We start from the raw sequence: 288358 nt of genomic DNA on the forward strand, positions 1-288358 counted from the left end.
ATGGCAGCCCGGTATGCATCGCGTGTGATCTCCATGCTGTAATACTGCAGCTCTTCGATATTCTGTCGTGCTGGATCCGGGCGTTTTACATGGCGGGTCAGGATTGATTATTCCTGTCTGCGCATGCGCAGTCACGACCGAAAAACAGACTGACCGGGGAGGGGTTGCTTAGCCAGCAGAAAGTGAAACGTTCGTGGCAAAGGAATCAAAGGTCAAAAAAAGTATACGAACTCAACGGAAACAAAATTGGGCAGCAGGAGAGGAGCAGCGTAAAACGGGGGTTGTTGTGGGGAGGGACATAACGATGCATACACGGGTGCGATGCAGATTAACTGCATATTCAAAACGAGCGGTTTCAACGATCGCCACTACCCCAAACCTATGCTGACAGTTGTGGATTGGATGGCATGAGATTAACAAACAGGCGGTCCAGACATCCCCCACTTCTAATAGGTTGACTCGGTGATGGGTGGGTCTTGCTATCAACGAATCCTATCACTTTGTATGTCTACGGTATACAAGCTTGGGTGAGCGAGAAGCTGTGATCTGAGTACAAAAGGTGCAGACATTTGATTGGATGGAGCAAAGTTGTTGAGACGGAAATGAAAGAAAGACAACGTATCTGTAATGTATCATTCTTCGAAGCGTTGGTATTGAAGACCACTGTAAAAAACTAAAATTCCGGAAAAAGAAACGAATTACAATATCAAATATCAAAGTAATGCTATATTTCTTAATAAATCTGTCACTTCATTGTGTTCTTACATTATATATAATTCACTAGAAGAGTTAGTTTTAGAATTCAACAATTAATATTTTGAGCCATTTGTTTTGCAAAAATAGAATAACTATGTTAGGACTCATAAAAACAATAATTGCAAGCTGTATTTTATAGTATACCGATTACGTTTTTATTTGCGTCTTCACTAAAATTCACATTTTAAAATGGCCACTCAGAATACGTTAATCGTAGTTGTCCCTTTTCTCTGTCTAAGCTTGGTGTGCTGCTCGCTGCCGGCGGTGGCATCTCCTAGGGTACCTTTACCTCTGTCCTGCACAGTTTGCAGTCTCCTTATCCGATCCCCTCTTGCCCTGCCTCTCCCGCCATGAGGAACAAATGAACGCCCGGGGAATGAAATATAAATTTCAGACAGGGGAGAAAGTGCTCTGCTTCGAACCGGATCCCACGAAGGCCAAAGTGCTGTACGATGCTAAGGTGCGGTGTGTAGATGCCCGAGTCAAGAGTGTGTGCGGGAAATGCCCCTTGACCATACCCGTTTGTGCCCGACCTACACCTTCCTTTTTAAATGTGGGATTTTTCAATCATTCTTTGTTTACTCAGCCACCCCACATTTGTCTGTACCCAACTTATCTTTAATTGCACTCACGTCCCAAATTCTGGTTCTCTACTGCTCCCCCACCCCTAAACATAAACACATGGAGAATGCATCTTTCTGCCTAGTATTTATTTTTATCTGTGTGCCCAGCTCGCCCCTTCACTGTCTTCAAATCATACCTTTGTCTCTTGTTTAGAAAAAAATATTGTGTGTGTGTGTGGGGGTCAGTGTTTAGACATTGAAACATTTGTAAAACCTTCGTGAATTATTCTGTGCCCTATGTCTTTTTGACACATTTACAAGCCCCTTACGTCTCGTTTGCGCTTCGGTTGCGTCACTTTTTGTGACGCAGCGGCGGTGTACAAATGCGGCCCATTTACAAGGTGACGCATCTAGGGAAATGTGTCACCTTGTAAAGCCCTGCGTCACATATCTGCGTCTGGTATAATGTATGCAGGGTGGGCGTTCCCACTCAGGAATGCAACTTCGTCTAAACCGTAGTCCTGCTTGAAGCAGGCCTAAGGAGTGACGCAGCACAATGAGGATAGGCCTCAACATGGATTGCTGGAGTTGCGCGACCCCAGTAATATGTGACTTTTGCGCCAACAGATGCGTCCGCGATGCATCTGTCAATCCTTGCGCCAAGGTGCGCCGTATTGTAAATACTGCGTATCCATATTGGCGCAAGGGTTTCTCAGGGTGGTTCAGGGAAAGTGACGCATTTCTGCATATGCGTCACTTTCTTGTAAATCTGTCCCATAGAGTTCCATTTCTCCGGTATAATGGAATCAGGGATACCCACGTAACAAGAGACAATTAATTGCCTTATGGAATATTACCTTTTGTGTGCAGCACAGTACTATGTGTGTTCATTCATGAGAACAGTGTAGTTGTTTGGTTGAGTTTAAGGTCTGAGGCCCAGTTACACTAACATTCACTCAGTGCAGCACTGTTTGAACATCCACGGTGCTTGGTTGCGCTGTTAAAAATCTTGCACAGTTCTAGATTCACCCAGTCACACAATATAGTCTGTTTATCATTACGCTAAGTGTTCTGCTACAGTACAGGCATGTCAGTTGTGTTTAGTTTGAGGTTTGTGTTGATGTACAGCATTCAGTAAAAACTTAAACGCAATGACGATCGGCAAAGGATAGAAGTGTAAAATGTCTACATGTTTTTTGCTGGAATAACACACCCATTTCTGCTCCCCCTTTGCGCTGTCGTCAGGTCATGCATCCTTAGTAGCATTAATGCCCCTTGCAGTATGTGATGCTCTTTTTGAACGCAGGGGCCATCACTGTGGTGTTATAAGCACACTCTTTAAAGTCTCACCAAGTTCTAAGCCTACAAGAAGAAAGGCAGAAAGCCAGGAATTAATTTTTATTTTGCATTTCATAACTCTGCACTTTGGTACTAGACATAGTATACCACCATCTATGTTTTCATTCTTAAACCAACAGAACATTGCATTGTGCAGATTCAAGTTTAATTTTTAACAATTTCACTATGGACTCAAAACCCTAACTTGCAGAGGGCTTTGGGCAAAATGGCAGATTTGAGTTGATGTATTGTAAATGGCTTGGAGCCACTTTTCAGCTATGTTCTTAAGTTTTGCAAAGTAGCCTATTCCATTTAAAAAACTGCTTGTTTCATGCGGAAAACCAAAAGTAATCTCTGCTTGCTTATTTTGTGACAATTCATTCTTTCACTCACATCATGCATTTAAAGAAGCATTGGCAACGTGAATCGTGTATTCGTATGTGTAGTGAAAAGTTTTATACCAGACTTCCCAACACAATGAAGGTACAACTTGGGCTGCAGCAGCCCAACTTTCCCTAACACAAATAGTAGGTTAAGGACAGGCGGCAGAAGAAACATATCCCAGTTCACTCACACATATAGGACAGGTACAACACAGGTAGCTAAAGAGTGAGTGAATGGCACTAAATAACTGTTGGATGTTTATTAGTTTATGGAAATCATACAAGAGGTACAAAACTCCTGGAAGAAACAGCTAAACAACATATGCAGTTACCATATGTTCATGCTCCTATAAAGTATGAGGAACGCTTAGCCTCACCTACCTAGTATGTTACGCTTTATCGGAGGGTTCAAGATCCTGCACTAGGAAGCATTCAAGAGTATTACTGTACACTGGTTGGGCGCATCGTCCTACTTATGAGTTCCCTAGTTTGGTGACGTTATGTTACTTATGTCAACATTTAAGTTCTTCCTTCGTTAAACTGTCAAGCCTATATTAAAATTGTGTGGGTGAGCTAAATGTTTTTTTTGTTTTTTAACTATTTTCTCTCTACCACAAGATTATTTTTTTTAAATTGGGAGAGCAGAGTAGCAAATCCTACTTCTCTCTTCTATCAACAAGTTTTGATGCTTGAATATAGCACCTATGGGATCAGGTGTTATCCACCGGAATATAGGTCTGGTATGAACATGTCCTGCTCATAGAGCATATTCACACACTGGGGGGGTGGATTGGGCTGGGCTGGGCGATGGGACGCACTTTCTTAGGGCCAACTCCTTGAAGAGGCCTTATGACAAGTTGTTGGCAAACTGCCAGTATGTGCAGTTTGTTTCACTTTTCAAGTCACTGGAATTGTAGTGTGCTCAATGAAACAGGCAGTGCCAACGCTGCCAAGCCAGATTCACAGCTGCCTGGGTGTGGGAGTGCGTAGGTTTTGAGACTGTAAATTACAAGCCCAAACCAAAACATCTCCTGCATTATTACCAGCACAATAGGGCAGTTTTAGTGACTTAGGTGGTCATTACGATGGCGGTCGGACTTTCGTACGATCGCCATCGTTGTGGTAGAGGGATCGGCCACCTACGAGGATGCCTACCCACCTATCGCATTACGATGCGACTGCCACCGCAGCGGTCGCAGGCCCTATCCCAAACATTGCGGCAGGGATGCAGTCAGCAGCCCCTACCGCAATTCCCAGATAAGGGCACTTGCATATATATCCCTGCACTACGTGGCAGGCACCATGCCGTGCCTGCCACATGGTGCAGGGATATGTAGGGGTGCACCATAGGTGACCTCCACTGCCCTTGCCCCAGGCCCCGAGATTAAGTGGGGCCGGCTAAGGGCCTCTAAATCCGCTGCCGCCATTCGTTTTGCTGCTGTTTGACCGCCGCAAGACGAATGGCGGAAAGGGATATCATAATCGCAGGCACCGCAGCAATGTAGGGCAATGTTTGGTTCTGACAGGCGGTCGGAAAAGGACCGCCTGTCGGACCCATAGCAGGTGTGTAGGAGGGGTCGCTGCGCTGTAATAAATCCAGGAGCCACTGGTGAATGTTAAATTAGGCTTTATTCATCGGAGCTCCGGAGCCGAGCTCTAACTCTACCTTCAGATCGGCGCCTTCTAAAATGGCCGCCTTCCGGTTCCGGATAAGCCCCTTCCGGTTCCGCCTTCGCGGAGAATGGCTAGACCGTCACTACATATCTCCCCCTTTAAACATTTAACCAAATAAAATGACTGGCACCAAAACAGTCTTACTATATGTTCATATCAAAGTTCTTGAACTTCTTGGGTATTTTCACCATGCGTCCTGCTTGTGTCCTCACGCCTTCTGCTTCCCTCCTGCCCCTCGGGGTCCTCGGGGATGCCTGCTGCTCTCGCCGGTCACTCACTTCGCATCCTGTTCCGTCCTTTCTCTCCCTGTTTCTTTCCTCCTCATGCCCCTTCACTGTAGACTCACTTCCAATTGCACCTTCCTCAACCTCTCCAACATACTCGTTCCCAGTCTCCTCTACTTGCTCTTCCCGTCTTCCAACTTGCTCTAATGTCCTTCCACTGACATCGCTACGCTGTGCTCCTTTTTCACATCCTGTCTCTCCTTCTGTTTCCCATCTAAGGATTTTGTTGCACTTCGCCATTCTGTCTTACGACCATACCTTCCCATCACTCAACAATGCCGACCTGGCATATGGTTCTAGGACCTGAAGGGGTGGTGTGAATTTGCTTTCTCCTTTTCTTTTTAATGTGGCTACTTTCACTCTCACCCAATCTCCCTTCTCCAGAGACACCGTTTGTACATTTAGTCGCTTGTTGTAATGTTCGGTATATGTCTCTTGCGCTCTCTCCAGATTTCTCTTCACAATAGCCGGAGACCATTTACTCTGCACTACCATCTGTCTCCACGCCATGTTGTCCTTTGTGAATGGTTGACGACCCCTCAAAATTGTGAACGGACTGTTCCCTGTGCTTCCAGGTGTGATGCGGTATGCCCAGAGCATCTTGGGTATTTCCTTTTCCCAGTCCTGCCCATCACTTATGGCCGCTTGTATTGTCCCCATTATGATATGGTTGAACCGTTCGACCTGTCCATTGCCTGCCGGATGGTATATTGGAGTGTGTTTTACTTAAATCCCATTTCTGGACATGAATGCACGAAGATCGCATTTAGGAACGCTAGTACCATTTCCGTGTCCAATGTCTCTCTCACCTCAACCTCGGGCCACTTGGAGTACCTATCCACCAATACCATGGCATACTTTTGTACCCCCCTCAATGTTCAAAATGGGCCCTATTATGTCTATGGTCACCATCTCCCAAGGACTGCTGGGCACCGGGAACTTGCCTAGTTGAGGTCTCACGAGGATCTGTGTCTTGTCTGCCTTCGCGCATGAGTCATATTCCCTCACGTACCTCTCCACCTGGGCATCAATGGCAGGCCACAAGTATGCTTGTCTTTCTAAGGCCTTTGTCCCCGTTATCCCTTGATGTCCCTCGTGTAAGGTTGCTAATAAAGGTCCTACCAGTCCTTGGGGAGGTATGATCTTGTCTCCTCTCAATAAGAAAATGGGGTTCTCTCCTAGGGACAGTTCTTCTCTTACCTCCCAGTATTTCTTCAATTTCTCATCTAGGTGCCTTTTCTCTGGCCACCCATGTGTCACGTATCCCTTTACGGCTTCCAAGGCCTCATCTTGTTGATACGCCTCAGTCCACTCTTGTTCACTTATCACTTGCTCAACGTCTTGCATGGTGGCTACCATGTACCCTTCCCATCCAGGGGTGTCCTGCTCCTCTGCCTTCTCTTTAGCTGCCACTCTACTCAAAAAGTCAGCGACTTTATTCCTGGGACCTGGTAGGTATTCCACCTCATATACGTAGTCTAGGAGTCTCAATGTCATCTTAGCTATCCTTGGGGTGGCATCCGCATGCCCGCTTGATGTGAGTACTTTTATCAACTGTTTGTGGTCAGTGCGAACCAAGAACATGGCTCCCCATAGGAACTGCTGGAAGCATTCCATCGCCCACACCACCGCCAGCATTTCTTTCTCGATGACACTGAATTTTTCTTCGTTCGGTGCCAATGTTCTTGATGCGAAGCAGATAGTGGATACCTCCCCGCTGTCCGACTTTTGCCTCAACACCGCTCCTAGACCACGGTCGCTGGCGTCTGTAGTAAGTATGGACTTAGCTTCTTGGTCGAAGCCCTTTCCCTATCGCCTCCATGTTTTCTCTCTTGGGCTCTATTCCCTTCTCACTGATTTCATGCCCCAGGTATGTCACTGACGGCATCCCAAATTTGCATTTCGCCCACTCCGCGGTGAGACCGTTGTTCTGTAGTACCTTCAGTACGGTGTGTAGTTTCTCATTGTGCTCTGGCTTCGATTTCCCCATTATAAGAATATCATCTTGGAAATATTGGACTCCTTCCACTTGTTTAAAAAGTTGGTGCATTAGTTTTTGGAATACTGCCGCTGCCGATGCCAGTCCGAACGGCATTCTCACGAATTTATAGCACCCGAAAGGTGTTATGAAGGACGTGAGGTGATTGCATTTAGGATGGAGTGTCACCTGATGGTATGCCGAGGACAGGTCCACTGTCGAAAACCACTTTATGCCTTTCGTCCTCGCCAGCATCTCATTGATTCGTGGAAGTGGGAATTTGTCAACTAGAATGTTCTTGTTTAGTTCCCTGAGGTCCACACCTATCCTCACCTTGCCATTGGGCTTCTGCGCTACCACCAAAGGCGACAACCATTCTGCACTTTCGATTGCTACGATTACACCTCCGTTCTCCAATATGTCCAATTCCTCTTGCACTGCCTCTCTGCAGCGGACAAGAATGTTTCGAACCTTGTGGCTCACGGGTGTGGCTCCTTCCTTCAACCAGATCATATGCTTGAATTTGGCCAATTCTATCTTCCCGCGGAACACCTGGGGGTATTCTCTTTTTCACGCTTCTCCATCTTGTTCACGTTCCATGTCCATCAACAACACTTTCTCTATTCCTCCAGGATTTAGCTGGATCCCTAGCGCTCCTTGGTCTTTCCATCCTAGCACTGAGGGTCCTTTTTCTGCCACATATAGTTTACAGTTCGCTCGTCTTCCTCTAAATTCAAACGGCAACGGGCAATACCCCAGCATTGGTATTCTTTGTCCCGTGTAGGTGACTGGTCTCAGGTCCATTGGCCTTAGTTCCTCCTTTATTTCTCTCAAGAACTTCTCTTCCCACACCTTTCTCTGTACTATCGTGATGGGAGCTCCGGAGTCAGCTACGATGTCGACCTTCACGCCTCCTATACTCATGTTGAGTATTGGTTTGTTTGACCCCTTGCAATCCTCGTCCAGGACTTGGTTGTCTATGTATAAGACCTCTTCCAGGTACTCTTCCTCCGCCTGTGCCTCTTCCTCCTCCTGGCTGCCCTGGTCTATATACTTGACTGTTGCTCCTTTGGGCTTCCGCCTGCACACCCTTTCATAATGTCCAAACACGTTGCAGAACGTACATTTTGCTTTAAACGCAGGGCACCCTCTGTCGTTGCCTAAGTGTGACGTGCTTCCACACCGGTAACAACTTGTTCGTTTCTCTCCACTCATCTTCGGTACCGCCCCTGTATTCTGTTGGCCTCGCTTGGTGTACTGGTACCTAGGTGATCCCTGTTGCTTGGTTTTGTCACTCTTGTTATGCACCATCACTCTACACACGGTTTGAGTGCCCCCGGTCTCCTTCCTGGCCGCTTGCGCACATCTTTTAGACAGCTCTGCTTTCTTGACCAAGGCCCAAACTTCTTTGAGGGGGGCGTCGCCGTTCACCCACAACTTCTCTTGTATCGTCGTGTTGGACGTGTGCATGATAATTTGATCCCTTACCAACTCGTCGTGTAGGGTGCCAAATTTGCAGGGTAAGGCTAGTTTTTGTAACGCTGCAACGTACTCGTCTATGGTCTCTCCGCTTTCCTGCTTTCTTTGGAAGAAATTGGTTCGATCAATGGCCACACACACCACCGGCCTGTAGTGCGTGTCCAAGTCCTCTATCGCATGCCTGTCCTCCCACGGCATCGTGGGTTCACCTCTCTTCGGGAGGAATGGCATCATGTTTGCTAGGGAAGTGGACGTAGTGGCCATCTTTTCGTTTCCCCTCTGGGCCTCCTGGGCGGGAACGTTGCGGTTGGGCGGGCTTCCAGGTGCTTGCCTTGCGTCCGTGTCGTCCCCTTGGTCCTGTCCGCTATTTACTCCTCCCGCTGCACCCCTGACATCCAGGGTTGCTTGCTGACCTGCTTTGTCCCTGCTGCTGGGCTCCTCACCTTGTGCTAGCCGATCCATCAGCTTTTTGCAGCAGTGGTTCTATGGCAGATGTTCCTGTGCGTCTGCACCCCTTCCTTCTTTCACTTAGTCTTAGTGTGGGGCTTCTATTCCTTCCCCTGGGGTGATTTTGCATCAGTGGTGTGCTTGTGCCCCTTGTTCTGCCTCCTTCCACGGTGTGGCCACTTTTGTTTCGCTTGATGGCCCCTTACTTTGCCTGCACAGTTGTTCACCGGCTTGTTTTTGCCGCTTTCTGCTCTCTGCCGCGCTCCGAATTTGCCTTTGTGTGTTCTGTGGTGGCTCTCTCTCCTCCTTATAGAATATGGCTCTATTTTGCCATGTGTGGGGCTCAAAACGGCGTGTGCTCGTTTTCCTCGTTTTTTTTTCTTGTCTTACTCCTTTCCCCGCAGTGTCCCGCCTCGTCGCCATTGTAGGAGGGGTCGCTGCGCTGTAATAACTCCAGGAGCCACTGGTGAATGTTAAATTAGGCTTTATTCATCGGAGCGCCTGAGCCAAGCTCTAACTCTACCTTCGGATCGACGCCTTAAAAAATGACCGACTTCCGGTTCCGGATAAGCCTCTTCCGGTTCCGCCTTCGCGGTGAATGACTAGACCGTCACTACAAGGTGGTCTTTGCGACCGCCTCGCTGAACCAACAATTCCCCCCGCTATCATAATTTGGCAGGGGGGAAAACAGCAGCACAATGGCGGAAGGCCCGCCACTTACAGGCTGTCCGTGGCGGGCCTTCCGCCATCGTAATCAGGCACTTATTGACTGCCCGGTCCCATGATTTTGCGTTGCATTCTGTCTAAAAGAGCAGTTTTATGATGCTGCAGAGAGCAGCTCTTAGCTCAGCCTTCTAGCTCACCTGGTGGGTGTTCAATGGATTACGCATTAATACCTATTCATTTGCACATAGGAATAGAGCTGTGGATTGTCTTTTGGAAAGGTTTTTATGGCTGTTTCTATTGTTATGTGTTTCACAAGTGCATTTTTCCATATGGCTGTTTCTATTGTTATGTGTTTCACAAGTGCATTTTTCCAGTAGTTGATCAGGCACACTATTTGCTCACTCTACTCTTGAGCACAGTTAGGTTTTTGCAATCAATATTAATCCAGTAATGTTTTAATAAAATGCATCATCTATATTCTTTTCATTTTAATGTTTTAATTTAACTGCAGTTGATTTGGCAACTACTGGTGCTCTCTCTGACCTGCTATGTTACCATCTTCCTCCATCATTTAAGATTGCTTACGAGTCTAACTCTTCTTCCAGGAATACCAGAATCATTGACAACCTCATCCTCTCATCGCCAAGCGCAACAGACAGTAAATACCACATGCATACTTCATAATACCTTAACTTATATAGCACGGTGCTTAATGTATAATACGTATTAGTCTCTCCATTTTTTTGCCATCTACTTTCAATTAACTTGTATTCTCTCAGTTGTGTTGTATGCAACCAAACTGTTGTCCATACGTTCGTACTGTTTCTCTCTGAAGCATTCTTGTAGAAATGTTACTGCTGCTAAATATATTCCAATTGCTTGTTAAATACAGAGCTTAGGTGAATACGTACATTAAAAGCCTTATCCGTGGCTACTAAAAGTGATTAATATTAATAAGAGCAAACAAAGGCACAATATCTAACTTGAAAAAATAAATAAGGATTATTTGACTATTCCCAGCCTTTATAGAATGTCGAAATATGAACAAATGGACATTATTTTCTCTGACAAAGGTGGCAACCCTATTAGCATCACTACCTGACCTACTATCTTCTATTGACACTATACCTGGCCTTGCTCTTCCATTCCCTCTCCACCACTGAATTTAGGCTAATTTGGTCTCGTGTCTCCTACAATTACTTTTTTTTTTTTTTTTTTTTTGTAAGACATTTATTATAAACAAATGAAAAAGAAGATGCACACTGCGTCACGCCAACAACCCGGAGGCAGGCCGCTATCAGGTAGGTCATACAAAGATTTCAGAGAAACAGATCAGAGGCCGTCATCCGGCCGGGTTAATCATTCAGAGGTAAACATGAAACACAATAAAATCTTTAGCGTGTGCAGTGCAACTTCAGCGAGTAAACGGTCTTACTTTTCTCACAGTGCTGCTGACAATTGAAAGATAGCGAAAATCAATGAAGCCGCCCCTAGGTAAGCAGCGGTCAACCACCCGCTACAGCGGCCTATGAAAAGGATGTGTCTGTCAGCACCATTTTTCTCCCAACAGGACCCCCCAACAAGCTAAACCAAAAACGTCAAACATAGGTGCAAGTACGTGGAAACAGCATCCATACAACACTTCAGTCCACAAAAGGGTCTCGTGGGCCTGCCACAGGTCGTTCAGATAGAGGGCCAGCCATATTCAGGGCGGGCATGTAAAGGCATCTTGTCTGTGCACTTATAGGCAAAGGGCGTGTGGGGGGGGGGGAGGGGCGGAGGGGTAATGAATAGGCCACAGGAGGGCCAGTGGGATGGGGGGGGGCAGGGACACAATCCGGGTCAGTGGGGGCAGCAAACGCATAGTGTGCGTCTGGGCAGGGCCTGTCAGTGTCAGCGCGGGACTGCGGGACCACAATCATTAACCTACGCAGAGCGCACCTTCAGCCCATGTCGTCTGAAACACTCGTAGCACGTGAGGTACCTGGGGTGTCTGAGCTCGTGCGTTCTTTAGTCCACTGTATAAACGGGCCCCATATGTCAGTGGGTCTGGAAGCGGTGGGCATGGTCTCCCAGTAGTGCGTCAGTTGTGTGTGGCCGTAAGTCACATCTCTAATCCAGCTCTCAAGAGGGGGGAGGGCCGGTCTGCCCCAGTGCAGTGCGATCTGTCGTTTGGCGTATAAAAGGAGTAATGCATGCAGTCTCCTGTCGCAGGGCTCAGTGTCCTTAACATACCCCAGCAGACCTAGCAGTGGGGATGGTGAGTCATTCCTTTGTGTGATTTGATTAATGGCAGTGAAGACCTCATCGTCACCCCCACACTTCCAGCAAGAGGCATCCTCACGGATACCCATTCGGTGTAGTAGTGTCGGAGTGCGGTAATATCTGTGTAGGAATTTGAAGTGGATAAGCCGCAGTCGATAATTTGGGGATAGGGCTGTGAGTTGCGTACAGCAATACTCCCATGCGTCGTCCGGTAACTGGTCCCCCAGGTCCGCAGCCCAAGCGGTTTTGGCCGTGGCCACTGTCACCGGGGCCTGTTCCTGCATGCAGTTATATAATCTGGACACCAGCTTTTTGGGGGAAGGTCGTGAAAGCAAGTTTTGGAGGGCGGCTAGTGTGCAAGGTTCCTCCGGGAAGCACGGCCCTATCTTCTTGCAAGATTCCCTAAGGGAATGATATAGTAATTTGTCAGCAAACGTGCAGGGCTGGTCGTCCCCGTCAGCAGGCATCTCGAAAAAAGTGCCATCTGGATATAGGTCAGCGAAGGTGAGAAGCCGATTTCCACGGATAGTGAGGACGTCACCTCTTGCCGTCAAACAAGGCAGCATCGGGTTGCCCCTCAGGGGGACAGCTGGCGCATAAAGCAGGGAGAGACCGGCTCGTTTCTGAAGTTCGCGCCAGGACCAGCGGACCATTTCCACTGTGTCTACCTCACGCGACGGGCATGTAACTTTTCCATATAGTGCCACTCGTAATGGCAAGGGGGCGACCACTGCTAGTTCCACCGCCGCATGTGGCTGGTAGGGGGTGGGGTAGGCCCAGAAATGCAGGAACTGAGCTTACGCACAGAGTGAATAGAGCTTCAAGTCCGGGGCACCCAGGCCCCCCTGTCGGAGCGGAAGCGTGAGTAGGTCCCAGGAGACTCTGGCTTGACCGCCAGCCCACACCAGTTTCAGCAGCAGTGAGCGGACACGGGCGTGGAAGTGCGCTGTCATAGGCAGTGGTACGTTGACGAACAAGTACAAGAATTTGGGGAGGACCACCATTTTAGCCAGTGCAATTCTCGCGACCAGGGACAGCGGTAGTCTGTTCCAGACCTCGACCTTCCCTTCCAACCAGTCCACTGCCCTACCGAAATTCAGCGACCACAACTCCTGCACATCTCGGCTGACCCAGATGCCCAAATACTTGACAGCTTCCGTCTCCCATCTGAGGGGGTAGTCAGGGGCAGGGCGATCAGTGCTCTCCGTCAGGGGGAAGGCCACTGACTTCGACCAGTTAATGGATATCCCCGCCAAGCCCTCAAATCGTACAAATTCCCGGAGTAGCGGGCACAGGTTATCTTTAGGATTCAGGACGTACAAGGTGACATCGTCCGCGTATAGCGAGATCAGTAAGCTTCTAGCACTAAATCCGATGCCCCTGGCGGTGTGGTGCTGCCTAATTCGAGCCGCTAGCGGCTCCATCGCAATCGCAAAGAGGAGCGGGGACAGAGGGCAACCCTGCCTAGTACCCCTTGAGACACTGAATGGCTTGGAGACGAGACCATTAACGCTCACCCGGGCTCTGGGTTCCGTGTAAAGGAGCTTGATCAGGGTCATGAAGTTCTGGCTGAAGCCCATCCGCCTTAGTACACTGAAGAGGTAGGGCCATTCTAAGGAGTCGAAGGCTTTGGTGGCGTCCAGAAACACCACCGCCGCCTGTACAGATGGGTGTAAATAGTGAAGGACCGAAAAGATCGTTCTGAGATTATGTGATGTCGCGCGGCCAGGGATGAATCCCGATTGATCTGGGAGCGCTATCATAGGCAACATCGGTTGTAATCTATCTGCAATGACTTTCGCGTATATCTTAGCATCCACGTTTATAAGGGACAGGGGCCTATAGGAGTCTAGCTGCTGTTCATCTTTATCCGGCTTGAGGAGCGTGATAATTAGAGCCTCACGCATGGAGTCTGGAAGGGAATTTGATTCGAGAGCCTCGACAAATACAGAGTGTAGTCTCGGCGCTAGTTCAGCTACGTAGGTTTTATAGAAGGAGGTGGTCAGGCCATCTGGGCCAGGAGCTTTATTGGCCGGCATGCTTCTAATCACCTGGGCGATATCTTGTATTGTGACGGTGAGGTCCATGTATTGTCTGTGGTTGTTGTTGAACCATACGAGTGCTATGGAGTCAAGAAAGTCTCGCAGTGATGCCGGTGCCGTGGGTTGTCTTGAGGTGTACAGGGTAGCATAGAAATCTGCGAAGGCGCCTAACACTGCCTCTTGGCCTACCACTAGGTGTCCGGTGTTATCATAAATAGTGTGGATATAGTTTGATTGTGTGCGAGGAGCAATCAGTCTGGCAAGGGTCCTGCTCGGCCTATCTCCCTCCCCATACCTGCGCGCCTCTGCTTGTTTCCCTAGAAACCGCACCTCCCGCTCCGCTTCCTCATTAAAGGCCAGCAATTTGGTTTTTAGAGCGCCAGCAATCTCCAACGACGGGTCAGAGCTAAAAGCAACATCAAGGTCTTTCAGTTCCCCCTCAAGTTTAGTTAACGCGTCCCTTATGGTGCGTAGGACCCCTGCTTTTTGTGCTATACATTGACCTCTGATTACAGCTTTAAAGGCATCCCACACAATAGCCTCAGATGTGGCAGACCCAGCATTCTCAACAAAGTAGTTAGTAATGTCCTCTCTTATCTCCTCTACGAACACAGGGTCTGTGAGCACGTGTGGGGGAAGGCGCCATTGGAACGCCCTATGTGTAGTGTCGGGGGGGTGCAATTCCAACATACACGGAGCATGGTCTGACAGTGATCTAGCCAAGATATCAACATTCGACACCCATGTCGCAACTTCAGGAGACACCAACCAGAAGTCTAGCCGCGACCAAGCAGCTTTATGGTAGGTGTAACAGGTCCCCACTTTTGCTCCCGGATTTCTAGCTCGCCACACATCTGAAAGCAGTCCCTCATTCATGATATCAGAGATCGCTTGACGCGCTCTATTGTGCTGCGGTCTGCTCACACCTCTACGATCCATGTCGTCATTTAACACAATGTTGAAGTCCCCCCCCCCCCCCAACACAACCGTCTGGCAATTCAGCAACACAATTTTCGCCCAAACATTTCTGAAAAAGTCAGGATCGTCCACATTGGGGCCATAGATTGCAGCTAGGACAATGGGTCGCCCCTGTAAAGACCCATGGAGCAGGACATACCTTCCCTCCACATCCCGCACCTGGGAGTACTCCCGCCCATCCAACCCTCTACGAATGAGTAAGGCAACGCCCCTCGCATAATTTGAGTAGATGGAAGAATAAACGTGCGCCCATCTGGAATTTTTCAATCGAGCTGAGGGGGTGACATTCAGATGGGTTTCTTGTAGGAAGCAAATATCTACATTGTGTCTGGACAACATGCCATGCAGCAAACGGGCCTTCTTGAAGTCCCCAAGGCCTCTAATGTTCCAAGTCCAGAGTTTGATACCTCCCATTAAAGTACTTGACAGCATCTAGCCCCCACCACATATCCCCGCCCCCGGAGGCCATTCGGGCACCCAGACACCATAGTTGCAGACACAGCGCGCAAATATATAGGCATGTGTAGTAGTACATTGCACCAGATACGAACCAAAACTCGCAACTTTTGAAAACCCCCCATCCACTCCCCTCCCTCAGCAACCCCCCAATTAGGTTGTGACATATCCCAGAAACATGCACGCAGTGCGTGGAAATACCCCAACATCAACAACAAAGGGAGGCACCCCATGAGGCGTGGTGCGCTCGGCAAACACCCCCGTATACGCGGGGTGGCTACAGTCAAACTTTAGGGTTCCTGGGTTCTGGCAGTGCCCCCCATCCCGTAGTCCTCAAGGTCCGCAGACAACCAATGTCCCAGAGGAGGCGCGGAGACAGCAGCAAAATTTGGCGCACCAAAGCGTCTCAATGACTTACCCCCAATGAGTCAGTTCGGGAGGAGCAGACCTGTGCGAGAGACCGATCCAGGCTCCCAACCTCAATGCAAAGAGTAAGTATGCAGCCGTGCAGGGTGAGCGTTGTAGAGTTCTCAGTCATTGTCACTGAGTTGCTCCGAAGCTTCCTCAAGTCTTGGCGATTTTCTCCTGGCTCCAGCACAAATGTGTTTGGCGAACTTGAGGGCAGATTTGGCGTCAGTGAAGAAGTGAGAGGTGTTTTCGTGGTGAACCTTCAGCTTTGCCGGGTACAGGAGAGAGTAGGGCACGCCAGCTTGCAGTAGAATTTTCTTTACTGGTAAGAATTCCTTACGGGCCGCTTGCACCAGGGGGGTGAAATCCGGGTAGAAGGAGATGTGATTGCCCTGATGTGTGATCTTACCCTTCTCTCTCGCCAAGCGTAGAATTACGTCCCTATCTTGGTAGTTGAGCAGTTTAGCCAGAATTGGACGCGGTGGGGCGCCCACCGGGGTTTTTTCCCAAGGGACCTGTGTGCTCTCTCCACCGTGAAAACCGGGGACAGGTCCGGATCGAACAGTTCATGCAGGAGGCTCGATACAAACGATTCCATCTTTCCTGTGTTTGTAGTCTCTGGAATGCCTGTAATGCGGATGTTGGATCTTCTGGAGCGTGCTTCCAAATCGTCCGACTTGGCGCGCAAATTGTCGATTTCCCGCTCCAGCGTCGTGATGTGTCGCTTGGCCTGTTGCTGGAATTCGCAACATTCAGTTTGCCTATTTTCGAGACAGTACAGTCTCTTCTCGTGGGTGTCCACCTTTGCCTTCACGGTTTCGAGTTGCGCCGCCATGTTATCAAGCTTGGCATCTATGCTCTTCAAGCTGGTTCTCACCTCCATGATGAGGGCCCCAAAATCTATGTCCGGGGCAGCACCTTGCGATGACGATGCGCCAATATCCGACTCCATCGTCGTGTTCTTCGGTGGTTTTCTATTGTCAAAGCTCAGTTTAGATTGTTTGGCGTCATTTTTCCCCATCTCAGCAGTCCAGAGAAATCCACCGGCCACTTAATGGGGCAGCACCTTTCTGCGCCACAGCCAGCAAGTGCCCCGTTTGCTCGTGACTGTCCAGGCGGTGCCAGTGCGCGTCAGGCGTGACTATGCAAACGCGGTATGTCGGGCCAGCCGCGTTAAGGATCGCTGTAGGTGTCCAGTGAGGTCATCAAACTGCCGCGCGCGGCTAGGGCCTCCTCAGGGCCCAAAATGGCGGGCTCCCGCAGTGCAATGGGGGATCCACTCGCACCGCTGGAAAAGCGCAGCTCAGGGGCTCCAGGGGATCAGGGCTGCAAGGCGCCTCTTCGTGCGTGCGGCGGTGTGCCCCGCCGAGTTTAAGATCAGCGGGAGGTCCAGGCGCAACTGCGGAACGGTAGGATCATCAGGGGAACCCCGTCCCTCCGTAGCACCTTCTCACCTCCTCTCCGGCCACCGCAGTGATGTAGATGGTGCAGGCGCGACCTCTCCGTCCTTCACCGGGCTCCACACAGGTCAGCGCCGCCTCCAGCGGACGCAGGATCACTTCTCCACGGCGCGGCTGTTCCCGCCAAGCCGCGCCGGTCTCCGCTAGCTCCCCGCAGCCTCTCGCCAGGTTAGATCGCTGTCGGCAGCAGTGGGGGTTCAACAGTGAGACGCCTTCGGCAGTGTCGTAGCAAGCGTCGGTCCTTCGCAAGGTCCGCTCAATCTGCAGGGGCCTCCGCAGCCGCGGCCCACAGTGTCTCGCGGCTCCCAGCAAGAGGCACTTCCGGTGAGGGTCAGGACCAGCCCGCCGGCCGGCGAAAATGCAGTCCGTCTCCGCTTCTAAGGAGAGCCGTCTCCGCGCTCCAAACTCGGGCCGGAGGATCACCTGGGTGTAATGAGCAGAACCCGGGAGGAATGGGGGTCTGCAGTCGCCAGGAACAGGATAATTAAAGGATTAATCGGAGTAGCCGGCGGCGCTCACTCAGAGAGCGGCCATCTCGCTGCTCGGCTAGCCACGCCCCCGTGTCTCCTACAATTACTTAACATTGAACCTTATCACTTCTGCAGGGAGCCTAAGTAAATTGAACGTAAGAAATGCTTCTATAGTTTTTCTGTATACCTACTGGCTCCATGTTCTGCCTTCTGACCAATATATAGCAAGAAATGTATTTATTGTAACTTTGTGAATGAAGCCCTGTACTTTTCTTTCATAGGTTTATATCATACTATCTATTATTGTTTTGGGGACCTTGTAACCTGTTTTGTTTTTTCAACTAGGACCACAGAACGGAACACTCCAGTTGAAAATACCACCATGAATTGTATAGCGGTTTAACCACTGTGCCTTTTTGTTTGATTGCTTTTTAGCAACAGTTGTATTTAAAAGTCGACTTTTAATGTTTTACAGAATTGACGTATCCAAATTGATTTTCAGATACCGCAAGGCTTTGTCTCATTTGATCAGAATTTCTTTGTGATACACCATTTTGAAATATATTTAAAAGTTATGTTATGCATTTTGGAAATTCAAAAATATATATTTTGCAAAACTTTTAGGCAGGCATTTTAAAGATTTGCTGTGTTGGTTAATAGCACACTTTTCTTTCAGGTGGTTGATGTTATTGTTGGAAAAGATGAAAAAGGCAGAAAGAATCCAGAGTATCTGATTCATTTTAATGGTTGGAACAGAAGGTGAGCTTTCTTGGTATTCAGTTTGAAAGCCTTCCAAATCTGTGCTCTTTTTATCTTTTAGTGTTCTTTTCTGAGCTATAAATGCACATTTTTTTGCTATTATTACTCTTGAATCTTTTGACGGGTATGTCATCCTTTTAATAGTCTAGTGCCTCTGATAAAGAAACCATTTTTATATATTTATTTTGAGAGCAGTGTTATATCTTCTGTAAAATTCGAAAGAAATGTTAAAAAAACGTATATTCTGACAAAGGCTTCTTCCTGCAGATTCATCTCCTCGTGAATGTTCTCCAGGCTCCAGTCTTGATGTGGGAAAGGTTTACCCTGCAATAGCTGCCCGGTGTCTCGGGGTGGGGCACTGTGTTTACAATGGCAGTTGTGCACCAAGGTGTTATGACATCTGGCTGTATATTGTGTGGACTGGCTCACTAGTGTCAGTTCCTTTTTTTCTACACCTCACCAATGCAGGTTTGGAGCTTTTCCCTGTTCTTATTACGAGTTCTACAGCAACTAGACTAAGTGTCTCCAGCTGTGGTCTCTTATTGACGAGCCCATAAGAATGCCCTGAAATGGTACCTCCTCTATAAAGGGCATAGGATGGAGAAGACATCTTCGACCTTAAGGAAATGGTCTTACTCCCAGGACCGATCAGAGACTTGCTAGCACCTTTCCCCAATGCTAGCCTCCTTCTCCGTCGCCTGATCTGATTCTGGTTCTCAAAAAGAGGCAGCCATTGTTTCCTGATTTCTCAGCAGTCACTTTCTAGTTTGAGGCCATTTTGGACACCTTAGAACAGCACAGGACCCTCTAGGCCACTCCTCTGTTGTGGCACCATTCCAGTTGTTTTGGCAGTTCTGAAGCTTCAAGTCTGATGCCTCCTGAATGAGCCGCCACAGACTCTGGCGTTGCTTCCAAGGAAACTATTGTCTATTACGACTGCCTGCATGGTCCATGGCATCATCACCTGCACCACCGTCAACGCCGTTCTCAGTGCCACGTCAACCATCAAAGTCAGTAGACATTATTTTAGTGGCAAGAGACAGAGCATCTCCTCAAAGCCAAGTGATTCACTTGGAGAAGATCTGTGGCTCAGACTTTGCCTTATACATGTCCATCAAAAACTGGGGGATCACGGCACAAGATTATTAGGAGATTGTTAACCTCCTCCCTCATTGCCACACTGTTGCTGGTCTCTAGACACATCTACAAAACACTAGTGGTCTTGACACATCTCCAGAGGGAGGTTTTCAGTACCTCTCTGGTCCTACTTCAGAAGAAGTTTGTTCCTTTTTGTCTTTTTTGACTGTGATACGAAAAACAGTATATGCGCTGAATTTTCTTTTCCCGACTGCTGAGGTAAAGACCAATATTGCAACTTTGGCAGCTCTGCATCCCCTGCTGCTGTTAAGTGAAATGTTCTTGGAGTTCGTTGTAGCGGGTGATAAGAAACCCTCCTCATGCCTGCAAGATCATAAACTTAGCCAAATGCCTTCTTGGGTGGAAGTACATGCCCTCTGAAATTGCCTGAGATAGCTGTCATTAACACCCAAAACCACCCAGAGAAGCCCTTCCCTGACCTAGGAAAGCTTGGAGATCAGCCGAGCTAGAGCACGCTTAGTCCATCTAGAGTTCCCAGTGAAATTGTTCTACCAACACACTAGTGTCGTTTTTGAGGCTTCTCGTATGGACAACTCTCTCAACAACAGCCTTTCTAGTTGGTGGAGACCCCATAACAACTCTACTATTCTTTTTGGAACAGTGGTGGATCTAAGGGAGGCAAGCAGCAGCACATGCTCTAGCTTTTTTTCTTATGTTCTGCTGGGTTTGCCGCTTTAAAAGCAGTGTGACTCCTTCCCCCTTGATTACCAGCTTCAATAGAGCAGAGTGTGTCCATGTTGTCACCTTTTGGGAGTTGATTGTAGCAGCTCGCCTCATCCCATCTGCACGCTACAAGTGCTGTTCACTTGTATTTTCCTTCTTAACTCTCTTAACCCCCCACACTCCTACTTCCCCCTTCCAGACTGTCTACAGAGGGTAAGGAAGGCCTCTCCACCATGACACACCTCGATCTTGAATGCAGAGGTCTAGCCCTGTCGTAAAAAGGTGCCATGCTAGTGGTAAACATGGTGAAGAGGGGTACAGTGTTTTACTCCATTTACTTCTTTGCCCCGAAGATGGCGTAGACCTCAGACACATTATGGACATACGGCTCCTCAACCTCTTCTTTATGCAAGACGGGTTTAAAATCCTTGGCCTCCACCACATGTTGCTAACCCTTCATGCAGGAAATGGGACGCCGTCCCTGAATCTTCAAGATACCTGTTTTCCTTCAGACAGTCCTCACTGCTTTAAAAAAAAAATGTTTATAGAGTTTTATATAGCGCGAACTAGACCCGAGGATATCGGGTATCAGAGCGCTTTACATGAGCATCGGTTTTGTTACAGATGGACACATTCATTTTTGTTAGGCACGGGGAGAGGAAGTGATTTCCCCAGAATTACAGGATGTTGAGCGTCGTATCCGAGGTTCAACCCAGATTCCCCATTTTCGAGGCTACATCCTCTCCCCAATGCTTACAAGCTCTACCTCCAGGTCAGTGAGGTTTCAGCACAGACATTTGTGTTACTTCCATTTATTCTGACATCGGCTGCTGGAGATTTTACTAATGTGCTAATTCTTGCAGCAGCTTCATTCAGGAGGTTGGGAGTCCATGTATTCTCATACATGAATGACTTACATGTGCTGGTGCGGTCCCTGGAGTTGGTTACGGACTATCTCCAGTGCATTATCATCCTCCTGCATGACATGGGCATCACCATCAGAATCCAGAAGTGCCACCACCACGACGCAGCTAACAGTTATAGGTGCAGTGCTGACACAATCTGCACAAATGCCTTTCCACGCAACCAGAGGATTGTTGGCACTCAGGATAAGATTCTGATGTTTTCAACCCTGGCTCTGAACCTATTTCTGCAAGTCCCTCGCCTACTCGACTTAATGTCCTCATACATCTTGTTGATGTAGTACCCCAGGTTGTGTGTATATGATGGCACTTCATTGATGCCCGAGATGGCAGTGGCTGAAGGATCAGAAGAACTAACTTCTCAGCTCTGGTGTGTACTTTCTAATCTGTCCTCCCAGGCCTTCATTGGACTGAGACACTCATCTAGGGGAAATGACAACACAAAGCCTGTTGTCTGCGTCCGAGCAACACCTACACATCAGTGAGCTAGAATTGCCAGTGGTTTACCTTGCCATGAAAACGTTTCTCTTTTCCATTTCAAGGCACAAGACTCAGTTCCTGTCAGGCAGCACAACTCCATCCTTTGCATCAACTGCAAAGAAAATGTGATTAATGTAGGTGTGCTGTACCCTCAACACCTGCTTATCCTACTCAGGGATTTTAATCACAAATTGTTTTCTGAGAGAGTGGATAAAAGGTATAAGGATTTTTTAGCTGGTTTTAATATACAGCGTGCTTGCTCGGCAGCAAACGAGGCTACAGGAAGGGATAGATTCTTGTTAGATTTTCTCACATCAAATGGACTTGTGAGCCTAAATGGTCGTATTTTAGTAGACATTCCAGCAAGGAAAATATTCCAGAATGGCAGTCATAATTGCCCAATAGATTGTGTTTTTGCAAGCATGGGCCTTCGATTTAATTAGGAAATTTGAGGTTCAACAAATGGAGGGAAGCAGCCATTACTTTTTAAGTGCAACCCTTCGGTCCTTATTACGAGTCTGGCGGTCCACGAAACGGCAGACTTGCGGGCGTGCAGCGGTGGCGGTCTTCCAACTGCCCTATTAGGACCAAGGTGGTCGGGCTGCCTTGGGACCATAAACTGCAAGGGATAAGACACCCCTGGCGGTGGCGCAGCAGTTTTAAGGTTGCAGTATGCTTGGCAAAACTCACTGCGTGCCTGCCAAGTATATTACGTGTTTCCTCACTGCCACACTTTTTACGGCAGCGCAAACCTCATGAAAAGTGTGGCAGTGAGGAAGCAAAGGGGGCTCTACAGGGCCCCCATTCTGTCTCTGCACTATGTGGATGCGCACAGGGTGGCACAACATGTGACCCCCGTGTGCATGCACCCCAGTACCTTCATGGCATGGACTGCAGCAGTCCATGCAGTGCAGGAATATATTTTGACGTTCCCATTGTGGTGCGTATTTCATAGGCACTCCCATGGCCACGTCAAAGAACTACAGACAAGAGGCGGGTGGTTCAAGCATGGATTTGGTGGTGCGGGAGCGGGCGGTCTTTCAACCTCACCGCAAAACTCCTAATAAGGTCCTTAGCCTGGCTATTGTTCTAAAAAATGCAAAAACAACAATTGATGGACAGAATGCAGAACAATGTCATACATTCACCCCAGTATAGAGATCTGGGCCTAAATCCATCGTTTTTTTGCACTCCACACCACCCCAGTTCAGACATGGCCGGGCTGAAGACGGCTGGAATGCCAGAAACCGGTCTCGGAAGCTTGTTTCCGGTTCAGGGAAGACATAGCTTGGCAGTTCGGGCTGGATTGTTCCCATGAGGCACAGGGTCAGACTGATTTGCATATGACCATGTCTGAACTGGGGTGGCAGAGTGGACTAAAGAACGGTGATGGATTAAACCCAGATCTTTTGACTGGGTGTGAGTGTTTGATTGATTCAGATGCTCCGTCCATCACCACCCCCTTTTGTACCGCTTTTGGCCGCCATAAGTGTGGCAGGGTATGCTCAGACGTGAGTCCCTTGCTCACTTTGCCACTGGATTCAAGCAAGCCGGGCTGAAGACTGCTGGAATGCCAGAAACCGGTCCTCGGAAGCTTGTTTCCGGTCCAGGGAAGACATGGCTTGGCAGTTCGGGCTTGACTGTTCCCATGAGGCACAGGGTCAGACTGATTTGCATATGGCCATGTCTGAACTGGGGTGGCAGAGTGGGCTAAAGAACGGTGATGGATTAAACCCAGATCTTTTGACAGGGTGTGAGTGTTTGATTCAGATGCTCCGTCCATCACCACCCCCTTTTGTACCGATTGTTCTAAAAAAGACAAAGGTTCTCCCTATAAAGGTTGGATATTTGAAATGCTTAAGAACAAGAATCTCTGAAAAGCATTTAAGTTTATTGAAGACCCTCTAATACAAATATAGGAAATTTATATCTGGAGAAGGTACCGTCTGACTTTCTACCATGGTATGAGGAAATAATAAAAGAGGTTGTAGCATGCTTAAAAATTTAACTGACAATTTTTAATAATAGCACCAAAAGAGAATCACAAAGTTCCCCGGTGGGACTGGGTAGAGAGGGTATGTGTGTGTGTGGTGTAGAAAGAATGAACCAAGAGGGAAGGGGGAATTCCCTCTTGGGAACTAGAACCCTCACACACCCAGCAAGCTAGGTATCATGCTTCATCATATGGGTCCTGCTCCTCGTCAGACTGGCGCTGCAATGTCTGACGGGCACCCGCGAAGGGGCTCTTTAGCGGAGATCTTTTGTTCCAGCCATATGGTGCATGCGTGTGAGAGGGCAGGTGAATGTGTAGTCGTGGATAAGTGGTGGTGAATTAAAAAAGGTGGGTTAGTCCACAAGGAACTTTAATGGTGTGGCTAACTCCCTTGGTTAACCACTTGGGTGCTTGAGAGAATCCCCTCCTGTGCTGCATTCTCTGAATTCCCATTGTTCATGACGAGCTCAGCTCGTCATGAGCACAGCTCAACCGTGCCTCATGACGAGCTGAGCTCGTCATGAGCAGCGAAGGGGTTAAAATAGTGGGGTGGGAGATAGACGCCACAAATTTTTGCGGCGAAAATATCTGCAACCCTCTGTTTAGGTCGACATGTTTCTTACTAATCTAGCAATTCCTCAGGACCTCAGTGCTCAGTACTACACAGTGAATTAAAAACTTTTTGATACAACCTTGAATCTTAAGGTCTGTAAAGGGACAGGCCAACTGGTCCTGCCTCTAGTGATGCAACCCTAAGCGAATCCCTAAGGTGCCTCGCAGTCTGCTCTGTGGGACCTGCACAGAAGAGTCAGGGACCCAGGCGATGTGCGGTCTCTGCCTGCAAACCTACCCCCACGCGTAATCCGTACGGGATCTGGAGCGACTGGTCCCGTACGGATTACGCGTACCAAGGGGGTTAGCCACACCATTAAAGTTCCTTGTGGACTAACCCACCTTTTTCGCGGGTGGCCGTCAGACATTGCAGCGCCAGTCTGACTAGGAGCGGGACCCATATGATGAAGCATGACACCTAGCTTGCTGGGTGTGTGAGGGTTCTAGTTCCCAAGAGGGAATCCCCCCTTCCCTCTTGGTTAATTCTTTCTACACTACACACACACATACCCTCTCTACCCAGTCCCACCGGGGAACTTTGTGATTCTCTTTTGTTGCTAGTGATTTGGACACGCACACTGGACCTCGTTAAAAATTGTCCACCTAAGGTTCCCCTCCTTGTAAAAAAAAAAAAACAAAAAAAATTCTTTTAATAATACTCAAAATAAAATTACATTTGTAAAGCAGTCCAGGAATAGCTGGTTTGACAAAAAATGCAGACTTTTAAAACAGAAAATAAGGTAGCTTGAAAGATATACAAAGTATTTCCAGAAAATTAATGGGCATGCTACATCTCTATTGCCTAATAAATAATTCAAAAATGTGGTGGCTAGCCAGAAGCGAAAGTTATAACAAAATATTAGGAAGAAATGATTGAGGCAATAGAGTCTAGAAATACAAGGGGATTCTGGAGGTTGGCACATAGTGGGATAGGAACTTTCCTGGGGAAACTGATAAGCTCGGTGGGTGAGGATGCGTGGATAGAATTTCGGGAGGATGCCTATAACAAAGACGCTGCACTTATCCAACGCCCAATAAGATTCCTCGCTAATGAAGAAAAAAAGAAGAGGTTTTCTGCACCAACAATTAAGAAAACAATCAAAATGTTAAAACTTACAAGGGCAGCAGGACCAGATAACTTACTGGCAGTTATAATTAAAAAAAATATTGCCTGATGGACCAACTTGCTTAATTTCCTTTTTTCAAGAAATCCTTCTGGCAGGAAGATTTCCAGATATTTGGAAGGGAGCGATAATCAAACCCATTTAAAACAAGCATTCGCAATGCAATAGGTCTCGCATTAATTAAGTTTGAGCTTTTGGCATTGCTAAATATTGCAACACCAATTGCAACAAAAGTCTATAAATTGTAGGCCAAAAAAATGTGTATTTATTTTTGTAGCAATGGTGGCATGCTGCACTTTAGATAAATATGTTTAAAAGTAAAGTGCGCCATACTGCGATTGCTACAATAGTTAATTGTGGATGTATTAACAATTGATGTGTGCACTGATGGCTTGTTATGTTATGTTATATGATTTTTGTATAGCGCACGGATGCCGCAGCAAAGTGGCGTCCCGGTGAAGGACTGGGTTCTTTGGACCCAGCGGTGCCAGGGCACAACACCTGAAACCTTCGTGGGTAACCTGCTCCGGCGTACAAGTCACAGAGACACGGGACACTTCCTTCGGCGTCAAAGAGTCAAGGTTTATTTACTGCAGGGAACACAGAAGTCACAGGAAGTACATCGAGTGTAGTTCGGGGAGACTGCTTCAAATTGTATTTGTGGATCGCTCCTTTTATACAGTTTTTACCCATAGGATAACATGATACACAATAGTTTACAACCTGGTTCCCACAAGTCGCTCTCAGAGGGGTCGCTTAGATCACTTTGAAACACACAAGATCCGGAACATAAGTGCGGAAACATTTGGCGGTTCCCAACTGTAAAAACCCATCTTCCCACCATTAGCAAATTCCAATCAGCAGTAAAGTAGATCGAAATAGGAACGAAGACAGGTGCAGAGGAAGACGGAGACAGTAGGGAGATCGGAAAGGGTGTAAAAGGGGAGTGTCGAGAAGCACGAGATACAGGCATCAAAGGGACGTGCCTAATGAGATGCACGACTGAGACAATAAGCCCGTGCGGCAAGATGAGCCTCGAGCGGCGCCATCTGCCTTACAGTAGCATCCCCCTCGTCATAAAGACACTTACAAAGAACATGCGTCTTCCGCCATATCTTGGGAGTCCCAGGGTCGCGAAGCGGACAGCGTCCGTTCGCTGGCTACTTGAGGGCAAGAGACAAAATGGATGCCGTATCTAAGATGGAACCCGTGGGTACAGATGACAAACCCACATAACAAACGAACGGTTTAAGTTAGCACAGCGAAACTGCGCACACTTACAAAACTCGTCATTTGCGGTTCATAGATACTAGACTCGACCATATTCGTGCGAGTTAAAAACACCACTTACAATTGTCACGGAACCTCAGACGCTCCTTTTGCCCTCATGTAGGCAAGCACTAGTCGGAATCATACTCGATATTCATCAGACCATCAAGATGTCGTTGTAGCATAGCTCTGTCCAACCGAGTCCCCTTGGTAACAGATGGTTGTCTCATACACGTTGTAGCACAGAGGCCACATAAGGCAGGACCACACTGCACACAAAGGCAACACGTGAACAGGAACACTACCACAACCCCGATGATCGTCAGAATCTTCCAACCCCAAGTCGACACCAGGCCCCAAAACCAACCAAGTAGCGTCCAATCCCCTACATCCACGTGTATGGATTCGGAGATCTTGTGCAACTTCGAGATGGCTTGATAGACAGTAGGAGCATTATCTGGAATGAAAATGCAACAGCTCGAATGGATCACTTTACATACCCCACCGCGATCTGCTAAGACAACATCTAAAACCATACGGTTTTGTAATGTCATAAGTCTCTCCGCCTGAAGTTCTGTGGTGATATTACCAAGGGCACTGGCAGTAATGTTAGCTGTCGATTCTACCACTCGAGTCAAATGTCTCAGGTTCCTACTATTAACCATAGGTCCCCAAAACGGGAGGAAACCCTTGAAAAAGTCTCCTGCCTCTTGACCGGCAGTATCCTCTTCGCTAATTACGCCTCGTACAACTCTAGTCTTATGATAATCGGCATCTACAGTAAACGTCGGAGGCAACAGATTTGCAACAAAACATGAGCCCATGAAGTCTGCGGGCAACCATGTGTATGCACGATCATGACAGATAAAGTATGTACCCTTGGCAGCCAGAAACACAGGGGACGGGGACATTGGCAAAACGTAACTTTCAGTGCAAGCACTTACTCCAAGTGAGGCTTGCGAGCCACGACCCACAAGACAAAGATTACCAGTGTGGGGTACGACCCATATTGGAGACGAGCTTTTAAGCTGCTTTTCATTAATGAACATACTATATTCCCCTCTACTTAGGACCCTATAGGCTTGTACCTCTTCTTTAGGGATAAGAAAAGGATCATGGATCTCATCTTCCATCTCCTCTATTGCCATCGATAGCACCCACTGATACGAGGTAGGACCAGCGTTGGGGGAACGTTGTTCTGGAGTGGGGTGGAAACCCAGTGCGCTTCGAAGCATTGTTTGGAATGCTCGAGCTGACCCTTGGGAACTATACGGTAACACCAGATATGGAATTCCCTTACCCGTAGTATGTGGCATCAACCCACACACCCAACAATTAGTAGTGTTAACCACTAACTGATGCTGATGGAGGAGCTGGATAAAGGAATTGTTGCGGAATTCTACACGTCTAGCCTGTTCGTGTTCTGGTAACATATGAAAGGAATGAGGAGAAGCAGTAGAAGTAATGTTAGGGTAAGGAGTAGGAGTAGGGGTAGGAAGTAAGAAGTAAGACATAGTGTAATACACCCCACCCGCCAAAAATGCAGAAGCAGTTAAAAACAAAACAAACAACTGGGATACAAAACATTTCGTACGACTAAGTTTCTGCAGCTTGACTCTATATGCCTGAGCTCCTTCCAAATCATTCAGCTTCGAAAATGCCATTTCCCTACGACCGTCCGCAACGTTTCTTGACGCACTTCGTTCTGTGCAGCAATAGTCAATCCCCAGGAGTTCCTAGGAACCGACGGTCTTTAACCTAGTGTCAAGACCTACTGTCCAGAAGGAAGTACGCGCGCGGCCCTACGGCCCTCAATACACAATATGTATATATTAGCACAATATTTCTCAGCTGTGGAAGAAAAAGATACAAGGAAGAAGCTTGATATATATATATATACAAAACAATTTTCAATGATACGAATGTTCAAAGTTGATCATGGGAAACGAAGATATTGCAGTTATCAATTTCAGCAAAGCAAGCAAATTTTTATTTGTCCTTAGTGTGAGATCGCAAAGAATATCGATGTTTCCCGGGACGTGTCTGCACGTCGAACAAAGGATCTGTCGAAGAGACAGCGTCCTGCTGATCAGTTCGTTGGTCTGGTCTTGAGTCTCTTGCTGACAAATGTTCAACAGTGGCTTTCTGCTGCGCTGAGGGTTCTCCAACAAGCTGTGCGTCGCTAAAAGGTACAAACGCCGGCAATGTTTCTGTTTCTGTTGACGCAATGCCTTTCCTTACCCACGGGTCTGCCGACAAAGGAATAGGGACTCGCTTACAATGGGTAGCATGTACCCAATTTTTCCGCCCCTCAAGACGAACGGCAGTCCTCGTGGCCAGGAGCACCTGGTAAGGTCCGGTGAAGCGAGGGTCCAGATTGTTTTTTCGTGAAAAATTTCGGGTAACCACCCAATCTCCGGGCTGGAGCTGGTGGCCTGGACCCTCCGTCTGCGTCGGCAAGGCGTCGTAAACCTGTTGATGAATTAACCTCAGTTTAGCAGTCAAGTCATGTAAGTAATCAATCAACATCGGAAACTCAAGATCAGAGAATATTCCTGGCCTAGGAACCCCCCACACATTCGCAGGACGGCCGAACACTATTTCATAGGGACTGAGCCCTATTCGGGAGTGTACAGTCGCCCTAGTTGACAGTAATGCTAGAGGCAAAGCATCAGGCCACGAAAGTCCAGTCGTAGCTTGAATCTTCGCTAATTTTAGTTTAAGGGTGCCATTGTACCCTTCAACCAATCCAGCTGACTGGGGATGATTGGCGCTATGGAATTTCTGATTTATTCCAAGGCCCTTACACACACTCTTCATCACACTTCCAACAAACTCACTTCCGTTATCTGACCACACGACTCTAGGCATTCCATACCGAGGAAAGTATTCCTTCAGTAGGATTTTCGCAGTAGACAAAGCAGTATTGTCTTTGAGGGGATAGGCCTCGATCCATCGGGAGAATGCGCAAACCACAACCAAAACGTATTTCAGGTTATTGCATCGCTCCATATGGATGAAGTCCAATTGGATCACCTCAAAGGGATACAAAGGAGGAGCAAAACTGCCAGGGGGAGTTGGGGTTCCTTTGCCAGGATTGTACATTATACACACCATACAATTCTTCACCAAACGTTCAGCACACTTAGTAATTCCATCATTCTTCCACACATCAGCCAACAACTTGCAAATACCTTTCGCGCTAATATGTGCTAACCCATGTGCCATTTGCACAACGGCCAGTACATACGCATCAGGCAACATCCATCTTTTCTGATCTGACAAATCAATCCAGCAACCATTCACATCCAACCTTCCCGTACTTTCTTTCCACTTCATCTTTTCAGTGTCGGTGGCCTCATTCTGAATTGCTTTCACACTCTCTATAGTATTCTCACACATACTTGATTCTGTAGGCCACCTAACCGAATTCGTCACATACATTCGAGTGCTAAGGTTCCGGGCAGTCTCCTTAGCAATCTCATCTGCAAACGCATTACCACGACCAACATCATCCGTCACTTTACGATGCGCACTACATTTAACAATTGCAACTTGAGCAGGCAAAGTCAATGCATCCAAAAGATCGTTCACAAGCTGGCCATGCTGTATTTTCGTGCCATGTGACGTCAAGAAACCACGTTCTCGCCACAATCGTCCGAAACTATGCGCTACACCGAAAGCATACTGACTATCGGTGTACACATTCACACGTTTACCTTTTGCTAATACACATGCTCTAGTAAGAGCGATCAGCTCTGCAGCTTGGGCAGAATTCTGACTCAATCTCGCAGTCTCAACAACAGTATTCAATGTCACCACAGCATAAGCAGTAGTCACATCACCATTCGGCAATTTAAAACATGACCCATCCACATACAGGATGCCATCCGGGTCTTCCAATGGGGTGTTTTTAAGGTCCACACGACCTTTTGTTTCCTCCTCTGTCCGCAAGTAACAGTCATGTTCTGTTACTGCATCTGACTCTGCACTAATTGGTAACAAAGTTGCCGGATTTAGGACATTACAACGTTTTATCTGAATGTGGCTTGCCAAGAGCGTCAATTCGTACCCAGATAACCTCGCACTCGTCAAGTGCTGAGTTTTCGTACGGTTCAAAAGAGTATCGACTGCATGCGGAACCATCACCGTAAGCATATTATCCATGACCAATCCTGCTGATTGTCGGATGGAGACCGCAGCTGCCGCAGTTGCTCTCAAACAACTCGGCAATGCTCTAGCTACTGGGTCTAAGGTCGAGGAAAAATATGCACATGGACGTTGCTTACCACCAAAAGGTTGCGTTAAGACGCTTAAAGCACAACCTTCCCTCTCGTGAACATATAACGTGAACGGTTTACTGTAATCAGGGGTACCTAACACAGGAGCCGAACACAATGAATCACGTAATTCAGAAAAACTTTTCTGACATTCTTCCGTCCATGGTAAAGGAGTCGAAACATCCTTGCACGTAAGAGCCACCAATGGTTTCGCTAGCAATGAAAAATTAGGAATCCACTGCCTGCAGTACGATGTGATACCTAGAAAGGCACGCACATCTCTTTGGGTTTGTGGCACAGCCATGCGCGCAATCGCTGCAATTCTCTCTGGGGTCAATCTCCTTCCCTCCTTTGACAATAAGTGACCTAGGTAGGTTACTTCTTGACAACAATATTGGAGTTTAGAAGGTGACACCTTGTGATTTAACTCACAGAGATGTTGCAGCAACGACACTGTAGCAATTTTGCAAATGTCCTGAGTATCAGCAGCCACCAATAAGTCGTCGACGTATTGGATTAAAGCCGCACCAACCGGCAACCTAAACGCATCTAGTTGACCCTTCAAAGCTTGACTGTAAATCGATGGACTTTCACAGTAGCCCTGAGGAGCGCGTTTGAACCGGAAGCTACGTCCACCAAGAGAGAAACCGAAAAGGTCCCTGCTCTCTTCGGCAATCGGGATGCTGAAAAACGCATTTTTCAAATCAATCACCGAAAACCATGAAGCTGTAGCTGGAATCAGAGTCAGTAGCGCCGTAATGTCAGGCACAACAGGGAATTGAGGAACCACAATTTTATTCACCTCCCGTAAATCGATAACAAAACGATAAACAGGCGGTTTGGTAGGATCAGTACGTTTAAGAATGGGCAGTACAGGACTATTGCACACGTTTCCCCGAGTTTCTTCAATGACATCTTTCTCGATCAAATCATAGATGATCGCTAACAAAGCTCGTTCACCATCAAGGGAGATACGATATTGGGGAATACGTGGCAATCGCACATTCGATTTCAACTGAACAACATAAGGGGAGATATCAAGTAGGCCCACGTCATTTGGACCCGTCGCCCACAAAGATGCAGGAAGAGAACTCAATTCCGGTGGAAGCTTATCGAGGGACAAGTACATGGGAGAGACTACCCTCTCTCCTAACGTAAGCTTTACACCCGCAGGAGAACAATACAAAGTCGCATACAAGCGTTTAAGCAAATCCAGACCCAAAAGATTTTCGCCACAACCAGTAGACAAAATCAATGGAGCTTCGAGCTCACGTGGCCCAATTTTAAGGGGCAAAGGGCGCGAAACTGGATTGCTAACGGGGGCGCCAGAGAATCCAACGGAAACATTTGTTAAGCCAGACAAAGGTGCGCCAGGGAGTTTCGAATGCATGATAGAACTTTTCGCTGCACCAGTGTCCAACAGAAGAGGCTCAACGACGCCCGATGTAGCAACTGCGACGTAAGGCCCTCTCTGATCAACCGGAACTGATACCACTCCCTCTCCTTGTCTTTGGCTGTCCTAGTAATTACTATCGTCAGGTCCCTGATCGACGTAATAATCGTCTACATTGTACTGCGCAGATCGTCCTTGCGATGATCCACGTTGATCGAAACAGTTATTAGAATTTGATGAATGGTCAGAGCGATCATTCTGAGCACCACGACCTCTACCACGTGATGCGTGCTGTGCACCACCACGACCTCCTCTAGACGAATTACCACCACTACGGTCATTTAAAGCAGGACAATTGAATTTAATGTGTCCCTCCTGTCTACAATAAGCACATTGATTGTACCCTAATGAAGATCTCTGAAAAGATGAATCATTACGCGGCTGCGATCGATTCGATTGCGACTGCGATCTATTCTGCTGAGGCGCATTCTGATTAGAACGCGGCGGATATGCTTGTTGTAACAACACTTTAGTTTTCAGCTCTTTCGTCTTTTTATCGGCACGGTCATTTTCCTCTTTTTCTCTATTTTCGTAATATTGTGCCGTAGCCAATATCTGAGCTGAGGTAGAAACGGCCCATGAACTTTCTGAATTTTTCAATTTATGGCTCAAGTCGGGCAATAAGTTCGATACGAATTTATCCACAAACAACCTCTGTCCACCCTCAGTACCCATATCCTGCCCACTATGATCGACGAATGTTTCCTCGAACCTCGTAAAGAAGTCTGAAACACTCTCATCTTTCTTCTGCTTACAGGCTGACAACTTGTCCCAATTTACCCTCATAGCTGGCATAAGCGTTTTCATTAATGTAATGATTCGCTGGGGAAGAAGTTCAATCAACTGATCGGGTTTAGTAGCAGCCACTTGTCCAGCGTCTGCCGCTGTAATGGCAGCCCAATCACCACCTAATTCATTCGCGTGATCTTGGTGACGAATCTTGGCCCATACCGGTTGCGGTACGACATTGCCAAACAACATGTCGATATCGGCCAGATTCATTATCGTAGCGTCTACGAGCTGCGATAATTCTTTGTAATACCCCGCAGGATTTTTGCGAGGATCAGGCAAAGTTTGTTTCACCTGAAGCACTTCCGATCGTTTCCAAGGGAGGTGTATCCACACTCTCTGGAAATGTGCTGGTATTGGAGCATTAGCATTAGTATTATCAGCGGGTACCCAAACTGGCGGAACTTCACGCATAGGATATTGGCCAGACCCATCTCGTTGTTCAATGTCCTCAACGAACAATGCATGAGGAATAGGAGCGGGACGAAGAGATAGCAACCGCTCAATAGCACGTCGGACATTAGTGTCGACTATCAGTCCAGTTGCGAACTGAAGCCGGAGTTCAGACAGGGCGGTCAGCACCTCGTCAGGCGCATTGGCCGCTATCTGATCATGTAAGAACTTGCACATTTCATCAAACACATATCTCTGAGTAGGTATGTTGAATTGATCAAACGTTTCGAGGACAACACGAGGTGGATTTCTAACAGGGTTTATCATCCAACCCATCGCCATATTGTATAGCGCAACACGTTCTCTATTACCAGGAAGCTGGCTACGTCTCTGTGGACCATCAGAACCTGCAGACCCAAAAACAGGTCCGAGCGACTGAAAGAAGTTTGTCGCAAGGGGAGAATCACGATTACGAGTAGAGGGAGAAGAGTAAGACACAGGACTAACAAGAGAAGGAGTAGAGACGTTAGCAGCAACAGGGGTTAACAACACAGGAGCAGTAGCGTGAGCAGTAGCGGGAACAGGAGTATGTGGAAGCGGAGGAGCAGTAGGAATAGAAATAGGCAAAGGAGCAGGAACAGTCGGAAGAGCAGGTGCAGGTTGAGGAACTGGTGGAGGAATAACAGGTGGAAGAACAGGTACGGCAGGGACCACAGGAGCTGCGGTACCCTGTACGTACGGAGGTGGCGACTTCATAAGATAGGACATTAAAGAATCCTCAACTGCCTCTTCCTTCTTATCCGACTCCGTAGGCAAAACAGGATAGCATTTGTCTATGGACATACGCTGTAATCTCTCAAACACTTCCTTATCCTTATCCTCCTTATCACGCTGAAACTGCTCAGCTTTCTTCACTATAGTAGCAACAGTATCTCGCTGACTACGTTTATTTTGTCTGATCTCTTTCTGTCGGGCTTCTTTGCGCCAGAACCGAAAGGCATCAAACATGGCCGGCCTTGATTTACGTTCGAACAACTTTATTTCCAAATTATCTAAGATCGACGCTTCGAAGCTACCGTGAGGTGGCCAACGAAGATCGCCGTCTTTCTTTGTATATTTGATCCAATAATCGTTAAAAGCAATCGGGCCTAGCCCATGTTTGCTATATAAGTCATATGTAGGAGTTCCAACCGGAGGTATCGGACACGAGTCCTCCAGCAGGGAATCCGCACCACAAGGTCTAAAGCAACTGAACAAAGTACTGCGACCAGGCATCTTGCACACTAGCCGAGTTTCACAAACTTCAAGGGTTACGGGATTTCGGGATTTACCAAGTCCCAGCAAAGAACTAAACCCTCGGTCTTTGGCGGCTGCAGTCGTCAAACAAATACAACAACAACAAAGTACGCTAGCAAAGTGTCACCGACAAAAACACTCACACAGCGTGTACAACAAAGACACCCGCTAAAGTGTCTACAACAAAAACACTCGCTAAAGTGTTTACAACAAAGACACTCGCTAAAGTGTCTACAACCAAGAACTCTGGGAGCGACCCACAAATACTTAACTCAAAGATCAATGGCGTCCTCAGGAAGGCCCGTCAATCGTCTCGCTATACCAAGGTCTACGCCAGGCGCCAAAACAGGTCTACAGTCAGGGCAGCAGTCCGTCGCAGCCGTTAGGAGGCGGGAATCTTCGCGGGAAAAGTCTTCGGGCCACTTATTTCGACAACAGGATCGATGAAGCGGGGTGCACCTTCCCTCGGAGATTTCACACGAAGTTCCTCACGATCGTCGGGCTTGGACCGGTACCACTGATGCAGCCCCACGTTGGGCGCCAACTGAAGGACTGGGTTCTTTGGACCCAGCGGTGCCAGGGCACAACACCTGAAACCTTCGTGGGTAACCTGCTCCGGCGTACAAGTCACAGAGACACGGGACACTTCCTTCGGCGTCAAAGAGTCAAGGTTTATTTACTGCAGGGAACACAGAAGTCACAGGAAGTACATCGAGTGTAGTTCGGGGAGACTGCTTCAAATTGTATTTGTGGATCGCTCCTTTTATACAGTTTTTACCCATAGGATAACATGATACACAATAGTTTACAACCTGGTTCCCACAAGTCGCTCTCAGAGGGGTCGCTTAGATCACTTTGAAACACACAAGATCCGGAACATAAGTGCGGAAACATTTGGCGGTTCCCAACTGTAAAAACCCATCTTCCCACCATTAGCAAATTCCAATCAGCAGTAAAGTAGATCGAAATAGGAACGAAGACAGGTGCAGAGGAAGACGGAGACAGTAGGGAGATCGGAAAGGGTGTAAAAGGGGAGTGTCGAGAAGCACGAGATACAGGCATCAAAGGGACGTGCCTAATGAGATGCACGACTGAGACAATAAGCCCGTGCGGCAAGATGAGCCTCGAGCGGCGCCATCTGCCTTACAGTAGCATCCCCCTCGTCATAAAGACACTTACAAAGAACATGCGTCTTCCGCCATATCTTGGGAGTCCCAGGGTCGCGAAGCGGACAGCGTCCGTTCGCTGGCTACTTGAGGGCAAGAGACAAAATGGATGCCGTATCTAAGATGGAACCCGTGGGTACAGATGACAAACCCACATAACAAACGAACGGTTTAAGTTAGCACAGCGAAACTGCGCACACTTACAAAACTCGTCATTTGCGGTTCATAGATACTAGACTCGACCATATTCGTGCGAGTTAAAAACACCACTTACAATTGTCACGGAACCTCACCGGCGCTTTGGAGAATAATAACACAACACGACAGAAAAGGTGGAAAAAGATGGGCCTAGATTGTGGTAAAAAGGAAGGTTTTAAGTGCCTTTCTGAAAGGAAGCAACTCAGGAATGGAGCGCAAAGGGGCAGGCAAAGAGTTCCAGAGAGTAGCCGCCAACACTGAAAAAGAGCGTCCGCCCATCCTAGATTTTTTGAAACGTGGCACAATGGCCAAATTAGATCCAGCAGAGCGAAGAGCTCTGGCAGGGACATAGTGCTGGATAATCTGTGCAAGGATGGGAGGGGAGGCTGCTTTGAGAATCTTAAAAGTTAAGCAAAGAGCTTTAAACTTAATTCTCTGCCCCACCGGCAGCCAATGGAGATCCTGGATAGTCCGACGGGCCGAGACAAACTTCGGGAGGCCAACAAGCATCCTAGCTGCCGCATTCTGAACTCTCTGAAGACGAGATAGCTCGGCCTGATTAAGGCCCAGAAACAGGGAGCTAGCATAATCTAGTCTGGTAAGAACCAGGGCTTGGACAATAATCTGTCTGGTCTCCGCATCGAAGAACTTAAAGATTGGTCGGAGACACTGCAGGGTACCAAAACAGGTGCCAGCCACACGTTTTGTGTGGGAAGTGAAGGAGAGCTTATGGTCGAACCACACCCCAAGGTTTCTAACCTCAGTCAAGTGGAAGCGTGTGGTGTGTGTGCCTGTAGAAATTGTGCACTGCTGGCTGCTGGTGTGTGTGTCTAGTGGAAGCATGCACTGACGGCTGGTGGTGTGTGTGCCTGGTGAAAGCGTGCACTGACGGCTGGTGGTGTGTGTGAGCCCGGTGAAAGCGTGCACTGATGGCCTGTGGTGTTTGTGCCCGGTGAAAGTGTGTCCGGACGACTGATGGTGTCTGTGTCTGGTGAAAGTGTGCACTGACGGTGTGGTTGTGTGGGTGGTTGGAGGTCTGTGTGGTTCTGTGTGTGGTTGTGTGTGGTTGTTTGTGTCAATCAATCAATCAATCAAGACATTTATAGAGCGCACTACTTACCCGGAGGGTCTCAAGGCGCTTGGGGGGGGGGGGGGGGGGGGGGGAGGGGATGCTGCTACTGCTCGAACAGCCAGGTCTTGAGCTTCTTCCTGAAGGAGAGGTGGTCTTGGGTCAGGCGCAGGACGGTCGGGAGGGAGTTCCAGGTCTTGGCGGCCAGGTAGGAGAAGGACCTTCCTCCTGTTGTCGTTCTTCGGATGCGGGGGACGGCGGCGAGGGCGTGACTGGCTGATCGGAGATGGCGTTTGGGAGCGTAGAAGTTGACGCGGTTGTTGAGGTAGCTCGGGCCTTGATCGTGTAGGGCTTTGTGTGCGTGGGTGAGGAGACGGAAGGTGATTCTTTTGTTGACAGGGAGCCAGTGCAGGTCTCTCAGATGTCCGGAAATGTGGCTGTGTCGTGGGATGTCGAGGATGAGTCTGGCTGAGGTGTTCTGGATCCGCTGGAGTCTCTTCTGGAGCTTGGCGGTGGTTCCGGCGTAGAGGGCGTTGCCGTAGTCCAGTCGGCTGGTGACGAGGGCCTGGGTGACCGTCTTCCTGGTCTCGGTGGGGATCCACCGGAAGATCTTCCGTAACATGCGCAGGATGTTGAAGCACGACGAGGAGACGGCGTTGACTTGTCTGGTCATGGAGAGGGAGGAGTCCAGGATGACGCCCAGGTTCCGTGCGTGGTCTGTCGGTTTGGGTGCGGTGCCCAGGGCGGGGGGCCACCAGGAGTCTTCCCAGGCGGAGGGCGAGGAGCCCAGGATGAGGACCTCCGTCTTGTCTGAGTTCAGTTTCAGGCGGCTGGTCGTCATCCACTTGGCTACGTGTTTCATCCCTTCGTGAAGGTTGGCTCTGGCGGCGGCGGGATCGTTGGTCAGGGAGAGGATCAGCTGGGTGTCGTCAGCGTAGGAGATGATGTTGAGGTTGTGCTGGCGTGCGATGGCCGCGAGGGGGGTCATGTAGACGTTGAAGAGGGTGGGGCTCAGCGAGGATCCTTGAGGGACGCCGCAGATGACTTCGGTGGCCTCTGACTTGTACGGTGGTAGTCGGACTCTCTGTGTTCTTCCGTCGAGGAAGGAGATGATCCACTCCAGTGCCCTCCTGGATTCCGACGTTGCTGAGGCGCTGCACTAGGGTGCGGTGGCATACAGTGTCAAAGGCCGCGGAGAGGTCTAGGAGGATGAGGGCCGCTGTTTCTCAGTTGTCCATCAGGGCTCGGATGTCATCGGTGGCCGCGATGAGGGCGGTCTCGGTGCTGTGGTTGGCTCGGAAGCCAGACTGTGAGGGATCGAGGGATCCGTTCGTCTCGAGGAAGGCGGCCAGCTGCTTGTTGACGGTCTTCTCGATGACTTTGGCTGGAAACGGGAAGAGCGAGATGGGGCGGTAATTCTTGAGTTCGGTGGGGTCCGCTGTAGGTTTCTTGAGTAGGGCGCTGAGTTCGGCATGCTTCTAGCTCTCCGGGAAGGTGGCGTTGTCGAAGGAGGTGTTGATGATGTCCCGCAGGTGGGGTGCGATGACAGCGTCGGCCTTGTTGAAGACGTGGTGAGGGCAAGGGTCGGTTGGAGATCCGGAGTGGATGGAGTTCATCATGCGGATGGTGTCTTCGGTGCTGATCGGAGTCCAGGCGCGGAGGGTGGTGGTGGGGGGCGGTGGTTCGGTCGTGGCGTTCGTCGGTTTAGTGCTGAAGCTGTTGTGTATGTCCGCGATCTTGCTGTGGAAGTAGGAGGCGAGGGAGTTGCAGAGGTCTTGCGATGGGGTGATGTCGTTGTTGCCGGCGTTGGGGTTGGAGAGCTCTTTCACAATGTTGAAGAGTTCCTTGCAGTTGTGTGCGTTGTTGTCCAGCCGGTCCTTGAATGCAGTTTTCTTGGTGTCGCGGATCAGTTGGTGGTGCTTCCGGGTGGCAAGCTTGAGGGTGGTCATGTTGTCCGGTGTTGGTTCCCTTCTCCAGGCTTTCTCGAGGGCTCGGCAGTTCTTCTTGGAGCTCTTGAGTTCGTCAGTGAACCATGGGGCCTTCTTGCTGCCGGTTCTGCTGGGCGGGGTCCTCAATGGGGCGAGTTCGTCCGCGCAGTTGCTGATCCACTTCGCGAGGTTGTCGGCGGCCTGGCTAGGGTTCGCTGAGCTGGCGGGAGGGTGCTGGCTCAGGGAAGCGGCGAGCTGGTCGGCTGTGATCTTGTTCCAGCTTCTTCGAGCAACCTGTTGCTGGTGGTGGTGGATCGTTGTTCTTTTGAAGGTGAAGTGGACGCAGCTGTGGTCCGTCCAGTGGAGTCCGGTGGCGTGGCTGAAGACGATGTCTTTGCAGGATGATAAGACTGCGTCGATTGTGTGTCCGGCGAGGTGGGTGGGGGTGGACACCAGCTGCTTGAGACCGAGGGTGGCGAGGTTGTCGAGCAGGGTGATGGTGTTGCGGTCGTTGTTGTTCTCCAGGTGGAAGTTGATGTCCCCCAGGAGGATGTAGTCGGCGGAGGGGAGGACATGAGGGCTGATGAAGTCGGCGATGTCCTCGCTGAATTGTGTGCGTGGTCCCGGGGGTCGGTAGATCAGGGTGCCTCTGAGGGTGGTTTTGGGGTCCGTGTGGATCTGGAAGTGCAGGTGTTCGGCGGTTGTCAGGGTGCCGTCGGTGTTGGTCTTGATGCGGATGGTGTCCCTGTAGATGATGGCGATGCTTCCTCCAGTGTGGTTGTCGCGGTCTCTTCGGGTGATCTTGTAGCCCTCTGGGATGGCGATGGCGATGTCGGGCGCTGAGGAGTCGTTCATCCAGGTTTCCGTGAGGAAGGCGACGTCAGGAGCTGTGGTGTCGGAGGTTCCAGAGTTCGATGGCGTGTCTGTGGACGGAGCGGGTGTTGAGGAGGATGCACTTCAGGTGGTTGCTGTTGTTGTTCGGCTTGGTGGGTGCTGGTGTAGTGCAGGTCCGGATGCAGGTGAAGTTGCAGGCATGGCAGCTGAAGGGTCCGTGGGTTCGTCTCGGGGTGGCTCGGTAGCAACCCGGGATTCGGCCGGTGTTGAGTGCGTTGAGGGTGGCGGCGTCGTAGGTCCGGCGGGTGGGCTGGGGTCTGCGGGGGCCAGGGGTCCTGGCGCTGGGCGCGGTCCAGGCGCGGACGGGCGCAGATGGGCTTACCTTTGGCGCACGTTCGGCGCTCAATCGGTGCTCCCGCTGCGCGCGTCCGCTGCGCGGTCGCTCTGGGGGCGTCATAAGAGGGGAGCCGGGAGGGAGGGTGTGCGGGGAGGCGGGGAGCGCGGGAGCCAATCGGCGGGCGGGGGGGCGGGGTCTCGCAGTAATCCGGCGGGAAAACCTGGGGGCTCGGCGGCGGCCCTGCGGCGGCTGGGGCGGCTCAGCGGCGGTCCTGCGGCGGCTGGGGCGTCGTGCAGATCGTGGCACAGGCAGCAGGTAGGAGGAGCAGGCAGGGGGTGTGGGGGCGACCAGGCCAAGGGCACAGTGGTCGCTCCTGTGCAGCGCTGCGGGTCCCCTTAAGAGGGGAGCCGGGAGGGAGGGTGTGCGGGGAAGCGGGGAGCGCGGGAGCCAACCGGCGGGCGGGGGGGCGGGGTCTCGCAGTAATCCGGCGGGAAAACCTGGGGGCTCGGCGGCGGCCCTGCGGTGGCTGGGGTGGCTCAGCGGCGGCCCTGCGGCGGCTGGGGCGGCTCAGCGGCGGTCCTGCGGCGGCTGGGGCGTCGTGCAGATCGTGGCACAGGCAGCAGGTAGGAGGAGCAGGCAGGGGGTGTGGGGGCGACCAGGCCAAGGGCGCAGTGGTCGCTTTGTGTGTGTGGTTGTGTGTGGTTGTATGTGTGGTTGTGTGTGTGGTTGTGTGTGTGGTTGTGTTGTGTGTGTGTGGTTGTGTGTGTTTGTGCGCGTAGTTGTGCAGTTGTGTGTGTGGTTGTGTGTGTGGTTGTGTGTGTGGTTGTGAGTGTGGTTGTGAGTGTGGTTGGGTGTGGTTGTGATTGTGTGTGGTTGTGGGTGTTGGTGTGGATGTGTGGTTGTGGGTGTGGTTGTGTGTGGGCGGTTGTGTGTGTGGTTGTGTGTGCGTGCTTGTGTGTGGTTGTGTGTGATTTGTTGTGTGTGGTTGTGTGTGTGGTTGTCTATGTGTGTGTGGTTGTGTGTGCTCCATAATGCGATTGCTACAATAGTTAATTGTGGATGCATAAACAATTAATGTGTGCACTGATGGCTTGTGGTGTGTGTGCCTGTAGAATTGTGCACTGCTGGCTGGTGGTGTGTGTGCCTGGTGGAAGCGTGAACTGACGGCTGGTGGTGTGTGTGCCTGGTGAAAGCGTGCACTGACAACTGGTGGTGTGTGTGTGCCCGGTGAAAGCGTGCACTGATGGCCTGTGGTGTTTGTGCCCGGTAAAAGCGTGTCCGGACGAATGATGGTGTCTGTGTCTGGAGAAAGTGTGCACTGACGGTGTGGTTGTGTGGGTGGTTGTGTGGGTGGTTGGGTGTCTGTGTGGTTGTGTGTGGGGTTGGATGTGTGGTTGTGTGTGTGTGTGGTTGTGTTTTTGTGTGTGTGGTTGTGTGTGGTTGTGGTTGTATGTGTGCTTGTGTGGTTCTGTGTGTGGTTGTGTTGTGTGTGTTTGTGCGCGTAGTTGTGCAGTTGTGTGTGTGGTTGTGAGTATGGTTGTGAGTGTTGTTGTGTGTGTGGTTGTGAGTGTGGTTGGGTGTGGTTGTGATTGTGTGTGATTGTGAGTGTTGGTGTGTGTGGTTGTGGGTGTGGTTGTGTGTGGACGGTTGTGTGTGTGGTTGTGTGTGTGGTTGTGTGTGTGTGTGGTTGTTTGTGCGTGCTGGTGTATGGTTGTGTGTGATTTGTTGTATGTGGTTGTGTATGTGTGTGTGGTTGTGTATGTGTATGTGTGTGTGGTTGTGTGTGCGCCATAATGCGATTGCTACAATAGTTAATTGTGGATGCATTAGCAATTGATGTGTGCACTGATGGCTTGTGGTGTGTGTGCCTGTAGAAATTGTTCACTGCCGTCTGGTGGTGTGTGTGCCTGGTGGAAGCGTGCACTGACGGCTGGTGGTGTGTGTGCCTGGTGAAAGCGTGCACTGACGGCTGGTGGTGTGTGTGTCTGGTGAAAGCGTGTACTGACGGCTGGTGGTGTTTGTGCCCGGTGAGAGCGTGCACTGATGGTTGGTGGTGTTTGTGCCCGGTGAAAGCGTGCACGGACGACTGATGGTGTCTGTGTCTGGTGAAAGTATGCACTGGTGGTGTGGTTGTCTGTGTGGTTGTGTGTGTGGTTGTGTGTGTGGGTGTGGTTGTGTGTGTTGTGTGTGTTGTGTGTGTTTGTGTGTGTGGTTGTGTGTTTGTGTGTGTGGTTGTGTGGTTGTGGTTGTATGTGTGCTTGTGTGTGTGTGGTTGTGTTGTGTGTGTGCGCGTAGTTGTGCAGTTCTGTGTGTGGTTGTGAGTATGGTTGTGAGTGTTGTTGTGTGTGTGGTTGTGAGTGTGGTTGGGTGTGGTTGTGATTGTGTGTGGTTGTGGTTGTGGGTGTTGGTGTGTGTGAATGTGTGTGGTTGTGGGTGTGGTTGTGTGTGGACGGTTGTGTGTGTGGTTGTGTGTGTGTGGTTGTTTGTGCGTGCTGGTGTATGGTTGTGTGTGATTTGTTGTATGTGGTTGTGTATGTGTGTGTGTGGTTGTGTATGTGTGTGTGTGGTTGTGTGTGCGCCATAATGCGATTGCTACAATAGTTAATTGTGGATGCATTAGCAATTGATGTGTGCACTGATGGCTTGTGGTGTGTGTGCCTGTAGAAATTGTGCACTGCCGTCTGGTGGTGTGTGTGCCTGGTGGAAGCGTGCACTGACGGCTGGTGGTGTGTGTGCCTGGTGAAAGCGTGCACTGACGGCTGGTGGTGTGTGTGTCTGGTGAAAGCGTGTTCTGACGGCTGGTGGTTTGTATGTGCCTGGTGAAAGCGTGCACTGACGTCTGGTGGTGTGTGCCTGGTGGAAGCGCGCACTGACGGCTGGTGGTGTTTGTGCCCGGTGAAATCGTGCACGGACGACTGATGGTGTCTGTGTCTGGTGAAAGTGTGCACTGGTGGTGTGGTTGTCTGTGTGGTTGTGTGTGTGATTGTGGGTGTGTGTGTGGTTATATTTGCGGTTGTGTGTGTGGTTGTGTGTGTGGTTGTGTGTGTGGTTGTGTGTGTTTGGTTGTGTGTGTGGTTGTGTGTTTTTGTGTATGTGGTTGTGTTGTTGTGCATGTGGTTGTGGTTGTGTGTGTGGTTGTTTGTGTGGTGTGTGTGGTTGTGTGTGTGTGGTTGTGTGTGTGGTTGTGATTGTGTGTGTTTGTGTGTGGTGTGTGTGTGTGGGTGTGTGTGCGGGTGTGTGTGTGGTTGGGTGTGTGGTTGGGTGTGTGTGTGATTGTGTGCGGTTGTATGTGTTTGTGTGTGTTTGTGCATGTGGTTGTGTGGTTGTGTGTGCATGTGCTTGTGTGTGTGGTTGTAGTTGTGGTTGTGGTTGTGCGTGTGGTTGTGTGGTTGTGTGTGTGTGGTTGTGTGTGGGGTTGTCTGTGGTTGTGTGTGGCTGTGGTGTATGTGTGTGGTTGTGTGTTTAGAAACTATCAGCAAATACACCTGTTAGATGTAAGGGGAAATGCCTATTTAACAAGCATTGGAAATGCAATAGGTCTCGCACCATTAGAGTTAGTGCTTTTATGGGTTTTTTTTGTAAATGTTTAGCATTTTTGTTTCCTGTAGCCAATGCTAAAGAATTACAAATAAAAAAAGCCATAAACATTTCTTAAAGCTCTAACTGAAATGGTCTGAGACCTATTGCACTGTGTGAGGGTGAGTGAGGGTGAGGGTGGGTGAGGGTGAGGGGTTGAGGGTGAGTGAGGGTGAGGGGTTGAGGGTGGGTGAGGGTGAGTGAGGGTGAGGGGTTGAGGTGTTGAGGGTGAGTGAGGGAGGTGTTGAGGGTGAGTGAGGGTGAGGGTGAGTTGGGGTTGAGGGTGAGGTGTTGAGGGTGAGTGAGGGTGAAGGGTTGAGGGTGAGTGAGGGTGAGGTGTTGAGGGTGAGTGAGGGTGAGGGTGGGTGAGCGTTAGTGAGTGAGGGTGAGTGAGTTGTTGAGGGTGAGGGGTTGAGGGTGAGTGAGGTGATGAGGGTGAGTGAGGGTGAGGGTGAGTTGGGGTTGAGGGTGAGGTGTTGAGGGTGAGTGAGGGTGAAGGGTTGAGGGTGAGTGAGGGTGAGGTGTTGAGGGTGAGTGAGGGTGAGGGTGGGTGAGCGTTAGTGAGTGAGGGTGAGTGAGTTGTTGAGGGTGAGGGGTTGAGGGTGAGTGAGGTGATGAGGGTGAGTGAGGGTGAGGGTGAGTGAGGGTGAGCATTAGAAAAGTTGGAGCTATTGGTTTTGTAAATGACAAATCTTTTATTTATTTGTTGGTTTTTAAAATAGCTAAATTGATAGCTTTGTTATTTACAACGTCAATAGTTTTAACTTTTGCGAATGTGACACGTATAGCATTTGGAATGCAACATGTTTTGTATTTACATTACTTAGATTGCAGTTCTGGTCGTTAGGCCACATCTCTAGAGAGCAGGAGGGTGCAGCAGAGGAGAGACGCACAGCAATGCAATAGGTCTGGCATTAGGAAATTTTGAGTTATTGGTATTGTAAGGGACATTTTTTTGATTTATGGGTTTTGTTTTGAAAGTAGCGAAATTAATAGATTTGTTATTCACAATGCCAATAGTTTCATGTTTCGCAAATGTGACACCTATTGTAACACAATATGTGTTGTAGCACTGAGTGGTGTGAGGGTGAGGGGTGTGATCTAACTATGGCATATTAGAGGGGGTGAAACGAGAACAAAGGCAGAGTGGAAAGGAGAAATACAGAGGGAGTGAAAGAGTGTATAAGGAAACGAGACCGGCGCAGACATCAGAGAATAATAAAAGACACAGAGGAAGAGAAAGGAAGGAAACAAGGTGAACAAGCAGTGTAACAAGAGGCTTCCTTTCAATTTGGGTGGGGGGAGCGTGGGGGGGGGCAAGGGAGCGAGCGAGTGTGAGGGAACGAGGGGCGAGCGCTGTGAGCGCTGGCTGCACAGGACAAAACGAGAATGAGCGGTGGGGTGGGGGGTGCAAGGGAAAGTAAATGCTCACACATAGAAACGAAAAGAAAATGCGCGGCGCTCATGAAAGAGCTCTGCGCCAAGCTAAATTATGTTAAAGTGTCTTCAAAGTTAACAAGACACACAGCTGCATCCATTTAGATAGGAGCAGCGATGGTGCAGGGAGAGATTAGGTGCAGGGCATGAAATGATCACAAAAGCCTACGGAGTCTTCCGGGATCCCAGGGGTTAATTACCATTGCAGCAGTGGCTTCAAAGCGGCTGATCACCGTGGCTGTTGCAGCTGAAGAGATGATCCCCGGGAGAAGCTGATGATGAAGGGGCAGTCTCCTTAACCTGGCAGCGGGGAAGGGGGGTGCGTTAACCAGGCAGCCTGTTTTAAGTGGTGGAAGTGAGGGCACCCTACGAACAAATGCATTGTCCAAACTGCAAGGGAAGCTGAAGAGACTGGACCGGGTCGCAGATGAACTCCTTAACCTGGCAGCAGGGGTGGGAGAGGAGTTCCATAGGTAGCCTGTGTGTGGTGGTGGGATGGAGAGCACCCTTCGGGGAGATGGGGCTTTTAAGTTGAAAGCACGGCGAACAAGCAGTGTAACAAGAGGCTTCCTTTCAAGTTGGGTGGGGGGAGCGTGGGGGGGGGCAAGGGAGCGAGCGAGTGGGAGGGAACGAGGGGCGAGCGCTGTGAGCGCTGGCTGCACAGGACAAAACGAGAATGAGCGGTGGGGTGGGGGGTGCAAGGGAAAGTAAATGCTCACACATAGAAACGAAAAGAAAATGTGCGGCGCTCATGAAAGAGCTCTGCGCCAAGCTAAATTATGTTAAAGTGTCTTCAAAGTTAACAAGACACACAGCTGCATCCATTTAGATAGGAGCAGCGATGGTGCAGGGAGAGATTAGGTGCAGGGCATGAAATGATCACAAAAGCCTACGGAGTCTTCCGGGATCCCAGGGGTTAATTACCATTGCAGCAGTGGCTTCAAAGCGGCTGATCACCGTGGCTGTTGCAGCTGAAGAGATGATCCCCGGGAGAAGCTGATGATGAAGGGGCAGTCTCCTTAACCTGGCAGCGGGGAAGGGGGGTGCGTTAACCAGGCAGCCTGTTTTAAGTGGTGGAAGTGAGGGCACCCTACGGACAAATGCATTGTCCAAACTGCAAGGGAAGCTGAAGAGACTGGACCGGGTCGCAGATGAACTCCTTAACCTGGCAGCAGGGGTGGGAGAGGAGTTCCATAGGTAGCCTGTGTGTGGTGGTGGGATGGAGAGCACCCTTCGGGGAGATGGGGCTTTTAAGTTGAAAGCACGGCGCTCGTAAAATGGGCGCCACGCTGAATAGTGTGAAGGTCACCGCAGTGAACGAAATATTACTTATGCAAAGCGTCAGCGCTATCATCGGTTGATAATGTGGGGGTGGGGGGGGGAGGGTGTCTACATGGAATATTTTACTACGCGACATGGCAGGCAGGGGAGGGGGCGGAGCGGGGGTGTGGGAGGAGTGCGGGAACAGACGGCGAGGGGAGGAGAGTAGGGGAGGCACGGCCTAGCGGCCGTGCAATCAAGAAGTGAGGGGGCGGAGCTGGGGGAGGCTGTGAGAGAGAGAGTAGGCAAGGCAGGCGGCTGGGGGCATGTGCACGCGCATTTAAGCTCAATGCGCATGCGCATTGAGCTTAAATTTCTCGTGCACTGCAAGGAATCGCCACGATTCCTTGCAAGTTGGATAAAGAGTGGATAAGCCACCATAGACTCGCAAGCTCGATGCGCATGCACATCGACAGGCGAGACCTACAAATCCTCTTGGGGATGTTTAGAGTTGAATGGCATGCATTTTAGCAGTTTCTTATACACAGACAATTTAGTCGTTTTTAATTTGAATGAAATTGACCTCCGCAGAAAATTAGATGTATTTTCAAACTACTGTGTGGTTGTGTGTGTTTGTGTGTGTTGTTGTGTGTGTTTGTGTGTGTGGTTGGGTGTAGCGTGTGTGGTTGTGTGTTTGTGTGTTTGGTTGTGTGCAGTGAGTGTGTGGGGTTGTGTGTGTGTGGTTGTGTGTGTGGTTGTGGTTGTGTGTGTGTGGTGTGTGTGGTTTTGTGTGTGGTGTGTGTGGTTGTGTTGTGCATGTGGTTGTGGTTGTTGTGTGTGTGGTTGTTTGTGTGGTGTGTGTGTGTGTGTGGTCTTGTGTGTGTGGTTGTGTTGTGCATGTGGTTGTGTGTGGTTGTGTGTGTGGTTGTGTATGGTTGTGTGTGTGTGTGATTGTGTGTGTGGTTGTGTGTGTTTGTCGGTGTGGTTGTGTGGGGTTGTAGAGTGTGTGGTTGGGTGTGTTTGTGCATGTGGTTGTGGTTGTGTGTGTGGTTGTGTGTGCATGTGTGTGTGTGTGTTTGTGTGTGTGTTTGTGTGTGTGGTTGTGTGTGTGGTTGTGTGTGTTTGGTTGTTTGTGGGGTTGTGGGTGTGGCTGTGGTGTATGTGTGTGTATGTAGAAAATATCAGCAAATACACCTGTTAGATGTAAGTGGAAAGGTCTACTCAAAAATCCCTTTGGGGATGTTTAGAGTTGAATGGCATGCATTTTAGCTGTTTCTAATAGATGGACAATTTAGTCGTTTTTAATTTGACTGAAATCGACCTCCACAGCAAATTAGATGTATTTTCAAACTACTGTGTGGTTGTGTGTTTTTGTGTGTGTGGTTGGGTGTAGTGTGTGTTTGGGTGTGTGGTTTGTGTGTGGTTGTGCATGTGGTTGTGGTTGTGTTTGTGGTTGTGTGTGTGGTTGTGTGTATAGTTGTGTGTGGCTGTGGTTGTGTGTGGTTGTGTGTGTGTGTAGTTGTGTGTGTGGTTGTGTGTGCATGTGTTTGTGTGTGTGGTTGTAGTTGTGTGTTTGGTTGTGTGTGGTTGTGTGTGTGTGCATGTGTGGTTGTGGTTGTCGTGTGTGTGGTTGTGTGTGTGTGATTGTGTGGTTGTGTGTGTGATTGTATGGTTGTGTGTGTGGTTGTGATTGTGTGTGTGTGGTTGTGTGGTTATGGTTGAGTGTGTGTGGTTGTGGTTGTGTGTTGTGTGTGTGTGTGTGTGTTGGAAGGCGGTGACCCCAGGGGTCAAGATGATTCTCCTAACCACCCGTGACCTCCTCTCCCACAATTACTGCCGAGACTTATCGAGGGGGGAGTCCCCACCGGGGAGGACTGATCGTACACACTGTCGACACACCACACTTATGAGCAGACACCACACCGTGATTCTTTATCAAGAAAGACTTTATCAAGATTAATTAAAGAGCAATACACAGCGATCAAGGGATCGCAAAAGTCTCGTAACAGGGGAACGGGGAAGAGGGACAGTCTTAGAGGGCCAGCTGGCACGCCACGTACCCGGCGCACAGTTCTCAATCCTCGAACTGGGGGGTACGGGGCTGGCGATGGAACTTGCTGTCCTACTCACTTCGGGTTCAAGCTATTCGTGAAGGTAGCGTCGATGGTCCAGCCGGACCAGAGAGTTCGTCAAGCCGCGACGACGTCAGCAGGGCTTGGGCAGGAGTACTCCATCGTACTCGGAAGTAGATGGGGCCGCGACAGCGTCAGCAGGGCTCCGATGTTCAAGTCTTGTGCTTCAAGAGGGAGCCGCGACAGCGTCAGTAGGGCCCCGATGGTTCAGTTCCGTAGGTTCTAGGATGAGCCGCGACGTCGTCAGCAGGGCTCGGTGGGTCAGAGTCTGTTCTCCTCAAAGTCAGCCGCGATCCGATCAGCAGGGTTTTCTTGTCCAAGATACAACTGCCGACTAGGTGGAAGGCAGGCTGTCTTATAGTCGTCAAGCCCTTTGATGTCCGGACCCTCATAGGCAGGAGGCCGGAGGTCCGAGGGCCAGGTGCCTGATCGTCTGGGCGGTTAGTTCTTTGATGCTTTGGACCATGCGCCCATGGAATCCCAGACGCCCATCAGGACCTGGAGCCAGCTCACTAGGAGGCCCAAGGTGCAATCGAAACCGGCCCCCAGGGATAGTTCAGAGGTGTGAGGGAAACCAGTTCCTCGGAAGGGGGCCGGAGGTGTGATGGAAGTCTTGGTTTCGGGTACTTGATGAGTCGTTCACCCCCCGGGTGGATCTGGGCGCGCCGGACGCGCAGGCTCAGCGGCCGTCAGGAGCGGCCAGGGCTGCTGAAAGGAAAGAAGGCGGCCGGCCGGCCGGGGTGGCCAAACATGGAGTCTGATGGTCACGTGCACGGGTGCAGGCACGTGGTCTGGGGATCGTCTCCGGTCCAGTGTAGGAGGATTATGTACAGTTATGGGTGGACGGAAACCAGTTCCACCCGTAGATCCGGGGCTGCGGAGATCAGCGAGGACCACGCCACGAGGCCGGGTCCAACAGTGTGGTTGTGTGTATGTGGTTGTGTGTGTGTGGTTGTGTGTTATGTTATGTTATGTTATTTATTCTTTTGTATAGCGCACGGCTACTCAAAAAGAGTGTCCCGGCGCTTTATTGGAAAAGGAAGGCTGCAGCACAATAACATAACACCGATAAAAGAAAGGAAGAATACCCAACAAATACATACAGGAAAACCAGGCTACTGGCTAAACAACCAGGTTTTAAGGCCTTTTCTAAAAGCAAGTAGGCTAGTAGCTCCCCGCAGAGCAAGCGGCAAAGAGTTCCACAACTGTGGCGCCAGCAATCCAAAAGAGCGGCCTCCCAAACGCGCTCTCTTCACGCGCGGGACAACCGCCAAAAGCAGAGATTCCGACCTCAAAGACCTGGTCGGTTGATAGAAGGCCAGTCTCTTTTGAAGGTATTTTGCTCCCACCACGTGGAGAGCTTTATAGGCCAGAGTCAGAGCCTTGAAAGCGATCCGTTTCCGGATAGGAAGCCAGTGCAAGGATTTCAACAGGCCCGATGCACTGGCCCGTCTATTTAATCCAAAGATTGCTCTCGCAGCAGCGTTCTGCACCACTTGGAGCCGCTGCAGCAAGTACTCTGGTAGGCCCAGGTAGAGAATGCTGGCATAATCCAACCTGGACCCAATCAAAGCCTGCACTGTCAGTTTCCTGTGCTCCTCGGACAACAAGGGAAGGAACCTCCGCAACATCCTAAGGATGCCGAAGCAAGTGCCCGCCACCCCAAGGATCTGAGATTTCAATGTTAGCCCCTTATCCATCTTGACACCCAAATTCTTGGCGACTTGGGACGAACAAGACGGGGGAAACATATTAATCGGCCACCAGGCCTGCCAGTCTGGCTCTATGTCACACCCAAAGAAGAGTACCTCGGACTTGTCGGAATTGCACTTGAGGCTGTTCAGTTGGAACCATTGAAAAACAGCCCCAAGGCAATCCCGGATACTCTCCTCATCAAAGTCTCCTCCTCTCTTACAAGAGAAGAGGAGCTGGGTGTTGTCTGCGTAGGATACGATCTGGGCGCCATACGACTCCGCCAACGCCGCCAATGGGGTCATAAAGATGTTGAATAGGGTCGTGCTCAAAATAGAGCCCTGTGGGACCCCGACTCCCAGAGGCGGCATCACGGCGGAATCTGGCGACGCCCAGACCGTTTGCCGGCGGCCGGCTAGAAAGGAAGTAAACCAGTCGAACACCGTCCCCCGTAGACCGATCTCAAAGAGTCTTGCAAGAAGACCATCATGGGGGACTGTGTCGAATGCCGCCGACAAATCCAACATCACTAGCATGGCTTTGCCCCCAGAGTCCAGAACACCTTTAATGGTTTCTGAGACCTCAAGGAGCGCAGTCTCTGTGCTAAGATGGGGACGAAAACCTGACTGGGTGGCATGCAGGATCTCGTTGGTCTCAAGGAAATTGGAAAGCACAGCCTGTACGTGCTTTTCCACAATCTTCGTGAGAGCCGGCAGCAGGGAGATGGGCCTGTAATTAATCGGGGCCTTCGGATCTAGGCCTGATTTTTTAAGCAATGGAATTACCATCGCCTGCTTCCAGGCTTGCGGGACCACTCCCTGTCTCAGCGAAAGATTCAGCAGCGGGTTTGCCAGAGGATTGATCACTTCAGCAACTTTCGCTAAAAATTTAGCAGGGCATGGGTCGAGGGGCGAACCCGATTTAAGATTGCCCATTAGCGCTAATCGGTGGAAACACGCTCAGCGTCACCCCTGGCCAAGCCCGTGGGGATAAGGTGGTCACAGGATTAGTCAGGCCCATGGGCCCAGGTGATGGAAAAGAATCCTGTATGCGTTGGATCTTGTTCGTAAAAAAATCAGCAAGATCCGAAGCCCAGGTGCCAGATGGTTTTTCATCCGAGGTGTTAGACCATGGGGAAGTAAATTCTCTCACAATGGAGAAAATCTCCTTGCAGGAGTTGGACGCAGCTTCTATTCTCCTAGCTAAATATGCTTTTTTTTTCCAGGCGAATGTCCCTGTAATAGGCCTTGACCACCGTCTTATAGGTCAATTTGGCTACCGAATCATATTGAGCCCGCCAGGCTCTTTCGGCTACCTTGCACTGCTGCCGCGTAGCCGACAGTGCTGCGGTAAACCATGGTGCCGAGACCCGTTTCGGTGTCAGGCGGGGTGTCAATTCCGGGGCAAGATCATTTAGCCTGTTTAGGAGCCAGTCTTGCAGGGTTTCCAGATCCCTGTCCAGATCACCCGAGAGGGAACATGGGTGATCCACAGCGGCCAGGGCCAACATCTCTGGGGTCACTCGATGATATGCCCTGTAAACACGACCCGTTGTGTGGTTGTGCGTGTGGTTGTGCGTGTGGTTATATGTGTGGTTGTGTGTGTGTGACAGTACTACTAAAAGCATCTCAAAATAAAGGAACACAAACATTGAGTTTGTGAAAAGAGAAAGCACGTTGTAAGTCAAACGGGCAGCAGCAAAGCATTAACACAACATGTTCTTTGATGTTTGATGTCCTTTGAACGAGAACATCAAAGGGGCGCTGCGAAAGTGATCGCAGGCGAACATCAAAGGGGCGCTGCTAAAGTGATTGCCTGCGAAAGTGATCTTGGGCGCTTGATGAGTATGACGAGGTTTGCCATTTGGCGCCTCGGCTCCTAAGCACGCGCCCGTGCACATGCACTGTAGATCTAGGCTGGCCATGGCAGCATTTTTGAGCCGTCACTAAATGTCTCGCCAGGTCAGCGCATGTGCTGGGTCAGGCGAGACCTAAAAAAAACGAAGGCGAGTATTCCCGCCAAAGAAACTATCAGCAAATACATCTGTTAGATGTAAGTGGAAAGGTCTTCTCAAAAATCCTTTTGGGGATGTTTAGAGTTGAATGGCATGCATTTTAGCTGTTTCTTATACACAGAAAATTTAGTAGTTTTTAATTTGACTGAAATTGATCTCCACAGCAAATTAGATGTATTTTCAAACTACTGTAAGAAGAAAAAATTAACATGTAAAAGACCAAAGTGCTTCCGATAGGGAAGAATATAACAAGATGGGGTTAAGCTGTAAACAATGTCAAAATCGAGAGAGTCAAGAAACATAAATATTTAGGGATGTGGTTCTCCCTTGGCTTACGTTGGAAGGATCACATAGCTTCTATACAAGCCTAGGCTCTCTCATCGGGGAAGAGGGTGGGGGGGCCTGAAGAAATGTGATAATCGCAAAAGGAATCCCTCCCTGCATCCAGTGCAGGCAGTCTTTCAGGGTATCATAAGGCTGCAGTTCTAGTACGTTGCCAAAGTGGGCGACATAGGAGGTAAAAAATCTGGGCCCACAAAGAAGGAAATGCCTTGTAGGAAGCTGGCTTTGTATATAATATGTCCACTAGGTGCTTATAAGGTGCACAGAGTTCAGATATTCCCCAAAAGTGTACAGGGCTTAATTTAAAACCCAGAGTGCTATTAGTGGTAGTGTTGGCGAGTAGCTTTAGGCAGACTACAGAGGAGTGTTGGATATTTCTTGCACAACATTGATCAATAATGGACAAAACTCAAAAAGGAGATCCAGACCAATTGTAAAAAAATAAGCTTTGTTTGGTTTTATTTTAAGACCAAGATCTTCTCAATAAGGTATGTATATTTTTAACAAAAAATACTTTTCGCTTTCAAAAGTCGACACAAACAATTTCGAAACAGTTCAATGCTAATCTTTGGGGGAAACAATATTGCTGTTAAACAGGTAAGTACCACATTTACAGTTCAAGTATTCGGGACCAAATGTTAGCAATGGGCAAGGGTCAGATGAGTACCAAAATTGCACAACCAGTGGCAAAGGGGTGGCTGGGTGCAGAGATCAAAATCAGAGTTGGCCCAATTTGTTTCATTGACGAATGGGAGTTCTCTGAGCAACACTGCTTGCAGGTAGGTAAATCTATTATGCCATCCTCCTGTGGGAGGGGTCATAGACCAGCCCTGATTGGAGAGGTTCCCCCATCTTCAAGATGGTGGGGACTGAACGATGTGCGAAGAAAAACCAAAGGTGGTGATGGACGGAGCGTTGACAATACAAACACTCACCCCCAGTCAACTGATCTGGGTTTAATCCATCACCATTCTTTAGCTCACTCCGCCACCCCAGTTCAGACATGGCCATATGCAAATCAGTCTGACCCTGTGCCTCATGGGAACAGTCCAGCCCGAACTGCCAAGCCATGTCTTCCCTGGACCGGAATCAAGCTTCCCAGGACCGGTTTCTGGCATTACAGCCGTCTTCAGCCGGGCTTGCTTGACTCCAGTGGCAAAGTGAGCAAGGGACTCACGTCTGAGCATACACTGGCAACTTAGGGCGAACAAAGAGAAACCAAAGGTGGTGATGGACGGAGCATTGACAATACAAACACTCACCACCAGTCAACTGATCTGGGTTTAATCCATCACCGTTCTTTAGCTCACTCCGCCACCCCAGTTCAGACATGGCCATATGCAAATCAGTCTGACCCTGTGCCTCATGGGAACAGTCCAGCCCGAACTACCAAGCCATGTGTTTCCTGGACCGGAATCAAGCTTCCCAGGACCGGTTTCTGGCATTACAGCCGTCTTCAGCTGGGCTTGCTTGACTCCAGTGGCAAAGAGAGCAAGGGACTCACGTCTGAGCATACCCTGCCAACTTAGGGCGAACAAAGAAAAACCAAAGGTGGTGATGGACGGAGCATTGACAATACAAACACTCACCCCCAGTCAACTGATCTGGGTTTAATGCTTCACCTCACATCCTCTACCTTAGGGTAGGAGTTGGCAGAGCAGGGTTCGATGTTGACTTTGTTGTTTTGTACCTCACAGGGGTATGCAAGCTGCAAGGGCAGTGACATAGTCCAAATGAGGGGAATCCCAGAAGGCCCTCTTTAGCTCCCAGGTACCTTGGGTACCAATTACTAATAACTTACAGGGGGCAGAAGTACCAATTGTGGATAGGTTTTAGGAAAAAAGCACTGTCACAGGGGGCCTGGTTGAAAGGAACCTTGTTCACCACGCAGATGGTATTGATCAGATAGGGTTGAGCAAGGCTGAGCTCAGAAGAGTATAAAAACAGGTCTCCAGAGAGGAAGATTTTATATATCTTCCTACGGGCATTTGTTCGCGCTGTATAAATTGCAAAAATGAAATAAATAAATAAATAAATATCTTAAGAATAAGAAATCTGTTTCCCACCTGATAAATTCATGGATGGGAGATTAGACCTTTCCCTACCTATAGAAACTTCATAGTGTACAGGTATGTTGAAGACTCCTGAGATTTATATTTGGGGTAAAACAAGTTCTGATGTCTGAGGTGATTGGAACTTTGCTAAATGAAGATACCATTTGTAAGTGTGGCCTCAACACGAAGTATGATCTAATACACATCCTTGTGGACTGTCTGTGGTTTTTAGTTCAACGGAAGTTCCTACTAAAACTTGTTTTCACGAAATATGATATCAAGGATAAGGGACAATCAATTTCTCTACTCATAGAAATGAGATTCCTGTATGTAGTGTGTGCTATGGGGCGATTTTTATTGTCTCTAGATAATTTTTTTAAAGTATTATGAGGAGCAATTTTAATCTTCTGTGTAATCTTAAAATAAGTAGATGTATACGTGATTGGATGAATTGTGGTTTTAGTTGTGTTATATTGTGAGTGCTGCCCATTTTGACCACTGGTCCTAACTGTCATTTGTATTTTTAAGAATCTATGTTTAAAAGACTAGGGTCTAAGTAAACTTGTGCTTTGATTTGAAAAAAATCCTGTAAGGCAATGTGCGTTCTTGGAACCTGTGTGAGGAGCTGAAGATGGGTGTTTTCCCAGTGACAGCAATCTTGTTGATGCCAGAGTCACCTCTCTGTAGAGAACCAATAAAGGGATTGTAATCTCGAAGTCACCTTCTCCAAATTGGGATATCTGCATGCGGACCACTTTGCCATGTTCCTGAACAGAAGTATACACTGTGCTGTTTCATTTATTTCACTCTGAAAAAATTGCCTTGAGAATGCCTTCAGATTCAGCTGACCACTGGAGCTGCTTTATATGTTCCTCCTCTTCTGCTAATCTCCAGGGTCCTATGGAAGGTGTGAGAGGATCGAACTCCTCAGACTGGGCGAGGAGGATCTGGTACACCAATCTATTGCAACTAGGCATTATGCCTCCACTTTTACATTTGCAGCAGGATGTTCAGCTGCTTAACCCTAATCCTCATACTCTTCATGTACATTTGCATAGATTTAGTGGTGTTAACCAGAGACCTATTACTTGTCACCAGAAGTAGTAGATGTCTTCCTGGCTGCCTGAAAAGTTGCTAAGCCAGTCATTGCGAGCTGTTGGTCAAAATGTGTTGCTTTGTATGACTGAAGGCTTAAATCTTTCAAGTCTCGACTCTGATGAGGGCTTGGCAGTTGCCACTGTAAAAGTATATTTGCCTGCCTTTTCAGCTTTTGTGTCTCTTCCTGACCAGTGTATTCTCTGCTGCCACTGTTGCTTAAAGCTTTCGCAGTACATCTCGACAGGCCTTAATTGGATGTGGAAACATTTCAAGGAAATTATGCCAGCGTACCAGTCAATGCCATATATGACTATATGTTCTCAGATCCTGTGTCCTGAAGCTTAATAGGAGTCTTGAATTGCGGCCTGGCAGCGTTGGAGAACTATTGCTTGGGGAAAAGATTATTTTCTGTACCCTGGTGCCTGCCGAATTATCATAATGTGAGAAACTTGTCGGTATGGTAAAATTATTACCTGGAATATTGCTAGTGAAAGTAACTTTCCCATTTAGTTTTTCCCTATTTCTAATTTAGTGTTGATGATACAAAGTGGAAGGATTGGCTGAATGCAATCAGGCAATTGCATAGCACCACTCTATGTGACTGCATTTTTTTATACATACCATCATCCTATTTCTTTTTTTATTCTCAATAGAACTGAAATGTGTGTTATGGTTGAAAGGTAAAATAGAAAAATGACAGGACCAAATTTATATCTATTTTCACAGACTTTCAAGGGCTTATAGCTCTGGCTACTCAAAAGCCCCTATACCTTCTTTTTATGTTTAAAGTATTTTATTAGAAAGGTACAGCAGCATATTAAAACAAACATACAAATATGCAATGTTCGCGGCAGGAGGCGTCCCAGGATTAAAGTTCTAGTGTCCCAGCCCCGAGAGGCTGCCTCGATATCCTGCGTCTTGCATGAAAATGTGCCAAAGAAACGAAGGAGCATCGCCCCAAAGTCCTGTACCCCTCCTTAAGTAAACAATACTCTCCAACAAACCTCCCCCCCACCACCCTCCCTGTCCAGTGCTGCGTAGTATGAAAGTAAAATGTCATCCCTGTCATCCTTCCCGAACCCTTTCTCGCCCGTGGGGCCGTGCTCCTCCCCCCCCCCCACCCCCCCCCCCCCCCCTCAAAGGAACAGTGCTTCACAACGGAGGCGTGAGCCGCCTCATCAGTCTCAGGTATCTTGGGCATGTAATTTCCTTAAATTCTGTGGCCAGTAGCGAGTGAAAGGGTTGCCATAGCTCCTCAAAACAAGTCACATCCCCCGCTAGTGTGAGTGACAGCTTTTCCATCCCCAGAACATGCCACAACCTGTGCAGCCAACCTGTGTGGGAAGGAATGGTAGGCGTGCGCCAGTGTATCAGTATGTTCTGAACCGTTGAACCCAGCATAATAGCAATCTGCCGTCCCATCCTAGATTTCAGCGGGTACATCAAGCCATTTGGGAGACCCAGCAGGGCATACGCTGGAAATCGGGGTAGTTCAATCTCAAAGCATGCGTCAATCTCATCTATCACCGCTGACCAGTAGGCTTGCAATACGGGGCAGTCCCAGAGGATGCGTGTTAGTGTACCAATCTGCCCACACTCTCGCCAGCATTTGTCACTAATGAGCCTGTTCATCTTGTGTAATCGTTCCGGGGTGTGATACCAATAGGTGGAAACCTTGGTAAAGGTTTCTGTGAGGCCTACGTGATAGGCTGAGTGTCTTGCCCTGTATGAAATATGTTCCCACTCCTTAAGGCTAAGTGTCCTCCCCAGTTCTCTGTTCCAGCGTTCCCGACCAGGAATGTGGAAGTGGGAAGATGGGAGCTGGAGCATCCTATATAGGTCAGTTATGAGTTTGGCGTCCGAGGTGCGGGTTATTAGCCACCTTTCATATGGTAGCAACTTCCTGTCCGCCGACTCTCTAACGCGCGGCTGTAAGGCCCAGTGTCGGACCTGCCAGTATCTCAGGCGGTCTGTCTCGGCCATCTGATAATTGTCTCTAAAGCTCTGGAAGGGGATAACCCCATCTGCAGTATACATGTGGAAAAGTGCTCTGCAGCCCCTTTCCCTCCTGTGTGAGAAGGCCCCTGGCTCTGTCCCCGGTGTGAAGTCAGGATTGTCCACAATCGGTGTGAATGGCGAGGGGAATGTGGTGAGATCGAATGCGCGATAGGTAGCGTCCCACATTCTCAGCGGCACCCGCGTTATGTAAGAAGCATAGAGATTTGGGGGGCGGTGTGACCTGTGAAGGAATGGTATTTCCTGTAAAGGGCGCCCGGCTACTGCTTGATCCTGGAAGAGCCAGTGTTTATCGGACTCCCACCTACTCCATTCCACCAAGTATCGCAATTGGGACGCTTGGAAGTATTTGCGGAGGTCGGGGACTCCCAGTCCCCCGGATTCCGGCGCCAGAGTCGTAAGGTCGCGGCGCATTCGGGGCTTACGGCCCTGCCACTCAAAGCGGGACACTTCAGTTTGCATCTGCTGAATCCAGCCTTTGGGGGGCTGTAGAGGTAGCGCTCAGAATAAGTACAGAATTTGGGGTAAAACTGTCATTTTGATCGCTGCCACCCTGCCAAGCCAGGAAATCGTCCCCTTGTTCCATCTCCCAAGTTCTTCCCTCACCTTCCTACTCATCGCCTCATAGTTAATGGAAACCATGGCCTGCAACGTTGGGGCTATCGCAATCCCCAGGTATTGCACCTGATCCCGCGACCAACGTAGGGGGATCTGTAGGTCGCTTCTCGTTGCCGGAGTCAGGGATACGTCCAGGGCTGTGGACTTCTCCACATTCATCCGAAAGCCAGCTACACTCTCAAAAGCCTTAAGTTCAGCCATACATGCGGGCAGGGCCCGCCTCGGGTTCTCCAATGTGAAAATTACATCGTCCGCGTAAAGGCTTATTGCATGGGTGAAACCACCCATTCGTACCCCAGTCACGTCCGTATTCCGCCGCACTCGTTGAGCAAAGGGCTCCATGTAGAGCGCGAAGAGGAGGGGGGAGAGGGGGCATCCCTGTCTCGTTCCGCGTTCGATATCGAACCGCCGGGAACCACAGCCGTTCACTCGCACAGTCGCAGAAGGGAATTTATAGCAGTTAAACACCATGTTCCGGAATTTCTCCCCCATTCCCAACCTTGCCATCACCCGTTCGAGGTAGGGCCAGTGCACCCGGTCAAACGCTTTCTCAGCGTCAACCGAAAGCAGCATCCTCTCCCCCGGAATACGTGAGGCCTTTTCTAAGATGTGTACTATCCTTTCAGTGTTGTCAACAGTTAGCCTGCCAGGCACGAAGCCAGACTGGTCCGGTTCAATCAAGCCGGGGAGGTACTGTGCTAATCTCGTCGCCAGGATCCCCGTGTAGATTTTCAGATCTACATTTAGTAAGGAGATCGGTCTATACGAGCCACATTGCTTCCTGTCTTTCCCTGGTTTGGGAATAACTGACACTGTCGCCTGCAGGAGGTCCGGAGGGATAGCCCCGGGGTCAGAGAAAGAGTTAAACAGCCTGGTCAAGATAGGGGCTAACGTCTCGCTGAACGCTCTGTAGAAGAGGGTGGTATAACCGTCCGGGCCAGGGGCCTTCCCTAATTTAAGCCTAGAAATCGCTGCTATCACCTCTTCGGTTCTGATCTCTCTCTCTAGGTAAGCTGCTTGCTCCGGGGTTAGGGATGATAGGGGCACCGAATCAAGGTAATCATCCGGGTCCTCCATCCGCGCGGCCTCCGCTGCATACAGGTCGGCATAAAATCGGCGGAAGGCCTCGGCAATTTCTGCGTCGCCTAAAATCCCCTGTCCCGCGCTCCCTGCTAATTCTTTCACCTGACGACTCTGATGTGCCACTCTCAGTTTGGCCGCCAGTAGGCGGCCACATCGATCCCCTCCCGTGTAATAGGCGTGCTTTAGGCGCAGCGCAGCATATTCAGCCCTATCTAAATCTAGTGAGGACAAGAGTTTCCTAGCTGCCTTCAACTGCTTCCAAACTCTCGGAGCCCCAGTGCGACGGTGTACGTGTTCTAGCTCCCTGACCTTCTGTGTGAGCTCGTCCCGCTTTATTTTCCTATCTCGATTGTCCGCGGTTGAAATCGCAATTAACTCTCCCCGTATTACCGCCTTAAGAGCCCCCCATTGAGTCGACAGTGAAGTATCAGAGTTAGAGTTGTGCAGCTGAAAATCCTTCACCGAGTCTATGATACTCTGCACTACCGCTTTTTTATGTAGAAGCGTGTCTTGAAGCCGCCAAACTCCCCGCTGAGCGGGGCTCGGCGGGAGAAGGAAGGTCCCCGAGACCGATGCATGGTCCGAAAGAGAGATGACTCCCATTTCTGAAGCGGTAGCCAAGTCACGGACAGGTCCAGAGACCAGCAGATGATCCAGCCTGGCGTATGTCTTGTGTGCGTGTGAGTAATAGGAAAAGTCCCTATCGGTTGGGTGGAGCCCGCGCCAGAGGTCGTGCAGGTCTAAATCAACCAACTGCGTCTTCACCGCTTGCGAGAGTTCCCCAGTTTGCGGGTGTCGCTGCGCTGATCTGTCTTTTGAGGAATCAAAGACCAAATTTATGTCCCCTCCTAATATTATGTGTCTGTCCGGTGATGCTGTGATATCCTCCAGTGCTTTGCGTAGGAATCTATCTTGCTGTTCGTTTGGGTCATAAACTGTGCCTACTGTAAACACCAGGGTTCCTATTTTAAGTCTGTAGGCCAGGAGTCTCCCTTTTTGTTCTACAAATTTGTGCAGCACCTCCTCCCTGAAGGATTTGGACAAAAGGATAGCCACCCCAGCCGTTTTGGTCGTGTTGGAGGAAAAGAACTGTGTAGGGAAATGGCGGGAACGCAACCTGTGACAATCACCGGCCAATAGGTGGGTTTCCTGGAGCAGACAGACGTCTGCCTGGGAGTTTTCCAATAATGACAGGACAGCCCTCCTCTTTGTGGGATTATTCAGTCCCTTAACATTCAGGGTAACTATCTTCAACTCTGCCATGGACGGTCGGGACTACCTTGCCTATGTGTGCGATCTAGAGTGCGTGGCATCACAATGACTTCCAAGTGAACGTGTGTGTCTAGACTAATACTCGCAGACACCTTAGAAGCACTGGACAGGGCAACCCCCAACTTCCCCCCCCTCAACTCCTCCCCTCCCCAACCCCCAACACTCCCTCCCCCCTTCCCCTCAACTCACACCACAACTTCCCCAACCCCCCCCCCTCTTCAACTCACACCCCAGCATCCCAACCCCTCCCCTCCGCCCCAAACTTCCCAAAACTTCCTGAAATAGTCCCAGACAGGCCCAAACGGACCAGTCCGTGGAATGTTACCTTAGTTGACGTCCAGCCACACGTGTTCAAACCATCGCCCCCTCCCCCCCACTCCAAGCCAGCAGTTGAAATATTGCCATGATGAACTCCCCCCGGAGCACGTTTAAGCGGTCAATGCAACCTCCCCCGAACCTCCAAGCTCCTCAGATGCTGTCCGAACAGCGTTCTCTCATTCCGCTCTGATAGTCGGAGACCCCGGTCTCCGCGACACCCCCGTTGTCCTTCTTCGTGCAACTCGTTGCCAACCTCCGTCAGCTGTGCGTCGCCTCCTCGGTGTGTGGGATTCCTCCTCCTCCGCGGTGATGCCCAGGATTTCGCAAGTGTCCTGTAGGGATCGCAATTGGTGTGTCTCTCCCTGCCACTTAAAAATAATACGGAAGGGGAGACCCCAGGAGTAGGGCGTGTCGTGCTGCCTGAGGAAGTCCGTCACAATCTTAAATGCTTTACGCTTCTGAAGCGCGAGTGTAGACAGGTCTTGATATAGCGCCACAGGGTGGTCGCGGAAGGTGAGCGAGCGTGCTTTTCGTGCCTCCGCCATGATCCTTTCCTTCAGCGGGAAGTCTGGGAGGAACGCTAGAATGTCTGGAGGGGGGCCATTAGCCCTTCTGGGGGGTCCCACCCTGTGTGCCCTGTCGATTCTAATGAGGAAATCGTCTCCCTCTCCCAGGACCGTGCGAAAGAGTTCCTGCAGGTACCTGACTATATCCGGGTTCTCCTCCGATGATGGCACACCCCGGACCCTAATGTTGTTCCTTCGTGACCTATTCTCCAAATCCTCGTTATGCGATTGGAGGTCTAAGTGCTGTTCCCGAAGAGTCAGCACTTCCTGCTGTAGAAAAGTGATCTCCTCATCTTGTCTGTGCGTGGAGCTCTCGACAGTGGCCACCCTCTCACCTAAGCCGTCCACTTCCTTGCGGATTTCTCTCACCTCTCCTGCTACTTCCTGCTTCAGGGCCTGGAAGTCTTCCCTCAGCGTGCCAAATAGAGACTCCAAAAAGGATCTGGTGACCGGAGGGTCCGCTGCCGCGCCAGACTGCGAACTCCCAGCCGCTCCAGGCGAGGAGGAGTTCTTGTCCCCCTTGTTCTGCTGTCTGTTGAGCATCTCCGGCAGCGTGCGATCGTTGCGTTTACCCCCTCATTGAGCAGCCATGATGCAGGTCCTTCCACCAGTCCGCGTGCCCGTCTCTGCCTTTCCTCACGCCGACTCCCACACCCCCAGGAGTCTGCCTCTAGTCCAGGGCGGGCGTTGGTCTGCGTCAACCCCAAAGACCGCGGCCGATCAGGGTCAATCGCTACACCCCAGGCCGAAGCGGGGGAAGTTGCGCTCGTTGCCCCTAAGGTGTCCCCGGTGCCGTGCTTCTGGGGTGGACAGTGGCGCAGGGGCTCCAATGTTGTTTTTGATTTCCAGCCGGGACCCGGGGTCAAGGCACCCACCACACTAGCACGGTGTCCCGTAGTGCTCTGTGCCCACTCCTCCACAGCCCTCCAGTCGTGTCCTCGTACCTGCCTGTGCCAGATGCCAGTCGCGGTGTCCGCCGGTGAGGGCTGCCGCCCGGATCTTCGTCGTCTCCCCCCCAGGTACTCCGAGGCGTCTGCGGGGGAGAGAGCTGCTTCGGGGGTGCGTCCGCTGCCCCTCCGCCGGTATCGTCACGCTGGTTGCGCGGCCGGTTTGCTGTGGGCCTCGCTGGCGACACTGCGCACAAGTAAGCTGGTGCCAGGGGTTCAGGGGTGCCACAGGCTCGTTAGGTGCTCGTGTCCTCTCGGCCTCAATCAGCGCTTGCTAGGGCCGTAACTCCGCTGCATGCCGCTCCTGGCCTCCCGCACTGCCCGGGTAGGCCTCCAAGCCGGGCACTTGCGTAGCTCCCACCCCGGTCAAGTCAGCACCTCGGGGTGGGGAGATCTTCAGGCTCTAGCCAGTGGGCCCGCTGCTTCAGGCACCCCGCCCGCTCCGCTGCCGAGGGCTCCCACCTGACAGCGGGGATCAACTGCTCCAGTCAGCGCACTCACTGTTCGGTCTTCGGGCCATCTGCAGGTTCGGGCGAAGATCCCCGGCCTCGGCTCGTCGCCATCTTGGAGCTCAGGGAGGAGAGCGGAAGCTCCCCGGACACCGCGCCGCGCTACACCTCTATGACTGGTTTCTCAGTCCGCCGCTGCCGACGAGCCCCGCACACTCCAGCCGGCCAGCTCCTTGCCCTCCTGCTGTCCCGTGGTCCGCTGTCCCGTCGGGACGGGGGTGCTGTGCCAGCCCCGGTCGGCACCGGTCAGCAACTCGGCACTTCGAACTCGGTGAGTTTGTGCTCTGCGGGGCTCAGGCGGCGGCGGTCGGTCGGTTACCTCTTCCCCTAATAGCTCAGCTGCACAGTGTGGCTCCGGGGGGGGAGATTTAGCTTAAATCAGGGCTTGGGGCCTCGGATGGGGTCAGGAGCTCCGGCAGACACGTCCTTCTACCCCGCCATCTTGGCCACGCCCCCCCCCTTCTTTATTTTAAAAGAAATTTGCTATGTTGCTTTTAAATAAGCTGCGTTAATGGTGTCAACATTGATGTGGTAGGCCAAACGGCCTACCACATCAATGTAATTTTGCTAGTGAAAATAGTTGAATAAACTGTACCTACCATACTGAAATAATCCACCACTAAAAGAAAAATAATCACATTTGTGGTACTAGATCAGACTGTTTGCCCTACTCAAAGATGAGGATGCCTGCTTTTGTTCTAGTGCCCGTCTGCGGCTGTTGATAATTTTGCTTATGAGACACTGATATCGTAGCACATGAGAACTGGTGCCAGTTAGAGTTGTATGCTCAGAAGCAGATTTAACCCAACCAACTTTTTAAATCCTCATAGTAGGGTTGAACTTCAGTCCTTGAACTCAGCTTCTTTGACAGTTTCTTTTCTTTGTTCCTAAATGCGCTCCACCATTGCAGAACCTATAGAGTGTTTGGCGAAGTAGGTTTGGTGCAGCTTCAAACAAACTCTGCATTTCTTGCCTTCTTGTTTTTGGTTGCAGCTATTGATACTTTATATCTTCTTGATTGGAGTAGGAGAGCATTTTCTGTCTTGGTCATCCAAAGAAACTACTTTCTTGGAAGCACAAGACTGCAGCCCTTCTTTTTGGACTGACCTGTCTCAAACATATTACACTATATTATCCTAAGGTGTTTAGTAATTAGTTTAACTCTGTGCTGGGTTCTCAAACGTTAATCACCTTTTAATTCTTTTTGCGAACAGGTTCAAACACCATCACTCTTTTTGTTTGACCACTTCACACTTTACATTCTGGTCATTGCATTTTGTGTTTGTAACCTTGGTTTCTCGTTTGCAGAACTTACTGCCGTGCTTGGAAAACAAGTCCATAAAGTGGTCAAACTTAATTGTTGCATCTGTAATGATTATTAGTATCAGTTTAATAGACGAGTAACTAATATACACATTCAAATAATACACACATGCACCAAAACTCATCAGCTTTTCCTTGAATTAGTCTTCCTCACTAACTCTATACCATTTGCTGTCCTGATAGCCACTCCACCCACTGCCCCATCCATTGCATAGGAAGGAACAATTATGACTCACTCTGATTGTAATTGTAATTCCATTTATATAGCACTTACTACCCCTGATGAAGCGCCGAAGTGGCACACTACTCCATAACCCGAATAGGATTACTGGTGAATTAGTATAGGGAGTTTTAAAATTAATTTGGGCGGTGGAGATCATAGCAGTAGGAGGAGGTTTGGGATGAGTGATGGGGACCGGGGACCGGGAGAGGGGAAGAGTCAGAGGGAAGGGTTAAATGCTTGTTTTGGAGATCTGAATAGTAAAAGATGTTTGAGATCTTTCAAGAAGGGTAGAGGAGGGAAAAGTCAAGAAAGCATTCTTTTGGGGCTCACAGTAGTAGAATGGGGTTCGGATGACTCGGAGAGTGGAGGTAGAGGATATTTTAATAGAGCTATAGGGTGAGATACAGGGTAGTACATTGGAGATGCTGAATTACAAATAAAGTAATAAGTATAAACATGTATATGAAAGGTTTATATGTATAAGGAAAGTAATATGTGTAGATTTAAGTTGCATTTAATAAACTTAGAATTTCAAGTGTTTATAATTTATTTTTTGGAATTCAATAGTGAAGCAATTGTAGATAAATAGTTATGATGAGTATTTACCTATTTATGCAGTGACCTATATACACGTTAAAAATAGAATAATATAACCATAAGTAATATGTACATTTGCTAAGCAGAACTAACAAATATTTATAAACATAATTATTATACATGTTTATCCAAAGGAATACACATATCTAGGTACACATTTATAGTCCAAAAAGATGCGTATTTACAAAGGGATATGCCGTATATTTATGTTTGAGGATGGTGGTTATGTGGAGGAGAGCCAACTCTTGAGTAGTCTTTTGAAGATAAGGTAATTATCAACAGAGAAGGATGTGCCACCAATGTTTTTATCTTCTGAGGTGGGATTTCGAGGCGAGGTGTCAATCTATAGCAGAGATTCCTTCGTTAAATATATTTGGTGCTTTTATTCCTGATGAAGACCGGCCCTGTTCTATGTATTGCTTTGTGGGAAATACAAAGCAGCTTGAGTCTCGATCTTCTGGCAACCGGAAACCTATGTACGGCCTTCAAGGCAGGGTAGATGTGGGCTTGTCGCTTTTTATGTAAGAATAGTCTGGCAGCAGAGTTTGGAATCCGTTGTAGTCTTTTCATAGTAGTTAAAAATGATCTGTGGTAAAGGCTATTGGCGCAATCAAGTTAAGACAAAACAAGAGAGGTAGTAGCCTGGACCTTGTGTGGACATCCCAGGTGGGGGAAGATGCGTCACAGAGTTTTTATATAATGAAGCTTGATCTTGCTAGTTTGTCCACTAGGGCATTAATTGATAACTTGGGGTCTATAGTAAATCCGAGGTTTCTTACTTCCTATGATACTTTAGGCGGTGTTCCCAAATGGTCGGGTCAATCGACGAGTGGGTCATAATTTTTCCAATCGCCACATGTGAGCATTATCATTTTGTAAGCATTCAATTTGAGATGGGTCCATGTCATCCACCGATCAACGACTCTGAGGCAACTAAACATGTTGTCAGTTTCCAAGGTGTTTGGGGCTTTCTAGTTTAAGGAGTATTTGTGTGTCATCTGCATAGTTACAGCATATGAGGTGAAATTCATTGATCCGTGCTTGCAATGACTTCATGTAGATGTTGAAAAGCATGGGTGAGATAAGAGTCTTGAGGGACCCCTGCTTTTGTGAAGTACAGTTTGATGAGCAAGGGGGATATGGATAGCATTAGTTCTGTTTTGAAGGTAGGATATGATCCAGTCGAGAGCAGTCTCTGATATGCCTGCTTCGTTGTCTTTGTCTTAGAGTGATATGGTCAACCATGTCAATGGCAGCTGTGGGGACCAAGAGAAGTAGTGCAGCAACCTCTTCAAATAAACTGTGCTGTTAAGGTCATCCTAGATGCCAATGAGGGCAGATTCTGAGCCTCTTCCTGGACGGAATCCTGTTTGGAAGTCTGAAATTATGATATTATTTTCTATGAATTGTGGCATCTGGGAGAATGCTGCCCTTTCAGTTTGCCCAGGAAAGTTCCATTTGTATTTGGTCTGTAGTTTTCGGGGTTAAGCGGATCTAGGGATCAAGGCTTGTTTTTTTTAGCAATGGGCATATGTATGTTTTTTTAGCTCTTCTGGGAATACTCCCATAGTTAAGAAATTGTTGATGATTCTTCTTACTGATGTGGCAGCAGAGGTAGTTTGAATCATTTTCTTGAAGGTTTGTGGTGGACGTGGGTCAGAAGAACTGCCGCCAGGCCGTCTTGCTTTGACCAGGTCCCTAAATCAATTGCGTGATAATTGTTGGAAGGAATGCAGAGGCTGGGTTGCCTACTCTTGGGAGGGGGGGGTGGCGGGTTGGAAAAGGGTTGCTGCTGGTGGTTTTTCTTTGTTTTAAATAAGAGTATAACATCTCTACTTTGGTTGTATAACGATTTACCAGTTTGTGAATTCTTGAGTAATGGAATGAGCTCCTAGGCAATTTGGTTTACTGAATTCGGTGAGAATTTTATACAATTCTTTATTTGCACATTTATCATTTTGAATTCTGTCGGAATAGTATTGTTTCTTAGCTTTTGATTGTTGATGTATAATCTGTTAAGTTTCTGTAGGTAAAGTTTGTCTTGATTGATGTTTGTTTTGAGCCAGGTGCTTTGGAGCTTTCTAATTTACTGTTAAATATTTTTTAGCTCTGTATTTCTCCTAGGTGTCGGTTTTCTTTTCTTTTCCTTTGGTGTTAGTGGCATTAGGATCTCAAAAGCTACCTGTAGCCACTCATAATGTTTTAACAGAATTTATTGTGCCTAGATCTGTACTGGATGTTAGTTGTGTTTCTAAGTGTTCAAAATCTAACTTGTTCGGCGGTCAATATGTGGATGCATGTAAGGTGGTTTACGGTGTGTTGCTTTGTGTTGTTTTAGGTTGGAAAGCAAGCAAATGGTTGTCTGACCATATGACTGGAGTAATTGAAAGGTAACTAGTTCTGATTTGGCAAAAATGACATATCTGTGTCCAGCGATGTTTGTGGATCTGATATAGGTTCAGTGCATCTAGGCCATTTTGGGTTTGTCAAACAAAATGTTTAGGTCACCAAGACTGCATAGGTTGGAGTGTAGTGTTATAAGGTTTGAAACTGTGTCTATTAGTGTGTCTGGGAATGTTGCATTGCTAGTTGGAGGTCTGTAAAGGAGTAGGAAGTTACAGGAGGAAGATGGTGTGGGATTGCATCTGGTAAAGAGGGGCTCACAGCCTTGTATGGAGACGTTGTCAGCTTTAGTGACGTTGAATACAACAGCTAGGTCACCTCCTTATGCCTATGTGATTTTGTGTAATAGTTTGATAGCATAGAGGAATGGCTGCATGCAACACTGGAGCCATGTCATCTCCCCACCATGATTCATTTATGAAGATTAAGTCCGGTTGTTCATCAGTGAGAAGGTTGTAGATGTAATGCTTGTTTCTTTGTAGTGATCAAGCATTTAATAGTAGGCCGTTTTGAGAATGTGTTCTTGTGATGGTATAACTTTGTTTTGTAGAAGAGTGAGCAATGTTTTGTGGACTTGTAGAAGGTGTGTTCTTCGTGCTGGTATTAGCTGTATGAGAATAGCAATAGCATAGCTGTTCTATATCATATTCCACGTCCAGCAGGCTATGAAGGCATTTTGATGGGTCTGCGTGTGTAGGTGGTTGAGATGGTGGCTGAGAGTGAGTTTGTGAGCTTTATTGTTTTTGTGGAGTAGCCTTGTTGTGCAATAGACATGGAGATGTGAAGTTGTAAAGCGTGTTATGTAGCTTATTTTCTTTCTGTCTGTTGAGGGTAGAAAGTGTATGACTTAGGGGTGGTGGTGCAGCAAGTAGTCATGTTGTAGGGTGCTAAATTGTCCAATGGATGAGAGAAAGTTAAAAGAGTTGCTGTATATGTGTTAGGTGTGGAGGAAAAGAAAAAGCTTGGCAGTGGAGTTCGTTTAGGGTGTGTATTATTTGTTTAGTCAGGAAGGTGGGAGTGGGTGTATGTTTCTAGTTTGTGACGGAAAGGTTAATGATGTAGTGTGTATGTGTGAGATTTTGTTGTGTTGGTGTATGTGTTATATTTTGTTTTTGAGGAGCAGTGAGAGCAGGTGAACATGTCTTTGGTTTCTGAGACGTATTTGTATGTAAAGCATTGTTGGTGAGTGGAAGTTGCACGGTAAAGGGGGGTGGTGATGTGTTTTGGAAAAGAGTGTATTTGGTGTGTGAGAGGGGATGAACAAGAGTTAATAGTGTTTGTGTTAGATGTGATGCTGGAATAGGTAATATGTGTGGTTGTGTTTTTTTGGTAAAAAGAAGAGGAGGGTGTTGGTGGATGTAAAAATGGAAGGCTGAGGATAGGTTTGGTGTTGACAGAAAGGGGTCTTTAGGAGTAATTAAAGCGGGGTGTGTGTCTGGATGGGATATAGTTCCGTGTGGTGTGGATTTGGGTTGTGTTGGCGATGAGTGAATTGGTTAGTGCTATAGGATAGATTGGTGTTTTGTGTGTGAGTGAAGGTGCAAATGTGAGGTAGTTGGCGTAAAAAGGTGTATAGGTGAAGTTTGTGGGGTTTTGTATTGGGTGTTGAAACAATGAAATGTGTGTAGGGTTTCTTTGTAGTAAAAAAGTATAGTACATTTGATGTGAGCTTGTTAATATGTTTGTGCATGGGTTAAATTGGGTGCTGCTGAATGGAAAAAATGGCAGCATTTCAGACCCTAGGCCAGACCAGACCCCAACAGGCAACTGCCCTTCTCCTCTCTGACCTTAGCCTAGATGCTTGGGCTGAGAAGCCCTGAGCTCTAAGCTTAAATAGCCCTAGTGATCAGGTGACCCCTTCGGTCAATGAGAACCTTAGCCCTAACCAATCACATTACTAGCCCTAAGACCAATAGGAGACCAGGTCCTTACAACCAATTCAAACACAAGGAGATGATGGACAGAGTATTGAAACTTTTCAGACATTCACCCCCAGTCACAGGTCTGGGTTTTGAATCCATCCTGGTTCTATAGCTCACTTCGCCACCCCATTTCAGACCCATTCATATGCAAATCAGTCTTGACACTGTACCGAAAACAAGGGTGTGTTTGTCTTAAAAACAATCAGAGCCCTAGCCCTTAGCAGTTAATGAGAAACAAAACCCTTTAGCTTGTGCTTCTTTCCCAATGAGAGAAGGGAGAAATGGGCAATGCAATAATTACTATTGCCGCATTGTGTTCTAGGTCTTGACGTAACCTACCTAACCACTGTAAAAAGTCCTCAACCTTTCCATTGACACACTTTTTACTTCCCCTGATGCACCCTCCACCTTCTGGCACCAGGCTACCTGATACTCCTTGCTTAAGAGAACCATTTGCAAATGACTGGTCTGGATTTACAATCTTATGCCCAAGAGCTAATGCCTTGCTCAAATTGCACCTTCTATCCCCCTCGCTGTTCACTCTGCACCCATGTGATCTTTTGTGTCTCCACTCAAACCGCTCTGTTCCTCCTCCTGGTTTCTTTTATTCACACTTGTTACCTTGTCTGTGCGTAAAGTTTCCCAACACCAGGCAAGGAGCGTCTTCACAAAAAGATGGTTGTTCTATAGTTTTGTTCTAATGAATACATGTCAATTTCAAGGGAATCACTAATTAACATGCGTTTTCTTCAGGGCAAGGATGGTGGACCTATAGATTCACACGAGGGCAATTTAAGTTTGTCAGAAATACCTTGCACTAGATATCATATAATGATGTTAATAATGAACTATGTTTATAGAGGCCTTTGGAATGTCCATGGTGTAACCCTTTCAGAGTTTTCTGAATTACGTTAGCCTTTAATTTGTGAGCTAATGCTCTCTCATGGAACTGGTGCCCGAGTGTGTGATCTGGGTACTGGAGATTTGAGCATATCTGCCTTATTGATCTGATATACAACCAGCTGATATATTTTAAAACTATAGCCTGGCAGTTTAACCATGTCGAAAAACGCAATTGCAGTTTACTGAGGACTGTGCAATTTTATAGTCTTACTGATGGACGGCTGTGGTTTTGCTCCTTTGAAACCAATATTGAGATATTTAAAAAATGGTCTCCAAGTGTCTTTGAACTCAAGATAGTACCAATGCTTGACATTTTAGTTTTTGAACGTGCATGCTAGAGTGTCAGTGGATCCTTAGTGGAAGGAATTGCCTCAATTTCACAACAGACTTTTTATTATCTACAGCTGGGATCGATGGGCGGCTGAAGATCATGTTCTTCGTGACACAGACGAAAACCGCAGATTACAGCGCAAATTGGCAAGAAAAGCTGTTGCTCGCATGTAAGAAAAATTTGATTCTAACCAAAGAAAAACTTTTGCAAAACACTGTAGATAGTTTGTGTGCATTTTTAACCACTTTTGAATATAAAAAAGGTGTAACTACTATAATTTGAATTCCAGTGTACCATCCTGAACACAACCACAAGCCAATTCAAGGCCTTATTTAGAGTTTGGAGGACAGGTACTCGGTCACAAACATTAGGGATATCCCAGCCACCTTATTACAGGTGCATTAGGATACAATACACTTGTAAGAAGGAGCGCATGATCAGATTTCGTACTGCACGTTTAGGCTACAGAAGTCCAGGTAGAGTATCCAGGTGTCTATGGAGACAATTTGTAAAAGTGAGATCTGGTGAGACAAGTCAATACTTGTGGCTAATCGTCTAAGAGCCTGCATTTGTGTTTCTGATTATTCCCGAACTTCATAATATGTGTTGAGTGTCATTGATGATGAGACTGCCAAACAGGAGTCCAGGATGCTAGGATTTGTCCCTGCCACACTTAAAAGTGTGAGGCAAGTGCGCAACTTGTTCTTGCAAGATGGTGCCCAGCCTCGTATGATCTCTCGCTGGACAAAGGGAGTAGATTTTCTTGGACCAAATCTGTGGGCGAGTGAGCACTATGCTGGCAGTAAGTCACTGGTGAGCACATTATCTTGTGCCTTCTGTAGTGGGAGCTAGTGTTGAAGATGGTAGTGTAGCTGACTTAAACCCAGATCCTATAACCGGAGGAGGGCCACATTTGCTCCTTTAACAGAGCAATTATCTAAATTATTATCAGACTCCCAAGGAAAGAAGGCTTGCAATCCAGTCAGTGTGCCCACTTGAAGCGCAAGAGTGTTCACACTTTACTCCTGTTCAGATGACCATTGTTTTACATTGCTTCTTACAGTTGAGTAGCTCCAGCGTGAGGCGGTGCCAGATCTGTGAACCAATAATTTGGGAGGCTGGCTATGTCCCAGTCCCAAGGGAAGGAAGGAAACATTACATCTTGGCTTAATATCATACTTCAAAATAGAGATAGTGAAAGCACGTTTGTGAGGGAGATAGTGTTTGTATTGCCAAGCTATCCACATGGCTGTAATGTTAGATTTGCCCATGCTTTCTGCTTAATTAGTGTTCTACATGTAGACAGCGAGACGGCAGGATCTTGTACCCTCTGCTTTATTTGGAGGTATTGATGTTAATAGAGACTTTGATCATGGCTTACATCTACTTGTGTGAGCGCTTGTTAGCTAATAGAAGGGGCATAAATATTACTGGGCGGTACAGCCTAGCTGGAGGCACTGGGATTCTCATTATTCAACTCTCCTGGCCTCTGCATTTCATACGAGCAAAATTCATGTCCCTAGTCTTGAACTTTGGTACAGTAGCCAGCTTCCTGGGCATGTTTGTTTCATATACCCCTACTTTTCAGCAGAGGGGAAATTAGTAAAGGAGGGGAAGCTAAGGATAAAAGGGTTACATGCATATACCTTGATATATGATCTCTTGTACACGAGTCTACTGTTTCTTATAGTGCACAACATTCTGCAAGTTATTGTGTTTTTAGCGCAGTATTTTTGTTCCATTTTGGCAGCTACTGTTACCCCTTCTTCTCAGTTTGTGGGAGTTCCTCAGTTCTCAGACTTTCAACCTTTGCTAAGCGCCTCCTGACTCTCCTGCCATTAATTCTCCTGTTATATCCTGGTATACTTTTTTGGTTACCTAAACCACCCACATGCTTTTGCCACTCATCTGACCTACTTCTGCCTCACTCCAATTGTCTCAGCTCCTTTGCCTTCTCCTTACGCCTTATTAAAGAAGTATGTCTTAGGAATCCTTCTATGGGGTGTTTTATTGCCGCTGGTACAGATTTGGAGGATTGGGCTTGTGAACAGGATAGTAACAGCAGTGTAATATTTTAACCACATCGCTGCTGTGGTTATTTTTCCCCTGTGCTGAAAATTGCCAATTTGCTGGTGTCATGACGAGCTTAGCTCGTCATCAGCACAGCTCAACTGTGCCTCATGACGAGCTGAGCTCGTCATGAGCATGGAAGGGGTTAAAGAATTCAGCTGCACTATTGATTCATTTCAGCAATGATACTGTTGAATTTGTGACTTTTGTTTGCTTTTTAGGAGAAGGAAGGGGCGGAAGAGAAGACGCTGTAGGCTGCCTGGGGTAGACTCTGTCCTGAAAACTGGGCCCTCAGAAGATAAAGAGGAGGTTGAAGAAAACTGTAAGTGTACTGCTCTTGTCGTTTATGGTGGCAGAATTTTGTGATGTCACTGTTGTTCTGTAAATTGTGCATGAAGTGCAGCATCTTCCGTGGCATTTACGTATTCATCCAACTGTAGAACATGGGCCATGCCAACTTCTTGCACCTTTGAGAAGCATTCAAGCCAGTCAGAAACTGCCATTTCCAGCTCAGACCGGTGAAGGGCATCCTAGAAGTGGTATAGAGAGATATTCTGGGTAGGGGGTGATCGTTTGTGCCAGAGCAGTATATGCCGGGATGCCCGCGTGGATTTTACAAAAGTCAAGAGAAGAGGGAAGAGTATTTTAAGGTTGGGTTTGTTTCTCAATATGTAAGCTGGTTCATGAAATCTATTTACATAATTAAAAACGTGCTTTATATTAGGAACAACAGCTATGTTAAAGAATGTTAATACAAGATGCTGCTCTATGCAATTTCGACACTTGTACTGTCTAGCATACTATGCTATGAAGGTATGTATATCCATATTTTTCAGCTGTAAGCAGTTCTTCTGATGACAGTGACGAAGGGACCGATGAAGAAATAAAAAGTGAAGAGAGTGACATAGAAGAGAAGCCTGAAATGGTATTTATGTTCTACATATTTGTCAATGTATTGCAATTTGTTTCTCTTCTAGTTAGAATGTAAATGATTATCGGGTCTTCTGCACAATAAAAAGCACTATAAAATAGAATCTGTACCAAATTGTGGACGTGTTAATGATTGGTCATTCCTAAAATATAGCTGTGGATCCCTGGACTTCAATTTCACTTCAGATATTAAAGTATTAAATATTTAACATAAAATGTCATTCTTTTTTGTAAAAAAAGTACAGTAGGTATGCTGTGTTTTGCTAGCCATGTATCACCCCCAGATATAGCATAGGCTCCATATTTCAGTAGATTTTAGTTGCACGTCAAATTAAAATATAATCCACATTTTACAAATTAGCATTAAGAACCTCTAATTAGTGTAATAAAATGCTTAATGTACAGAGTGATTTTTCCACAACAATAGGAAATTGACTCATTGTAAAATGTTCCAAAAAAATTCTAGAAGGAGAATTTTGGATAATCACCAAACTCTTCATTTTGATGGAGAGTGGTCTGGGTGTTCTTTTTCCTATTCTTTATTTCTTGTAGTTTGTCTGCAATGCAAATTATTGAAAACTACAGTTCACAACTATCCCGGAAAATGACAGTTACTCTGATGTACTTTTTGTTACAAAACTCAGATCTTGGTTCCACCTTTGTATCCTCCCTATACAAATCGTATCTAAGCAAATTGTATGTCATCCAGCTGTCAATTGTGCCCTTTTCCAACAGTTAATGCCTCATTGGCTACATGCTCACCACAAGAGGTGCTTCACTATTCAATAAAGTCTCTAAAGTTGAAAACAATCAACCACTAAGCAATTTGTTAATTTCAAGACCTTTTTAAAAAACATTTATTCATCCAAAACGATTCGGAGCATTGTGCTTGCTCAGTAACATTTTTTGAGAATCTACTACCATTGCGGGCTCTCTATAGGCAGGATTTCAACCTAGCAGAGGGACAAACTGTTCTTTTGGGGTTCATCGATGATTTCCCTAGGAAGTTGGATAAAGGTGGTGCTTTAAGGGAAAGGTAGAATGGTGGGGAAGGGTTAGTTACCTCCTCTCTGTTAGCCCATATCTCAAAACTATAGCCAAAATAATTCCAATTTCCTCATGCTAGCCATGGTGAATGGGTGCACTATTCAGACTCTGGGTCAGCCTGCAACTAGGGAACCCTACAACAACTGAGTGTAGAGGGGGTAGATATTAAAGGGTCTTTACCCTACTGCCTCCCTAAACTTACAACATGCTGAAATCATGAGACTGGTAAGCTCTGTTTCAAGAAGTTGTTGAATATTAGTTCCTTGTGTTACTGTTCAGGGGCTTTATGTTGCTTGGGGAATGACACACCACTACATTTTTTTTAAACAGACTTTATTGGCATTTATTATTCAGCTTAACACAGTTACAGTTTCATCCAATCCATAGTCCATCAACTATCTCCACGAAGGATCTACCCCAATGATTTCGTATGTCCCCTCTTCCAGCCTCCATTAGCCATACATCCGCCTGCTCCTTTACGCAATGACTGGTATGTTGGATATTTGGCAATGCCCATACCTTAACAGTTCCCCCTGCTGCCGACCCCCTCCCCCTAACCACTCCTGCTGCACATATGATCTGGGTCCCGTTCTTACTCGTCATATCTTTATACGTCATTCCGAAGGCACATCAGGCGTGTGGATGTTAGGTAGCCATGGCCCAATTATGTCCCCCCTTCAGCTCTGTGTGGACCCGGTGTCCCAGGGTCAGCTAGTTGCGATCCCGCTTTTGGCGAGCTAGGCGTCGACTCTTGGTTCTCATTCTGCAGATCATCTACCAACAACCCCCAGACCTGTGCGCGCTCCAATCTCCCTATACCTCGTTTCGCATTCCTAAGCAGGATTCTATGTTCACAGCTTGCCCACTTCACTAGCTCCCTTCTCCAGTTGCCAAACCCCGGACAACTCGGGGCCTTCCATTGGCTGGTAAGTTCACGTTTCGCCAGAATGTATGCCAGGTCTTGGAACCTGGCTGTGTCCTTGGTTCTAGCGGAGTGGGAAAATCGGTTAAGCAGTACATGACCAGGGGTGCATGGGATCTCCTTTTCTGTGACGCGCGCTATCTCCCGAACCACCTCCTGCCAATACCCCTCTATCCTCGGGCAACTCCACATCATGTGAAGATAGCTAGCCCCCACTCCCTGACATCTGGGGCAACATGCATCCTCTCAACCAAAATATCGGTTAATCCTATCAGGGGTAATGTACCCCCTATGCAGAGTATAAAAACGAATTAATTGGAAGCGCGCATTGCGGGAGACCTTGGTGACTTGGAGCTGTGTATTGTCCCAGTCCTTTTCTGCAATGGGGCTCTCAGTGTCCACCTCCCATTTATCTTTCAGCCTCTCCAGCGGGAATGACACACCACTACATAATCTGAGTTTCTAGATTTAGATAGACAGTTTTTTATTTTTTTTAAACAAACACAATCCCCCCACCTTTCTTTGGTGGTATGCTTTATCATGGGGGTGATCCTTCACCAATATCTTCATTGTGCAGGGCAAGCTCATCGAGTCTTTTATGCTCACTCTGTGTGAGAGTTTCTCTGACAAATATGAAGGGTCTCGACGTTATACTGGTAAAGTTGTATGGGTAGATGCACTGAAAATTACGTTTTTCTCTGTTTAACCTGTTCCATACAAGACTGAGAATAACTGCAGGTAATAACCGCTTCGACCCAGAGGTCGAGACACACTGTGCGAAGGGTGTTTGAACTGCATGGCCTAACTTTCGGTAATGCACCTTAGGAGTATCTCCTCTCCCTGAACGCAATAATCCTGCTGTGAACGGTGCTGCCCTAATTGTGAGCTTGCCATTGAATCAGACATGTGTGGATGCCTGCATCGTGTGATGAGGCCTACACACTGCACAAGGAATCTACGGGGCGGACACCTGCAGCTCCTTCGGAGGCTCACCATGAATTCGGGTTGCAGAGCCCATCGCTTAGCTCGCGGAGAGGCGGGGCGCTGAACCTACGGAAGCAGGCCTTGCGGAGGTAGCTGACTGAGTCCTGGTGAAGTCCTCGCTGAGCTACACTGATAGTACCAACGCTGGCGCACCGGGCAAGAAGCGAACACAATACTCCCGGTTCTGGATACTAGATAGACCCACTCATTTTGGAGGTAAGAGCTACCCTGGGAACCGGCGATGAAAGAGGTGTAGTGTTTGCTAGCCAGAACCCCGGAGGGCCCCCATTGATAGCCCGGTCCATATGGACCTGCCTAGAACGGTGAGCATCCTGATTGACAATTGCAGTGGTAACACCTCCAAACCACTGGTCCGCTGCTCACAAAGCCACTAACACTCCAGGCACTGTTGCTGTGACCTGGGCAACATGAGAAGAACTGAAACAAAACAAGCCAAATTGCCCTTTGAAGCCCGCAAATCGTCACAAAACCCTCTAGGAGATACAAATGCAAACATGTCACATGGCCAATAATCATTACGCCACCAGAAGAAGCTGATGTGAAGTCCTTATTGCTTACTTTTTTTTTTTTTTTTAAGCTTTTATTCGATATGCAAGATATCTTGAAAGCATACATACATATAAAAACAGCATTTCAAAACAGTACATAAGTATGTCAACATTTAAATGCTAAGACAATAAAAATAGGATATGACCCTAGATAAATTAGCTAAAATGTGAATTAAATTGAAATTGACAGTCTCTTGCAGCGAATCAACCATGAGCGTTTTAAAAATTTGGAAACACCGCAAACAATTGGAGGGGAGGTATTGCTTACTATGAAACAGAGCCTCACATCAATTGAATCCAAGATTGATTCCATGAGCATGTGAATGGACTATATCACGCAATGAGTCGAGAAGCATGAGGGACGCATCAGCGAGACAGAACACAGAATTTTCCATATAGAGGACGAGGCCACAACTAAAGGAGAGAAGCTGCATGATATGGAGCGTCTGTTAAAGGTCATCTCTGCCAAAAATGAAGATTTAGAGGCGCGCTCGCACAGAAACAGCATCTGTGTCATAGGAATCCCGGAATTTATGAACATAAAACATATGGAGGATTATATAGAAGCCATGTTGTTAGATCTGTTTGGGGCCACATCCTTCGCCAAGCAGCTGGTGGTGGAGAGGGCACACTGAGCGCTAACCACCAAACCTTCTCCAGGTGCTCCCCCTGGCCCATAATGGCTAGGCTTCTCAATTACCTGGACATGGTACTAAGATTGGCATGGGCAAAGGGCAATCTGAACTATGGGGGCAATTCCATTTACCCAGACTTTACTATAGCAGTCCAAGAGGCTTGCAAGAAGTTCCTCCTGGTGAAGCGGAGATTGCTGCCGGCCAACATCCCATCCGCCATGTTATATCTGGCAAAGCTACGCATAACCTTCAGCGAAAAGCACAATTTTTTCACTACACCGCAGCAGACCGAAGAATTCCTGAAGCGAATGGGCAGACGAGATACTCAAAATGGTGACACCAGCCGCAGGTCTAGTCCAACTTCTCCTCTGTCAGAGACAAGATAGTTGGTTGGCCTGCCGCCTTCTGGAACTCTACATTTCAGACAACCTACTGCTCCGTGCTGCATTGGCACTTAACAAATAGACTCAGGCATGAATATTATCAAATCTTTAATATTCCCTTTCTCTTTTTCCACTACTTTAAAGTATTTCCTCAATGAGACACCATTATGGAGGGACACAGAATCATATTGGATGATATTCACTTCAGTGAAGCCACTACTTTAAAGTATTTCCTCAATGAGAAACCCTTATAAAGGGCACATAGTCTTATTGGAAGATATTCACCTCAGTGAAGAAATGCACCATATACTATAAACAAAATACTCAGTGGCAGTAAAGACTGTGGACAGTCTCCACTAATTCTCTCAATCTCGGGTATCCTCGTTCTCACGAGAACTATAGAGAGCACCACCCAGCAGGAATTCCCCCTTAGAATGAAATTCTTGCTGTTTCTCATTAATGTTTTATTGCTCACCCTTCCCCTCTTCTCTACTTCTTCTCTTCACCCCCTTATTCTTATATAATTCCTACTCACTTCCAATGTTCCCCCTACTCTCCCCTACCACTACTCTAGCTGGTGTCCTCTGTGCAGGACAGTTTCCTGCTTTCAGGCATTTGAAATGACTGTTCTTGTGTTCAGCTTTTGTTGGGTTATATTATGGGGACATTTTTGCCAGCGAGTTCGGGCTGCTGTTGTGGAGGCCTGAGGGGGGGGGGATGGGGGTGGTTTGGGAAGGGGTTAAAGAAGTGAGAGGTTTGCCCATAACTGCATATGCTCTCACTAACACAACTCTTAGACTATCCCAGGAATACAGAATGACCACGGATGATAGACAACAACAAACTGCTACCAAGGAAATTGGCAATGTCCCCCGCCCCGAAGCTGTCCCTCTATTACCCTGCTAACTTGAATTATGCGTTGCCTTAGGGACCCTCAAAAGTGCAGGCACATATTTGGGTATCTGGATATGCATAACATACAAATAACTATGCTACAAGAGACGCACCTTGACCCTGGGATACAGATGCTTTGCCTCCTATTCAACTTATGCTCTAGGGAATGCCATGTTATTTAAATCTAATGTCTAATATCACCCATCTGGCCCTTTGCAGGATCCCCAGGGACGATACTGTGTCATGTTGGGACACTTAGCCACACACTCCGTCACACTTGTGAATTGCTACGGACCCTACATAGATGATCCTACCCTCTTTAGTAAACTATGGGGACTCATCCTAGATATTGGTTCTACACACCTAATATGGGGAGGAGACTTTAATACCACACTTGACCCAAGCATAGATCGCTCCCATCACACCCCAGCCCCTCAAGCTAGAGCAGGGAAGTGCCTGGTGGAAATTGTCGGCCCACCAGCTATTTGATGCACAGAGGGTGTTGCATCCTTTGTGTCGGGTAGGCACCTTTCATTCCAGCGTGCACTCCAGCTGGTCTCGTATTGACCATCTGGCTGACATTGTGGGGACATCCGACGGCAGCTTAAGCATTTAGAAACGGAAATTAAGGCCATTAAAACACACACAACAGATACATTGAAAGGTTACTAGCAGGCCAACCTTCAGACCCACCTTCATGAGCTGATAACGAAATACCAAGAAACAGCGAACAAAAAGACCTCTTCAGATCTAAATACCACTGCGCCTGCAGATACGGATAAGATGAGAGACTGAGGAGAGCCCTGGCTGAAACAGTACATATCCCCACGTTCTCCAACTATACACTAGCAGTTCAAAACACTGACGGTTCAGTATGCCAAGACACTAAAAGTATCCTTGGGGCCTTCTCTGAATTTTACTCTTCCCTTTACACGATGCGTAGGACGGAAGGTACAGACGTAGATAGTTACTTTGAAGATCTAGCGCTTGGGTGGCTGAGCGATGTGCAGAGAGAATTTCTCTCAGCGGATTTTGAGGCAGAGGAGATATGAGTGGCTATAATGCAACTAAGATCCGGTAGGGCCCCTGGTCCGGACTGCCTACCTGCCGAGTTCTATAAATGCTGTGCTGAAACGCTGGTCCCCATCTTAAAAGTAGTCTATGATGAGGCAAGAGACTCCGGAATCCTCCCCCTAACAATGCGTGAAGCATCGATCATCACCATTCTTAAGCGGGCAAAATAGCCCCAGAGTGTGAAGCTTACAGGCCATTGTCTTTAATTGATTGCAATGCAAAGACACTAGCAAAGGCATTGGCTAACAGTCTCCTAATGGAAAGATTGGTCCTACCGGAATAAGCGGGATTCATACAAGGACGCACCACCTCCCACAATTAGCGTACCATCTTTGCTCTGATTCAAGATATCGACCCTGACTTAGCTGAGGTGGCAGTTTTTTAGATGCCACCAAAGCATTCAGGCCGATAGAGTGGGACTTTTTGTTTACGGTGCTAAGGAGGAGGGGGTTTTCACGCAGCATATCTGTCCTGGATCGCCCTACACTATAGCAAACTGAGAGCCACTATATAGATCAACGGCATCAGATCTAGCTCTTTTCCCATTTCACGAAGCATCAGGCAAGGGTGCCCCCGTCACCCCTCCTGTTTGCTCTCGCAGTAGATCCTTTAGCGGCGGCACTTCGACAAAGGCATAGCGAATAAGCACTCAGATACCCAACCTAACACCTGCTGATTTTGCTATATGCTGATGATAGGACACTTTATTTTCGTGCCCTGCATTTCAGCCTGAATCCTATTCTTAGGGAGATCATTCGATTAGGTGCATTTTCAGGGATGAAGCAAACTCATTTAGGCCTAGATCTCTGTACTGGGGTGAATGTATGACATTGCTCTGCATTCTGAATGAATGAATGAAAGAATTCATTACTTGGAGGCATTCCAGCGCTGTGGCGCCATTTATGCTATGAGGAGATCAAGGAAAGAGAAAGCTTTCCAGTAGTTTTCTGAACTTGAGATAATCAGGTTCAGAGCGTATGTGGAGGGGAAGATTGATCCAAAGCCTGACTGCCTTATATGTAAACAGTCGTCCTCCACTCCGTGATCGTTTAATCTTGGGAACTAAGATTAAACCTTTGTTATCAGATCTAAGGGCTCTGTTGGGCCGATAGGGTTGGATCCAGGGACGAATCAGAAGCAAGTCCTTTCCAGAGTATGCCTTATGTGTAATGCACGGAGCCTTGATTTGAGTTATTTCCTGAACAGGGAGCCAATGCAAGGTGGCGAGGGCGGATTTTGCTGAGGAGCATCTGGGAATATTCAGCAGCATGCGGGGGGCTGCACAATTCTGTACCGTTTTAAGTCTTTTGATGGTGGCCTCAGGGGCTCCCAGGTACACAGCAGTAGCATAGTCCAGTCAAGATAGAATAAGAGCTTGGACTAGCAGCCATCTGGCGGCAAAGGGTAACAGGGGGAGTATCTTTCGGATCATTCTTAGAAGGCCATAGCAGCTGGCTGCCACTTTGCGTGATAGTTCCTTGAAATCAAGGTTACAGTAAAGCCAGACCCCTAGACTTTTAATTTGGTTTTTTGGGACAGGGGGAACCTAGGCAGCTAGAGGAGGTCTATGTTTAGAGAGGCAGACTTCCCCAAGAGCAAGAGTTCGGGCTTTGATCCATTGAGTTTTAAAAATGAATTGTTCATCCAATTAAAAACCTTCTCAAGGCAAGAGGCTAGGTCAGGACCATGTTGGTTGTGTTGCTTCATTGAGATAACTAACTGGGTATCATCAGCATATGTGATGATCTGTACACCAAATGGGCATACAGTTTCTGCCAGTGAGCTCATGTAAACATTGAACATAGTAGGGCTTAGAGAAGATCCCAGTGGGTCCACAAATGTCAGAGGTATTTGTTTCGAGGAGGATTCTTCTTCAAAGACTGTAAAGACCCTGTTTTGAAGGAAGGACTGTAGCCATTTTAATGCTAATCCAGTCACTCCAGTCTCCCTAAGTCTTTGGATCATCAGATGGTGATTTAACGTATAGAAGGCTGTGCTGAGGTCCAATAGAATTAGGGCTGCAGTCTCCGTTATCAAGGATATTCCTGGTTTCCTCTACTACGGCAAGAAGAGCAGTTTTGGTGCCCTGTTGAAATCTGAATCTGTCTGAGTGAGATGAAGATGATTATTGTTTTCCAGAAAGGCCGATAAAATTGAATTAGTGTGCTTCTACGCTAATTTACTTACTCCAGGAAGTAAGGAGATGGGTTGCTAGTTGGCCCAGTCTTCTGGATCCAAATTGGGTTTCTTTAAAAGGGCTTTGTTCTTTTTGCAATTGTCACCCCAAGTGTTACGGGTATGCCCAGACTTGGGTCCCGCGCTTTCCACGCCACTGGAGTCAAGCTATCCTGGCTGATGAGGGGTGAAACCCCAAAACTGGTCCTAGGATGCTTGTTTCCAGTCCAGGGAGGACCTGGCCTGGCAGTTCGGGCTGGACTGTTCCCATGAGGCATACAGTCAAGAATGATTTGCATATGGCTGGGTTCAAACTGGAGTGGCATGGTGAGCCAAAGAACAATGGATGTAGGCCCAGATCTCTGTATTGGGGTGAATGTATGACATTGTTCTGCATTTTGTCCATCAATTGTTCTTTTTGAATTTTCAGGGATTAAAATGAATTAGAGCAAATCACAGCTGATTCCTCTCACCCCACTTTTTGCCAGACTACTGATGGACATTGACTTAATATGCCCTGGGTCCCGGCCAATCAGTTTCCTGTGGTCTGTTTTCTTTCCCCAAAACTGTACCTTGTACCCCCAATTGGCACCTCTCTGGCCACATGCCAGTACCTTGTAAAAGTACCAATGGGACTGTGGCCAGGGAAGGCCTCTAAGGGCTGCAGCACCGATTGTGCTACCCTTAGAGGCAATGTACATGGCACATATCCCTTGCTGGGTGCACTATACCAGTGGTGAGGTGCATGTGCCCTGTACCCCTACAGTGTCTGAGCCAATACTTAGACTGTGTGAGTGCAGTAATGTCATTAAGAGTATATGGTGCTGGGAGTTTGTCATTACGAACTCCACAGCACCACAATGGCTTTATTGAAAACTGGGAAGTTTGGTATCAAACTTCTCAGCACATTAAATCCACACTGATGCTAGTGTGGGATTTAATGAAAGTGTACTCCGAGGGCATTTTAGAGAGGCCCCCCTGAAAAACAACCAGCCTCTGGTGGGTTCCCTGACTGATACACACCAGCCTGCCATCATGAGACATGTTTCTGGACCCCTAGGGTGGGAGCCTTCACTCCCCGAGCCCAGAAACAAAGCCTTTCCTGGGCAAGGTGTTCACACCTCCACCAGGCCAGGAAGAGCCATCTATGGCAGGGGTGCTTCAAAGGCCTTGCAGCCTTTGTAATGCAACCCTCTGCCTTTCCTGCTAACCGGAGCAGGCCCCCTTCCCGTCTCCCCTCCTTTTCGTCTGGAAGACAAGCAGGAACAATTAGCCAGCCCAGAAGGTGTGTCCACCTCTGCCAACCCCACAACTCAGACGGCCATAGGAGTGACTTACTGGCTCAGTAAGATCATAACAAGTAGGCGCCTCTAACTTGATTGGTGTTGTGCATCTGTGTGGATGAACTGTCTCTCATATGCTCAATTTGTTAGTGTTTGTGGCCTGTAACATGTATGTAAAACTAGGATATGGCCAACCATCTAAAGGAAACTACTAGTTCTTTTAAATCATTTGTGCAAAAATAGCTGTAAAAATATTATATTGCTTTACTGTGTTTGTAGCCGTTACCCTGTATTTATTTGTCCAGCTGGGCAGCCGGGTAGCTATGTCATCTGGTCAATACTGTGACTGATCACCCCTTCACCTTCATTGCCCTGAATAGTACTCTTGGCCGATAAATCCTTCTGAATAATCGTCTTGAGATCCTGTTACAAAACACTTACTAGGAAACAAGCTCACATACCTTGAGTTGATGTTGAGTTAATGTTAATCCACAATGGTGTAAATAGTACATGTAAGGCGCAATGGGCATATTAAGTGCAATAAGATTTTATAAAAGGTTCTAACTGTAGATCGGTGCTGCTAAAAATCAGTTTTGCCTAGCAGTTTTGAAAATATTACAAAGATTTTAATTGTATTTTAAACCGTTTTTTAAAAATATGATTCTTAGGTAATACGTGTTATATGATGATGTAAGAGTGTCATATTGTAAGTTTTAATTAACTGAACAATTTCCTATCTACTACTACAATGGTAAAAACAAAATCCTTTAGAATCAACATTATAAAAGCTATGTAACCTTTTCTTAGTAGGCCTGTGGCGAACTGCATGATTTTCTCATAGTCTAAAACGAGAAAAAAAAACCTTGTTTATATTTGCTTGCCTAATGCATCTTCAGTGCCATCTCATATCTAGAATCCACAAATTATTCCTGCTTTGATTATGTACTGAAAGTTATTGTCACTTACTATAGAAACATCCTTGGGTTGTTCATTTCTTAAGGAATACTGCTCCACTCTGTGTCTAATAAAGTTGAAGACCTTTGCTAATTCTACTTAGGCAAAATGTGCTTTTCCAACTTCTCCTAGTTCCCAATGTAATGAAAGATAAAAACATGCCTAATATGTTTGAAATGGATGTACTAGTAAGTTGAATCCCCAGACTGCTTAACCACTGAAGGTTGTTGTCTTGCTCCAACTTTTAGCTCATGAACCCATACCATAGTTTTCTAGCCAGTTTTCTGCATTTACCACTGCTCCAAATGTGAAGAAGTTAGTGTACGTATATAGGAAAGTGCCCCTTTTTGCATGGTTACCCCATAGGTTTTGCTAGATACATTATGCCAACTTGACTGAGGGTTTCCTGGGTCCCTGTCAATCAGATTCCCAGGGCATGTGTTCGTTCCCAAAACTGTACCTTTGTTTCCTCAATTAGCACACCTCTGGGCAACATGTAAGCATGTATGCCACCCTCAGAGACCCCTCTCCTGAACACCCACACACAGGCTGCGTGTTTTGGTTCAGGCTAAACTGAAGAGTCGAAATGGCACCCATCCATAGATGCCATGTCCACCAACTCTGCCTGTTGCAAGGGTAAGTCACTCCTTTAGCAGACCGTACAGCCCTAAAGGCAGGGTGTACCTTTCCACCGGTGAGGGCATAGTTGCATGAGCAATATGCCCTTACAGTGTCTGTGCCATTCACAGACATTGTAAGTGCAGTGAAGTAATTTTGAGTATAGGGGCTGGAAGTTTGTCATTACAAACTCTTCATCTCCATGAATGGCTCCACTGAAAACTGGGAAGTTTTGTACCAAACTCCTGAGCACATTAAACCCACACGGATGCCAGTGTGGGATTTAATGAAAAATGCACTCAGAGGGCATCTTGGAGATATCTCCTGAAAAACTACCAGCCCTGTTGTGGGTCCTGATTGGCTACCAGCCACCTGCCACCCCTAGACAGGTTTCCTTGACCCCTGTGTAGAGAGCCTCTGCTCTCCGTGTCCTGAAACAAAGCTCATCTGGGGCAGAGGTGTCCTGTCTCCTCCCCCAGGATGGGCAGGATCCATGAAGGGGTCGCTTTAAAGGCTTGCTGCGTTTGTTAGCTACCCCCAACCGCTGCTGCTATCAGCAGCTGGCTCCCACTGTTTCTGACCCCACTTTGACGACAGAATCTGCGGGAAAACCTAGTGAGAAAGGGAGATGTATCCCCATTTGCCAAACCCACCCGCAGGTGGGGGAGAAAAAATGAAGCACACATCTCAGTTCCCTCCATCTTGAAGATGACGGGACTACACCTGTCAGGACGAGGTGCCACTGGAGGGTGGCGTAAAAGGGGGTGTTAGATAAGATCTTGTGTTTGATGCTTGAACTGTCTTGATTCAGTCAAGAGTAAATGAGTTCAGCTTGACAGTATGTGGCCCATTTGTGTGCTTTTTTAACTTTTTATATATTTCTTTGTAGAAGGATGTCCAGTAGGTAATTTGCATACCTGTATTATCTATGTATGTAGGGGTATTTATGTTACTCAAACATAGCTGGGATGCACTAGTGTACTAATCCACCACATCGATGGGCTCGCACATCCTTGAATCTAGAAACTATATCCTTTAAAATGTATACTTCTCGATACTTTATTCTCTCTCTAATTTAACTGTCACAACATTTACTTTAGAAAGAGGAACAAGATATTCACTCAAAAAGAGAAATGGAAGAAAGAATAATAAGCATTGAAATTCCAGAGGTTTTAAAGAAGAAGCTTGAGGAAGACTGCTACTACATCAACAAAAGAAAAAGGGTATGAAAAGGCACTTTTCAGTCCTTCACCTTCTTATAAATTGCATTTTTACTACCTAATAAGTTCAGCTTTATTTTCTAATTACAATTATTCTAAGTAACTGATGATAGTCTGCCTTTCTCTTTCGATTAAGTATTATTATCCACAACTTTTAACGTCTTGCAAATCTTCATTAAATTCTTATCTGTCTTTGTCACTTCTTACATAGCTCCCAGAAGTTATGCTTTTAACATTGCTGCTGATCAGTATAAAGGCCATAGACATGTATTTTGAGTAGAATGTCTGAAGTGTTAACATTCTTAAATTACTCCCTTTGTCTTTGTATCATTTTTAAACGTTTCCTTGGTTTATCATTTTAGCTGGTGAAGTTGCCTTGTCAAACCAATATTATCACAATTTTAGAGTCGTATGTGAAACATTTTGCAATTAATGCAGCATTTTCAGCAAATGAGCGATTTCGAAACCATCAAACGACTTCCAACGTTAATATGAATTTGCACTACATCCCACCAGAAAAGAAGTAAGTGGCCTTTGATGTACTGTTCATTAATTGATCACAGTATCATTGTCTCTCAATTTTTATGTTTTTGAGGCGAGTGCCTCTTGTCTACAAACCAACAAACTTTGATTATTGATAGTGATAGAATATCTAGGTGGGTTGTCTAAATGGCTGTTTGCTATCTAAATTTAGGTACTAAGAAATAAACAAATGCATTTTTTATGTTAAGCTGATGTAATGCTTAATGGATGCGTATCCTGTCATTTTTCCAGTGTCGAACTGTGTAAAGAAATGGTGGATGGGCTAAGGATCACTTTCGACTTTACGCTGCCATTAATTTTGCTATACCCGTATGAACAAGCTCAATTTAAGAAAGTGACGTCATCTAAGTTTTTTCTACCTATAAAAGAAATTCCAGTTGTAGCAAACAGGTAAGATTACGCCTTCTCCTTTGTTTTTGTATCCTTACCTATGTCTGTGGTTCCTGCACCTACTCGCAATCCTAGCCGAATGCCATCTTCCTTCATTTTGTCTTCTTCTTTCTCGAAAAAAATAAAAACACAGAAGCTCAAACACTAGCAAATCTAGTTATTGGAACTCTTTCTTCTTCAGCTCTCCCTGCGTTGATTCTAATTCATGTCAATGTGCAGTTTGATCTAGCTTCTACATGAGTCACTCTGGTTGTAGTAACTTGTCCCTCACAACTTTTTTATTTTCTTGGGGTACTTCACCTGTCCAATGCATTTCTTGAATTAACTCTTATCTTTATTAGTTTGTTGTGACTTCATTCCCATTCTGTTAGGGTTGATCATTCAGTAGGCCATGGATTGGAGTGTGTGTTTTTACAGGCTTGTAGACAGTTCATAGGTCCATTCCCTTTAAAATATTTTTTGTTGCATCTGTGGAGCTGTAAATACACATGCTCTGCATACTCCTGTGTTCTAGTGTTGGGTGCAGATGTTTGCAAGTTTTTTTCATTGACGTTATTTTAAAATTTCAAGACCTGTTGTGACTCCGCCCTAATCGATAATGGACTAGGACAAATACACAACTTCAGATTATTTTTTTCTGCCATTATCTTTGGGTATTTGAGTGCCAGCTCAAGGACTCTTTCCTGGGAACTTCAGTGCAAACCATTGGGAATTAGACCTGAGGGACAAGAACACTTTAGCAACCATCAGTGAGAGCCGTAGACAAGTCTGTTCCAGAAACCAGCCACTTCAAGGCACCATGGCTAAGAATATGACTTGCTGGACCACAACCAGGGATGCTCAGCGTCGGTCACACTGAGAAGTCTTGACAATAAGGTACTATTCGGAGAATGACTATTGTGAGGGGTGTAAAGGATAGAGCATGCTTTCTGTTCTGCCTTATTTGCAAAACCAAATCCTGTTGGTCAGACCGATGCAGAGTCTGCAGTCTGTACTGGTCCCATCAGCACAACAAGATGTCTTGCTCCTTCTGCAAGGCCATTTGTGCAGAAAGACTATTTAATACTAAAGGTCTGGCCCTGGGCACCCCATAAGATGTAGTGCATTTTCAGCTGCGATGATATCTTCGAGAACGAGGGAGAGGGAGCATCGGCCATCAAGTCTTCCATAGGTGCATGGATATAAGAGCCTGGCATTGCTGTCTTCCTAGACATCGGGGTCTGAGCAAGAGGAAGAAGAGTATGTGGCTGTTCACAGAAGCCCACTGGGCTAAGACAAAGACCACACCTAGCATCTCTATCCCTCCTCTTCAGCCCTCCCCACATGCTTGAGGGACAACCTGGGATGGCTCAGCCTTGAAACCATCAGCCAAGTTGAAGCAGAGAAGCCCTGGCTAGTGAGTGTGGAGTTGAGTCCCAAGCTAAACCTCGGTATGCACCGAGCTTCAAGTCCAGTTGTGGCTGCTGAGCCCACTCAATCCTGAGAGTCTGTCTCGACTCAGAACAAACCCTTGGTGAAGGATGCTGGGCTGTGCCAAGCGTCATCACACCTCGAGCCTGAGGCAGCAGCAAACTTGCTTCTCATCCGAAGTACACTCTGAGACCGCCAACCAGGCCTGTTCCTAAGCAACCCTCTACTCAATTCAGCCTTGAGCGAGATGCCGATCATGCTGCAGCTCCCGGATGTTTATAACAATAATCCGGTATTTGTAAAGCGTAAACTAATCACCCCTAAGGGTCTCAAGGTGCTGTGGGACATAAGGGAGATTAAGTGAGCTATTGCCCAGAGCCACATTATGCTGACCTGCCGCCTGTGCCGGGTATTGAACCGCTAGTCTCGTGCTCCGTAGTCAGACGCTTTGGTGGCTGCACCACACCTTTCCCTCTGTGACACTAAACAAAAGATGATTTTTATTCACGTGGAAAAACTGAAATTGCCCCTTTTAGAGGAGATCCCACAGACCCACCTTTCCTAATCACTAGTTTTGCAGCATGAATCTTTCTGGATTCACTATGCTGTGCATTATTCCGCGGCCTTGTGGTTGGGTCCAGAATCGTAGTCTTTTCTTTGTTGTTTTTTTTTTTTCGTAGCCCAGGTGGCCGTCGACGTCCAACCTTTTGGTGTATTTCCGGTGACATTGGCGCGCTTCCTGCGGAAGCACCCACTCTTGGGCGCCATCTTTAGATTATTTTTTCCGCGGTTGGGTCTGGTCATTCCCGAGAGGGCTCCAGACATTTTTGGAGAAAAAAGAAGAAAACACGCAGTTTTTGAACGAAAAACATTGGAGAAGACTTCAGGAGACTACATCATCGAGAAGATCGACGAAAGAGGGAAGCAAGTTCAAGAACTTCGATTTTCCATCGAGGAATGCGAGTGCAGGGGGCCCCCTGAACGCATGAGATGTACAAGACTCCTTTCAAGTTCTGCGCAAATTGCCACCATAAGTACGCACAGAAGGACCAGCACCCGCTTTGCAACCTCTCCCTACCGGTAGACCACGAGAGCAGCGCATGCTCTGCCTTTATGCCGAAAACTCTTCGAGTTCGAGCGAGACAGAGAGTAGCCAACGCCACGATGCAGGGCAAGGGCCTGCCTCCATCCCTTCGAGACCTGGGCCTATCTTCAGACGAAGAAGACAAAAACGCCGCCGAAGACAACGGCTACACGGTCGTAGAGACCGATATTACGAAGACTCCAAAGAAGGTAGGAGACTCTACGGTCCCTAAAGCCCCGAGAGACCAAGAGTCTCGAAAGATCGAGGGAAAATCCTCGAACGCGCCGGCGCCGAAAGCTTCTGCCCCCGCACCTAAACCCAGGCCCAGCAGATCCTCTGAGAAGGAGTCCCCGGCGCCGAGAGCTGAAGAACAGCTAAAGCCGTCGAAAAGCGTCTCCGAAAAGGAACGTCCGCCGAGGGAGAAGGACCCAAAAAAGGCCCCAGCGCGCCGACACCGAAGATAAGCTCGGCGCCGAAACCTTTTACGTCGAAAATAGGTTCGGCGCCGAATGTACCGCCGAAGAGACCGGCTGACCCATTGGACGCAGATCTGGCTGCCGAAATAGAGAAGAAGAGGAGGCGTCTCGAAGCCGAAATGGAAAACATCCTGCAACAAAAAAAAGTTCGACGCCAGGATGAAAGACTACATAATCCCGACAAAGCCCAAGCCACAGGTGCATGAGGTGGTCGAGGAGGAAGAGGATGAAGTCGAGGAACAGTCGGAGCATGTCGAACCATTCTACGAACCGGACGAAGACGAGGCCTTCGACTACTATGAGGAGGACGACGACCGCAAGACGCTCCTGGGTTCGGCGACCTCGGAAAGTCAGGAGATCGACTGGCAAGATGTCGACACAGAGAGTCCTGAAGAAAGCGTCAACACCTTTCCTTCGAGGCCTTCGCCGCCAGATGACATTGGGGTGTACAACACAGTCATCAGGAATGCAGCGGCTGTCTTCAAGGTGAAACTCGACGAAGAGCTGCAGAAGGCTGACTTCCTCCTCGAGACATTGCTCCCCACATAGACCAAGAGCCAGTACCTGCCAATGCTGAAAAGTATCATGGCACAAGGGAAAGAAGCCTTCAAGGAGCCGGCTACATGCAAGGCAGTCACCCCAAGGACTAAAAAGAAGTATAAACATTCATCCAAGGACCCAGCCTATATCCAGGGCACGGTCTCAGCTGACTCAATCATTGCTGCCACAGCAAGGAAGAGGGCTAATGTGCCTACTACCTCAGGGCCACCTCCAGACAAGGAGAGCAAGAGGATGGACTTGGTAGGGAGAATAATTGAAAGGAATTCTGCGATGCACTGGCGAATGGCCAATTCCAACGCACTACTAAACAGGCATCAGTACCAAATCATGGAGGAACTGGGCAAGTTGATAAAGAATATGCCTCAGGAATTCAGAGACAGAGCTGAAAACCTAGTCAAAGAGGGGAAGAATGTGGCAAACTCTTGCATCAAGACAGCTCTGGACGGAGCTGACACCTCCAGTAGGCTCAAGATGATGGGCATCACATAAAGAAGACAAGCCTGGCTCAGGGTGTCAGGCTTCAAGCCAGAAGTACAACACAGCATCCTGAACACCCCGTTCAACGGACAGACCTTGTTCGGGGCCCCAGTAGACGAAAAGCTCAGCCAACTAAAGAAAGACAATGAGAAAGTAAGGTCCATGCGGGTATTGCAGTTCAGAGGGTCGAAAAGGGGCACTCCCATCACGAAGGCCCAACGGCAGGGGTGGTAACCAGCCAAGAACATCGCACCAGGCGTTCCAACAATCGCACCAGGCGGAGAACCAAACACAGCAAGTCCAAAAAAAGCAGTCCTGGCAATACCAGCAGAGGGGCCAGTCCTTTCGCGGGAGAGGCAAAGGACGTGGCCAGAAAAGGGGGGGAGGTCAGCAACCCCCCGCCAAGTGACTTGGTCGGGCAACGTGTGCCCACCCAAATAAGAACTCCCACGGTGAGGCACAAGGACAACATGCAGGGGTCAAGCGCACTAAGTACCTGCGTGCATGTGAGACCAGTGGGAGGAAGACTAAAACATTACTTCCAGGAGTGGAAGGCAATAACTTCAGACAAATGGGTTCTAAACATCATGCAGTTCGGATACTGCATAGAACCGGAAAAGACACCTACAAGCAGAAAGCCAAAGAGAAGGCAACTAGCAAGGAAAGAGCTGCAGTTACTCCAAAAGGAAGCGAGAGAGCTCCTGCAAAAACTGTAGTGTAGTTCCTATTTTCCCAATAGGCTCTGCGCATTGGAATAACATAAACAGCAGTGTAGACGTAGGTCTGAGGTCATCTAGGTCTCTACTGACTATGTTAAACTTAATTTAGGTTTGCGCCAGCTAGCTCAGGGGTCACTAGAAACTTTCTTGAATGAATAGGGAGGGGTGAACTTCCCTGATTCAGACAAGAAGGGATTCAGTTTCTGACAACCGCATAAACAACTTTACTCCCTCAGAATAAGAGTGTATCTCTAGAGTCGTGTGAAAACAATAGGCAGCTATTTCAGTCAATAGGCTCAGTCAACCGTGCATACTTAGTTTCACCAGAGTGCAGACAAATAGAGAGACGGGCGTTTTCAATAAAAAGGTGTTATTTATTGAGCAGTCTTCTTTCTCATGCAAGAGAAGTGAATTGCCACAATTGCAATACTTATCATAAAGTAAAGTGCGTACAGTAGTTCAGTTCAGTTCAAAAGCTTTATTCGAAATGTTAAAAACAATTCATAAAAGCATACATACAATCAACAAAGCAGAAAAACTAATTCTTGATACAAAAACAGTATTAAAAATCCATGTATACGATAAAATTGGAACGACATGTGGGAATTAGGTATTCAATAATAAATAGAGCATAACCTCGGACAGAACCGTTATATCATCAATATAACGTTACTTATTCTAGCGTAATGTCCCGTCTGAATTTCAATATTGCTCTTAAATACATCATTACAGTATTAATTGTATAGTAATCTTCCAAGGATCGCAATTTATTATAGGCTTCTCTCGATTTTCTTATGCCCCACTTTAACAAAAGGGGCCGTAATATTTGTCGCCTTGGAAGTGCGTATAAAGTGCAATATAAAGTGCAGTGAATATTAGATTGAACTGACAACTTATCACAGGGGCAAATTAGTTTATCTTTGGACCAGTCGTTACACCTTGGAAGAGTAATAAGTCTGAAAAATGTTTCGAATCGGAAAGATGTTAATATTCTACGATAAAAAAAGGGTTGGTCAACAGTAAGGTACAACTGGATGTTTCTATGTAGTGTCACTTCATCGTGATTTCTGACTGACATCTTGACCCTTTGGGTTTTCCGTCTGTTTGATTCACAGTGTTCAGTCAGTATTTTCTTTAGCGCGGATCTGGAGATAGAGTCCATGGTGGCTGGGTTAGAGAAATATTCTGGACAACCGATCTCAAAGCACAGACTCTTAACATAATTAAGCCACATGATGTTTTTTACCCCGCAGCACTGCAGGCAGTCCTCTGCTACCGCTCTGTTGAGATTTGTGGCAGGGTTGGTCCAGATGTTATGCCACAATAAAATTGGTGCCATCTTAATGGTATCAGAGATATGTTGTATGGCCAATTCTGCATGCAGGACATATATTGATGTGCTGGGCGGCACTGCCAAGACATACCTTAAGAATTTGTTCTCTATTCGTTGGATGATTTCCACAGACTGTATCCCCCATAACCCAGCCCCATAGGTGCCAATGGAAAGACATTTAGATTTATAAATTTGTAAAAGTTCCCTTGGTTGCCTTGATCCAATCTTCTTCGCAAAGTTGAGGAGAGCTCCCGTTGCTTTGGTGAATGCCAACGCTCTTGCTTTCACTGCTGGTTTCCAATTACCTTGTCTGTCCATATGAACCCCAAGGTAACAGAAAATGTCTGCTAATTCAACACACTTATTGTCCAAATTTATATTACATGGAGCTCTGATTTTCCTTGGGCCACAGGACATGGTGAAAGTCTTGGACACATTTATAGATAAACCCCTCTTATTCATGTACTCAGAGAATGTATTTACTGCGTTTTGTAGGACTCTCTTAGTCTGTGACAAGATAGCCGCATCGTCGGCGTAGAGGAGTATGGGTATGGGTTTTCCTTTAATCACTGGATAGTGATTATACTTTTCTGTTAGCAAGGTTCCCACATCATTTATGTACAGATTAAAAAGCAGGGGTGCAAGAATGCACCCCTGCCTTACTCCTCTACGAATAGGGAAGAAATCAGAACATTCGCCTCCCTTGCCGAACCTCACCCGTGCACCAGCCCCCGAGTAGAGTTCTTTGATAAAGATTATGATCCTGCTATCTAGACTGATATCTTCTAAGATCTGCCACAGGGTGTCATGCCTCACACAATCGAAAGCAGAACTGAGATCTACATATGTTATGTACAAATTAACCTTTTTGGCATGAACATATTTTGACATAATAAGGGCAAGATTTAAACCTTGTTCAATTGTTCCCTTTCCTCTAGTAAAGCCGTACTGCATTGTAAATAGGATATCTTTTTCTTCGAGCCACTCCTGCATCCTGGTAAGGATGATTCTGCCTGCTGTTTTCATTAGGCCATCTAAGAGCGAGATGGGCCTGTAGCAGGCAGGATCATTTCTATCCCCTTTTTTGTGTATAGGGACCAGGATAGCCTCTTGCCAGGTTTTAATGAATCCGACTTTATTAGAGGAATTGAGGACGTTTGTTAAAATTGGGGCCCAAAGGTCAGGGAGATTTTTAAAAACATCTAATGGGACCTTGTCTGGTCCTGGCGCTTTTGCCGCTGGACTTTCTTTAAAAGCTCTTTGAACTTCTTCTAGGGTAAAGGAAATATCTATTGGATAGCTAAAACCCTCTATTACATTTGTAGATCTTGTAGTCGTGTGATCCTCACCAGTAGGGACTGAACAGCTATAAAGTTTCTGGAAGTGTTGGACCCATTCCTGTGCAGAGATTGCGTTGTCTATTGAGGGGCCCGCTCGCTCCTGGTAGAATGGAGCGCTCACGGCCTTCCAAAAGGCAACGTTGTCCCTTTTGTTACATGCTTCATGCAGGTTAGCCCACGCTTTTAATTTCAGTTCTTTTTTCCTAAAGCTTAAGGCAAGGCGATAGTTCCGTCTCGCAGTTCTGATCTCTACTCTCGTAGATGAGCTACAGTGCAGGATATTTTTTAATGCAGTAAGGGCACTTCTGCATTTCTTATCAAACCACCCGAAAGGACCTTTTTGTTTGTTGGATTGGGTTCTTACAAGGATATCCTTAATTTTACCTGAGATGTTACCAAAGGATCTAAGGACAGTTAGTGGGTCCTCATCTAGGGATAAACAGATATTAAAATCTTCCAGGGAGGAGCTTATCAGGTTTTTATTAAATGTTTCTGGGATTACCTTTTCCCATTTGATTGTAAACCCATTTTTTTGACCTAAAATCGGGGTAACGTCATAACAGCTGCCAAGAGGATGAAGTTGGTTGCTAAGTTTGAAATTATAAATAGAAAGGATAGGAAAATGGTCGCTCATAGGTGAATCGAGAGTACGCCAATCAATTACCTGAGCTGAATACCGTGCTGAAAATAGGGCAAAATCGATTATTGAGTTGGCTCCTCTTCCATTAAAGGTAGGTGTGAACGGTTTAGGTGGAGTACAGAGCTCATTTGTAAAAGCCAAGGAGTAGTGCCCCATGATCCTATTCATCTGATCTCCAAATTTTGTATGACAGAAGTGATGATAAATCATCGCCTCTTCGTCGCCCTCCCAACCGCACACCCCCTTTGTGCTCAAGGGACATAAGGAGCAGTTAAAGTCCCCCACCCATATAATTGTCATATCCTCTTTTGATGACTCTTCAATACCATTAAGGGTGGAATCCAATTTCTTAAGCACGTTTTCCGCTTCCAGAGGTGGGATATTATTGTAAAAATGTATGATTATTAGATTTTTCTGAGAACCCCATATGGAAAGAAGTATTTGAAAATAGTTATCGTCCAAAAGTGTTTTTTGAATCACTGGGCCCGAGGTTATAGATGTATATATAGTTAGACCTCCCTTTGGCCTACCTCTCCTGCTGGCTATAGCTGGGGTAAAGAAAGGTTTATAGCCCAGAATATGGAATGCCTCGGTAGCCCATGTTTCTTGAATCGCGATCACAGGATGAACTGTTGTGATCGCCTGCCATTGTATGTCATCAATCTTTCCTGCTAAACCTGCCACGTTCCATGAGACTACAGCCATCTGGCTTTCTGTGCATTCCAAATGGGACGGGATATTTTGAGAGGTTTGGGGTGGGTCTATACCCCTATCCTGGGTGCCCGGTTCAGGGATTAAGTTTGCCACCAATAATAATGATGATTGACTTGATGTTTGGGGATCTACAATGAGTGATTGTAATTGCGGACTAGATATGGGGGAGGAAGATCCCTGGGTGCATCAGTCTAAGAGATCTGCTCCCATCAATGCCTGATATCTATTTGATAGGGATAATGAATAGTAGTAATCCTCATGTTGAGGTCTCTGGTGCCTCTGATAGCTCCACTGAGTAGATTCCTGCTGAGGCCTAATGGCTACCAAAGACCTAGGGTAAAAGTATGTTAATTCCTGAAGTTGGATGCCCAGGTTATCTCTCTCCTGATACCACTCTCTTAGATATTTCATCACTCTGTAGTCTCTAAAATTGATGATTATGACATCCCCACTGATGTCTTTTGGTCTAAGACCCAGCCATTTGGCCCTTCTGACATGGAGAATATCCCCGTTTATATTTGGTGGCAAAGGACGATTTTTTTTAAGCCAGTATATTATTTTATTTTTGAGGCTCCCATAGTCCTCGAACTGATTCGGTAGAAGCTCAGGGACCCCGGTCAGGATGGCCACAAATGGGGCCGATTCCGGTGGAAGAGTAATTTGTATCTCTCGTTTTGGTCTAGTTCCTTTGTGTGTTTGAGGTGACCCAGTGTTTGTAGATTCTGCCGCATTGGAGTTATTTCTAGGGACTGGAGCGTCTGTAGGATTTTTATTAAGATTTTTTGTTGCGGGGTCTGCTCTTTTGGTTTTTCCCCCTATATTATTCGAACCTTCGGATGATTTAATTAAGTTACTGTTGTTGGTTTGAAGCTGACCTGATTGCAATTGGGTCGACCTAGGTTTTTGAATTAAGGAGTTGGAGTTTTGTTGATTTGTCCCTGGTTTGTCTACAGGTCTAGCAGATTTCTCGGTGGGGGCTAAAGTCGTATTGGGTTTCCTAACTCCTGTGGTCTTGTCTCTCTGATTCACAAGTTGTCTGGTCAGTTCCACATTAGTTTGTGTGGTGACTTCTAATTCACCCAATTTTTCTGTGATAATTTTTAAGCGATGAACTAGGGGTAAAATTAAGGAAGTGACCAAGTGTTCTAACTTCTCTACCAGCTCTTTAATTGAGGCGGTTTGTGTTGATGGATCGTTAATGATATTTATTTTATTGGTGTTGGGCTTTTCTACTACATTCTTATTGGGTTTACTTGTAGGGACCATTTTCTTACTAGCTTTGGCCCTTCTACCTTGATGTGTTTCTATGTCCCTTTTCCTCTTTCTGGAGTTGGGAGGGTTCTTGGTAGTTACAGCTGTAGTAGTGGAATTGTTTTTCTGCTTTTGCAATGATAGATTTTGGGGGCCGCGCTCCTGAGATTGAGTCTCACTCCCTACTAAGTCTATAATGGGGGAAGGTGAAGTGGTTTGATCACGTAACTGGAGGGGGATGCTGATGTCCCCCAATATTGCTTTCGTAACTGAGGAATTTTGCGGGGAAATAATTTTATTTACAGAGTCTACAGATTCCAGGATATCATCGATCAAAGGAAAAGATAGGGCCGTAGAGTGAAGGGAGGGAAGATCCAGAGGACTAGCCTCCTTTTGTTGGTCTTGAGTGAGTGGATCCAATAGGGTATGTGGAGCACAGGGAAGAGAAACAAAGGATGGCAAAAGGTACGAATCCTGGGAGATGTTAGTAATATCAGGTAAAATAGTACTGGACAGAGGGGGTAATGTTCCAGCAGGTAGGGATAAACGTTTTTCAGTTTGTTTTATGACTGTTGTCACAGCTCCTATGGTCCTCTGCAGCATGCGATCAATGGCTGTGAGAGTTTGTACAGAGTTTTTCGAAGGTTTTACAGATTTAGCGGGAGGCATGATAAGTGACCCCAATTAGGGCAAAGACTGGTAAACCCCAAATAAAAAGATACAAAACAGGGCTTACTGGCTCCGATGAAGTAGTCGAGGACCGATGAGTAGATCTAATGCCTAGGGCGAAAAAGGGGTTGCCCAGCCCGGCCTCCTTCGGCCCCCGAACGGCCACAAAACGGCCCGCTCTTTGCCCGGTCTTCGCCCGCGCGCGTCCCGCGTCGCGGGTGAACTGATGGTGATTATGTGCTTGCCGGCGGTGGGCGTGTCCGTGGGCGTGTCCGCCGGGGGAAGAGGAACCAGCTGAGCAACCTAGAGGTTGCTGGTCCTCGCAGTCCCCCGGCTTGCAGATCGTAGTTTTTGCCTTCAGCCCAAGCCTCTGACCCTAGGACTCCAGCTGGGAGCGCTGGGCTGGCTCTGCCGATTGCAGAGCTCGCTCACACCAGCGAGTCCTTGGGGAGGCGGCAGTCAGGGAAAACGAGCAGCTCCCAGCTTCAAACGGACCTTGGCTCCGTCCCCAGCGCAACTAGCGGTAAACTTCTGCACAGGCAAGTGCGTACAGTAAAAGTAGTATTCTGAAATAATACTGTAAAAGCATTGATATGGTTTCTTAGCCATATGATACTTTAAAATGGATAAAATATATAAATACATTGTCTAACGTACTCAACTGGTGCTTCTAACTAAGCCTACCCCGGTGTACCTGACCTAAGCCTAATACTTGGGAAGGGATGAGTAAGTAGCAGTTTAAGTTAAGTTGGTTAAGATTGTTTTGCCAAGAATCAGCATCAAGAATTCTCTTAAGGGTTTAGTCCGCTCCGTACCTTGGTAATTGAATGTGGGAGGTCTGGTATCTCTTTCCTCATGACTCGATATCCCAGCCACCCGGAAGAGTAGCACCGGAGCTGGATTTTCTCGGCTGGAGAAAAAGACAGCGTCTCTCTCAGTGCGTCAAACGGGAGGGGCGGCTTCCGTGGGCTCTCGCATCAGCTGGGCTCTCAGGCAAGTAGATGGCCGCTCTGCTCCAAACCACTGTGTGTTTGCTTAAGGCAACTCTTAGTAGATTTATACCTGAAAGGTGCCGGGTTTGACGTAAGGTTGGACATAAGACATCACTAAGAACTAACAGTTCTTTCTGGACTCCAGGAGTTCTTGTTCAAATCAAAACAAAAGCAGGGGGGAATTTCCCGGGCTGCTGAAGGCTTGGTTTGTTTAAAGAACGCTTTGTGCTTTCTAGGGGTCGATGGGAGTAGCCGTGCTGTGCTTTGGACTGCATGGGCTATTACTGAATATGGATCTGATTCTTATGCCTTTATCAGGATATTATTGATTATAACCTCATAAGAGCATGAATCGGGAATATCGAATTAGGGTCCTAGATATAAACACGACAAAACAAGCCAAAGAACCCGTACCTTACACAGAAAGGAACAGAGGGGTGTATTCTACGTACTTCCTGGTGCCAAAGGTAGACGAAACAATGAGACCCATCCTGGACCTAAGGTTCTTAAACAAATTCATAAGAAAGCAAAAATTCAAAATGACATCCCTGCAAGAGGTGCTCCCTCAATTGCAAAAAGGAGACTTTATGGTCACCATAGACCTAAAGGATGCCTACTTGCACATACCAATGAACAGAAGTCACAAACATCTGCTCAGATTCGCCATAGGGGAACAACCACTATCAGTTCACAACCCTAGCGTTCGGTCTAAAGTCGGCACCAAGGGTCTTCACAAAGTGCCTAGCAACAGTTGCAGCACACCTAAGAAGGGAGGGAATACATGTATACCCTTACCTGGATGACTGGCTAATAAAAAATAAAAGCAAGGTCATACCAAATATGCAAGGAGCATGCACAGAGAGTGACAAGGACACTGATGGACCTGGGATTCTCCATACACTGGGGGAAATCCTCAATGGAACCAGAACAAATAAAGATCTTCTTGGGAGCTCAGATCAACACCGTACAGAGCAAGGTGTTCCCAAGCGAGAAGAGGTCAGTTGCACTGGTGAAGGAGACGAAGCTCTACCAGAGGGGGCAAGCTCGGACAGTGAGAACAGTGAGCAAGATCATGGGCATGTTAGACGGACCGGGAGGGTCGGCCGAGATTACGGGGAGAGGTCTCCAGGGAGAGCCGTCTCCAACGACTGTACAGATAAGTAACTTCCCCCCCACAGACAGACACCACACAAGATTGAAGGTTAACGAGACTTTATATGCAATTCTTAGGTTACGTTGGTATGATACAAGGAGGTCTGGACTCAGGGGTCCCCTCGATTCGAGTCTGTGGTTGAGGAAAGGGGTAGCGGGACAGTCTTAGTTACCGGTGAGTTCAAAATAGCTCTCAATCCTCGAGCTCGGCGTTCTTGATGATCGGGCCGTGGAGGAGCCAAGCAGGTCCCGAGATGGATGAAGGAAGGACGACGGTCCGCGGCGGAGCCTGCAGGTCCCGGTGAAAGATGACGGTTACAACGGTCCGCGGCCACGCCAGCAGATCCGGACGACGATGAAGAATGAAGGTTACGACGGTTGTGGCAGCGCCAACAGGCAGGACGATGGTGCACAGGACAGAGCTACGGCAGCGCCAGTAGTCCGTCCAGGATGAGTTCCTCTTTGCGTCTCTCGACTCCAAGATACAACTGCCTTCCTGCTCTGGAGCTGCCCCAGTTATAGGGCTGGCGTGCTTTGATGTCCGGACCCTCGCACTTGGAGGTCGGGAGGTCCGGGATGAGGGAGTCCAGACACCCAGCAGGGGGGTGGAGCCAGCGCCCGGGGAGGCGATGGGCGAGCGGCACTTGGTGGGGGAGAGCCATCGACACCTCCTTCTCCCATTGACTTGCCAAGTAGCCCGCTCACCTCCTGGGTGGATGGTGGTGCCGGGATGTCTGAGGCCTGGCCAGGCCCAGGGTTGAGGTCGGCCGGGGGCCAGGCGGCCACGTGGTGAAGTGTCCAAGATGGCGGCCCGGGCTGGGCGCGTGGGCCGGCAGTGGATCGGGCCCACGAGGTCGACATGCTCGAGGGCAGGGGTCTCTGAGGGGACGGAGGACGTGCAATGGTGGTGTGGGGTGCTTGTGTGACCGGGCTCGGGCCTGGTCGAGCCGGGGGAGAGCGGCCCTTCGTGTGGCCTGTCCAACATGCGTCCCCCCCAGCTGAAGGCGGGGAGAGTCACCCATCCTCTTGGGGACTCTCTTCGTCGAGGCGGAAAAATCGGGACAGGCCATCCGCGTTGGCGTGGTCGGACCCAGGCCGGTGTTCGACTGTGAAGTCCATACCCTGCAAGGATATGGACCAGCGTAGCAACTTGGGGTTTTCCCCCCGCATGTGCATCAGCCACTGCAGGGGTCGGTGGTCGGTCTGCACCCGAAAGTGGGTGCCGAAAAGGTAGGGCCGGAGCTTCTTGAGGGCCCATACCACAGCGAAGGCTTCCCTCTCTATGGTGCTCCAGCGTTGTTCCCGTGGTAGGAGTCTCCGGCTGATGAAGGCCACCGGTTGATCAAGGCCCTCGGTGTTCACTTGGGACAGGACCGCCCCAATGCCCTGGTCGGAGGCGTCCGTCTGGACGACGAACTCCCGGCTGTAGTCTGGGGCCTGGAGCACAGGAGCGGAACACATGGCGGCCTTCAATTGTTCGAATGCCGCTTGACACTCGGGGGTCCAGTTCACCTTCTTGGGCTGATTTTTTGACGTGAGTTCGGTGAGGGGGCCCACTATGGTACCATAGTCTTTCACGAACCTTCGGTAATAGCCCGTGAGGCCCAGGAAGGCTCGTACCTCGGTTTGGGTGATAGGGGGCTGCCAGTCCTGGATGGCGGCAATTTTCAGTTGTAGAGGGGCCACTAGGCCGCTTCCCACCTGGTGTCCGAGGTAGGTCACAGACCCTTGTCCAATTTGACACTTGCTGGCCTTGATCGTGAGGCCAGCTCGCTGAAGGGCTTGCAGCACTGCTCGGAGGTGGTGGAGGTGCTCGGTCCAATGGTGGCTGTACACAGCGATGTCGTCTAGGTAGGCGGCGCTGAACCCTTCGAGCCCCGCCAGGACCTGATTGACGAGCCGTTGGAAAGTCGCTGGGGCATTCTTCATACCGAAGGGCATGACCGTAAAATGGTAATGGCCATCGGGGGTGGAGAAGGCAGAACGTTCTTGTGCTCGGGGTGTGAGGCCGATCTGCCAATAACCTGCTGTCAGGTCGAAGATGCTAAGGTAGCGGGCAGCTCCCATTCGGTCGACCAGTTCATCTGCCCGGGGGATGGGATGTGCGTCCGTTCTGGTGACTTCATTCAGGCCCCGGTAGTCGACGCAGAACCGGAGTTCTGGTGTGGTTCCGGGGGCGGCTGCTTTGGGGACCAGTACGACCGGGCTGGCCCATGGACTGTCTGAGGGCTCGATGACCCCGAGCGTGAGCATCTTAGCCACTTCCGCCTGGATGCAGGCCCGTACCCGATCAGGTACGCGGTAGGCCCGGTGGCGGATAGGAGGGCTGTCTCCGGTGTCTACATCGTGCACACACCAGGAAGTGACACCTGGGGTGAGGGAGAACAGACTGGCGAACCGAGACAGGAGGGCTTGGCACTCTTGGCGTTGTTCTCTGGTGAGGGTCTCCGAGAGTCGGACCCCATCTACGGAGCCGTCTTGCTCCTGGGTCCGCAGGAGGTCAGGGAGAGGCTCGGAGTCGTCTTCAACCCCATTGTCCGTGGTCATCAATAGGCTGAGTTCTGTTCGTGCAAAGTGGGGTTTCAGTCTGTTGGTGTGGAGGACTCGGAGGGGGTTCCGGGAGGACTCCATATCGATCAGATAGGTGGCAGGACCCTTGCGCTCGATCACCTTGAAGGGTCCCGTCCATTTGTCTTGGAGAGCGCATGGCTCCGTGGGGGACATGACCCATACCTGTTGTCCCGGTTCGAATTCAATGGATGAGGCGTTCTGGTCATACCATTTTTTCATGTCCTCTTGACTGGCCTCTAGGTTGGCTTTTGCTAGGTTTCTGAACCGCCGGGACTGGTTGCGGAGGGTGAGGAGGTACCGGAAGACATCTGGAGGGTTCTTGGTCGGAGGCATCTCCCAGCCTTCTTTGATCAGGCTGAGCGGCCCCCGCACTGGGTGCCCATAGAGCAGTTCGAATGGGCTGAAGCCTAGGGATTTCTGTGGGACCTCTCGGTAGGCGAAGAGGAGGCACGGCAGCAGCACATCCCACTGGCGACGGAGGGGCTCTTCCAATCCCCCGATCATTCCTTTCAGCGTGCGGTTGAACCGCTCAACAAGTCCGTTCCCTTGGGGGTGATAGGGGGTCGTGAAGCGGTAGGTGACCCCACACTGTTGCCAGAGAGATTTCATGTATTTAGAGATAAAGTTCGTGCCTCTGTCGCTGACGACTTCTCGGGGGAACCCCACACGGGAGAAGATCCCCATCAGGGCCCGGCCGACCACTGGGGCTGTCACGGTCCGGAGAGGAACAGCCTCAGGGTAGCGGGTGGCGTGGTCCACTAGCACCAGAATGAAGCGATGTCCTTGTTTTGTACGCGGGTCCAGGGGTCCCACAATGTCTATTCCGACCCTCTCAAATGGGGTCGTGACTACTGGAAAAGGTTGCAAGGGGGCTTTTAGTTTGCGGCCGCTCTTCCCACTGGCTTGGCACGTGGGGCAAGATCGGCAATGCTGGTGCACATCGTTCCTCATTTTGGGCCAGAAGAAGTGGGTCACTAGGCGACTGTAAGTTTTATCTTGTCCTAGGTGCCCTGCTAGGGGGACATCGTGGGCCAGGTTTAACAGGAAGTCTCTAAAGCAGAGGGGCACTACTAGTACTCGGTTGGCCCCCAGCTCGGCGATTCGTTGCTCGCTGTATAACAGATCATTGTCCCAGTAGACCCAATGAGTTCCGGAGGTGTCCCCTGCGCTTTGGGCGAGCGCTTGTTGGCGGAGTCCCTCAAGGGAGGGACAGGTCTTCTGTTCCTGGCGAAATTGTTCTTGTGTGGGTCCCCCCTCTTGGGCCCACTGGTCAAGGTTAGCGAGGTCGGAAGGTTGAGCCGGTTCGAGGGGGGTGTCATGGTCGGGGGTTTCGGCTGGGGCGACCGGAGGCGGTGGCGCCGGCCATTCTGGTTCTTCCGGGTGATGGTTGGCACGGGCGGCCATGGACCGGGTGGTGACGCATGCCCAGTCCGGGACGCCCAACATCCCCAAGTGTTCTTTTCGCTCCACAGCGGCCCACGGGGAGCTCTCCAGGTCATTCCCGAGGAGGCAGTCCACGGGGGCGTCGTCTCGGACCGTCACCTTCAACATGCCGGAGACCCCTCCCCACTCAAAAGGGACGCAGGCCATCCGACACAGACTTTCCGAGTTGTCGGCTGAGCGTACAGGGCAGAGAATGTTCGGTAGATATTGTTCTGGGGTCACCAGGTGACAGCGGACGGCTGTCACACTGGCCCCGGTGTCCCGAAGGGCTTCGGCCCGTTGTCCATTGATGCTCACCCATTGGCTGTACTTCTGGGTGTTAGCGGGTAGGGGGACCCGCGGGACCATGTCTCTTCCCCCTAAGCACGCGAGAGTCATGGCGGCTGGCTCCCACTCTGGATACTCTTGCTCGTCTGTTTCTTGTTCCTCGGAGATCTGTTCTTCCCCTAGTGCTGCGGCGGCCACATGGCGGGGTTTTGGACTCTGATACTGCGGGCAGCTTGGGTCGTTTGCATAGTGGCCGACTCGTTGGCATCGGTGACACGTGACGTTTGCTCGGTACCCCGGTCGCGCCGGGGTGTTGCCCCGGTTGGCCGGGGGGGTGGTGCTGGTAACGGGGGCGGCCGGAGTGTTGTCTCTTCCCCGCCCTTGGCCTCCTCCTCCTCTGGGTCGGTGGTGACCATTGTTGTTCCTGTTTTGCTCGTAGGACCCATTCCGGCCCACTCTGGTGATCTCCCACCGGTCAGCTTCGGCTGCGAGCTGCCGGGGATCGGTTAACTTGCTGTCGAGGAGGTGTTGGCGTAGTTCAATGAAGCAATTGTTGGACAGATGCTCCCATACCATCAGATTGAACAGTTGCTCGTAGGTCGTGACGTTGTTCCCTTTGATCCATCCTTCGAAAGCTCGGCTAAAGTACGTTACATAGTCCACCCAAGTTGTACCCGGGATGCGTGTGCAGTCTCGGAACCTCTGACGGTACATCTCGGGCGTGAGGCCATAGCGGGTGAGAAGGGCCGCTTTCATATGGTCGTAGGAGGTCATCTGGTGGTCTGGGAGCTGTAACAGGGTATCGCGGCCCTCATTGAGGAATCTGCCCCATAGGCCGGCTCCCCAATCGTTTCTATCGATCCGGTGCGCAGTCATAGCGATTTCATAGGCCTTAAACCATTGCTGGATGTCGTCCTCTCGAAAATATTCTCGGACAACATCCTTGGGGATGTGTACTTTTTTCTCCGTGGTCCCGGGGGTGTGTGGTCTCTCGGGCACCCCCAACTCTTTATTCTGCTTGCGCAGGTTGATCTCGGCTAGGTTCCGTTCGTGCTCGTACGCTAGTTTCTTTTCCTCGAGCTCCCTTTGTCTCTGTTTCTCCTCTCTTTCTTCTCGGAGACGTAGGTGCTCTAAGGTTATTTTTTGTTCGGCCAACTTGAGTTCTACGTCCATCTTGAGTCGGGCCATTTCTAGCTCGTGTAGTCGGGTTTTTTCTCTTTCTTGGATCTCGTCTGGCGAGAGACCGGTTCTTTGCCCTTCAGGGGCCGTGTTGCTTTTTTTCGCGGTGCTTTGCTCAGGCGTTTCGGTATCCCCGGTCTCTGCCCAAGATTCTAGGGCATGCTTAAAATCGTCCTTGGTGCTTAGTCCGGTGGTAGCGATACCTAGTTCAATGCAGAACTGCTTTAGTTCACGATGGCTGTACTCCTCTAGTTTTTCCATTTGGAACTTCTCAGTTGATCCGCTCTCTTTAGTTATCATTGTGGTTCGTTGTGGGGTGAGCTACTCTCTGTACGTATGCGGTGATTCGGATCGCGCCGCTGGCCACCAATGTTAGACGGACCGGGAGGGTCGGCCGAGATTACGGGGAGAGGTCTCCAGGGAGAGCCGTCTCCAACGACTGTACAGATAAGTAACTTCCCCCCCACAGACAGACACCACACAAGATTGAAGGTTAACGAGACTTTATATGCAATTCTTAGGTTACGTTGGTATGATACAAGGAGGTCTGGACTCAGGGGTCCCCTCGATTCGAGTCTGTGGTTGAGGAAAGGGGTAGCGGGACAGTCTTAGTTACCGGTGAGTTCAAAATAGCTCTCAATCCTCGAGCTCGGCGTTCTTGATGATCGGGCCGTGGAGGAGCCAAGCAGGTCCCGAGATGGATGAAGGAAGGACGACGGTCCGCGGCGGAGCCTGCAGGTCCCGGTGAAAGATGACGGTTACAACGGTCCGCGGCCACGCCAGCAGATCCGGACGACGATGAAGAATGAAGGTTACGACGGTTGTGGCAGCGCCAACAGGCAGGACGATGGTGCACAGGACAGAGCTACGGCAGCGCCAGTAGTCCGTCCAGGATGAGTTCCTCTTTGCGTCTCTCGACTCCAAGATACAACTGCCTTCCTGCTCTGGAGCTGCCCCAGTTATAGGGCTGGCGTGCTTTGATGTCCGGACCCTCGCACTTGGAGGTCGGGAGGTCCGGGATGAGGGAGTCCAGACACCCAGCAGGGGGGTGGAGCCAGCGCCCGGGGAGGCGATGGGCGAGCGGCACTTGGTGGGGGAGAGCCATCGACACCTCCTTCTCCCATTGACTTGCCAAGTAGCCCGCTCACCTCCTGGGTGGATGGTGGTGCCGGGATGTCTGAGGCCTGGCCAGGCCCAGGGTTGAGGTCGGCCGGGGGCCAGGCGGCCACGTGGTGAAGTGTCCAAGATGGCGGCCCGGGCTGGGCGCGTGGGCCGGCAGTGGATCGGGCCCACGAGGTCGACATGCTCGAGGGCAGGGGTCCCTGAGGGGACGGAGGACGTGCAATGGTGGTGTGGGGTGCTTGTGTGACCGGGCTCGGGCCTGGTCGAGCCGGGGGAGAGCGGCCCTTCGTGTGGCCTGTCCAACAGGGCATGATGGCATCATGCATTCACCTAGTGCCAAATGTGCGGCTGTACATGAGACCCTTGCAGGAGTGGTTACAAGAGCAATGGTCACAAGCAACAGGGCGTAGGGAGGATCTACTGGTTGTAACGCACACAGTGCAGAAAGAAATGGCATGGTGGAACATGGAGAACCTGACAAGGGGAAAGCCTCTAACGCCGCCAACGGTGACCATCACCACAGATGCATCCCAGAAGGGATGGGGAGTTCACATGGAGAAACTCAAAGTGAGGGGTCTGTGGACACCAGCAGATGCAGTAAAACACATCAATTTCCTGGAGTTGAAGACAGTTTTCCTTGCTATAAAAGCCTTCCAGACAAAACTGTACAACCAGAGGGTGTTGATCCAGACGGACAACACGACAGCGATGTTCTACATCAGCAAGCAGGGTGGAACACAATCAGCCACGCTTTCGAAGCTGGGGCAGGAGATATGGACTTGGGCCATCCCTCTCAACATAGACCTGCTAGCCATTCATCTGCCAGGGAAGTACCACGTAGAAGCAGATTGGCTCAGCAGATAGACATCGGCAACCCACGAATGGGAGCTCAATGCACAGGAGACGAAAAGGCTGTTCGACTGGTGGGGGACACCGTCGGTGGACCTATTTGCAACATGCCAAAATGCAAAATGCCGAAGCTTCGCATCCAGGCTGCCCGGGGAGGGGTCTCTGGGGAATGTCCTATGGATAGACTGGTCGAGGACATTTGCCTACGCTTTTCCCCCGGTACCGCTGATGCACAAAGTCCTCAGCAAGTGCAGAACGAGCAACATGACACTCATACTGGTCGCACCACAGTGGGCCAGGCAGACATGGTATTCGCAGATCATGGAGATGGCACAGAGCGCACCTCACAGATTCGGAAGGAGAAAGGACCTGCTCACCATGCAAAACGGGCAGGTGCTACACCCAGAGCCAGAGAGCCTGAGCCTGGTAGCGTGGCTCCTGAGGACATAGTTTGCGCATCTGAAACTACCAGAGAGCACCCTGAGGGTACTTCGGGAGGCACAGAGGCCCAGCACGCGAAAGTGCTATGTACCAAAATGGAAGAGATTCACTCTATGGTGTAGGAGAGAGAAGCTGCACAATAAGATGCAAAGGGACTCAATGGTGCTTAGATACCTCACGTACCTACTAGACAAAAAACTAAGCTCATCCTCCTTGAGAGTTCACTTAGCAGCAATAGTCGCTTACACAAGAGGGGAGACGTGTAAGAGTTTCTTCACCTTACAAGTGGTTAAAAGATTCCTGGAAGGAGCTAAGAGGATTGCGCCTTCAAAGAGGGTGCCACCACCTGCACGGAACCTTAACCTGGTCCTAACAGAACTGATGAAACATCCTTTTGAACCAATTCACAAAGCATCCCTAGAGAGGCTAACAATGAAAACAGCTTTCCTGGTAGCAATCACCTCGCTCGCTACGCAGGGTAAGCGAACTTCAGGCGTTAACGTTACAGGAACCCGACATCCAAATTCACAATGATAGGGTGGTAATGAGAACGGACCCACACTTCTTCCAGAAACCGACAACAAGCGCTGAACGAGCTCTTCACACCCTAGACGCCAGAAGGGCTGTCATGCACTACATTGAAAGGACAAAGGAACGCAGGAAAACAAAGCAATTCTTTGTTTCCTTCGCAAAGAGCTTCATGGGAAAGCCAGTAACTAAAGGAACAATTGCGAGATGGATCGCACAGACAAAACAATTCTGCCACAAACAGGCAGGGGAAGAACTGGCAGGAGGGACACGGGCCCACTCTACCAGGAAAAAGGGAGCTACAATAGCTTTCCTGGCCAACACACCCATTCAGGACATATGCCTGGCGGCAACATGGGCTACAGTGCACACGTTCACAAAGCACTACTGCGTGGATATACAGATGAACAAAGAAGCACAAGTCGGACAAAAGGTGCTTCAACACATATTCAATAACCAACGCTCATCTTCCACCTAGCCGCCACTAAAATGAGAACCCGCTACAAAGTCTATGCACAGCATAGTGAATCTCGAAAGATTCACGCTGCTAAACGAATAGTTTCTTACCTGTTGGTGTAGTTTTGCAGCTTGAAGATCTTTCTGGATTCACTAGCGAACCCACCCACCTCCGCCAGAAAGATGAGGCTGGAGAGGAAGGGGGTTGAAAACATGGATAATTACTTGAACAAACAAACCTTGAAGGTTAAAGCGGTGAATGACTTACTAGAACATTGCCATTACTTCGGTAACAGAACAAACATGAGAAAAAAGAATCCGAAGATGGTGCCCAAGAGTGGGTGCTTCCGCAGGAAGCGCTCCAACGTCACCGGAAATGCACCAAAAGGTGAGACGTCGATGCCCACCTGGGCTACGAAAAAAAAAAAAAAAAAGAAAAGACTACGATTCCGGACCCAACCACAAGACCGCGGAATAATGCACAGCATAGTGAATCCAGAAAGATCTTCAAGCTGCAAAACTACACCGACAGGTAAGAAACTATTCGATACGGTAGATTTAGTTTAGTTTTTGAAGAAACGTTCCAATAATTGCCAGTCACTCCCCATTTAGTCCTCAGACTCCCCAAAAGAACAGCATCCAAGCCTACTTTGGCTGCCCTTCACTGGCTTCCTATAAAGAAAAGAATCCTCTTTAAAGCCCTCCTCTTTTGTTATAGGATAACTTCTGCAAAAGCGCCAGGGTATTTGAAGGACTTGGCTATCCCCTATCTACCCCAAAGAGCACTTCGCTCTGTGGGTATGGGTCTCCTTACAGTTCCTCGTGTAAGAAAGGCCAGGATGGGAGGCTGCTCCTTTCGGGTGCTGGCAGCCACCCAGTGGAACAGCCTTCCAGCTGTGATCAGACTAGCCAAAACTGAAACTATGTTCCGGAAACTTTTAAAAACACATCTGTTTGCCCTTTAGGGATGGATGCTTCTGCCCTCTTGACTCTCGCTCCACAGCGCGGGGATACGCCGTGATGGCGTCACCAGGCGCTTTAGAAACCCCTTTATTATTATTATTATTATTTCCAAAGAGGGTTAGGGGCAGGGCCACAAGCCCACCACCACTACCGGCTGTGATTTCCTACACCTCCCAACACATCCCCCACCACCCCGTCTCCATAGTCCTCTTCACAATGATATTTAACAACAAGGGGTGGTGATGGACAGAGTTTCTGAATTAAGCAGAATACTCTCACCCAGTCAAGAGATCAGGGCTAGATCCAACACCGTTTTTTAGCTCACTGCACCATCCCAGCTCAGAACCTGGCTATATGCAAATTAGTCTGTTCCTGTCCCAGTGCATGATGGGAACAGGGCAAACCAACCTACCAAGCCAATTCTTACACTGGGAAGGAAATAAGCTTCCGGGGACCGGTTTCTGGCATTTCAGCCGTCATCGGCCCGGCTTGCATGAATCCTGATGGTGCAATGAGCAAGGGACTCACATCTGAGTATACCCTTCCACGCTTAGGGTGGACAAAATATTGAACAACAAGGGGTGGTGATGGACAGAGTTTCTGAATTAAGCAGAATACTCTCACCCAGTCAAGAGATCAGGGCTAGATCCAACACCGTTTTTTAGCTCACTGCACCATCCCAGCTCAGAACCTGGCTATATGCAAATTAGTCTGTTCCTGTCCCAGTGCATGATGGGAACAGGGCAAACCAAACTACCAAGTCAATTCTTACACTGGGAAGGAAACAAGCATCCGGGGACCGGTTTCTGGCATTTCAGCCGTCATCGGCCCGGCTTGCTTGAATCCTGCTGGTGCAATGAGCAAGGGACTCACATCTGAGTATACCCTTCAACGCTTAGGGTGGACAAAATATTTAACAACAAGGGGTGGTGATGGACAGAGTTTCTGAATTAAGCAGAATACTCTCACCCAGTCAAGAGATCAGGGCTAGATCCAACACCGTTTTTTAGCTCACTGCACCATCCCAGCTCAGAACCTGGCTATATGCAAATTAGTCTGTTCCTGTCCCAGTGCATGATGGGAACAGGGCAAACCAAACTACCAAGCCAATTCTTACACTGGGAAGGAAACAAGCTTCCGGGGACTGGTTTCTGGTATTTCAGCCGTCATCGGCCCGGCTTGCATGAATCCTGATGGTGCAATGAGCAAGGGACTCACATCTGAGTATACCCTTCCACGCTTAGGGTGGACAAAATATTTAACAACAAGGGGTGGTGATGGACAGAGTTTCTGAATTAAGCAGAATACTCTCACCCAGTCAAGAGATCAGGGCTAGATGCAACACCGTTTTTTAGCTCACTGCACCATCCCAGCTCAGAACCTGGCTATATGCAAATTAGTCTGTTCCTGTCCCAGTGCAATATGAGAACAGGGCAAACCAAACTACCAAGCCAATTCTTACACTGGGAAGGAAACAAGCATCCGGGGACCGGTTTCTGGCATTTCAGCCGTCATCGGCCCGGCTTGCTTGAATCCTGATGGTGCAATGAGCAAGGGACTCACATCTGAGTATACCCTTCAACGCTTAGGGTGGACAAAATATTTAACAACAAGGGGTGGTGATGGACAGAGTTTCTGAATTAAGCAGAATACTCTCACCCAGTCAAGAGATCAGGGCTAGATCCAACACCGTTTTTTAGCTCACTGCACCATCCCAGCTCAGAACCTGGCTATATGCAAATTAGTCTGTTCCTGTCCCAGTGCATGATGGGAACAGGGCAAACCAAACTACCAAGCCAATTCTTACACTGGGAAGGAAACAAGCTTCCGGGGAGCGGTTTCTGGCATTTCAGCCGTCATCGGCCCGGCTTGCATGAATCCTGATGGTGCAATGAGCAAGGGACTCACATCTGAGTATACCCTTCCACGCTTAGGGTGGACAAAATATTTAACAACAAGGGGTGGTGATGGACAGAGTTTCTGAATTAAGCAGAATACTCTCACCCAGTCAAGAGATCAGGGCTAGATTCAACACCGTTTTTTAGCTCACTGCACCATCCCAGCTCAGAACCTGGCTATATGCAAATTAGTCTGTTCCTGTCCCAGTGCATGATGGGAACAGGGCAAACCAAACTACCAAGCCAATTCTTACACTGGGAAGGAAACAAGCTTCCGGGGACCGGTTTCTGGCATTTCATCCGTCATCGGCCCGGCTTGCTTGAATCCTGATGGTGCAATGAGCAAGGGACTCACATCTGAGTATACCCTTCCACGCTTAGGGTGGACAAAATATTTAACAACAAGGGGTGGTGATGGACAGAGTTTCTGAATTTAGCAGAATACTCTCACCCAGTCAAGAGATCAGGGCTAGATCCAACACCGTTTTTTTAGCTCACTGCACCATCCCAGCTCAGAACCTGGCTATATGCAAATTAGTCTGTTCCTGTCCCAGTGCATAATGGGAACAGGGCAAACCAAACTACCAAGCCAATTCTTACACTGGGAAGGAAACAAGCTTCCGGGGACCGGTTTCTGGCATTTCAGCCGTCATCGGACCAGCTTGCTTGAATCCTGATGGTGCAATGAGCAAGGGACTCACATCTGAGTATACCCTTCCACGCTTAAAGTAGACAAAATATTTAACAACAAGGGGTGGTGATGGACAGAGTTTCTGAATTAAGCAGAATACTCTCACCCAGTCAAGAGATCAGGGCTAGATCCAACACCATTTTTTAGCTCACTGCACCATCCCAGCTCAAAACCTGGCTATATGCAAATTAGTCTGTTCCTGTCCCAGTGCATGATGGGAACAGGGCAAACCAAACTACCAAGCCAATTCTTACACTGGGAAGGAAACAAGCTTCCGGGGACCGGTTTCTAGCATTTCAGCCGTCATCGGCCCGGCTTGCTTGAATCCTGATGGTGCAATGAGCAAGGGACTCACATCTGAGTATACCCTTCCACGCTTAGGGTGGACAAAATATTTAACAACAAGGGGTGGTGATGGACAGAGTTTCTGAATTAAGCAGAATACTCTCACCCAGTCAAGAGATCAGGGCTAGATCCAACACCGTTTTTTTAGCTCACTGCACCATCCCAGCTCAGAACCTGGCTATATGCAAATTAGTCTGTTCCTGTCCCAGTGCATAATGGGAACAGGGCAAACCAAACTACCAAGCCAATTCTTACACTGGGAAGGAAACAAGCTTCCGGGGACCGGTTTCTGGCATTTCAGCCGTCATCGGACCAGCTTGCTTGAATCCTGATGGTGCAATGAGCAAGGGACTCACATCTGAGTATACCCTTCCACGCTTAGGGTGGACAAAATATTTAACAACAAGGGGTGGTGATGGACAGAGTTTCTGAATTAAGCAGAATACTCTCACCCAGTCAAGAGATCAGGGCTAGATCCAACACCATTTTTTAGCTCACTGCACCATCCCAGCTGAAAACCTGGCTATATGCAAATTAGTCTGTTCCTGTCCCAGTGCATGATGGGAACAGGGCAAACCAAACTACCAAGCCAATTCTTACACTGGGAAGGAAACAAGCTTCCGGGGACCGGTTTCTAGCATTTCAGCCGTCATCGGCCCGGCTTGCTTGAATCCTGATGGTGCAATGAGCAAGGGACTCACATCTGAGTATACCCTTCCACGCTTAGGGTGGACAAAATATTTAACAACAAGGGGTGGTGATGGACAGAGTTTCTGAATTAAGCAGAATACTCTCACCCAGTCAAGAGATCAGGGCTAGATCCAACACCGTTTTTTAGCTCACTGCACCATCCCAGCTCAGAACCTGGCTAAATGCAAATTAGTCTGTTCCTGTCCCAGTGCATGATGGGAACAGGGCAAACCAAACCAAACTACCAAGCCCTTTCTCACTGCACCATCAGGATTCAAGCAAGCCAGGCCGAAGAAGGCTGAAATGCCAGAAACCGGTCCCCGGTAGCTTGTCTCCTTTCTGGTGAAGAATTGGCTTGGTAGTTTAGTCTGCCCTGTTCCCATGATGCACTGGGCCAGGGACAGACTGATTTGCATATAGCTAGGTTCTGAGCTGGGATGGTGCAGTGAGATAAATAACGGTGATGGATCAAGCCCTGATCTTTGGACTGGGTAAGAGTGGTCTGCTTAATTCAGACACTCTGTTCATCACCACCCTCTTTTCTGAATCCTCTTCACAATGAGTCCACACAAACCAGGAAACACATACTACCCTGGAGGCTCCGATTGTGAAATGTAGTGCCTTTGGGAAGATCCCTGGGAAGACTACCTCGTGAACCTTCAAGATGACATGGATACTTGTCTGGTTATGGCTGGCCCTCATGTTGGCACTGATGTGTCCCACAAAGTAAAACAGAAGGATGCACTGCATCATAGTGTAAAGCTACATGTAGTATAGGAGGAGGATACTTTTCTCATCAAGAACCTCTAGAAGACTGAGAGGACAAAGCAGTACCTCCCATTGCTTATGGATAAGCTTAAGACGGCTATGGAAAACCTTGAAGACAAAGTGATGACAAGAATTGTGACACCCTCCCCTGCGCCCCCCCCCCCCCCCCCCCCCGGCATGGTTAAAACATTTTTTAAAGCTTAAAGCACCCCCAGCTCTGTATCAGGGAGGCACGTCCGAGCTAAAAGTCTGCCTGATGAGGTAACATTCCTTCGCCAAGGAGACCCCCCCCCCCCAGAAAACAAGAGGAAATGGTTGCTTACCTGTAATACTGTTTCTGCTTCAATCTCCATTGAAATTGTTAGCACTGAGTAGTCCTGCCCACGTGCAGGATCCCAGAGCACTTCTTCTTTCAAAGTCGTGTTTTGTGGAAAATCTTCACCTTACCGCTGAAAGGCCATGAAGCGCATGACACAGATATATAATTTAGCATTTAAAGAAGGCTGTTTTATTTCAATTAGATTAACAGTTGGAAAGTAAGAAAAGTGACATTTTAAATCATCCTTCACAACATCTTTTTATTTTCTTTTATGAATAAAAGAGACGGACATGGCAATGTAGCTATTGATAATCATAAGCACTGAATAGAATGGCTTGCTTGTCACAGAATTTGTGATTGAATAGGTAATAAGAACAGATCCATAAAAGTAATCAAAGATCTCTTGATGAGGGCAGTACACCAAACGTGCCAGATTTTTCCTCCATATTCTTGCCCTACCAACGTGCTTTTAAAGTAACACTATGCCATTTATTTTCAAATGTGCACTGGAGAAAACCCTGACGTTTCATTAAATGAGCTTCAACTACACTCCTAGTTCAAAGAATGCCTATATTGTGCTTCAAAATATGCTCTTTGCCACAAAACATTCTTACAAATAATGCACATTAACCTGCCTTTGATAATATGAAGTTCAGTGCAGTTGTAGCACAAATGTGCAATCAGTTTTCCAGCATCTGTGTACCTTCAACATCTATGAAGGTGCCAATTTTGCATACCATTTTGTGAGTGTTGTTCATGGGCCAGAGAGAATGGACTCTGTGGAGCATCACAGGACAGTGGGTCTTGGACTAGGAGAATAGTCTGAACTGAGTATGGTTGCTGTTTTGTAAGAATCTTCCAAAACTGCATAGGTCTTTGTCAGACGTACTAGAAACAGTAGTAAGTCTAGAGCGAAGTCCACTGTAGGTAATGCAGTGGACAAATCAAATACTAAGTCTGGGCAGTGAACTCCGCTTGTGGAGTTTTCCGCACTCCGCGTTACGTGGAGCTCGCGGAATTCCGAAAAACTTTGCTCCGCCGAGTTTTTTTCTCACTCGCGCTCATCAACATCAAGTTGGCAAGCGCAAGCGAGGAAAATCCACCTCCTGGCGAGATTTTTCCTCATTCGCGATCGTCAACGGCAAGTTGGCAAGCACGAGCGAGGGAAATCAACCGCCAAGCGAGAGAAGTCTCAAAGCGGGCAGACGGATTTCTCAGTGCGAGTGGCCGCTTATGCTCGCGACTGCTCGCATTGAGAAACCGTCTGTTTGCGTTGAGAAAGCTGCCTCTCGGGTTGAAAATCTACTCAAGCGGGCGAAAGGAAGCAGCGCCTGCTTGCGCCCATGTGCATGGTGCCCATCGGAATAATTTCACAGCGCAGACAAACACCCGGCACATGACTATTATCGTGAACTACATTTTTTATAACCCACACTGCCGCTTGCGGAGCTCCGCAGAGCGGCTGAGTTTTTTTTTGCACTTTGCGGAGTTCCGCATTGCGTAACTCCGCGACCTCTGCCCAGGCTTATCAAATACCCTTGAGAGTAGCTTCTAAGGTTTTTCTCAGTACTTCAAGTACTGTTTCTATCCCAAGGCCAGGTCTAAAGTCTCATTACAAGATGTCAAACGTGGCATATCTTTCTAAATATGTGAATTTGTGTTTGCAACGTGATCATATTCTAAGCTATTTTAACCAGTGTTGAAAATATGCATATGAGGCAGTCGTTTTTGTCTCTGGTGGTTGTGCGTTGTGCTTTCTTATGAGATGTTGGTATGTTTTGGTGAAGGGCATTATGGGAAGAGAAGTGCTTATTATGCTTGTGGGGCTATTGTGTCACAAATTACTTTTATTACAGGTCAGTGGGGCAATGATGAGCAGAAGACATTGAAAGATTATACTACTACCGCCAACGCTGCGCACACTTGTGTAACCCTTGCTTAACTACATTCCAGAATTCCATAATGGCTGCTGAGCACACCTGTTCTGCCTCGGATGGCAAAGCAACAATTTAGTCCTGTTCTGCTTTTCCGTTGTACACAAGACTGCTCTTGTTTTACATTTTGATTTTATCAGAGAAATAGGAGTCAAAGTGAGAGGTTGTGACATCCTAACAACATAAAGCTACCTCTGAGGGCTATTGTAAATCCTATGTAAAGCATAAATAGCAAACCTTCCTTTTGAGTTTCAAAGTTTCTTAGGATGGATTGCACATCATACCTTAGAATAACTGGCTTCAGCTATTCTTGATGAGAGTTCTACCAAGGAATCAAAAATGTGTGCGCTGGGTGAAGGAACTCCTACTGCAGGATTTCTTGAATCAACTCTCCGCGTAAGAGTGAATCGTGCAGCAATCTATTGTCACCTCTAGCGATAATACTGGAGTGAAGACCTCTCCTGATCAATGGTCAAATACCAGGGATTTTATCATCTTTGAACACTGATTTGATCTCCGATTTTCAAAAGAAAACAGGTTTCTGAGACTCTAAGATTACAGCAAGAGTAAACTAGCTGGCACAATTTGTTAGCTCTATCTACATTTTGACATTGAGCCTCCATCTTTATAAACAGTAGACTTACACTGAAAGGGGCGGTATTGTAATGGCTTTGTCTTTTAATATAAATAAAAAACATGTCAGCCTCTAGAGTGGTCGGCAATGATGACAACAGCATTTTTGGCTGTACTCTAGGAACTTCCTACATTCCATTAGAATGAAGAAGAGCTAATGACAGGCAAGGAGTGAAAACAAATTAAATGGGAACTGTCACATTGTTCACAACAACCTTCTGCAAGGCAAGTTCTCCAGGAAGAAATCGGACTGTCCACAGAACCTATATATACACCAGCCTGTCTGTTCTTGAAACTGTCTCCCCCAGGTTTTGGGTAAAGTCCCTGAAGCTTCTCTCTCTTCCAGAAGGGAAATTCCTTTTGAGCAGCATGGAAGTGCTTTCTCTTCTTGCCTTGCACACATATCCTGGCTAGTGAGCTGTGCACAGGTTATTCACTTGTGAAAGATACTTTATCATTGGTACCACTAAACCCTTTTTTTACTGTCCCTAAAATTTGACCAACTCAAAGTTTCCGACCAAGATGTATTTCATGCTTTGCTGAGTATCATATAGCGAATATGGTCTCCCCAAGCTCCTTGAAGGTGAATCGAAAATGGAAGAAGGCTTTTTGTATTTTTCTGAAGATATGGCTTTCTTCAAACCTGGGCTCATCTCTGAAATACCCTTCCATAAAGTAAGGAATACCAACTACTTAAACGAATACTAGCAGCATCCCACTATACAGTGAGTTTTTGTACAAGAAATACAATTAAACATAGACCTGAGAAACAGCCATTAACTTCTGTCTGGGGCATTTAAGCACTTTGCTAATCTGTTGTCTAAGAATACTTTGAAACTTGGCCTTAGGCATATGCCAGGCATATTTACGTAAGGTTTTTGGATTTCGCTCCAGCCATAAAGGTGACCATTATCTCAATTAATGCCTGCAGGAAAAACTATAAAATATTCATTCATGCTTACCTTAAAAGCTATTACAAAATTATATCCACCTGTGGGGTCGCACACCGCTAACGCACCAGCGGGATCGCCCCTAAGGACCATGTTAATTGTAGTTACCTTTTCTCAACGCTGTATCTTCTTTCGAAATCTCAAATATCTTCATCTTCGCCATCCCTGTACACGTGTTTCGGGGTATTTACTCCTCGTCAGCAGGGATTAGGCCATCTTCTGGGGTTGCTGCGTGGCTGCCAAATATCTCCAGGTATAGTACCACACAAAGGCGCGCAGGTGCGGGGTCCCGTGCTCGTCAGCACAACGCTCCAAAGAGCAAAAATATCCACCAGTGGGGTCGCACACCGCTAACACACCAGCGGGATTGCCCCTAAGGACCATGGTAATTGTAGTTACCTTTTCTCAACGCTGTATCTTCTTTTGAAATCTCAAATATCTTCATCTTCGCCATCCCTGTACACGTGTTTCGGGGTATTTACCCCTCGTCAGCAGGGATTAGGCCATCTTCTAGGATTGCTGCGTGGCTGCCAAATATCTCCAGGTATAGTACCACACAAAGGCGCGCAGGTGCGGGGTCCCGTGCTCGTCAGCACAACGCTCCAAAAAGCAAAAATATCCACCAGTAGGGTCGCACACCGCTAACACACCAGCGGGATCGCCCCTAAGGACCATGGTAATTGTAGTTACCTTTTCTCAACGTTGTATCTTCTTTCGAAATCTCAAATATCTTTATCTTCGCCATCCCTGTACACGTGTTTCGGGGTATTTACCCCTTGTCAGCAGGGATTAGGCCATCTTCTGGGGTTGCTGCGTGGCTGCCAAATATCTCCAGGTATAGTACCACACAAAGGCGCGCAGGTGCGGGGTCCCGTGCTCGTCAGCACAGCGCTCCAAAGAGCAAAAATATCCACCAGTGGGGTCGCACACCGCTAACACACCAGCGGGATCGCCCCTAAGGACCATGGTAATTATACTTTAATTATTCTGTACTGGGCAAAACACTTCAAATGTCTTAAGTTTCTGCCACCAAACCTGTTTTATTATTTTAAGGCCATGCTCATCCTTGATCGATGAGAAAAGGTGGTACAGAAAGGGTGCCATTTATTGATGAGGAAATGTGGTACCTACAGAAATGCTGCCAGTATTGATCTTGTCACACAGGTAATGGAAAATGTTTTATTTTGGGGTAAAAATGGTCCTCCCACAACACCCAGTAGCATAAGTAGCATAACAAGGGTGCCATCCGTTCTAATGCAAGAAAGGAAAATGTCACCCTCATGCAACAGTCAAAGATAAGAGTAATAAGGGTTGCAATGGCCCTGAACACTCCAGGGCTCTTTTGCTACTGACCTGCTGTACTAATGATGACTGCGTCTCTGCCACCACTAAATAACTGTGTATTTTTTGTATGCATGTATATGTGTGTGTGTGTGTGTGTGTGTGTGTGTGTGTGTGTGTGTGTGTGTGTGTACATACATATATACAGGATGGAATGTATAAACACCAATAGCTTACAGTAGGTTAGTATATGCCAGACCCTTTATTTTCATTCTTTTAGCTTGACACAGTGTCAGATCAGTTGTAAAACAGAACAAGCATTTACAATGCAATGGTTTCGCCTTTGGAAAAGTTAGAGCTATTGGCATTGCTCATGACATTTCTTTTTTTTTTTTACTTATAAACAAACAACATTGTTATTTACATTGCCAACAGCTCTCGCAGCCCACACAGCTCTCGCAGCCCACACAGCTCTCGCAGCCCATACTCGGGGTGACAAATGCAAAATGAACTACTGATGGACAGAATGCAGAACAATGTCATGCATTCACCCCAGTACAGAGATCTGGGCCTAAATCCATCTTTTCTTTGCTCACCATGCCATTCCAGTTTGGACCCAGCCATATGCAAATCAGTCTTGACCCTGCCACCAATGGGAACAGTCCAGCCATAACTGCCAGGCCTGCACTGCTCGGCCTGGATTCAGCTTTGCTCCTTCTGGGATCAGAGAGTGGTCAGAAAGGTGTGGAGCCGATGCCTCAGAGAAGGATGGTGGCTTGTGTAAGGAGGGAACAGAGCAGAGCACTAGAAGTTTGTGTCTCTCACCTCACAGGCTGTGCGAGGAGCTGTTGGAGAAGCTGCACCTGGACATTGCCATGCTGAGTTTGATCTTCCGTAGTTTTGATTTGACGTTGGCTCATTGGCTCTGGGACTTTTGGATACACCCGGTTTATTTCAGAATTGTGCTGGAGGGTACACGTGGTTGCCATGTTCATGAAGTGTCTAGGATTTCCCCTAATCTCTAGATGCAAACCCGATACGTGTTACCTACACATACTAGGGGATGCTGCAGACGATAGAGCAGCCCTCAGTAATGGTACCTCTGGTGCGCCTTTAGGCGTGTCTGCACTACTCTCTTCGTTGTGCATGCAAGATCAGAAGATGCCACCATGAGCTAGTATAGGCACTGGCAGGTGACGTGTCCTAGTATTCGTACATTTTGAATCTAGATTGAAGACTATTTGAAGGTACATTCTTTTCTTAATTTCTCTCTCACAAAACAAAGCTTGCGCTTACACAATACTTCTGAAATACCACATATCTTTATTAATACCTTCAAATGGCTCTCCAACGCACTAGGTCCAGCTAAAATCAATATTTTATGTTTTTGGAGAACTAATGTTATACCAGCACTTAATTCCTGGCTTGCAGATTTGTATGATGTGGCTCATTTTGAGAAAATGTCATATAAACTAAATGACAATTTACTTCGGTTTGATAATATATGGGGCCCTTCTTAGGTGTGTGGTGATTTTGACTCATTGTACTTCAGTGCCGATGGGTATGAATACAGGTTACGTCTGTTATATATTATTTGCATTTCATTTTCTCTTCCCTGTAATCATTCATTTAAAATTTAGAAATACAAAACAATGTGAAGTCACAACACTCTATGCTCAAAAACAATGCAAACGTCGCACAAAATACAGCCACAGTGCTGGCGAAGTTATTTGAAAGAGTACATCGCCCACACCAATATCCCGCATACTCACAGTGCACACGAACGCCACACCCCACATACACACAGTGCACACAACCCCACACCCTGCATACTCAAGGTGCACTGAACCCCACCACCCGCATACACACTGTGCACACAAACGCCACACAACCCCACACTCCACATACACAGTGCACAGAATCCCACACCCCGCATACTCACAGTGCACTGAACCCCACACCCTGCAAACACACAGTGCACATAACCCCACACTCTGCATACACACAGTGTACATAACCCCACACTCTGCATACACACAGTGCACACAACCCCACACCCTGCATACTCACAGTGCACTGAACCCCCACACCCCGTATACACACTGTGCACACAACCCCACACTATGCATACTCACAGTGCACACAACCCCACATTTCGATACACACAGAGCACAACTCACTGTCAGTATACATGCTGTGTCGCAGGGTATTCGATCTGCCCATGTGCCCCCAATCTATGCACTCAGACTGGCCACAGTCTTTCTGTCTCTTTCTCTGCCCCTCTGCCGGTTGCCTCTCGCATTATCTACGTGTCTGTCGGCCTGCATGGCAGCTTCCTGCCCACCATCTTGCCGGTGTAACACTTTGCTAAGGGAAGGCCCCGGGCTGCAAGTATGACTTCAGGGGCCAAGTGATTTAGGGTTCTGCGTCACAGAAGCATTAATAACCCTGTTTGCAAGGAGCCTCAACAAAGACTGGAGCCCTGACCCCATGTACCTAAGTGAAGGTCTCATTAGCAAAACAATGCACAGCTGATCCGCGCGCCTCTCCCGCCTCGGACATCTGAGGTAATGCTGGACACGAGCAGGCGTCGAGGAGGCCAAGAACTGCAGGGGTAAAGCAGAGTTCAAGTCCGGGGCTTGAAAACTGGGGTCACCTTTCCACAAACTAGTATGCGCGGTTTATTAATGGACACAAAATACAGCCACTCAGCACCATCAGACATGTGTACTCTCCATGGCTAAGCGTCCAGCTATACAATTTATATAATCTTGGATTTTCCTATTTTTAAAAAAAATGACAGCCCTCAAAGCCAAGAATGTTTGCGCTATAATAACCTACTTTACAGGCCAACAGCAAGCACATGGATTTTCGGAACCCAGGTGGCTACATTTCGACAAGGCTACTTGTGAAATGAAGCCCTGTTTGACACCAAACATCTGGGCCGTGGGAGCAGTGTGTGAGAGCCTGCCGGGCGCTATCCTGCAGCCCTCTTCCAGGTTATCTACAACTCTTTCCAAGCACATAAGCAAAACACCCTCTGTAAAAACACACAGTGGTTTATTGAACATTTACAACGTTTACACCATCAAATATTAATTAAACTCCACATTTTAAGATGGAAGTGCACACAAATAAATCGCCTTCAAGACTAGAACATCACAACACCGAGGACAAAAAAAAACACAACTGGAGAACAGCAATACCAATGGGAACACTGCTCAGCGGGTCCGTCGCCGGCTGCTCTATTGATCCATCAATGTTTGTGTCCCAGGGGGCTGCTTCACTCACAGCCGCAGCCGGGAGCCCCTGGACTGCGCGGGTGCAGGCCGGCCAGAGAGGCCCCTCGCTGGCCTCGGGGTGCGCCCTCTGTCTGTGCTCCCGGTGGGCTTCGCAGGGCCGGGACCCCCGTTTATCCTCACCAGGCCTCTAGTCTGTGCTCAGGGGTTCTGCGGACATTGCACATAAATAAACCGGACGGTTTCGAACACTGAGGAGAGAGAGTGGTCCAGGGCTCTGGGGGGCATCTACCAGCCTGAGGGGCGCCGGGGGAGCCGTTCACAGGGTCACCCAATACTGACGAATGCATCCACGTTGTCTGCACGCAGGATTATTGCATTACATTATCTTTGTATGTGTGCGTGTACATCCACGTAAGTGTGTATATGTGTGTGTGTCTTAGGGTGACCAGATTCTCAAAACAAAAAACGGGGACAGGTCATAGACATAGAAGTAGGACTATGGTTTGCAGTAACCATCGAAATAAAAGTAGGATTATTTGACAGCTGTCAGACAAAGAAAAGGAACAATAACGACAGCTCCCTCCACAGACCGAGATGAAGCATTACAAACAACAAATCTGAGGTCTTTTATTGGCACCCCCCTCCTTTACACAGCAGCATTAGTACTTCTTATTACATTTACACTTTTAAGGACTACAGCATATATTTGCCAAAAATCAATAAAACATCACAGGCTAGCAAATGCTAGTGCAAAGAAGGCATGCGCATGCATGCTCAACTGGAACAATGAAAAACAGGGACATTTCTGTGTTTACCTGGGACACTGGTTGAAAACGGGGACATTTGAGTCACTTGGAGAAAAGTGTCGGGACACGGGGACACTTCTCCAAAAACGGGGACCGTCCTGGGAAAACGGGGACGTCTGGTCACCCTAGTGTGTCTATATATATGTGCGTGTATCTATTTATTTATTATATTTTGACAGGCTGAGAACATTTTATTAATTATATTTATGTATAAAGTACATTAATAAATAAAATACCATTCTCTGCGTGTCAAAATATAATAAATAAATAGATACACGAACGTATATATGCACAGACACATACTCGCACACATATACACACTTACATGTGTGTACACGCACACATACAAAGATAATGTAATATAGTGATACTGAGAGAGCGAGAGAGACAGATAATTTGACCCATGATCAGACAAATTAAAAAATTACCAAACCAAATCTGTTTCCGTAAAGGCACGCATGGCCACTATAAAGAGTTGTATGTAATGCGCATTGAAAAAAAAATTCAATCAATTGCTGCGTTTCGCATCCGGCAGAAAGAAGGCTCTGCTGAAATACGATCACTTCTGGGCGCTATAACCAGAGTGGTGCTCCCACACCATGACCTAAGGCTCTGGCAGTGCGCAGCAGGGGACGCTTATGAATTCACACGAAGCGTATCAGAAGGTGGGCGAAAATGTTGTGAGGGAAGGGGCCCCTCTTAAAGAGGGCGAAGGTCTTGTTTTGGCCGGCCACACTGCTACTGCTTCCCCTGCACATTGAGTTCAAGGCAGGGGCCTGTGAGAGGGACCCGACACTGACACACGCGACCCCAACACCCCAGTAGACTGGCCGCAAGTGCCCCACCCTCACTATCAGCCTTTGTGTTTTACGCTGTGTATCCCGCGATACCCACCCCCATACCCCCTTCTCAATTGCAGCCAGTGGGTTCAGGAATGAATCCCACCCCTCCCAACCTTGAAAGCACAGACAACTCTGGACTCTCCGGCTCTCCCCTCCCGGGTCTCTCTGGATCCTCTGGACCACCCCCCCCCCCCCACCACCACCCCCACGTACACTCAGGATCTCTCTCACTGACTACCCTCGAGAACTCGTCCACAACCCTGTTTTCCTGGCTCTGGCTGACAGAGCCCGGGCCTGCTCTGCCCCCGGGGCCCTACCCCTCTCATCCCTACTCTTGGTGCAGCCAGTCCAGCCCTAGACTATACTCTGGACCAGGCCCGGCCCCTCGCCTCCCGCACTCCCCAGCTCCTTCTTGCGCTTGTCTTCTTGTTGCTGACAGAGCCCGGGCCTGCTCTGCCCCCCCCCCCGGTCATATTTACCCCTCTCATCCTTACTCTTGGTGCAGCCAGTCCAGCCCAAGCCTACACTCCGGAGCAGTGCCCAGGCCCCACTGCCCCCCTCGCTCCCGCACTCACCAGGTCCTTCTTGCGCTTGTCCTCCTTGCCGTCGGGCCGTGCGATTTAACCAGGTCAGAACCATGAACAATAAAACAAAACACTAATAATAAAGGCTGAAGTCCATTTGGGTAGCCAAAGTTCAAATTAAAATTGGCATTTGGGTATAATCAGAATGAATTCAAGGTAGCAGTAATTGTAAACAGTGTGTACCATTTTGCCAAAGCTGTAGGAATGGTCTTGAGCTGTTAATCGGTTTCAGCCTTTCCCTTGCTTTTCAGAAACAAACTGGCCAAGTACATCATTAAAACATGTTAAGGCAAAAACTTAGCACTAAACGAAACATAACAGAGGATTCGAGTAGCTTGAAAGCCTCCATTTGTAGTAGCAGCATGTAGTGTGTATCCAGAAAGGGTTAATGTTTGACATTCAAAGAGTACGAACCAAGGACAAGTGAATGCACACCGCTGATGCGTAAATAACGATCCCTTTTAGAAAACACTAGATCAGAGACAAGCGTACAAAGAATAGATTCATTTGACCATAATGCACATATACATTCTTATTAATGTGTTCGATGCCCGATCTAAAGCTAAATTCAAACGCGTTATGCCACAGAGGCAAGGAGACAATATGTGTCCCGGAGGAACTGAAGGAGAGTGAACACCGCGCAGCAACTTCATGACTGCCACGAAGCAAGAGTAAACCGGGTGCAAAGAGCTAAATTTCTGAGTCCATTAAACCATGCTCTTTTCTTGTACAGAGCGCAGACAGCAATGGGGAGGGGCAAATGCAGCAAAGAGGCGGGAGATATTACCTTTAGCAATGGAGGAGGGGGGCACAACTGGGTGCCCTGGGCCATTGCCTAGAGCAAAATGCTTGATCTCAAAGAAATTCCTGTGCACCAATTAAGCATTATGGCTAGTTTAATCTGATTTAAAAAAAATCAGCTTAGTCGGTTCCTCCTACCTCCTGGCTCCACCCTCAGGTCTGCACCCCTTCACCTCTTGCCTCTCCGACCTCTGCAGTCTGTAACCTCTGTGAAAGCTCCAGGCAGTTTCCCGGTAGCTTCACTCCAGGAGGTTTCAATGCGCCGTTTGTACTTCAATTGCCGGTACCTCACCAGCACCTCCAGCTGTTAGGATGCCGGTCCAAAGAAAGAACAGCCAGTGGTGAGATTCGGACACAACGCTGCGTATCAACGCATCAGCCGGACATCAAAGCCCGTGCTTGCTGTGTTTGAATGATATATTTAAAGAACCGTCCAGTAGTGTTTGTAATTTGAGACAGACTCCGACTACCTGTAGCGCTTTCTTGAAAACAGTAAATTGGTTCTTACAGCCCATAACCTCGAAGGCTTCGAGTATATTTTCATAATTCAATAACACAGACGGTCGCGCTTCCGCACAAAAATGCTATTGATTTATTTTACTCTACCAGTTTTCTCAAAATGTGGGGCTCTCGTTGTGAGCATAATAAGTTCATCATCTTTTCGTGATGGGGAGCTAACCTCCCGATAGTGTTTAACTTAAAGGCACGCAGGCGAAGGCAAGGGGCTGGTGCAGTATTGCGTCAAGGTGGTTGCGGTTAACTTTTTAATGTAATTGTAAACCCTTAGGCGTGGAAGCTCTTCACTAACCGCTATTGTTGTACACAGCTCGGTGCTGCTCACTTTTTGGCCTGCGGGCGGGGCAGGGCAGCAGTCTTCATTGTTTTCTGGTTGCTGCCTTAGTACCGACATGGTACAAAAGGGGGGTGGTGATGGATCTCGGGATCTGCTACCAAGTGCTGTGACCGCTGCCCACTAGCAGCAGAAACGTTAGTTCGCTGGGGGTGGGGGGGGGGGGGAGTAGTGCAGGGGGGGGGGGGTAGTGCGGGGGGGAGGGGTGCGGGCGGGGCAGGGCAGCAGCCTTCATTGTTTTCTGGTTGCTGCCGCAGTACCGACGTGTCACCTTTCGGCCTCTTCAGAGCTTTTGAAGGTGGGGAGGCGTGACTGGGTATAGCGCCCTGAGCTGTAAAGCTGCCGAGGGCTGAAAATTGAGACATGGCAGATTGATGGAAAATAAGACGGGGTGGGAGCCCTCACCAAAGTGTAAACACAGAGCTAGGCCCCAGGCTGGCAGTGTAAAAAATAATCAGAGCCTGTGCCCCGGTGCCACCGCACCGGCTGCACCGATGCTAGCTACGTCCCTGTTTGGCAGTGTACCTGAGTCTGGCTGTGCTGATGCGTGTTTTGTCTGTCTCTCTGTCTAGGTTCGGGCTGGAAGCAGGCTCCATGTAAGCACCCTCGCCCCAGCTGCGAGTTTCTCAACCTCTGGCCGCAGTTCACGACTCCACACGAGGGAAGACACTTGTCAGTCAGCATGAAGGCGCACTCCTGCATCCCGGCGCTGCTGCTCGCCCTCGCGTGTGCCCTGCTGGTGTTAGGGCAGGACAGCGGGTCTTCCAATGGCGAGGCCCCGGCCTCGGGGGCTGCGGCTGCCCCCGTGACCTCGGCAGCGGGTCTCGGCTCGCCCTCGGACACCTCTAATGTCGCTGCGCCCCAGAACGTTTCGAAGACGCTGAGGACGGCGGGGTCCAGGCCCCTCTCCCCTCCCATGTGCACTTCCGGCCGGCCGCGCTAGGATTGGCCGGCCGGCTGAAGAAACCCCCGAACGGGGATCGAGCAGGCCCTGGGTCCTAGTGCCTCCCACAGGGCTGGGGGGGGGGGGGGGGGGTGCCGGCGGGAGAGGACGAGGGGGGCGGGAAAGGTCACGGACGTCGGGAGGGAGGCGGGAAACGTGGCGGACTTCGGGAGGGAGGCGGGAAACGTGGGGACGGCGGGAGGAGGGACACAAGGCAGGACAGCAGCAAGCACGGCCCGGCCGGACCAGACTCGGGGGCGTTCCCGGCGTCGCGTGACGTCGGCAAAAGCCAAAGAATCTCGGGAACGCCCCCGTGTCTGGTCCGGCATTGATGGACAGGCCCCTCGTCCAATGGCTAGGCTCCATTTATGGAGCTAGCCAATCGGACGGGGGGGCGTGTTCCATAGTGCTTACTGTACTCATTAGATTTCTCTGGAGGCGGAGCCTAATCGGCTCCGCTCCCCAGCGAAACCTAAAAAAGGTGAAAGGAATGCCCCAACCACAGCAAGAGTTCAACATCTTTTGTTGAATTAATGTAAGTCCCATTTGAGACTCTTTTTCCCAAACAAAGATCGGTTGATATACTGTGAAATTCCGTGAGGAGAAAGTATTAATGAAAATGTATGCCTTTGAAAGTTCAGCTTTGTTTAAGAGTTCGAAGCACAGAAGTGCCTTAGGATCCAAAATTTAGAAATCTATTTACCTCTATTCACAGAAATCAAGAAGAAGTATCCCCAAGTCCACCTCTGTTGAATCCACCTACCCCTCAGTCTACAGATAGTCAACCAACAACTGGAGAATCACACACCCCCAAAAAACGAAGAACTGAACCAGATATTTTGCAGTCTTTAAGACGCTCTACTCGCTACTCTACCTGTGACATGCAGTCAGAAAGTAGTGCATCACCACAATCTAAACGACGCTACCCTGAAACACCAGCTTCAATGCCGAAGTTGTTTCTGCACCTGGATAAAAGTAAGTCCATCTGTGAATTGCACAATTCATCTTGCCATTATTTCTTTTCATGTGGTTAACCAGTATCTGGACATCTTTTGTATTTTCAGCGCTTTACAACTATAAATGCATAAGCTGCATCGCCTTTAAAAAAAATATGACTGTTCTTACTAACTCTCTTTGCTTTTTCAAATGGTTTATACTGCCTGATTTCAACATTTTCTATATGACTGCTGTGGTTCCTTCTTGACTTTTTTCTTTTCATCCCTTGAGGTTTTTTAGTCCCTAGTGTAGGAAGCAGACTCATTATATAGTATACCAAAATGAGTAATACAGTGCAGAGGTCCAGGTATTCCATTATGAGTGGTCTGTAACATGGTCTAGAAATTCCAAGGTGCCCTTGTAGGGGGGTAGGGTGGTCAAGCATCCTTAGACATATCAGAGAGAAGTGTTAGACATCGGCAGATACACACACGGTCAAAATGGTACGCAGTACTCAATGAGGAGCTCCGCACCAATTTATGAAAATAACACAGATCTTTATATATATTTAGGTACCAGAATCAATACGAGCAGGTAAGTAAGTTTTGTAATAGAAATACTTTCAGTTTTTAAAAGTAGACAGTGCAATTTTCAGAGTTGGCAATGTTATCCTGTGGAGGAAAAACAAAGACTGCATTAGGTATAGTACATCGACTTACAGGACCTATCTCCTGGACTTAAGGTGAGTATGGTACAGGGGTGGGGGTGAAGGGGGGTATGGGCATCCTCTCCTGTGAGGGAAGCCAGATTTGCATACCAAAGGGGGTGAGCTCTTTGAAGTCTCCTTGCCTTTGAATGCTAATTCACAGGTCATTCTGTGGGAGGTGGTGTAAACACCCTCTGCCCAAACAGGCTTTGTTTCTGACCTCCTGAGACTAAACTCCCTCACCCCTGGGGGTCATAAGCTCGCCCGTGGTGACAAAATGGCTTGGACCAGTCAGTCAGCACACCAGTAGCTGGTAGGTTTTCCGGGGACACATCTAAGGTGCCTTCTGGGTGCATGTATTAATAAATCAATCACTGGAATCAGTATACGCTTATTAATGCGAGATGTTTGATGCCAAACATCTCTGGTTTCAGTGAAGCCATCATGTAGCTGGGAAACACGTTTCACCAGTGTCCAGCACATGTACTTAAAATGATTTCTGTGTCGCTTGTTCTGACAGCAATTGAACTGACTAGCACAGGGGCATATCTGCTCATGAGACTTGTTCACACATGTAGCATAGTGCACCCTTTCTTAAGGCTGTAAGGAAAACATATCTAAACTGCATGCAGTGTTTGCTGGCATGTCACTCAGAGAGGTGTGCCATGTTGTTTTTTCACTTTTAAAAAGCAAAAACACTTCACTTTTGTCTGCACCAAGACCCGCAGCCTGCTGTGGCAGTCTGTATGTGTTTGGTGAGGGGTTCCTTAGGGTGTTACAATTTGTGCTGCAGCCCTTAAGGACCCTCTTTAGCCTCCTTACCCTAGGTACCAAGGGTAAATTTTACTAGGGACTTACATGGAGTGCTAAAGGTATTACCATTTAAGGAAACAGTTGTACAGTTGTGGGAAAGAAATCTGGCACTGGGGACCTGGTTTAAAGGAACCCAGTGCACTTCCAGTCTAAATCGCATCAAATACGAGGCAAAAGGTGGGGTGACCATAGTTCCCTCTAAACTGCACGCATGCTCGGGCGCACACCCTTGGCTTACCTCCATGCAGAGATGTACAATCAGCGCACACTACAAAGGATTTCCCAGCATTCATGAAATGCTTCACTGGAGCCTTTGAAGTGTGCTGATAGTTATGAGGCTACGCTGCTGAATGCCTTTTAAAAAAATATCTTTTTGTCTATATAAATGCTAATATCGGGCATTTAAATACCTGCAGGGTGCCCTGAAGCAGCAGAAGAGCAATTTAAAGCTTTCCCTGCAGCCCGAGTCAAGTCTGCACGTCCCTCTGCTCACCCTCAGAGAACAATGGGGTGAAATGAGGCTGTTTGGACAATACAACGGTGCCTTACAAGCTACTTGTAAATGAATTTCCACATTCTCCTGTGTGTCACAATAAAGTGAGGCAGGAGTTTTCTGAGTTTCTAATTTGACGAGGCTGAGCACAGCTGTTGTTTCTGCTGCTCGGGCATCCTGGTAATTTCATGTTGCTGATTACCCTCTCCCGTAGCTGGTGCTTCTAGTGACGGTGACTGAGTGAATGTTAGATGACTGAAAATACATGTCCAGGATCTTAGTCTTTGAAAGGTCATCAACCATTCAGGGGCATTCAGAGAGTGATTGCACAATTGTACTTATCTCATTATAAAAACAAGACTGCACATACTACATAAGGTTAGTGAGCCAGGAAGCAAGGTTCGCGGAGGTCTTCCAAATCACAGGCCCCTACACATAAGCCAGGTCCCTGAGGACTCACACCCACCTCCAGACAGTTTCAAAGATCCACCCTGGAAACCTGAAGGGCTTGCCAGACGAGCCAGCGCTGTGTGCCCTCTGCCAGTTCACTCTAGATAAGTCATTGTTATTTCCTAGGGCCTTTCAGATGAGCCACTGTGGAATCAAATAGTCCTTCTAGAAAGCAGACGCACCACAGTGCATTTCGCGAGGTGGCTGCAGAGTCCCCACCCTCTTACAACCTTCTCAGGCAAGTCTAAAATGGAGATTAAGAGCTAAAGATAGACACAAACTGTATTCCTCCTTTGCAAATCAAAATAATTCATATAATCATAACTTTATGCTGAAACTTGATTTGAATGAATGGATTAGTGATTATGCAAGCAAACAGTGAGTGAGTGAGTGAAAGAAAGAGAAATGGAATGAATGAATGAGTGAATGGGCAAAGTGAGTTTGTGGGTTTTTGAATGAGTATTTGACTGTCCAAGCAAGTAGGAGAATGAACAAGTGAGTAGATAAGTGAAACAGTCGGTGAGTGAGTCAATGAGTGGAGTGAATGTCCAAGTTATTGAACAAGTGAGTGAGCAGTTTAATGTGGGAATGAGCGTGTATGTGAATGAATCAGTAAGTGTTTGGATGGCAAGTGCGCAAATTAGTGAAGGAATAAGCAAGTGAAAAATCAGTGAAAGGGTGAGCAGCAAGTAAGTGAGTGAGAAAGCAAATGAAAGAGTGTGCAAGTCAGTAAGTGACTGAATGATATATGCAAGTGATGAGAGTGAAGGACTGTGCAAATGAATAAGTGACTAAGCACATGATAGTGAATTAGTGAGTTTGAGTTTACAAGTCAGTGAATTAACAAGTGAGTGAGTGAACCATGAAGTGACTGAACAAACTAATGACGACCAAGAGTTTAAAGCTTCTCTTGAATTTAGACAGAATAAATTAGCATGACCGCGATCAAGCTAAGTGAGTGAGTGCAGAAGTTTTTGAGTGATTAATACAATCAGTTAGTGAAAATAAAGCATTCTGCTGAAGAGAGGCCAAGCGGTGTAACACAGTCCCTTAGCCACACTGCCTTTACCTCTCCCCCTAACACGAAATCTGGCTCGGCATATTCTTCGGAGAAGAATAAAAAATATTTGACTAGTAACACTATCCCTTTACTCGTTATTTGTCACCATGTGTTGGATTGGGAACTTTTGGTTAATACATTCTGCATTAAGTTCCCTGGCCACCCCAAAAACAAAATACAAAAACATGGCATACTAAAACATAATTCAATAAAAGAATAAGTGTTAGGGGTGTAGAGAATTCATGAAGCTCCTCAACATTTGGGGAAAATTATGCAAAGCTAATACTTACTTATACAAAATGCAATCCAGTTGTTCTTTAGAGAACTGTCATTTTGTACGTTTGCCATTTTATTGCAGGATACATGATGGTTGCCTTGTAGGAAAGCTTATTCTCAATACATGTGGCCTGACTTGATAACAGTGACAAGCCAATGGCAAAAGCCATACACCTGATTGGTTCACTGGAAAGGTTATTTGAATCAATAGTTTGGATCCGTCTCCTTTGAAAAGTTCAGACAAAAGCAGTAGACCTAATTTATTCACTATGGAACATCTGTTAAAGCCTGTAGGCATTTATAGACGGAGCCCTACTGGACCCTCTTAAAGATGACAGATGTATTTGGTTACATGGAATCTCACAAATTACAGTTTTTAGGCAAGGAGTGTGGTGTTGAATACTCCCTTCAACAAACCTTAGGGGTGCAAAATCTGTACTGTAATAATCCGTGCTAGAATCTCTATGGAAGGCCTGACAGGTTTATTTGTATATCAGGTTCTTGTAAAAAAAAACTTTAAAAAACTTAAGAAATCATGCATTTATATATACATATTTATACAGAGAGAGGCTTATGGTCAGCCATCTTCTGCCACTGGTCTGTATGGGTGTCATTTACACTTTCCTTCTGTCATTGATATCATAGAGCATAGGGGAATGTAAGTGACATGTGGCTGATCACATGTGCACATCCATCTGAAAATGAGTGCCCTCAGTTTCGAAGCTAGTAGGCCAGTATTTTAGTTTTCCCTTTTCTGCTTTCAAGTGCTTTTATTTACTTATTTTTATTTTCATTTTTAAAGCATGCTACAGCCCCAAAGATGGAGCGTATTGACTACTTGCTTGAAGCTTACTTCATCTTTAATGCACCTCAACCTACCCAATGGCTGCCTCTAAACTAGCTTATCACCATGCAATGATATTATCCACACTGCAGCATTGTTTTACCATTGCAAGATGGTCACAGAATTCTAACGTGGCAGTCAGCTGGAAATATACACAATGTACAATACCACTGCAAGATTTCCACCACTATTTACAATACGATTGCAAGATGTCCATCTGCTGCTTTGTTTAATTTTGTTATTGCAAGCATATGTCTGCCGTTTTTAGACAATAGCACGGTTTGTACTTTTATCTTGTATACGTGGCAGAATCTGTGTATGTGTTGAATTGTGGTTGTTGAATGCAAGAATGAATAAGTAATTAATGGATGTACAAGGATAAGTGACCGAGTGCATTTATGATGACCAATCAGTGTCTAAGGAGAAACTTGAATGCTTGTTTTCAACATTTCAGTGGTAGTTGGTCGATTTGTCTAGTTGCACATCTCATCCCTCAGATGTGCACATTAACAAGAAAAGTGTGCACACAAGCATTCTATTGCCGCACACGAGGAAGAATAATTAGAGAGAACATAAGGGTTGAACATGTCAAAACGTTTAAGTTTTCCACACCTAGTGCATAGACTAATACGTTTTTCAATAACCCCTTCCACGCGGGGCTAATTCCCCCGCGGTGCGGTAGAGGGGCGGCACGTGGCGCCGTTGCGGTGCTCGTGACGATCCCAGCTCGTCATGCTGCACAGTAGAGCTGTGCTCATGACGAGCTTGTCAGGATTCCGCCCACTTCTTTAGAACGCCCGCACAGGCGAGGAATTAGCCCCGTGTGGGCCGTCCGAGGCAGTTATGACAATCTCAGCTCGTCATGAGCACAGATCCACTGTGCCTCATGACAAGCTGAGCTCGTCATAAGCATGCAAGGGGTTAATGGGTTTGGATCTGGTTTCCATTTCCTTTCTCACCTCATCTCCTACTGTCATTTTGTATACACTTTTATGTTGCTTGGTTCAAAGGCAACACTCTCAGTGTTAATGAAGGTAATTGTGCCTTTATTGTCCTGCTAAAACTGTACTGCATCCAACTGGTAATGGTTTGCTTTGTTCTTTATCGGAACCAATCCGAAACCAGTTGTATTAAATAGTCGAGATGTTGATCTGCCTGGGGGAAGGGCAATTAAGAATGCGGCATTACGCATATGGAATTTTTCTGTAAGAAAATAGCCTGAGATCTCAATGCATGTGTCTTTATCACTGGACTGTATGTTACGCCAAATTACTTCTAGGTATCTCTGCAGGGACTTTCAGATGTTATAAAATAAAGTGGGGCTTCAAAACAATCCCTAGTTTCCCAGTAGGTTCATGATTTAAGTTATGTACCAAATCCTGTGTGTTGAGCTGCCTAGAAACACATTTATTTATGTGGTCCAATTAAGTCATTTACCATGCCATGAGTGATGTAATATGTGAGGTCATAAGGATTGAATGGCAAGGGTGCAAGTAATAGTTAGCTCACTTAACTGTAAGTGGTAAATTTGAGTTTAAAAAAATAGGTTTTTAAGCATCCGTTTTTAATTCATTTCAACACCTACCTATGGCTATACCTTAACTCTGGGATTTTTTTGGCAGTTTGTAAGGATTTTTTTTATAACATAGGCTAACATCTTATTGCCATTCCGAACTATAACATCTCTTTAACCATTATTTTTTAAATTAATTTCTGAGGGATTTTAATGTTATAGAAGAGGACACTACCATACCTGACTATTATGTATATTTAACCTTTGTTATTTTCATGACTTTCTAGTTTTTTTTCAACATATTGAACCAACACCTCCACTGTGCATAGCCTTCAGACATTTGCAACAAGAGATTGTCACAGGCAAACACCCTGCTTGTGGCTAATCTCACCGAAGCATGCCCTTGATGGTTAGCTTTCTTCCTCTATCTATGCTCCCCACCTGCTTGCCATCTGCATGCCCCTGCCCACACCTCTGCCCTCCATGGTCAGCTTTCTGCCCCTGCTCCCATCAGTCTGCTCTCTGTTCTCCGTCTGTGTCCACTGGCCCTTTCCACTTGTCCACTTTGCTCAGCCTGCTGCTTTTGTCCTGCTTCCTCCCCTGTCCTAAGTGTGCCTCAGCTCCCTCTCACCTTCCCTCCATGGTCCATTGAGCAGCCCCTGACAGCCAGGCATCTATGGTCTGCTTCATACCACTGACTTCCAGTCTCCATGCTTATTACAGTATCCCTCATGCACCCCATGGCTCATTGTGCGGATCCTACCAATGCCGGCCTGTTCGCTGTGGTCAGATAGCTGTCCCTGCCTTCCGTTTACTATCTCTGTGCCCCTCCCTCATCCAGTCAGCCCTCTGTGGACACCTTACCACACCTGCCAGCCTGCCAACGGGTTCAGATTGCTGCACCCCTACTCTCTGCCCTTCGTTCTCTGTGGCCATGCCCCTGCTCGCTCCCTTCTGCTTTTCACAATCCGTTATTTTTCCCATGCTCCTGCAGGCGTATCCTCCTATGTCAGTTTGCTGCCTTTGCCCCTTCTCCAATGTCTGCGTCTGTGCCCATCCCCTCCCTCCTGCCCTGTGTGTTTTTAGGTCTCGTCCTATTCCATTCCGCAAGGAATGAATAGGACAAGACGATTGGGGCTAAACTAAGAGCTAAACTAAGCTCTGAAAAATGCGGATTTCCAGAAGTGCATGTGGTCATTTGAACGCTCTTCTATCCGCCTGCCTCGCATCACCACATGAAAGCCATTTGTTGCTTGTTCACACTTCATTCACGGCCGCGAGGCTTCAAAGGGATCCACTCACTTCTCCTCCCCCCTCGCCGAGAGCTTCACATTTCAAAGAGCCCTCCCCCGCCCCATCTCCCCCGCCCCACTCTGACTTCACATTCTTTCTCTTTTTTTTTCTTTCTGTAACGTCCTGGCTCTGTTTTTCTTAGTCTCTGTCTTTCTTTTGCTTTCTATCTTTTATGCCTCTCTGCCTCCCTTTTATTTCCTCATCTTTCTCTAGCCATCAGTCTTCTTTCTCCCTCTCTCTGTATCTTTGTGTATCATTGTGTCTGACTTTCTCTCTTCTCCCTATCTGTGACTTTTGTCCTGCTCTGCCTGTCTTTCATCATCTCTCTCTGTCCATATCTGGAATTCCTAATTTCTGTCCCTGATTTTCTTTATTTCGACATCTCCCTCTCCCGCCACCCCGCCCCGCTGTTTATTTCTCTCTCTTCCAGGCACCGAGCTATGGGTGTTCTTAATGTGACGAACAAGCTACAAATGTTCGGTGCTAAGTGTTATTTTTGTGGTGCCCGTGTAGTGAAAAACGTCTGACATGAGCTGATGTGAATGACATGGGCAGTAACACTGCAGAGCTTTCAGTGCTTACATTTGTGTTAGTTTCAAACTGGAAAGCTTTGGTTGTGAACATTCACTCGTTTTTTTTTTAAAATAAACTCATTTTAGATTTTTGTGTCACTAATTTCTCAAGGACTCTGCTGGCTCTGAAGGGACACAAGTGTTTTTATGGTTACTTCTTTCCCCACACCCGCATGGATAGTAGTCCTTTTGTTGGCAAAAGTGGTTGGCACAGAAGCTTGGAAACAGTTTTGTAGTCAAATGGGTTTATTAGGTGGTATTAGTTTCACATTCTGATGGAAGGCCAACTTCGAAAGTAGATACTTGCGTTATTTCCACCTCATCAAAGTTATGTGACCTCATCAAAGTTATGTGTTTAAGGACACTTGTGTGTTTTTCCTTTCCCCATAATTCCCTTGTTTCCCTTGTTTTTCTGCCTTTCTGCCCTCTGTTGGACTCGTTTATTGTGCCTTTCTGCCCCTATTAGACTTGTTTTTTCCCTTGTTTTTCTGCCCTTCTGCCCTCTGTTAGACCCGTTTTTTGTGCCCTTCTGCCCCTGTTAGACTCGTTTTATGTGACTTTCTGCCCCTATTAGACTCGTTTTCCCCTTGTTTCCCTTGTTTTTCTGCCCTTCTGCCCTCTGTTAGACCCTTTTTTGTGCCCTTCTGCCCCTGTTAGACTCGCTTTTTGTGCCCTTCTGCCCTCTGTTAGACTCGTTTTTTATCCCCTTGTTTTGGGCTGACACTGCTCCTCCTACTTGCTTTAATGCCTAGCTTGCTGCGTTTGCTGCTCTTACTCACCTCCTCTCTGTCGTCTGTTATCTGATGCCATGCCTGCGCCCCCTCTGTCCTGCCCTGCATGGTCTGATATGCTGTCACTGCCCCCCACGCTTGCCCTCCATGGTTGGCAATCTGTCTCTGCCCCCTGCCCCTGTTGTCCAAGTCCATGCCTCCTGCCCCTCACTCCAGCCCTGCTTGGGCCATTGTGCTGCCCTTCTCTCTTGCTCTCCATGGCCTTTTGCGCTGCCACTGCCCCTCCTACCTGCCGGTGTGGTTCACTTGCTGCACCTACCCCTTCTTCCTACCCTCTTTTGTCTGAGTCCATCCCCTACCCTGTCCCTTCTGCCCTCCATGTTTTTTTGTGTATGTCCCTGTGCCCTCCCTCTTGCCCACCATGACAGTTGTGCTGCCATTAAACCTCCCGCCAGCCACATGTGGTCCTTTTTGCTTCCAAATTCCTGCTCTCCATAATCCGCTTCTGCTCCTGGCACCGACCCCATCCCACCTTCCCTCTGTTGTCCCTGTGCATGCCCCTGCCCCCATCTCCTGCCCTCAATGGTTCTTTGTACTCCAGCAGCCACGCCTTCCTGCCCTGCATGATTAGTTGGCTACCCTTGGTTCCCTCCCCCCTGCGCTCTTTGTCCATGTGCATAAACTACCCCCTCCCTCCTGCTCACCAGTCAGCAAGTAGAAGCGTTTTCACAGCTACCTCTTGCTGCAGAGTTTGCATCAGGTAGGTGGTGGTTCCCGGGACTTCTGAAAGCCCTAGGACGGAGGTCTGTGCGGCCCCCACCTTTTTAAACAAAAGCCCTGTGGAAATTGTGGTCCCCGGAGCCTCCCCCTCCCCTATATGTAGTCCCAGAGAGGTGGTGGTCCCTAGGGCTTCTTAAAACCGCAGAAGGGGGGCTTATGCGGCCCCCTATCTTTTTGGAAAAATCCCCGGGGGAGGTAGTGGTCTGGGGGGGGGGGGGGCTCCCCTATATGTAGCCCTGTGGAGGTGGTGGCCCCCGGGGCATGAATATGCCCTTGTAGGGGACCTGGCCCACCTTGGGAATTCATTGAAAACAAGCACAGGAGACCGCACTGTTTTTAAAAAATTTTTGCTTTTTTTATTCATGCTGATATTTATGAAAATTTGTGGACACACGAGGGGAGTCAGTGGCAGCACATCGGACTATGCAGGACAGGAGGGAGGGGTTAGGGGTATGGAAACAGAGGTTAGATGCTGCAACACCTCCGAAAATGGTATACATTCCGCTTTGACCTTATGCAGACATGCGTGGCTACACATTTCAGGCTCAAGCCAGATGTACAAGAGCACCTACTTAACATTCATTTAGATGACCAGCGCTTATTTGGCCCACAGGACAATGAAATGCTTGAGAAAATAAAAAAAAACAGATACTGCAAAGCTAAAGGGGCATTGCAGGCCATGACTCCACACCAGTCCTTTGCTGAGCTGCAAGGAAGAAGTAGTGTCAAAGCACCCACCACTGAGCAGGGGCAGACTTTATCAAAGACTACAACAAGCTTATCACCAGCAGGGTGATAGAGGCTACAATAGAGGCTCCTATAAATGCAACAGAGCCAAGAGAAGGGGTAGATGTACACCTACAAAGGATGCCTCAACCAGCAAACAGTGACTCCCCTCTCATTATCCCGATCACTCAGCACCTGTAGGGAACAGACTTCAAGAATTCTTGGCAGGTTGGGAGGACATCAATTTTGACCAATGGGCGCTGTTGATCATCGAGCACGTGTACCTTCTCAACCTCACTGCAACCCCACTAAACATGCCTCTACGCAAATTCCTGAGCCCACAGCACTTACACCTTCTAGTTGAAAAGGTGAATGTGCTCCCTGCAAAGGGGACTATTGACCCAGTTCCAGAGCAAAACCTAGGCAGAGAGGTGTACTCCCTCTACATACTTATTCCAAAAGAAGAGGGAATGCTCAGACCAATTTTAGACCTCTAGTCTCTCACCCGATGTATCCGGTGGGAACTTTTTCATATACTCCCACTACAGGATGTCATACCACTTTTACATCAAGGTGACTTCATGACAGTTCTAGAATAAAATGGCACATACTTCCACATTCTCTTCCACCCAGCTCACTGCCGCTATCTGCATTTTGTGGTAAAACAACAGAATTATCAGTTTACGGTTTTACTATTTGGTGTTACAGCAGCTCCAAGGATAGTCACAAAGTGCCAGCTGTGGTAGCCGCCCATTTAAGGAGACAAAGCAGTCATGTTTTTCCTTACCTAGATGACTGACTGATAAGAGTCCAGACAAGCCCAAGTGCCTACAAGATGCACAAGCCATGATTATTCTTCTCCTATGGTTAGGATTTACAATAAACACAACAGAATTCCACCTAGAGCACTTCAGGTCCAATCTTATCTTGAAGCAGTTCTCAATTCAGTCACGGCTAAAGCCTACCTAAATCCATAGAGGGATCTGAATGTTCAGAACCAATTGGCTCTTTTTTAGCCTCATCATTACCTGGCAGTTAGGGCGGTAATGTGCTTCCTAGGCATGTTGTCGTCTTGCTTAGCCATTGTCCGACATGCCAGACTGCATATGCTCCCATTACAGCCAGACAGCATATGCTCCCATTACAGTATTGTCTTTTGTCACTGTGGCCAAAAGCAGTGGCCAGTTTACAGCATCTAGTGTTGACTCAGCTCAGGATCTGCCGTGGAGCAGAATGCAAAATGCTAAAACTTTCCCTCCATATTTTATCACCTACAGTCCATAAGCACTGCACTAAAGTTGAATTAGTCCGGGATCTTTGCCTATGCTTTTCCACTTCTCCAACTACTGCCATATGGGGTGAGGAAGCTCAGGCAGACATCTTTAACTTTGATTTTGATAGCTCCTACATTGGCAAGACAGATATGACACACTGCAGTTCCTCATAAGAGGCTCCTCAACAAGCAAGACCTTCTCACACAGAAACAAGGCAGTCCTATATGCAAATACCAGACAGTTTAATCTGGCTCCTGAGGTCCTATAGTTTGGTTACCTAAAATTACCATTGAAATGTATAGACATTCTTAGGGGGGCCTGACAAACTACAGCTAGAGCAATGTTATGTGGCTAAGTGGAAGAGAATTCTCTGCTTTTGAAGCACACAGCACAGCGATCCCCTGAAGCCTACAGTGCGAAACGTAGTATGCTACCTCCTGTACTTACAAAAGGCTGAATTAGCTTACACGTCTATACAACTACACTTAGCAGCTATTGCCGCATATCTCCTTAACAGGGAACAAGAATCTCTCCTCAGAATCCCTGTTGTTATATCATTCATGGAGTGTTAAAAGAGGAAAATACCTCCAAAAGTCACCTCCTGCTCCTCTCAGTAACCATAGTTTGGTTCTAACCTGACTCATGGGAACTCATTTTAAACTTTAGACTCATGCTACTTCAATCTTTTTCTTGGAAAGCTACTTTCTTGGTAGCAATTGCTTCCTTAAGAAGAGTCTGTGAGATGCATACTCTGACTCTACAAGAACCTTTCTTTCAGGTACACCAAGCTAGGGTAGACCTTTGAACCAGCCCTAAAGTCTTGACAAATGTAGAGCTCTCCTCTTACCTACCCCAAACTATTTAATTACCAGTTTTATTTTCCAATCCAGGATCCATAGCAGGGAGAGCTCGTGATACATTAGATGTAAAAAAGAGCACTAATGTATTAAATTGACCAAACTAAATCTATAAAACACAACTTATTTGTTGCCTTTTCAAAACCATAGAAGAGGCAAGCAATAGCTAAGTCAGATATTGCTAAATGGATAACTAAATGCATTCAGACATGTTACATCAAGAACACGATGAACTTTACCAGTCCCTCTTAGACTGCATTCCACTAGGGAAAATGTTAAACATCTTGTGATTCTGGGCGAATAGCTTAATCTCCCTGTGCCTAACAAAAAAAATGAATGTGTATCCTCATGTAACTTAACTGGTGCTATGTAAAGCGCTCTGATACCCGATTCGGTTCAGGTCAAGTTCGCGCTATATGAAACTCAGCAAAAAAACAAAACTACATGATCAACTTCTCGCATATTTACTAAACACTACTGTGTGGACATTGTAGCACGTCAACAGGCATGTGTTAGACGGACCATACTCGGATCTTTACTTTTACGGATCAGCACGACGAAATGGCTAGCCACAGCTGGGGAAGAACTGCTTTACAGACAATGCAGTGTAATGCAAAACAATGGCCCTTAGGCATATGAACGCAACAATGCTACCAACCAAACTGTCATTTTTTTTCAAACAATAATCAAGAAAATAGTTCTTTATAAAAGCATTGTATTGCACTGTGGGTGTGATGAGAATATTTGCTTGGTGCCCTCTCTTCGGTAACACAACACACGACAATAGTGATAAAAAATGTGCATCTAAAAACAAGAAGAGCACACCCCATTCTTGGCTAATCAACAATATAGTTAAAGGTCCGTTATTGCAGTCGATGTTTTGATTCTTAAGGCGATAACAAGATCATCTTGGGGACTCTAGATATAATAGAGTCCGTGAATCATGAGTAAAAATGTACCTTGTAAAAGGCTTCATGGGTAATGCAAAAATAGCATTCCCGAAGGCGTGATACCTTGGGATACTGTTCCAAAACTCTGGGATGACGACCCCAGGAGCCAAATGGAGGCGTCCCCAAGCCAAGGGAGACTATGCTCCCTGCCTAGTGTGTAGCTTGAGCCTCTCAATGCAGAAGCAGTCTCAAATGGAGAGAGCATAGAAGAAAATTGAGCGTGGTGCGATGGAAGCAGAATCCCAATGGTGAAGTGAACATCGCTGTTCACTTCGCCATCGGAATGCTGAGGAGTTTTCCCAAGGTCCCAGACCACTCTGGTGTTCCCTTGTTATGTAGAAACTTAGTCAATGCAGACCTTATGTTTCTACAGCCATATGCTACAAATGTATTATGTCACTTATCCTGTAGACATCTATTCATGACATGTAGTGCTGTAGATTCACATAAGCCAACCCACCTCCCTAGAAGTCATTGGTTGTCTCCAGTACTGCTTTTTGCTGTATATACTGTACATATTTGTACACTGCACTTACAATACATGGTCAGCATTATTCCAAGTTTCTAGATGCAGCGCTGTGCATTTGCTGTGCATAAAACACTCAATGCCATGGGGTGGAGGGGTCACAATTTCTCTTGACTTGAAAGACTTCTTTGAAGAAAATGTTGCAGATGTCATAGCCCCACACTAGATGGCAGGAGTAGGTAGAGCATGTGAATCTACAGCACTACATACCACAAATAGATGCTTACAGGCTAAGTAGTACAATCCTAGTTCAAACTTCCGCTAGCAGTGGGTACTCATTTAAATAGGAATGTTTCGTTTTGTTTAACTTTCACAAATCAATTGTTGATAAAACAATGTTCAATTGTGAGTTGTTTTTTTTTCTCTGAGTTTTATATAGTGCAAACTTGGCCCTAAGGTATCAGGTATCAGAGCGCTTTACATGAGCACCAGTTGTTTACACAAGGACACATTCATTTTTGTTGGGCACGGGGAGATTACTTGATTTCCCAGAATCACAGGATATGGTGAGCGCCATTGTCTAGACTCATACCCGGGTCCTCAGAATTGAGATTGACTGTCCTAGCCGTTAGGCCACATCCTCTCCCATAGATCAGTGCATTTATGAGATTCTGCGGCTGCACTGTTTAATGCATCATTTTGGGTTTACTGCAGTTGCCACATAATTTGCAGATTTGTAGATTTCACGCAAAATATTGTTTCTAGCTCAGATGGATGAAAATAATACTGCCCGAAAATATGCAGCATACTTTCCCTTTTTTGACACATTATTTAGATAACCTTTTCAACATTGATTCAAGGTTTCTGAGCGCTCTGATTCTGAAGGTGATTCAGGAGCGGGAGATGAACTCCTGGCGGCCCGATATCCGAGAACTCCACACCACTCTTGTTTACAGTCACGTGGAAGGTCCCAGGCCTGTCCTCAGAGTCGTTCCTGCCAGCTGGCGGGGTCGAAGTCATTGTCTCCTAAGTCCCATAAAAAATATAAGAAGTTGAAGCGTACTTTTTACTTTGCTGCACCAGTCCAAGTCATCGGACCAGGCACTGGGACGATGCCACAAGTCAAGGCCCTGCTCCGGCACTCCATCTGTGGTGCCTGAGCCTAGGACTGATGTGTGCCTCCCTGAGTTTCCTCAAACCAGAGTGACCCCCACCCAGCTCAAAAAAGTTTGAGGGTATGCACCTTATATTTCGGCATGCTGACCCCTCTGAAGTGCCTTCGGGCCCCACTTGGATGTGCCCTAACTGGACTCCCATCGGCGTGTTCACCTTCTTCACCACTTTGACTCTCTACATCCGTACCGGACTGACTCCAGGGCGAACCCATGACCTTGGCCAGGGTTCGGCCCATAGCACCGTTCCCGGCAGTGGTGCGCCTATAGGCATTCCTGGCGCCAGGCCAGCAATGTTCAACACTGGCGCCAGTCAGACGCCATCGATTCCCTGGACCCGAGACAGTGCCTCCTTTCCTTGACCAGCCCTGTGAGGAGTTTCGCTGGGGTGAATCTGAGGATACTTGCGGTTACCCTGATGCCGATGAAGACCCTCTGGTCCAACTGGATGATGACTACTGGTATGAGAATCTGGCAGATGTCAGTGGCCTAGATATCTCACACCAGTTGCTGGCTTGGTCTCTCCTAGTGGTGGTACGGAGAAAGGGACTTCCTTTGCTGTGGTGGAAAGGAGGGAGGCTGATGTGGAGTGGTGTGGCTCACTGGTTAGAGGCGGCAGACACGGAAGCAGAGGTCGGCCCGGGACCTGGGTTCGATTCCCGACGCGGCAGGGTCTTGGGCCATGGTCAGCGGACTCGATAATTCTCGCCTCGGTGCCTACTCCAACCATGGGTCCCACTCAGCAACTCTGGGCAAAAGCTTGCTTAATCTCTACTAACGGCCCCATCAGCGCCGGGAATGCTTGTCTTCACCTTGGAGATGCCCAGGAGGGACCATCTCACAGGGAAAGCCAGGATGGGTTCCTCAGCGGTATACAGCGCCGGGACGCCCCTTTGCTGGAGCAGCTGTGCGCTTTACAAGTATACGACATTTAACATTTAGCATATGTCCTCAACCTCCAGCTCCAGACCACTGTCTTGACAGAGGTTCTTCAGCCGTGGTACCCCACTCAAAATCACTATTTCCCTTAAATTAAGTCCTCTCTGATGTCCTGCTCAGCAGCCTGGGCTACACCTGCACAGGCACCCCAGTGCACAGGATGATTCCACATCGCCACTACCCCGTTCCTGGGGACCCCGCTTTTCTCATGCAGCACCCCACCCCTTATACATAAGTTTGGTTTTGGGTTCCTAAATGTGATATTTTAACTGGTATGAACTGTTGAATGTATTGCTAGCACGGATAATGTATGACTGGGTGGAGTGTATGTGGGGTATGGCTGGTACTGCTTACAGAGAATGTCTTTGTTAAAGTTGGTTTATATTGGTTATATATATATAATATGTTTTGAAAAATATGTACATATGAAATTTAACATGCATATTCCAAATAACAATATAACAAGAGATACATTATGCAATAAATGTTTTTCTAAATACATTTATTTGGTTTGGGTGGGTTATTGAATATGATGGCTCTAATGTGATATTTGAAGTGTTAGGAGATACACCATTGTTAAAGAATAGAGTTGGCAGGGTGTTTTGTTGTCTCCGAGCCTTCCTGAATCATGCTATTGCCAATGTCATGGATGCAGCAACGTTCGACATCAGATGTGGACAGACTCACTGGGCAGAGTCATTGCTTTATCGATTGCACTCCGCCGCCAAACCTGGCTGATGTCATCTGGCTTTTCGGGGGGTGGACCTGCCCTATGAAGACACTCTCCTTTTTAGAGAAAAGGCCGATTCATTGCTTGAACGCTTCAAGAAGAGTAAGGTCACCGCCCTGTCCTCGGGGCACGTCATGAACCCAAGCCAAATTCACTGTTCTTTCGCTCCTTCCATAGCTATGGTCGGGGCTACTAAGCACGTCTCTTATAGCAAAGCCATGATAGCCAACAAGCATCTCAGCCTTTGCATGGCCGTAGCTCACACAAGTCTGAAGGTCATTGATGTGCCCGGACTTCCACAGTCCCAGCCCCACACCCCTGGCAGCCTCCAAAACCCTTTAGCATGCCCTAGCAACAACTCGAGCACTCTCTTAGAGGCAGGATCATGCACCGCCTACCTCAATGGCTATCCATAACTATGGACAAGTGGATGCTCCTAATAATCTGCCAGTGTTGCGTCCTACCACTGCTAGAAACCCCACTGCCCCTCCCACCGTCCTCTGGTCGGCTGATGGAGGGCCACCTCTCCTTGTTGCATTAGGAAGTGCAGGCTCTTGTTGCCAAAATCACTTGCTCAAGTCCTGTCTGCGTTAGATCATGAGACTGAATGGTAGTGTTGGACCTGCATTATGCCTATATTCATATATCCGTTCTTCAGGCCTTTCTGCATTACCTGTGGTTCACGGAGGGACAGGACCATTTTTAATTTGCAGTGCTCACCAGTGCCCCTCAGATGTTCAAAAAGTTGATGCCAGTGGTTGTTGATCTTCAGGGGTTGGGAATTCCAGTCTTTCCTTACATCAACAACTGGCAGCTGACGGCAGTCGTTACCCACTTCCAGACTACGACGGACCTCCTGCATTTGCTGGGGTTCACTATCAATGCGCCAAACACACAGCTGACTCTTCCTCAGGTGCCCCCTTTCATCTAAGCCATTCTGGACACAGTGCAATTCTGCACCTATCCTTCGAAGCGCAGAGTACACAACATTCGGGCTTTGAGGTCTTTCAACTTCAGTCCTGGAATTCGATCAGACTGACTCTGAGGCTGCTGGGTGTGATGGCCTCCTCCATCATGCTGGTAAAGCTCGCTTGTTGACATATATAGGCGCTCCAGTGGGATTTGAAGTCCCATTGGTTACAACACCAAGGGAATTGCTCCGACCTGGTCCAGATTTTGAAGGAGACAGCAAACGAACTGCAATGGTGGTAAAGGTACCATGATTGGGTCAGCTGCTGACCTCTCTCTTCCCGACCTAGATTGACAGTGGTGACCGATGCATCGCTTCTGGGATGGGTTGGCTTCTGGGAGAGGTGGAGATTAAAGGCCTCTGCTCTCCGACAAAGACTCAGCTCTACATCAATCTTCTGTTACTGCGGGCAACTCACCTGGCATTGAAAGCTTTCCTGCCTTTAATCAAAAGGAGCTGGTCCATGTGTTCACGGACAACACTACAGCCATGTGGTACTGCAACAAGCCAGTTTGAATGGGGTCTTGGACCCTGTGACAGGAGACTCCATGCCTCTGGACATGGCTGGAACGTTAGGACATTTCCCTGGTTGTGCAGCACCTGGCAGGATCTCTAAATGCCTGGCCTGCCACACTCAGCTGTTGATGTCTAGCAGACCATGAATGGTGTTTGCATCCAGAGCTGGCTCACGGTCTCTTTCAGGACTGGGGAGAACGATGGCTAGATGTACTCGCCACCTCTGAGAATGCAGAATGTCAGCACTTTTGGGCGCTGGAGTATCTGAAGGAGACTATTAGTTATAGATTCCTTACCATAGAATTTCCCCAGGCGTCAGACTGGATCTGCATAATTCTTTCCTCAGCATTACCCCTGTGCGTCGGTAGGTGGCATCGGGCAACTCAGCGCCAGGCGTCTTGGTCAACCGGATGATGTTGCGGTGCCTACTTAGACGCTGCCCCTGCGCGCTGACATCAGGTCTTTCTTTTTCCGCGCCAGCATAGCGCAGATCTTTTTGACTAAACTTTTTTCGCCTTTTGTCAACTTCTTTTTTTGAGTCCTCGACTCCTGGTGCGCACGGGATGTCCCATCGTGGGACCGGCTTCAAGCCTTGCGACTCCTGTCACAAGCTGATGTTTGTGACAGACCTGCACCTCGTGTGCCTCTGGTGCCTGGAGTGCAACCACGACCCAAAGTTGTGCTCCGAATGTCAGGTCATGAATCCGAAGTCTTTGCGGGAGTGATCCCGAAAGCTTTCGGAGGCACAGCAGTCCGCTTCCGCGTCGCTCCCGGTGTCGCTCGAGGGGAAGGTCTCGAGACCAGTCGCAGTGCCACCATACATCGTCCAAGTCTTCACACTCCTCGGGTAAGTTGAAGCACAAGAAGAAGGCGAAGAAGCACCGTCGCTCTTTGCCTTCTCTCCGTCAGTTGGTGAGCGACGCAGGATCCGGATCATCGTCACTCTAAGGCTCCATCTCCTGCGCCTGACTCAAGGACGACTCTGCACCTCCCCTCGTTTCCGGGAGCTGGGACGTCCCCTGGCCAGCTTCGTATGTTCTATGAAGCCCTCCACTGTGTATTTGGGCAGCACGCCTCCGCTGGCGTACCTCTGTGCCCCGCGGATTGGGTTAGGGGGCCCTGGGCCTTCGATACCGGCAGCTCTGGCCCCTGCGGGGCGCCCTGGAGCCAGACCTGGATCCGGATCAACGCCAGTCGACCTTACTTGACTTTCCCTGGCGCCGATCCCGGCGTTGGCCCTGCCCTCATCCTCCTCCCCCCCCCCCACCCCCCGCCCCCCCACCCCCCGCCCCGGGATGGACCCAGAGCCGGTACGACATCAAATCTGACGCCGGAGGGTACTTTTGTTTCCTTGTTCATCGCAGGTGTTCCCTATCGCCCTGAGGGTGGTGATGAGGACTGGTAGGGGTCGCTGGACCTTTTAACAGACCAGCTGGAAGAACCGGACTGGAGCAAGGAATGGGGTGACGTCAGCGGTCTGGACGCCTCCCCAGACGTTGGCATGCTTTCTCCCCCTATTGTGGCTGCGGAGGAAGGAGTGTCCTATGCCGTGGTGGGGCATAGGGCAGCCGAGGCCTTGGGCCTGGAGCTCCTTACAGTGGCAGTCAGGACTAACCTCCTGACAGAGGTGCTTCAACTGGCAGCAACTTCCTCTTTCACACGGACATCCTTCTGGGTACTTAGTCCAAGCCTAGCACAGGGGCTCCTGTGGAACGGGCGATTGATTGCCACGACCACCGGGCACTGGGTGATCCCATTTTCCTCACCCAACACACTTACCCCGGGAGCTTGGTGATCCAACCTTCTTCTTCCAAGGGCACATTCCCTTCTGCACCCCTAGACAGGGAATCCAAGAAGCTGGATCATCTTGAGAAGCACATCTTCTCTTCATGCAGCTTTGCTCAGCGGTCCGTGAATACCGCATGCCTTTGGGCCAATACTCCCATACCATCTGGTATACGGTTGCGCAGGTGCTCCCTCAGTGCCAAGAGGAGGCCCAAGCCATCCTCTACCAAGCCGTGGCAGATGGGAGGGACGCAGAAAAATTCAAGATACGCTGTGGACTGGATACCACCGAGTCACTGGGCAGAACAATTGCCACGTCGGAAGCCCTTTGGCACTATGCCTGGTTGAGGACGTCTGGTGTTTCAGGGGATGTCCAGTCAACACTGCTGGGCATGCTCTTCGATGCCATTGCAGTTTTGGTGACATGGCAGACTCGGTGCTGGAGCGTTTTAAGGATTATCTGGCTACAACGGAATCGTTAGGCCTCGCTGCGCCCTCCTGTCCACCACAGTCTGCTTTTTTCCCCTTTCGTGGCTACGTAAGTGGCACCCCACCATGTTCGACCCAGTCCAGCCACCTGTCTACTCAAGCTGCCCAGCTTCTGCATGGCCGCAGACGTGGGACCCAGGGACGCAGGTCTGGGAACCAGTGGGTGGGCCAGTCCACCCTGCCCGTCTCCCCTGTAGCAGCCTCCAAACCCTCCTAGTCTGACCTTTCAGGGTCATCAGCAGCCAGTGGGTGGCAGGATTCGCAATCATCTCCCCCACTGGCAATCCATCACGTCAGACAGGTGGGTTTTGCAGATAGTCCGAAGGGGCTACTCCCTCCCCTTCGAGACTACCCCTCCCTCCATGTCATTGCCTTTCGATCGCATGTTGGAGGATCATTTGGCGCTTCTCTGCCAGGAAGTTTCAGCTTTCTTGGCCCAGAAAGCTATTGAAAGGGTCCCTATGCCAGAAGTGGGTTGTGGTTGCTATTCCCGCTACTTTCTGGTGCCCAAGAAGGATAAGGGCCTGCGTCTTATCCTATCCTAGACCTCAGGGCCCTCAACTACTTCCTCCATAAGAAGTTCAGAATGCTAACTTTATCTCCGGTCCTATCTGCCCTCAATCCTGGCGCCTGGATGGGAGCATTGGACTTGCAGGACGCCTATTTTCACATCCCCGTCCTGCCAGCCCACAGACATTACCTACAGTTCATGGTAGGCCATAAGCATTTTCAATTCACCGTGCTTCCCTTCAGCCTTACCAGTTCCCCTCGAGTGTTCATGAAAGCGATGGCAGTGGTCGCAGCTTATCTGTGCAAGGGGTTCCAGCCTTCCCCTATCTCGACAACTGACTGTTGAAGGCGGGCGCGCCCCAGGCTGTCGTCTCCCGCCTCCAGACTACGGCGGACCTCCTTCAGTCGATGGGGTTCACTATCAATGTGCCGAAGTCGCAACTAATTCCCTCTCAGTCGCTCCTTTTCATCAGAGCTGCTCTGGGCACTGTGCAGTTTTGCGCCTATCCTCCCAAGCAGCGAGTCCTTGATATTCGGGCTGTGATGCGATTTTTCAACCTCAATCCCGGATTTTGGTGAGAATGACCCTCGGACTGCTGGGCCTCATGGCCTCCTGCATCCTGCTGGTGAATCGTGCCAGATGGCATATGCGGTCTCTGCAGTGGGACTCGCAGTTCAGTAGGCGCAGCATCAGGGGAATCTCTCAGACTGCGTCCAGATCTCGGAGGGAACTGCGCAACAGCTGCAGTGGTGGTTAACGAGCCAGAATTGGGTCAGAGGCAAATTGCTCTCCCTTCTCCAACTAGACGTTACAGTGGTGACCGATGCATCACTCCTGGGATGGGGCGGCCACCAGGGAGAGGCGTAGATCAGAGAAGTCTGGTATCCGGCGGAGTCCTGGCTCCATATCAACTTGTTGGAGCTTCGGGTGGCACTGAAGGCATTCCTTGCCTCCCTAAAGGGGAAGGCAGTGTAGATGTTCACAGGCAACACCACCCCCATGTGGTACTGCAACAAACAGGGCAGGGTGGGGTCGTGGATCCTTTGTCAAGAGGTTCTTCGGCTTTGGACATGGCTGGAACATCAGGGCATGACCCTGGTGGTTCAACACCTGGCAGATTCTTTGAACACCAGGGCGGACAAACTCCGCCATCTGTGCCTGGTGGATCATGAATGGCGTCTTCACTCAGAGGTGGTGCAAGGTCTCATTCAGCAGTGGGGAGAGCCTTGGTTAGATCTGTTCACCACTGAAGAGAGTGTGCAATGTCAGCAGTTTTGTGCGTTGGAGTTTCCATGGCAGCAAAGCTTTTCATCACGACTGGAGTTGCGGCCTCCGGTACGCCTTTCCACCTATACCCCTTCTGGCCCGAGTGCTGAAGAAGATCAAGCGCGACTGTGAGAAAGTGCCCTCTTTCTGCATTGTAGCCCCCACTTTTTTCTGGACTGCTGATGTGCTTCGACTGAGTGTGCCCTGGGCTCCTGCCAATCAGGTACCCAGAGCCTATGTTCTTTCCCTTGACCTGCATTGAAAACAAAACCCAAGTGGCATCTCTGACCACAGGTCAGTCCCTGGTAAATGGTACCACAGGTACCCAGGGCACTGTGACCAGAGAAAACCCCTAAGGGATGCAGCACGTATTGTGCTACCCTTAGAGGTCCTTTACCACCACACTCACACACAGCATTTGCAGGCTACGTGTTTTGGTGCAGAACAAAGTGAAGAGTCGACATGGCACACATCCCTGTGTGCCATGCCTACAACCCACTGCCCTGTCATAGATCAGTCACCCCTCTAGCTGGGTGCACTATACCAGTGGTGAGGGTATAGGTGCATGAGCCCTGTACCCCTACAGTGTCTAAGTCCACTTTTAGACATTGGAAGTGCAGTGCTGCCATTAGGAGTATATGGTGCTGGGAGTTTGTCATTACGAACTCCACAGCACCATAATGGCTCCACTGAAAACTGAGAAGTTTGGTATCCAACTTTTCAGCACATTAAACCCACACTGATGCCAGCGTAGGATTTAATGGAAAATGCACACAGAGGGCATCTTGGAGAAGCCCTCTGAAAAACGACCCCCCCACTAGTGTCCAGGCTGAGTGGCTGCTTTGAGCTGCCACCACCAGACATGTTTCTGGACCCCTGGGTCGAGAGCCTGCTGCTCTCGAGGGGCATGAAACAATACACATCCTGGGACGAGGTACCAAGACTCCTTCCCCAGGATGGGAAGGGTTCTCGAAGGGGAAGCTTCAAAGGCTTGCTGCCTTTGTGAGCTTCCCCAGGCCACTTGCTGCTTTCATCAACTGGTCCCCACTGGTTCTGACCCCCACTTTGGGCGGGCGAACCAGCGGGAAAACAAGTGAGGAAGAGAGGTGTGCCCACCTCTGCCAACTCCACCCCTCAGGTGGGGGGGGGGCGAGGTGAAGCACAACTCTCAGTTCTCACCATCTTGCAAATTGGGGGGACCCAGCCAATCAGGCAAAGGCTTATGCCCCCTCCCACTCAAGGATTGCATAATAGGGGAAGTACCCACCCCACGGAAGGGACCCATTGGTCCCAACCTTTTTTCCTACCTGTAACGCCCCTAAATCTAGTATTATGGGGCAACCCTGAACCTTGCTTCTTCAGACAGGAACCTGCAAGAAGAAAAGAAGAAGGACCGAACAGCCATGCCGAAGTTAACAAAAGGAGGACGCCCACTGACTCGGCCCCCGCCCTACTGGCCTGTCCTCACCTCGAACCTGCTCCAGCGAAATCCGGATGTATCCTGCAGCCAGCAACGTCGACAACCCCAGAGGGCCTGCATGCCTTCAATCCCAAAGACTCTGTCTCCCGTGAACAGACTCCAGTTCCGCAAGGATCTGCGGGTCTGCACCCGACGCCCACGACCCGATTTCGAGTGGCACAACACCAAGAGGGGGTCCCCCTGGCGATCCTGACCCGAGATCCGGCGACCCCTGACCTGCCTACAGCTGACTCCTGCAGCCTCAAACTGCAAGGTCCCCCCCAACCACAACCAGGAGCTGGTAAGAAGAGCCAACCCTAAAAGGCACCCCTGCACCCGGCGCCCCTCGAACTTGTGTGGCCCAACTGACTGTGCCTAACCAACCACCAAGAACCCAACTTACCTCTTGTGGTGGTCGCACACAAAAGACCTTCGTCCCGAGCCTGCAGTGCTTTTGCAAACTGGAGACTCCCCATTGAAAGCTACAGGGCTTCCGACGCCAAAACAGCAATCTGCACCCGGCTGCCCCAGTGCCACTGAGGGTGCATAATTTGTGCTGGCCTAAACCCCCCTTGCTCTGAGCTTAAGTCCAGGAGCTTTGCTACCACAACCCAGTGGCCTGCTTGTCAGCAGCCACCTACCGGAGGCCCCCCTATCCCTCATTGGATTTCATTGGGCCTCAGCTCTCTGCACCCGGCCGCCCTAGTGCCGCTGAGGGTGTAACAAGAGTGCATTCTTGACCCTGGTGGACCCCTGAGTCTAACCCCAGAACACCAACTCCCACAACAAAGTACTTGCCTTTAAACCGATAACACTATTTTCCTCAATAGGATAACATTGACTGTTTTTCTATGAAAAGTTTCTAAGTGTGGAGTAGGAAAACCTAAAGAAATTCGTTAAAATTGTACTAACATAAACGCTTTTACTTACCTGTTTACTGGAAATGTCCCAGTACAGTATCCAGACATACTGCGCTGTGTAAGAAAAGTAGTCTCCAATGTAACTTACCTGTAATTTTACTAAAAATCCCATTCAAAGTATATGTACTGTATTCGGAAAAGCATTGCATTATCCGTAACACCACTGTAATCAAATCAAAGTATATTTACAATTGCAATTCAAACTATTTACAAACTGCAGTACTACTATAAAGTATTTATTGCTTACCCGTGCCAGGCTTGCAGGTTATTTAAAATAACTAAAATAATATTTTTATACAAGAACAATTGGTCTGAAGTTCTGTCTTTGAGTGTGTGAATTCATTTGCTGACTGAGTGTGTACAACAAATGCTTAACACTGTCCTCTGATAAAGCCTTACTGCTTGACCACCCTACCACAAGTAGAGAGTGAGGTGCTGTCTACTTTACCTCTGCCTACCTTTTGGGTTCCACTGGACTCTGTGCACACTATACCTCACTTTGGTATATGCAGAGCCAGCTTCCTACAGTGACCATGCCCAAGTCATTCTTGTGGCACCGGACTGGGCACGAAGAGTCTGATACCCCGAGCTCTTGAGCATGGCTATTGATCCTCCGATCAGACTGCCCCTTCGGTAGGATCTTCTGTCGCAGTAGCAGGGGACGGTTATCCACCCTAACCTGTCCAGACTCCACCTCCTTGCGTGGAGTTTGAGTGGCGGCATTTGAAAGCTTTTGACTTTCCTCCCGAAGTCTGTAATATCATCTTTTCAGCCTGGCGTCCCTCTACTAAGACGGTATATGCCTGTTGATGGAACAAGTTTGTGACATGTTGTACAGCCCAGGCTGTGGATCCCCTTTCTTAAGTTCTTTTGTTCCTTCTCTCTTTGGCCCAGCAGGGTTCAGCTCTGGGCACTCTTAAAGGCTATCTGGCAGCCATTTCTGCTTTATTTCGGCTACCAGATCAGCCCTCTTTTTTCAAGTCCCCTATTGTAAGTAGATTTTTTAAAGGCATTATTCATCTCTTTTCTCCATCTCCTGTCATATGTCTCAGTGGGACTCGAACCTTGTTTTGACTTACCTGATGTGCGCTCCCTTCAAGCCTATTCACAACTGTCCTGTTAGGCTTCTCACACTGAAAACTATTTTTCTTGTTGCTATCACCTCTGCTTGCAGAGCGAGTGAGCTTCTGGCTTTTTCTTCTAAGCCCCTTTCCTACTCAGTGCATCCTGACAAAGTGGTGCCTCGAACGAGACCCTCAATCCTACCTAAAGTTGTCACTCCCTTTCACATCAAACAGACTACCACTCTGCCCAACTTTTTTCCGGCTTTGCACCCTTCCAAGGAGGAGAGACTCCTTCATCTGTACCCTTCAAGTGCGCTGGCTTTCTCCCTTGACCGCACAAATGATTTCTGGGTGGATGATCAATTCTTTGTTGGCTATGTGGGTGCCAAGAAAGGTAGGGCGGTGCATAAGCCTACCATCTCTCGATGGGTCATCCTTTGTATAAAGAATTGTTACGCTTTAGCTAAAAAGGAACCTCCAGTGGGGTTGCAAGCTCATTCCACTAGAGCTACAGCAGTAACTACAGCTTTGTCACTTGGAGTCCTACTCATTGACATCTGCCAGGCGTCCACATGAGCTTCTATGCACATGTTCACCAAACATTACTGCCTGGATAGTCAAGTCCGGAGGGATGGCTACTTTGCCCGTTCTGTCCTCCAGGACTTTCTGGTGTGAACTTAGTTCGCAGTCCCTCCTCCAGGATTGGTAATGCTGGGGTATCTATTCTAAGGTAAGGAATCTATAAAGAATAGTCTCTTTTAGATGAACAAGTTACTTACTTTTGGTAACGATGCATTTGTAAGAGACATATTTTAGTTATAGATTCCTTACCACCTCACCCATCTTCCTCGCTCTGCGAACTGACTTCTAGGGATAGGGACTCCCTTGCAGGGCCCTAGTGGTCAGTGTCTTTCATTACTCTGCTCTTCTGGCTACGAAAACCGTCTCAGAACTGACGTCAGCGAGCTAAGTAGGCACCACAACGTCATCCCAGCGACCCCGACGACGGGTGCGGAGCCGACCGCCACCACCTACTGACACGCAGGGGTACTGCTGAGGAAAAAATTCTCTGTATCCAGTCTGACGCCTGGGGGTAATTCTCTTACAGATACATTGTTACTGAAGGTAAGTAACATTTTATTTTTTTACTGAGTTTTATATAGCGCAATCTAGACCTGAAGAAATCGGGTATCGGAGCGTTTTACACGAGCACCAGTTGCGTTACATGAGGACACATTCATTTTTGTTAGGCACGGGCAGATTAAGTGATTTGCTCAGAATCACAGAATGTTGCATGTCCTTGCAGAGACGCGAACTCGGTTCCCCAGATTTGAGGTCGACCGCCCTAGCTGTTAGGCCAACTCCTCTCCACGAGAACTTGTTCCTCCACGTTTCAAAAGCGAGTCTTGCTTGGAGAGGCATTCCAACTAGACTGGAATATGGGACTCCCATTCGCTTGTCTGCCAATACCTCTCCTCCCCTGAGTCCTGAACCTCTGGATTGGGTGAGCAGAGTATGGGATCCAGAACTCTTGACCAACTGTTCTGATCCAAATCCCCCTTCGGGAGGATCTCCTGTCACAACAACAGGGGAGGATTCGGCACCCAAACCCACCCACTCACTCTTCATGCTGGGAGTTGAGCAACAACTGTTGAGGGTGTTCGATCTCCCTCAGTGAGGTCATCCTTGCAGCTAGGCATCCATCAATAAAAACTGTATTTGCCTGCCATTGGGACAAGTTTGTGGCTTAGTGCGCAGAGAAACACATTGACCCACTTTCTGTATCCTTGTCCAAAGTGCAGTTTGTTTTGTCCTTAGCCCAGCCCAACTCTGGGTACATTTAAGGGGTATCTTTTAGCCATCTTTGCATTTTGTGGTTGCCAGAGTAACCGTCCCTGTTTAAGTCACCTAATTAATTTTCTGAAAGGCCTTCAGCAAATATTTCTCCCAATTTTTTTTAATTATACCCCTATGGCATCTTAATTTGGGTTTAACATCAAAAAGGTTTTCGCCCTTTCAACACATGAATAGCTGTCCTCTTAGACTTCTGAATATCAAGACTGTTTTCTTGCTGGCCAACATGGTCAGCGATCTATAGGCTCCTTATGTTCACCCTCCATACACAAGCTACTTTGTAGACAAACTAGTTCTCCAAACCCATGCATGTTTTATACTGAAAGCGGTGACACATTCCACATTGGCTAAGGCATCACAGTGTCAATTTTCTTTGCTCCACTTCACCCCTCCAAGGAGGAAGAAAGACTCCACCTGCTGGACCCTAAAATGGCACTGTCCTTTTTTTATCGGTCGCACCAAAGGAGACAGGGTCAACGATCAGCTCTTTGTAGAGTTCACAGGAATGAAAAAGGAGAAAGCAGTGAAGAAACGGACCACACCCAGGTGAATTATACTCCACATAAACATATGCTATGCATTAGCCTAGAAGCAACCCCCTGAGGGTTTGTGGGCTTATTCCACCAGAGCCAAAGCTGTATCTACTGCTGTAGCTAACGGAGTACCCGTCCTGGACTTCTGTCCAACTGTTACATGGGCATCCTTGCACACACTTACCAAACGCTACTGCCTTGACAGTTGGGTCTATCTTGACAGGCACTTTGCCTGTTCCCTTCCTCCATGGCTAGAAGTCTCTATCAGATGAACAAGTTACATACCTACCTAAAAGCGTTTTCTAGTAGAGATGCTGTCTAGCTGCAGATTCCTTACCAACCTCCCTCCCCATCCTCCCTCTGCTGCAAACTGGATTTTTCTGCCCAAAAAGGGCCTTATAGGCCCTTAGAACGTGCACACTGGTTGACCGGCCTTCTGATGTGACTCTATGCTCTGGGGTGAAAATAGACACAAAACTAATGTCAGCATGCTGGAGTAGCACCTATTTAGGCACTACACAAATCACATCCTGTGCAGCTAACGCAGAGCCATTCGATGTCACCTATTGGTACACAGGAGTACTGTTCAAGAGTTTCTGCATCCAATCTGTCACCTGAGAAATATTCTAGGGCAGTGGTCCTTAACCTTTTGACTTTCGTGGACCCTCACTGAATCACTAGTGGAGGGCGGACCCCTCCCTAAACAATTACTACCATGTGAACCTCAAAAAAATACACAACTACAGAAACAAGTACACGTGAACAAATACACAAATTATGAAATATTTTCTTTAATTCAGAAACAAAAATTGAAATTATAATTGTAATTGGACGATTGGAGCTTTTCAGAATTTAGGTTTAGTCCTAAAAGACAAAGCTATATGCTATGCTCCACCGTATTGCTTTGCATTTATTTCTATTAATGCAGCCTCTCTTTTTGTTGGAGCATGCTAGTGTTTCAAATGAGATCACCAATTATTACTGTCTGAAGTACTTGTGCTGTTTCCTCGAGTCAAGCTAAGGATGTCAACTTAATTTTTAGCCTCCAGTTTCACATTTCTTCACATTAACAGAGCATTTAAACCTTTTCAATTTAGCTTTGTTATGTGTGTATACTTTATCAATCTAGGGATGGCTTTAGCACTGATGGCCTCTGGTTTCGGCAATCTTTGTTGACACTCCCATAATGACCTTCTTTTCCATGGATTACTTCACTAACAACCACCAACAGTGCCTCTCATCTCTTCATAGCCACTCTCTCATATTTCTTGATTTTTTTTTATAGTCCTACTACTCCGAAAATATGGTGTCAGAGCATGATGACTTCATATCAGTTACTTTCAAAAGTTTGCATTCTTAGAATTCAGATGGTTAAGAGCTGTACTATTTTCTGAATGCTTACATGGTGTCATTGAAGCCTGTCCATTCTATATTCTGTTAACTGTCAAAAACTGAACATAGTAACTGGTGTTTGGCTTTGTTTCAACATGGGGAGGACCAAAATGTTTGTTTATTTCTTTTTATTTTTAAGAAACCCCTGTGCATAGTGGATCATCCTCACCTATCACATTGACGCCAAGCAAAGATGGAAGCACTGTGTTTGCTGGGTTTGGAGGTAGAAGAAACAACGAATTAAATGAGGTAATCAGTGTATTTTGCGTAGTTTCTGGTCTGTAATATACATTACGTAAACTAATGGGCCAGCAGTGTCTTTTCTTTTTGTTTTGTTTAACAAAGCGAACAGCATATAGCAGCAGTTCCTATGCCAATTCACAATGCCAGAGCAATTTGAGTGCCTAAATAATATATTTCTACATCATTGGGTCATTTTCATGTTCACAAGCTATTAAAAGGTTTGTGGTATGTATATACTTGTGTGGTATTTGTGTAGCTTACATCTTGCTGAAAGCCAGTGGGATCAAAGACTAAGATAGTCAACGAGGGATTGAAGGGATAACTGGGCTTCTTTGAGAGTAGAAGTGTGCTGTTACTGCATCATGATGCAGTGTTCTTTAAAGAAGAGGGTCTCTGTTAATATGAGGGTAAAGTAATTCCCTTGTGAGAATGAGTCCTTGATGAAGATTGAGTTTAGCTGAAATGACTTATTGAGTAAGGGAACCTCGAAAGCCTGACGAATTCCAAGGAGGTACCTAGCAAGGGATATCATACATAGACACTCTTCATTGAACAGGCTGTAATGTTCGAGCATGTGAGTGATACTTAAGAACTACATAGATTTCCTTACCTTTTTGGAAAGAATGAGAAATTCAGGCGTTGTACAAAGTTGGTGGTTGTGGGACTGCTGGCTGTTTTAGTGTTACACAAAATCACCGTATGGCTCTGCACAAACACGAGTACCAACTCTCACCACTGAACACAAATTTAGTAAATTGGGTTACTGGTTGAGGGGTGTTAAACTCTACTCAAGCAGCAAGTACAGTCCATGTCAGGACGAAACTCAAGTAACCCCAAATTAACCTGTGCTTAACTCTCCTGTAGTTTGGCACAAAAGCAGTCAGGCTTAACTTGGAGGCAGTCTGTGAAGTATTTATGCAGCACTTCAAACAGTAATAAAGTGGAAACACAACACAAGAAAAATCCCACACCAATTAAGAAAAAATAGAGCGAAAATTAATAAATTAAGATAAAAACCATAACAATCCAACCATTAGAAACTCAAATATACAGTTTAAAGATTTAAGTCAGAACAGTGCATGGAAGCACAAAGCGACAACTGTGGTTATGTGGTCATACCGGACCGCCCTCAAAGTCGCATGTTCAGACCAACCGAAATGGAGCACAAGACAGATACAGGGAAAAAGTTAAACCAGTCGAACAAAGTTCCTTAAAAGCGTTGTGATATACTGCATCAAGGATGATTCACGCAGTGGCAATTCCAAGAAGCTGTAGGTGGGCAACGGGAGGTCCTGCATCAGAGATGGGTTGCGCAGTGACGGTGTACGTTGAGGCTGTCGACAAGGCTACAATGTAAGGTCCTGTGTCGGATGTGTCGCACAAAGGTGGTTCCACTGCGGTGCTGCGAGGTGATGCATCATGGTGCGTTGGTTCTGCCTTAGAGACGACAGCTGTGCTTGCAGAGCACCTTCAGGCCCACTGCCAAGGGTGCAGAACTGGGGTAGCACCCCTATGTGCAAGACTCACAGCAGGCAGAGCCCAGATGTTTGGTTCAAGGTGGTTGGAGCCTTTTCTGTCCCTGAGGCTCTGATGAGGAGGTCACCAACTAGTCTTTGGAGATGCTCTGATGATCGTGGGTTTAAGATATGTAGGTCCAGTCTTTCTCACTCGGGCACCTGAGTAGCAATCCTTCTTGCAGAGCAGTACACCAGTCCTGAGTCTTCCACAGGTCCAGAGGTGTACGGAAGAGTTTGGTCTGAGGGTCCAATATTTATACCATGGTTCTTGGCATCACTTATTGAAGGATGCAACTTCGAAGTAATTGTCTCTGTGTCCCTGACGTCATTGAAGCAATGAGATCTCTCCGACTCCTTCACCTGAGGTGACCCCGGGTCCATCTCTGAGAGCAATGACTCCACCTGTTCCGAGAGATGCTACGAATCCGCTGTTGCTGAATTAGACCACTTCACCTCTGGCTCTGTGGTTTACAGCGCCGCAGCCGGAGCTGAATTTAGTGCCTCCTTGAGCAGCTCCAGAGCCTGTATTACCGGATCCTGTGCAGTCTGCTTTCCCGATGCCATGTTCGGATCCGTCGTGTTTCTTAAATGTGATGTTTGGCCTGTTCGCCAGAGCAGCAAACCCTACTGGTGTGCCTGTTGGGCCCCATGGGTCAGGTGGCATATTACATGGGACGTTTGCCACCTCACTTTCCTCGGGCACCTCTCACGCTTTTCATGCCAATGGTTCCTCTAAATTGGCCTCTTCAGACGGCAGGATTTTTGACACTGTTGCAGTGTTTGGAGTAGCGAGTTCCTCTGGATGATTCATCCCCGGTGCCATCTGGATCCGAACCAGCGCAGACTCAAATTCAACAGGCTCCGACTCCTGTTCCTGTGGCCCTTCCTTTGATGTCATTCCCGAAGTCTCCGGCACTGCTTCTGGCACCTGTGATGCCTGTTCCGAGGATGAGAGCGGCGCAAAGACTATAGGAGGAAGAAGAGTACCAGGAGGATCATGGAGAGACTGTGGAATAAGAGATTGTGAATCCTGACCTGAATTTTGATCGAGAGCGACCAGACGGAAGACGCATTGTTTCTGCGAAATACCATTTTATACAAGAAACACCACTTCACTGATGGTGACTCATACCCATGGCGAATTGAAGCAATAAGCGTATCATCTACATCTGTGACAAGTTTCACGCTAAGTGATTTATGGTTTTATCGGACACAGAGTATCTTCGGCAGGGGTCCATCAGCTACCTTTACCCTCATATGGAATATCGATATTAGAAACCACTATTGAAGGAGATTATCCTATCCTGTAGTCCCTACAGTGGAGACATAATTACGAGTGGACGGCTTTGTTTCTTGTTTCGGCATTACCCGTCGCCAGAGGCACTCCTTTTGGTTATTTATAGTAACCACTTATGTGACAAAAATACAGAATTCCTGAGGAAGGCATACGCCGAGACGCGTTAAATGGAATTTTGGTTCTGTATATGAACATTGAATAATGAATTGTATTATGCACTTTTTGTATTCTGTCTGCACTGAGAATTTATTTATGTACAGAATAATGATTGTATGAAGAATTATTTATTGTGAATTTGATACTGTAAAAAATGAAAAAAATGTTTGAAAAAATACTCCAAAAATAACAATGCAATAATAATAAAATGAAAACATATATCATGACAATTCACAGTGGTATTTAGTCAGTTTGTACAACGTCTAGTTCGATGCTTAGAAATATGCACAGAACCTGGTGCTAATTCTCTTCCTTCCTAAAATCTGGATTTTGAGGGGTTACAGGAGGCTAGGTCCTTGACACCTTTCCTAAATATGAGCTTTCATCTCTAACAGGTCTACCGACACATGAGGTAACCACATATAGCGCTGTGATCAGGAAGGCTGCAGATCACTTGAAATGGCCTCCTTCTACAGCCGAATTAAAGTATATTATCTTAACGGAGGTGCTCCATTCTCCTTCCTCTATTTCAGAGCCTTTACTCCCTTAATTGAGGCTTTAGGAGAGCCCATTCTTGATGTCTGTCAGAAGCCAATGTCTGCTCCAGCGGTTTCCAGGCCGGTGGCATGGAGATACTAGGTGAGTCTGGGGGACCCATCTACCCACCCTTCGCCGGAAAGCTTGGTCGTCCAGGCTTCGTGCTCCTCGAGGCAGTCTGCAGGTTCCTTCCCATCTACGCCTGCCGATAGGTAGTCAAAATGTGCGGAGCGATCAGCAAATAAAGAAGGTGTTCTCGTCGGGGAGTATGGCACTCAAGTCAATGAATGGCCTTTTGGGTTGCTACATCCACTCCCTCATTGACTCAGCCAGGGAGGTGGTCCCAAAATTGCCTGAGGAGGTGCAATCGCATTTCTCAGAGGTGTTGTCGGATGCCCAAGCTGCTGCCCACCAGGTGATACAGTCTGGTCTGGACACGGCTGATTCGGTAACCAGGGCGATGGGATCGTTTGTGCCTACTAGGAGGCACTCTTGGTTGCTTGGTTCAGGATTCACTCCTGATGTCCAAGCTTCTTTACTGGATCTTCCATTCTATGGATCTCACCTGTTCTGGGCTAAAGCAGGTTAGATACTGCAGTGCTTTAAAGACATCAAAGCCACAGCAAGGTCATTGGGACTTCAGTCTCAGTCCAGAAGCTTTGGACAGTTCCGCAGGTTTCGTGGTTTTGGGAGGAACTTGTCTTTTCGTGCCAGGCAACAGCCGAAGCAACAGCAGGCAAATCCCTTGTACAGATCCTATAGGGGAAAGGGCAGAGGTTGTTTGCGGGGTGCTGCTTGACAACTGGTCTCCTGTCTCTTCCTCTTCCTCCTCCCTCCTCTTCTGCCCTCCAACTGGTATGGCAGGGAAGCATCTCTCGCTCCTCCATCCTAGAGCATACCTGTCCTGTGGAAGGATGGGTGTCCCATTTTCAACAGCATTGGAGGTCTGGTACTACAGATCTCTGAGTGTTGAACTTAGTAATGAATTGGTATGCCATACCCTTCCGGGAGTCCCTCCCTCCTCTATTCGCTCCCCATTGGGCTTGTGCTTCTCCAGCAGGAGGTACTGTCATTGCTGCAAAAAGGTGCCATCAAGGTGGTTCCAGGGCCGGAAAGGGGTCAAGGATGCTACTCCCGGTACTTCCTGATTTCCAAAAAGGATGTCCATTTGAAACTGATCTTTGACCTCAGGGTTTTGAATTTTTACCTCCAACAGGAGAAATTCATAATGTTGAGCCTGGCTCAGGTTCTTTTTGCGCTGCAGAAGGAAGACTGGATGGTGTTGATCGATTTACAGATGCGTATTTTCATATTCCTATCCTGAAGTCGCATCAGAAGTATCTCCGTTTTACTGTAGGATCTCAAAACTACCAGTTTGCGGTCCTTCCTTTCAACCTTACTTCTGAACCTCGGGTCTTCACAAAGGTGATGGCGGTAGTGGCAGCACACATCAGAAGGTTTTTTTTTTTGTCCTCTTATATGCCACCAGAATATATATGCTCTAGATGGGTCTCACTGTTGCCTCTTATACTGTTGTTTTTCGAGTCCGCCATGGAAAAACAGTATCATAGCAGACAGGGAATTCCCAGAGGTAGGCTGCTTTCCTTATCCTACTCCTCCAGGCCTATTTTAGGCACCCTAGGCCTGGTGGAGGACAGGACCGACACAACCTCTGGCATAATCACAGGACTGTTCACCTATTTATCCAGACCATCAGTTTAGACCAAACATTCTCAGTGTTCTCGCTGCGGCCAACCTGATCCATTTTACACATTCCATTAAATACTTCAGACACACTGCGAATCTGGGGGGAGACGCTGACTTCCACTCCATGCAGATTTGTCTCCTTGCGATAACTATTGTGTAAAAAATGAATTGAGTATCCAAACTCTTGATATTATAGTCTTTCAATAAACCAAAGAAGACTAATCTGCGAGAACACGTAATAATTATTGAAAGTACATCCCCCAAAAAATCCGTTACCGCTTTCCAATAGTTTTGAATGACTGGACATTCCAAAAACATGTGTATATCATCAGCAGCGTTATAATTGCATCTGGGACAATAATAGTTGTTTCGTGTTATCTTACGCAGTTTGGCCGGCGTCCAATAGACTCTATGAGCCGTAAACAGGTGGTTGCGCCTTAAATTAGCAGGTTTACTTAGCCTCTGTGAGAGAGAAAAGGAATCTAACCATGCCTTACTAACTTCTTCAGGGGGCTCAGCTATACAATTTCCCCATAACTTTATTATCTCCAAGTACAGTTTACTCTCCTCTTCTTTGATCATTAAATTGTACCAAATGATAGCTCCTTTACCCATTTCCTCCCTTTGCATATTTTGACTGGACCACCAGGCAGACAACTGGTAGTATTTAAACCTAGTCAACCGTCCATCCAGGGTAGGATTAAAAGAGAAAGGGGCTCTACAGTTTGAAGAGAGAGAGCGACCTATGCCATTAACCCCCTGCAAAAGTAAAAAGAAAAAGACTATTTCAGTCAAAAAGTTCAAAGGTGTACCTCATGAGGGCCAAGTAGTGAAAAGTACTCCATCCCTAAAATCTTTCTTCAAGGTCTTGGATCAGGCTAAGCGTTATGCAGTGCAGGTGGAGGGCAACATTTGCACTATTCCTTTAATAAACAGATACGGGGTCTTAGATAACCTGGGGGACATGGAAAATGCGGATGAGGCTGAAAGTGTAACAGGAACCTCAGCTAACATAAATAAAGTTTCTTCAACAGATAAAATGCGAGGAAACCAAGATACTAGACCCAAGACTCAGGCTGTAACAGTTAAACTTGCACAAAGCAGCTCTAAGGAGGCGGAAGAAAAGACTAGGAGATTGGACGCAGGCAAAGATAACCAATCAGATTCAAGTGAGCAGGAAAGTGACCGACTTGGGGACCTTTTTCGATCCCTGAGAGGCGACATGATGTTGAAATTTGAAATATCGGAAGCCAATCAAAAAACAATACAGGACAGATTCGATGTGCTAGAATCTAAGCTAGAGGAGGTCACCTTGCGTACAGGGAAACTTGAAATTGAAGCGGCTGCTTTGGACAAAACGGTACATGAAAATAAAAAAGACATAGAACATCTTAAAGCCCAGAATAGATCTTTGGTTATGGACATTGAACGGATTGAGACCCACGCCAGGAGGAATAACTTAAGGATCCTGAAAATACCGGAAGGGGAAGAGTTGGAGGACTTAAAGGGATTTGTCTGTAAACTCTTGAGGGACGGCGTTCTAAATGATCGTCCGGATATAAATTTGGAGGAAGAAATCCAGAGGGTACATAGAGACCCCTACAAGCGGCGTACAGACAGGAAAACTCCCAGGAAAATACTTATAAACTTTCAGACATACAGCGTTAAAGAGCTTATCCTAGGGCGATCCCTTACAAAAACAGATCTACGTTATAAGTCCAGCCCCTACCTTATCAGGTCTGACATTGGTGCAAGAACTGCACAAAGACAATGGGAGTTGGGCACTAGAATGCCGGACTTAAGGTCATTGGGAGCACACGTCCAGATGAGATTTCCAGCCATGCTCAGGATTATGTGGAAAAACAAAACATATAGTTTTACACAGCCAGAAGAGGTCGACAATCTTTTAGACCGAATAAGGAGTGAGCAGGAGGAATAGGACTGGAAAGATAAGCTGGGTACTTCAAGGAAGGAAATAATCAAAAAAAAAGGGGGAATGGTGGGGGGAGAATCTGAAAAAGCAAATGATTGTATAGGTAGGCTGTATGATGAATGGGAGACATGAAGATTCCTTTGTAATTTATTTTGTCTCGCTCAAATACAGTAAACGGGGGAATGGTGTGGGGAGAATATGAAAAAGCAAATGATAATAAGTAGGCTGTATGATAAAAAAAAAAAATAATAATAATAAAAAAAAAAACGGGGACAGGATTTATTGGTAATTTAATTTGTCTCGCTCAAATACAGTAAACCGGTCTAGGGCACCATTCGGTTGCTCCGAAAGGCGAAGTCATCGCCAGGTATGTAGGGGGGGTTCCTCAGGGGGGAGGGGTTCAATGGGCAGGGGGAGTTGGGGGGGAAAAATAAAATAAAACCCTCATATATAAATAAAAGTTTGACGTATAAAGGAATGGATGGGTACGAGCGTACATCAGAATTATGATTAATCCGTATAAACTTAAGGTTCTGTCGTGGAATATCAACGGTATAGGGGAAAAAATAAAACAAAATAGAATTTGTGAATTTTTAAGACATTCAGACGCCCAAATTATAATGTTACAAGAAACGCATTTGGAGGCAGCAGTATGTGATTCTCTTTTTAAAAAGTACAGGTGGGTTCAAGATATAATCAGTTCCAGGCAATCAGGTGTTACTAGGGGAGTTTCTATCATAATTCGAGCAAACAGCGGGATAAGCTTGAGAAGCTTCGAGACGGATCAATCGGGCAGGTGGTTAGTAGCACAAGTATACATCCAAACTACCCCATATACAATCGCAGTGTACTATGGTCCTAACGAGAACAATCCGGTTCCGCTCTCCAAATTAGAACTGGCTCTATTTACGACAACTGTCCCTCTAATCCTAGGTGGGGACTTTAATCTAGTCTTCGACCAAAAATTAGATAGAACTTCTAGGGCTAAATATCATGCTCCCGTAAAATCCCTTGCCATTCTGGATGTTTTAATGAAAGACTTTACTCTGGTAGATGTCTGGAGAAAAAAGTATAGATCTCAACCAGGTTTTACTTTCTACAGTAAAAAATACAAGAACTACTCCAGAATAGACCACTTCTTAGTCGACCAACATCTTCTCAAGGACATTAGCTATCTCTCCTTCACGCCCTCAGGATTATCGGCCCATGCTGTTTTAGAATTGGTAGTTAAACTGAATATAACTTCACCAAAACCAAGGTGGACACTGGAGAGATCATTCCTATTAGATAATCAGATAAAGGTAGTAGTTAAAGACAAAACATCAGAATTCTTTTTAATAAACTCAGGATCCTCCTCCTCTCAGATAGTATGGGAAACTTATAAGGCTTACTTGAGGGGTGTCCTAAGTTCTTTAATGTATCATAAGAGAAAAAGTATAAAAATAAAAAGAAAGGAAGATTTGGCAGCAATAACAAGAAAGGATCTCGAATTACAAAATGCAATTCTTACAAACTCTAGAGAAGTACATCTGTTAGAGAAGGAACTTGTTGACTTGCAGCTCCCGTTAAAAATTGTGGATGAAAGAACTCTTAAAGAAAAATGGGAGTCCAGCAGACTAAAGAATTTTGAGTATGGAGAGAAGTGTGGAGCTCTCTTTGCCTGGAAAGCCAGAGAAGAGAGAACGAGAAATAACATCAAAGCCCTAGTGCATAGACAGTCAGGAGATTTGATAGAAACAGACGCAGAGATAAGAGAAGAAGCTAGGTCCTTTATGAGGAGTCTTTACACGGAAGATAAAGATCCCACGGGGGTGGATTTAGAATCATGGCTGAGTATAAAACATCTGCCGCAAATGTCCGAATCGGATAAAGCATATTTGGAAAGTGAGATAACAGAGGGGGAAATTTTAGGTCAATTGAAGAAAATGAAAAGGGGGAAAGCTGCAGGTTCTGATGGGTTGCCAGTAGAGATCTATTCGGACAATAAAGATCGATTAATAATTCCATTAAGGGAACTCTTCAATCTTTTATTGATCCAAGGCTACTCTATACCTTCTTCATGGGGAGAAGCCATCATAACGCTTATACCCAAACCAAATAAAGACCTGAAAAGAATAGAGTCCTATAGACCTATTTCATTATTAAACTCGGACATGAAGATCTACTCAGGTATTTTAGCTACTAGACTATCAAAGGTCATAAAATCTATAATCCACCCTGACCAGAGAGGTTTTATTCCAGGGAGACAGTTAAATGAACTAACGTTTCAAGCAATAGGGGCCATAGACTATGCTAACGCTAAAAATCTCCCACTGGCGCTGGTTGCCATAGATGCGGCTAAGGCCTTCGATCAGGTCAATTGGAAGTATCTATGGGCCACAATGGCGGCCTTCGGGTTCCCCCAAATTTTTATAGAGGCGGTCAGATCCTTATATCATTGCCCAAAGGCTAAGGTCTTAGTCAACGGAATTCTATCCGAGTGGTTTGATATATCACGAGGTACCAGGCAGGGTTGTCCTCTGTCCCCCCTTTTGTTTGATGTTTACATGGAGCCCTTCGTCTGCGGGATTAGAGAGGACAATTCCATTCAACCATTTCAGCTTGGAAATCTGCCTTTGAAGGTGGCGTTGTACACAGATGATCTTCTTTTATATACATCCGATCACTTGGTAGCAATCCCAAGGTTATTTCTTCTATCGGAAGAATTTGGGAAACTGTCCGGGTACCAGATTAATAAAGATAAAACAGAGATTATGGGGTGGAATAACAACACACATATAGTAGGTGCAAAACAAAATATGAGGTACCTGGGAATTTACTTAACTCAATCTTTAAAAGATATCACCTCTCTCAGCTGGCAAAAGGTAGTTAAAGATATTAATAAAACTTTAACAAGATGGGGGAATTTGCCTTTAAACATCTATGGTCGGGCCAACCTTATTAAAATGACAATTCTCCCTAAATTGACCTTCTTATTTAACTGCATCCCCTTATCTTTCTCACTTAAAGATATTAACACTCTACAGGGTAAAATCGGATCCTTTATATGGGCCTGCAAGTCAACAAGAATCGCATGGAAAAAATTGAGGAGGGGTCTAAAAATAGGAGGGCTCGCCCTCCCTGACCTTTTGACATACTGTCATGCTTTTCATTTTAAAAATTTTAGGCTTCTTGCAAATAAGCTAGACGCATCATCACAGGGCCGCCTGTTTCAAGCCTTGTTAACTGATTCACCTTATGACCATGAATACTTCATTTTCAAGTTTGGAGACCAGAAATTTTTTAAAAGAATTCGCCTTAAAATATTACAGACTGCATTAAAAAATTGGGGGTTCATGAGGAAGACATTTAATATTCCCTATTACCACACACACTCCCCAATATGGGACTCTCCTGGTACACCTCAATGCCTCCAGGATCAACTATCACAACCCCTGAAAACAGCTGGGTTTAAAAAATGGGGGAACCTCTGGGCAGATTCGGGCCTAGTGAGTTGGAACACGTTAGTACAGCTTACAGATGGACGGTTGACTAGGTTTAAATACTACCAGTTGTCTGCCTGGTGGTCCAGTCAAAACATCAGAAGGTTGAGGAGTCCTGTTTTCCCCTATCTGGGCAACTGGCTGCTCAAAACAAAAGTCGCCAGAGATGATGTTACATCATTTGCAAGTACCAACACAACTGTTATTTGACTTGGGGTTTTCGATAAATGTACTCAAATCTCACCTGGTGCCCTCTCAGCGTAACCTGTTCATAGGGGCAGTACTGGACACTAATGTAAGTCTTGCCTTCCTGTCTCTACAGAGAATTCAAGACATCCAGACTGATTCCACTTTTTAAAAATGGAGCAACTGTTCAAGTCTTGAAGGTCTTGCGCCTGCTCGGTCTGTTCGCTTCCTGCATACTGTTGGTCGACCATGCATGCTGGCATATGAAGGCCCTCCATTGGTGCCTCCGCAGACCGTGTTTTCAACAGAACAGAGATCTTGAAGAGGTGGTCAGAATCTCCAGAGACACTGCAGCAGAGCTGGTATGGTGGAGGGTTCCAGGCAACCTGTCTCAAGGGAAGCTGTTTCTGCCTCCTTCTCTAGTGTCCACAGTGATAATGGATGCCTCCACTCTTGGGTGGGGAGCCCATCTGGGGGATCTGGAGGTCAAAGGTCTTTGGTTTCCAGAGGAAAGATTGTTTCACATCAATCTTCTGGAATTGCGGGCGATACATTTGGCTCTCATGGCCTTCCTTCCCTCCCTTTGCGGGCAATCGGTTCATGTCCTAAAGGATAACACTACGGCGATGTGGTACACAAACAAGCAGGGAGGACTAGGGTTGTTCTGCAGTCTGCAGTATCCCACGCGGTGAGTTTGGGGGGATGCATTTCAGTTAGATTGCGGTTCACAGCTTCTTTACTTGTTTCCTCCTATACCCTTTATTCATTGAGTGCTGAAGAAGATTTGCCAAGACCTAGCCCAAATCATATTGATCCCCCCGGATTGGCTGCGAAGGGTGTGGTACACAAAACTTCTTTATCTTTATCCAGAAGACACTCCACCAAATCTGTCTTTTCTGTTAGGTGTGCCAAGTTTGTTAAAAGGTATGGAGAGAGAGATCGATTGATCCTTTGCAGGCCCATTTGTCTAATGTTCTAAGTTTCTCTCTTTCCCTAGCACAACAGGGTTGTACAGTAGGTACTGTTAAGGGCTACTTGTCTGCCTTGTCGGCTTTTCTCTGTTTACCAGATCAACCCTCGTAGTTTAAATCTCCCAAAGTTATGAGATTCATAAAGGTTCTCATAAATAGGTTTCTTCCCACTCCTTTTACCATGCCTCAGTGGGATTTGAATTTGGTTCTCACTTTCTTGATGTGTTCACCCTTTGACCCATTACATAGTTGTCCCTTAAGGTTCCTAGCGTTGAAAAATATTTTTGGTTCCAATCACTTCCGCTAGGAGGGTGAGTGAGTTTCAAGCTCTTAGCTCCAAACCTCCTTTTACATCATTTCGTGCGTATAAGGTGGTTATTAGGACCAGAGCTGCTTTCCTGCCGAAGGTGGTCCATTCCATTCATTTGGGGCAGTCCATCACTTTACCCACTTTTAATCCTCGCCTTCACACTTCTAAGGAGGAGTAGGGACTTCATCGCCTGGACTCCAAGAGGGCTGTCAGCTTCTACCTGGACAGAACCAAGGACTTCAGGTTGAACGATCAACTCCTCATTCGTTATGTGGGTCAGATGACGGTCAAGGCTGTCCACAAAAAGAATGCTGTCCAGGTGGATCATCCTCTGTATCAAGATCCGCTTCGCCTTGGCCCAGAAGGAGCCTTCTGAAGGTATTCACGCTCATTCTACCAGAGCTAAGTCTTAGTCTTCGGCTTTAGCTAGAGGTGTCCCTGTGGTAGAAATCTGCAAGGCAGCAACTTGGACCTCCCTCCACACTTTAGCAAAGCACTGTTGCTTGGATTCGGAGGTGAGGAGGGACGGCCACTTTGCACTTTCTGTGGTGCAGGATTTTTTGGTATAGGCAGACAGGCACCCTCCGCCTTGAGTGGGACTGCTTGGGGATTCAATTCAAAAGGTGAGGTATCCACAGGCAGATTTATCCATTAGAAGAACATGTTACATACCTTCATTAATGCTTTTTCTGGTGGATACAGTGTCTGCCTGTGGATTCTTCTCTAATACACCCACCCACCTCTCCATTGCCAGTTTGCTTATACTGAAGTAAATCTTATGAGTTATTGTTGGAATCATGTGGTACTTGGCACTAGGAAATGTCTATGATGAATAATTTCCAGTTTCAGTTGTGTTTGCATAATGTCTAGAAGTGTGAAAATGTATCTGAAAGAGACACTTTAGTGATAGATTCCTTACCTTAGAATATCCCCAGGCGTCAGACTGGATCTGGAAAGTTTTGCTTACCAGTACCCCTGTGCGTCATTTGGTGACGTCCTGCGGCTCCGAGTCCGCCACTGGCGTCGTCAGCGCCAAGATGACGTCACGGAGACTACTTATGCGCCACCCATGTGCGCTGACGTCAGTTCTTTCTTTTTCCACGGCAGCAAGCACAGATCCTGATTGAGCACGTACCTTAGTCACTTTTTGACTACTCTTTTAAGACTTTTGTCTCCCCGTTTTTCTCCTGGTGCATGTAGGGATGCCCGGCTTTAAGTCTTGTGGAGCATGCTGCAGTAATATGTTGGTGGTGGACCCCCACGATGTGTGCCTCTACTGCCTGGAGACCGACCATGACTCCCGGGCCTTCCGGGACTGTCGAGCCATGGCCCCCAAGGCCTTGCGGGAGCGGCGCCGAAAATTGCTGGAGGTTTGGCATTCGTAACGTCGCCGCTCTGGGTCTAGGGGCCGTTCCGGGGATCGCTCGCGGGACCGAAGCTGTTGCTCCTCAGGCTCCAAGTCTTCGCCTTCGGATTCCGGTAAGGGACACTATAAAAAGAAGTCGAAGAAGTGTGTTCGCTCTCCGACGTCCCCCTGTCACTCCCCGGAGGCGGACGAGGGGGATAGGAGCCTGGGAGTCCCGCGGCCTACCCGCCATACCCGGGTCCGTCGGCGACTTCCGAACAGGTGCAAGAGTTTCTTGCTGCCATGGACCGCCTTTTCAGGCCTCAGGCTCCCACTAACGTGCCTTCGGGCCCGCGGTCCCATGTCCAGATCCTGTTGGCTTGGCGACTCCGCCACCGGCCCCGCGACACAGGATCCTCCGAGTTGGCTCCGGCCTCGGCGCCACAAGGTGCAGTGCTGCCAGCTCTGGCACCGGCCTCACCCTCGGCGCCGCATTGCGTTCCTTTTATCCCACCCCTGCCCCACTTCCAGGACCATTTTTTTCCGGCTTGGGATCCGCATTGGGAGATGGTGCCAGACCGGCCCCGGTAAGTAACTTGTTCTTATTACATATTAATTAAAATCATTCCAACACATACAATAAAACAAAATCACAAATAGAACTCATCAGGGTTATAGTAAACTTAGGGTTGAGGAGTTATTCTCGATGCTAACTTAACCCTAGAAACACATGTAAATAAGTGGTGGGGAACTGTTTTTCCTTGATCAGAGCTTTGAGAAAAATCCTTCCGCTGGTGCCTAAGACGGCCAGAGCGTTGGTTTTTGGAAGTCTCATTCTTAGTAGGGGGGGACTATTGTAACGCCCTACTATTGGATGCCCCAACATTTTTGGTGGAACGTCTCCAAAGAGTCCAGACCTTTGCGGCAAAACTAGCACTGGCGAAACCGCAGTGTTCATCAGGTTCTTTGGCTCTTGCAGAGCATCACTGGTTACCAATAAGGCGGATGATTCAGTTTAACTCCCTCTGCTTGGTTTTCAAGGCTCTGCATGGGGTTGGGCCCAAACCCCTTCAGAAGACCTTTGTGTGGTATACTCCATTAAGGTGTCTCCATTCCTTCACAGCCTGTCTGGGGAGAGCTCCGAAAAATCACATAGCCAAATCGGGAGACGGGGCGTTCCGCTCTGTAGCTGCCAATCTTTGGAACAGCCTTTCTTTGGAAATTAGGCAGGTTCTAGATCTTCTGCAGTTTAGGAAAAGGGTTAAAATGTGGCTGTTCCCTAGAATGAGAATTTGCCTAGCCTTGGTGCTGGTAAGTTCCAATTCTATTAAGGACTCGGAGGCGAGGATTATGCCTTTCTTCCTTCGCTTTATTGCCAAACACAGCAGCAAGAAAAAAAACACAAACAACAACATTTCCCATGAACATCAGGGAAAGAAAAAGAGACATAATGGCAGTCCTTTGTCGCTCTCCGCACTCCGGCAGCTCCCATTATGCCTTGCAGCTGCTCCCTCTTCCTCTTTCTTCGCGCGAAGCCCATGCTCCATTCATCTCACGTCTCCTGCTTATTACCGTCATTCCCTGCAAAATACGCAGTGTCAGACACCGAGCAGCTACTAACAAGTGTAAAAACGCATGTCAGGAACATTGCAGACACTAACAGCATAGCCAGTAACAAGAAACCTCATAAATGCATTACTTACATTCCGTACGGGAAGGGTCCACTTCCCTGAAGTCATTGGGGGGGATAATCCTCGCCTCCGAGTCCTTAATAGAATTGGAACTTACCAGCACTAAGGCTAGGCAGGACCGGAGGCTTCGGATTATGCCAGTTCAAAGCTTGTCGACCACCAGCCGGGCAACTTCCAACACTGGCTTAAAATAAAACCTCTTGAAAGTGGAATCTGAGGACCAATCGGCCGCCCTCATCAGATCCTCCAACCGAGCCCCAAGGGCAAAAGCTTTAGAGACCATCGCCCCTCTCGCTGAATGAGCACCAAACTGCTTGGTATCAATCCCCGCCTCCTGCATCACCCAACGCACCCACCTGGCTATAGTTGGGGAAGAGATTGCCTTGTACGGTTTACGTAGGCCAATAAGCAATTGTCTCTCGCCCGGAGGACGAGAATCTTCAGTCAAACTCTCATAGGCACGGAGGCACTGCACCACACACAGTTTAGGGGAGTCCTGAAAGGCCGGGTACGAGATCACTCTCGAAAGGGATTTAGTCTGCCTGCTCACCGTAAAAGACAACCCGTCAGGGGAGAATACTCTAGCAGTGATGTCCAATGCTCGAAAATCCGAAACCTGCCTGCAAGATATCAAACACAGCAGCATAGCCAATTTAACGTGAGCTCTTTGCGAGACAAAAATCGATTTGGCTGCCAGGACAAAAACAAGTTCAGAACCCTGGTTACGTCCCAAAGGACGGAATACCGTGGTTCCGGCGGCAACGAGAGGCGAATCCCTCTCAATAGCCGACACACCAAAGGATGTTCTCCAACCGGGGAACCTTGAACCAGGTCATGACCGGCTGAGATAGCTGAACGGAAGGTATTCACTGACCGGTAAGCCAAGCAATCCTCCGCCAATCCCGACAAGAAGTTTAGCACCTGTACTACATCTGCCCCCACGGGATCAAGGTCCCGTCGCATACACCAGCGACGCCATCTATGCCAAGCAGACCTGTATCTCCTGGTCGTGCTATCGGCCCACGCCTTGGAGAGTAAGTCTTCTGCCTTTCCCGAAAGGCCTGGGAGCGTCCAGCGACGCCGGAGATCCGCCAAGCCATCAGACGCAGAAACCCATCCTGTACTAACCTGTGGGGAAGCCCCTCCGGACTGAGCAAAATATGTGGAGAGTGGGGGAGTAGGATTGGAGAATCCCAGGAAAGTTCCAGTAGAACCGGAAACCACACTTAAGACCTCCACCAAGGGGTGATCAGAACCACCTCCGCCAACTGACGGCGGAATAACGCTGACACTCTCGTTATCATTGAAAACGGGGGAAACGCATACCCCTGCTCGTTCGACCAGTCCTGAAGGAAAGCATCCGTCGCCTCCGCCAGAGGGTCCGGTCGCCAACTGAAGTACCTCACAAGTTGATAGTCCAGACGCGATGCGAACAGGTCCACTGAAAAGGGACCCCATTTGTCCGCTAACCAAGAGAACACCAGAGGGTCCAACTTCCATACACTGGCGTCCAGCAGGTGCCGGGAGTGCCAATCGGCCACTTCGTTCTGACGACCTGGCAGGTACTCCGCCGTGACCGACTCCTGCAGGTCCAGGCAAAAGTGCCAAAAATCATTGGCAAGGTCCGCTAGTAGTTTGGACCTGGTTCTTCCCAGGTGGTTGATATAACGGACTGCCGACACGTTGTCCATCCGGAGAAGGACACAAGACTGAACCCTGTCCTTCGTCCAACAGTGGACCGCAAAGGAGCCTGCTAGCAATTCCAAACAGTTGATATGTAATGACTGCTCGAAGGCTGACCAGGCTCCCCCTGTGGAAAACTCTCCGCACCTTGCTCCCCAACCAGAGCGACTGGCGTCGGACTTGATAATGATATCCGGAGCAGAGCCGAAGATCGCACGGCCATTCCAGGCCTCCATGTGCATAAGCCACCATCCCATCTCGTCCCTCACCTCCTCCGACAATGGGATCATCTGGGAGTAAGTCAAACCTTTCCTGAGGTGATACGCCTTCAGGCGTTGCATGGCCCGATAATGAAGGGGGCCTGGGAAGATGGCCTGAATTGAAGAGGATAGGAGACCCACCACCCGCGCCAAATGGTGCAAGGATGTGTGAGACTTCGCCAGAGTCTGACGCAACTCGTGCCTGATCCTCGCCATCTTCCGAGCAGGAAGGCTCAGCGTTGCTGCCACCGAGTCGACGGTGAACCCCAAAAAGGTGGCGCACTGGGTGGGAACCAGAAGCGACTTCTTCTCGTTGATAACAAAACCCAGATCCTGGAGGAGGTTGACAGCCATCTGAAGCTGGGACGAAAGGCGCATTGGACACTGGTCCATGAAGAGAATGTCGTCCAGGTAAACGATCATCCGGATACCTCGAGCCCGCAAAGCCTCGACGACCGGGTGCAACACCTTTGTGAAACACCACGGCGCCGAGGAGAGCCCGAAAGGTACCGTGGTGAACTCGTAGACCTGACCGTCCCATGCGAACTGAAGGAAACGACGGTGAGGGGGAAAAACGAGCACTGTCAAGTAAGCGTCTTTCAATTCGAGCCTGACCAACCAATCTGATGGCTGCAAAACGTCCCTCAGAAGATGGATTCCCTCCATCTTGAAATGGCGGTAAACCAGCCACTCGTTGAACTCTTTCAAGTTGATGACTGGACGACGGCCCCCATCGACCTTGTCGACCAAAAATAGATTGCTGAGGAAACCTCCTGGGTGCTCCTGCACGCAGCAAATCGCCCCTTTGTGGAGGAGGGCGGACACCCCGTCGCGCACTAAATCTGCGTCGCGCTGCGAAAAAGTAATGGGACGGGGACGCTGAGGCTGATAAGGACGGCCATGGATCTCCAACTGGATGCCCTGGATCGTCTGCAGCACCCAAGCGTCGCTGGTCAGGGAAGCCCATGCGGGTAGAAACTGAGCCAAGCGCCCCCCCAACCCGCAACTTACCTCTTCCAACACCTTGTTGCTGCCTCCTCTGGCCGCCTCCACGGCCCCCGAAACTGCTGGACCCGGGTGGGGTAGAAGTTGTTGAAGCGGGCACTGTCCTAGGCGCGCCCGCGGCCGAAGCCTTGTCCCCGATCAGAGGGGTTGCCACGGCCGAACGAGCAGCCCCTGCCACTTTCGGCCCCCTCAAAATCCAGAGGGGCAAAAACTTTCTTGATATTGGACTGCGTCCTTTCCAAGGAGGTAAAGGTTGCAACGAATTTTCCAAGCTCCTTAATAAAAGGGTCCCTGAACAGACCCCCCTGAGCCACAGCCCCGGCCTCCGAAGAAGCAAGGTCACCCAACTTAGGGTCGATCTTGATCAACAGAGACCTCCTCCTCTCCGTAGAGAGGGCACAATTCGCATTCCCAAGGAAGACAATGGCCCGCTGAGGCCCAATTGGACAGGACCTCCGGGGAAATTTGATCGCACGTGACCTTGGCCTCCTCTGCCATGTCTAGGATTTTGGTCAGAGGACTTACCGCGTCCAACAACTTGTCCTGGCAAGTGCGCCAGGACCTGTCAATCCCCTTGCGGGATCCCTAACAAACTTTGCCAGGAACGTCGCCATTTTAGGGGACAGAGCCCAGGGAACGCTACAGCCCTCTAGATCACAGGGCGCCAACCCAGCACAGCGTTCCCAGCACCAGCACGCCGGCGCTAATTACGACCCCGCAGGGTGTCCACAAAACAGCAAGATACAATCCTTCTCGGGCGTTCAATCTGGGGAAAACCTAAATTTACGACCCCGCAGGGTGTCAGGCCGGGAGGCAGGAGGCACTGGGAGTAACTCGCACAGAAACGCGCCAAACCGCTTCAAAAACGTTCCAAACTCCACCCCATCACTTGGGCTCGTATTACCTCTTTGGAAATCATGGGAAGCTCACCCCCTCTATTAGGGGCTGTCACACCTGCTACCCACGAGTCAAGCCTCCGTGTTCTGTACCTCAACACTCGCTCCTTCATTAGGCACCAGATCGACATCTTCCTCTTATTGACTACCGAGAGTCCGGATATACTCCTACTCTCGGAGACATGGCTTTCGGAAGACTCGCTCCCAGACATTCTGGCAGCGTTACCTCCCGACTACTACATGCTGAATGCCAATCGATCAGGTGGCCGTCAGGGAGGGGGTGTTGCAGCAGTAATCCGGAAAAACCTGCAAATCATCTCTACCTCCTCGCTCATTCTCCCAGCAGTTGATAACCTTGTGATCAACCTGGGCACGAAAGAAGGCGCTGTCACGCTCGTGGTGCTATACCGCCCCCCGTACCCTATGCCTCTTTTTCCCCCTTCTTTTGTTGAACAAATAGCCAACCTCACCACCTCCTCCCCTCATGTAGCCATTTTTGGGGACTTCAACTACTGGTATTCATATCAGGACGCTGGCCCTCAGGCCACTGAGCTTTTCGAGGCCCTTTCGTCCCTTACCCTAAAACAACATATTGACGTCCCCACACACACCGGAGGTCACATTCTCGACCACATCTGGACCCATGGGGTCAAGCTCTCCCATCCGGTGATCACTCCCTGTATCTGGTCCGACCATTTCCTGGTCGACGCCACCCTCACCTTTACTGGCCATATCAGAGCCCCTCCCTCAGAGGACGGCATGGCACGAAAATGGAGGGCTGTAGACACTCAGGTCCTTCTTGACCTCCTCTCGAAATCCCGCCCTTCCCTCACGTCTGACCTTAGCACTGCAAGCTAGCTCATGACATCTCTCACTGGCTTGTCTCGGCTAGCGACATCTTGGCCCCCCTCACCAAATTCCCTCGGTCACGGCACAATCACTCCCATAAGTGGTATAACCCCGATCTTAAAAAGCAACACCTTGAACTCCGCCAACTGGAGCGCAGGTGGAGAAGGGACTATCACACCTCAAGCAGGGAGTCCTACTTGGTCGCGCGCAATAAGTATAAGAAAGCCATCATTGCGGCCAAATCCGCATATATCGCGGAAAGAATTCTCTCTGCACCCATTCAATCCAAAGAAATCTTCAAAGTGATTGGGGAACTCACCACCGACACCAGGACTCTCCCTACCCAGGCCCCTACCCAGGAATCTTGCAATGCCCTTAGCTCCTTTTTTGTTGAAAAAATTGTTATGATTAAGGACTCTATCACCACCCCCTCTCCTGACGCTGTTACTACTCCGGTCCCCCATAACTCTTCCTCACTTCTGCACTTCCCTATTCTTGACTCGACCACCCTAGCAAAACTAGCTACCCGGGTCAAGTCTGGTTCCCCAGACGACTGTTGCCCCCCGTCTATACTGCGAGACATCTGCCTCTCTCTTCCCGAAAGCATTCTTCCATTGCTGAACTCGTCTCTTTCCTCGGGCACGGTGCCTGGCTCTTTTAAGGAGGCCATTCTAGTTCCTCTCTTGAAGAAGCCAGGGGCCGACCCATCGGTCCCAGCCAATTACCGACCTATCTCCCTCCTTCCCTATCTCTCCAAAATCCTGGAAGCCCATGTTACGGCTAGCCTCTCACAGTTTGTCGAAAACTCGAACTTCCTGGAGTCTAACCAAGCCGGTTTCCGACCCGGCCACTCCACGGAGGCAGTCATCTTAGCCGTGCTCGACACTCTGAGAGGCAATGCTGACAAGGGCATTCCCCAGGCCCTGGTCTTGTTAGATCTGTCGGCCGCGTTCGACACGGTGGATCATGACATTCTTATCCGCCGTGTCGAGCAGGCCGGCCTCCAGGGCCCGGCGTTGGCCTGGATCCACTCCTTTCTATCTGGTAGGTCTCAGACGGTCAGTCTGGGGACCTTTCGTGGACCCAAAGTCTCCTCCACTTGCGGTGTCCCCCAGGGTTCTTCTCTGTCCCCCCTCCTTTTCAATCTCTATCTTCGCCCCCTTCTTCTTTCTCTGAGGCAGTGGGACGTCACCGTCTTTAACTACGCTGACGACCTACAACTCATCTTTCCTCTCTCCACCCCTTCTGCTGTCTCTAATTTCCATTCTGTTATGTCTCACATTCTCCTCTGGATGAGCCAAAATCAGCTTAAGCTGAATCCCGGAAAGACAGAGCTCCTTCTTCCTGGCAGGAGCTCCATCTATTGGGGTCCACACTTTTGGCCTTCTGGACTCGGCCCTCCCCCTGTCCCTGTGACATCCGTGAAGAGCTTGGGTGTCATCATTGACTCCGAACTCTCCCTCAAGGCCCAGGTGGGGGCAGTGGTCTCTTCCTGCATGTACCAGATCCGCAGGATCAGGAAGGTTGCTTACCTCCTGTCCCCCGCAGTCCTACTTCAAGTCACTCTGGCCTTAGTCCTTTCCCGTTTGGACTTTTCCAATTCTCTTTATCATGGCCTGCCAAAAACCCTGCTTTACAGGCTACAGGTCGTGCAGAACCAAGCGGCCCCTCTTGTATTTAGGACCCCTAAATGGCAGTCGGCCAAGCCCCTCCTTGCTAAACTGCATTGGCTCCCTATCAATCTCAGGGCAGCCTTCAAGACCGGCTGCCTAGTATTCAAGTCCCTCATTGGCCCTTCACCTAGTTTTCTGAAATCTCTTACCACCCCCTACTGCCCCCCCCGCACTCTCAGATCCTCTCATCTTCACCTCCTGGTCATCCCACCCTTTAAGCTTACAAGGATGGGAGGCCGAAGTTTCTCATATCTTGCCCCTACATTCTGGAATTCTCTTCCCCTTTCTCTCAAATCTGTCACATCACTCATCCTTTTCCGTAAGTCCCTTAAAACCTGGCTTTTCCCCCAATCTGGATAAACTCTAATCTGCCTTTTTCAGTATCCCAATCAGCGCCAGGAAACCTACGGTGATAGTGCGCTTTACAAAAACCTCCTAACATAACATAACTGTCCATGTCCACTACGGAAAAATTCGCCCCCTAGCGGTGGAAAGCGCACAACGCACTAGGGCCAGATCGCGTGAGGAGCGCTAAAAAGCGTCCCGCGATCGCTAAGGGACTCTGAAAGAATGAAAAGGTCAGCGCTTGCCTTACAACCCAAAACGCTACCCACACAGTCCCAAAAATCACAGAGAAGCAAGAAAAACCTCTTAACTTGCTGCTGAGCAGCGAAGAAAGAGGAAGAGGGAGCAGCTGCAAGGCATGATGGGAGCTGCCGGAGTGTGAAGAGCGACAAAGGACTGCCATTATGTCTCTTTTTCTTTCCCTGATGTTCATGGGAAATGTTGTTGTTTGTGGTTTTTTCTTGCTGCTGTGTTTGGCAATAAAGCAAAGGAAGAAAGGCATAATCCGAAGCCTCTGATCCTGCCATAGAATCTGATAGTTAGGAGGACTCGTATCTTTGGAACTCTCTGTGAACTCTTTTCTGGCCTCTTTCACTGACCGATGACTCACGTACTATAGCGTCAAGATACATTGATTATAAAAAAAAAGAATTAATAAAGAAGAGAAAGTTATTATAAAACTCAATTATGGAGTTCTGCACCACACAAACGGCAGGTACTGTTTGAGCCTTGTTGCAGCCTGGCTTACCAGAATGCTCTGAAGGGAATCAATCCAAAGCTATCTTATTAGTGTTCTTTTCTATTCAGGCGGCCAAGGCTGATTCAGATAATGTGGATTCTTCAGCAGATTCTATAGCTTAGGGATCAACTTGGCATATCACTTCTTACTCAGATCTTCAACAGAAAACAATGTGTGCAGGAGCCCCTTAGTCCAGAGATCCCTGGTGTGAGACAGTGAGTTCTGGCCACACAATCTTCCCAGATTGTTCCCTTTTTAGGGCTCGACCTCTGCCAATGCGCAAGCATTGCAGATGTCGAGACATATTATGGCCTATCCAGAGCTTACCCAAAGGGGCGATTTGATGCTGTGCCCGCGAAAAAGCTCGTGCACAGCATCAAAGCCACCAGCCTCCCTCCCACAAGCTGTCCCCAGCGTGAGCTCTGGCATATCTCCTCCCCTAATTATTCACTGCCCACGGCCGGCCGGCACATCAAAGGCTGCTGCTCCCCGTGCGTCTCCCCTTACTCTCCCCTACTATCTAATTATTTTCATACTGATGGCCACTGCTTTAACTTTAAGCACAGCAACAGCTTTAATGTATTTTTAAATTATTTTGTGCGTCTCCCTATTCTTCCCTTCGTTTCTAATTATTTTCATACTGATGGCCGCTGCTTTAACTTTAAGCACAGCAACAGCTTTAATGTATTTTTAAATTATTTTGTGCGTCTCCCCTTACTCTCCCTATTCTTCCCTTCGTTTCTAATTATTTTCATACTGATGGCCGCTGCTTTAACTTTAAGCACAGCAACAGCTTTAATGTATTTTTAAATTATTTTGTGCGTCTCCCTATTCTTCCCTTCGTTTCTAATTATTTTCATACTGATGGCCGCCGCTTTAACTTTAAGCACAGCAACAGCTTTAATGTATTTTTAAATTATTTTGTGCGTCTCCCCTTACTCTCCCTATTCTTCCCTTCGTTTCTAATTATTTTCATACTGATGGCCGCCGCTTTAACTTTAAGCACAGCAACAGCTTTAATGTATTTTTAAATTATTTTGTGCGTCTCCCCTTACTCTCCCTATTCTTCCCTTCGTTTCTAATTATTTTCATACTGATGGCCGCTGCTTTAACTTTAAGCACAGCAACAGCTTTAATGTATTTTTAAATTATTTTGTGCGTCTCCCCTTACTCTCCCTATTCTTCTCTTTGTTTCTAATTATTTTCATACTGATTGCCGTTGCTTTAACTTTAAGAACAGCAACAGCTTTAATGTATTTTTAAATTATTTTCATGCTGAGGGGGATGGTAAATGCTCTGTTCAACAGCCGCACGACTCTCAACTCAAGCGCTTCAGTGCACGCAAAGCTGTTGACAGAAAAGCGAAATCAAGGACATGAGGTGATTTACCAGGGATCACACACTTTGATCGAGTGGGGTAGCCAGGATTGTAAAACACTGGTCTTGTATTGCGCACGACTCTCAACTCAAGCGCTTCAGTGCACGCAAAGCTGTTGACAGAAAAGCGTTTTGAATACATTAGTGAATCAACTAACAAACACCTACAAATAAATAAGTGCATGAAAGAATGACAGGTTAAACGAATCACACAGTGTGCTTCACGCACGCAGTTAAAGCCTCGGTGCCGGCTGGTGATCATGGTTAGAGCAGCGGAGGGACCGATTAAAATTTGGGCACTTTAGTGAAAGATGCTTTTTCAGGAGCCCTTTTGCATAACGTCAAGGCCTCTTTTCAGAAAACAGTATTCAGTTGGATCAAAGTACACAATTAGAAACTGTTCAACTCTGCTGTGTACAAAAGTTTATTGATGTGTTTTTGTGTGCTCTTTCATGTGCACCAGGCGCAAAATGAAAACAGTCTTAGAAGTACAGGAGACATTTTATTTTGTGGCGCAGAGGCACTGTGAATTTACAGCGTCATCAATGCTGCAGACACACAACATATTTACAGGTTTTTTAGGTCAAGCTTGTGCTCATAAGTATGTATCCCGGTCTAACTTTTTGTGTATGCGTATATGTATACTTGTCTCTCTTCGAAAGAAAGTGTTTGTTTTCAGGTATCTGTGGTGACCTCCATTGGTGTGTGTGTTCGTGTTTTTGTTTAGGATGTGATATGTGACTGTAAGTGTGTTTGAGGTCTTCTTTTGCTTGTTTCGACTTGTTGGTAGAGTCACTTAGTAATTTGTAGAGCGAGGAGACAAGCTCCTCCCCGAATGTCTGCCTTTCAATTGAAATGACGTCAGCCCAAGTTAAAATGCAGTCTGGCACTTTGAAATGCCCTCAGTGAAACCTGGAGTCTGCTGAGGCTGCTCCCCTGAGCTCTGTGTACAGAAACCAGGTCGGCCCAGCTGCCCACGTGGGTGTCTGTTTTACCAGACATCTAAGTTCTCGGTCACTCAGCACATACTAGTTACCACACCAATGTCTTTCTTTCTTTCTTTCTTCCTTTCTTCCTTCCTTTTTCTTTCTTCCTTCCATTTCCTTCCTTCCTTCCTTTCTTTTTCTCTCTTTCTTTCTTTTTCTTTCTTTCTATTTGTTTCTTTCTTTCTGTCTTTCCCTTTCTCTCTGTTTTTCTTTCTTTCTTTCTTTCTTTCTTTCTTTCTCTCTTTCTCTCTTTCTTTCTTTCTCTCTTTCTCTCTTTCTCTCTTTCTTGCTTTCTCTTTCTTTCTTTTTTTCTTTCTTTCTTTCTTTCTTTCTTTCTCTCTTTCTTGCTTTCTCTCTTTCTTTCTCTCTTTCTTAGTTTCTCTTTCCCTATGTCTTTCTTTTTATTTATTTCTCTTTCTTTCTCTTTCTTTATTTCCCTTTCCTTCTCTCTTTTTTCCTTTCCCTTTCTCTTTCTTTATTTCCCTTTCCTTCTCTCTTTTTTCCTTTCCCTTTCTCTTTCTTTCCCTTTCCCTTTCTTTCTTTCTTTCTTTCCCTTTCTCTCTTTCTTTCTTTCTCTTGAGTCAATGGGTTTAAAGAGTAGATAAGGGGGTGGGCAGGTGGGATAGAAGTGGTGTCACCACACTGTAAGGCATACTGACGCATGTTTCTATTCCACCAGCTAAATACAGGGTCTTTCCTGCGTTCCAGTCACACACTAGTGGGGTTCAAGCGAAGTTCAGAAAAGTTGCACCCACTCTATCGATCGCCCTCACTCTATCTATCTATCGCCCTCACTCTATCTATCTATCGCCCTCACTCTATCTATCTATCGCCCTCACCTTATCTGTCTATATCGCCCTCCCTCTATCTATCTATTGCCCTCCCTCTATCTATCTATTGCCCTTACTCTATCTAGCTATCGCACTCACTCTATCTATCTATCGCCCTCACTCTATCTATCTATCTATCTATCTATCTATCTATCTATCTATCTATCTATCTACCTCCATCTATCTCCATCTATCTATCGATCTATCTATCGCCCTCCCTCTATCTATCTATCTATTTATCGCTCTCCCTCTATCTATCGCCCTTACTCTATCTATCGCATCACAACAGCATCACTCAGCAGCATCACTCAGGGGCACCTCAACATCACTATGGGCTACCACAGCAGCACTGAACGCCACAGCATCACTCGTCGCCACCACAACATCACTCCGCGCCACCACACCATCAATCTGTGCAACCATTCAACAACAGCTGGTTCAAATATGTTCGCTCAATGTTTCAAGCTTTATTACACATGTCACAAAAAGATGTTACTATTTCACTTCTGTTCTTGGATTTTCGTCACAATAGTATGCACTGACCATAATCTTCACAAAAGTTATTTACAAAAGTTTAAGCTATTGCCATTATAAATTACAATAACTTTTATTTAACCCCTTCGACGCTCATGACGAGCTCAGCTCGTCATGAGTTACGCCTGTCGTACGCTCATGACGAGCTGAGCTCGTCATGAACCGCAGGATTTTTAAAAAGTCAGCGCACAGCGGGAAAACGCGTAGCGCGCATGGGGTTAAGTATTAATTATTTAAAAAAATTAAAAGCCATTGTTATTTGTAATATCAATACATCTAAGTCACGTAAATGCAACACATATTGCATTAGAAATGCGATCGGTGTCGCGAAAGTTATAACTATTGGCATTGTAAATGGCAAAGCTATTAATTTAGCAATTTACAAAAATAACACCTAAATAAAAAAAAATCATTTATAAGACCAATAGCTCAAACTTTCCTAATGCGAGCCCTATTGCATTTTTGATTACTTGGCTTTTGACCTTTTACTGTGGGAGACCCCCGTAATCTGTTACTCACCCATGGTAAACTCATGATAAATGGACTGCATGAGTTTACCTCCAGTGTCCTCCTTTTAGGATGAGGCTGCTGCGACACAGAAAGACTGAGAGGTTCTTGGCTGGTTTCACGTGAACACATGTGCACATGCGTGAGGACTGTACATGGGAGACTCTTGTCAAGCGCAGCCCACAGATGGAACTTTGTAGGATTGGGTATTTACCTTGCGTAGGCCTTATAATGCCTGAGTACACTAACAGGGAAAGTCAGTGTAGTTTACTGTCTTGTCTGCAGTGGCACTCTATTATACATCTATGGGGAGGGCTGCCTTAGAGTGCAGCTTCGCTTTCCTTTAGCCTAAAGAGACGTATCAAATTAGGGTGTAATCTGTAATGGAAAACCAATTCTGCAGGTTCCAATTAGATATCTGTACAGCTTATGGGTCATCCATGAATGTCATATTTCTCTGGCTCCGCATCAGAGCCCAGGCCTTTTGTCACCCTGCTGTGCTACGTTAATTACATTCCTCTCCAGCGGCAGGAAAAAAGGCATCCCAACACAAAGAGAGCAATTAACAGTGCTTCCCTCAGATCCTGAGGCAGAAACGTTTGGGGCGGAATGGTCTTCATCAGTCAACTAGCTGTCACACAAAGGAGGGAACCCAGACTTCTAGAACTAACACAGGAGGGGGCTTCCTTTGAAGATTTGCTGGGAAAGACCCTGGCAGTGAGGTCAAGGAGGGATGGAGCTGAGACCCCCAGAGCAGATGTGACAAGTGATTCCTGGGTGACACCATTTTGAATTGTCCCAGGAGGCTGTGCAGGGAGGTTGGGACAGGGGTGATGTGGCACACCACAATCGGCCAGAGGTGCCTCGCTGCTAGACCGCCCCACAACCCACTTAGAATTTCCGTTGCAGGAGGAAGAGCTGTCTTGGTTGGCATTTTCTGCTGAACACTGGGACTGGAGGCAGCCGCCATGGCCAATGGGGAGGAAGAACCTCCTGATGCCACCTGGACTAAGGACTCTGACTTCAGTTGACCCCAGGACCAGTGGGGCTGTTCCCCACCTGGACCAGGGAAGCTGGTCCCCTTACACTTGCTGAGGATGAGTTGGGGTAAGGACTGGGCTCCTGCACCAAGGATGAGAGAGGCCTAGAGGAAACCAAAGCGAAATGCTGGTGCATGGAGCCAGTGAATAAATCTCCCTGTAAAGTTTGTTGACTTTGAAGCCAGAAGGACTAAAGAAAGTGGTCCAAGTTTTCCTCCTGGCGTTATCCCTAGAAACTTCTAGGGTTCGCCCCAGGAGGAAAACAACATTAAGCCAAATGGTGCAACAGAGTCGAGATATCAACCTGCAGAGAATTTGACCTTTAAATTTGTCCCCCCTCCCCTTCCCCTGCGAGGCATGGAGCATATCGAGCTCTTCTGCCCAGCAGATCTAAACCCCTAGCCTGGGGGTCACTATGAGGAGAATCCTGATAATTGAGCCGGGAGGAGGCATGCTTGGTTATTCAGCTCCCCCCCAAACATCTAGAGGGCTAGGGAACCCTTTACCCATGCAGATCTATTTATTGAGGGGCCCAAAATCCCACTCTGGTCACCCGATGGCTAGAAAAGCAGGATCACGCTTACCCGCACAAGGAGAGTACATGCGGTGGGGTCCAGAACCCCATCCGTCGGCTCCGAGATGAGAAGGGGGAGGTGGAGTCGGATGACCGCCACGAGTCACTGCCCCTTCCCTGCAGGAACGGGCAGGGCATGCCAGGGCAACCTACTTTTGTAGCAGCACAAAGGAGGGCTGCGCGGGCGGGTAGCTTGTGGGGGCAGTCAGGGTTAGGCTCCCTGGGCTAGTCAGGGTTAGGCTCCCTGGGCTACCCCCTATCTTGGAGTCAGTACTGGGTGCCCTAATGGAACCGGTCATCCCCACAGAAAAGAAAAGGGCCGCACGAGGGGAGGGGAAAATGAAAAACAAAAGCAACGGCTCTCCCCATTACAGCGGGAGATCCGCTAATTAAGAATTCATGAGCTTTGAGATAGCGCCCCATAATTCCCTGAGGGCTTGTTCATTTAGCTTTGTTTTTGCCTCTGTGGTGGCCACCACACAACGAAGTTCAAACTGGCAGGTCGAGTTGCAGGAGTGGCGCCCCCTCCGTCCCTTTGTCCCCCCCTTCACTCCCCTCCCAATAAAAAGGATTTAAGGAGCCTCCCAAACTAAGTGTGGTGGGACTCAGAAAAGATGACACCACAGGGTTTTCCCTGGAGTTTAGGCACACTCCTAGCTTGAGCATGTGCTCTTCAGCTGGAAAGGCAGCGCCCGCTAGGGGCGAAGTCTTTGGCTGCAAGTGCTGTAGCCAAAAAAGTGTTCAAAAAGTGTACATGTTGTTGGAGCGCCCTCTAGTCCTTCTGGCCCCCTCTGGTGCGACTTTGGACCCCTTGGGCCCCTGAGGTTGCTTTTCTTGTACCCATACAAGTTGAGGCTTCCGCTCCACACCAAGTTCCATGCTAGTTTCTTCCACATCAGCGCAGATGTCAAATTTTCTGGCACCGGCCTGAGATTAAATTCCTGCACTGGTCTCCTATCCCAAGCTGACATCAGCCCCTATCCAGGCCTATGTCCTGCTACATCACAAAGGCACTAGCACTCTCAATGCAAATAGCCACTAATCAGAGGCCTCTGCCGTCACCAATACTATTAAAGTTAGAAGTTGTTCTTGGATCCAATTCTAATGTGGTTCAGAATGTATCTAATATTCCTCGTGTTACTGATGATGGTAATGAGGAGGGGGCCGATAATTTACTCTGTCATTAGTGTGATGATGGCTTATATTTATGCTAAAAAAAATCCCACTGGGTTAAACGGATCCATTGAGGTGGAGCTAGTCTCATCACCTGGGCCAGAAACAGAGAAAAGAAGCCCTTTTAGAGTAGTGCCATGAAGGGCAGGCAAAGTCTTGCTATTGCCCACTATTGAATCACAGGCAAATTTGCCCACTAAAGTTCTGCCACCTGGGCCATCTTCAGCTAAACCAGTCCTGCCATTAGTTTAATCCCTCACTGACATTTTGATAGCTACCTGGGCTAGACAATTCTCTGGTCCTCTGGTTAAACAACCTGTGGCTCCAGTGACCCGGATTTCCTGACCAACAATCCTACACATGAAATTCTGGTGCTTGAGTCTTTGACAAGTTAGGTGATTGCAAACTGTAGTCAAAATGAATTCATGCTCTCGGATAGAAAATATTTTCCTCCTCCAGCTTGGCCCTCAGATCTCCTAATGCACCTTGTCATTTGGGTAGGTTCACCGATGCTTTGTTAGACATGGACAGTAAGATCTTGCCAGCTGCCCCAGAAGATCTCAGGACCTAGTGACCCACACAGTACAACATGCTTAGGTAGGGCTATTGGCACCTGTTTCGTGCATAGAAGGCACACCTGCAACCAGGTTTTCAGAAGACATTCAAGAGTAATGGACGTGTCGTTTTGAGAGAAAGTTGGTTCAGTGCTATTACGATTTGAGGAACATTGCACCATAGCAGAATAATCGGAAAATACTGCCACGCTCACTCTGTAATGACCTTCACCTCTAACTCATGAATCAATTAATAACTACTGCACGTTTATGAGGATACTGAAACTCTACCTTTTGGGTTGAGTTTTTCACCTGGCCTTAGTTGAACCTAGTTCCTTGCACCATGATGCTTTTAGTCCAACTTTTGTGTTTTGTAGGTGTTCAGTTTATTTTTTCATATGTACGTTCTCATTTCACATTGTTCTTCATTCGCATTAATTATTTTTTTGTCACTTTTTACCTCCAAAGCAGTTTTACAAGGTTTGTGCATAGTCAATCATTGAGCCCTTGGTATGCGCTGCTTCTGTCACATAGGTGTAAGGAATAAGGGAACAACCCAAGACATTCTAAAATTGTTTTTTCAAGTATTCTTTTTAGGAGAGTTGAGTAAAAGCCAAGAGGTTATATCACTCTATACAAGGCACTCTACTCTTCTGATTTATTTTAGAACCACTGTGCAGTATATGATTGATGAAAAATCTTCTTTAACGTAATTAGAAACAACATTTAACTTAATTTTTCTAATGTGAGTCTATTCATGTTTGGTACAGGTATTGTCTTGGAAACTGATGCCAGAAAACTATGCAAACAGTGATCAACCACCTCCTCCATCTTACATCTATGGGTCACAACATTTGTTGAGGTTGTTTGGTAAGAAATGGCAATAGTTTTATATTACGGTACTGAAAAATGTATATTCATTTACTTAAATATGTCAGTTACTGCTATGGTTAGGTAGAAAGTCGTAATCAAATAAGGGAATACACACTTCTGAAACAGATGTTTTGTGGCAAGAGAGGTTTTTAAGAAAGTTGCTTTGGTCCATGATTGGAAACAAATGGATACATATTAAAAACAGTCTCAAGGAATGATGTGCAAAACATGCACTGATTACTGGTTTGGCCACGTGCTGATAGTTTTTTGTTCATTTTTTGTTGACTGGCTCAGAAATGTAATTGTAAGCCTATTCTTTACCTACGAGTGGCTTTCACCTCTTCATGTGCATTCATATTCTTCACAAATCAGCGGCTCAGATTCATTTTCATTGTTTCTTTTATTGGTTTCCCTTTTTAAGTAAGTTTCATCCTGTATGAGATTTTTACATAGATTGTCAGTTGTATGAGGGTGGGAACTTCAAAGGCTACATTAATAGATTTGTGGACATTTCACGACGGGGCATACTCTGGACACATGTGTTTGCCCCATGTTGATTGCTGGGTTTTTTCCTTTCTTTTTTCAGTGTTGGGGGGACGTTGGCCCCAGCCCAAGTGCACCTGCTTCCCTCTCCACTGTGTCCATAGGTATTTTGCCACCTACAATTGCAGCAGTGGTTAACTAAGCTCTGCAGCAGGCGTGAAATTTCCTTCTGTATAATAAACACAGGCTTAAATCTGTACACCACTTTAATATAGGCCATTATCATGTCTATAAAGATTGAGCATATCATAAACAAAGGGGAGAGGAAGAGGTGAAAAGAGAGGACTCTTCCTCCAGACTAAGTAAATGCAACCAAAAGGAGTCCCCCCAAGTGGAAGAAAAAATAAACAATACTAGCGAAAAAGGACGCCAACCTTGTTGTAAAAGGAAAGAAGTTTTGCTTTTTTAGTAACCCTCACCCACCAGAGTTACCCTTTGGTGGCATGCTTCATCATGGGGTCCATCCCTGACCTGCTAAGGAGAGGGGCGTGCTGGGACCTGTGACTACACGAGAGCACTAAATTAGTAATGTTCCTATGCTGATAGAGATGATTTATGAAATGGGTTAAGGAATATATACAAAGAAGACTTAAATATACCTATCTAGTGGAAGAAAGATAATTGTATTCGCTTCCTTGGCTGATATGGTTAAAAAATAGGGATGACTGGAAACTACTAATGAATCTGACCCTTGGTTTCCCTACTCTGGTCGACTAGTTTCAAGCCTTACCCCAAGGCTTTTCTTCAGGACCATAGGGAATGATACCACTCCTATACTTATTTCATTACTCGTTAAATAGCACAGGTAATGATGTACAATATGTAAATAGGAAATCAGTAATATACAGCACCAAATAAGTCTGTTCTCACAGTGTCAAAATTATATATATGACCCCAATAGGCCTCATGAGTTCAATATGGGAAGAAGGGACACTTGTAGTCAGAATTTCGTCAAGGCTACCCCCTCACTGGGGATGGAACCGGTTCACCCGGAAATCCGCAGCTAAGGAGTGGCCAAGAGTATGCCCAGGCGTGGGTCCCTTGCTCGCTGTGCCACTGAATTCAAGCTATCCTGGCTGATGATAGGTGAAACCCTAAAACCGTCCCAAGATGCTTGTTTCTGGTCCAGGGAGGACCTGGCTTGGAAGTTCAGGATGGACTGTTCCCATGAGGAGCAGGGTCAAGACCGGTTTGCATATGACTGGGTCCAAACTGGGGTTTCAAAGTGAGCAAATGAACACTGGCTTAAACCCAGATCTGTTGACTGGGGTGAGTGGTTGAACATTTTTTAGCACTCCGTCCATCATCTTGTTGTGGTTCCCAGGAAGAACTAATCAGCAGCCTCGGTCAACGAAAGTCCTCATAGAATATATTAAGGTAAAACTGTCTCCTTCCGCCTCACTTCAGTGTCTGAATCCCCAGCTTCCTCCACAGGAATGCAGGCAGTACACTTCTGCTGTCTGGGGAATGTGTCCTCAGCCTTCATTTTGTGCTTTGCCAAATCAGGGGTGTCTAAAATGAATCCCACTGGCTTCATTATGCAGGCTACTACTGTACATATGCAAAATGCACGTTACATATCCATTCACAAGCACTCAACATACACTCAGGATGTCAGCACAAGGTTCAGAGCATTCACATAAAAGTAGTTCTGTAGTAGGGGATCTCTGTGTATAGTCATAATCTAGAGAATAGTCCCGTCCATGTGCGTGGACCCCGGCAATCAAAAATAATCTCTTAAGTTGTCAAAATAATGCAGAAACTGCAAAGACACTTAAGAGAGAATTTAAAGACAAATAATGCAGCCTATATCCACAGGCTACACTGTCCAGTACTTCAACTAGAAATTCCACCAAAATTCACCACACACAGTACAGCCTGCTAGTTTCTACCATAGAGAAACCTGCCTCCCCCAGTCAAAGACTCAGGAATGATAGAGAGGAAGGCAGGGACAGACAAGCCCCATAGGCTGCCATTATGTGGCTTAAATAGGATACTGTGCCTTTAAGAGAACTTTCCAGAACTTCTCCCAGTATCCCAGAATGCATAGCAGGTCCCTCTTACTTCAGTTCTTTTTTCCGGCTCCTGCTTACAGGACCCTGGCATTGAGCTCTCCCTTTCTCAAGGGTTTATTGGAATTGTTTTTGCACTTTTGAATTTTAAAAGTGTTACAGTTTATTTCTTCCTCTCCCTTTTGTGCTGTTTTTAGGTGTTTTGGGGCTCCAAGATGCCTGGCCTTTTTGTGAAGTGCCCAGCATGTGAGAGGAAGAAGGCCAAGAGTGATCCCCATGAGGTCTGCATCGTGTGCCTTCCGGAAGATCATGTCCCTGAGGAGTGTGTAATCTGCCAGCAGCTTTCTGCTCGGACCTTGAGGGACAGATTGAAGATCAGGCTGGCTGGCCTGGAGGATAGGCGTCTGCGGGCTGCAGGTGGGTCTGGGCAGCCTGGGAAGGTTCCCTCTGCCTCTGCTGAGGCCCCCGGGGGGCTCCCCGGGGGCAGGAAGTCCAGCAATCGGTCCCATTCTCCGTCGACGTCGATGGCATTGACGACGGCGTCGAGAGGGATGACGACGGCGTGCTCCCCTTCTCCCCGGGGCTCCGGGTCGAGACGGCGTGATGGCTCGACGGCGAAGGAGAAGCCGACGTCGAAGTCGACGTCATAGTCTTCGTCAACGTCGAGATCTTCCTACCGTCGACGAAGGCACAGTGACGTGTATCGACGCTCGCCGTCGAAGCGGCGCCGACGCTCGCCGTTGAGGCGACACCGTCGGTCGTCGTCGAGGCGACACCGTCGATCGCCGTCAAGGCGTCACCGCCGATCGACGTCGAGGGGCTCCTCGACGTCGGGAACATCAAGACGGCGGCGCTCGTCGTCGAGGGCGGGCCGCCCGACGTCGAGAGGACGACGGGAGAAGTCGCGAAAGAGGAGGTCGACGTCGAGGAGTCGGCGTTCGACGCCGAGGAGAAGAGGGTCGACGCCGAGGAGACGGCGTTCGACGCCGGAGTCCAGGAGACGTCATTCGACGCCGGAGAAGCGTCGTTCTGCGTCCAGCAGACAGCGGTCAGCGTCGAGGAGTAGGTCACCCTCTCCAAAACGGCGGAAAAGGGACTCTAGTCCCAGGAGTCACGCTGCTTCCAGTGGAGGTCGCAAGAGGAAGAGGTCGCCTGCTGATGGGGATGGCTCTCCGCACCCCTCGCCTAAGGGATCACCGGGCTCGGTGTACGAGGAAGTGTACACTCCGTCTCGGCCCAGGACTCCTACTCCTCCCCCCGTGCCTAAGGAGGACCCTCCACCCAAACCACCGCTGCCTTCAGGGGAGCCTTCTCCACCTCCGATCCCTCCGCATGGGCCCACACCGCAGCCGGAGGTTCCTCCGCCGAGGTCCACTTCCCTGCCGTCCCTGCCTGTTCCTCCTAAGGGGACTCCGAAACCAAAACCCCGGGAGGAACCGAAGAAACCCCGTGATGAACCACGGAAGACCCCTCCACGTAAACCAAAGGAGCGCCCACGAGCTGGCAGGTCTCGCTCTCGCTCTGGGCGGAAGGAGAGATCGCGGCACAGATCGTCCACGCGATCGAGGCACCGCCATAGGAGGCGCGAATCTCGCTCACACACGAGGTCCTCTGGGACCAGGGATTATTCACCTACCCTATCGGGGTCACCGGACACCAGAGTGTCCCCGATAGATGACCTGGTAGCCTTTCAGGACGTCCTGTTGAGGGGCGCGGCGAAGCTAGGCATATCCCTGACAGTGCCTACGCCAAAGACGTCGGTCATTTTCGAGACTCTACATCAGAAGCATCTGTCTCGTCCTCTCCTGCCCCTGGTGCCGGGCCTGGAAGAACCGGCTATGGCTCTGTTTCTCACCCCGGCGGTGACGAGGGCGGCTCCGTCGAGATTACTAAAGAAGTACTGGGCTCCCGACTCGGATCCGGCCTTTTTGAGAGCTGAGCCCCCGCCTGACTCCGTCATCGTCGCGGCGGCCCGCAAGCAGCATGCCACCACCCCGACCTCCACGGTCCCCCCGGACAAGGAATCTCGGTGGATGGATTCGGCGGGGAGAAAAGTCTGTGGAACTTCCGCTACCTCCATGAAAGCGGCGAGTGCCACGGCTTTGTTGGGACGCTACGACCGCGCCCTCTGGGACTCCCTTGAGCGCTTTGCGGAGCATTTGCCCCGGGAGCAGCGTGAAGACTTCATGGAAGTCCTGAGTGAGGGGATGCTGGTGGCCAACCAGATAATCAGCGCAGCTGCGGACTCTTCCCTGTTGGCGGCTCACGGATTTTGCCACGGGATCAACCAACGGCGCCACGCTTGGCTCCGGCTTACGTCCCTGAAACCGGACGCACAGCAGAGGGTAGCCAATCTAACGTTCTCAGGTGAGACCCTCTTCGGGAAGCATGCGGATGATGAAATGGCCCGCATGAAGGCGGAGGCCGAAACGCTGACGGCTGTGGGCCTGGAGAAGCCCAAAGAGACCAAGAAGCAGTACCGCCCCTTCCAACGGCGGTTCGGCGGACAAGGCCGTGGACGAGGACAGGCTTCGGGGCACTCGCAACAGCAGCAGCCGTTCCGTAAGCCGTTCCAGAAGCGGCAGAAGGGCAGGGGAGGCCAGCAGTCGGCTCCGGCGCCCAAGGCCCTAGGAACTTACTTCCCCCGGATCCGTTACCCACTCCGGTAGGGGGAAGCATTCAACTTTTTCTGGCAGAGTGGAGAAAAATTACTCAGGACAAGTGGGTGCTGAATATTGTTTGCAATGGATACAGTCTTCGGTTCACCAGCCCTCCTCCGGCTATTCCCCCGGTCGGCTCGCAGTTTCAGCTGCGCGAGCTTCAGGCGGAAGCGGATGTCCTGTTAAGGAAAAGGGCGATAGAAGATGTACCTCTGTCTCAGAGAGGAAGAGGTCTGTACTCCCGGTTCTTTCTGGTTCGCAAGAAGGACAAGAACGAGTTCAGGCCCATTCTGGATTTGCGACAGGCGAACAAATGGATTCGCAGAGAAAAGTTCCGCATGCTGTCGTTGCATCAGATTTTTCCTCAGTTGCAACAGGGAGACTGGCTTTGCGCTATACACCTACAGGATGCTTACTTCCATGTGCCCATTGCACACAAGCACAGGAAGTTCCTGCGGTTCCAAGTCGGCACCAATCACTATCAATACACAGTACTCCCATTCGGACTGAAGTCTGCGCCGAGAACGTTCTCGAAGTGCATGGCGGTGGTAGCAGCACACCTGAGGAAGAACAAGGTGTTCGTCTACCCTTACCTGGACGATTGGTTGATCAAGGCATCCTCCTTCTCGGAAGCACGAGCACACTTCCAGAAGACGTGCGTTCTCCTGAACAAGCTGGGGCTGCACATCAACATGGCCAAGTCTGTCCCGACTCCGGTCCAATGCATACAGTACTTGGGAGCCTCCATCAATACGCTGTCAGCAAGCGTGTCTCCTTCGGAAGAGCGACGATTATCACTCCTTCGGAAGGCTCAGGCTCTTATGACGACTCCATCTACAACAGTGAGGACGGTGTCTTCTCTACTGGGATCGATGGCCTCTTGTATCTTCCTGACGCCACACGCACGGCTGCACATGAGACCGTTGCAGGAGTGCTTGGAGGACCAGTGGGATCAGAGGAAAGGATCTTGGGACGACAAGATTCGACTGTCGCTGCATGCTCTTCAGTCTCTGAAGTGGTGGTGTTCGGCGGAGAATCTCCTCAGAGGGGTTCCCTTTCACAAGGACATTCCCACGCAGACTGTCGTGACGGATGCGTCTCTTCTGGGATGGGGAACGCACTCCGGGACTCTACAGATTCAGGGCACGTGGTCACCGATGGAGGCCACGTATCACATCAATTTCCTGGAACTCAGGGCTGTTCACTTGGCGCTGAAGGCCTTTCTTCCGTCCTTCCAGACCAACTCTCTGCTTGTACAGACGGACAATACCACCACGATGTATTACCTCAACAAGCAGGGGGGCTCGAGATCGCGCACCCTGTCGCAGGAGGCGCAGACGATCTGGCACTGGCTCCTGGCCAGAGGACTGACGATAACGGCCACCCATCTACCAGGTGTGCAGAATGTTCAGGCAGACGCACTGAGCAGACAGCTGCAGGAAAACCACGAATGGGTCATAAACGACGAAGTACTAGAAGTCTTCGCAAGGTGGGGAACTCCAGACGTAGATTTGTTCGCCACCGCCGAAAACAGCAAGTGCAGAGACTTCGCCTCCAGATACTTCCAACAAGGGACTATGGGGAATGCGTTATGGATCAACTGGAGGAACAACTTTCTGTACGCCTTTCCTCCCATTCCCCTGATTCCGGCGGTGCTCATCAAGCTGGCCCGGTCCAGAGCTCGGATGATACTCATCGCCCCGGAGTGGCCCAGGCAGTGGTGGTTCACGGACCTACTTCACCGGTCTCTCCTTCCTCACATTCGGTTGCCGTGCAGGCCGGACCTTCTCACGAAGTTCGGGGGACGGATGTTACACCCCAACCTCTCGTCGTTGAGTTTGGCGGCATGGCTCCTGAGATAGTGCAATATGGCCATCTGAATCTGCCCGAGGATTGCATGGACATACTGAAGGAGTCTAAGAGACCTTCCACTCGGACTTCATATGCTTACAAGTGGAAGAGGTTTTGTATCTGGTGCCAGTCTAAGAACCATGATCCTACGACCTGCAAGGAAGATGTCATCCTTCCTTACCTTTTACATTTGGCGCAGTCTGGCCTTAATGTCCATTCCATTAAGGTTCATCTTGCTGCATTGACTGCCTACAGGAAATGCCCTTCACAGACTTCCCTTTTCCAGATCCCTGTGATCAAAGACTTTCTGGAAGGTTTGAAGAAAGTATTCCCTCCTGTCAGGCTTCCCTCGCCTTCATGGGAATTAAATGTGGTGCTGTCCAGATTGATGAAGGAGCCTTTTGAACCTATTCATAAGGCTTCGTTGCAGCACCTGTCCTGGAAGGCGGCGTTCCTCGTGGCCATTACATCGGCCCGCAGGGTGAGTGAAATTCAGGCGTTGTGTTGTAATGAACCTTATACTGTATTTCATGCTGCTAAGGTTGTTATGCGTACTCACCCTAAATTTCTTCCCAAGGTTATTTCTGATTTTCATGTCAACCAGACTATAACTTTACCTACGTTTTTTCAGAACCCTTCATCCCCAGCGGAGAGGTCTCTCCATTCCCTGGATGTTAGGAGGGTGTTGAAATTTTATCTGGTTAAAACCAAGGATATTCGTAGGTCTGACCAGTTGTTCATCAATTATGGGTCGGTCAGGACGGGTCTTGCGACCTCGAAGCAGTCCATCTCTAGGTGGATTGTGTCCTGCATACAATTGTGTTACCAAAAGGCTAATAAGACCTTAGGAGGTAAGCCTAAGGCTCATTCCACCAGGGGCAAAGCTGCCACGACAGCTCTGCTCCGTAACGTGCCGATTGCTGAAATATGCAAGGCAGCCACTTGGAAGTCGGTTCATACCTTTGCTAAGCATTACTGCCTGGACACTGACGCCAGGGCAGACGCTCAGGTTGGCCAGGCTTCGCTGCGGAATTTGTTCGCACAGTAGTGGCGTTATGTATTTATTCTCCTCCGCCGCTTTGGTGTGGGTATGGGCTTGCCATTCTATTCACTAGATTATGAATATACACAGAGATCCCCTACTACAGAAGGAGTAGTTTCTGTCCTGTAACTCCAGTTCTGTAGTAGGGGTATCTCTGTTATAGTCATAAGCGCCCGCCCTCCTCCCCGGTGGAGATTTTTTCATCATACAAGAATGCGACAGGTCTGGCGTGCTTCGCCTTCAAAAAGAACTGAAGTAAGAGGGACCTGCTATGCATTCTGGGATACTGGGAGAAGTTCTGGAAAGTTCTCTTAAAGGCACAGTATCCTATTTAAGCCACATAATGGCAGCCTATGGGGCTTGTCTGTCCCTGCCTTCCTCTCTATCATTCCTGAGTCTTTGACTGAGGGAGGCAGGTTTCTCTATGGTAGAAACTAGCAGGCTGTACTGTGTGTGGTGAATTTTGGTGGAATTTCTAGTTGAAGTACTGGACAGTGTAGCCTGTGGATATAGGCTGCATTATTTGTCTTTAAATTCTCTCTTAAGTGTCTTTGCAGTTTCTGCATTATTTTGACAACTTAAGAGATTATTTTTGATTGCCGGGGTCCACGCACATGGGCGGGACTATTCACTAGATTATGACTATAACAGAGATACCCCTACTACAGAACTGGAGTTACAGGACAGAAACTACTCCTACTTTATACAAAGTCGGCCAGTAGGCATGCTATCCTGCAAAGATTAAAACAATCTAATCACTCTATCAATCTTAAATCACAGTATGCTGCCACAACCGCTCTATGTGCTGTACCCATGATAAGGGCAGTAGTTCTCTGTCCAACATGAGAGCACAAGTGGTGCATACTCACAAAGTAACAGGGCAGGTCCAGGTCCTCGAATAGTCAGGGACAGGCCTAGATCTGTGTTCTCCGGCAGAGATTAAACACTGGGGAAGAAAATGGCCCTCGCTCCCGCTCCCCAAATGGAAATTGGCTCTCACCGAACACCCACCCCAGAAGGTGACTAATCCTAACACAGCCACTGTCAATTTTGACAAACTGGATTTCTAGTACCCTTGATCAAGTCCTCCCGAAGGATTCCCTGCAATCGATAAAAAGATCCAAAGTCGCCCCCTGGTACTCTCCCGCCCTTAGAACTATGAAACAATCCTGCTGCAAACTTGAGAGAGCCTGGAGACAAGAACGCTCACAACTGAAGAACGCAGAGCATAGAGCCGCAATAAAGCTCTACAAAAATGAAATAAAATCTGCACAAGCCCAGCTTTACGAATCCAAAATTAATCTTGCTGCGAACTCCCCTAAAGAAATTTTTAAAATAGCAAAATCTCTAATCCACCCCCCCTGAGCTTCTGTCATCTGACGGCGCACAAATCTGTTGTAACAATTTAGCCACTTTCTTCTCCCAGAAGATTCAAGTCATTTATTCCTCATTCACCACTGGTAGTGACGACATGGAATTCACCTCCACAACAGATTCTGACCTTCCCGTCCCTTGTTTGCTGGACAATTTCCCACTCCTTGATTCCATCACATTAGATAGAATGATCCCCAAAGTCACCTCGGGATCTCCTAATGACCCAGCACCTCCGCAGACTCTAACTAACGTCATTGATGCCATTCGCCCGGTCATCCTGGATGTCCTTAATGCCTCTATCACCTCCAACTCCGTCCCAGCTCCATTGAGGTGTGCGATGGTGAAAGCCTTACTGAAAAAGCCTACCTTGGACCAGAACAACTTGGCCAACTTTCGCCCTATTTCCCTGCTTCCCTGGATGAGCAAACTGCTTGAGAGGCACGTCAATAACATCTTAGTAGATTATTTAGAATCTAATAATCTGCTACGTGTCTCTCAGACGGGGTTCCGCCCTCAGCACAGAACTGAAACTGCCCTTTTAGCAGTTACGGAAGAAGCTAGAGCTGTGCTGGACCGGGGAGGAAAAGCAGCCATCATACTACTCGACCTCAGTGCCGCGTTCGACACGGTTAACCATGCCACATTGTTACATCGTTTGAAGGGCATGGGCGTGTCGGGCGCAGCCCTGCAATGGCTGACCTCCTTCCTGGATGAGCGATTCTTCCAGGTCTTTGAGGGCGAGGTAGTCTCCCCCAAGTATCCACTCAGCTGTGGGGTTCCCCAGGGCTCCTCCCTAAGCCCCACTCTTTTTAATGCCTATATGCGACCTCTAGAAAAGATAGTCCATCCCTTCGGTGTGCGTATTGTCACCTACGCCGACGATACCCAACTGGTGGTCTCTCTGGACCACACTGAGGGGTCGTCCAACACCTTGGGCCCCTGTGTAGAGGCTGTTGCTAAGTGGATGCAATCCTCCTGTCTCAAAATCAACGGGGAGAAGACGGAAATTATGCTACTGGGCAACCCTCCACTGACCACCCTGGCCTCCATCTGGCCCACATGTCTCGGTCTTCCTCCCGCTCCCCCCCCCCCCCCCTCTGGCTCGATAAAGCGCTAGACTTTTCGGTCCAAGCCACCAAAACAGCCTCTAAGTGTGTTGGGCTAATGAAAATGCTCCGCAAAGTGCTCCCTCTGCTTCCATTCCAGGCGAAGAGAGTCATGGTTCAGGCCCTGATACTCTCCCGCCTGGATTATGGAAATGCTTTATACATAGGAGCCTCGGCGGCAGTGACCAATAGGCTTCAAGTCACGAAAAACTGTGCCGCTCGATTACTGTTCAATATTCCCTGCTGTCAGTCAGCCAAGAAAGCCCTAAAAGAACTTCACTGGCTCCCAGTGGCTGCCAGAGCGCAGTTTAAGGCCATGTGCATTCTGCACAAATCTTTCCACCGAACAGGCCCTGCCATCCTGTTCCCCTTAGTTGTGCCCTACGCCCCGTCTAGAGCCCTTCGCTCTAGCACACTGCATCTAGCAACCACAACTAAAATTAACAAAGCCTGATGGGGCACCGCTCCTTTTCCCACACCGCTGCGAGGTTTTGGAATTCTCTACCCCTAGCCCTTAGAGAGAATAATAACCGGATGTCATTCAGGAAAGCTCTGAAAACCCATCTGTTTGCAAAAGCGTGTTGACCCACAGTAATCAGTCAAAAGCGCTGCGAGGCCTCCGGGTAGTTACGCGCTATACAAGTGTAATTTTTCATTTCATTTCATTAGTGTGACACTAGGGTAAAAAAAAGTCAGGATAACAGATACTCATGTAGTCTGGCACGCACGGCAGGGGAACACACCTGTATGCCATGCTGGGACACTCCCATCCCAATAAAGAATATGTGGAACAAATGAGCATTTCAGAAAATTTATTTATGGTACTCTCCTTCCATCAGTGTCACTTAAAAAATTCTACAAGTGCAGGTCCAAGTACAGAGAGTGTGACAGAAAGGGTCTAGGTGCAAAGGTAACACATTACAACATAGTCGCTTGAACAGGGGTTTTTCCTTCTTCTAAATGTAGTGTAGGATTAATATTTGTTTAACTTGTCTCTTGTGTTGCACAAGTAATTCATTTATGTTGACCTTCCTTTTGTGCCATTTTTTTCAACAGTAAAACTACCAGAAATAATGGGTAAGATGTTCTTTTCGGATAAAAACATCAAGGCTTTGGTAAAGCACTTTGAACTCTTCCTGAGGTAACTAAAATAATATATGTTGATTGTAAAGAATATGTAAACATTTAAACAGAAAAACAAATATTATGTGTAATAAATGTATGCTACCACACTTTAGTCGCATGCACCTCCGTGTCCAGGCACACAAATTATTCTGATTATTTTGTGTATTTTTCTTGCGTGGTTCAGGCTATCTGCATCATAAACAGTTTGGCTCTGAAGTCAGTTTTTGCTTAAAATTTTTCTTTATTATGCATTGGAAATGATAATATGGAGACCATTTACACTATTCTGTTTTAATGCAAAAAAAAGATTACTTTGTAGTGGATAGTGACAATTTAGTTTTGGTACTTATCAGTTTTTACAGTTTTTTCGGTTTGCTTCCAATGTTGGCACTAAATGTGCTACTGGCTTAGTACATGTGGATAATTTGAGCATGTCAGGTTTCACATGGTTTCGTTTGAGGAAAGGCAGGAAGGGGGGGGGGGGGGGTTGATTCCATTTCAACCTACAATCAGCAAGTTTGCTCAAAACTACATCAAAAACCTTTGACCTAAATAGATCAATCTCGATATCAAACTAGACGCTCGCACAGAAAAGAGCCTTTTTTATGGGTTATGTAAATTCAGGCATTGTGTTTTGGTAAATTTGTTTCACAGAAAAATGTTCGGTCGTGGTAATTAGATAGTGATTTTGGATATCTTCGTTAATTCACAGACCCTCAGCAGATCAGGATCCATGAAGCAATCAGGGATCCACAAAACAAATTATGACACCAAATCCCATTGGAAGGGAGATAATTTTCCGTTCGGTAAATTTGATGATCAAGACACTCTGATTGGCTGGTAGCAATTAAATAATTTTGTTGTGGCAGCCATTTCAAAGTCTCCGGCACCAAAGCCTGTGCTCTTAAAAAAGAAAAGTTGCGAGGGACCCCCGGGCCACTGAGAGGATGGGATGTGTGAGGGTCCGAAAAAAGGTAGATATACATGTTTTGTAATAGGATTTGTTCACCCAAAACAAGAGTCAGCTGTTTTTTTTTTTTGTAATCCTAAAAAAATAAATAGACCATGCATATTGAGAATTGTGGACCTGAGATACAGGGCCTTTGTCCAGAGCCTGCTATACCTTACAGAGTATGACTACAGACCAAAGGCCTTGCACAACTTATTCAGTGCCTCAGAAGCTGGCACAGGGCCTTCACTTAGAGCCTCCTGCACACAGCTGAAGGCGGTATATGGGACTGCTAATATTTCAAGTGCCTGCTACTCACTGCCTTTAGCTCTGCGCATTTGGGTTAAACAACAAAACTAAGCACCTACACAGGCCCTGTGGTTGCCTGTACATTTGCGCAGCAGTGTTACGCTGTGTGGTAGTTTGGCTGCCCAGGAAGTTGGTTAACAGTCCTTGCTTCTCAATGATATTATTTGAGATGCTCTCAGTGATATAATTTCTGATCTCGTCAGTGATGTCATGTATGAGGTAAGAGGCAGGTATGCCGTGCAGGAGTTAAACTTGCAAAGTTAACCATTTCTTGCTGATTTCAGGGGGTTTTGGTGTTTTTTCATTATTAACTGGTGCTTCCCTTTTGCAATATAACCAAACAGAAAAGAAAGTTCATTTTCAAATCCACATGGTTATTAATAAAGTTTATAATTTATTTTTCTTATTCTTATCTGGTATGTATTGTAGTCCCCATTAGTTTGTGTATTGACATATATAATCATTACTGATCTCCGTCATCATGTTCATGTCCCTTTTAATTTTTTGTGCTCTAACGCGAGTACACACATGCTGATGGAGATACATACATTGGTGGCATCGGAATGATCCTCTTAATATGTCTGTGACCATACAATCTGCTAATATAAGTTAGTGTTAGAGAGGACAACTAGTAGATTTGCTGCCAACCAGTGGGAAAATATCTGGGACCAAGAGTGCTGGGAACCTGTCTTAATATAGGTGTGAAGTGAACCTTATTTACTAATACAGAGCCTGGCTCTTTAACACTTTGAATCATTGGCATGCTGCAGCGGCACCAATGATAATATCAAGGTATATCAGAAAGAACTGGTTTCCAATCTCCTGCAAGGCAGGCACTACCTTGAAGCACCTCTGAAAATGCGGTGAACTAAATACTGTTCAAACCCTTTTTTAAATGAAAGAACAATTATGAGGATGTGTCTTTGGCAGTACCAGAAAGGCCGAACCTATCGCCAGGGAAAATTTCGAAATTATTTTGCTGAAACATGCACAACAGGCATCTTTCAGTTTTTGCTTCTTTCCAAAAAGCAGAAATGTGTCCGATTAATATTTTCTACAATACAACAGTTCTCTGTTCCCCCACTCTTCCTGTTTTTCCCCCCACAGTAATGAGTATCATGGTGCACATGGCCAAAATAGTTACATACATCTATACTAGAAAAGTCTGAGACTGATTTTATTCAGCCGCAGAGAGTATTTTTTTCTCCAGCTTTAAGTCTGAGATATATACTCATACTTGAATCATCCCTGTCATAACCGGTAACTTTTAATAGCAGTTAACTGTTAAAGTGGTTATGGGCCTCAACAGCAATATTTATTATGTAGCAAATACACCTAATTTGAAAAACCCCAAACGTAAGCCAATATGGTGAAACTACTGATCCCTCCTCGTACCCCTATAAGCCATAGCTGAGATGTCTGCTACTTGTCAAATGTGAGGGAGTCCCCCAGGAAGCTTTCCGCTCTAACCTCTTTGTGACTTTATCCTGATACTTTCCTGGGCTTCAACCAGGTCTAACCTCAGCTTTCCGCATGCTATAAGTTATTTTTAGGTAAATGGTATGGCAAATCTCCACTTTCTAGACAAGTGGGGACCCTTCCTTGTCACTAACTGCCATCATCACTGAGAAGGAGAAGAGATACGTTTTAAAGACTCTGCTTAGGTCATTCACAGAAGAAAATCCACACAGATGACCAGCAATAGCACTGTATTTATCACTTCTAGACCCAAATTCCTTACAATAGAACATTCCCCAGGTGTCTGGCTGAATCCAGAATCTTTTGCGCAATCCCCATTGCATGTCACTAGGTTGTGTTGTGGTGTTGGCATTATCTGAAAGAAACACAGTGATTGACTCCTTACCTTAGAATTACCCCCAGGCGTCAGACTGGATCTGGAAAGTTTTCGCCAGCAGTATCCCTGCTTGTTGGAAGGTGGCGTTGTGCGTCTCCGCGTCCGTCATTGTTGTTGTGGTCGCCCAGATGATGTTGCGGCAGCTACTTAGATAATGCACTTGCGCGCTGACGTCCGTTCGTTATTTTTCCATGCCAGCAAGCGCTGGTCCGGAGAGAGTGGTACCCCCAGTCATTTTTTGACTGAGTTCTTTTAGGCTTTTTGTCTCTGCTTTTTCAAGTTGATAGACTCCTGGTGTCGTAAGGATGCCCGGTTTCAAGTTGTGCGGGGACTGTCATTGGATGATGTCGGTGACGGACCCGCACTGCGTGTATCTCTATTGCTTGGGGCACGAGCACGACCCCAAGTCGTGCCTCAACTGCTGGGCCATGGCACCGAAGACTTTGCGGGAGCGGTCCCAAAAGTTGCTTGAAGTCTGGCAATCGGCTCCGCGCCGCTCAAGGTCCCGGTCCCGGTCCCGTGGGAGGTGATGGATCGGTCCCGGAGCTATCACCATTGTTCGTCGTGATCGAAGTCTTCGCACTCAGGGTCAGGTAAGACGAAGCACTAGAAATTGAAGCAGTGTCATTGCTTGACGACTGCCCCTCGCCTGTCAGCGACGTGGCTGAGGGTGCAGGTAGTGCCACCCTGGCGGAGCCTACGATGTTGCCGTTGGCCTACCCACCCTTCTCGGGTCCGTCGGTGACTCCGCCCAGCTGCGGGAATTTCTGTCTGTCATGGACCTCCTCTTTAGGCCGTCGGGCTCCGCCAGCGCACCTTCGGGCCCCGGGGCCTGACTGGTGGTCCTCGTCCTTCACTGTCGGCAGCTCTGGCTCCGGAATCGCTGTCGGCTCCGGCCCCGGCGCTGCAGGGTCCCCAAGGATCCATGCACCACCTCCGATGTCATCCGGACCCCGGACGACGTCGCCCCCGGTCTCAGCCCGACATGGACACGGAGCTGGAACGGCGTCGCTCAACACCGATTCAGACGACGATGGGGCCTTTCTACACCTATGTCCAGCCTCCTAATTTTCGGCCTGTACATCAGCCTTCGGAGGACGGGGAAGACTGGGAGGGGTCTGAGGACCCTCTCACAGCTCAGTGTGAGTATGACAAGGACTGGGCAGAGGAACTGGGGGATGCCAGGTCTGGATACCTCTCCTGACCTTGGCATGCTCACTCCTCCTGCGGAGGAGGGTGCAAGTTATGCAGTGGTGTTGCGTAGGGCGGCGGAGGCCCTCCAACTCTCTACAGTGGCTAAACTCCTTACAGAAGTGCTTCAGCCGGCAGCTACCTCTGCAGAGCCACTACTGCCCTTTAATGAGGCACTTTCTGATGTTCTTTTGGGCACCTGGTCCAGGCCCAACCCAGGGGCCCATGTGGATAGGAACGTGGCCCAATGTCATCGGCCGGCTCTGGGCGATCCAATCTTCTTCTTCAAGCACCCCACCCCTGAGAGCTTGGTTGTCCAAGCCTCAACATCCCAGAACGCATTCCCTACCGCACTCCTGGACAGGGAATCCAAGAGACTGGAACAATTTGGGAAGAAGATTTTTTTCTTCCACCAGTTCAGGGCTGCGGTCTGCGACCACCGCATGCCTCTTGGGCCGTTATTCTCACTCTGTGTGGGATACGATGGCGCAGGTGCTGTCTCAGTGCCTGGAGGAGGCGCGGACAGTGCTCTCTCAGGCTATTACTGAGGGGAGAGATGCAGCCAAGTTCAAAATACGATGTGGCCATGACACCGCCGACTCGCTGGGCAAAGCGATTTCCACAATAGTGGCGCTCCACCGCCACGCCTGGCTGAGGACTACTGGCTTCTTGGGGGATGCCCAGAACACCCTGATGGATATGCCCTTCGATGGCATTCCCCTTTTTCGCAACAAGGCAAATAGTGCGTTGGAGCATTTTAAGGACTCGGGGGCTTCGGCCAATTCCTTGGGCCTTTCGGCCACTCGACCTCCTCCGCCTTATGCCTTTCGTGCCTTTCGTGGCCACGGAAGGGGCACCCCAGCACGTTCGCTTCAGAGCCACCGGGCACAGCAGTCTCAGCGCTGACGGGAGACCCACAGAGGCGGGTCAGGGGGCCAGCGGGCGAGTCAGTCCACTTCCACCCCGGCCACAACTGCCCCAAAACCTTCCTAGTCCTGTCTTTCAGTCCCATCAAACGCCAGTGGGCGACAGGATTTGCTATCACCTCCCCCACTGGCGCACCATCACTTCAGACAGGTGGGTTTTACAAATAGTCCAAAGGGGCTACTCCCTCCCCTTCGAGACTACCCCTCCAGCCATGCCAACCCAGTACCACTGCATGTCGGGGGATCATTTGGCACTTCTTCAACAGGAAGTCGTGGCCCTCTTGGTCAAGGGGTCCATCGAGCGCGTTCCTGCGCCAAAGGTAGGACGTAGTTTTTATTACCACTACTTTCTGGTGCCCAAGATAGACAAGGGCCTGCATCCTATCTTGGACCTCAGGGTTGTCAATCACTTCCTCCGGAAGATGCTAACTTTGGCTCAGGTCTTGTCTGCTCTCGACCCTGGAGACTGGATGGTAGCTTTGGACTTGCAGGACGCATATTTCCACATTCCTGTCCTGCTGGCCCACTGGCGTTACCTGCAGTTTACTGTAGGCCACAAGCACTTTCAGTTTACCCTGCTCCCCTGTGGCTTTAGCAGCGCCCCTCGGGTGTTCACGAAAGTGATGGCGGTGGACGCAGCTCATCTGTGCAAATCAGGGTTTCCAGTCTTTCCCTATCTGGACGACTGGCTGTTGAAGGCGGACTTGCCTCAGCTAGTCGTCTCTCACCTCCAGACTGGCCGACCTCCTGCATTTGCCGAAGTTGCACCTGATTCCCTCTGAGAAGCTCCTCTTCATCGAATCCGTTCTGGATACGATGCAGTTTCTGACCTATCTTCCCGAACCGTGAGTCCAGGATATTCAAGCTATGATTACGATCTTTCGGCCTCTATCCTAGGTTTCGGTCAGGATGACCCTGAGGCTGCTGGGCCTCATGGCATACTGCATCCTGCTGGTCACTCATGCCAGATTGCATTTGTGGACTCTGCGGTGGGACCTGAAGTTCCAGTGGGTACAGCATCAGGAGAACCTGTCCGATTACATCCAGATCTCGGAGGCCACTGCACAGCAGCTGCAGTGGTGGCTCAAGAACCGTCATTGGGTCCAGGCCAGATCCCTCTCCCTTCCCCAACCGGAGCACACAGTGGTGACGGACACGTCCCTCCTGGGATGGGGGGGGGGGGGGCACATGGGAGAGGCGGAGATCAGAGGCCTCTGATCTCTGGCGGAGTTCAGGCTCCTTTTCAACCTTCTGGAGCTTTGGGCGATCCGACTAGCACTGAATGCATTCCTTCCTTCTGTTAAAGGGAAAGTGGTGCGGGTGTGTACAGATGACACCACTGCCATGTGGTACTGCAACAAACAGGGCGGGGTGGGGTAGTGGACTCTATGTCAGAAGGGTCTGCGCCTCTGGACATGGCTGGAACAGCAGGGCATTTCCCTGATGGTTCAACACCTGGCAGGTTTACTGAACGCCAGGGCGGACGAACTCAGCCGCAGGTGCATGATGGATCACGAATGGCGTCTACACTCAGACGTGGTGCAAGGTCTCTTTCGACAGTGGGAAGAGCCTTGGTTAGATCTAATCTCCACCAAAGAAAGTGTGCAATGTCCGCAAATCTGCTTGTTGGAATTTCCAAGGCGGCGCTCGCTAAGCGACGCTTTTCGTCGCAAGTGGAGTTGCGGTCTGTTGTACGCCTTTCTGCCTATACCACTTCTGCCCAGAGTGCTGAAGAAGATCAGGCACGACCGGGCTCAAGTCATTCTTGTGGCGCAGGACTGGGCTCGAAGAGTTTTGTATCCTGAGCTACTCAGTATGACAATCGATCCCCCGATCTGACTGCCTCTTCAGGAGGATGTTATGTCGCAGCAGCAGGGGATGGTCCTCCACCCGAACCTGTCCAGTCTCCACCTCCTTGCGGCAGCAGTTGATTCCTTTCGACTTGCCGCCTGAAGTCTGTGATGTCATTCTGGCAGCCAGGCGTCCCTCCAGTAATTTAGTGTGCGCCTGCAGGTGTAACAAATTTGTGGCATGGTGCACTGCAAAAGCTGTAGATCCTCTTTCTGTCCCACTTTCAGAAGTTCTTCTGTTCCTTCTTTCTTTGACCCTGCAGGGCTCTGCTCTGGGCATTATCAAGGGCTATCTTTCTGCTATTTCGGCCTTTCTCAGTCTCCCTGATCAGCCCTCTTTTCAAGTCCCCTGTTGTAAATAGATTTCTCAAACAAAGGCATTACTCATCTTTTCCCTCCTATTCCTTTTGTAATGCCACAGTGGGACTTGAATCTCGTTCTTACATATTTGATGTGCACTTCCTTTGAGCCTCTTCACAACTGTCCTCTTCGTCTGCTGACCTTGAAGGCTGCATTCCTGGTTGCCATCACCTCTGCCAGGAAAGGGTGTGAGCTCCAGGCTCTTTCTTGTAAACTTCCTTTTCTATCTGTCCATCCTGACAAGGTTGTGCTCAGGACACGTCCATCCTTTCTGCCAAAGGTTGTCACTGCCTTTCTCATCGGGCAGACCATCACTTTGCCCACCTTCTTTCCGCCTCCGCATCCTTCTAGAGAGGAAAAGAGACTCCACCGTCTGGACTCAAAACGCTCGCTTTAGTTTTACTTGAACTGCACACAACAGTTCCGGGTGGATGACCAGCTCTTTATTGGCTACGTTGGTGCCAAGAAAGGTCGGGTCGTGCACAAGCGGACTATCTCCCGATGGGTCGTTTTGTGTATTAAAGCCTGTCATTCTCTGGCTAAAAAGGAGCTTCCTGTGGGGCTGCGCGGCCATTCCACCAAGGCTGCTCACCTTGTAACCCTGTGCCGCTCTAGGTCCTGTTCGCGATAGAGTTTTCAGGACCACTTCTGGAGCCGCTCTTGCCAGTAATCATTGCGATCCTGGAGTTCTCCAGGTAAGTCCAACAAGAATGAGTCCAAACACTCTTCAAATTCTCTGTTTCGCTCCCATTCATTGGATGACGCAAGGGAAGGACTCCAACATCCAGGCCCAGCTCACAGGTTGTTCCTATGCAGCCGGCGTCTGACACTGGGCCTGCTCCATGCTTCTCCGAGCTACCCAGAACAGGAGTAACCCCGCTGAATTGCGAGAGTTATGAGGTCATAAGCCTAATTTTTGGGTCGTTGAATCCCTCTGTAGAGACTTTGGGCCCCATTGGTTCAGAAGGGACTCCGACTGGGGCTTCGCCTACGACGGGTCCACCCTGGGTGCCATTTAAGCCCTCAGATCACCCCTGGCCGCAACTTCCTCCGGAAACTGCACATGAGCTAAGCTGACCCAGCATGATTCCTGACTCCGATACGGAGCCGGACTGGCTTTGACCATGCCCGCTCAGCCTAAATTAGAGACAGTTTATAAAGCAACAGAGGTCCTTGACAATTTTCTGTAGGGACTTAGAATGATTATAGGCCACAATCTGTGCTATAATGATAAAGGTGTCCAGCCGGACCCTGTTTATTAATCAATATACAAAATAAAAAGGGATTTCATAGCATACAAATTTACAGTGGGACGCAATCCTGCATCCAGTGCACACAATAACAAAACATGACAAAACAATATTTACAGGGATAAGGTATTTCTCAGGCAAATTTAGAAAACGAGTGAGACACTAATGAGGTAGCAAAATTAATCTAGCTGTGCTCATGTAGTACAACGCAATTGAGTCACACAATGGAGAACTAGTGTATAACTAAATCAACTGTCGACGGCATTTCGATCCTATTAAAATTGAAGGATCATCATCAGGACTGACAATGTATTGCCTGAATTGTAAGCCTGTAATGGAATAGGGAGACAAAGAACATAAAAGGACATTTGTTTAGAACCTATTTTCAACCTTCAGTTCTAACAGGATTTTCAGACCATGCTTATAGTGAATACCTACCCTACGTGAGTGTACAGGACGTGTGTTGTGACAAGCACTCCGCAGACAATCAAGGAAATAAAAAATCAAGGAATTAAAAAATCGTGGTTGTTGGTGAGGGTCACTAGTGTCTGACTAGTGAAGCTAATTGTGGTGAAAGGGTGTTGTGACTCATAGTTAAGGTGGTATTGGCAACATGAGGCTGTGCACGGGGAGAGGGGAGGTCGGAGGAATCGTGGGGTACCTGGACCTATGCACAGGTGGCATGAAGTGGATCCAAGGCATCTGGTGTCAAGCGTTTCTCCCAAGTGGTGGTTCTGTGGGGGTGAAGGGACAGAGTGAGAGCTCGACAACCATAGTCAGTCGAGAGCCCAGGCGAGTGGCTAGGCGTACATACCTATGCCCGGAGTGAAGGCACAAAACAGAGATCCGGGAGATGCCCGGAACAGTGTGGTGTCCAGCAGATTACGCGGAATGCGTTACTACCAGTGGGCGAGAATTAGCCTAGGATCGGGAACAAGGGTAGGATCCGACGCAGTGGTCGTATCTGTTGAGGAAGGGTACTGGGTTAATTAAGCCTTTAACCCCGCTATCGGTTAACGTGAGGGACGTGACGAAGTGAGGGGCATACCTACAAAACCTGGCGGAGGAGTCCCGTAATCAATTAAACCAGGAGCCGCTCGTTAGAGGCGATGTATGAACCTGTTGGGACAAGGGGAAGACAAGCTGTAGTACTAGCCTGGGGAATACGATAAAAGTTGCTGAGGCATGGCGGGGTGACTCACCTAATAGTTCAGTATTCACAGGTCCGCTGCGGTGCAAGATCGCGCCGGTCAGGGGAACGGTCTCTCTGTAGAGAGCCGGTTTATAGGAGTCGGTATCCACGCTGCAAGGGGCGGAAATGCTAGCGTGATGGCTATGGTGGCCATTTTAGGAGGGGATGAAGCAGTGACTCTAATTGCGTCGGCCATCTTGGAATGGTGTTTGTTACTGATAAGGTATGAGGAGGGATAAGGGACAGAGGTTCCCGCAGTGAGAAAAATTAATTAAAAAGAAACGTCGATCCGGTTGATCCGGATTCTGTGCTATTAAATGTGGCTAAAAACCAATTGAATTGGGACAAACGGTGCGGTGATCATGCAGGCGACTTTTTACATCTGGCAACTGTAACGGCATAATGCAATCTTATACTAGGCAGACATGGATTTACAGAAGGGTGAACCACTGGTTTACAAGAGTGAGGTCCAATCCTCATTACGATTAAGTCCACTCCTTATGCTATCCAGAAGTATAATCATTTTCAGTTCCTCTCTGTTGAGTAGGCATGCCATGTCGCCTCCACGAGGTGGCAATTTCAGTGATTTCAGGACAGTCCATTTCAAGTCACCCTCGGTATGTCCTTTTTCCATAAAGTGGTCAACCAAAGGAGCGTTCGCAGTCTTACAACGGATTCTGCTGCGGTGCTGGCATATTCTTGTCTTGACCTTTTGCACGGTTTGGCCCACATATAGCAATTGACATGGACATTCAATCAAGTAAATTACAACAATGGTATTGCAGTTAGTAAAGGTTTTCCTTTGGAAAGTAACACTGTTAAAGGTGAAGGATTTGCCTTCCATAGTAAGGTCACACACAGTACATGACCGACATTTGGCATGTCCTACAAGAGGTGCTTGATTCCAAAGAGAATCTATTGTTGCACATGGTGGTGGGCTAGGGAGTGCAGCCCTCACAAGGTGGTCATTCAAGATGGAGCTTTTCTTAAAGGCAAAAACTGGACGGTCAATTTGGAGTATCCCAGCATTCAATATGGGCCAATGTTGTACTATGCATTTTCTCAAGGCATTAGAGACAGGCGAGAACGTGGTTACACAGGCTATTTTGTTACTTGTTTCTTTTTGTTTAGGGCATAGGAGAGCTTCTCTTGGACAGTACCAAGCCCTTTTGACTGCTCTGTGGACCAATCTCTTGGGGTATCCCCGGTCTTTTAGTTTATTCGATAGGACTGTGGCCTCCTTGAATTAATCTTCTTTCGCATAACAATTCCTTCTTATGCGTAAGAATTGCGAGTAGGGCAATGAGTCCCTGAGTGCTCTCGGGTGATTACTATTGTAGCTTAACAACGTGTTTCTTTCAGTTGGCTTACGATACAATCTAGTGTGCAGAGAACCTTCGGAATGGTAAATGGTTAGGTCAAGAAAGGCAATTGACTGGGTGTCAACTGTACTGGTAAAGGTTAAGCCTGAGCAATTGTTGTTGAGCCAATAGATGAACTGTTTGAGGCTTTCAAGGTTTTCATTCCATATTAGAAAAATGTCGTCGATGTAGCGGCTCCAGATGGAGATTGCTGACGAAAAGGGGTTAGAAGGGGCCAGAATGGTATTGGTCTCGATGTTGTCCATAAAAAGTATAGCTAGATTTGGGGCAAAAATTCCGCCCATCGATGTACACTTAACTTGCTAGTAGTATTGATGTTCGAACGTGAAGAAGTTCTTGGTCAAGCATACTCCCAATAATTGGAGAATAAATAAGGATGGGACACGGTGTGGTCTAGGCCTAGCTTCAAGTATATCCCGTATGACCATTAGGGCTGCAGTCTGGGGGATATTTGTGTACAAGGACTGAACGTCCATTGTACACAACAGTTGGTCACGTAAATTGAACGGAGCTTCTTCAATTAGGTTCACCATGGCCATGCTATCCCTGACATACCATTGGGTTGTAGGTACAAAATCTTTGATAAAGAAGAATGGAGCCACATCCCGACACTATGGGCCTGCCTGGTGGATTAAGGACACTTTTGTGTACCTTTGGAAGCGTGTAAATTACAGGCATTCTGGGGGATTTGATGTTGAGGAAGAGGAATGCTTTCTGATTAATAATTCCCAGTTCTAGGGCTTCTGTGGTGATTTGAGAAATGAGTTTCTGTAATTACTTGGTTGGATTGGTGGGAAGTCTCATATAGAGATCTGTATTAGCTAGTTGTCTATGTATTTCTGTGGTGTAAGCATCTCTGTTTTATAAAACAATGCCACCCCCCCTTATCAGCACTCTTGATAATGAGTGTATCAATGTTTTTCAGGGTTTTGATAGCTTTCTTTTCTTCCAGTGGTATATTGTAAGGAATAAACTTTTTTGTCTCCTTAATGGTTGTAAGATCTTTGATCACCATTTTTTCAAAGGTTACGACCTCAGGAGGAATCATCCCAGCTGTGGGAAAAAAGGTAGAAGGGGGTCTGAAAGGGGTATTGGAAAAGGCCATGGGTGATGGATTCATTTGGAAGAAGGCCTCTAGTCGAATCCTAAGAAAAAATCTAAGGATTTCCGTGTGTAATTCCAAGAGATCAGTGGAGATGGTAGGCACGAAGGAGAGCCCTTTACTTAGGAGTGAAATCTCCGCTTTGGATAAATTATGCGCAGACAGATTGAAAATAGGGATGACCTGTGTATTAATTGAGATTTAAAGACAGAGCCATTATTCCCTGGAGAGCCCTCTGAGGAAAACAAATGAGGACCCTCTGAGAAACACAAATGGAGGGGATCAGAGGATCCCTATAGCTACTCAACACTCCTAGCAGCGTCCATGGCCAAGGACGCTTGATATGAGGACCTGGCTGACGCCAATGGTCTCAACACTAAACTTCTCTCTCCACCCACTGTAGCTACGGAGAAAGGGGCTTTCTTTCCAGTAGTGGTCTGGAGGGCAGCATGGGCCTGTATCTTCAGCTGCCCATGGTTGAGGTTAGGACTAGTGTTGACAGAGGTGCTTCAGCCTGGATTATCCCCTTCAGGGCCCATACTGAAGGTTTCACTGATTTCTTGTTTGAGACTTAGCCCAAGCCCAGCACTGGCTCTCCTGTGCACAGGACTATCTGTTGCCACTATCTTCCCACACCTAGTGACCGAGCCTTCCTCTCCCCAGCATCCAACTGTTAGAGCCTGGTGGTCCAGGCCTCAACCTCCTGGATAAATTCCAGCGTGTTTCCTTCCACACCACCGAATAGGGAATTTAAGAGGCTGGACACCTTCGGTAAGAGTATTTCTCTTCCACCAGCTTTGCCCTACTGTCCGTGAACGCTGCATGCTTAGAGGGCCGTTATTCCCACACTCTGTGGGATACAGTAGCGCACATGCTGCTTATGGTTTCAGACGAGGCTGAGCTATACTCTCCTAAGCTGTTGCTGACGGGAGAGATGCAGTAAAGATCGGCATAAGATGGGGGTTGGATACAACTGACTTGCTTGGCAGAGCCATTGTATTTAACGTTTGCTCTCTGCACTCTGACGTCACGTCTGGCTGATGACAACTGGCTTTTCGATGGATGCCCATGCATTGCTATGTTCTCTCTACGTGGCCCAGGGTTTGCCCAGACATAGGTCCCATGCTCGCTGGGCTAAAAGATTCAAGCTAGCCTGGCTAATGAGGGGGAATGACCCCGAAACCGGTTCCAGGATGCTTGTTTCCGGTTCAGGGAGGACCTTGCCAGGCAGTTCGGGCTGGACTGTTCCCATGAGGAACCGGGTCAAGACTGATTTGCATATGGCTGGGTTCAAACTGGGGTGGCATTGTGTGCAAACAAACAATTGATTAAAACTCAGATCGCTTGACTGGGGTAAGTGGTTGAAATGTTTCAGCTCACTGTCCATCATCTTGTTGTGCTTGCTATGTTTACCCTAAGCGGCCAAGGGTTTTCCCAGACGTGGGTCCTTTGCTGGCTGTGCCACTGGTATCAAGCTAGCCTGGATGATGTGCGATGAAGCCCCAAAACCTGTCCCAGGATGCTTGTTTCCGGTCCAGAGAGGACCTGGCCTGGCAGTTTGGGCTGGACTTTTCTCATGTGGAATAGGGTCAAGACTGATTTGTATATGGCTGGGTCCAAACTGGGGTGGCATAGTGGGCAAAAGAACGATGGATTGAACCCAGATCTCTTGAATGGGAGTGAATGTTTGAAAAGTTTTAGCACTCAGTCCATCATCTTGTTGTCAATCCATTATGCACATGCCCTTCGATGGGGTTTGCCTTTTTAGCGACAAGACAGATTCAGCGCTTGAGCGTTTCAAAGACATTCAGACCACCGCAAGGTCGTTGAGGCTCACAATGGTCCTGTGACAGTCACATTCTGATACTTCCTTGGTTATGGTTGTGACTATCATCCCTGTCCTTTTCATCCTAGTCACTACAGCCAGCAGGCATAACAGTCCTTTTGTGGCCTCAATGGCACAATATCACTTCGGACAAATGGATGTTTTGGATCGTCCAGCGGGGCCATGCCCCCACCTTTCCAACAGACCCTGATGCATTTGCCACAGTTGACCATTCAGCTTTTGGAGGACCACCTCCCGGTCTTGGTACAGGAAGTATTATCTCTTCTGGCCATGGAAGCCATTTGGAAGGTGCCAACATCAGAAGTAGGTCGTGGTTGCTATTTCCGCAATTTTCTAGCCCTGAAAAAGTATGAAGGCCTCTGTTTTATCTTAGACCTAAGCCATCTCAACTACTTCCGGAAAAAAGAAAAATACAAAATGCCCCTTTTGGCTCAGGTTCTGTCTGCCCTCGATTCTAGAAACTGGATGGTAGGTCTAGACTTACAGCACACCGACTAACACATTTTTATCCGGTCTGCCTACAGCCATTACTTGCACTTCACTAGTGGGACAAGAGCATTATCAGTTCGCTGTGCTCTCCTTTGGCCTTTATCAGCACCCCTCGGGGTTCACCAAGGTGATGGCTGCCACACATCTGCAGAGGTCAGGGGACCCTGTGTTACACTACCATGAGGACTGTCTTTTGAAGCCGGGATTGCCCTAGGCAGTTGTCTCCCACCTCCAGACTACAGTGGACCTCGTGGAATTGCTAGGGTTCACTATCAACAAGTCAAAGTCACACCTGCGTCCCTGTCAAACGCTCCCTTTCATCTGAGCTAATCTGGATACAGTGCAGTTTTGGACGTATCTTCAAAGACAGTATGTCAGGATATTCGAGCTATGATTCCGATGTTTCAGCCTCTATACTGGATTTTGATGAGCCTAACTCTGAGGCTGTTGGGTCCCATAGCCTCCTGCATCGTGCTGGTAAAACATACACGTTGGCATATGTGGGCTCCGCAGTGGGATTTGAAGATTCAGCGGGTAGAGCATCAGGGTAATCTCTCCAACCTGGTCTAGATAAGGAAGGGAACTTAAACAGATCTGTAGTGGTGGCTCATGATTGGGTCAGTGTTAGACCCCTTTCTCTTCCCCATTCATAATATGCAGTAGTCACAGATGTGTCACTTTTTGTTTGGTTCAGAAAAGGGGGTGGTGATGAACAGAGTGTCTGAATTAAGCAGACGACTCTTACCCAGTCCAAAGATCAGGGCTTGGTCCATCACCGTTTTTTAGCTCACTGCACCATCCCAGCTCAGAACCTGGCTACATGCAAATTAGTCTGTTCCTGTCCCAGTGCATGATGGGAACAGGGCAAACCAAACTACCAAGCCAATTCTTATACTGGGAAGGAAACAAGCTTCCGGGGACCTGTTTCTGGCATTTCAGCCGTCGTCGGCCCTGCTTGCTTGAATCCTGATGGTGCAGTGAGCAAGGGACTCATGTCTGAGTATACCCTGCCACACCTATAGTGGCCAAAAACGATTCAGAAAAGGGGGTGGTGATGAACAGAGTGTCTGAATTAAGCAGACCACTCTTACCTAGTCCAAAGATCAGGGCTTGATCCATCACCGTTTTTTAGCTCACTGCACCATCCCAGCTCAGAACCTGGCTACATGCAAATTAGTCTGTTCCTGTCCCAGTGCATGATGGGAACAGGGCAAACCAAACTACCAAGCCAATTCTTATACTGGGAAGGAAACAGGCTTCCGGGGACCGGTTTCTGGCATTTCAGCCGTCGTCGGCCCGGCTTGCTTGAATCCTGATGGTGCAGTGAGTAAGGGACTCATGTCTGAGTATACCCTGCCACACCTATAGTGGCCAAAAACGATTCAGAAAAGGGGGTGGTGATGAACAGAGTGTCTGAATTAAGCAGACCACTCTTACCCAGTCCAAAGATCAGGGCTTGATCCATCACCGTGTTTTAGCTCACTGCCCCATCCCAGCGCAGAACCTGACTACATGCAAATTAGTCTGTTCCTGTCCCAGTGCATGATGGGAACAGGGCAAACCAAACTACCAAGCCAATTCTTATACTGGGAAGGAAACAAGCTTCCGGGGACCGGTTTCTGGCATTTCAGCCGTCGTCGGCCCAGCTTGCTTGAATCCTGATGGTGCAGTGAGCAAGGGACTCATGTCTGAGTATACCCTGCCACACCTATAGTGGCCAAAAACGATTCAGAAAAGGGGGTGGTGATGAACAGAGTGTCTGAATTAAGCAGACCACTCTTACCCAGTCCAAAGATCAGGGCTTGATCCATCACCGTGTTTTAGCTCACTGCACCATCCCAGCTCAGAACCTGACTACATGCAAATTAGTCTGTTCCTGTCCCAGTGCATGATGGGAACAGGGCAAACCAAACTACCAAGCCAATTCTTATACTGGGAAGGAAACAAGCTTCCGGGGACCGGTTTCTGGCATTTCAGCCGTCGTCGGCCCGGCTTGCTTGAATCCTGATGGTGCAGTGAGCAAGGGACTCATGTCTGAGTATACCCTGCCACACCTATAGTGGCCAAAAACGATTCAGAAAAGGGGGTGGTGATGAACAGAGTGTCTGAATTAAGCAGACCACTCTTACCCAGTCCAAAGATCAGGGCTTGATCCATCACAGTGTTTTAGCTCACTGCACCATCCCAGCTCAGAACCTGGCTACATGCAAATTAGTCTGTTCCTGTCCCAGTGCATGATGGGAACAGGGCAAACCAAACTACCAAGCCAATTCTTATACTGGGAAGGAAACAAGCTTCCGGGGACCGGTTTCTGGCATTTCAGCCGTCGTCGGCCCGGCTTGCTTGAATCCTGATGGTGCAGTGAGCAAGGGACTCATGTCTGAGTATACCCTGCCACACCTATAGTGGCCAAAAACGATTCAGAAAAGGGGGTGGTGATGGACAGAGTATCTGAATTAAACAGAACACTCGTACCCAGTCAACAGATCAGGGCTTGATCCATCACCGTTTTTTAGCTCACTGCACCATCCCAGCTCAGAACCTGGCTACATGCAAATTAGTCTGTTCCTGTCCCAGTGCATGATGGGAACACTCTTACCCAGTCCAAAGATCAGGGCTTGATCCATAAGCGTGGAAGGGTATACTCAGATGTGAGTCCCTTGCTCATTGCACCATCAGGATTCAAGCAATCCGGGCCGAAGACGGCTGTAATGCCAGAAACCGGTCCCCGGAAGCTTGTTTTCTTCCCAGTATAAGAATTGGCTTGGTAGTTTGGTCTGCCCTGTTCCCATGATGCACTGGGCCAGGGACAGACTAATTTGCATATAGCCAGGTTCTGAGCTGGGATGGTGCAGTGAGCTAAAAAACGGTGATGGATCAAGCCCTGATCTGTTGACTGGGTACGAGTGTTCTGTTTAATTCAGATACTCTGTCCATCACCACCCCCTTTTCTGAATCGGAACTTTTTGTTTGGGGCGGCCATCTGGGAGAGGTGAAGACCAGAGGTCTCTGGTTCCGTTTGAGTATCAGCTCCATATCAGCATGTTGGAATTGAGAGTGATTCGCCTGACATTGAAAGCCTTTCTTCTTTCCATCAAGGGAAGGCTAGTTCACCTGTACACCGCTGCCATATGGTATCTCAACAAGTGGTGTGGGGTCTTGGACTCTGTGACAAGAGGCCCTGCGTCTTTGAGCATGACTGGAACGTCAGAACATTTTCCTGGTGCTTCAGCTCCTGGCGGGATTTCTGAACGCCAGAGCAGAATAACTCAGCTGTTGATACCTCACGGATCGCCACTGACCTCTCCATCCAGAGGTGGTGCAAGGCCTCTTCAGAGATTGGGGAGACCCTTAGTTGATCTGTTGGCCACCACCAAGATCGTGCAATGTCAGCATTTCTGCACGCTGGAGTTTCCAAATTGGCTCTTGCTCTGAGACTCATTTTGTCTTCAGTGGAGCTCAGTACTTCTGTACACCTTTCCACTGAAACCACTCCTGTCCAGAGTTCTCAAGAAGATCAAGAAAAACAACACAAACATCATCTTTGTGAGTCCAGATTGGGCAAGGAGAATCTGGTATCCCAAACTCCTGAGCATGAGCATCATTTCTCCTTTGATCAGGCTGACCCCTTGAGAGGCTATTCTGTTGCAGCAACAGGCCAGGGTCCTGCACCTGAACCTGAGCGCTCTCCATTTACATACGTAGAGATTGAGAAGCAACATTTTAGGGTATTTGACCTTGAACAACAAATGCCCCCCCGAAGTATGTGATGTCATTCCGGCAGCCAGACATTTCTCCACAAAAACTACTTAATGTATGCCTGCTGATGGGACAAATGTGTGGCTTGGTGTACTCTCAAATCAGTTAATCCTCTGCCTAAACCCTTGTCTGAAGTCCTTTTGTTTTCCTTATTCCTTTCCAAGCCAAGCCTTGGGCACAGTTAAAGGGTCATGTTTTGCCATTTCAGCCTTAGTACTGGTGCCGGATCAACCCTGTCCGTTCAAGTCACGTGTTGTGACTCCTTTAACTGAAAGGTTTACAGGGAATGTGTCTACACCTTTTATCGTGCCCTAGTAAGACCAGAGTGTAGTTACCACCTTTTTAATTTGGTCGCCATTTGAGCCCATGAACAGCTGCACTCTGAGACTGCTGACCTTCAAAATAGTCTTCCTTATGCCGCTAACATCTACCAGGAGGGTGAGCGAATTGCAGGCACTGTAGGTTCACCAACATACTCAACCATTTTTCCAGACAAGCTGGTCCTTAGCACCTGCGCCTCCTTCTCACCAAAGGTCTTTACACCTTTTCACATCAGACAGAACATCACAGTGCCTTCTTAGTCCAACCAAATGCCCCTCACCCCACCAGTCCTAGCAAGGAAGAGTAGAGATTTGACATTTCGGACCCAAAAAGAGCGCTGTTGTTTTATGTTATGATTGCACCAAACACTTATATGTGGACGATCAACTCTTTTTTGGTTCTACATGTTTGAAGAAAAGCAAAGCAGGCCAAAAGAGGACCACCTTCAAATGGATTGTTTTCAGTATTAAAATCTGCTATGCAGCGGCTTAGAAGCAGCCCCCTGAGAGCTTGAAAGCTCACTCCACCAGAGCTAAAGCAGCAACCAGTGTGCTAACTAGAGGAATCCCAGATCTGGACATCTGTCAGGCAGCTACGTGGACATCACTGCACATATTTGCCATACATTACTGCCTTGACAGTCGGGTCTGGTGTGATGAGCCTTTCGCCCGTTCAATTCTCTAGGTCTTCGTTTTGTAACACAGTGCACAGACCCTTCCTTGGGGAGAGATCTCTTTGGTACCTATTCTAAGATGAGGAATCTGCAACTAGATTTCACTAACAGATGAACAAGTTACTTACCTTTGATAACGCCTTATCTGGTAGAGACTCCATCTCATTGCCGATTCCTTACTGAACCTCCCAGTTCTACAAACTGTGTCCCTCACATTGAAGATATCCTTCAGGACCTCACCTTGGCACACTGATCAGTCCACCTCAGTTCAGCTCCCTGCTTCTGGTGCCAGAAAAGTCAAGACTGAGATCAGCATTCTGAGATGAAGTCTACATAGGCACCATCCATTTCATGCCCGCCACCGACACCACACGGAGCTAAACAACGCCACCCATCGGTGCACAAGGGGATTGTTCAAAAGTTTCCAGAGCCAGTCTGACACCTGGGGTATATACTAAAGTAATTAATCAGTGTCAAGATAGCCTCTGCTAGATAAGGGGTAGCCAAAGGTAAATAACTTGTTCATTGTGCTTACCCAGTGTGTGGAAAAGTGGGTTTCTGTTACAGTACCCCCACTTTTTGCCAGGCTTTTGATGCAACTTTGACTATAGAGTACTGGGCCCCTGCTGTCCAGGTTCCCAGTACCAGTGTTCTTTCCCTAAAACTGTACCACGATTGGCACTTCAGACCTCCCTGTAACTCCCTAGTAAATGGTCCCCAGGTTATTAGGACTGAAGAGGGGCCACTTAAGAATCCCTCACCAAGGCCATGCAAACTGCCACTGCAGACCTGCATGACTTGGTGCAGAGCAAAAATATAAATTTGTCACTGCCTAAGATATAGGTAAGTCACTGCTCCAGCAGGCCTTACAAGCCCTAAGAAAGGGTGCACTATTGTTAGTTGTGGGCATATATGCATGAGTAGATCTGCCTCTACAATATTTAAGTCTATTCTTAATATTGTAAATACCAGTGAAGCCATAGAGAGTACATGGACTGGTGGAAACTTTACAACTCGACAAACAACTATCAAACAACTCCTCTAAATAAACCCACACTGATGCCAGTGTGGGACTTATTGAAACATGTACCCAGAGGGCACCTCAGAGGTGCCCTCTGAAAGCCTACCAATCCTGGTGTAGTCTCTGACTGGCTTTAGGCAGCCTGCCACCACCAGACATATTTCTGGACCGCTGGTTCGATAGCCCCTGCTCTCTGAGGCCAGAAACAAAGCACATCCTGGGCGGAGGTGTCACACCTCCTCCCCCAGGATGGGCACAGTTTTCAAAACGGAAGCTTCAAAGGCCTTGCTGCCTTTGTAATGCAACTCCAGCCTCTGCTGCTAGCAGCAGATGGCTGTCCCTGGTTCAAACCTCCACTTTTGGTGGGAGAACTGGTGGGAAAACTAAGTAAGAATAGGGGTTGTGCCCCCCTTCGCCAATTGGTGAATCGAAAGGGTAAACTGTGGGACTGCAGAGTCAGTTGTCAGCGTGTGACCGGTCCTTTAGAAAGGTATCCGGATTATGTCTCTACTCCCTGTCCACGGTAGTTGTGATAGCCGAGTGCAGAATTTTCTAATCTCTTTCCCTCTTTGGTGTTGGTACTCCACCCTGGTGGTGACCCTGCTGTGAGGTGCGTCACTCTAGACAAAAGCGGAGTCTAGGAGACTGGCATAGAAAGACAAATGAAAGAACTGACCAAAATCCTGGTTTGGAAATGCAGACAGAGAATAGATATCTTCTGTTGTCTCTATCTGTATGAGAGTAGGAGTTGTTGGCAGGTTCTCGTTGATCAAGAAGGGAGTGCTCTGCAGATTATACAGAGGACTCCTTGCAATCAAAACTGGTGCCCATCCTAGAGACGAGGCGACATCACATGCCATCTGAGCTGAAAGATCAGCTGCTCTTTTTCTTAGAACGCCTAGAAGAATCCAATCTGGAAGAAGAGGGAAAGAAGCACGCCAACCTTTTAGGGGGAGTGGACTACTGGCACTGGCAAGAGCAGTTGACTACAGTGCTCTGGGTGCATCTAACAAACTTGTGGAAGCATGACTGACATGCTTCAAGCTAGTCACTAGAATTGAAGAAGAGGATTTGCGGCTTTGCCGAAGTGCACCCACGTGGATCACCCTATCGACCTTGTTCCAGGCATGGCACTTGCCCCACATGTGGCCAGCAGTCTGTCGTGCTCACGGAGGGACTACCACAAAATTGTGGCATTCATCAAGAGCGCATGAGTTGACTTGGTGGTACAGCCATGGCACTTGCCCCAAGTATGCCCGACCTGTCCACGCAGCTGAAGAACACTGGCCAAGCTTGTGGCATTTGACTCAAGTGTGCATGGATGGCCATGTCTAGTGGCTAGCCCCGTAGCACTTGCCTAATGTGTGCCCTGTGCCCTACACCACTAGAAGTGAAGCTGCTTCCTTGAGGCATTTGCCACTATGTGCCTTATTTACTGTGCAGCTCCCTAAGTGCTGACTGGAAGTGCACCTGATCGGACGAAGCTACCGTTGCTGTCGCACTAAAGGCCCTTCAAGCAACTCCACTGCAGTCCCGGGACCTTCGACAAGAAGCCTACCGCATTGTTGTCTCACTCCAGGGATTCCACTCTATTGGTCGACTCAGCCGGTCCAGGAGGAAAGTCCTGCACAACTTATGGACCATCCGCTGCCAACACAGTTTGCCAGGAGAATGTCTGCCAAATGAGGACAGCTGAACGTCTGCTGCTGCCTCTGGATACTGCTCACAACCTATGTCTGCTCTGAAGAAGTGGAACAGCCGCTTGACGCACCTGCAGCTGACTCCTCTTTCCCCACTGCAGGAGGACCAGAATGAAGAACAGGAGGCCGGTGTGAGACCTACTGCAGATGCGAACTGTGGGTGAGACGACACTCTCTGTGCCTGTTAGTAGTGCCTACCCGACCAAAGGAGGTTCGCTGCATCTCCGCTGAAATCTACCTTGGGGTCCCTTAGACATAGGTAAGTGGAAGGTGGCAGACGAGGCGTCCTCCTTGGTAGGCAGTACCTAATCATTTGTGGGTAAAGCGTAGTACTGAGTTTTGTTGTATATTTAAGTCTTTTTCGTATATTAAAGTCTTTCTCTTTTTTTAGAAAGATAAACTCTACGCTTGCCAATAGCGTTATTATTCTGTTGGGTGTCTGAATGCTGACTCTGTTGTACCCCCACCACAAATCACCCTGAAGATCTTGTGACTTCTTGGCATCACTTCCACTGAGAGTCGAGTGCTGAAGGGGTTGTACATAGCCCAGTTTACAGAGTCATAGTGTGGTGGACTCCGGGACATGTGGGGCAAATGATTGCTGCAGCCCTCCTGCAACCCTGTCTCCTCTGCTTTTCCCATGGCCACCCGAATCGCACACCAGCACTATATAAAACAAGTTACCATATTAATGCTATTTTTAATCTTATGCTGATCTGTTCCTTGTCTTATGTTTTTTTAGGTTTCTTGCTGAATATTACGAGGATTTCTTTCCAGAATCTGCCTATGTCGCTGCAAGCGAAGCATACTACAGCACCAAGAATCCTCGGGCAATCTATTAATGCATCTTGAATAAATGAAACCTACGTTTCATTAGTTGAAGAATTGCTGCTTTGGTCATGTTGTTTTCCAGGCTTAATATGGCCTTTTTTACTTGGTAAAGAACATTTGAGGAAAGATGCATCTTTTGGCAGAGATGGACCATTATTTCACTGGAGATATTGTTGAGCACCCACTCTTTTGCTTTAATCATCACTTACAGATGGCGGAAGAATGGAATTTGATGCTGTTGCAAAGGAAAGGTTTTTCAGAGAACAGACTAACAGTTTGATTTGTTAAGGACAAACATTTCAGCAGACCATAACTCTGGCATGATCTACCTGGTGCATTCATTTTCTACGATGGAAAGTGTGGAGACGTGATGGTTATGAGCAAAACAGAAACTAAACACTTTTGTTCTGTGGCACTGTTTTTCCCCCCAGACTATTTACTTTCTTATGGGACTGTCTAAAATACAATTTCATAATGTACAAATGTCAGATTTTGTTTGTATATTTTTGTCAGGAACTGTTGTGTTCTGTTGCTTGAATAAAAACTGGAAAAGATTCCTCTTGATAACTTTTTCCTGAGTTCTTGGCAGTTGTTGAGTGTTTGAACTGCTGCCACCAGGGCTTAATTTTTCCAGATGGTTGCAGGTGAGGCCCACTGCGGCACTCCTTTTTAGGGACTGTCACTTATTTTTGACGACCAGCACTTATTTTTCCTCATCAGACTTTGATCCAAAGCAAGAGAGGGAGGAAAACACACAAGGGAGAATGGGGGTTTAAAGACTGAAGATCATGACAAAGGGAGAAAGCAAGAGTGCGAGAAAGGGGCACAGAACGTTTGGTGGTCGAGTAAGGAGGCATTTGGTAGAATATTTGCAGGGATTCTGCTCAGGTACAGAACTTTGCGTGGGGCCATTAAACGTTAGCAGATAGGGACTGAGTCACCATACCTCCTTTGTACCATGAGCCAGAGTCTGACTGGCTTTAGTGTCTCACTTGCCCTCCTACTCATATTAAGCGAGACAAGTAAATTGACACCCCGGAACACAACACTCCGACCCTCTTGGAATTCGCGGTGACAGGATGACAGGACACCCCCTTTTGCTCACACACTCGTCCACAATAAGATGTGATAGAGACACAAAGAAATGTTTATTTAAACTGTACTCTAGAATGCAGTATAATTGCCACATTCAGAAAACTGCCTTTCAAAAATACCATCAGCTTTGTCAATATACTATCTAATGAAAAGCCCTGTCCTATTATGATACAGAATAGCTTAACCCCTCTCCCCTTCTACAGAAGCAAACTGATTATTCTGCAAAGATCTATGGATTCATCAGTGCCCTCCTTACCTTAACATACATAGATGGATGCTCTACATCTCAGATACAGCTGTGATCTTCTCTCAGAAAATATCAGTATCCCTGTGTGTTACATTGCTGTGCAAGCCTAAATGACAAGGTTTACATGTTCACAAACAATAACTGCATTTCTGTGTTGTGTCTATGTGCGAGAGCCTGACCAGAACAAAATAACAAAGGACATCAATGTCTGACCTTGTCGGCTGTTCAGACTAAATCTCAGGAAAGAACAGAACGAGAAAACAACTGCAGGTTCTGTGTGAAAATATATAGGTGACACAGAAGCAAAAGTGTTTATAAAGTAACACGTGCAAAGCTAGTGCGGCTAACATAGGGGAAACCACAATGGGCCATGTACGGGACACATGACAGAATCAAGACTTTTTAGACTTTTTATTTGGCACACTAATATTTTATAGCGCAGGTAACGGGCTTCTGTGCAAAACCTTGGGGCCTGCGACTTATTCTTTCACAAATTAAGCACTGAGTCCACTTTTATTCATTTTGAAGATTCACATTAATAGGTAAATATGCTATCAATGGTTATTAGCTAAAACATTGTATCCTCAGATTGCTACATATAAAGAAATGTAATTATTTTTATTTCATACAGCACTAACAACATCCAATTCAGGTTGCTCTCTTCTACAGTTACTCTACAGTTGGATGCAACTTTGATTGTGCAATGCTGGTATCAGTTTAGGTGTTTGACTTTGATATATTTCTAAAATGCAACGCTCTATTTATGTAAACGGTGTGTCAGGGGCTGATGTGGGAATGAGGTAAAGCAGTGGCAGGTAAGATGGCCAGGGGACGACTATAAAATGTGATTCTGGATGAGGCCAAATGATGTGGCTTAGCTCTATTACCCCACTTATTCTCTGACACAGCACCCAGATCAGTATTCACAATGCATACTATTGCCAGGACTGTATGCTTAAAGTCCCAGGCAACAAATCTCGCGGTTATGAACCAGAGTGAGAGGAACATGTGTCCGACATCTTGCGTCTTTGGGGAAAGGCATGGACAGCGGCCTCATGGGACACCATATCAGGGTGACCCCTGGAAGCTGATGGTTGGTCTGGAGGAGTGGACAAGCTGGTGGAACGAATAGTTAATACATTTTTTATATATATATAGCAAGGGCGGACGCCCGAAACGTGTCAGATTTGGTTAACTCTCTTTGAAATAAATCTTGCCGAAAATACGTTTGGACTTGCGTGGTCTTTCCTATCCCTACCTGTTCCTGGTTCTGTCTTCCTGTGTGAGGACTTTAGAATTGGTTCATGACTTGTGGCATATCACTCTGCTTGTTTCATGACTGTTGTGGCATCTTTCTCTTGTTGTAGGATTGCTGTAGCACCTTCCAGTGCTTGTACCATGATTGTTGTGGCATGTACATCATCTCAGTGGTTTTAACATGTCTGCTGTTGTGGGCCTCGTGTCCAGTGGGTTCCTGAATCACCATGTTGTGTTCTTGAAGTATAAACACGTTTGTAGTCCTTCTCAGTTATGTAGCTCTTTTGCCCACATGGATCACATTTTGAATCTGATTGGGGGGAATTAGATGTATTCTGGATTTATTTGTGCCCCTTATGGGCTGCGCCGCAGAATGCCAGCGACTTTCTCCCCACTCCTATCCACTAAGCAACAACAGTGTGCTGCATGGGATCTGATCCGCTGCCCAAAAAACACAGCTAAATGAGCTTTGAGCAGCAATTGTGCAAAGCCCTGCTGTGGCACCCCCTGCCAGCACCAGGGTTGTTATGGGTAATCCGATTTTTGTGGCAGGAGCATTGTCAGCCCCCTGTATTCCAACCTTTGCCTGCCCATTTCTCTCCCCTTCTCTCCCCCCACTGCTTGGGGCACTTGTTTTGATACTTAACTCCAGATTGAATACTGGGTATGCCCATCATTCCTGATGCACAATATGATTAAATATTATTGTACAGAATATTCCGATGTGTAACTGAATTAATACTTGTTGCTTTTTGTAGTGTATATCTGGGACAGTTCCTACTTTATACTGCACACTTTTTATCCTGATGATGAAAGGCTGAGTGCACCCTCTCTGCTTTGACCTTATGCCCATATGGGAGCGTGTCATAGACAGTGCTCTGTATTAAATGCTTTCAAGGAACACAGCCACAGCTCATATCTTTTCTGAAGATTGACTACCCCCTCAAATAAAGTACTAGTCACTAATTGTAATGTTAGTTGGGTTGCTGTAGCCCCTGAATAAATGACATAATGTTATAAGTATTTTCCACAGACTAGATCAGAGTACATATTTTGCCGGGCTGGAAATTAAAGTAAGGTAGCATGATTTAATGAGGTGTCATAAGTACATGCCAGAGCCAGTTGCACGGATATGAATTTACTTTAAAGAAATAAAAAGACCAGAGGCGTTTGACAAAACAGGAACAAGTTAGTTTAATTGAACACAGCTGACAGGGGGAGTCTCAACAGAATGTCTGAGAAAGTCTTTCGGTGTACAAAGTTTTGGCTGGTTTTATACGCATCTTGTGAGGTACAATAAAACAATTACTGTGTTCTTGAAAAGCATTGCCGTTGTAAATTAACAAATGTGGGCATCTGATAAGGACAGAGATGGCTCTCAACATCAGGCAGTGTGTATGTGTCCAGATGTCTGGCATGAGGAGTGTGTGATCACAACATGTGGTGTGCATGTTGTGTTCTGATTGCCTGAGTCTTTCTATCTACATGAGTTATCTAGCTTTGTGGTATTTTTGGGTAACAGGAGCTTTTGCCCAAATGTTTTTTATTGGGGCCAATCGCTATGGACCTGTTCGTGGTGCAAACGTCTATCTATGGGATCGATTAGGGTTTTCCCAGGCCATGCGTTTATCTTTGGATTCAGAGGGACCCCACCTGTGACCTGTTATACGAAAGGCATGTGGGTGGGTAGCAGGCCTGTCTGACCATGTATCTCTGACTCTGGGTTCATGAGGAGATCAACTTGGGTAAATCCGGCAGCAAGGATGCGAGTTCACTGGAACTCCTGAAAATAATATGGCAGCTACTGATGTCATTTTATCAACATTTTCAATATTGCGTGTACAGTTGTCATAGCATACATTGATATTGTTTTTTACTGATATTGACATAGTTATGCATTCCTAGATCATGACGTACATTTACATTGCTTTTACTGGTAACCATCTTGTCATTCGTACATGGATAACAGCATACATTCATTCATTCATAAAGTCTTTATTTCGATTTTTACATCATAAAAGACACATTCTTTGACTTAAAAATAGCAAGTTAGGGGGGCGTGGCCAAGATGGCGGGCTAGGAGGACGCACTCCCTGTGAGCTCTGACGTCCCTGAGGCCCTGCACCGTTTCCTAGCCGCTGATCTCCCCCGGATCGCGTGTGGAGGGGGACCGCCACTGCCTGGAGCCCCGCTGAGAAAACTGGAGCGATAGCTGGGCTGACGGCCTTCGCTGGACGCCGGCCAGCTCCATCGGAGGGACGAGGCCCCGGAGAGCGGCCGGAGGCCCAAGACCCACCGCCCCGTGTCTGCCGAGGACACTCTGCCGTGGAGACACCGCAGCGGCGGGCGGCCCTGGGAGGCACCCGGATCTGCTCTATCTACGTTGCTGGAGCGGTGGCTGGCCGAGCGGACAGGTAGGCCCGGCGATCGGGCGGGCCCAGCACAGGGAGGAGCCGGTGAGGGAGGCCTACTCAAACCCGGGGATTTGAGAGCCGACTAGGCCGCAGATACCACCCGTCCCCCGGACCCGCCCCTTCCAGGCCAGGCGCAGCCGGACCTGGGCCGAGTGCTGCACCGGGGGCCCCCGGGGGTGTGAAACCGCTTTTGGCCCTGCTCGGCCACGATCGCTGACCCTGAGGAGGCGGCTGACCGCCCGAGCCCAGAGCCCGGAGCCCGGTCCGGACCTGGGGCTCGGCCCCCTGGGCCTCCACAGACTCCTGGTGCGGCGGCACCGAGTTGGCGCCGGGCGTGTGTGTGGCCCTCGGCCCTGCCATCTTCTCTGACTGACCGGACCCGCCCCTTCCAGGAAAAGTGCAACCGGACCTGGACCGAGTGTTGAATCGGGGGGCCCCGGGGGTGTGAGACTGCTTTGGGCCCTGCTCGGCCACGATCGCTGACCCTGAAGTGGTGGCTGTCTGCACAAACTCAGAGCCCGATCCAAACCTGAGACTCGGCCCTCTGGGCCTCCACAGACCCCTGGTGCGGCGGCGCCGTGTTGGAGCCGGCCGTGTGTGTCGCCCTGGGCGGCGCGGACCTCGTGGGTGCGGCCTTGACGTCTTCTGTGGCTGACCTGACCGCATACCTGTGTGGGCGAGAGTGGTGGTGGAACACTTCGGTGGTGGACCTGGAGCGAGGAGCTGCTCACCGAGGGAATCTCTCCGGCCGCTGGCGCGACCCACGTGGGAGCCATCTGCCCCTACGAGCCCTGCAGCACGACGCCCTCCCCTGGCCCTGTCTGGACGCCTGACCAGCGGATTTGGGCGCGGAGGTGGCACCGGTGAGGTGCGCCCAGAGCACTAGGATCGCACTCTGCCTAGCCGCTCGGTCCCCGGGTGGCACCGCTGGGGCTACTGCTCGCCTGGGGGCCTCGAGATGTCGGGATCCAGGGGGGGCAAAAAGGGAGAGCGCACCTTTACGGAGATGTTGGGCCGTGGGACCCCCCGCCAGGACAGAGGCCAGCACAGCAACGGTCCCCCGTCGGGCTCAAGAGGCGCGGAGGGCGGGGAGCCCCCGGTGACCAGGTCATTTCTGGAGTCGTTGTTTGGCACCCTCAGGGAGGACTTCCAGGCGTTGAAGCAAGAGGTGGCTGGAGAGGTCCGCGAAGTGCGCAGGGAGGTCGACTCGTTGGGAGAAAGGGTGGCCTCGGTGGAGGAAGCCGGCCACTCCAGAGATGAGGAGATCGTCCACCTACAGCAGGAGGTCCTACGGCTCACAGAACAGCATATCGACCTCCAGACACATAATGAGGACCTCGAAAACAGGTCCAGGCGCAACAACATTCGCGTCCGCGGCGTCCCATCTAAAGAGGAGGGTGAGGATGTGACCGCCTATCTGATGGCCCTCTTCCGAGATATATTGGGGGAGCCCGAAGACTTCCCGATGAGAATTGACATGGCGCATAGAGTGGGCCCCCCCCCCGAAGAGCCTCGGCGCCCCCGCCGGACATCCTAGCCTTCCTCCCGGATTTCCCCCTGAAGGAGCGGATACTCAGAGAGGCCCGCAGGAAGCAGCCCCTCTCGTTCCGTGGACACCAGGTGGCCCTTTTTCAGGACTTATCAACCATCACCTTACAGAGGCGCAAATCCTTTAAGCTTGCCACGGACTTCCTACGGGAGCATGATACACAGTACTCCTGGGGCCACCCCTTCAGACTTATTTTCCGATGGAACGGGAGGTTGCATCAACTGCGGTCCCTGCAGGATGTCTGCGAGGTGCTGGGCCTCACGGCCACTGAAGGAGAGACTCCCACGCCTGACCGCCGGCGACCCAACAGAGACGGCTGGCAGTCGGTCCGGAGACGGCGTTCTTCGGCCCGGCCCTTGCGACCCGACTCACCTACGATCAGAGCGGAGATGGACAGTGCGCTCCAAGAGGTGGCTAGAGAGACGACGACCACGGAAGTGGCCTTGACGGCCTAACCAGACTCCGGGGGGAGATCGACATAGCCTCATCATCACAGCAGGTGCGAGGGTTCCGGGGACGGGAGGGGGCGGGGGGGAGTGGGTAGTGGCTGGACGTCCACTTTACAAACTTTCCACGGCCTTGTCCACTAGGGACCGGACTGGGACAATGGAGTTAAATGTAGGGACGGGAGGCGGAGGAGGGGGGAGAGTAGAGGGAGGGTTGGGGAACCATCGGCTGGTGGACTCCTTGGACGCATTGAAGGACTGTTTGCAGTGCGCGCGATCTAGTTTGTTGGGGGGGACTGAGGGAGTTGTGGGTCAAGGGGTGGGGTCCCGGGTGTTGGGGGATGGGACAGGGGAAGGGGGAGTTCTGAGTTCGGGGGGGGTTGCTACTAGAGCGGGTGGGAGGGGGACTAGGGGACCGTACTGTGCTGTAGTATTGCTTGATTTCCTTATGATTTACACATCTGTATCACTGATTGCGGGGCCTTCCCTGCACTGTCTGTCCAGACTGGCTTTGCTTGCCCTGTGTGCATTTCCCTGATGGCCCTCAAGATTTTGACCCTAAATGTGAAAGGGTTGAATAACCCGGTCAAGCGCAGGGCAGTGCTTTCCCTTCTAGATAATGCCCAGGCAGACATCTGTCTTTTACAGGAAACACACCTCTTGGCCAAAGATTGCCATAGGCTGCGCACACCGAAGTTCCCCACACAGCTCTTCTCTTCTGACACGTCTAAAACGGCAGGGGTTGCCATTCTTGCCTCCGGGAGGTTCAAGGGGGAGTTCCTGCACAAAGTGGCTGAACAGAAGGGGAGGCTCTTAGCATACAGGGTTAGATTGGGTGGCCTGGTATTTACGATAGGCACGATTTACAGCCCCAACGACCGACAAGAACGATTTCTGCTTCAGGCTCTAGAGGAGGTGACGACTACCCCTGATAGACACGTTATCCTGGGGGGAGACTTGAATATGGTCTTCGATGCGCCCTTGGATAGATCGGTTCAGAGACGCTCGCAGGCGGGCGAATTCTCTCAGGCGCTTAGGACCCGTATGGAAGACCTTGATCTACACAATCTGTGGCGGCGGCTTCACCCTACGTCTCGGACGTACTCCTATTTTTCCCATGCCCACCGGTCCTATGCGAGGCTGGATCACCTGCTGGTCTCGGGCCCGGTCTGCAAGTTGGCTTTGTCCTCCGAGGTTGGGGTGCTCTCCCTGTCGGACCATGCGCCAGTGGAGGGCGTTTTTCGCCTTCCCCTCGTCTCCCCCTCCAGAGGGGTTTGGCGCCTTAGGGACACCCTGCTCCACAGACACTCAGTGGTCACACGCATACGTGATTCCCTGACTGAATTCCAACGCCACAACGATAACGGGGACACCACCCGGGCGACACAATGGGCTGCTCTGAAGGCGGTGCTCCGGGGCGAATTCATCGCGGTTTCCACAGCGGAAAATAGGGAACGCCGTGCGAAGCGAGAGGAGCTCACGGGTAAGGTAAGGGAACTAGAACAGGTACACCAAAGGACAGGGGCACCCAGAGTCTGGCGACAACTCAAAGCCGCCAGGAAACTCCTTTCCGCATTGGATATGGACAGAGCGGAATATGCGGCGTTACGCCTAAAACACAAATACTATAGTGGGGGGGACAGATGCGGTCGCCTTCTTGCGAACAAACTTCGCGTACAGCACCAGAGACACCGGGTGAAAGAACTGTCTGTCCCTGGCGGGGGGACGGTAACGGAGGATGACCAAATAGCGGAGGGGTTCCGCCGGTACTACGAGGACCTCTACGAGGGGCAGGCCCCCTTGGCGCAGGAGGAGGATGACTATTTAGACGCAGTCACTCTGCCCTCCCTCACCCCGGACCAGGCTCAGTACTTGGAACGTGACATCAGACCCGAGGAGGTGATCTCGGCGATTTCCCGCCTCAAGCTGGGGAAAGCCCCGGGCCCCGATGGCTACACCCCCCTCTTTTACAGAACGTTCTGCCAGGAGCTGACGCCGATTCTGACGCGCCTCTTTAATTCGTTCGCGGAGCCTGGGGCCATCTCCCGGGACTTGCTCCTGGCGACGATATCGGTAATCCCCAAACCTGGCAAGAACCGTGCGGAGTGTGGATCCTATAGGCCGATCTCACTCCTGAACACGGACCTTAAACTTTATACGGGGATCCTCGCGGCACGGTTGGCACTCCACATGCCGGGGCTTACCGACCCAGACCAAGCGGGATTCATTCCTGGCCGGCAGACTGTGAACCACACCAAACGGGTGGTCCACTTGTTGGAGAAGGCCTCCAGGGTTCCTGGTGAACGTATGCTACTTTCCATCGACGCAGAGAAGGCGTTCGACCGGGTGCACTGGCCGTACCTCGAAAAAGTGCTGTGTAAGATAGGCATAGGGGAGAAGTTTCGCACTTTAATATTCAATTGCTACAGATCCCCTTCCGCAGTAGTACGGGTGAACGGCTATAGTTCTGGTACCTTCGGGATAGAGCGGGGTACCCGGCAGGGGTGCCCGTTGTCGCCGCTCCTGTTCGCCCTTTATATGGAGCCTTTCGCCCACCGGATTCGTACCAATCTGGCGGTGACTGGCATTCGAATGGGGGGATTCGTACATGTCCTTAGTCTCTACGCGGATGATGTCATCCTGACGCTGGACGACCCAGGTCGTTCTCTTCCCGCGTGTATGGACGAACTGGACAGCTTCGCCAGGGTAGCAGGTTTTAAGATGAACCTGGGGAAATCGGCGGCCCTTGACATATCCCTGTCCCCCTCTACGAAATCTGACCTGCAGAGGCTTTATCCCTTGAGCTGGTCTAAGGACCTGGTGCCTTACCTGGGCATCCTCCTTGCACCCTCCCTCCCCGCCATGGTATCGGCCAACTACACGGCTATGGGCAAGAAAGTCAAAGACGAACTCGCCCGTTGGGATAAGGGGATGTTGTCGCTGCTCGGCAGGATAGCAGCGGTGAAAATGACCCTCCTCCCGCAAGTTCTATATCTCTTCCGAGCCCTCCCGCTTCAACCCTCTAAGGGTTGGATCCGGCAGATCCAGGCGGATATCGCTCGCTTTGTCTGGCAGGGCCGCAAGCCCAGACTTAAGAGGGCTCTCTCCACGCTGGCGCCTGAGTCCGGTGGCCTGGGCATACCGGACCTGACCAAATACTTTCAGGCGGCGCAGCTCCGCCATCTGGTAGAGTGGAGTAGGTGGGAGTCCGACAAACCCTGGTTGTTCCAGGACCAGGCAGTAGCGGGACGCTCGTTGCAGGAGATAACATTCTTGCGTAGGCCCCACCGCCGGCCCAATCTCTACGCTTCCTATGTCACGAGGGTCCCACTGCAGATTTGGGATGCGGTGAGCGGCAGACACGAACTTACTACCTTCCCGTCGCCGTTCACTCCGATAGTGGACAATCCGGACTTTGGCCCCGGTGTGGAGCCTGGCGCATTTGCGCGCTGGCGCACGGCTCGTTGCTCGGCGTTGTTCCACATGTATGGCCCGGAAGGGGCCACCCCCTTTCAGGACCTCCGGCGGGAGTATGCTCTGCCTGAAACAGAACGCTTGCGATACATGCAGGTGCGTCATTGGGCGCTTCAACCGCAGGTGCGGGGCTCGGCCGATCGGACTCTCACACCATACGAACACTGGTTGGTGACGCGCTCCTCGGATGTCAAGCTCATCTCGGACCTGTATAAATTTCTGCAACCTCCCTCGACCCACATCTATAATCCTGGTCGTGAACGCTGGGAATGGGAACTTGGTAGACAACTGGGACACACCGACTGGGAACGCATCTCATACCGAGCACGACACTCCGCTTACCACACAGGGCTCACCGAAACATTCACGAAACTTTCCACTTACTGGTATTACACCCCCGCCCGGCTACACAAAATGAATCGTAATATTCCCCAGACCTGTTGGAGAGAATGTGGTCAAGTCGGGACACTCACACATGTACTTTGGGAGTGCCCCTTACTGGGCCCCTATTGGGAGGAGGTACTGGGGGAGGTTGACCGGTGTTTTGAGATTGAGCTTCCCCGATTCCCCGCTTATGTCCTGCTGGGTCTGCCCAACGACCTGATGTACCCATTGAAATCCAAAAAGGGTAGGCAAATAGCAATTGCATTGGGCTCGGCAGTCCAGAATATTCTTGTTCATTGGCGTACTACTACACTTCCCACTACAGTTGGCTGGTTACACAGGTTGTGGCACGTCTTGGGGATGGAGAAGATGTCCCTGGTAGCGGCGGGGGAGATTGACACATTTGAGGAGTTATGGCTCCCCTTTCATACTCTGCTGCAGTCTGAATTCAGAGAGATCACCTGCCCACGGTACCTCAGACTGCTACGTCTGACGTCTCCGACGACCCCGACCACTTGATCTGCCATTGACCGTGGAAAGGCTGGGGGCTTGAGCACTCTTCTGCTTTAATGATGCAGGGCACTTTCAGCACAGTACGGGGGGTGGAGGGTGGGGATAGGAATGTGGGGGAGGGGGGGGGGTTAGGTGAGAGGAGTTGAGTTCTGATCATGTCTCAATCGATGGTGCACCTGTCATACAACCTGAAGTATCATTGACCTTTTTTCACTGTAGCCACAGGTCGCACTTCTATTCCATATTGATTGCACTATTCTCGTTGAGACTCCTGTCTTTGTTGATCTGTTTGGTGCTGTGTTTACCTTTTCGATACTGCAATAAAATACTTTAAACCTAAAAATGACAAGTTAAAACCAGTAACAATACATTTCATTTACACAGTTATATCACACTAAAGAACATCAGGGGAAAATGGTAGTTAAGTCGATCCATCCATCTTCTAAAAAAATAATTTATGTGCAAACATTGTATTAAAGAATTCATTTTAACATTATTTATATACACAATTGATCGCTATAAAATGATTAAAAGAACAAACAAGACAGAAGGTCCATATAATATTAATATCTCATATTTGTTTTTTGACAGCAAGTATAAGATCATTGTGGACTTAATTTGCGTGCATGTATTATCCACATCCAATGTAAAAACTTTGCAACGGCAATGACCACGGGCTGGGAGCTATTAGTTTTAAGAACTCTCAGGGACTCGCAGCCAGTGGTAAGACCCATCTGGAATCAGATTGGCTTTAACCACATCTGCCTTGGTGCTTTATACTCTGGGCAGATAAATAAAATGTGGGCAATACTTTCGCATTGTGTAGGGCAGAAGGGACAGCTAGATTTGGAACTACCGTTCCATTTGCTGGTAAAGGAATTTAAAGGGAGGGTCCCAACCCTAAATTGGTGGTACCTCTTCCTATCACCAGGAACGGTAATGTAATCCCAATAGCCCTCTAGGGAAGGTAGATGTTTTAATTCGAAAAAAAACCCAGTGAGCGACGTGCTAATGCAATTGCTAAACCTTCTCAAGGAAACCATGCTCCAGTACAAATCTCTAAATACTTTCCTGGGCGGGAATATATTTGTTATTGGGTCTTCCCACAAATTGCCTAGTCCCATGGCGGTGTATGTTGCCCTTGCCTCCCTCATCCATGGGATTTTGTGGGCCCTGTCTGCGTCTCTACTTCGAGGAATGCCCGCGCATACTGGGCGAGATCCGGCGTGACCCACAATCTTCTCCAGTATGCCACCGGTCTATACCGAGCCAAATCCTCCAGGCGCTGACATCCCAGGTCGTAAAAGAGGGGGAGTAAGGGAGTGGATAAAGGTAGACCCGTTATGCCCCTTAAGAATTTAATTTGAGCACTAGTCCATGGAGCAAGGTTGCTGTATTCCCACAATTCAGCCCCATAGAGGACCGGAGCACCAGATCGTAGATCTTAAGTGTTGGGGCAATTGGACGAGTGTGGGAGAGAAATAACTCTTTTGTTAGGGCACCTGCTTACTGGGCATGTTTTGTAACCAGCTGAGTGGTGTGATGTTTCCATTCTAGTTTCGAGCCAAGGGTTATCCCCAGGTACGAGAAAACCTGGGTCTGTTCCAACTGAACCCCGTTCATGGCCACTCTCCCTCTCACATGGGCACATGCTTATTCTTGTTAAGGACCATGAACTTGGTCTTGCTCACGTTAATGGAAAGTCCATGGTCCTTGCAGAATACCTGAAATAAATCTATAGCCTTTTGAGGCCTTGCTGTGTTTTGGAGATTAAAAAGGTGTCATCTGCAAACATCAAGAGGGGGATCAATTTGCCATCCAGCTTGGGGTCATCAGTGGGATGGTTCTCATAATACATGATCACCCTTTTGATATAAAGTGAGAAAAGGGTCGGGCCAGTACGCACCCTTGGCGTACTCCCCTAAATATCGGAAACGTATCTGTAACACTCCCTTGCTGGTTCCAGCGTACTTGGGCAAAATTTTCCTCATGTAATTTCATTAGGAAGGACAAGATATCTAGTGGCGTGCACTGTTCTACAAAGACATTCCAAATTTTTGCTCGTGGCACCAAGTCAAAGGCTGACTTAAGGTCACAAATGCCGCAAAAAGGGAGCCCCCCTCCCCAACAATACCACACGCCAATATATTAAAACAAATCTAAAAACTCGATCTATTGTGCTTGTATGATTGCGGAACCCTGCTTGGAGAGGTGACAATATTTTTTCCTCCTCAATCCACCCTTGGATTCTCTGCAAAACAAGCCTTGCTATCACCTTCTGAATACAGTCTTTTAAACTTATAGGCCTATAATTTCCTGGATCCGAGCTGTCTCCCTTTTTAAAGATCGGAATGATCTCGGCGCCTTTCCAGGTAGTCGGTATGGATGAGCCTTTGGCAATCACATTTGCAAGGGTTTGAATGTATGGTGCCCAGACCTCCTTATCGTGCATAAATAGGTCTGCTGGCACTTGGTCCATGCCTGGAGCTCTTCACTTCGGGAACAGCATACATTGATATCATTACTGTCAGTATCAGCACTGTTGTGCCGTGATGGCACACTTTGACATTGCATTTATTGGTATTTCCATTGTCCAACCTGCACACATCACGGTATTCATTGACATCGTATTTACCCATTCCAACAAGCCCATTTGTGCTCCCGTTGCCTCGGAGATCAGAGTGTAGCTGGGCAGGTGTTTTTACAATGCTTGTATTCCTCTTCACTTTGCAAGGCAATCTGCCTGTTCGGTCCGCAGAAAGAGTTTAAAGTGATTTCAAAAAATATTTGATCAGTCTCAGAACTTCCCTAAAGAAATGGCTAAACAAGTTCGAGCCCTGCCTGTTTCTCAATGCACTACTACATATTCGGTTCTAAAGTTAACCAGGTAGTGACGAGTGGTATTACATCCTGCAGTGGTTCCAAAACTGTGTGCTTGGTGCACGGCGTTCCAGGCTAATTTTGATGGCGCACCGGGGTGCCCCAGCGCACAGATTGGAAGTCCATGCTGTAGTGGGTAATTGAATGTAGTAACCCAGTAACGAAAAGGGACTAGCTCCATGGTCTAGATCCAGAGCCCAGCCCCCCTTTCATGGTAGTCTGAAGGAAGTCGTTTACTGTCATGGAGTGTCACCTGTGTGCATCTAAACAGCTTTTTCGATGACATGCAGTCTCCAGTGTCCCACCTCAGGACGGGTCATCTTCCCCTGAGGATGATGGTTGCCATTCTTTATTTTTTTTTTTTAAGGCGAAGTTTGTAGGCCACTCTGAATGATGACCGGGAGATCTGAAAGTGCCATCTCCTGCCTTGGTTCATTGGGTTTGTGTTGGTTTGGTTATGGTCTTGGGTTGGTGGTGTGGAGGCCAAGGATTTCTTGTCCCTCCTGCAGATCCCACACCATGTGGCGCTAATCTCTGTAGGTGAAGAGAAGTCGAAGTGGGAAGCCGCAGCTGTAGGCTATTTTTTTCTTATGGTGGTAAAGGGTAATTTCTTGCAGATCCTTACATTGTACCAGCATTGATGCCAGTATCCCCTGCAGGACCGTGATGGAGTCACCCTTGAAGGTCAGGGGTTCCTATTGTTGTACTGCTGTGAGAATGATCTCCTTCACCTTGTAATAATGAGCGCAGGAAAGTATGTTGCGGGTCAAGTTCCTCTGGTGTTGGAAAATCAAGCATACTCTATTAGTGCGGTCCAGAAGGACAGGAGTATCGTTAGGTGCCTGGATTAAATACTGGAAGCGAAGTTGGCCTGGCATATGATGTCCACTATTCTAGTGGGCACCTTGCACCAGTCCAAACGACCCTTATTGATGGTAGGTTTAGACAACCTTTATAGAAACCTATCCTAGTGGAAGCTGTGGAGAGCAGCCTTTAGGCTAAGTCTTGAGGAAATGTAAAGCAGCTTGTTTTACCAGTCCATAATCCCTTGAATGATCAAAGGAAAGCAGAACCACACCAGGTATATGTATAAAATAGATGTATTTATTCTAAACACACCCCTCTAGTCTCTTTATGAGGCTGGAGGCAAAAGTACAATACAGGAACTTAAATAGCACACAGTAAATTAGCACAGTATTCGTTTTGCTCTAGGGGCCTCACAAACCATATACTAAGAAAGTGGTATAAGTACCACTCTAAGCATAGAGACAAGGCCTAGGGACTGTAGAACCGCTGGGGCAACCAGGACCCACCCAAGGTAGGGATGCAGGAGACCCACGGGGGACGCGTGCAGTGTCTAAACACAGTCGCAAATCACCATTGACTTCTATGGAGAAAGTTAAAGTTACAGTTTTAGAGTTTAAGGACACTTAGGAGTTGACTACGGTAAAACACCACCAGAACTAGACACTTTGAGAGTCAAGACCCATGGCAGCACTGAAGTACTCGTGTTACCTCACCCAGAGAAGCCGGGTGCATAGGTGTCTTTTCGTGTCGGGTTTCGTCGCCGTTTCCTATGGAGAGCTGCAAAGAAGTGCTGTAGGTGACCAGGAGAAAAGTGTCCGGATGGATCCAAGGGTGGATCGGAGATCTGAAGAACCTGAAAGCAGAGGGGACAGAGTCTGGGTCACTAGCCAGTGACCACGAAGGCGACAAGAAGATCTCAGCTGATGTCGGGTGCTTTCAAGTGATGTAGGTGAAGCTTGACTCTTCAGCCACGAGGACCAGGAAGAGTCGATGACAACCAGGAGCTGGATGCAAGCTGTCCCACGTCGAATGTCGAGTGCTGCAGCGTCAGTATCCGGATTGGACCCAACAAGCCTTGGCAACAGCAACCCACGCAAGATGACAAGATTGGCTTCGGAGCAGACCAGCAAGGTCTGAGGGACTCACCCTTTGGAGGGGAGTCAGGGCATGTCTAGAGCAACCAGGGAAGCCCAAGAAACAAAGTAGATTCCTTCGTGGGGACCCACCAGTCAACGGACCAGGGATCACGTAGGGGCCTTGAGCAGAAAAGCAGGAAGCGAGCCCATGGAACACTTGTGGAGTGTAGGCCTCTAAGCTTCGGTGCAAAAGGTGCTCAGGGCTTGGACTACAAGTAGCCCAATGCACAACTTCAGGAAAGCTCGGGAAGTCGATGCACTAGCAAATGTGCAGGATGTCCAGGAGTTCGGGTCCCACGCCTCTTGTGATAGCTACCGGTCTCAGCTACGCTGGGGACTTGTGTCAGCCTCGGAGATGTCTGGAAGTCCGTGTCCTGTGTCGCAGATTCTTCGAGATCCGTCGGTAGCCTTGAAAATGCAGACCGGCAAGATGCTTCGTTGGTGCCTTTTTGAACAGGGGAGTCACTCCTTGACCCCAAGGGAGATTTTTTCCATCTTCCAGTCGATATGGAATGTCGAAGGTCCAAGGTCCAAGATTTATGTTTCAGAGTTTCTTCCAGGGTAATCTAAAGTCTTAGTGACTGGGTCCCTATACTTATACCAAGTTTAGGGGCTGGACTAACTTTACGGTCCCACCTATGGGAAGACCTGGGGAGGGGGTGGTTAAACCCCTTCCCCTTTGTCCAGTTTCACACCAGAGCTGGGGCTGAGTGCCCCAGCAGCCGGTTTGAACTGGGAAATGCACGGGGACACCTTGTGTGCCCCAGGCACTGTCTGTAAAGTATTCACTGGATGCAACTCACCCTGCCCCAATACACTAAAGCCTGTCTTGGGAGGTGCTAGCACCTCCCTCGACAGGAAACCTAATGTTCAGGCCACTCCTGCCGGAGTTGCATCCAGCAGCAGGAGGTCAGACTTGTGTCTGTGGCAGCAGCATCCATTTTGTGATGCTGGGGCTCTTTTAAGCATTTACCGGGTAAGTAAGTGTGTACATGTCTTCTCCCTCTAGAAGGGTGGAATTCTACCCCCGCCGCCAGAACTGGGGGGGGGGGGGGGGTAGGATTCCAAAGTGTTTGACACCAAACACGACATGTTTTGATGCAGCCATTCCAAAGTTAGCATTTACCGTGAGGTTATAATGCACTTAAGAGTATATGCTATGGATGTATCATAGAACAGCTATAAGGAAGGGATTCCGAAAGCTGCAGAGGGGCTCAGCTCATGCTTGGGCACCCTATCACACAAAACCAAGCACCCGACCTTCAGGATTGTCAAGGCCTGCCATAGGAGAGAGAGAGAGAGAGAGAGAGAGAGAGAGATATCTATATATCTATATATCTATATCTATATCTATATCTTACCCAGGCTGCAGTAGCAAACCAGGGTTGCCATTTTGGAAGGCTTCCCAGGGGTGGCATAATACATGCTTCAGACCCTGGTAGGCCTCTGGGGTACCTATACCCTTGGTACCATATACTAGGGACTCACAAGGGTAACCCATCTGGAGTGTATCTAATGTACAGGTAATAATTTAGAGAGAGAACAGCTAGGCTGGGGTCTTGGTTAGCAGGGCCCCAGCCAGACTAAAGTTGAAAAAACAGTGAAACACAGAAAAAGTAGGGGTTAACCATAGGAAGCAGATCCTACTTTTCTACACACTGGACATGGGACTCTACTTCTGTTGCCAGTACCAAGGTTGCTATCACGTGGATGCAGATATTATTGCACAAAGAGCGATTCTCTAGGTCATCAAGCTTGTCTTCAGTAGATTTTGTCAATGCTGCAATACTTCAATCTGTGAGGCGCAGTCATTGTTATCTTCCGTTGGTCTGACACGACCATCTCCATATTGTTCCAGCTCTACTCCATATGGTGGTGGGCTTGGTCCAGATCTTCCAGGCCTCTACTAAAGCCCTGTCGGAGGGAAGATCTGTCCTTCTGGAATTCCATAAGCAATATTGGTATATCTTTGTTGGTAGCAGGTATTTGTGGTTCTGGGCCCGTAGTGAGCTTGAATGCCGATTTCAAGGCACCCCTCCCCCCTGCTGGTTGCAATTGGTTTGGATTCTGGAGCATATCCTGTATAAAGGAGGCTTTGGGAGTCTTCAGTTTGGTGAATATTGCAGGATGGTCACAGCTAGGAGTTCTGTCGCAGGGAGTTGATTATGGAGGAGTGGCCCCAGTGGGGTCTCTCACGTCCTCTCTCAGTGCAGGTCGATACACAGGTCCCTCTATTGTTCCGACTGTGACCAGTGTCTATGGTCCTCCCGGGGTAGTTCTCTCAGGCTGACAGTCACTCTCACCTCTTCTTGGCGGCATCAACACAGAAGGGTCATCATAGTATATGCCTTCGAATTAGGTGGTATCAAGGAAAGAAGGGGATGCTGGGCATCTGACAGAGCCTGGACAGGGTGCCCCAGTCGAGCCCACTCCTGGGCCCGGTTCCCGGGCCCAGCACCGGGTTGTGCTGTGGGGTCTCAGTTTGCGCCCCGTGTTGGTCAACTTCTGTGGAGGGGGGGGCTCACAGCAATCCCAAAACCTCCTAGGGAAAGCCCCGCTCACTAGGGGGTACGCAGCACGCACCTCCAGCCGGGCTGCACTGCCAGGGCAGGACCTGTGTAATGTTCTGTTCTTATCTGCTCTTGTCTCTTTCTTCTATTTCTATCCTTATCCTTTCTTTATTCTTATTCTAGAATCTCTTAATTCATTCTTCTACTCTCCTTTGACTGCGCTAACGCTCTCTGCTGTTGGTCCGTTACTACTTCATACTCAATATACTCTTATTTAAATTGAGAGCATCAGTCTCACGGCAATCCTATCCTCCGGTACATAATTTGGTACCAGGAGTGGGGTAAAGAAGAAACAGGTATCCCTACTTCGCTTCTTGTGTACTTCGAGGACTTTCTTTACAGCCGACGTTGGGAAGTCGTCTAGAAGGATCGTCATTTCAAGCGCTTTCAGAGCCGTCATGGAGGATCGTCACTTCAAGTGCTTTCAAACGTCTTTGTGAAATTCCTTCCTGTGCTTCCGACAAGCTGTTCCATCGATACAAACAAGATACATTCTTGCATCGGACCCACAGCGTAAGATTCCGCTCACTGGCAGTTTGTCTTCGGATCAGGTCTGCTTTACAGATTCATTTTTTTCAACACTTTACTATTTTAATAGTGCGTTATCTTCTGCGCTTCACTTTTGAGGTGTTCTCCATGTTTTGACAGCGCTAAGTCTTTTTCAACTATTCAACTGCCAACTGAAAGTCGAGCCAGCGCGAGTCTCCTTTCAACTTTCACGTGTGACTCAGCGCGAGCCTTCTTCCAGCTTTCACGTGCTGTTTAAACTTTCATGCCTCATTTAAGCGCGTCACATTTTGTCTTCAGTTCACATGCATCTAGCAATCAGAGCACATTCCACAGAGTGTTTTATACGCATTTAGCTTCCAAGCAGATTGTTCTGCATGCAATTGACTGGCAGCTTTGAGTTTCCTTGTATTCTTTTGGAACTTTACACGCTCATTCCAGAATTATTACAGGACTCTAATGTGGAATCTTAATTCCGTCTTCAAACAAAGGGAGTTACCTTTATTTACATTCCATCAACTTCAAGAACTTTAAGAGCGTGCCTGATGACATCATAATCCTTTACTACAAAAGGCATTATTTTCTTCATTCCACATATCTGCCTGACTGTCAACATTCTTCATATTGTTCCTTCATTCTAATTATTTCTGGAACTTCATGATTATATTTTGTGACATCATAATTTGACTCTAATTGTACTATTATTTTACCATATCCTCTTCAGAAAGTGCTCTACGTCCTCCACCGTTCCTTCAGAAACCAGGTAAGCCGGAAATTGCTTGGAAACAATGGATCAACATTTTTGAAAACTATCTTGTTGCTATCGATGGAGTGGATTTTTCAGCTCAAAGGAAAAATGCTCTGCTTTACAATCATTTGGGTGTTGCGGCACAGACATTTTTTAATAATTTACCACCTTTTCCTAGACCTTCTGGTGATGGCACATGGAATTTATATATTGAATCCAAAGCCAAACTTAAAAAACAATTTTCTGATGAGCCAAATGTTATGTTGGAAAGACATTGCTTCTTTAAGAGGAAACAAGGGAGTGATGAATCTGTTGAAGAGTATATTGGCGCTCTCTGAGTTCTTGCTTCAACTTGCGAATTTGATAATTATACTGACACTTCTATAAGAGATCAGTTTGTTCTTAAATATTTTTTATTTAAAATGCAGGAGCGACTATTGACTTGTCGCAATCCCTCTCTTTCGGAGGTTATTGACATTGGGAAAAGCATTGAGCGAGCAATAATTTAATCTCAAGCTTTAGCTGGACATGAAGGCCATTCACCTGTTTCATATATTTCTAAGAATGCTGAATTCTCCATTTCGGCCATTAAGGTTAATAAGGATTCTAAACGTGCCTTTTGCTTTAGGTGTGGTTCCAAAAATCATATTGCCAATTTTCCTTCATGTCCTGCCGTAGGAAAAAAATGTGGTAAATGCAAAAGGTCAGGTAATTTTCACGAATTTTGTAGATCTCGTCGCTCTTCTAAAATGCTAATCAAAATGTTAGAATACATAATGTTGAATTACAGTCTCCTTCAATACTTGGGGCCTCATTAGGAAGGCGGGTGGGCTTTGCCCGCCCGTCACCCTAGCGGTAAACGGGACCGTCCGCCTTAAGGGCGGGGGTCCCGGGGATGGCATTAGGATGTGCCCGCCACAGTGGCGGGCACATCCTGTACTGTTAGCATTGTGGCGGGCGGTGCTCTCTGCACTGCCCGCCACAATGCTAAAAATGCATTGCAGCATTTGCATAATGAAAGCGGCAGCCACCGCACGGTGCCTGCCGCTTTCATTATGCAAATGCAGGGGGTACCACAAATACCCCCCTACTGTGCTTCACTCTGGGGGCCCACAGGGGGCCCCCAGAGTGAAGTCCGCCTGCCTTTCCGTGGCGGCATTGCCGCCACAGAAAGGCATTGTAAAATGCCCATAATAATATGGCTGGCGGTGTCCGATAGACACCACCACCATATTATTCCTTTTCCGTCCCGGCCGCAAGGCGACCGGGGCGGAAAAGCGGCGGACGGTCTTTCCGTCCGACGAGGTCCCCCCAGCCTGGCGGGGGCAATCCGCCCGCCATCATAATGGACCCCATAGTGTCGAATTACAATAGACTTGTTCCTATTTCTGATGAAAAAGCAGCAATTCATGTCAAAACTGCTGTTACTCATGATTCGGACGATTATGTTTTATTTGAAGGTTCTTGTTCATCCTCAGACGTTGCATATTCATCTTCAGACACTGCATCATCTTCTTTGCATGATAATGTTGTCACTTCTACACCTTCTACGTCGCAAGGAAATGTTGGTATCACCAAGTCTTTAGATAAGATTGTCAATTCTCCCTGTATTGTTTCCAATTTGCCTTCAAAAAGAATTTGTAGGTTACCTGTGCATTTTAAGGGTTTTGTTTTATCTAAAAAAAAATATTTATATATGTTTCATTATTAAGGAGAATACATTGTATCAGTTTTCTTATGTCATGTAGTTTATTTTAACTTTGAGATGTTTTGTTTTCTTTCTTTGAAAAAGGTAAGATGTGTAATATTCTGTTCTTATCTGCTCTTGTCTCTTTCTTCTATTTCTATCCTTATTCTTTCTTTATTCTTATTCTAGAATCTCTTGATTCATTCTTCTACTCTCCTTTGACTGCGCTAACGCTCTCTGCTGTGGGTCCGTTACTACTTCATACTCAATAAACTCTTATTTAAATTGATAGCATCCTTTCATCCAGTACAACCTACCTGCTTTCAACCCTCCAGGCCGACTGGATGCTTGATGGGAAGTCTGGGAGTGTCTTTGCTCCTATCCCTCAGCAGGCGCGGACTTTGTTTGTGGGGCCTCTCTTACCCGACCTCCGGGCCACTCTGATAGCCGATCTTGGCTGATGTTGTTTGTGGCCCAATGATGGGTGTGATCTCTGGCTTTTCTAGTTTCCCATGGGTCGCCGGATTATGGAGGGTTAGACCTCACTCGGCCCTTTACACGTGGGGTTCAGATGTCTCTCCATGCTGGTTTAAGACACTTTAGAACTAATTGGGCTCCACACGCAGGGTTCAGGGGAGACAAATCTTGCCTGGTCTCCTCCCTGGCCATGCCCCCACATAGAGTAACTCTTTGACCACTTCCAGGATGATAAAAGATGTAGCTGAACACAAACTGACGTGTCTGTAAGGGTTCACAGTCTTTCCACTTTGTACATACCTTGCACTGTCCACTCCACACCACTTGCATGGGATTTACTCCTGTATAATATTACGCTTTTGCGGCGGACTATCAATGTATGCTCTCTTTTATTGTATGTATATGAATTGTTTCTTTTATGGCAACAAAGCCGAAATAAAGAATCTTTGAATTGAATTTAAGAATGCTTGGTCACCCTTTGTGAGTTCACAGCAATTTTAAATCCTGTCACTTGCTTATAAAACTATGAAGGCATATAGATTTAAGAAGAGGGTCTGTGGTATTCAAATGCTGCCTCAAATTCTGTTGGATTGCACCTTCAGCATAAGATATTATTCAGATATCCTTGCTCAGAGATTAAAATAAAATATCTGTTCAGGAAAAGAGGATTCTTACAAAGAAATGTTGTTCTCAATATAATCTACAACTGTGGTCGTAACAGTTCTCCTGTATATAACCCACACCTGTTTTTAACTGGGGCTCATTATTTTATAAAGTGGGTTGAATTGTGCTCCACCCACATGCCTAACTACCAAGAGGAAAAATAATGGCTATAGCCTACTTTCCACCTAGGGCATGTCAACTATTCTGAGTAAGAGATTTCTCTTATTCAGTATGAATCAGAAAAGGTTTATGCTAAGAATGACATGGACTCTGATCAAACCATAGGAACATTCATAAAACTTTGAATGTTAATTCCAGGTTTCTATCTTTATCCTAAAAATTCCTAATTGTTCAGTGTGTTCTATACTGTTGTACATACTTATTGACAACAACTATGATATTTATGCAGAAGGAATGTAGTCTATGGATTTCACTCCCTGGCTAATGATAAAGTAGAATTGGAGGCATTATTGTCACAGTTACAAAACATAGCTTTATAATATAGTTAATTATTTTGTGTCACACGTTTTGTGTCCGGTAAGGGTAATAGGTATCCTTGTCAAGCTGAATAACCGTGTTTCATGCAAGATACCCCAATAGCTCACCCGTTTACCACACAACACCGTATACAAGGCTCAAGTGGTCAAAGGGCTATTTAGCCTTCTTGTCGCTCTGAGCGTGCAGCGGTCACGCGCAGGGGAGCGCCTAAGGACGTGCCTAAGACAAGCCAAAGAGAAGCCCGTCTGCGCCCGTCAGCGACCGGACTGGGCCAGGGGCCATGGCACTTACATCTGCGGACCTAGGATATTGTCCCATCACCCGGGTGATTTATACCTCACAGGTACTTTTAGGATTGAGAAATACCCCTCAGTTGGGTTGCAAAGGGGTGGCGGACACTACTCTGGAGGGCCCTTTCTCCTGTTGCCATTGCCAAACCCAGTTTCGGACTAATTTTGACGACATTGATCTAGTTGGCTGTCATCAAATATCAACAATAGGGGAGGGTGCAAATGTATCACTGGGAAGAAAGAACCTGCTATGTAACATTAGATCGCTATCAAAACACTCTACCGAGGTATGGGAACTTATTTCATCTGCCAAACCTGATCTATGTTTTCTAACTGAAACATGGCTGAAACCCCTCTCGGTCCCTGCTATAACGTTAGGAATCCCGACTGGGTATAAAATAGTCAGACTAGATCGCCCCACTAAGACAGGGGGTGGGATAGCAATTGTATACAAACAGGAAATAGATATCTCTATCCTAGATGAACTTGTACCCCAGGACTAGAATTACTAATTTTTAAAATTAACATTGCACCCAAAGGTAGTCGGAAAGGAGCTTTGGTATATCGCCCCCTGGGCCTTGTGCCAATTTCTCCATCACACTAGTGGACGCATTGGCCCCCTATGTGAATAAAGACAGCGATTTCCTACTTTTGGGGGATTTCAATGTACATAGTGAATTAAAAGAGTGTAATGAGGTACAGTCCTTGCTGACGGATCTGTCCTTATTGGGTCTAATACAAGCGAATAGTGGTCCAACACATTTAGCAGGACATACATTGGACCTAATATTATCTAATTCCCCCTTGATTAATTGCCTACCTCCAATACAAGTAAACTGGACTGATCACTTCATTGTGGAATTTTATACTCCCAACATCAGCACACCTCCCTCAGGTCCAACAGCCCTGCCTAGTAAACGGAGACAATGGCATAAAATGACCCAAGAAGCTTTCTGTGAGAGGTTTGTGGAACCCTCCCTAACTCACACAGACGGCATTGAGACGGCTTTGACCAAATTTGAAGAGGCAGTTGTAACAGCAGTGGAAGCTATTGCCCCCTTGAAGGTGTTCAAACCTCGCCCAGCACATAACCAGGAAGTCTGGTTTTCAGAACATTTAAGGTCCTTAAAGCAAGCCGCCAGAAAACTTGAAAAGAAATGGAGATCCTCCCATCTGGCTGATGATAAGAACCATTATTGGGAAGCCCTCACTACATACCATAAAGCGATTCGTACGGCCCGCAAGAATCATATTGCGTCCCAACTTACAGAGCTGGAAATGCGCTGAGGGTCCGTTACCAATTCCTGCAATCATTTGTTTAACCTGTGGCTTGTGAGAGCTCTGAGTTCGCGTCACAACGATTATGTGATGAAATCTTACAGTTCTTTACCAAGAAAATAGATAGGATTTACGAAAAAATCATCTGCTCCAACCTGTCCTTCAGTGGAGATAAATCACAACCACAAATTGAGGAAGAACCTCACTCCACCACCCATACCTTATGTATATTTCCCCCCATTTCTTTAGAAGAGGTAGCAACTCTTACTAGTCAAATCAAAAGTGGGTGTCCAACCGATACCATTCCAGCGAGAATAATGCCTATGCTTGGCAAAGAATTAGGTCCTGGGATCCAGAGACTTGTAAATCTCTCCCTGACCGAAGGTGAGGTCCCAGGGAGTGGAAAAAGGCTCTGGTAAGACCAATTAGAAAAAATTCTGCAATTGCGTGGACAGACTTGTCTAATCTAGACCAATTTCACTGCTACCGTTCTTGGGTAAACTTATAGAAAAGCATGTAAACCGACAACTATCCAATTACATCGAACAAGCAGGAGGCCTGGATTACTCTCAATCCGGCTTTAGGCCGAAGCACCGTACAGAATCAACCCTACTGTCAGTTACGGACGATCTGCATATGTATCAGGACAGGGGCTACTCCGTTGTCCTGATATTATTAGACCTGTCGGCAGCGTTCGACACTGTGTCACATAACATCTTGACAGGTCGGCTGGCAAACATAGGTCTTGAGGGTAAGGCCCTGGCCTGGCTAAGGAGCTTTTTATCCAACCGCACCCAATGTGTCACCATGGGTGAAAATCGCTCGGAGGAGGTAGAGATTTCTAAGGGGGTGCCACAGGGCTCCTGTCTGAGCCCAACTCTTTTCAACATCTATGTGGCACCCCTGGCTGGAATTATGCGAGCCTTTGGTTTCATCCCAGTATCTTATGCAGATGACTCGCAGCTCCTCTTTCCCTTTAAATCTCTCACCACCAAGGTTAAAACCTCCTTCTCTCAGGGCGTGAAAGCTGTGACTCAGTTGGTGGCATCAAACTGCTTGCAGTGCAATGTAGGGAAGACCGAAGTCATGCTGTTTGGGGAGGCTAAAATCCTATGGACTCCGGACTGGTGGCCACAAGATCTCGGGCCAGTCCCTAACCCCAAACATGTTGTGAAAAACGTAGGAGTTTGACTAGATCATGAGCTCTCGCTGAAGCAGCACAGCAACTACATTGTGGGCTCATGTTTTCATGTGATAGGGCTTCTACGCAAAGTGTTCCCCCTACTCCCTGACTGCATCAGGAAAATATTGGTACAGGCTCTTGTCCTTAGCCGTATCGGTTACTGCAATGGCATGCTGATATCTGCAAATGAGGGAGTATTAGCGAAACTCAAAGTTGTACAGAACACTGCGGCTCGGTTGGTCTTGAACGCCCCTCCCAGATCTGCGTCCAAACCTCTTCTGGACAAACTACATTGGCTGTAGGTCCAGCGAAGGATCAAGTTTAAGACATGCTGCCTTACTCACAAGAGCTTAAATGGTTTAGGTCCCGTATACTTAAAAAACAAATTCACTCCTTACTCTCCTGTGCGCTCCCTTAGATCCAGCAACCAGTTTCTACTGTGTGTGCCCCGTGCAAAGAGGGCCAGACATGGAGGCAAGGCTCTATCTGTTGTGGGGCCCTCATTATGGAACAGGCTCCCATTAGCTCTCAGACAATGTCCAGAACATCTGGTGTTTAGGAAGCAGCTTAAAACTTTTCTGGTTCAAAATTAATTCTTTTAAGTTCCCCCCTGACTGTGCTTGTGGTGTTCTTAGGGCGTAGAGATACTTCTCCGGGAGTCGATTCGAGCGCGATATAAACCCGTAAATAAATAAATAAATAAAGTGGCAATAGCACTTAGAAGCTGGTGTCAGGTACTGTATCAGATGCATTATACATGTACTTTCCTGCTGGCTTGTAAATTAGCAGTAGCCATTGCTACATAATTAACCCTTAGCAGGGAATCTAGAAGCCAAGATGACCAAACAACAACTCTTTCAGTATTTCTTTTAGTCTACAGTGGAAGGAAATGTTCATCAGTTTCTCTGGACCTGTCACCGTGTACATGAAGGGCTATTTTAGAGAGCAAACTACAGTTCCAAATTCTATGGCTAGGGATCCATGGTAGAGGGTAGAGATCGGCACTATTTGCCCCCCTGCAATTACCTTGGATACCAAAGCCACCCTGATAGTTGTTGGCTATGACAGGGGCGGCCTTAGGCATGTGCAAGCTGTGCACCTGCACAGGGCCACCAAACCTCAGGGGCCACCACGCCAATATATATCCTTAATATAATAATCCTCTGAGGATGGATACATATTTGCGTGGCGGCCCCTGGCAGGGATTTGGTGGCCTCTGGCTCGGTTCCACCTCCAAACACCCTGACCCCCCCCCCCCCCTCTTCCCTGGCCTCTGCGCTCCGCCCCGCCCGGACCCCCTCTTCCGGGCCCCCTACCTATGCTCCCTGCCCAGGGCCGCCATGAGCCTCGAGCCGCCCCTGGCTATGACACAGGGTATCTTCAGGCAGTGCCACGGAGGGGTTCTACCCAGTATGGGCAAGACTCTCAGTGGGATATTTTCCTGAGTTGGATTGCAAGATAGATGTTTTTGGGCAGAGGATGCGACTTCATGAATGCTACTGAGGATGAGTGTGAAGTAATTAACAAGTTCAACACAGCATACCAACATTAACCAAAACCCATGTTGAGCACTTCATTTAAATTCTTCAAGACCTTGATGGGTGTCTTAGAGCAACCCTAGAGGTGGCAGTGTAACGTCTCCTTCCATGTCTGCTATTTGCACTACATGCCATGGGCGGCAAGAGCTGAAGCCCTTTTGAACTTTTATTTGGGTACCCTGTCTGCTCCCCCTCCTTTAGTAAATGAGGGCTGAGAAGGAAACTCCGTCTCCTGCACGTGACTTGATAAACTATATACGGATCTTGAGATAGAAGAAGGCCCAGTTTATGCAAAATGCAATGATAAAATTCAAGACTTGGGGTATCCGGAATGCTCACCTTGCTACCTGCTAGAAAGATTAGAAGTTCTGGTTATTAAGCCAGTTAGCCTTTGTGCTCCTGTAAACAAGTGATCAGGCCTTTTCACTGTCTTCGAAGTGAACAGTGAGATCAATAGCGTTGTTGACTGATTACTGCACTGTGGTCCATGTGAATTAGCTGAAAAAAAACTACAGAGTTTGCATTGATCTCTGTGGACTGCAGCCCAGCCAAGACCAGTAAGACAATCAGTTCATCCCTGACCACTGCAGGTAGATGAGAACTATGGCTCCTAGAGGGAAGGATTTCACAATTGTTTCAAAAAGAATGAGGACAGTGTAATGTTCTGCTGGTTTCCAAACTTTTTTTTATAAAACTTTGACTAAATCCAATGAAAAAGCTGTTTACAAACTGAGACAGTCAATATGCTCTACTAAAAAGTCATTGAGAGCCCCCAGAAACCATGAGCTAGTTCAGTCATGTTGGTTCCTAAGCAGTAACAAACTATAGGAGGATACCCATAAACCCCATAACCTATTCTAACTTTTAGGGAGGTTGAAATTAAATGATTAGTAGCCTCAGGAATGTCGGCTGCTTTCTATATGCAGGATACCATCGATGCTGAGTATAACATAAAAGGGTTGAAGAGTTGACTTTTTTCCCTGTACAACATGCTTCAAGCTACTCCACTTTATTTAAAGAGGCTTAAGAGAGGATAATTTCTGCTTTTATAATGACTGTTTAATTGACCATGTTTTTATTCTTCATTGTTTTTTTAATCCTATTTATTGACACACAATGTGAATTTTGTAACTTTCTTTTAAAGATATATGTGCTATATCTAAATAAAGATAATTGATTGACACTGATAATGTATAGCATGCACAATGTCTCAACGGGTCTTGTCTAAGTAAGTAATCTTTTATTGCTCAGTTAATTAAAACCATTGCAAATATTAGTACATGGGAAAAAATAAAATTATAAAAGTATAAAATGACTATAGGTTCGTGATGTTAATGGTCATTGCTGCAGAAATTTATACAGCTTTTCCACAAAACGTGAGTTAAAATCCGTAAGTCCCTTGTGTTGCTTGAAGGAAAAGTCTTACACGGTAGCATTGGTCCCTTCTATTCCTGCGGTGACTGTGTAGAAGGCATTGCCCCTGGGTTTTAAGCCTTGTTGTAATGTGCAACTTTAATTTGCTTCTTGATTTTTACTGCAGCCGGTGTCTGCCATCTGGCTTTCCTGTTTCTTTTCTGCTTTCTCTAGAAATTTTACGAAATGGCATGCTAATTGGATGTTTTTTCCATCGAAGCAAGCCATGACCGCTTGCCGGCATGTTCTTATGCCCAGCTTGTTAAAGGGCACTTTTAGGTGTAATCTGCGCTCTGTGTCCAAGCCTTTGCAGGTGCAAATTAGATGTTGAATGTCTTCTTTTGCGCTCCCGCATATTCGGCAGTTGGTTGTTGCTTTGGACCTTTTCCATGGAGGAAGGTGTTTTTGAGATGGGAGTAGGCCCAGCCGTAGATGCAAGAACTTCTCCTTAATGCTCCTGGTAAACCCAGCTCCTAGGTAACTTTGGTTGAGGCTGCTTGTGTAGCTTTTAATGACCATCCAGCCGTGCGCACGTTTGGCTAGGCTTGCTTTGTCCTCTATAAATGAGGTAGCTCTAACAGATTTGTTAACTAGCTGTTTGAAGGTGTTATGGGACCCGCTGCATTTCCAGGCTTCTTGTAGGCACAAGGTGTTTATTGATTGGTTTAAATATTTTGCGGCCGCGCTGTTGCTCTTTCTTTCTATCTCTTTCCATAGGTAGAAGTTGAGACTAGCAGCTTCTCCTCTCTGGATTTTGTGCCATCTTTTGGCATAGGCACCCATTCGCTCCAGCGTTTGGTTTCTTAGGCCAAATTCCAGCCTTATTTGTGCCGGCGAGGTGTAAGTGGGCAAACTGAATATCATTCTGATCGCCTGACGGGTCTTGTCTAGTAAACAATTTACAAGAAAGCACAATAAATTGCAATGAACAGGGAAGAAAGGGAAGCAAGGAGACAAGAACCAGGAGATATTAATTGGAAATGCTTTTTCCATTCATTCGGTTGTGTGATCAAAATTACAATCACAAAATCACAATTACAAAAGCACTGTGTTACATTGAATGTCATGTAACCTGTACTAAGCAGTGCACAAGTGCTCGTGAAAAGGTGAACGGCGCTTGTGACACGTGAAGGGGTATATATTGCCGGAAAAGAGGAGCACGAACAAAAAGTAATATATACAGTGTACTCCTAGTGTTGCCCATACATTTGATACATTAAGAACAGAGAGAGTTTCTTGGGCAACCACGAAGGAGACGCCATGAATTATGCTGTAGAAGTTGACGGCGTTTGGCCTTTATACAGTCTAGGCCAGGGGTCTCCAAACCGGTCCTGGAGGGCCGGATCCATGCCAGATTTTTAAAATTACTACATGTATCTCAATGGGGATATCCCAAAAATCTGGCATGGATCCGGCCCTCCAGGACCGGTTTGGAGACCCCTGGTCTAGGCCGTCATCGGGACCAGGTTACGAATTTTTGATGGCAACAGTGCTGAAGAGCTGAACAATTGAGACACCTTGAGGAGAGCACTGTGATGGTGCAGGAGTAGGTAGTGACCATGGGGGGTGGGGAGGTGAAGAGAGAGCACCTCGCAGAGTTGAGGCTGCAAGTAAGTATGTTGGATGCTTCCGGATCACCGATGAGGAATCAATTGAAGGGTGACCAGGGTCATGCGTTCATTATTGGATTGGGATCGCTTCGGGGGCAGGAATAAATCTGCTGTGTGGTGTTCAAGGTGACTGGACATTCAAGTTGCACCGGTGTGAGTGTCGGTTCCTAAGGTGTTTTTGCATGGATAACCTACACTTTAAGGCAGCGACAAGAAATTATGCCTACCAGACATCGAAAAATAATACTCTGTTGGACAAGGTGGTTGTAGCAAAGGTTCTGAGCATATTTGATCTTGCCAGCTAGCCCTTATTCAGCAGGCTAGAGCAAAAATTACATTCTCTGAAAACAAAGGTCCTTCCCCAATTCTTACACTGGATCTATTTAAGCGTAGTAGTGATGTACAGTTCCACCTCACGATGGTTCTGTAAACCCTGCAATCATCAGGACATCCAAATGACAGTTTGGTTAGACCTCTATTATCTACTTAGAGCCCGAAAATAATAAATAACATTGAACTCAAAAGCTTTTTGAAAAAAATAGTTTACATTTTGCTTTGAAATACAAAACGTTCTGTTCAAATTCAGTTACTGGGCAAGTGCAGCCAGTGGCATTATGTTGTGTCTATAAGTGAGAATTACATATTGGAAGACACCACACTCTTCTTGGCCATAGGGATGTTCTGTCTGTATGATAGTCATAAAAATAAAAGATCCTCAGTTCATTAGCAACCACCTTCTTGTAGTCCACTCCATAATTCGATTTTTCATATCAATGTGATATCCTCTATTGATACTGTAGAGAATACATCAATTCGTATATTGTCAGTCACCCAGTTTTGAATTCATGCCTGTCATCATGAACTGTTACTTGGAGTTGTGACTTCTTCACAATGCAAAGTTTGAGCTGCTTGCCTACAAGGAAACTTGTGCATCAACACATGGATCACAGGATACATGCTTTGCTAACACAGATATAAGTTGCCCAATAACGGTCTCAGCATAGGCTGAGGCCAGAGATCATATCTACTCTTTCGAGCTTGTGACTTGGGCTTCGCCCAATCATTATGTGCAAAGTCAGACTCCTTCATGGAGTCTCTAGCCGTTGAGATGACGATTAACGCAATGGATTCCTCCAAAGCACCATCATTTGTTTTTACAAAGTGGCACTATCTTATATTCGTTTTCAGTATCTCTCAATTCTGATCTATGCTTTGAATATGTTTACCTTCTGAATACATTTATTATATTTAGTATTCTTTTTAGTGCTATTGGTCTGACCAAATGGAGTGGCTCATGTGTTTCCTGCATGGCACGTTGTAGTTTTCCCTATGTTGGCCTAATTGTGCACGTTGTAGGCAGCAGTTTCTTTTGCACACATTATTTTATAAACACATTTGCTTTATGCCATGTCGTACTTTCACACAAACCTGCATATGTTTGCACATTCTGGTCTTTTCCTGGGATTTGGCTGAACACGCTAGACAAGGTCAAACAACAATGCTCCTTGTTATTTGCTTTGTTATTAGTGTCCTGTCTCGGCTAGAGGCAGGATGCCACGGACATGGTCTCCTAACGATGCAGCACTTTGCTTACAAACACTTGTACACTGAGGACACGTTCCGGTACAACCACAGTACTGGCCTGGAATATCGATTATATGGACATATAGGTGGTCCTCTCTCACTGAGGCCATCTTTTAATCTACACGTCCCGACAGGGACGAATACGCGCACAGCAGTTACGAAACTCCTTTTTACTTGGCGAGATATCAGCAATTCTACCTTTGCCCTGAAGAAGCTCATATTTGGGCGAAACTCTTTGTCTGTTTGTATCTGAAAACCAAGCATAACTGAAATAAAGAAACATACAGGCTACAACGACATTGTCTATTCATTGTTTTTTTCAAATTTGCACATATCACTTTTTCTATCTGTTCTCAATATATATTGCCTCTCATATCCCCCCTGTGCATCACTTATTTCTCTGGTAAGGTTAGGAGGGCAAGTGAGGCACTATAGCTAGTCAGACTCTGGCTCATAGGTACTGAGGTCGTATGTTGACTCAGTCCCTACACACCGATGTTCCATGTTCCCCCGCATAGTTTTGTTCCCGAGCAGAATCCCTGCAACAGTACACATGTCCATTGCAAACACGTCTCAGACCTGCAATTGCAGTGTCTGTGCAGTTTTAAACTGCCATTCGAACTGGCAAGTGCAAAGCTTCCCTTTTATTACATGTAAGTCACCCCTAAGGTAGTCGCAAGGCCGCACCATGGGAAGGGTGTAGTGTATTCAAAAGTTAGGACATGTATTGGTGTATTTCACATGTCCTAATAGTGAAATACTGCTAATTTCGTTTTTCACTGTTGCAAGGATTATCTCTCTCATAAGGTAACATGGGAAATGCCTTAAAATATCTTTTAAGTGTGATTTCCCATTAGGAGCTGATAGAGATTTGAAGTACCTGAACTCACAATGTAAAAGTACATATTTTTGTGAATTTGATTTTTAAATTGCATGTTTGAAAATGTCACTTTTAGAAATTGGGCATTTTATTGCTTAACCATTCTGTCCTTCTGCCTGTCTGTAGAATCCACGTCTTCGTTAGGATGACAGTTGGGCTCTTGTGCATTCACTCTAGACCAGGGGTCTTCAAACTGTGGGGCGCGACCCCCAGGGGGGCCGTGGAGCGATGCAAAGGGGGTCGCGCCTTCACAGTGATACTTCTGCCCTGGCCTCCAGGGCTTTAGCCCCCCTCCTCCCCCATCCTGTGTCTCAGCCCGGGCTGCTGCAGTGCAGCTCGCGCTCCTGGGGCCTCGGCTGGGCAGTGTCTGGAGTCTTATCTCCATCCCGAGTTTTTCACAGGTCTTTAAAGACCATTAGCATATTTACATGCCTTTGTTAACTGATTACCAAAGGTTAGTTTTTTTATGGTTCCAGGGCCCAGGGGGTACTGGAACCATAAAAAACTAAGCTTTGGTAATCAGTTAACAAAGGCATGTAAATATGCTAATGGTCTTTAAAGACCTGCTGAAGCGTTTGAAGAGCAGCGCCTTTCTTTTTTTTAAACACAGAACAGCCACCTTACAAGCAGTGATGGGTGGGGAAGGCATAGCGAGGCGCCGAAGCTAAACACGCTCACATTAAACTATGCTTTAGGGGAGATGGAGTTAAATTGACCAGCAGGAAGTGGTGGTGAGGGGATGGCTAGGAGCAGACAAAGAAATGCGATTTCGGGGGATAGTTTTTTAAAGAAGAAATGACTGCATGTATTTCTGCATTCTAAATTAAGATCGAGTTTGGGGTGAAACAAAAGTGCACATGATCTATGAGTGGAAACTCAGGAAGTGATATCACAGTCTGTTTATGTACCACTAATGCTTGTTGATTGAATGAGTGGCACACATTGACTCCAGCTGTGCGGCGACCGCTGTTATCTGAGAGCTGAAAAGTGCCTCACCTGCATTGGGAATTAAGTTATATTATGATCGCTTTTAAGACGGCAGACACTCATTAAATGTGATCCCCCTGGTCCCCCACTCTGCCTATTCCTTACATTTGTATTTTTACACTTACTGCTGTAGTGTGAGAATGCATTTAATGAAAAGAAATATAAAGTTGGGTTGCCAAAAGAAACATCCCTGCTATGTGTTGTTTAAAGATCCTGCAGAGACCTGCTCTTGACACTAAATTGAGTTATAAATAAAAAAGTATGTATTAATTAGTTATGTGACTTTTCTGTCTTTATTCTCTTTAATTATTAGTCATGGATCATTGAGGCATCCCTAGAACACAATTAAAAGTGCTTTCTATTTATATTTGCTGTTCTAAGTATTCATAGATAAGTGAAAAAAAACTGCTGTAGGTGACTGTTTAGTTCTGGGCCATCAAAATAATGAGCTGGTAATCCTAATCATTAGACTGGAAGTTTGTTGCAGGATCAGCACATTATTTATTTCCTCCACCCTCGAACCCTGATTAATGCCATTATAGCAATAGTTTAACTTATATCTGAAACCCTACGCTTCAAGTTTCTGTGAATGCACCTTGCTTTTAGACTACTCACTTCCATTCTCGCCTTCACTTTCACGTTCACCCTGCACTCCCAGCGATCACAATACACTCACACTGATCACAATGCACTCACACTGATCGCCATGCACTCACATAATTCACTCGCTCACCCTGCACTCACACCAATCACCATGCACTCACACCAATCACCCGCTCACCCTGCTCTCACAGTGATCACTGCACTAAAAATTCACTTGCATTGTTCACTCTGTACCTCACCCTGCAGTCACACGAGCACACTTCTTACCCTGCACTCATGTGACACTTCACTCACCTGTCCCCCCCCTTACTGCTCAATCTGTAGCTAACTCAAACAAGGCCATCACTAACCATGCACTAATTTGTCCCACTCTGCACTTACCGCTGAACCCAAATTCATATGGTCACCTCACTCACCCTGCAGTCACTCCTTTTACCCTACTCTCACACTGTTGCATTGCTCACCGTGCAGTCACATGGGCACTCTTGTCTCCCACACAGTGCAGAAGGTTAAAGTGCCTGGTACAAAGAAGATGTACCATGCACATCACAGAACTGAGTGCGAGTAAACTATGAGTAGCGCTATAAAAAAATGAAATGTTTGTCAGACAGGTGCTATAGAGAGATGAGGTGTATTGTTGGTGAGTGGTAGTGAGGGAATTCATGGAGAAGGTGGAAAGACTGTTGCACCGTATGCTAACAGTGCTTGGACAAGCCCTGGCTGGGAGTGTTAAGCCCCCACCCCCCCGAATTTCGGGTCTAGTGGATACCCTGCTTCTGTTTATTATTTACATTGTAGTGCGCTACTGTTACCAAAAGGTGTCCTGGGGCTAATAACCATCTGCCTGCAATGTGAGAGAGGGATCCGGGGCCGGGAGAGGAGAGAAGAGAGGGATGGAAGGAAGTGGAAGGAAGGGGGTGAGAGGAAAGGGGCATGGGTAAACTGCTTAACTCTGCACAAGACCGCCACGGTTTGAATGCACCCTTGCTGCTCCCGGCTATGGCCAGGTGAGCTTCTAATGTGGCAGCGCGTATTCCTGCAGATTGGGAGGCCCTTCACAGAGGTTGACTAGACATCTTTCTGATGTTAATTGCTGTATTTTGGTTATAAACTGGTACTGGTGGGGTGAAATCTTTCCTCAGTATTACTGTGTTTAAAAAAATTCTAAATAAAGCAATGCTACCCCAAAATATGCAGCATCACAGAACATTATTTACATTTTCTACTCACACAATTTAGTCAAGCCTGTCGCATAATTTGGTCCTCACCATCCTCATAACCTAGACGTTTAGAAATTTTTGTCAGGAGGGGGTCCTTACGCTTGAAAATGTTGACAGGGGGGTCTCGGCATCCAAAAGTTTGAAGACCTCTGCTCTAGACTGTCCCACAAAGGAAGATGAAGGTTTGCCTTCCATATTCCAATGGGCCATCACTAGGCTGATGGGTCTTCCTGAGCTACAGTGGTGGGAGGAGTTGTCACTGACACCTGAATAGGGCTGTGGCCATCCTCACACAAAGGTGTATCCACCCCTTTAGTGTGTCTGGAGCCAGGTCAGGGAGGGGCAGGGTCTTGTACACTATAAAGACTTTCCTTTAAAGTTTGCCTACTTCAAAGGAAGAAAGGGGTATATGTATTGTACCACTGACACCCAAAATCGTAACACTTCTGGGCTAAAGTATATTGTGCTGGGAAGAAGAGCTGTATTATGTTGTAGGAGGAACTGCCACTCTGCATGTTGCTTTGTTGTGCTGGCAAGCTGCTTCGTGCTTCTGTCCTGGGAGTGAAAGGACTGAACTTTGCTTTCTGTACCTGCTTCCAAGGTTCTCCAAGGGCGTGTGCGTGCTAGCCTCCTGCCAAGAAGTCACAGGGCCATCAAAGACTTCACCTTCCAGTGCATGGGCTCTTCTGCTGATAGCACTGACTTGTCAAGTGGTGCCAAATCCATTGGAAGTAGAATCTGGTGATTTGAAGATAAAAATCCATGCATCGACTCTGAGCGCCCATATTCTTGATGCAGCACCACCTTGCAGCTAAAGATTTGACGCATTGCCTGCTTTGTGGCTGAAAAATCACCACAGCCTGACTACCAAACACTGTCACCATTGACCATTGGCATCTGCTCCGACTCCTACGCAGGTCCTGCTTTGCCGCTGAAGAATCGATGCATCACCTGCTTGTGGCTGTGAAACTGACGCTATGCCTGCTTTGCCGCTGCCGCATCGGCACCACATCTGGATTTTCAACCTATCGTCCCTCAACGCCGGCTTTTCATCAACATCTCCCAGCAGTAATGAACTAAGGGCACGTCTGGATATCAATGTATCACGTCCCCTTCCAGTAATGAACCAACGCATCACCTCTCGTGCTGAGCCGTAAGGAACCTATTCGTCCCCTCCTTTGGCAGTAAGGAACAGATGCATCAACATCCCTGGGAGTTAGAAACCTACTCATCACTTTGGCTTTCTGGCACCTCACCTCCCCTGTGCTAGTTTCGTCTGAATCTCTTTTGTCTTAAAAGAAAGGCTTCCATATATTTTTATGGACTGAACTTATTTTACCTTTGAAAAGTGATACCTTTACTTGCGAATGTTGGTTTTTGTAATTTTGGTCTTGTTTTATTCAGATAAGTATTGGCTATTTTTCGAAACTGATGTGGACTCCTTTTGTAGTGATTTCACTGTGTTATTGTGTATGTATGTACAAATTCTTTACACATTGCCTCTGAGATATGCCTAACTGCTCATGCCAAGCTACCAAGGGGGTGAGCAGGGGTTATCTAACTGTGCAACTCCCTTGCCCTGACTAGAGTGAGGGTCCCTACTTGGACAGGGTGCAAACCACTGCCAACTAGAGACCACATTTCTAACAAATATTATACCATACCATAATATACAAAGAGGCCATACCATACCATACCATACTATACAATGACAGGCCATTCCACACTGTAATCTACTGTATTGTACGGATCACTGACAAAATATCGACCTACAAAATATCGACCTACAGGAATATCGAGTCAAAAATATCGAGGGCAAGAATATCGACATCCTATCTACAACATGGTAAGTACAAAAATATCGAAAAAATAATATAGATGTTAAAAATATCTGTTAAAAATATAGTTTTTTTTCTTTTAAAATATAAATGTTAAATAAAGTAAATAACACTAATAAATAAAATCTACATAGTTAAAAGTATCTAATGTTTAAAATTAATAAATAATACACATATAATAATAATACATTAATTAAATATATACAGTAAATATATAATATATATGTACTGAACAATAAGTTGTAATAATTATTTTACCAATTTATAAATTAATAAAATATATTCTAAATTACAAATACATTTACAAACATAAAACAATAACATAAATAAAATGTAAAAAATATAAAAAATTAAATATACTTTTAATATTTTTAAAATTAATTATATAAAACGTTGGATAGCGTAAGGGTAAAAATTACTATTCCCACTCCAGAGAGTGCAACAGTAGGGAAAGCGTTGGATAGCGTAGGAGTAAAAATTACAATTCCCACTCCAGAGAGTGCAACAGTAGGGAAGCGTTGGATAGCGTAGGGGTAAAAATTACTATTCCCACTCCAGAGAGTGCAACAGTAGGGAAAGCGTTGGATAGCGTAGGAGTAAAAATGACTATTCCCACTCCAGAGAGTGCAACAGTAGGGAATGCGTTGGATAGCGTAGGGGTAAAAATGACTATTCCCACTCCAGAGAGTGCAACAGTAGAGAAAGCTTTGGATAGCGTAGGGGTAAAAATTACTATTCCCACTCCAGAGAGTGCAACAGTAGGGAAAGCGTTGGATAGCGTAGGAGTATAATTTACTATTCCCACTCCAGAGAGTGCAACAGTAGGGAAAGCGTTGGATAGCTTAGGAGTAAAATGTACTATTCACACTCCACAGAGTGCAACAGTAGGGAAAGCGTTGGATAGCGTAGGAGTAAAAATTACTATTCCCACTCCAGAAAGTGCAGCAGTAGGGAAAGCGTTGGATAGCGTAGGGGTAAAAATTACTATTCCCACTCCAGAGAGTGCAACAGTAGGGAAAGCGTTGGATAGCGTAGGAGTAAAAATTACTATTCCCACTCTAGAGAGTGCAATAGTAGGGAAAGCGTTGGATAGCGTAGGAGTAAAAATGACTATTCCCACTCCAGAGAGTGCAACAGTAGGGAAAGGGTTGGATAGCGTAGGGGTAAAAATTACTATTCCCACTCCAGAGAGTGCAACAGTAGGGAAAGCGTTGGATAGCGTAGGGGTAAAAATTACTATTCCCACTCCAGAGAGTGCAACAGTAGGGAAAGCGTTGGATAGCGTAGGGGTAAAAATTACTATTCCCACTCCAGAGAGTGCAACAGTAGGGAAAGCATTGGATAGCGTAGGGGTAAAAATTATTATTCCAACTCCAGAGAGTGCAACAGTAGGGAAAGCATTGGATAGCGTAGGAGTAAAAATTACTATTCCCACTCCAGAGAGTGCAACAGTAGGGAAAGCGTTGGATAGCGTAGGAGTAAAAATTACTATTCCCACTCCAGAGAGTGCAACAGTAGGGAAAGCGTTGGATAGCGTAGGGGTAAAAATTACTATTCCCACTCCAGAGAGTGCAACAGTAGGGAAAGAGTTGGATAGCATAGGGGTAAAAATTACTATTCCCACTCCAGAGAGTGCAACAGTAGGGAAAGCGTTGGATAGCGTAGGAGTAAAAATTACTATTCCCACTCCAGAGAGTGCAACAGTAGGGAAAGCGTTGGATAGCGCAGGAGTAACAATTACTATTCCCACTCCAGAGAGTGCAACAGTAGGGAAAGCGTTGGATAGCGTAGTGGTTAAGAATTACTATTCCCACTCCAGAGAGTGCAACAGTAGGGAAAGCGTTGGATAGCGTAGGGGTAAAAATTACTATTCAAACTCCAGAGATTGCAACAGTAGGGAAAGCGTTGGATAGCGTAGGGGTAACAATTACTATTCCAACTCCAGAGAGTGCAACAGTAGGGAAAGTCTTGGATAGCGTAGTGGTTAAAATAACATACTTATAAATAAAATCTTTTTTTAATAATAAAAATATAAACTATTAAATAAATATAAACCATATACAATACCTATACATAATTATAAAAAAATATTAACAAATAAAAAAAAATATATTTAATTACCAATTAATAATTAATTAACAATTATATTATTAACAAAACAATTATTTTAAAAACATTATTACTTAATTACATTTAAATTACTTCCCACCATATTCCCCTATAAACCCACTACCCACAACAGAACACACTTATCTATTTATGAATTAATTAAAATCATTTACCAATTAATTTAGATTAATTACCAATTAATTAAAATGAATTACCAAATAATTAAAATTAATTTATAATTCCTACTAATTAATAATTAAACATAATTAAATTACTTCCCACCCTATTCCCCTATAAATCCACAACCCACTACAGAACATCTACATCAATTAATCAATTAATTAAAATGAAATACCAATTAATTAAATTTATTTACCAATTATTTAAAATTATTTAATAATAACTACTAGTTAATAATTAATTTAACATAATTAAATTACTTCCCACCCTATTCCCCTATAAACCCATAACCCGCTACAGAACATATTTATCAATTAATCAATTAATTAAAATAATTTCCAATTAATTAAAAATATTTACCAATTAATTACAATTTATTAATAAATCCTACTAATTATTAATCAATTTAACATAATTAAATTACATCCCACCCTATTCCCCTATAAACCCACAACCCGCTCCGGTACTAAAACATACAATTTGCTTATAAATAAATGTATTAATATATAAAATTAATACACATATAATATTAATTCTTTTAAATACTTAAGTTAAACATATTACACATACATAATAAAAAACAAAAAAATTACACAAATATCGATATTAGTGTCATTGAAATTAGTGACATCGATATATATGCTATCGATATTACTAACTACGATATTACTTACATCGATATAAAGAATTTCGATATTACTTACCTTAGGGTCGATATTCTGTCCAACGATATTCTTGACATCGATATTCTGCACCTTCGAAATTTCAAACTCGATATTTTGGTAGGTCGATATTTAATACTCTATATTTTGACTGTGTACCGTATTGTACTATACAGGAAGAAGGATTGCTGATGTTTTCCTACTGCCAGCCCTTATTACAGGGGGCCTCCTCCCGCATTGAGGGGCGTGCGCAGGCGGAGCTAAGGCAAAACAAGGGCCAAGGGTGGGCCCGTCGGCACCTGTCAAAGCATGTACAAGGCTGGGCCAGGCCACCCCTCTTTCACCTGACCCCCTTCTTCAGCTAATGTACCTGCCCATTATCGCTGTCCCTGCGCTGCCTCCCATCCTTAACCCTGCTCTTCAGACTGCTGTCCCTATCTCTGCGCTGCTTGCTGTCACTATCTCTGCGCTGCCTGATGTCCCTATCCCCTGTGCTGCCTGCTGACCCTATCCCTGAACTGCCTGCTGTCCCTGTTCCTATGCTGTCTTCTGTCCCTGTGCTGCCTGCTGTCCCTGCACTGCCTGCTGTCCCTATCCATGCGCTGCCTGCTGTCCCTGTCCCTGTCCATGTGCTGCATGCTGTCCCTGTCCATGCACTGCATGCAGTCCTTGTGCTGCCTGCTGTCCTTGTGCTGCCTGCTGTCTCTATCCCTGTACCGCTTGCTGTCCCTCTCCCTTCACTGCATGCTGTCCCTGCGCTGCCTGCTGTTCCTGCGCTGCCTGCTCTCCCTGCGCTGCTTGCTGTCCCTGTGTTGCCTGCTGTCCCTATCCCTGCTCTGTCTGCTGTCCCTGACCCTGTGCTGATTTCATTACAAGAACGGAGGCTACATTATGCAATGACTTTTAATTGCAGATCCAAGCCAGTCGCATCACAATATAAAGGTTCCAATAAGAACACAGAGATGAAGTAATAGACAGAACATAGTAACCAAGAAGCCTCTTTTAAATGCGACTCCAAGCAGATAAGTAGCTCATGTTTTTTCTCTCCTTTAACAGAATTGGTATTTAATATTGTTATTTTCTTATGTTCTGGGGAGGTTTAATTTGAGGATGAGTAATGTCTCACATTATAGTGCAGTAATGTCTCACATTATAGTGCAGTAATGTCTCACATTATAGATTATAATCGCCTTCCCATTTATCTTATTACCCCATTTATCTTATGTAGATTTACCCCCTACTCTCTCTCCTACCCTCCCACCTCCCCGGATCTGCAATTTTCGGAGATCCTACCCTCCCTTCACTGTTTAGATTAGGCTTTAAACGTCACCTGAGTCTGTTTCTAAATACCTTTTCGCGTACCCGCAGCATCCGCTGTTTATAATAGTTTTAAGTTAAGGGGTTAGAACTGCGAGCATGTAACCTAATCTTTTGCTATTTCCGCTGTCACCGCCCGCAGTTAGCCGCGCGTTTCTGTTAACCGCGTGTGTTAAATCATACGCGCAGGCGAGGGAAGCGCGGAGACAACACCCACCCCGCAATAAAAGGACCGTAAATCATACGCGCAGCTTCCCTTCTGCCTTAAGCAGCGATAACACATTAACGCCTACCGTAAACGCCTACCACCATCTCTTCAAGACCCATTCTTCGTGCGTTACGTGCACTAGAGGAAAGTACCCTGGAGAACCTCACGCTTCGTGAGCGTCTCGTCCAGGAACTTTCCTCAACCCGATGACAGTTGAAAAGCCCAGCTGTTCAACACATCGGAGCTTCGTATTTTTTGATCGCAGTGCTGATATTTAGAGCTAGGAAAGCCCCCCAAAAAAAAAGGGAGCTTAGAGAGGTTTAACAATACTTACCCTTACATCATCCATTATTAGTGAAAATATAAATAGCACTGTGGGTGAGTAGCTAATATGGAAAACCCTTCTGATTCAGACTCAGAAGGAAACGAGGTTACAATCCCTAACTTTAATAGGGAGGATTTCCGGAATATGATCCAGAAGGAATTAAAATCCTGTTTTAAAAAGACCTTCACTCAATTCCCCCCTCATAAGAGACCCATACCCCCACAAGAGGATATCCTTGATGTTTTTAATGGTGAGAAAGTGGGTGCAAAACGCACCAAAAAAAGTAACAATATTACTACCGAGACCCTTATGAGCACAGGAGGTCCTCGCACCTCTAATATTGTTGGTGGTCTTGGCACCACAAAATTTTCGGATGGTCTTCGCACCTCAAATAATAGAGATGTCTTTTATGACACACATCATTCGGGTGCCCCTTACGGGCCAAATACTTTGGATGCCCTTAGCGGCTCATTATCACTAACTGCTCAAGACTTCCAGGAGGGCTCGGATAATGATGATGATTTAGACCCAGACGAGTACGTCCTAGATTTGGATGATGGGGATGTTGGAATCTTCGACGAAGAGGATGAAGCCCCCTCTACATCCAAAGATAGTATTTTAAATCCCTTGGGAGAGGAGATGTTTTCTCCCCTAAATTTAAAGCATCCACGTTCCACACAATGGTCCCCTCAGGAGCATGTGTCAAAATTTATCAAAAAATGGATTCGCTTTCCCATAGAAAGAGGGACAAGGAATATTTTAAGGGCTGGGTGTTCAAGACCCTCAATCGATGAGAAAGCATGTTATGCCCCTAATTTGGATCCTGAATTAATCAAATACCTGTTCAGACTTGGCCGCGACCCTAGAAAAGGTCTTGAAAAAGCATTTAAAGGGCGCCAAGATCGCCTATTAGACGTACTTGGTCCATTGAGCAGAATTCTTGACTCCGCTGAGGAATGTTACCTTAAAGGTACCCAGCTTGATACTGACCTAATAAGAGGTTAGAGTCAAAGAGCCCTCATTCTCCTAGGTAATGCTAATACTAGTATCAACGCCGAAAGGCGTAGGCTGATCCTTTTTAAACTGGACCCTAAACTCACAGATATGACTGAGAAGGAACCTTCCTTAAATCCAAAAGGCCTACTCTTTGGTGAGGAACTTATAAGATCTTTAGGAAAGTACGTCTCAACTTTTACTGCTCTTGATAAGGCCCAAAAGAATATGAAGAGAGTATTCAGCAATAATGTTTTTGGAAGGGCCGGAAGAAGGAGCCTCCCTTCCGGCCGGTATAACCAAAGGCCCAACCAGAGATCACGCCCCTTCGGAAGAGGCTCCTACCAGAACAATTACTTCAACACATCCAACCGTGGAAGAGGAAATCGAGCAAGAGGTGGAAGATCTCGATCATCTTTCTCCTCAAACCCTCCAAGTAAGTTCCCTTCATTTACTTTCTCCTTCTTCCCTTCCAAAAGTAGGAGGCAGACTGAAACTTTTTTCAAAAAGATGGGAGGAAATAACTCAAGATCCGTGGGTGCTTTCCACAGTAACGGGCTTTATGATAGATTTTGTTCAAATTCCGTTTCAAACCTCATTCCCGAGGGATATTCCCATCTCAGTGGAGAAGGAGAAAATAGTAGAGGAAGAGATATTCTCTATGCTCCAAAAAGGAGCGATATTGGAAGTTCCCATGGATCTCCTAACCTTTGTAAGCTCTTTATTTCTTGTCGAGAAAAAAGGAAAAGGTTGGAGACCGGTTATAAATTTGAAGGGCCTGAACAAGTTTCTCGTTTACAGGCATTTCAAAATGGAGGGAATACATCTTCTAAGAGACCTTCTTCAAAAAGAAGATTGGTTAGTAAAACTAGACTTGAAGGATGCCTACTTCACTATCCCGATGGCGGAAATACATCAACCTTACCTACAATTTCTCTGGAAAAATCATCTTTATCAGTTCAAGGCCCTCCCCTTCGGACTTTCCTCCGCCCCTTGGTGCTTTACCAAGGTAATGAGAGCAGTAGCTTATTTCTTAAGAGAACGAGGAATTCGACTTATCATTTACCTCGATGACATTTTGATAATGTCTCAAGACCTACCTCAGATTCTTATAGACCTGGAAACAGTTATTATGAATCTGTTGGAAAGTCTAGGCTTCATTGTCAACAAAGAGAAATCTATTCTAACCCCCTCCAAATCTCTAGATTTTTTGGGTTTCACTCTAAACACTTCCAAGTGTCTTCTCCTTCTACCTCCTTCAAAAATCTCGAAGATTAAGAAAGAGATTCGTCATGTTCTAAGACGTGAGGACATTCCTTTAAGGGATCTGGCGAGACTTCTAGGTCTCTTATCTTCCTCCATCCAAGCGATCTTCCCAGGCCCTCTGAATTACCGGGCTTTGCAAAGAATAAAAGGAAGGGCGTTGAGATCCGGTCTCTGGTACGAAGATCGAATCACCCTAGATTTAGAGGCCAAAGTAGAACTGAACTGGTGGTTAGAGAACCTAGAAGCGTGGAATGGGAAAGCGATTTTCGGATCAGAACCGGATTTTGTCCTGGAATCAGACGCTTCCCTTCATGGTTGGGGTGCTTGTTTCCTAGACCAGAATACGGGTGGTATCTGGTCTCAGGAGGAGTCATCTCACCACATCAATTTCCTAGAACTTACGGCTGGCCTATACGCCCTTATGAGTTTCAAGCACTCAATTCAAGGAAGATCGGTTGTTCTGAAAATGGACAATGTTTCGGCAGTGGCCTACATCAATCGGTTAGGGGGTACGAAGTCTGCCGACCTTTCGAACCTAGCAAGGAAACTCTGGATGTTCTGTTTAGAACATAAAATTGCCCTCAGAGCGGAATATTACCCAGGGAAATCGAACATTTCTGCTGATTGGAATTCCAGATTCCTTTCGGACTACAGCGATTGGAAACTGAACGTCGCTGTCTTCAACTCATTAAATTTTTATTGGGGTCCATTAGAGATAGACCTATTTGCGAGCCGTCTCACCTATCAACTAGAACGTTACTTCAGCTGGATGCCGGATCCCGGCGCAATGGAAGTGAACGCATTCCTCCAATCCTGGTCGGGGATCAATGCTTATGCCTTTCCCCCATTCGCAATGATACAGAGAGTCTTGCAGAAAGTGAGGCAGGATCGATGCTCTCTAGTCTTAATAACTCCCTTCTGGCCATCACAAGCGTGGTTCCCTACTGTTCTGGAACTGACCTTCGAAATTCCTTTTCTGATACCTTCCCTGTAAGATCTACTTACAGACGTAAACGGAGATCCTCACCTAATGACCCTATCCGGGAGTTTGAACCTTCTTGCCTGGAGAGTGTCAGGCGATCTAACGAAGTCTCAGGACTTTCGTCATCAGCTTCTACTCTCCTCAGAGAGTCATGGGCACCGGGAACTCACTACAGATACAACAATATCTGGAAATGCTGGTTTTGTTGGTGCTTGGAGAGGGATTTGGATCCCACTCAAGCACCTATCGTTGATATAGTGAATTTCCTCGCTGAACTCTTTGACAAAGGATTGAGTTATAGATCAATCAACTGTTATAGATCGGCGATCTCTGCTGGTCACGTCCTTATTAATGACAAATCAATTGGTAAGAATGTTATTGTTTGTAGGGTAATGAAGAGCATTCGTTTAAAGAGACCCCCGAGACCAAAATATGAGTCTCTGTGGGATGTAAATTTAATTCTAGATCTCTTTACTTCCTGGCCTGATAATTCCTTTTTGAGCAGAAAGTTTCTTTCTTTCAAACTCGCAACTCTTCTTTGCCTTATCTCCTGTAGAAGAGTCTCTGATGTTAAAGCTCTGGAGATTTCTAATAGGTCATACAATTTATTTGGAGTTAAATTTGAGGTCTATAGAAGAACAAAGACCATGTCTGATTCGATTTTCTATCCTCGTTTCGATCCTTCTCCAAAACTTTGTGTAGTTGAATGTATGAAAGCGTATGATCTGACAATGTCTAACCTTCGTCCGCTTAATGAGAACCAACTCCTCATTTCCTTTGTAAAACCTCATAAGGCTATTTCCTCCACCTCAATTGCCAGATGGGTTAAATCTGTTATGTCTCTAGCTGGTATTGATATATCCAAATGTCAAGCTCATTCCATTAGAGGTGCCATGGCAAGTAAGTATTTTTGGTCCGGAGGTAAGCTGGATGATATCCTTAAAGCTGCTGACTGGTCTAACGCTAATACCTTTGCAAGGCATTATTGTAAACCTGTTGAACACATGTCTAATGTAGTTTTAGAGGGCTACCAACATGCATAATGTAGCCTCCGTTCTTGTAATGAAATTGCGATTCTCCTATTAACATGCCTAGAGAATCTAGATTTCATTAAAGACACGGAGGCTCACATTATCCCACCCATCCCGTTCCCTGTTGGGTTGTGGATATAATATCTTTATTCTGAATGTTATTTGAATTTTATGTATTCTATATTTGTATTGAAATGTTATTTACAGGATTTGTTAATTTATGATTACCCTTTTTTCTAGGATACAATTTTCATTGTCTCCTTTCTTTCAGGTAATCCATCTACATAAGTTTCTTTGGATGCTTCATCTTCAAGGAATTGTCTGGTTGACTTCTTCATTCTCGTTTACCTTCGAATCTTCTGGAAACTACTACATCTTCTTTCTTCGCCTGATTTAAAAGAGGCTTCTTGTTTGCTATGTTCTGTCTATTACTTCATCTCTGTGTTCTTATTGGAACCTTTATATTGTGATGTGACTGGCTTGGATCTGCAATTAAAAGTCATTGCATAATGTGAGCCTCCGTGTCTTTAATGAAATCTAGATTCTCTAGGCATGTTAATAGGAGAATCGCAATTGCTGTCCTGGTTCCTGCGCTACCCAGTCCAGATGATTGCCCAGCACCCTGGTCCACTAAGCATAGCTACCAGGACCACACATGTAGGCCACCACACAACCATGCAGTTGACGCGTGCAGCAGGTACGCCGCCAACACACCCCTGGTTGAACAAAACCAGGCACCAGGACGGCTGGCCCTCCCGCCACCCAGTGATACACCGACAAGGAACTTCTGGACCCCGGATGCTGAAGCAACAGCTGTGTCTCCTCCTCACTATAGGACCCTTCACCTGCCGACACTGCCACTTCTCTTGCCACATATGATCCAGTACCACTCATGCCCACAAGCCAAAGAACACCCCTCAACTGATCCAGTTCTCTATAAACATGCCACGAAAACGTGGCTCGACCCCTCCTCGAACCCCGACATCACCACCGCTACTCCTGAAGGCTGCAAGATGATACACGGAGACTGCGCCAACAAACAAGGCGGCGGTATTGCCATCATCTTCAAGGAACTATCAGATACACCCTCACCAACGACCACCCCATGCCGCTAATTGAACACCTCAACTTCCTCCTACTAACTGACGCGAAGACCACAATAAGAGGCACCCTAGCTTACAAACCCCCGGGACCCCGAGCAACATTCTGCGACGCCATCCCCAACCTCATCACCCCCCTAGCAATTGACTCTCACAAGTGCAGCCTACCCGGCGACCTCAACATCCACATGAATCACCCTATTGACGCCAACTCCATTGACCTGCTGGAGAACCTTAACAACATTGGCCTCACCCAACTTTCACACAAAACCCGGACACACACTCAACCCCATTTTCAACTCCAGCAACAGAATCAAATTCAGCAACACCACAGAACTCACCTGGATTGACCACACCATCGTACCCTTCACCATCACTGATGCCCAGCACACCATCACAGGTGTCAGTTCTCTTCCCATAGCAGCTCGAGCTAGGTAACCAAAACTCAGTCGTCTCAGGCCCCCACCACCTCCCAACTCGAGGCCTCAACAGACCTCGACCAGCCTGTACAGAATTTCACCACCTGAATCACCATCAGTGCTGATAGACGCCCCACTAAAACCTACAAAACCAACAAGACTTCCAAACATGCTAGCTGGTACACCCCAGGACTCAGGACTACCAAACGCAACTGCCACCAACTGGAGAAGTGATGGCACGCCACTAAGAACTTCACCGACAGAGCAGCTCACAAAACAGCCCTCAGCAACTTTCGCCAGCACATCAAAGAAGCCCAGAAAGCATACATCACCACCTGCATCAACTCCATGGCCAACCACCCAAAGCAACTCTTCAAAATAGTCACAGAATTCTCCAACCCAATAGCCATAGAGAACATAATCCACTCCACCCAAGAACTCTGCGACACCCTTTCAGACTACTTCCACAGCAAGATCTCCAACATCTACAACAATTTCAATCTCCAACCCACCACCCCCAACTCCAACGACCTGAACCAACCAGCGAACTTTCGGTCTCCACTCACAGCCCTGACCACCTCAGCAATCATGTCTTCTATCCACTCTGGAGCACCCACCAACCCCTGCCACCACCACCTCTACAACCTTGCAATGAACCCAATCAACAAGCAACTCAGCAGCATCCTCAAAAAGTCATCTCCACAGCGACCTTTCTAGACAATTGGAAACACGCAGACGTCAGACCCTTCCTAAAGAAAGCCTCTGCCAACCCCAGCGATCTCAAAAATTATTGTCTGATCTCCTTGCTCCACTTCCTGGCCAAAGTCCTCGAGAAAGCCATCAACCATCAGCTCACTGAATTCCTGGAACAAAACCACCTACTGGCCGCCTCACAATCAGAATTCCATGCTAACTACAGCCCTGAGACCGTGCCGATCATCATCACAAAGGACATCAAATCACCCTTCAACCGTGGAGAAATTGTGACCCAGATCCCATTTGACCTCTCAGCAGGATTTAACAGTGTTTCCCACAACACCCTCATTAGCAAACTCAACAACAAAGCATACAGCAAGATGCCCTCAAGAGGATCCTCTCTTCTTACTGATGCACATAGAGTATCCTTCTGCCTCCCTTCACCTCCTCACCCAAAGACGACATATGTGTCGTCCCACAAGGATCATCCCTCAGCCCAATCTTGTTCAACATCTACGGGACCCCCCTCTCAGACATTGTACGTCCCACATACTCAACATAATCTCCTAGGCAGATGACACTCAACTGATCCTCTCGCTCACCCTGGACCCTGCCAAAGGCAAAACCAATTTCCACGACACCATGACCAACATAGCCAAATGGATGAGAGACAGCTGCCTCCAACTCCACTCTGACAAAACTGAATTACTGATCTTTGGGAAGAACACTTCTGCGTTGGACTACAGCTGGTGGCCTGCAGAATTGGGACCCACACTGACCGACTATGCACGCAACCTCTGCATCATCCTTGACAGCAAACTGACCATGAAACGACAAGTCAACGCATTTGCCTCCTCCTGCTTTCACACACATCACATTCACCGCAGAATCTTCATATGGATCTCAGTCAACACTAGAAAGACCGTCACTCAGGACATACCTGAAAGATCGTCACTCAGGCCCTTGTCACCTGCTGCCTCGACTACGGCAATGTCCTCTATACCGGCATCTCCACCCAACTCCTCAGAAGACTCCATACCATACAGAATGTCACAGCCAGACTCATTCTGTGCCTCCCCAAATAAACCCTCATCGCCCCCCACCTGAGAGACCTTTACTGGCTCCTCTTCCGGAATAGATATCAGTTCAAGATCATCACGCACGCCTACAAAGACCTCCACGACCTAGCACCTGCCAACATCAACCTTTGACTGAACTTCCACCAACCCTCTAGACACCTGCTTTCCTCTTCACTCACCCTTGCACACCCCCGCATCTGTCACTGCCATAGAGGTGTCCGCTTCTTCTCCTATATAGCTGCCAAGACCTGGAATGACCTTCTCCTCCAACTCCGTACAGCCCCCTTGCTCACAGACTTCAGAAAGAGACTCAAGACCTGGCTCTACGAATGAGACACAGCGCCCAGATACCCCTAGGGGTGACAGTTTTGCACTTTACAAATGCTGTTTGTTTGATTGTTACAATGACTGCCCATATCAATCAATCAAGTAATTGTAAGTGCGCTACTCACCTGTGAGGGTCTCAAGGTGCTGGGGGTGGGGGGTGGGGGGTCCGCAGATCTGTTTAGCCGTAGAGCCATCCAATACTATACAATGACAGGCCATATCATATCATACAATGTCAGCCTGTACCATGCCATACTGTGCAATGACAGGTCATACCATAATATACCATGCTATACACCGACAGGCCATACATTACTATACAATCAGTATACTATACAACACTATACAATGATATAAACATAACATACTTGTTAGACCTGATATCATTGGCTTGAGTCTCTCCTCCATTTTTTCTGTCTGCCTCCACTGTTTTTCGATGTTTCGCTGGTATATGCTTTGGGCGCCGTGCCACTGCTGATCAGTGCCACAGCGCAAGTGCTCCCTATGTTAAATTGATGTATCGATTGTATCCATGTTTGGCCTATTTGGTTTACTGTCAGTCCCTAGTCTAGTGCACCAGGAGTGCCGGGGCTTGTAAATACAAATGCCGCTCGTGGGCTTGCAGCACGTGTTGTGCCACCCACAAGAGCGGCCTCGTAAAAAGATGTCTACGGGTCGGTCATTGCGAGACCTACGTGCAGCCTAGTGCTGTCACGCAGGCTGCGCAAGTATACTTACTTGCCAGCCCCTCAAACCTTCCCTTAACTTCATGTTAGTCACCCCTATGGTAGGCCCACGGGCAGGGTGCATTGTAAGTCTAAGGTAGGACACGCCTGACCAAGTTGGCATGTCCTAATAGTGAACTACAGCCATCTTCGTGCTTCACTATCGCGAGGTAACCTGCTCTCCGTTGGTTAGAATGGGCCGCCGGGATTATTAATGGTATGATCCTAGCTGGCTCGGGGAGCATGGTGCAATGTCGAGTTTGGTATCCCTGAACTCGGGGTTTAATTACGCATCCGTTGGTGGGGATGGTTTTTGGACTCTGGGTTCGAAAGTAGCACTTTTAGAAAGTGTCTACTTTCTTGTCTAACCATTTCTGGTTTCTGCTGGTCTTGCGTGTGTGTGACAGGAGCTGGGTGGCTCCAGAGGTCTGGATGAGTCAGTATGGGATGAGTGGGACATTTGCATTGAGAGTAGGGGGAGAGTAGTTGCTGATAGCGTGCCCTGCCTGGTACAATGCTGGCTCCACCTCCTGCCAAGCGGCTGATGGCTCTGTGCCTGCCATGGACGATCCTAGCCCCACCTCCTGCCAGGAGGCCGATAGCCCTGCTCCGGCAAGTGACAATGCTGGCTCCCCCTCCTGCTGGGCGTCTGAGGACCCAGCCCTGCTCAGTGAATAAGCCAGGTGCTTCTGCCTGGCTCCACCCACCACAGACCCAGGATGTTGGGAAAGTCTCCTGCATGGACAAAGGGATCAAAGCCGAAAAGGGGTATAAGAGAAGGACCCCTGAACCAAGGACAAGAGGCCTGCTGATCTGAGGACTTGCCTACCCCTTCTGCCAGTGTGCTGTTTGCTGGGGGAAATCCTGCAGTGCTTCTTTATTTTTGCCAAGGAACCAGGAGAGAGGAACTGTGTGTGTACTCTCACGCTTGCTAAGAAAATCTCCAAGGACTGGAAGAGTGCCAGTCTCCTGCTGAAGTCACAGGGCTAAAAGACTTCACCTGCTTAAAGTGCTATTTGCTGGAACCGAGAAGCCAGCACCTCTGAAAGAACCAGCAATCTCGACGCCGACGGACGTCGCCGAATCCAGCTCGACATAGTGGGTAACGGCCCCAGTGTCCCGCTTCCTCGACGACCGGCCGCCGGGCCCGACCGACGCCAGCAGCACCGCCAGTGAGTGGGAGTACGGCTCCAGCTCCAAGAGACCTCGTGTCTGCACCGCTGCTGATCGCATCGCCCTCGTGCCCTCTCGACGCCGTGAGCGCTGCTCATGCTTTAAAACCGCATCATCGACAGCGACACCTGCTGAGGCCTGATCGACACCGAAGAGGCGACGCCGGATTGCTCGACGCCGCTGATCCTCGTGTGCTTCATTTTCCTAAGGTACTGTGTTGTTGGGGGTCCGTGTGACTCCGGGCTCGACGTAGCACTCCTCCCGGTTGAAGCCGAACCTTTGGATTAACTTTGCCTCGACGTCGTGTAGCTCCCGTGTGAGTTACCCTGTTGCTAAGAACTGTGTTTCCAAGAAGAAGATTTGCTTTGATACTAAAGACTTTGTGCTAAAGAAGAAACTACCGTTGAACTATTTTTCCCTTCCCAGAGTATTTATTAAGATTGTGTACATTTTTGTCGTTATTTGGTCTTGTGCTAAACCTTATATAAAAATACTTATTTTTATAATACTACTGTGTCGTGTCCATTTGTAGTGCATTCGCTTTATTACTGTATGTGGTCATAAATGCTTAATACACAGCCTCTGAGATAAGCCTATCTGCTCTGCCAAGCTACCGAGGGGGTGAGCAGGGGTTATCAAAGGGTGTGATCCCCTTGCCCTGACTAGAAAAGGTGTGTCCCTATTTGTCAGAAGTGTATACCTCTGCCAACTAGAGACAGCCGGTTCTAACATTGGACGCAGCGGTGAGGATTTGAACCTTGCATTTATGACCCATGTGCAGTGATTAGTGTGCGCTACATAGTGAAAGCAGACCATAGCGCATTCACAATCTAATTGGAAGGATCCTATTTTTGGTTCTCCGCTTTTCTGAAGCTTGATTTTTTGAACACCGCCAGTTTTGACCATGAGTGACATCGGAGTCACTACCCCTGTTGTTATTGAGGAGGAATTCGACAGAGCGAAGATAAACGACTACGGCTTGAAGAAACTGAAATCCTTCTGCAAGCAGTTTAAAGTTCCTACCAAAGGCATCACATTGAAGGAGGAATATCTCAAAGCTTTGGAGGCCTGGTTGGAATCCAGAGATCCCACTGATCCGGTGGTGGTACCGCCAGTGGAAGGGGAAGAGGAGGCGCCAGCGAATGGGCCGGAGTCCTCTCCCGGAAGCAGTGTTTCCTCCAAAGGTCTTTCCCCTGAAGAAAGAGAAGAAAGGGCAAAGGAGCGTGCATACAACATGGAAATGGCAAGGCTAAAGATAAATGGGCAGTTGGAGTTAGAAAATGCAAGAGGTAGAAGAGAAGCTGCTTTGGAGACCAAAAGGTTAGATTTTGAAAGAGAGAAGTTAGCTTTGGAGCGTGATACCAAGTTGAGGGAGTTGGACATCCAAGCTAAGAAATTAGAATTGCATCCCTCTGGTGGCAGCATCCCATCTGGGCCTGCAGAAAGTAAGTTTTACTTTCCCAAAGATGTGATAAAAGATTATCATAGGAACGAAGATATTGGTCAGTGGTTTAAAGCATATGAGTTAGCATTGTTGGCCCACCAGGTCCCTGAGAAGAATTGGGGAGCGGGGTTGTGGGGTCGCTTTGTGAATGAGGGGAGAGATACCCTGTTAGACATGCCTGTTGCGGATAGGATGTCGTATGCTCATATGAAAGATGCTTTAATGTTGCAGTATGGCCTAACCCCCGAGAAGTACAGACAAGCTTTTAGAGAATGTAAGAAGTTGCCTGGTACGACGTGGGTTGAATATGTGTCTTATTTTTGCAGAGCCATGGATGGTTGGGTAAAGGGCAGCAAAGTGGAAAGTTATGAAGCTCTTTATGATTTGTTTGCTTGGGAGCATTTGTCTAATAACTGTTTTCCAGAGCTGCGCCAGCACCTTATTGATAGCAAGATATCTAACCCTAGAAAACTTGCTGAGGAGGCGGACCGCTGGGTCAGTACCAGGGTCCACAAGGGTCCAGTGGGAGACTCAGCCAAAGGTGGGCAGGGTCCCCAGCAGAAGAGTGGGGGGGACAAGGGTAAACAGAAGGAGTCTCAGAAAGGGCCCCAAAGTAATCCCCAAGGGAACCAAGGGAAAGGTTCCCAGCCTCCCCCTGAGAAGAAGCCAGGGGCCCGACGGGTAAACATGTTCATAGGGGCCCTCTAACCTGCTACGGTTGTGGGCAGGTGGGACACCGGTTTTATGACCTCCAGTGTCCCAAGAAGGATTCGAATGCACCGCCGCTTGCACCCCCGTCAGTTGGCGAGTGTAGCCCTGGGAGGGGAGGAGATGGTTGTCCCTGGTGGGAGGGGTCCCGCAGAAATGTCCCTGGTCTCGCTAGGAGACATGCAAATGGTCCCTCCACCCCCGCTGCCTAGTAACACTAGTAAATATAGGCAGTGGGTGACCATTAATGGCCATAGAGTGGAAGCTCTCAGAGACACCGGAGCGAGTGTGACAGCTGTCAAGTGTCACTTAGTGTCCAGAGAGCAGGTGGTTCCCCACGCATTCTACCCTGTGATAGCTGCTGACAACTCCCAGAAAGAGTGTGAGGTAGCTCAGGTTTCCTTTGAATGGGGGGGAGTTGCAGGTACTCTTCAGGTTGCTGTGAGGCCCGCCATGCCTGTCGATTGTCTCCTGGGCAATGATTTAGAAGACTCCCCTTGGACTAAGGTGGAGAGGGAGGCGCACTTGAAAATGTTGGGTGTGCCAGAGTGGGTGTGTGCAACCACTCGATCGATGACAGCGAGTAAGGGTGTTGATGGGGTCCCGGAGCCTGAAAGTACGGCCAAGACCCAGCTGTGAAGAGAAGAGGCAGGAGACGCGGAAAACCGGCCCCCGTAGTTCCCGTGGTCCAGGAGGAGGTAGACCCTGAGGGGGATGCCCTGGAACCCACAGGGGAACAAATTGCCGAACTGGGAGACCTGCCCGAGCTGACCCATTGGCAGCAGGATGGTGGTCCCTCCAGGGAGGAATTCTGTGCGGAACAGAAAGTGTGCCCTTCTCTTGTGGGCATGAGGCAGCAGGCCTCAGCCCAATCCTCAGGTGATCAGTCAGGGTCACATTTTGTGTACTGGGAGAACGACCTCCTGTATAGCGAGCCTAAGGCTGCTGAGCCTGGGTCAGCCCGTGTGCTGGTGGTACCCCAGCGCTTCAGAGCCTTCCTACTGGGTTTGGCTCATGACGTTCCGTTAGCTGGACATCTGGGGCAGGACAAGACCTATGACAGGCTTGTCAACCATTTTTATTGGCCTCAGATGCGTAGGGATGTAGACATCCATTGCAAGACTTGTCACACTTGCCAGGCAAGTGGGAAAAGCGGAAGGAAGCAGAAGGCTCCCCTCCAACCTTTTCCAGTGGTCAGCACCCCCTTTGACCGGGTGGGTATTGACATTGTTGGGCCCCTGGACCCCAAGACAGCCCTGGGCAACAGGTTTATCCTGGTCTTGGTGGACCATGCCACACGGTACCCGGAAGCCATCCCTATCCGAACAGTGACGGCCCCTGTGGTGGGACGGGCACTGATGGGTGTTTTCTCCCGGATGGGGTTCCCCAGAGAGGTGGTGTCGGAACGAGGCACCAACTTCATTTCGAACTATATGAAGTCTCTGTGGAAGGAGTGTGGGGTAACCTACAAGTTCACCACTCCTTACCACCCTCAAGGAAATGGGCTGGTTGAGAGATTCAACCGGACCCTGAAAGGCATGATCATGGGTCTTGAAGAACCAATGAGGCGGAAATGGGACGTCCTCTTGCCATGCCTGTTGTTTGCTTACCGAGAGGTGCCGCAGAAGTCTCTAGGGTTCAGCCCCTTTGAGCTTTTGTACGGTCACCCGGTAAGAGGGCCTTTGAGTCTGGTCAAGGAAGGCTGGGAGCAATCTCCCAGGAAACCTCCCCAGGATGTATACAGCTACATGCTGGCCTTTCGGAACCAGACTCGGCGCTTCAGAGAACTTGCTCAGGCAAATCTGGAGGCCAGCCAGGAGGAGATGAAGCGTTGGTACGACCGGAATGCCACTCTGGTAGAGCTTCAGCCTGGTCAGGAAGTGTGGGTCATGTCCCCTGTGGAACCTTGTGCGCTCAAGGACAGGTGGACTGGACCGTTTAAGGTTGTGGAGAAGAAGAGCGCTGTCACCTACTTGGTGGACTTGAAATCTCCCAGGAACCCCTTGCGGGTCCTGCATGTCAACCGTTTGAAGCCCCACTTAGAGAGGTCCGAAGTGGGCATGCTCCTAGCTACGGATGCTGGAATGGAGGAGGAGAGTGAGCCTCTTCCTGACCTCCTGTGTGCTAAAGAGCAAGACGGGTCAGTGGATGGTGTGGTCCTCTCTAACACACTGACCCTTGAGCAGAAACAGGATTGTCGCCACCTGTTGGGACAATTCCCGGATCTGTTTTCCTTGGTTCCGGGTGTCACTCATTGGTGCGTCCATGACGTTGACACCGGAGACAGCCCTCCTGTGAAGCACAAGGCTTACAGGGTGACTGACAAGGTCCGAGCTTACATTAAGGAGAAGGTCTCCAAAATGTTTGCGTTAGGGGTGGTTGAGTCCTCTAGCAGTCCTTGGGCCAGCCCAGTGGTCTTGGTCCCGAAGGCTGCAGCGCCTGGTGCTTCACCGGAACTCCGGTTCTGCGTGGATTACCGGGGACTCAATTCGGTCACGAAGACTGACGCGCACCCCATCCCCAGAGCTGATGAGCTCATCGATCGGTTGGGGGCTGCCTGGTACCTTAGCACGTTTGATCTAACGTCTGGGTACTGGCAGATCGCCTTGACTGATGGGGCAAAGGAGAGGTCCGCATTCTCCGCACCAGATGGGCTATACCAGTTCCGGGTGATGCCCTTTGGGATGGAGAATGCCCCTGCCACCTTCCAGAGGTTGGTCAACCAGGTCTTGGCTGGACTGGAGGATTTCAGTGCCGCCTACCTGGACGACATCGCAGTGTTCAGCGCCAGCTAGGAGGAACACTTGCGCCACCTCCAGGAAGTGTTGTTGGCCCTGCGCAGAGCAGGCCTCACAATCAAAGCCAGTAAGTGCCAGATTGGGCAGGGTTCGGTGGTGTACTTGGGGCACCAAGTAGGGAGCGGCAAGGTTGCCCCCCTGCAACCCAAGATTGATACCATCCTGGCTTGGGCGCCGCCCAAAACCCAAACTCAGGTGAGAGCCTTCTTAGGACTCACGGGTTACTACAGGAGGTTTGTCAAGGATTACGGTAACATTGTGCACCCCTTGACTTCGCTGACTTCCAGGAAGCAGCCACGAAACGTGATCTGGACTGATGCCTGTCAAACGGCCTTCGACACCCTGAAAACTGCAATGTGCACAGCACCTATACTCCAGGCACCCGACTTTTCAAAAGAATTTATTGTCCAGACGGACGCTTCAGAGCATGGCGTGGGGGCTGTTCTAGCTCAGGTGAATGAAGAGGGCCGAGACTTGCCTGTAGCCTTCATCAGTCGGAGGTTACTTCCCAGGGAAACGAGGTGGAGTGCGATAGAGAGAGAAGCATTTGCTGTGGTCTGGGCGCTGAAGAAGCTAAGACCCTACCTGTATGGGACTCACTTCCGGGTTCAGACAGACCACAGGCCCCTCAGATGGTTGATGCAGATGAGGGGCGAGAATCCGAAACTGTTGAGGTGGTCCATTTCCCTACAGGGGATGGACTTTACGGTGGAACACCGCCCTGGTACAGATCACGCCAATGCTGATGGTCTGTCCAGATTTTTCCGCCTTAGTGATGAGGACTCCCTCGGTCAAGGGTAGTTCTCCCCACATTTCAGCTGGAGGGGACACGTGTTAGACCTGACATCATTGGCTTGAGTCTCTCCTCCATTTTTTCTGTCTGCCCCCACTGTTTTTCGATGTTTCGCTGGTATATGCTTTGGGCGCCGTGCCACTGCTGATCAGTGCCACAGCGCAAGTGCTCCCTATGTTAAATTGATGTATCGATTGTATCCATGTTTGGCCTATTTGGTTTACTGTCAGTCCCTAGTCTAGTGCACCAGGAGTGCCGGGGCTTGTAAATACAAATCCCGCTCGTGGGCTTGCAGCACGTGTTGTGCCACCCACAAGAGCGGCCTCGTAAAAAGATGTCTACGGGTCGGTCATTGCGAGACCTACGTGCAGCCTCGTGCTGTCACGCAGGCTGCGCAAGTATACTTACTTGCCAGCCCCTCAAACCTTCCCTTAACTTCATATTAGTCACCCCTATGGTAGGCCCACGGGCAGGGTGCATTGTAAGTCTAAGGTAGGACACGCCTGACCAAGTTGGCATGTCCTAATAGTGAACTACAGCCATCTTCGTGCTTCACTATCGCGAGGTAACCTGCTCTCCGTTGGTTAGAATGGGCCGCCGGGATTATTAATGGTATGATCCTAGCTGGCTCGGGGAGCATGGTGCAATGTCGAGTTTGGTATCCCTGAACTCGGGGTTTAATTACGCATCCGTTAGTGTGGATGGATTTTGGACTCTGGGTTCGAAAGTAGCACTTTTAGAAAGTGTCTACATTCTTGTCTAACCATTTCTGGTTTCTGCTGGTCTTGCGTGTGTGTGACAGGAGCTGGGTGGCTCCAGAGGTCTGGATGAGTCAGTATGGGATGAGTGGGACATTTGCGTTGAGAGTAGGGGGAGAGTAGTTGCTGATAGCCTGCCCTGCCTGGTACAATGCTGGCTCCACCTCCTGCCAAGCGGCTGATGGCTCTGTGCCTGCCATGGACGATCCTAGCCCCACCTCCTGCCAGGAGGCCGATAGCCCTACTCCGGCAAGTGACAATGCTGGCTCCCCCTCCTGCTGGGCGTCTGAGGACCCAGCCCTGCTCAGTGAATAAGCCAGGTGCTTCTGCCTGGCTCCACCCACCACAGACCCAGGATGTTGGGAAAGTCTCCTGCATGGACAAAGGGATCAAAGCCGAAAATGGGTATAAGAGAAGGACCCCTGAACCAAGAATTTAGATCACTTCTGACAAGGAACCCTGTAACCAAGGACAAGAGGCCTGCTGATCTGAGGACTTGCCTACCCCTTCTGCCAGTGTGCTGTTTGCTGGGGGGAATCCTGCTGTGCTTCTTTATTTTTGCCAAGGAACCAGGAGAGAGGAACTGTGTGTGTACTCTCACGCTTGCTAAGAAAATCTCCAAGGACTGGAAGAGTGCCAGTCTCCTGCTGAAGTCACAGGGCTAAAAGACTTCACCTGCTTAAAGTGCTATTTGTTGGAACCGAGAAGCCAGCACCTCTGAAAGAACCAGCAATCTTGACGCCGAAGGACGTCGCCGAATCCAGCTCGACATAGTGGGTAACGGCCCCAGTGTCCCGCTTCCTCGACGACCGTCCGCCGGGCCCGACCGACGCCAGCAGCACCGCCAGTGAGTGGGAGTACGGCTCCAGCTCCAAGAGACCTCGTGCCTGCACCGCTGCTGATCGCATCGCCCTCGTGCCCTCTCGACGCCGTGAGCGCTGCTCACGCTTTGCAACCGCATCATCGACAGCAACGCCTGCTGAGGCCTGATCGACACCGAAGAGGCGACGCCAGATTGCTCGACGCCGCTGATCCTCGTGTGCTTCATTTTCCTAAGGTACTGTGTTGTTGGGGGTCCGTGTGACTCCGGGCTCGATGTAGCGCTCCTCGCGGTCGAAGCCGAACCTTTGGATTAACTTTGCCTCGACGTCGTGTAGCTCCCGTGTGAGTTACCCTGTTGCTAAGAACTGTGTTTCCAAGAAGAAGATTTGCTTTGATACTAAAGACTTTGTGCTAAAGAAGAAACTACCGTTGAACTATTTTTCCCTTCCCAGAGTATTTATTAAGATTGTGTACATTTTTGTCGTTATTTGGTCTTGTGCTAAGCCTTATATAAAAAAACTTATTTTTATAATACTACTGTGTCATGTCCATTTGTAGTGCATTCGCTTTATTACTGTATGTGGTCATAAATGCTTAACACACAGCCTCTGAGATAAGCCTATCTGCTCTGCCAAGCTACCGAGGGGGTGAGCAGGGGTTATCAAAGGGTGTGATCCCCTTGCCCTGACTAGAAAAGGTGTGTCCCTATTTGTCAGAAGTGTATACCTCTGCCAACTAGAGACAGCCGGTTCTAACAATTCTATACAATGACAGGCCATACCAGTCCATGCCATACTATACAATACAATGAAGGGCCATGCCATAATATACAATGACAGACACATCATAGCATGCCATAAAATGACAGGCCATACCATACTATACAATGATAAGCCATACCGAATCTTACCATAAAATAACAGACCATATCCTAATGCCAAAGTACAGAATGACAGGCCATACTGTAGTATTCCATTCGATGCTTCATTCCCCATGTATCTCGGTCCTCCATTCCCATGTTCTATTTAGAATTGTTTTGCTTCTTTCTGCCTGGGGATTCTTAGGGATCTTTGGGAGAGTAATGTTCTACTGAGTTCAGTTACATCTGTGTACCTGTTCGTGGTGGTTGTGTAAGCTGTCTCCTGAGAATAAACTGGATGCAAGTATCTTCATGCCTCTTCCTGATTACTACATAATCTGGCGACGATCGGGATACTAAAGCCTGAAGCTTGAACAGGACCCGTTTATTTTCCTTCTACAATTTTTTTAAAAAAAAAATCTAGTTTGGAGACAGCGTTCACCGTTTCCAGTCTGGATCTATTTAAGGTACTTTTATACTTTACATGTGTTAAATTATAACACCAGCGGCAGTATTTACTACTTTACGTGCCTTGATTGCACCCGCTGCTGTTTTCCTGTGTTGTTGTGGATTTTCCCCTTACATTTGGGAGTTCCAGTGTTGTTGCTCGCCCACCACTTGTTGGACTTCATTCTATGTATACTCCGTTTCTCTCCGTGTGAAATTTTTGCCCAGCTGGTGTCTTTGAGACGCTTCTACTCTCTGTGTGACTTCGCTGTGAGGAGGCATCTTTTAAAAAACACACGAGACGCTTGTCTTACCTTTCTGCTCGCGTGCGCTCTATCTGCTGTTAGAAGCTTCTCACCACGCGCTTGGATTCTACGCGCCTGTCATCTCTTCGCGCACTCCGTCCCAGCGTGTGTCTACGTCACCTGGCAGCGCGTTCTCACGCACAGCGCTGCGTTCCAGCAACCATCTTGGATCACCATGACAACAGTCTTCGATCCGAGTCCCGTTTTAAATTTTCTCTAACGCCACAGTTATTTATGCAATTTAGCCTATTTATATTCGTTAATGCCACAGTTATTTATGTACTCTAGTCTATTTTTGTTCCTTAATTCAAATCCAGGGTGCATCCTAATTACAGGGAAATCGTCTGGTGCATCTCAAATTACAGAGAAATTGTTCTACACTGCTCTGCTTCCAGATTTTCTTCAATGCTGTTCATGGAACAACTATGTTACTGACAACTGATTCAACCAAACAACTGTGACTATTATTTTTTTTCCTTTTTTCTTACTTTGTTGGTATTTATTTTAAAAATGTCTAATAACATTAATTCACCAGCACATTTCTTACCTTCTGCTGGTGATCCCAAAGTGGAATGGGATCTTTGGTACCCAACCTTTTTAGCCTATGTAGATGTGGTAGAGGAAGATGGCTGTTCTCCCAAAAGGAAACTCGCCTTGTTAAAAAATTGTCTAGGTGGTGCTGGTCTCAAAGAATTAGAAAGTCTACCACCTATTGATAATACAGGTGCAGGTGATGTAAATGTTTTTGAAGTGGTTGTTAAGCAATTAAGTACTAGATTTGGAAGAAAAATCCATAGAAACTTATGTAGCTGCTCTACGCACTTTAGCTAGTTCTTGTTCCTTCGAAACCATAAATTTTGACCAGGTCTTGAGGGATCAAATCATGATGCGTACTAAGAGTAAAAAGATACAAGAACGTTTATGGATGGGTACTGAGTCCTCCCTTAATGCTGTTCTAAATATTGCCAAGGGCATTGAGCAATCGGAATTGTTTGTAAACGAAATAAGAGGGCATGAAACTAAAACCAAAGTAATAATTCCTGAAGTTTCCTTAGTTAGGAACCCTTCCAATTACAGGAAACCTACTTTCACTCCTACTAGAAAAGATAATTTTGGCAGAGATAATAGATCTTTTCAAAGAAAATCTCCAATAATTTGCTACAGATGTGGCGCTAATGATCATGTGGGAAATTATAGAGGGTGTCCTGCCTGGAACAAAATTTATGTCAAATGCAAAAAGTCAGGTCATTTCACCAAAATGTGCAAATCTTCACAGAAAGTCAATTTCCTATCTCATGAGGAGTATGATGATTGTGAACAACCGTCTGAAATTAATACTATGTTGTGTGTCGGGGATACTGAGTGCAAAGGTTTTCCCAGTGATATTATTTTTATTAATGGTGTGGAAATCTCTATGCTCATTGACTCCTGTGCCTGGTACACCATAATTGGCAAAGATGTTTTCGACAAGTTTTGGTGCTCAAAGGAACTTTTGCCACCCGATATACATCCTGGAGGGTACACAGGGAAGAAGATAGATCTTGAAGGTTATATGTGGGCGGAGATCAGGTTTAAAGATAGAACTACTAAGGGGAAGGTTTATGTTTCCTCTAAAGGGGCATCCATTTTATGCTGGCCTCATCAGTATGATTTAGGAATCAAACTTGATCCCAATGCTTCTCCCCCTGTATATGTTGTTCCACCTGAAAATGACTTTATTCTCCAATTAAAAAAAGACTTCCCCTGTATTTTTAATGATAATTTGGGTTTTTTTGCCAATTTCAAACACCGTATTATACTTAAGGAGTCAGCCGTTCCCGTCCGACATAGGGTCAGAAATGTACCCTTGGCCTATCGTGACAAACTAAAGTTAATTTTATCAGACCTTGTTTCCAAAAAGATCATTGAACCAGTTGAGTCATCCCCATGGGTTTCGCCCGTTGTTTTATCTCTCAAGAGCAACGGCGAACTTCGTCTGTGTGTAGACCTCCGCAGTCTAAACAAGGAGATTTGGATTGACAGACATCCCTTACCCCACATACACGAGCTCATTTCCACTCTTTCTGGCGCCTGTGTCTTTTCTACTCTAGATCTAACCAGCGCTTACCATCAGGTAATTTTGCACGAAGACTCTAAATTCCTAACCACTTTTATTACACCTGAGGGCTTGTTTCAGTATTGTCGTATGCCCTTCGGTCTAGCTAGTGCGGCGTCTGTCTTCCAAAGCCTCATGAAAACAGTGCTAGAAGGATGTGAGGGCGCAATTGCCTTTCAGGATGACATCCTAATACATGGAAAAAATTTTGAGGAACATGATAGGAATTTGGTAAAAGTTTTGAAAAGTGTTCAAGAATATGGGCTGACACTTAAATTATCCAAATGCAAATTCAGACAAAGTCAGGTCGAATATCTTGGTCATGAAATTTCAGCCCTGGGTATCAAACCTAAACTCAACCATATCAAAAGTATATCCAAAGCTCCTCCTCCTTGGAACAAAGACCAACTTGTTTCCTTTTTAGGTCTTACTGAATTTTATAGTAAATTCGTACAAGATTATGCCTCAAAAGTTCATCCCCTCAGGTTGTTATTGAAGAACGATGCGAAGTTTTTATGGAATAGCGATCAGCAACATGCATTTGAGTTACTGAAGCAAGAAATCATCAATGCTCCTTTTTTAAGACCATTTGACCTAGAGAAAGAATGTATAGTGTGTGTCGATGCAAGCAATGTTGGCTTAGGCTCAGTTTTAATGCAAAAAGACAGAGGTGAGGAGTATGTAGTGTCGTATGCTTCAAGAACCTTGCGAGGCACT

At 47.8% G+C, this 288358-nt stretch overlaps 1 protein-coding gene and 1 pseudogene across 2 annotated transcripts in view; one reads left to right on the forward strand and one right to left on the reverse strand.

Moving 5' to 3' along the window:
- LOC147666537 (ADP-ribosylhydrolase ARH1 pseudogene) overlaps positions 1-115 on the reverse strand; it is a 1420-nt pseudogene extending 1305 nt beyond the window's left edge. The window contains exon 1 of the transcript XR_015304756.1: positions 1-115. This exon is cut by the window's left edge and continues 1305 nt beyond it. The product of XR_015304756.1 is annotated as an ADP-ribosylhydrolase ARH1 pseudogene (transcript).
- An 862-nt stretch (positions 116-977) lies between these two features.
- MSL3 (MSL complex subunit 3) lies at positions 978-224806 on the forward strand. The gene is made up of 13 exons (XM_086949003.1): positions 978-1216; positions 18324-18406; positions 71081-71176; positions 73299-73399; positions 73914-74002; positions 86646-86768; positions 87128-87288; positions 87540-87698; positions 128628-128887; positions 158392-158501; positions 189423-189522; positions 201170-201254; positions 224156-224806. The coding sequence occupies exons 1-13, from the start codon at positions 1118-1120 to the stop codon at positions 224253-224255; spliced, it is 1566 nt and encodes a 521-aa protein (XP_086805129.1). The 5' UTR covers positions 978-1117; the 3' UTR covers positions 224256-224806.
- The last annotated feature ends 63552 nt before the right edge of the window (positions 224807-288358 follow it).

The sequence above is a fragment of the Lissotriton vulgaris genome, unplaced genomic scaffold (assembly GCF_964263255.1).
Source record: "Lissotriton vulgaris unplaced genomic scaffold, aLisVul1.2 SCAFFOLD_1028, whole genome shotgun sequence".
Taxonomy (NCBI): Eukaryota; Metazoa; Chordata; class Amphibia; order Caudata; family Salamandridae; genus Lissotriton; species Lissotriton vulgaris.

Excerpts from the sequence above, each read along its gene's own strand:
- MSL3 (XM_086949003.1), top strand. The coding sequence starts at position 1,118 with ATGAACGCCCGGGGAATGAAATATAAATTTCAGACAGGGGAGAAAGTG. Across the intron at positions 18,407-71,080 it reads TTTAATGGTTGGAACAGAAG|CTGGGATCGATGGGCGGCTG; the intron begins GTGAGCTTTCTT and ends TATTATCTACAG. Across the intron at positions 71,177-73,298 it reads AGAAAAGCTGTTGCTCGCAT|GAGAAGGAAGGGGCGGAAGA; the intron begins GTAAGAAAAATT and ends TTTGCTTTTTAG.